Source organism: Phyllostomus discolor, chromosome X (genome assembly GCF_004126475.2).
Source record: "Phyllostomus discolor isolate MPI-MPIP mPhyDis1 chromosome X, mPhyDis1.pri.v3, whole genome shotgun sequence".
In the NCBI taxonomy this organism is placed as follows: Eukaryota; Metazoa; Chordata; class Mammalia; order Chiroptera; family Phyllostomidae; genus Phyllostomus; species Phyllostomus discolor.
The window spans coordinates 94479886-94768243 of NC_050198.1; the positions used below are offsets into that span (position 1 = coordinate 94479886).

General features: G+C 44.0%; 3 protein-coding genes, 1 long non-coding RNA gene and 1 other non-coding gene across 10 annotated transcripts; 2 read left to right on the forward strand and 3 right to left on the reverse strand.

The window, feature by feature from the left end:
• Positions 1-752: 752 nt before the first annotated feature.
• Positions 753-235070, reverse strand: NHSL2 (NHS like 2). The gene is made up of 9 exons (XM_036016384.1): positions 234542-235070; positions 144580-144648; positions 21693-21848; positions 18769-18896; positions 18266-18461; positions 16310-16441; positions 12681-14987; positions 10834-10966; positions 753-10031 (listed from the first exon to the last, which is right to left on the reverse strand). Exons 1-9 carry the CDS (start codon positions 234819-234821, stop codon positions 9707-9709), a joined length of 3726 nt encoding a protein of 1241 aa, XP_035872277.1. The 5' UTR covers positions 234822-235070; the 3' UTR covers positions 753-9706.
• On the forward strand, positions 21855-26674 carry RTL5 (retrotransposon Gag like 5). 3 transcript variants are annotated; one of them, XM_028522742.2, is made up of 2 exons: positions 21855-25654; positions 26097-26674. In XM_028522742.2, exon 1 carries the CDS (start codon positions 22364-22366, stop codon positions 24044-24046), a length of 1683 nt encoding a protein of 560 aa, XP_028378543.1. In that variant the 5' UTR covers positions 21855-22363; the 3' UTR covers positions 24047-25654; positions 26097-26674. The 3 variants fall into 3 exon arrangements, with proteins under 3 accessions (XP_028378543.1, XP_035872279.1, XP_035872278.1); XM_036016386.1 differs by having other exon boundaries at positions 22137-25215; XM_036016385.1 differs by lacking the exon at positions 26097-26674 and adding an exon at positions 25742-25824 and having other exon boundaries at positions 22137-25654.
• Positions 114068-138327, reverse strand: LOC118498405. The gene is made up of 3 exons (XR_004900891.1): positions 138117-138327; positions 119329-119337; positions 114068-114119 (listed from the first exon to the last, which is right to left on the reverse strand). It is a non-coding gene; the product is annotated as an uncharacterized LOC118498405 (long non-coding RNA).
• On the forward strand, positions 193894-194001 carry LOC114505836. Its single transcript, XR_003685301.1, has one exon. It is a non-coding gene; the product is annotated as a U6 spliceosomal RNA (small nuclear RNA).
• A 45548-nt stretch (positions 235071-280618) lies between the features above and the next one.
• LOC118498518 (uncharacterized protein CXorf49 homolog) lies at positions 280619-285011 on the reverse strand. Of its 4 annotated transcripts, XR_004900999.1 has the most exons (7): positions 284407-285011; positions 283191-283754; positions 282444-282600; positions 281791-281882; positions 281214-281540; positions 280893-280934; positions 280619-280785 (listed from the first exon to the last, which is right to left on the reverse strand). XR_004900999.1 is itself a non-coding variant. In XM_036016642.1 (6 exons), the coding sequence occupies exons 1-5, from the start codon at positions 284028-284030 to the stop codon at positions 280894-280896; spliced, it is 1176 nt and encodes a 391-aa protein (XP_035872535.1). In that variant the 5' UTR covers positions 284031-285011; the 3' UTR covers positions 280619-280785; position 280893. The 4 variants fall into 4 exon arrangements, 1 of the variants encoding a protein (XP_035872535.1); XR_004900998.1 differs by having other exon boundaries at positions 283191-285011; XM_036016642.1 differs by having other exon boundaries at positions 281495-281540; positions 283191-285011.
• Positions 285012-288358: the final 3347 nt, after the last annotated feature.

Consider the following 288358-nt stretch of genomic DNA (forward strand, 5'->3'; position numbering starts at 1 on the left):
ATTGTCTGAGAGTAGCCCTGGCCTCTCTCCCTTCCCTTGTGAGCTTTCTAGCTTGTTTCCAGTTCTGTTGTGTCTTTCTGGAAGAGCAGCCTGGTGCTGTCTGGGGACATGAGTTGCACGGGGCCCAAGGAGACAAGGATGCTGGCTACAATATTTCAGAGGTCTGGGCCAGTTGGGAACAGAAAACAAAGCTCCCTTTGCATGGGAATTGACCCTTGAATATAGGTGTCACCACCTGAATGGTAGGACCATACCTTTTCTGAGGGATGGAAGTGATCTGGGCCACATCAGGTCTGCGATTTTTGCTCCCAGCCCAGACTCAAACTGGACTGCCCTGTTGGATGACTTCATTGAACCAGAGAACAAAGAGGGAGAACAGCCCTGAGCACAGTTGCTAAGGCAACTTCCTTCCCTCAGGAGCCTGGCAACGGTGACAGCCCACTTCACCAGAGCTTTGCCTCACCCACAGCCCCTTGTTGTCTCCTTGAGCAGTTGAAATCAAATCCTCAAGGCAAATCCCTCGAACATGCTTTACCTGACTGTATGGCTGAGGTTCCCAACTCAGTGTGCCAGGTTTCTGCTAGACACTGTGCCCTGCATATCTATTCAGGGCTCTCAGAAGTTTATGAGAATTAGATTCCATGTGTGTGGGCCCCATACTTTTGTGGTCAGGAAAACATGCTCACAAACTGGGCTTAGTGACTGAATAAAGGCATCATTGCTAAAATGAAAACCAGAGGGAGAGACAGAAAACAATTTGAACAGAAGTTGTTTATTTTAAGAAGACACAAACAGCTCTAGCTATATAAAGAATACAATTCAATTGCTGGTAGCAAGCCAGTAAGGAATGGTTTTGTTAAAAAAGAAGAAGAAGAAGAAGAAGAAGAAGAAGAAGAAGAAGAAGAAGAAGAAGAAGAAGAAGAAGAAGAAAGAAAGAAAGACAGACTAGAAAAACCCTTTGTAATATCACCCCACAGAGGGCTCCCTTCCATTTTGTGTTGGAATTATAACAAGACTGGGATTCCAATCCTTCTTGGTTTCTGTTGCTTCTTGAAATTTTTTTTCCATGGACACATTCTCATTACTGAAGGGGTTACCTAATTTCTGCCTTCCAGTTTAGGATATTGGTTTGTAAATTCCAGTCTCCCTTATTTTCCTTAAGTGCATTGGTGGCACTCAGTGAGAATTGAACTATAGTGCTAACTTCACCAAAGTCCATCTCCTGACTGCATAATAGGACTAGCCAATCCTCCTTCCTCATTTTGCTTTTGGCAAGTGTGGCACTTTTGCTGCCTTAGAGTCAAAGGCACAAGCCTGGCTCCCTTCCTAAGCCTGGAAACCCTAAACAAAAGGCAGAAAGAAACTGTTTCATGGATGCTTTCAAATCAGGAAATCCTGAAAGTAACTCTGACTTTTTAAAACTTAGATTTCAGTGAGTGGGTAGATCCCTGGGCTCAAATGACAGATGGTAAGTTAAAGATCCTAAGAAGCAATTTGCTTAGATAGAAAAATCTGCAGCCTGAGAGGTATGTCTGAGTGACCAAGTCCTTAACGAATGAAAGTCATAGCTTTCTGTGCATTGGCCTGTTCAGAACTGCCACAGAAGAGTTTCTTCAACGGCTTCTTGGGAGAAGCCAGCACAAGCCAGTGGAAAAGATGAAAAAAGGGAAACACCTCAGGAGTCACCATAATCCCTTTCTCCTTGACCAGCCCCATCAGACCTGGACCTAGACCAGAGAACTGCTGTGAGCAGTGGGTGGGGCATGTGTGCACATGTGTGTGTGTGAGATACATATATTAGGGAATGGGGACTTCACAGTCCAGCTGGAGAAACCACGTTTGCACACACAGGCATACACCTTGTCATTCACTCATTTCTCCTCATGTTTATATGAGCAAATATGAACATGTGACTCTGAGCTTTAGACCTGCAAGTAATAACATTAGAGATAGAGATGGAGCAAGATGGAGAGAGATGTGAAGGAGCTTTAAGAAATCCTTTTAGAGGTGTAGGAAACAGGAGGTGGTAGTGTGTTGAATACCTGTTGATTTGGTGCTGCCCAGGGCATCCCAAGGAGCCCATCCCTGGGGGCAGGGACCCAGAAGGCAGGAGCTTTTGGCAGGGAAAGCTGGGGACACAGAATACCTTCTATAACTCTTGTTTTTCTTGCTAGGGCTGAGTCTAGAACAGGTCCAAATCACATTAGAAAATGGGCATGTGGGCATTCTGAGTTTTAAAACCAGTCATTGGAACCAAGAGAGTTGGGGATTTTCCTAGGGAATTGTATACTGGACTAGAGTCTCATGGCCTGAGCTACCAGACTCTCCAGAGACAGCCCTAAGCTTGTGATGGCAGTATGAGGCAGAGTGGGACAGATGAACCACAGTTTGGGGGTAATGATGGGACAAAAGAAATAAGAAAGCTCAGAAATCTATGCTTCCCTACCAACTTACCTTAAATTCGTGGAAGCAGAGGCACATTGGCTAACCTGGATAAGAGGGCCGGAGAAAACAATGAGGGTTCCTACACCAAGATAGTCAGTGAGAATGATAGATAGATAGATAGATAGATAGATAGATAGATAGATAGATAGATCATAAAGGGCACCCTACTGAAGAGTACTGGTTGGCATAAGCAGCCGTTCTCCACCCACCTCTGTGAAGACTTGTCTGACAATGTAGGACATGGAAGTTGGTGAGCCATATTATGCAGTACACAAACCAGTGATCACATGGGACAGGTCACAGAAATGCCAGTCTCAGAGGATAGTCTGGACCAAGACTCAGCAAACTATGACAAGTGGGCCAAATCCAGCCTGTGGCTTTTATGGCCCAAGAGCTAATGATTGTATTTACATGTTTAAGGTGTAAAAACACATTTTGAAAGGTCAAACAACAAAAAAGAATTTTCTACTGAGTCCATATGTGGCCCACAAAGCTTAAAATAGTTACTATCTGGCCCTTTACAAAAAAATAATTTATCAACCCCTGGTTGGGGTCTAATGATGGGGAAAATACCATCACCCTCTGAGCATTCCTGAAAAGGGAAACCAAAAAGGTCCAGGAGAATTAAAAGGAACAATGGAAATTACTGGAAATACCACTCCATACAACTAAGACAACCCTAAAGGGCCACTGCCTGCAACTCCACAGATTAATGAGGTATGCATGAACTATGGAGGGAAACCCAAAAATAGCTAGAGAGAGTTAGACTAATGAGCACTAGGCAAAGAATGTTCTGGAAAAGAGACTGCATGCAGAACTCGATATGGTTAGAGAATTCTGTTATTGTTTGATAAGATGAAGATAGAATTTGAGCCCAGGGATTGACAAAATATCAAGCTAGGTGCAGTTTCTAGGACACAACTAAGTATCTTATGAGCATGTAATAGTCTGAAAACCTCATAAAATTTAAGAAGGGAAAGATAAAGTAGATTCTAGGAAAGCCTATATTGGCTTGCTCTACTTTAAATAAACACCAATTACAAAAGTCCACACTAAAAGAAGTAGAGGCTTTTAGGGGACCGTGACAAGAGGATTCTTTGTTTTTCAAAAGAAATCACCTAAAGATTCCCTTACATAGAAAGCTTCTCTCCTAAAAATGGAATTTGATGCAAAAAATTCATTTTTCAAATAACTTTTAAGGAAAACATCCATTGTACAAAGTAGAACATGTATATTGAATTTGGAGGAAAATTAACGTTTCTAAACTGAAAATCATATTTGTCTTTGAATTCATGAACTTATAGAACTCTTGATTATTTTTCTCATATATATATATGTATATATTCACTGAAATATCTGAGAAACACGTGTCATAAAAGCAGAAGCCAGCTTTAAGTCTTCTATAAATGTAGTGCTTTAAAATGAAAAAACACTGAACCCAAAGGCAGGAGACCTGAGATTGAGGCCGGGTTCTGCCACTGTGTGACCTTGGGTGAGTTATTTAGCCTTTCTGGGCCTCAGTTCCTCATCTTTAAAATGAGAAGTTGGTCCCTTTGAGCTCTAGTATTCCATGACTACAGATAAATATAGAAATAAGATAAATACAACAATCTAGAAATAAGAAATATTCCCCAAAGTAAGATTTGGAGCCAGTAGAAAAAAGTAGCAATGAAATATAATAAAAAGAATAAAATTTTAACTACTAGCCAGAGTAAATATATCTCATTTAAAAATTAATGAAAGATTTGCAATTTACAATTGATCAGGAGAGATAAGAACATACACATTGATATTTCTTCACCATCATACATACAGAGGAGGAAATGAGTTTGGGGTGACTTGTACAATGAGCACAATGCTGTGTTTGCATGCATAACATTCTATAAAATTGGACATTAGAAAAGCTCAACACCACGTGAGGAATAAATTTCTATAAAGCTTGGCATTAAAGAGAGGCTAAGAGGAGTTAACTGGTTGTTCCAGTTCATATTTTGTTTGAGGATTTGTTGATATCAAATTCTTCTATTTAGGCAAAATCTTAAAATCGAATATACTTCTGCCAGAGCCCTTCTAGAGAACAGTAAGTAGTTGATTCAAACTGATGATTTCTTAACACCACACAACAACATGACAATATATATCACTTAGCCAGAGACTGATCACTTGTAATGATAGCAGAAATTATGGGAAGGTTGGAATCATTTGGAGAGTTGTGACTGTAGTGATCCAGGAGCTTGAAGAACTAACATCACTGGAAAAGACACACGTGCATGCGCACGTGCCCACACGCACCCTCCACCCCCCACATACCTTCCAGGGCTGCTGCTGCTGCTGCTGCTAGTCCTGGTACCATACTTTGAGAGGCACTAGTTTAGATTTGGGGTTTCACTGAACAAAATACATACCTATTTCACATAACCCATTATCTATGCAAACTCCTTTTTGCTACACATATTACAAATGTCTCAAATGTGTGTCTATAACCATTTACTAGCGTATTCCTCTATAAATCTGTTTCCAAGTCTTCTAAAACTTTTTCCATTTAATGTCGTTATTTAAGTAATTATAATTTTTGCTGCCCTTTGACAAAGGCAGCTGTTTGTACCTCTTTCCCTCTCTCTTGTCTGTTTAAATCCCTTATTATTTATAGCTGAAGTACACACAAAGGGTTTTGGGGTGATCTGGTCTCATTCTCACACCAAGCTGAAGTGATAGCACAAAACATAGATGGCGGGGAGCAGAGGCTCATGTTCAGTAAACTTGTATCTCCAATAAGTTTAATAGTCACCACCGATACTGGACGACTGACATTGATTGGACACTATTGGACACTCTCACCTTTCACAAACAGGACACATCTCCACAAACTCTTTAAATTCTGTTGTTTTTACTTGAATGATAAATATCATAAATTCTATTTGTGTAAAAATGTTAATGTACAATATGAATTATCTAGGCCTTTTTAGTGGCTTTTAGTAGCATTTCTGAGAGTCCCTTGGTTGTAGCTGTATTGAACAGCACTGGATATCAGGACAATTGAATCGACTATCAATAATTTACTATAATAATTCCAGGAGATTAATGTATTTGTCATATTCTGGAGTTAGCTGTCAGGGAATTTGGCCTTTCCATGGTGGAAAAAAAAAAAACAACACTTCTGCAACTAATTGATGCCTAAAAATTCTAAAAGTAGAATTTCATTCCTTTGGCATAAGGTTTTTTCCCCTGTTAAACTGCAAACAACCTTCAAAAGAGGTAGCATTGAACCTTATAACCTCAAAGTAAAGGAATTTATCCCTTTCCTGAGAGCACACTTTTCTTAGCTAGGAAGAGAACAAACTAGGAGGCACTCAGAAGAGTTGGTGCTGGGAAGAAGGTCTGGGAAGAATGGAGCAGAAGGAGGAGACCAAGGATCCCAATGACCAGACCTCCAACTCATTCACTATTTTGCTGATGGGCTATCCTGTCGGCATCCCTTACTAAAATGGGTACTAACTTGCCACTTGGAGCGGGTTACTTAGAAAGCAACCATGTTTTCTGATAATAATGAAGATTCTTTGACGGATATAGGCATACAAAAGTTTAGAGTAGTGGAAAAACAGATGGCAATAAAAACATCTGGTGCAACAACAGGCAGGGAGTTACCCCCAAAGTCAGAAAACCATACTTGCTCTTAGGAAGAAGATAAACTGATAGTACTTTATGGAGTGCAAATCACAGAGCCAGGACAAGGGTAAGGCACTTGCACAGCCCTGAGAGTGGGCGCCTTCTTAAATTTTGCACCCCACACGCCTCACTTACCTCACTCCAGGCCTGGCCCTGGCAAATCATATTAAACTGAAAGCTCACCGTTGTGTTACACACTTGGTGCTACTGAAAGGCTGCACTGGTAAGGAAAAGAGCCCTGACTATGAGCTCATCTTTTTAGGGAAGAGTGCATTGATGAGGAAGAAGGCAGGTGCATGGAGAAATCTGCTCAGATTGATAGGTACAGTGGGACTGAGATCCAAACCGTGTTGTCTAGAGTTAAAATGGATGTCTGGTAACATGCTTGTTGAAGCTCCTCTGTCTTTGCACATTCAAGGTGATGTCTCCAAATCAATTGGTCAGTCTGTGGTCATTAAGCTAACATGAATTAATTTGCTGCCTTGCTCTTGCCTCCTTCAAGGGTGAGTTGTTAACTACAGCTGCAGTTCACAGGGATTGTGGCTAAGGGGCAAGTTGGGGCCAGGAGGAAGTCTCAGGAGAGAGACTGAGGCAGGCAAAGGAGAGGAGACACCAGCAAAGCTTCTTGTTATGCTGAGAATGATTTGCCCTCTAGCCTCAACATCTGAACCACAAATATGTAATGAATACCCCCCAAGAGCAAAGCACTCTTAACTACCGATTAACCTCTCCTGGGGATGACTTCCTGCACTCCTGATTGGACTGCCTGCTGATATTGGTTGGAATCAGAGGAAACAAAGGGACAGAAACAACTTGAATGGAAGCTGACCTCCTGGGGCCAACTTCATGTCACTTGCACCTCTTCTGTATTCCACCTTCAGAAATTGTTATCGTTATTACTCATAATAGTAATGGTGGCAGTAGTAGGTTTTCTGAAAGCCTTTCTGGAGGGGCTCTCAGCCTCTCTTCTCCAGTCTCAGCAGAGTAGGTGCAGAAGGCAGCAAATACTGTGGTTTGTGCCTGGGTGGGAGAAAGAGTTGGTGTTATGGTAATCAAGGGGAGGAGAGAGGTTGAGTGTTACGAGTAGGAAAGATGTTCACTGTTATGTTCATTAATGATTGGTAGAAATCAAACAGTTTGGTTGCTGTTTATTGGGAAGTAGGTCCACCTCTTGCAAAACATTAAATGAATATTTCTAGTCCTCCATGTTACCTCTAACCACACAATCTCTGCCTGAAATCCTCATGTGCTAATGGGAACACCACTGGGCATTTGAGGGTTACAGTGATGTAGAAGATGTTCTCAAAATTCCAGGCATACAGAGTGTTGTAGAGGAAAGTAAGACTCAAGGTAATTGAAAAATATACAGGTGTCTGGGTATTCAGCTTAGAATCTTTTGGGGAAACCACCAGAGGTAGCAAGGTGAGGGGAGAGGCAAACCCCACTAGAAGTAGCAAACAAGAAGCTTTCAGAAAAATTGGCAGAAGTAATAAGTCCTATACTGCATGAGTCTCATACTTGGCTTTAGAGTTCAGCTATTATTAATGGTTTCCAAGGAGAAGGACCTGGCTGTCTTTTACTTCTGTTAGGCAAAAGCACAAACTCTCCTTCACTTTCCTACTGAGCAAGATGTTTACGTCTTTTGGAATTCTGAGTCTGGGACAGACAAGGGTGGCATTCATATATAAATTAAGGCCAGAAATGAATCTATTTGATTTCAGGGAAAACCCCTGAAATTAGGTCAGGTCTTTTAAACCAAATAATTTGAATACCTTCAAAAGCACCTGGAATTTTCCTGTTTATTATTTTAAGTGGCTTCTGTCTAAATCAGGGGAAAGTGCTGATTGCAAGGGAGTAGGTGGGTCTGGCCTATACTCAGAAGTCTAGAATTCAGAACTGTACCAACCAAGGGCCTAGGCCTAGGGCTTCTGTGTGAGAGGTTTAAATCTTCCCAGCACCCAGTGTGGTTTTTTAGGTGCTCTGTCCCCTGGAGTGTGGGCAGTTGTGCTAAGAGCTTGCTTCTCATTGGTGAGTAACATAGCCTATCAAAATCAAGATCTGCTTGTCTCTGGGGCAGTTTCTGCATCTTCCAGGAGGCTGACCAATGAATCTATTGGGTGGAGGGGGGTGAAGGAGGAAGGGTTCAGGGAACCCTCTTTGTGGAACAGTCTACAATTGCATGTGGCTTCTTTTTCCCTAAAAGATGGTGAACAATTACCCCTCCATTACTGGTCAGCCAGTTTTCTTTATTCAGTGCTTTGTCTGTTTCCCCCCCAGAAACCAGACATATGAAAATCCAATGAATCACTGCTCTTGCTTTGCTTAGGAAATTGAACTGACAAGAACAGTTAGTGCCTGTAAGCTTTGAGGTGGGGCTGGAGGGATCCCAATGATTGTTCCGAGGCTCCATCAGCAACCCATTTGCCCAGTTCTTACCCTCTGTCCCCACATGGTTAACAGAAAGTTGGTCAAACAGCATAAGCTAAATGGCAAAAAGTAGGCCTTTTGGGGGTATGTTATGGGCCATAGCAACTTGCAAGGCTGCCTTTTAGATTCTGGATATATCCTTTTAGTCTATACGTTCTCAGTTTCAGACCATCATAAGACTTCCTTTAAACAAAACAAAACCAACCACAAACCACACTTACTTTCTCTTTCTCTCCTCCTTGAGCCTTTCATGATGCTGTTCCTTTAGCTAATTACTTCCTGTAATGAATGTTATATGCAAATGATATGAGAGTTCTTCGAATGCAGCATAAGCTGGGCACAGATCCTAGCTATCACTGTTGACAGACACTTGAAGGATCTGAAGGCGAGAGTGCGAGTCCCCTTGGCGAGATCAGAGTGAACAAATGACTGCCTTGTTTGTTGGCTGAGCTTGGTTCATACAAAGCAACTTGACCCTGATCTTTTCAAGCTAAGGGGTTGGGGGAAGGATTTGTATGTTGTTGAAACTCATCACCCTGATCACCGTGTAGACAATCAAACTGCAAAAGGCATGAAGTTCAGGACAGAGTAACATTCATATTTTTCACAAAAGCCATACAATCAACCCCATGCCGAAATAAGTGCACACCTGCAAACCTCTAGAGGGAGAGAGCTACACCATGGTTGAAGAGGCATCAGAGTCTTCCTGTTTTTCCACAAAGCCATCAAGGCCTCACCAGGAAAATGTATCATCAGCAATGGCTCCCCAGGTCCCCAGGTTTGGCAGCCCTCAGTCTGCTCTCACACTGTGCCCCTCAGTGACAGGAGCCATGGGTGGAGCAGCCAGTCATTGTTTTAAAAGATGGCACGTGTCCTTGTATCTGAGAATTTCTTCTTAGTGCATACCACTGGCGGGAAATAAGGTAAGGAGAAGATCCATAGTCAGTAATGGCAAGATGTTAAGTATGAAACCGTAAAATGTCTGAGCATGATTAAAGTGCCTGATGACTTTAATTCTAGATAAAGTGGTCTCTCTGCTGCTGTCCAAAATGTGAGTTAAAGTAAAAGAAGTGTAGGCTCTTTTGATATGTTCATGGTTTCTTTTTAAAAACTTTTCTCTTCCCCCTTTTCTACTCAAGTTTAGTACCCTACTTGATCAACTCAGGGCTTAGGTACTGGGGCTATCGGTGGTGTCGTAGTCTTTTGAAAATTGTGCGATAATTCTCCGAGCCAGTGGGTTAGTGGTCTTCAGCAGTTCAGCTGCTGAGGGGCGGGACCTTGGAGTTGCCTTACTTCCCTTCTTCTGTAGCAAGGCCTTGAAATCATCATTTCTGCCAGCATCTAGGCTGGCACTGCCACTTGACCCTGCAGAGGCAGCTGACTCACTAATTGGAGAATCAGCTGTGTTCCTTATTGGTGAGTAGGAGCTCGGTCTGCTGCCTCCGGCAAAGGCCTCCCCGGGCTCCTTCCAGCCAAGAAGCTTTCTTTTGGACCTAAATAAGAGAAAGTTTGCTTTGAGTGAATTCATGGGGCAGACATTTCCTAAGGCTTCATATAAGTTCATGTATGCCAGTGACGTGATCTGGGAACTTCTATGCAGCAGCCTTGCAAGCAGTTGCACTCCCTACCTTTCTCTCGCTCCACTAAGTGCTTGGGATCCCTTGTCTGGTTCCTCTCCCTATACTCTTTTCAATGCCTGCAGCTGGAGTCATTGGCCTGTGCCTGTAGGCTCAGTCCTGCCCAGCTGTTGGGACTGAAGAAGAATTTAAGGAGTCAAGCTCAGTGACTGATCAAGACAGCCTGAGAACTGACCCTGCTCTAAACTGGTGCTCTAGCTCCAATAACTGGGTTATTTCCAGTTTCCTCCTCACTGAGCCCCTGCTTTGTGCCCCTTTCCAATAACTGGGTCCCCATCTGGTCCCCCCTTCACCTAAGTTCCTGCCCTGATACTTGGCCTGGTGCCCCACTTTACTTCTTGATTTTTTTTGTACAAAGAGTTCTGTAAAGGGTTAAATGTCTCCAACTGTAGACAAAGCTGTGAGAAAGCAGATGGAGCCACAATAGGCTGAGCAGTTGCTAGGAGACGAGGGGCCTCTCACTTGGCACCTGGTCCTCCCTTCCCCACCCCTCCTCCACTTCACCCAAAGATGTCAGTGAATTGGACTGCTTTCACATATGTGGGTATCTGAACTTGTCTCCAGTTTCAATTCTAATGGCTGCTTAGAGATAGCAGTCTGTCTTTTGGTATAGAAAAGGAAGACAATTACAACAGAAATTAAGGTAATTGGTCCAGACCTGTGTATCACAGTAAATAAATCTTCAGTTGTGCGTGAAGCCACAAACACGTCATCATCATCTTCTGCAATCCATTCAGCTGTTTTATCACTGATAACACTTTTCTCTTCGGTGCTGGATTCCATGGAACTCCCTAGGTATAGGAATCAGAAGGAATTACTTTGACCATGAGAGTAGGGACAAAGCACATTCTTGTCTGTATTTCATTTGATGTTCAAAGCAACTCTGGAAGAGCAGCAGGGTGGAGACTCTTAATGTCTCCATTCTGCAAAGGAACATGATGTTCAGAAGGTTAGTGATTTGGTCAAGGTGGACTGAGTGCTGAAGATCAGCCTGGGTCCCTTCTCTCTCATGCCTGGTCTGTTACAATGGGCTGCTTGAGCATTCTCTTGTTTTAAATGGGTCCTTTTTAAAAATCAAAGAGTTGAGAGAAATCTAAAGCAGTGACTCAACCACTGGGTAGGCGTGGTACCTACCTGAATTTCAGAGTGAGTCTGAGGGGTTTGAGGAAGAATATTCTAAAATTATCTCTGACTTTGATTTGTTTGAATGTTTTAGTCACAATGATCTCATTTATATTGAAAGTCCGAATCAGCTTAAGGAAGGCCATAACATTTTAATGTTTGACCCTGACTGGTGTGGCTCAGTGGATTGAGTGCCAGCCTGCAAACCAAAGAGTCACTGGTTTGATTCCCAGTCAGGGCACATGCCTGGGTTGCAGGCCAGGTCCCCAGTAGAGGGCATGTGAGAGGCAACCACACATTGATGTTTTTCTCCTCTTTCTCCCTCCCTTCCCTTCTCTCTACAAATAAATAAAAATAATAACAACAACAACAAAAAGATTTTGATGCTTGGTGTTGAGAGTTCAAAAAAGGAAGAGAAACATGGATGAACCTGGAGGACATTATGCTTAGTGAAGCAAGCCAGACACAGAAAGACAAATACTGTATGATTCCACTTACATGACGTCCTGAGAGGAGTCAGATTCAAAGACAGAAAGAAGAATGGTGGTTGCTAGGACTGAGGGGAGGGGGCAATGGAGAGTTAATGTTTAATGGGTGCAGACTTCAATTTTGCAAGATGAAAAGAGTTCTGGAGATGGATGGTGGTGATGGATGTACCAGAGTGAGTATACTTAACACAACTGAACTGTCCATGTAAAATTGGTTAATGTGGTACATTTTATGTTATGTGTATTTTGCCACAATGAAAACAAAAAGAGACAAGGAAGAAACCCCAAAAAGATGAGAAATATTATCTAACTTAGTCTTATTATTCCAGAAAGAGCTAACCATCTAAGAAAGTGAGCTCCTTTTCCTGTCGAAAGCCTGCTACTGGTAATATATTTCATTGTTTCAGAAGCCTGCAAGCCCACCATGTCACTTGAACTCAGCCTGGGAGGGTACCCAGTCTTATGCATGAAATTAAACTCAGTGTGGCTAGTGCAAAGTACTGTACAGTGAAGGAGAGAGAGAGAGAGAGAGAGAGAGGGAGAGAGAGGGAGAGAGAGAGAGAGAGATCATTCCTAGGGCAAGCATGCCTGACTAGGTAGATAGGCTCCTAAAGTCCTAGGATGCTAAGACCTAGTTTCATTTCATTACCTTGGTACTGGGGATTCCAGGGTAGACTGGCTCAAACCAAGCCTTAGAGATCTGTCCCTGGGTCAGTTCCAATCCCAAGGGCAGTGAGGCCTATTTAGAGTAACCCAAACCCTTAAGATATGCCCTTACTGACTTAGGTCATCCTGGGGTCAGGATCATGGGGCACTGGCTTCTGTCTCTGGCACTCCATTCTCAGCCTCATCTGTCCTGGTATTGAAAGGAAAAGCCAGCAGATAGTTTACTAACCCAGAGGGCTTGCCTCCCTTTCACCATCAGCATGTGGTGTTGAAGTGGTCCTTGTACCAGGTGATTGCAGGTGGTCACTGGTTGGGGGACACTTGGCATCTTCCTCCAGGGTGATGATGGGGCTGACAGGCAGCCTTGGTTCAGCCCCGTAGGCCTCCACATGAGCTGTAGGTGAGGTTAGAGGCAGGTAGAGAATGCTGGGCTTTTTTGGTACAGGAGGTGGAATCTTGCCTTTCTTCTTCTCAGTTTGTTCCTGGCTCTGGAGACTAATTCTTTCAGGCAGAGCTTTTACCTTGGAGCCCTCATCCTCTGTGCTTCCCTGGGGAGGTTGCTGTGTTCCTGAGCAGAAGGCACCAGAGGAACTGGCAAAAGGTGTGAAAACAACAGATGATGATGCTGTTGACTCCCCTGGGCTTCTGGTCTCAGGGAAGCTGAAAGACTTTGGTTTCTGTATCACGGTGTGGATGTCTGGAGGGAGTGGCCTCATGTGTTGAATTGAGCTCTTAGGGGTCATAGCCAATGTAGGTGAAGTGAGAGGGTGCTCCTCAGGGACAGATGGTGGCTTATGGACCAAGCTTGGAGGCCTTCGGGCCAGCGGGGGTTTCTCAGCTATGGGAGGTTTCATCTTTCTCTCTGGCAAGGCAAAGACTTCTCCTCCTGGTTCCTCAGCATAGTCAGGGCTCTCAACGTCATCTTCTGGCTCAGATTTGCTGACTGACCTCAGGCGAACAGAACGTAGGTCAGACTGAGTAACCATGGGCATGATTGGCTGATTGGGACTAGTTTTCTGGAGCAGCTTGGCCCCAAAATTTGTATCTGAGTGATGCCGGCTCACCTTGGTTTTGCTTCGGATAGAGATACTCATCCCAGACAGATCCAGATAGGTAGACGAGGTCAATGGGAGGTCAAATGATAGTCGTGACTTGGAAATTTTTTCCATTGGCGATGTTGGGGGTAGTGATGACTTCCTCTCAGGTACCACTGGACGCACCCGACCACTGCCACTCGGAGGGGGCAAGTGGCCCAAGGTCAAGGACATGGAGACAGTGGGTGTTGGTGTCTCCGACTGACTGGAGTATCCACTGGAGGGTGACATCAGCCCAGTGGGTCTTCCTGGGGAGGGTACCTCCCTGGCTTCTACCTCGATGGAGAGTTGTGAAGGTGTTGTAGCTCTGGAGGTAGAAGGGGAGGCAAGAGACTCTGAGCTGCCCTGAACTGGAGTACACTCAATGACCGTGGTGCCAGTGGCAGTGCTGGAGCTGGACAAGGACTGGTAGGTGTCACCAGATTTCCAGTCAGTAAGATACCAATGGTGGGAGAATTGTGTACCTTCTGGGTCTTTGAAGGTAGGCACGGCTGGGTGACCCTGGGATGAGTGATGTCCTTGGTGTTCCAAGGAGAGGCAAAGGCTCCTGGGCCTCTGATCCTTGGGTAGTGCTGACCCACCTTCTGGCTCGTCTTTGACCAGCGAGACACTGCGCATTGGCGGGGAAGGCTTCTTTTTGGCCTTCTTGAGTGAGATACTCTTGGATCTCTGCCTTCTATGCTGGGCCTCCTGTTGGGAACTAAGGGAGGCAATGTTGTCAGCACTGTTACTGCCCTCAGAACTTGTACTGGCATAAGGCAGGGCACAGGCTTCACTGGATTTCTGCTCTTCATTGTAGTCCACATCTGTGGTGCCTGAGTCTGTGGGCACAGACAATGACCGCTCCCGGAACCTGCTGGCCCCACCTGGGCCTGTCTCCATTCTTGAGGTACCACCACCAGTCAGAAGGCCAGTCTTGAAGGGTCGCTCCGATACTTGTCTTCGTTGCATAGGGTGTTCAGAATAGCCAGCTGATCCACTGCATCCTGCTGGGTTATCACGAATGACAAAGACGGTGGCAGCCTCCTTAGGAACCAGAGGTGGCAGTGTGTGCACAGAAACCCATGCATTCCCAGAGGAAGGAGGTTTTCCATTTTCATTGACTTGATTGCTGTGACTGGTGGCACTTGGAGTCATATAGGTAAAGGCATCTCCCTTCCAGGAAGCAGAGAATGTAGATTCTGTTGGTCCATTGCAAGAACTGGGGACACTATATACCATTCCCACACTTTCCATGCCAGGAGGCTTGGTGCCACCACGCACCTGGAGAGGTTCTTCCAGATTACTAGAAGGATTTCTCAGTACTGGTGAACTGAGATTTGGGAAATGAACTTCCTGACTGACTGCAACTCTTCCATGAACGCCTTCTGGAACAGAATGACTGTGCTTGATGTCTGAGCTGGTTGAGCGAGCCACCCTGCCTGTGGGGCTGTTGCTGTGACCTGGAGGAGGGAAACACAGAACATTAGTGGTGCAACCAGGGATCCCCCAGCAGCTCCCATGATGGCAGCATCAAGTTTTTGCCAAGAAACATTTGCTAACAACTTGGTCAGAATTCCTTGGTTCTTCCTTTCCACAGATGAGAATGCAGGGGAAGTTGGGTCTTTGCCCATCACGACACGGTGAGTTACAGGGTGCCCTTGAATTATCCAAATGGCTGCCAAGAACTTTCCAGCTTTGATTATTCCTTTTGGAGCTGAAGTGGCAGGTGGGGACTACCTTGTGTTTTTCCTGGGCTTTCACCCCAGGCTCATGAAACTGTCATAGACCTCAGTGTTCACCTCTCCTAAGATGAGAACAGGGGCTTTTGAACTATAAAAGACAGTGTGACTTTCAGCTCCAGCAGTGGATTTGGAGTATGCCATAGCTGGAAAGCACAAAGTGTAGTTGCATTTTTGGCACCTGTCACTTTTTAGCTTTGCCACATGAAGACTTAAGATAAGATACAGATGTGAGGGAACCATTCCTATATTCAAAATCCCCCAAGATTTCTCATACCCACAACAGTTATTACTGTTCTGTCATCATTACTATTACTACTACTGCTGTGAAAAAATTTATAGTAACAGGCACCATCTGCTGAATGCACACTATGTACCAGGCACATGGTAGGCAAATTATATACAATAACTCCAATCCTCATGACAACTCCATCAGGTTGGTATCATTATCCCCAATTTATAGTTGAAGAAGCTGAGGCTGAGAGAGGTTCCATAACTTGCCCAAGGCCTCATGCTTAAGAAATGGAGAGCCTGGGTTTGCATCCACATCTCTGGTCTGTGCTCTTTGGATGGCATTCATTTAACAGCAGAAATGGTTCTGTTAAGATGGTGCTTTTAATGATAATTTCTTCCTGTACCTACTTAAGTAAACTTGACATATATAGTTATGTTCCATTTATAATGAGAAACAATAACATAATACATTTATAGCCTGGGCCACCGGCTCTTCATGTTTGGTTGCTCCCCTTGACCAAAGGCCCTTGGTTATCTTTACTGGAGACCTGGCCCACAACCCAAGCATGTGCCCTGACTGGGAATTGAACCAGCAGCCCTTTGGTTCACAGGCCAGTGCTCAGTCCACTGAGCTATACCAGCCAGGGTCCCTTTGTTATCTTTAATTACCACATTGGCTTTTTCAGAATATCCAAAGCCCGCCCCCTCAAATTATTCCTGTTCCCCATCACCACAATACCACCCAGGTGGCAGGATTGGAGGAAGTGAGCAAGGGGAAGGGTCTGGGGGATCAGCTGTGGTGGGGTCACCTTGGTCTCGCTGAGAAAAGTTAGAGAATCCAATAATGGTCCGCCTCCGCCTCAGGGTGGACTTGGGGTTCACGGCTGTCTCTGTATTAAACAATGAGTGTCGCAAACTTGCATGTTTATCAAACTGCTGCCCTGTAGCCAAAATAAAGACACTTGGATGCATCTTGGTTTCTGTTTACGGTATAGTGGAAATGGGCCTGAGGCAGAGAGAAGGGATGATGGCAGTAGCGATGAGCATGAATAGCATCCAGGCAGGTGGCCCTTCTTCCACATCCCTCCCAACATGACCCCAGATACCCAGAGCCCCAAGACATACATGCTGGCTTTCATAGGCCACACCCAGGGTCACCTGTGAGTATTAGGTGGCTGAGACCCATGGTTTTCAATCCTGGCTACATGTGGAAATAAACCAGGCAGCTTCTGAAACTTCAATACCTGGATCCCAGCCCAGAACATTTAACTCTTTGGGAGGAAGGCCCAGGTAGAAGCTATTTCTCAAATTCCCCAGGTGGTGGATTATTAAGATGTACAGCTTGAGGCGGGAACCACTACTATAGATAGACAGGTTGAGACTAGAGGTCGCTTGATTGTAATCTTTTCGTAAAGAAAGCCTTTATGTGCGCCAGAGGACAGTGTCTCCAAGAGAAGCTGCTTCACTTCCCCCCACCATCCAGGAAGCTGCCTGACAGTCTGTCCTCCAGCCATGTTTGATGATATTTTGGTGGTGACTGAGATCTATTTCTCCTAAAGCACTGGGTCAGTCTTTGTTCCTGTGGCATTGCTGGGCCAGCGGCAGGGTGAGATGGGGGGGTGAGGTCTACTGCTCCCCTCACCATCTCTCATTCAACAGTTGTTTAACCAAACCCTCCTCTCTCAGCTTCACAGCAAGGGACTCTGTGGACAAAATTCAGGGCCAGCCTTATTGCAGGTAGGATAGAAGTTTAGAAACAAAGTGTCCACTGTCACTTTGTGAGTCTCTCCTCTCAGCTCTTACTCCTTTTTATACATCTTCTTAGGCTGTGAGCTCTATTTCTTGCCTCTGATTTCCTGAGAGGACGCCAGTGGTGCTGGATGACCCTTTATCCAGGGAACGTGACCACATGTGGCCAGAGCTGTCCTTCTCTTCATCAACTCTTCCCAGCATATCACAGGCCAATGTGGCTCACAGGGTGCCTCTGGTCCCTTTGGGTCATGAAGTCTTTATTTCACCAGATCGCTGGCCCTATCCCCTTCTGAAATAACCAACCTTCCTCCTCTTTCACTTACAGCCAATGGAATGTGGAGCACAAATTAATAATGTGTGTGGTATAAGTGTCCTATATCACCAAAGTCATATCCAACTGAGCTACACACATCATGTTTCCCACTCTCAAGTTAGTACTGGGCCCCTCTTTGGTGTTTTTGGCCTTGGCCTCTTTCTGTTACTTCCCTTATTAAATACTTGCCATACCAGTTGAGGAGGCCCACCTCACCCGAAGATCAAGTATCAACTTAAAGTGCCATAGGCCTATGGCCCATGCCCTGGGTATGAGCATTCCTTTTACCACAAGCATTCTGAACCGCACACTTTCCCTTACAGCCCTAACCAGACATGGCTTCTGGCATAAGAAGTTTTCTTTCCCCAACCCAAATGTAACTCAAACACTTCAAATTTCCATAGATGCTGCAAAGAGCATACAAGTTCATAGTTTCAGAGTTTTCTGTTAAGATCAATTTGTTTGCTATCAAATGGTCTCAGTTAATGTGGTAGTGCCAATAGAGGGTGAAGAAAGAGCAGCCAGAGCCCCCTCTTCTGCATGCCTCTGTTCCCTGGCGAGAGCTATAGCCTTGACAGTGCAGGGTGAGCCAGTAGCAAAGAAAGTCTCGCTCCCTCCCCCAGCACCCAGTGCATTTGGAGAGGATGGTCTGTAGTTGGCATGGAAGGAAGCAAACAGAAGTGGTGCTAAGCAACTCTACCAGAGATGTTGATGGGCACAATGTCAGAGTGCGTGGAGCAAGGCTGAAGCCACCGCTTCTCCTCTAGGATGGGCAGAGGGAAGGGGCTATTCCAGGCAACTTGCTTGTCGGCCGTAGTAGACAGGCTCAGGGAGGCCTCAGGGGCCCTCACACCCTGGGTGGTAGTCTCATCCTCGTTCAGCTGCTGTTTTGTAGGCTGTTGGGAAAGAAGGTGATGGAAAGGGTGTGCTCCTGACTGGAGATGAGCCATGCCCGCAGGATGGCTTGTCTAAACAGGGTGGTTGGAGGCTTTGTCTGGGAGGCAGGAAAACATGGATAGGCTGCCAGGCCAGACACCTGCTGTGCAAGGCCCATATCAGCCAGGCCTCAGGGCAGCTCTGCTCATGAGCAGAGGGGAGCAGCGGCTTCCGGTGGATAATGGTAGCAGCTCAAGTCCCCCTGTTGATGGGTGCAGGGTGAGCTCTGCATGCTGGCTGTCCCAGGCAGGGAACGAGGCAACTCACCATCAACACAAACTCCAGACGCCTGGCAGACTGGGGCCTTGGGCTAGGGGTGGGCTCTGGGGCCTCATCAGCAGAGCGGAAGGTCTGCCCCAGCAGTCTGGCCTCCGAGTACTGTTCCTCATATTCTTCTGAAAAACAGCACAGTGGATACACACTCTAGGGGGCCGTGGCCTAGTGCTGGGCCAGGAAGGGTCCATGAGCCAGGGCTCCTGCTCTAGCTGCCAGGCCTGATTTGCATGGTTTCTTTAAGATATTTCCTGGCATCTGAGCCTCTGGATTTGGAAATGGGAAAAATGCCTACTCCCTGGGGCTGTGAGAGCCAAGGAGAAAAGAGAATCGAAAAATTTGAGTTGTGCTGGTCCTGGAACTAAGCCTTTGCCTCAGTGGTCCCCACTGTGCTCAACTTGGAGAAGAGGCTCAGGACACAGACACCTTTTGCTACTTTATGTTGTAAGGTCCTCTCTTTGAAGCCCTGCAGCTTTTCAGGTTTTCTGCAGCCCTACGTGGGAAGTGACCTGTGTGAAGCATGGAGAGACTTGTATTGGGAAGTCCAATGTGCAGTGCTCCCTTGGATGTCAAGAACTCTTGCTTGAGACTCCAAGGGCCTGGCTTCCTGCACCTTAGTCCCACTACAGGTGGTGACAGGTCCAGGGGAGGGAAGTCGGAGGAAGTGGCAGAGGAGGAAGAAGTTCAGGGGCATTGTCAAGGAGTAAGAAAGATGCATGAGATTTGAACTGGTTTCATTTAAGTGATGAGTTCAAAGGAACTGAGGGAATCCGATGAAATGAAGGAAGTGGGAGTCAAGAATCAACAGGCAGGGGAGTCAGAAGTAGCCTCAAAGGTTGTCTGGTCCAACACTTCATTCTGGGCACAGACTTTCTCCTCAGCAGCCCTTCAGTGTGCCTCTTCAGACTCCGAACACACCGGCAGAGAAGGGGAGGCAGCTTTCCTCCCAAGGCCACTGATTCCATCCAAGGATAGTTGAGGCTGTCAGGTGTCAGGAAAGTTCTTCCTTATCTTGAGGCGAAATCTACCTCCCTCTAAGTTTCCTCCCATTAGTCCTAATCCTGCCTGTGCTGACAACACAGAACACACTGATTCTCTTACTGCACAGTAGTTCCTCTCTTATCTGAACACAAAGCTCATGGTGTCCCTTGGAATCTTGCTGCTCTAAGGTCACCACTGCCTTGGCAAGGAGATGGGGGTTATGGCTGTAGTCCAGCTGAGTGGCTATCTGCCATTTTCTATTCTCTATCAGTGTTAATCCTCATTGGCATGAATAAATGAGAGCTGATGTCTTTTCACATTTAATTTAATGTTCACTTAAGATGTGTCTGCTGAGCACCTCTTGGGGATCCAGCCCCGTGCCAGGTGCTTCTGGAAACCTAAGAGGCATGGTTCTTTACATTGACAAGCTCAGGCTGGTTAGGTGGACAAAGTATATATCCAAGGCTAATAGACAAATGAGTAAATGAATGAATAGATGAAAGAAAGAGCAGTTCAGAACTATGCAAGTCCTCTTGAACTGGATGGTACATAGTGCCTTATATGAGTGCTTATGCAGGGAATGGTGCAAAATACAGAACTTGTGTTAAAGGTTTTCTTGGATGAGGCAAGAATTGAACTTAAAAGAAAGTGTAAGGATCAGAATGGGGTAAAGGAAGGGCTTCTAGGCTTGGAAAAGAGGTCAGAATGGAACGAGGAGGCTTGGAGGGGGTATAGAGCTTGTGACTTAGCATTGAGGTTTTATGTATAAGATTTTATTGAGATATAACTTACCTATGGTAAAGTGCATGAATCTTAACTGTATAGTTCAGTGAATTCTGACATATGCATTCCCTCTTGTAACCTCCACCCAGGTATTGACAGCACGCCAGTAGTCTGTCTCATAGGTCTGAGCTTTAATACCATGTATGGTGGATAAATCCCTCTGGTCAATGTGTATGGTTTTCCTATTGGAAAGTCTTATCAGGGATCATCTTGTTTTTTTTCTCTTTTTTTTTCTTTTGTATTAGCTTTAGTATTGTGCTTTAGCTCAGCCCATGTTCCAAAAGACATGTACTGGGAGTTGATGTTACATCTCATCAGGGTGTCTCCAGCAGCAAGATACTCTTACTAAGCAATTTACTTCCACTCTATTTTTAATTCTAACAGAACTGTGCCATGTGGGGAATTCCCATTTTAAAGATGACTAATTAACTTGAAGCTCAGAGAGGGTGTTGTATCTGCATAATGTCACACAGCTAGGTAGGTGTATGAGTCGAATTAGATTCTAGTTCTGTGTGCTTTCCAAGTCTGGGTTTTCCTCCTCTGCCTGTGGGTGCAGTGTGACTGCTCAGGCACTGTGACTGGGCTGTTTCTCTGGGTGGGGAGGACCCAGCTTTGCTGCACTGTGACCTCAACAACACAGGGTTGGAAATCGGGGATGAACTGAGTGCAGTAGCTACCCAGGAGACACGTGGACAATGTTAATGCAAGAGTAGAGTGAGTGAAGCCCAGAGGAGAAAATCTGCAGGTGCCTTTTTTGGCTGAGTGACAGCATTCCAAAGGCATGCATGGGTGATGTGGCAAGAGAAAGTCTGGAAGGCTTGTGGGCCACACTGTAGGAGTCTCTCTCATCCAGCTGTCTTTGGAAAGGATTTGACCCATTGCCCTGTTTCAGTTTCTGTCTTCCCCCCCCCACCATGGAGTATGGAACTAAAAAAAAGGGGGGGAGGGGGGTGGTAAACACCATAAAAATAAGACCTTTTGGAATTGTGAGTCGAGAAGGCAAAAGATGGAAAATGTGTGCTTTGTTTTTCAACGGGTTTTACAGTGTTCTCTCTTTTTCTCTCGCTGGTCCCTGTTCTCTCTTCTGTGCCTCCCTCCAGCCGCTGCACATCTGGCCTGTGGGGTCAGGCCGCAGCCCCGCTCCCTCTCGGTACCTTGCAACAGGCTCTGGAGATTAAGCTGCGCCTCGCGAAGCAGCTCCTCTACACTCGGGGGCCTGCCTGAGGAGAGGAACACGTTCACTGGCTGTCGCCATGACGACCTCGAGTGGGCAGTCGCTGTCGCATTTTCCCGACCCGAGTTAGCTGCAGCTAGGGAAGGAGAGAGTCAGTGAGAGGCTCAGCCGAAGGGTGGGCGCGGCGGCCACTGGGCGCCGGCGGTTCCCGAAGTCCCGCCCCTGCTGGGGTGGGGAGGCGGGGCGAGGCTGTGCTTAAAAGGCGGGGATCCCGCAGCCGCAACATTTTTCCTCGAGAGATCCTGCAGCAGTCTGCTCCATCCCGGCCTGCCTGGGGGCTGCTGTCTTGCCACCCGCGACTTCCGCTCAGCGCCTCTCGGCTCCCGCCGCCGTCCGCCCTCTCCGATCCCCGGACGAGGTAACGCGCCCCGGGCCCAGCCTCGGGGCTCAGCCTCCGGGCCTTGTGCCCGGAGCTCCCGCCCTCCCTCCTCGCCCCGGTGGGTGTGGCTCGGCCTACCCTGCGCTCGCCGAGGCACTTCGCTCCCCTCTGGGGCCCCACCGCATTTCGGCCTCCTTTCTTGGCCCCTAGCTCGGCACCCCCACCCGGATCCCCTACCCTGCCTGCGAACCCAGGGCCCCAGGCGAGTCCAGATGTCCGAGGCATCAGGAAATCTCAATAGCCTTCGCATGGCGAACGTGGCCCTGCGCGAGGAATTAAATGCCCTTCGCGGGGAGAATGCCAATTTGGGCCTTCAGCTAGGAAGAGCCCTGGCGGAGGTGAATTCCTTGCGGGGCAATGTCTCTAGCTACATCCGCTGGCCAGTGCCCGTCCTTGCGGAGGAGAACTTTGAGTTCCCGCTCAACGACATAGACTCCTTGCCCGAGGGTGAAATGCCCTTCACGCGCTGGCCTCCCCCACGCACGGAGCCTGAGTGCGCCCCGGAGGAGCTGTTGATCAGTGGGACCCAGGACTGCGGCACCTCTGATAGCCAGGTCGACCCTGCCCCGCAGCCCAGCCCGCCCCCGCCGGCACTGCCCCAGCCCGCCTCCAAGGAGCTGCCCGCGCAGCCTCCTGTGCCACCTCTGGAGCGGCCTGAGCTAGAACCCTTTTCAGGCGACCCGGTCTACCTGCCTGAATTCCTGATGCGGTTAGAGACCTTCATAGCCGACCATGAGGATCATTTCCCCGGGGGTGCCGAGCGGGTGGCTTTTCTGATCTCCTTTTTCACTGGTGACGCCAAGGACTGGGCCGTCTCAGTCACCCAGGAAGGAAGCCCCCTGCATGCCAACTTCCCGCGCTTCCTGGATGAAATCCGTAAGAAATTCTGTGGCCCCATCCCCCCAAGTGTGGCAAAAAAGGCCATCCGCAAGCTCAAGCAGGGAGACTGTACCCTCGGCAGCTATGCAGATGCTTTTCAGTTCCTGGCCCAATTCTTGTCTTGGGATGACTGTCGCCTTCAAAACCAGTTCCTCAAAGGCCTGTCAGAATTCTTCCGCAAGGAGCTCTTATGGTCAACTGAAATGGCCGACCTGGATGAGCTGATTCTCGAATGTGTGGAGATAGAAAGGAAAGTGCGTGTCCCCAAGCCAATCCCGCTCCCTGGGGTTCGCAATATCTTCTTCCCTTTTGCTGCAGACCCTAATGTCGAGGGCAGTGGAGAAGAAGAGCGCTACAGTGAGGATGAAGATGCAGAGGTGCGCAGGCGCAGGCTTCACGAAAAGGACCAGCGGAGGCGTGCGAGAGCTATTCAGCAAGAGATGAGGGAGCAGGAGGAGGAGAAGAGGAAGAAGGAGGAAGAGATGAGGAAGAAGGAGGAAGAGATGAAACAGAAACGGGAGGAGGAGGATGACGACGACGAGGACGAGATCGTGGTGGTGGATGTTGTGGACGAGGAAGAGGAGGAGATGAGGAAGAAGAATGAGGATGAGAATAGGGATGAGGATAAGGGCCAGGAACCAGGGCAGGAGCCAGAGCAGGAGCCAGAACAGGAGGAAGAGACCGAGGATGAAGCCCAGGATGACGACCTAGATGAGCTGATGGAGGTAGAGCCGACTTATGCCAACGCTTCATCCCAGACTACTGGCTACTATCATGAAAATTTCCTAGATACATCGCCTCCCATAATACAGCCCAGCAGACGGAGGAACCAGAATCGAGTCCCGCTGCTGGAGGGCCTTCCAGGTACCAATTCGCCTTTCTACAGTTCACCACCCCTGATTCGCCGAGCAGGTCGTTTGGGGCAGCGCCATACTCGAAGACGGCCCCCAGTGCTATTCCGCCTCACTCCAAGACAGGCGGGGCACCGGGCTTCACGTGGCCGAATTCGCGTGTGAGTGCCGGGGTGAGATGGCCACCCGGAACACACCCTTCTACTGCGTTCCCTGCCCCTGCTATTGCTGCCACACCTGCCCCATTTGCTGACCAGTACTTAAGGGAGTTCCAGACCTGAAGAACCTAAAGAAGACCTGTAGAACTCCAGACCATCTTGCAGCCCTGACCAGGGAGTGACACGTGCCCAACCAAAGCCACCTGGGAAAGAAGGGGTCAGCGATAGCTGTCCTCTTGACTGGGCACTCTGCTCAGTCCTGCCACAAGCTAGCAAGCAGGTTTCTGGGCTTATTCCTATAAATGAACTGGTCACCCCCTCGTATTTCCCTTCTAGTTGTTCCTAACCCTGTGTCCTATGCTTTTATCCACTCTGACTGGCTCACCAGGACTTCACCCAATGCCTCACTGCTCTGCCCCAATGAGCAAAAGGACAGGCTACACTGAACTCCTAATGCCACTGGGGCTACTGATTATTAGACATAATGGACGGAGAGCAGGATGCTATCAAGAAATGTGCCTAGAAGCCTACACTTGCTTCAGCTTCCAGCAGAAGGGCCCTAAAGATGACCCTACATCTAGCCCAGTAAGGGTGGGCAAAGCCACATGTCAAAGGGACAGCTTGACTGAGGTTTGTCCTTGATTGACTGAGCGAGCTAGTTCCACCCTCACACAGACTACTACAACAGGGCCCTTGAATCAGCTTGCCAAATCTGGGGCCCTTTCTTACCGCACTGCCCTCCTGGGCATCCCCGCTGGACAGAACCTAGTGTTACCGTTTCCCTTGATGTTGCCTGGAAGATGGGGGAGGAGGAAGAGGAAGAGGACCAAAAAGAAGCAGCAGCAACTCAGTTTGACATTGTGAGCAGTGACTGTTTCCTTAGGGACAGTGGTCTCCCTGGGCTGGGTCTTGGACAGCAGCACCCAGCCAAAGGTCTTTGCAGGAGACTTGCCATGCTTGGGGGTTCACAGAGGCCTAACTGACCTTTCTTCCCTGGACCAACAAAGAGAGAAAGGGCCCAAGCCCTGCTCTTTAACTTCAATTTAAAGAGTTCCTTAGTTGTCAGAAGGGAGAGGAAGTTTCTCTCTGCAGAGACTGCAGCCTCGCAGCCGAAGCATCCTCACGTCTCTCCCACGGGTGGGAAGCCATGGCCTGATGCTGGGCTTCAATGAAACGGTAAGGCTTGACAGGGTGACAGCCTCCTAGTAACTGACTCCTGGGACCTCTGGGTACAAACCTCAGGACCCTTATAACGAGTCCTGCTGCTTGCCATGGGTCCAGAAAGCACTGCTTGTGCAGTAAAAAGGACATACTATGTCACTGGCCACAAAATGCCAGCCAAACCCACTGCTGGCCTGAACTGCCCTTGACACTGAGCCGCCTGCACAGTGCCTGGCAGCTGGGCAAGTGCAGCCAAGGTGTCTGTGGCCAGAGGGAAGGAGACATAGTAAATTAAGCCTGTGTTCTTCACCGGAGTCCGATAGATAACCTCAGCCCAGCCTTAGGGTTTTGAGCCTCCTGGAAGCAAGAGGAAGGAGCTGGAGGAAGAGGAGTGACAAAGAAACCCAGTTCGTCTGCTGGCTGGTTGCTGGTGAGATCTATTCATCAGCGGGAGGTAAGAAGCCCTTTTGTTTATCATACATTTCTCAGCTGGGGATCAGTGGAGGTGGGTTCCTATAACCTGTTGCTACCTTTTCAAAAGGCATCCCCCTCCTCCAAAGAGAAAAGTGATGCCTAATCATTACAGAAAACTTGGATAACAGAGAGAACTATAAGCACAAAAAACACCCAAACATTCAGAAACCCAGCACACAGAGGCAAGTATTATTAACACTTAGCTGCCTTTCTTTCTAGTGCATCTTGTCAAAGCTGAGATCATCTTGCAAGCTCTTGATCAGCAGGATTTAAAATGGCTGCCATCCATGCAATCAGGCGTACTGAATAATTGAAGTATTCTCTTAATTCTTTGGAGATTTCAGTTGCCTGGTTTCCCCGCCCTCATCCCCACCAGTGCAGGAGTGAACAACATTGTAAAGAAAATTTTGTCTGTTTTTCAGCTATTTTTCCAGGAGAGAGTGCCAGAAGGGGAGGTGCTGTTCTTCGAGGCTGTGAACCCTGTTTGCTGATGGTCAACATACTGGCCCTGCTGCCATGTTCCTGCTGGAGAAGTGCAAAGGACAGGTGCCTTGCACCCCCATTTCCAGGGACCCCTTAGCACAGGCCCTGCCTGTTTCCGTGGTGCTTCCACCCTGAGATCTTGTAGCCTCAGCCGGGGAAAGGGTGGGTGAGCAGTGAGCTGGCTCCTGGCCCTCTGGTGGCAGGGGGGCCTGGGCTTCCCTTTGACCCTTTTTCCCTGCTTTCCCAGATCTTCAATATTTGTTGTGATGTAACAGCTACAAGAGCTGTAAGAGGAACTATGGGTTTTGGGCACTTTCTTGGGCTGAAAGAGGGATGGCGGGTGGGGGGATGCATGCAGGGGTATGAAGGCAGCCCAAGGATTCCCAAAGACTCGGGAGGAAACCCGCTGGAAATAAATGTGTTACTGTTATTGTGTTATTGTTGCGTTACTGTGATGTGAAGATAAATTCTGTATGCTAAAGCTTTCTCCTCAATAAAAATATAAAGGGTGTGTAAAGACCGTGTCTGTCTGGGTTACTGAGCAAGCATAGATGGATATAACCAGTAGGCATCAGGCACTTTACCTGAAGCAATGCTAGCCTGAAGGTGTGCAATCCTCAGATGAGGAAACTAAGGCCCACTGAGGCCCAAAGGACCTACCTAGAGTCCTATTCATTTGTGTCAGAAGGAAGCGGAGGGACTAGGCATCTTAAAAATAGCATTAGTTCTCTGCTTGCTGGGATATAAAGGCATAAATGTCCCAGCCATACCATCTTATGACAGTGAGGCGCCCCTCCCAGCCCCCAAAACACACACTTACTTTGAAGGGAGGGAGGGAAGCCAGGCTGGGTGAGGCAGGAGGGCCCTTCCACTTTTTGACGCTAGGTGGTGCTATGTGACACCAGTAAGCTAGCTGGTGGAGATTTTTTTACCAGCCTCACAGCAGTTGCTGCAGAGACTCAACAAGATTTCACTGCCCTCATAGCACGTGGGGCAGCAGACACTGAATCCCATTCTGGGGTTTGCTGAAGTTTCCCAGCCATGAATTGGACATTTTTTTTTTCCTGGTACAGTGGGTGGGAACGTTTATTGAGCCCCCTACTGGTACAAGTGCTGAGCCATGCACTGGACATCCATTATCTCAGTTCATTTACCTTCATCTTACCTATGAGGTAGGAAACAGGCTTAAAGAGAAGTCACCGGCCCAAGGTTCACAGCTGCTAAGTGGCTCTTTCTCAGCCCCGCAGCTGTCTAGGAGTTGGCTCCTCTCTGCCTCCACTCATAGGCCCTACTATCTTCCAGGTCTGCCCTGTCATGCTCACTATCCTCTAAGCTTATAGAACTGCGGTGACAGACAAAGACGGGTTTCAGAGGCACATTGGCTTTGACCCTTTAAGGGGAAGGAAGGAAGGAAGGAAGGAAGGAAGGAAGGAAGGAAGGAAGGAAGGAAGAGGGAGGGAAGAGAAGGAGGGAGGAAGGAAGGAAATAAGGAGGGGAAGGAGGGAAGCAACCAGTGCATTTCTGACCATGTGCCAGGCACTTTTACCAATGTCATTTCATTCTCACAGCAACTCAGGCAGGTAATGTCTCCTTTTAGACCTAAGGGGTCTGCATCTCAGAGATATTAGGCTCCCTAGGGGACCCAGGTCTGTGTGACTCCCAAACTCAAAGTCCCTCAACTGTAATCTACCATGATGTTGCCCAGCAAAGCCCCTGCTGAGCTCAAGCCTCAACCTGACTGGAGTCTGGGTCTTTGCCTAAGAAAACAGGTGTGCATCAGATGCCCTATCCCTGGAGGCTCCAGAGAAAGGCAGGCAGTGGTAGTGCAGAGTTTGTGGCAATGAGTTTGCAGGAGAGTGTGGTGGACTTTCCCTTCTCGGGAGGGATAGAACTGTGGGGGCCATGAACTGCATCCATGAGCACTGGGACTCCCCATTCTGTTTCAGGGGGTCAGATAAGGCCTCCAGCATCCTTGGAGTTTCTCCTGCCCATTGCTGGTAGGGGTAGGTAAATCCAGGTTTTGTCTTGGCCCATCAGAGCAGGTGAGGGAAACTAAGACCAGTAGGGTGAGCCTTGCCCAACCCTGCAGCCGGAAGCCCCATGAGTATAGGGAACAGGGTCCTGGATTCCAGTCCGGCCCTGCCACTGACTCCATTTGGGACTTGCGTGAGTCTGCATTCCTACTCAGGCCATAGTCACCATAGGGTCCCTTGGGCCTAGCACACTGCTGGGTACACAGTCGGATCTCAAGCCTAGTTTGGTACATAAACGAAGAAGTGAATAAATAAGTGGGCTGCTGGATGGAGACCTAGATGCTGCATGCTAGGGGCATCTGCAGGTGGCATGAAGCCTGGAGGACTAGAAGCTCTTCTCCAAAATGGAATCGGAAGTCCCCAGATCTCCCTCACCTGGAAGGATGTGCGGAAATGACCTTTACTAGGTGCACGTGTGAGATCTTGCAGTCAGGTTCAGAAAACCAACTGGCAGGAGCCTAAGTGAGGGAGATGTGGCTTAGAAGAAACTTGTGAAAAAAACTCTAAGAACTTGAGTTGATGAGTCTCAGTATGAGTCAGCAGACTGGATGCCAGAAATGCTAATGCCTTCCTGGGCTGCTGCTTCAGAGTGAGGAGAGTCTAAGTGATGGGCATGCCCCTCCCGGGGTCCTGGCCAAACAATGGAAGGTGATCAGATTGCACCTCACAGAAACTCTTTTGCATGCCAGGACTAAGGAAATATTAAAAGAAAGGGAGAGGGTGGAAAGAGTGGGGGCAGTGGGAGAGTGACAAGGATGGTGAGGGTCATAAAAATCCTGTTCCCAAGTGATGGAGGAAGGCAGGGAAAATCTTGCTGAACCCACTGTTCCCCTCATTCATTCTGTGTTCTGCGAGGAAACTGGCAGCTCAAGGTCACTTGCTTCATTTGCAGAATTCTACTGTGAACTCCAGCAGTTTGACATTCAGAACTCTTGAACCGGCACCCTCCACTCAGACCCACACTACCAGAGTGAGAATCTCCAGAAATTTCTAGTTCTAAAAAGCACCCTAGGCCAGTTTAATGCCCTGCCCAGCCAAGTGCAGAAAAGAGTCTCAGGGACTAATTAACCCAGTGATGGCCAGTTTGGTTCTGAGCCTTTCCACAGAGCTCGCCAGAGCAGGTAACTGGCCTGGAGATCCTGCACTAAGCACATAGTAAGTGATCAAAAACTATTTGCACAGCCCTGGCTGGTGTGGCTCAGTGGATTGAGTGCCGGCCTGTGAACCAAAGGATCGCTGGTTCGATTCCCAGTCAGGGCAGATGCCTGGGTTGCAGTCCAGGTCCCCAGTGGGGGACATGTGAGAGGCAACCACACGTGGATGTTTCTCTCCCTCTCTTTCTCCCTCCCTTCCTCTCTCTCTAAAAGTAAAATAAATAAAATCTTTAAAAACTTTTTGTGCAAGGATTCCACCATGTCCCATGGTCTGGTGTGAGCTTGCCCCTGCTGGAGCAGACTCCTACTCAGACTGCACCCCCTGAGAGTGAGGTGACATAAGATGGGTACAGAAGTCTGACCCTGAGAAACCAAGTTCATAGGTGCCTAAACCTTGCTCCTGACCATCAGAACTAACTTATGTGGGGCCCTTGCCCCACCCAGCAAAAAAGACAGGCATAACCAAGGCAAGAGATTACCCCAAAATTGCAGGGGTCTCCACCTCCCACTAGCACTTCCTGTATCTTTCCCAGACTAGGAAAGCTCTGCAGGCCACTTCTCCGCAGGAATTCAACAGACTCAGAAACACAAAGCCCAGAGTTCTTAGTTGCCCTGGTAACAACGGGACCTACTTGGAAAAAAAAAACAGTTTCTGAAAGCCTTAAGGGCGTGGATATTTCCTTTGACAGAAGGCAGGCTCTGACCTGCTCCTCAAGTCCCCTCTCCCATTCCTGCCTGCCACACAAAGGGGTAGATCTGGGGCCCCTCATCTCTGTGACTCTCCTGGGGGTGGGTGAGGATGACAGAAAAGAGGACCCTGGCTTTTGATTCTGCTCTTGCTGTGGGCTGTTAATATGAGGAAGAGGCTAAAGTGGAAAGCGTTAGCCTCTGGATTCATGGTGATTGTCCTCTGATCTGAGGGAGCTTTGCCTCACAGGACCCATACACAACCAAACCCGATGAGGGCAAGTGCCCCCAGCAACTACAGTTCTAACAGTTCCTCACCACATAGGAGACATAAACCAGAGTTTCCAGAGGTTCCAAACTTCTCTCCCCAAGGCCAGCCCCTCCTCACCTCTCACCTAAACTACTGAAGTAGCCTACCTGTAGTCTAAACAGCCTTTAGTCTCTACCCCTTCTAATCAATCCACCTTCTGCATGCTTGTGGGGGGCATGGTCCTTTGAGCACACACATCTGGCTGATCCTTTTGCTCTTATGCAAAGACCCTTCTGGGGCTCTCCATCCTGTGCAGGAAGACTTGTGGACCTGACACTGGCGGTCTTCACTGTCTGCTCATACACTCTGTGTGCCCTCTCCTCTCCCCTCACCATCTTTCTTCCCTCTTCCATTCAGTCCAAACCTCAGACATTCTGAATTACTTCCTCCTCTCTTTACATACCAGGGCCCTTGCATACCCCATTCCCTCTGTCTTAAAAATTCACAAGCACTCCTGGACTCTGTCCAACTGGCAATCTCCTCAGCTCATAGACCACTTCCTCCAGGACGCAGCCTTTACTCACCAGACAAGCTCTTGCCATCTGAGTACCTACTCACTCCCCCAACCCCATTGCTCTGTGAGGCTCCAGTTGCACCTGGGACCAGGGGCTGGTTCATGACTCCAAATGAGTTTGTTGCTGCAAAGCTGCTGTTCAGTGTGAGAACATGCACTCATCCCATTCGGAGGAGGTCGCGGGGCTCTGCATTGGCAGTGGCCTTTTGGAGAAGCACTGACTTCCTAAGATCTGGCTGAGGGCTAATGGTACGCAAATAGATCTGGGAGCACCGCTCCCCATCCCCATCAAGTTGGAGATGTGGACAGTAGGAACAAGTCAGGAAAAGAAAGCAAGAGCTTGCAGAGCTGGTCGTTCATTCCCAGCTGAGCACCCTGTTGATGGCTTCTGCCTCTTTGTGGGGGTCATAACTCCCTCTCAGTGTGTGGTGGAGAGTGACCCCCACTGGGCTTCAGAGTCACACAGACCTGGCTTTGAACTCTGGCTCTGGCACTACCTTGTTGTGTACCCTTGGGGTGGTCAATTTCCCTCTCTAAGTTCCAGTTTTCTTTTGCTAAAAGTGGAGACAACAATAGGATATATTACTGAGATAGTTGATATGAACCAAAGAGAAGAAGAGAAATAGCTAATACTTATTAGCCCTTACCATTTGTTAGGCAGTAAATGCTCTGCATTTATTAGCTCACTGAATCCCCACAACAAACTTATAAAGTAGGTAGTGTTATTATTCCCTATTTTGCACATTAAGAACTGACACAGAAAGTTTAACTTGCCCAGTGTCACAGCACTAATATGCAGGTGCTTTCGAGCTTGCCGATCAGATAGGAAAAGTTCTGTGTATCAGAAATGAGGCCAGTGGAGCAGCAGAGCGCCAAGATCCAGGGCAGGGGTCTTAATCTCTTTTAGGTCACAGATCCTTCTAGCAGTTTGGTGAAACCTCTATGCCCTTTCTCAGAATGTTTTCAGATGCATAAAATAAAATATATAGAATTACAAAAGAAACCAATCATATTGAAACAGTTATAAAATGTTTTAAAGAAATTGTTATCTCATTATAAGTCTATGGATTAGAAGTTTTGAAGTGATGGTGAGCATCAGTAACTTTTTTGAGATACAGCTATAATGTGATATGAAAATATTTGTGCTTTCTGTTGGGAATAAAGTCACAGATACTGTTAATACTATTAATGGCCTGCTGCCTACATTCCTAATTTGAGGAAATACTAAATGTCTGTTAGAGGTCAGTGGGAAAAGATCAAATAATTTTCCCAGCCAAGATCGCAGACCCCCTAAATTCTCTGCACACAGCCCTTGGAGGTCCATAGAGCTCAAGTTAAGGAGGTTTGCCCTCAGATGTCAGAGAAAAGACAATGGCTGCACTGTCAGCTGTGAGGAGAAGCTGGGGGAAGGGAGGCTGGCAGAAAGACAAGTGTGTGGTTTCTCTTTCAAGAACTGTTTACAAAAATCGTGAAGTCTGGCAGATCCTCTTCCTCTTGGTCCTGAGTCAGCAGCCCAGGGTGGGGCCAAGGCTGTCACACTTGGTTTGAATATCAAGCTCGCCACACACCATTCCCTTAAAGTTGATTCGTTGCCACTGCCTTACTAGTAAAATCTTGGTGGGTTTTGCTTTATGTTAAAATTTAGGTCTGCTTGCACTTACAGGTTTCTCATTAGTCTGGAAATAATCTTTAAGCAGACATTTTATTGTCTGTAAGACATTTTCTGAGCTAATGGATGCTTCTACCCTAGCACCCCAGCTAGGCTTAGGGCTCCCAGAGAGAAGGGGAAAGATTATCAACTGTGCCATGCACCCCAGGACACCAGTCAGAATTGGTACTTTTCCAAAATACCAAATGCTTTTTCCTGACTTCCTGGCTTTGCCACCTGTCAGCTGAGTCCCTGCCAGCCAAGGATAGCACAGTCCTGGGTGCCATGGCCAAGGAGACAAATGGTTGCAACAGCAGTAGGCCTCTGCTTTTCTAACTTGCCTCTGTTCCCATTCAATACTCCAAGAGAGCCCTGCTCATAAAGAATCAGGCCCCAGGTCTATTCATAATACCTTGTTTGGGGGTCCCTGCTGGCCAGGGTCCGTTGCCTTCTGCTATTCCTTAGGCCCCCTCATATTTACTCAGAGATGAGCAATAGTTGCCTGACAGCCATGCACTAAAAAGGCTACAGATTAATTTCCAAAGAGGGTGGGACTTTGATAGCCTTATGAACTATTGTCGCTGGCTAGTAAAGAGCTGGTTCAGAATGAATATACTTCAGTTAGTTGAGAGAACACAACAGTATGCTTTGAGAGTTCAGGCTGAGAGCTCCACATGCTGGAATGTGAAGACTTATTTTCTTGACTATAAGAGAAATATATGTATCCTTTAGATTGGTCAGGACTCCCAAACATAGGCCAAAGGAGACTGAGGACCAAATAAGAATTCGAAAGAACTATAGTTAGCTACATTGACTGAGAATAAAAGAGAGAAGACCCCAATTATTAAAATCAAAAATGAAAGAGGGCACATTACAATCATCCTTACAGAAATGAAAGGGTTATAAAAGGAATACTATGAACAATTATACAACAATAAATTATATAACTTAGATGAACTGTATAAATTCTTAGAAAGACAAACATTATTGCACATGACTGACGAAAAACTAGAAACTCCAAATGAACTTATAATAAATAGATTGAATTAGTAATCAAAACTACCCATGAAAAAAAGCCAAGACACAGATGGCTTCTTTGGTGAATTATACCAAACATTTAAAGAAGAATTAATATCAATTTTTAAAATGTCAATCCTTTTTTAAAGATTTTATTTATTTATTTTTAGAGAGGGGGGAAGGGAGGGAGAAAGAGAGGGAGAGAAACGTCAGTGTGTGGCTGCCTCCCACATGCTCCCCACTGGGGACCTGGCCAGCAACCCAGGCATATGCCGTGACTGGGAATCAAACCAGCAACCCTTGGGTTTTCAGGTCCATGCTCAATCCACTGAGCTACATCAGCCAGGGCTTAATGTCAATTTTTTACAAACTTTTTCAAACTATAGAAGGGAAAAGGGAGGGAGGATGGGGATAGGTAAGAGAGGGTAAAGGAAGGATAAATGGTGATGGACAGAGACTAGACTTGGGGTGGTGAACACACAGTACAGTGTACAGATGATGTATTGAGGAATCGTGCATCTGAAACCTATATAATTTTGTTGACCAGTGGCACCCCAATAAGTTCAATAAAGAGGCAAAAAAGCACAGAAGAGGAAGTAACACTTTCAACTCATTCTATGAGGTCAGTTTTATCCTGATATCAAAACTAAACAGAAACATCACAGGAAAATTACAGAATAATATCTCTTATAGATATGGACACAAAAAAATCTTCAGCAAAATACTCTCAAACTAAATCCAGCAACAGACAAAAAGGACCAACCATACACCATAACCAAGTATGAGGATTTATCCCAGGAATGCAAAGTTATTGTAACATTTGAAAATCAGTCAATGAAATACCGCATATAAATAGAATAAAAAAACCAAAAACATGATCATCTTAGTAGAAATGCAAAAAGAATTTGACAAAAATCCAATACCTTTCATGATAAAAAACACTCAGTAAGCTACAAATAAAAAGGAATTTCCTTAACCCAATGAAGGGCTTCTCTGAAAACACACACACACACACACACACACACACACTAACATCACAATGGTGAAACATTAGAAGCTTTCCCTCTAAGATCAGAAACAAGACAGAGTCCACTCTTGCTCTTTCTACTCAACATTGTACTGGATGTTCTAGGCAGAGCCATTTGATAAGAAAAAATAAAGAAAAGGCATTGGAAAGATTGCAAAAGAAAGAGTAAACTATATTTGCAGATGACATGATCTTATTGTATATAGAAATTCTAAGGAATCAATTAAAATATATTTAGAATTAATAAATGAGTTTGACAAGGTAGCAGGATATGAAATCAATATCAAAATTGTATTGCTATACACTTGCAATTAACAATCTCAAATAAAATTAAGAAAGCAATTCCACTTACAATACCATCAAAAGAATTAAACAGAATCAAACAAAAGTGGTTCAAGACTTGCAGTTCAAGACACTGAAAGTTACAAAACATGTTGAAAGAAATGAAAGATTGCAACAAATGGAGACATCTCATGTTCATGAATAAATATATCTAATATTGTCAAGATGGTAATATCCTCCAAAATACAATCCTTATCAGAAGCCCAGCTAGCTTCTTTGTAGAAATTGACAAGCTAATCCTAAAATTCATATGGAAATTCAAGGGGTTCAGAATGGCCAAAATAATCTTGATGAAGAACAAAGTTGGAGGGCTTCCTGGTTTCAAAATTTTATACAAAGCTACAGTAATCAAAAGAGTGTGCTGTTAGCATAAGGATAGACATATAGATCAATGAAACAGAACTGAGAGACCAGAAATAAAGTCATGCATCTGTGGCCAATTGATTCTTGACAAGAGTGCCAATTCTATTCACTGGGGAAAGAACAGTCATTTCAACAAGTGGTGCTGGGATGACTGAATTTACCACATGCAAAATACCAAAGTTGAAATTCATTCTCACATTCATACAAAATTAAACCCCAAACAGATCACAGATCAAAGACTTACACATCACAGATAAAACTTAGAAGGAATTATAGGTGTAAATCTTTGAGACCTTGGGTTAGAAAATGGCTTTTTAGATATGACACATTACCACAAGCAACAAAAGAAAAAATAGATAAGTTGGAATTCATCAAAATGAAAAAATTTTTGTTACAAGTAATGCTATTAAGAAACTGAAAAGATAGTGTACAGAATGGCAGAAAATATTTGCAAATCATATCTCTGATGAGAAACTTATATCCAGAATATATAAACATCTCCCACAAATTGAAAATAAAGGACAGATAGCTCCATACAACAAAGTCCATATAACTCTCACCTCACATGACTGTGGACAACTGACCAAAAGAGATGTGAAAATGCCCAAGTTTATTGAAAAAGTAGCTGCTTCTATGTGATTTCTTCCAAAATGCACGTAAAATCTTATAAATATATATTCAGTGCAATGTATTCTGAAGGTGATTTACACGAACGAATTAAGCTGTAAATTTAGTTCACCTTTATACCATATTTTGTAAAATCAGTACTTAAATACAAAATGATTTTTATAAATAAAGAAGTAAATATCATTGTAAAAAAAAGACGGATAACCCAATTCAAAAATGGGCAAAGGATCTGAATAGATATTTCGTCAAAGAAGATATGCAAATGGCCAAGGAGCACATGAAGAGATATTCAGCATCGTTAGTCATTAGGGAAATTCAAATAAAAACTACACTGAGACCACACTTCACACCTACTAGGATAGCTATACTCCAGAAGTCAGATAAATGTTGATGAGGATGTGGAGAAACTGGGACCCTCTCACATTGCTGGTGGGAATGTAACATGGCTCATCTAGTTTGGAAAATGTTAAATGTGGAGTTATCAGGAGACCCAGAACTTCCACTCCTAGGCATATACCCAAGAGAAATGAAAACACATGTCCACACAAAGACTATATTAATACTGATTTACAATCATAGTTGTATTTACAATAGCCAAAAATTACAAGCAACCCAAATGTGCATCAAATGGTGAATGGATAAATAAGTAAACCAAATGAGGTAAAGCCATACAATGGAATATTATCTGGCCATGAAATAAAGTGAAGTACTGATGCCTGCTACAACGTGAATGAACCTTGAAAACTTTGTTACATGTGAAAGAAGCCAGTCACTAAATAGCACATAGTGAATGATTCTATTTATAGGGCATGTCCAGAATAGGCAAATCCATAGATACAGAGTAGATTAGTGGTTGCCAGAGGCTGGGGGGGAGTAAGGGGAAATGGGGTATAGGGTTTCTTTCTAGGGTGTTGAAAATGTTCTAAAATTGTGGCTATGGCCACACAATGCTTTAGATATACAAAACCCCACAGAATTGTACACTTTAAGTGGGTTAATTGTATGGTATATGCAGACATTATGTCTTCATAAAGCTGTTATCAGAAAAAAAAAAGAGCCTCAATAACTCAGAAACATACCACAACATCATACTCCAACATCAAAACAACGGCCACAAAATGAGATCAAGGTAGCTATGTGATAAACTGCAGAAATTCTAGTGCATCTTAGTAGACTCCAAAGTGAACAATGTATCAACTGGTATGCTACCATGTAAAAGTCAAGTGGTTACTGAGGTGCAAAGAAATACTCTGCAGAGACAAGCACCATACTCAGACCTTAGTAAATTTTTACTGGAGTGTCTTTGTTCTCTGTACCACAGTTTAAGAGGAAAGTGGAGTTGAGGGTGACACATGTCATTGGAGTTTCAAGTTTACCACACACCCACCCCAATAATCTAACCTGGATCCTAATCTTGAAGTTGGCTATCTTGTCCCTATGATTGATTCTATAGCCCAATCAGAAGTCCCTTGGTACCTACAGATACATAAGTGGTGAGATGGCGCTGTAGATCCTGCCAGCTAGCTGTATTTACTCCTTTACAGGTGGAGGTCTAGTTGAAGCCCTCATCAAATATTCACAGTTCTCCACAGTAATCTGCCAGGTTTTACAGCTTCCATGACCATGCTGATTCTCAGCTGGAAACTTTCACCCTTCCTGAGGATGACTCCATTGCCCAGCCCTCACACCCACCTCCCAGGTGTCCTCACCCGGGCCAGCTATCTTCAATACTGTGATTGAGGCTCCCCAGATGGACCAGACTCGGGCTCACATCTCTTCCTTTCTAACCCTCAGAACACTTGTGTTTTACTCCCAAGTGACCTGATGAGCCCACAACTGCCTTTCTGTCCTGGAGTGGAGATGGGACCCATACGTGGCAGTTCTATACCTTATGTCTTCTTGAATAGTCTTTATTTCAACTCTGCCATTGGCCATCTGTGATCCAATCCATTTTTTGTCTGATTGAATTTATTCAATATTTTTATTCCAAAGATACATTCTATTTAACCACATCTCAAAAGTTTGCAACTAGAGAAAAAAATCACCCATAATTTTACCTTGTCCACAGGCATACATATTTTTACGTAAGTATAATCACAATAAAGACACACTTTTGTACCATATTTTTTTACTTATCAAATCATAGGAGATTTAGGATCCAGTGTTTTACTTACAACCACTGTTATGCTGAGGGAGCAGACAGAAGTCCTAGGCTCCATTATTTCCAAAGTAAACAGCTATTAACATCTACATATATAGCCCATAAGCATTTCACAAATTCAATATTCACAACAACCCCATGAGGCAGGTAGTCCTCCTCATATTTCTCCCCATTTGCAGATGAAGAAATAGTGACACATAGAGGTTAGATGGCTTGACCAAAGTCATGCAGCTAGTAACCCAGGCTGCCCACCACCGGAAATTGTACACATAACTCCTCCAGTAGGTCTCCAACTGTAGGGAGCATCAGAATTCCCTGGAGGGCCTACTAAAATGCACATGGCTGGACCCTAATCCCAGAGTTTCTCATCAAGTAGGTCTGTAGTAGAGTCCAAGATTCCAAATTTCTCACAAGTTCCCAAGGGACACTGAGGCTACTGGTGCAAGGATCACATTCGAACAGCACCACCTCATAAGGCACAGCATCCCAACAATAGTACACATGTCAGAGATACCTGGATTCCCAAAGCAGTCATTACAGTGGGCAGGAACGGGCCATTGCTTTCCACTTCTCCTTCCCTCCGCCCTCTGCACTGGCAGGGCACCCACTGAGGAGTGCCACATCACAAGGGAGTTGCCTGAAGAGAGGACTTATTCATGCCAGTATTGGACTCAATTAGCTAAATGCAATCCCATCCATTAAATGGATGGATAAATCAGTCCCTAGCTGTCAGGCAGCCCCTACCACTGCTGTCACTTGTTTGTGCCATTGTTTGCTTGGTGCCTGCAGCCAATCGATCTCACAGGTTAATAAGATTAACTCAAGAAGAACTCAGCAGAATGCCTGTAGCCTCCTATATCCCCCCAAATTGGGGAGGCTCAAGCTTGTCTTTGGTGCAAGAAATCTCTGCTCTCCTCCAAAGAGAGCAGCTTTCCAGGAGAGTAAGGGCCATGATGTGTTGCATCAGCTAAGTCCTATTTCACTTTGTGATTTGCAGGACTGAGACTGGCTCATCTGAAAACTGATTGGTGGGCGTGGGGAAACAGATTGGTTCAGCATTAATGAAGAGGAACAGATTTGTCCATTTCATCACAAAACAAATCACTTGAAAGTCTGAGCAGCTGTGTCATCAGGGAAGGAGGGTGGGACCTGGAGCTCAACAGAGCTGGCCCTGAGAATGTGCCTCATCACAACATAGCTGCTCTCTTGTGCTCGCTTTGGCAGCATATACACAACCTAGTTGTATCTCCTCTAGGAACCCATGTTGCCTCATTGATAAAATGGGGCCAACAGTACTTCCATCCTCTCTGTATTGCAAAATAATTAAAGGACACTAGGGAGCAAAGCCTGGAGCAATGTTTTGAATCCTGGGAAGCACTTAAACTAGAGGCTGGCCCAAGAGAAAAATCAGGAAATAATGAGGTATTCCTCTTTGAAAATCTCCCTAATATCTGCCCATGACCTTGCCCTTCATGGAGGTCACCTTCACTGGGCAGTCCCCTTATAGTGGACACTGTGATGTACCATCCAGATCCCACCTCAAGGACAAACAACTCACTCTACTACGTGTTGGCAGAACTGCCACAAAGCAGCATTGTGCCTGGTTTGGGGGTTGCCTTGTCCAATGTCACATCTCCTCTGGGTGGTGGCTGGACAAGTGGGAGGGACAGTCTCAGCACCAGAGCTGGCTCTGACAATCTGCTTCATCATTTACCTAGCTTGTGTCTCCTCTCTGAACCAAGGTTAAATTGACTGAAGCCTTTGTCGAGACTGCAGTGCTATTTGGTTTATCCCCTCTGCACAATTCTACTTCGTCACCCCTTTCCACAGTGGTTGATCCCCGGAGCATCCGAATAAACTTCCTGTGCACTAATCTCCATCTCAGAGTGCACTTTCTGGGGGAGTCAACTTCCCCAGCAGAAAGGGTGCTTTGTACTTTAAAAGGCACACTGACACAGTTACCGTGGGCTCCAGCAGTGATGGGTTGCTACCTTTCTGGATCCCTTTCCTTGCTAACGGCCTCTAGGCAATGTCCCTATTTTAAAAACAATTGTCAACTCTAATTTCCTTGTGTCTTCCTTTTTTTCGTATTACAAAAGCAAGACATGTTTATCACAGTGAAAAATCAGAATATACAAACAAAATGAAAGAGAAAAGTTATACACCACAGACAGGCAATGCTAATACCTTGGGTGTATATTTCTGGAAATTTTCCTATGCCGGCCAATGATGGGATCGTATTGTAAATATCTGTGGTTTGCTTAAAGTCTCACTGCCACAGTAAATATTTTCTGCCAGCCATGTTCAGCCACCCTGTGAGGATGGGGAAGTGAAGACCCACAAGCCTGTGGGCAGCTCCTAGTCCAGCCCCCTCACAAAATAGAGATGTAGAAATGGAGGCCCAGAAACAGGAAGGGGTTCTTCTCTAGCCCCACATTGAGTTAACATGATAGCAGCTCCTCCCCAGTCACCTGAAGTCATCCAGATGACCTCCTAACCTGGCCCTGAGCCTATCTTTCCAGATGTCTGAGTTGCCCAACCAGGTTCAAGCCAGAAGAGGAGCAGAAAATGGGCTTTGCACAAAATAAATGCAAGAAAAATGAGGACAGCATGTCTGTGCTTGTGTCTGGGTCCCGGAGCCACTTTGCAGCCTACAGAATCCAGCCTTGAATCAGGAGGCCGAGATTTTGCATTTGGTACTCAGCAGCATCAGCGAGCTTTGCACAAAACACCCCTCACTGCCACTATCATACCTTCTCTGGTTTGGTCATCTGCAGCCCTGCCTGCCATCTTTTCCCAGCACAATGGCCAGAAGAATAATTCTCAAAAGTCGGGGATGAGACAATGGATTCTTAGATATGACACCAAAAGCACAACAACAAAAGAAAAAATAGATAAATTAGATTTCATTAAAATTACAAAGATGCCATCGAGAGAATGAACAGACAACCCACAAACTGGGGATAATATTTGCCAATTATATATCTGATAAGGAACTTGTGTCTAGAATACATAAGGAACTCTTACAAATCAGTAATGAAAAGACAACCCAATTCAAAAGCAGGCAAAGGATTTGGGTAGATATTTCCCCAAAGAAGATATACAAAGGGCCAATAAGCACATGAAAAAATGCTTGACACTTTTAGTCACCAGGGAAATGCAAACCAAAACTACAATGAAATCCTGCTTCACACCTCCTAAGATGGCTAGAATCAGGTATGAACAAGTACTGGGAAAAATGTGAAGGAACTGGAACCCTCACAACATAACTGGAGGGAATTTAAAATGGTGCACCCACTATGGAAAACAGTCTGCGGTCCCTTGAACCATTAAATATAGAGTTCAAACACAGAGTTACAATGTGACCCAGAAATTCCATTTGTACTTATTTACTTAAGGAAATTGAAAACCCATGTCCACACAAAATTTGTACATGAATGCTTATAGCAATATTATCATAATAGCCAAAAGGTGGAAACAACCCAAATGCCCATCAACAGATGAATTGATAAACAAAATATGGTACATACACACAATGGAACATTATTCAGCAATAAAATGGATGAAGCTCTGATATATGCACCTGACAGCAGCCTCCTACACTGTGCAACTACCAGGGTTCAGGGTGCATTACCCAGACTTGTTGGGTAGGAAGCAGAGCACTTGACTGAGGCTGGCCTCTCTGAGCAACCCCTGGAGTGTCAGGCACTCTACTCCTTTCCTCTGTTGTCTCCAGTCCCTCAACTTTTCTGCTTCCCACTTCAAAGGCCAGTGTTCCATGAGCCTGAGGAGCCCTTTGGAATATCTGAAAGGAAGGTAGAATCATGAAAGTAGGGCAGGGGACCTCCGAGGAGTGGCTGATCCACTGCTGGTTCTATCTGCAGCACTTGCCTGGGTCAGCCAGTATCAGTAGACATCTTACTGCAAGGTTTGTCTCCCTGCTCTTCCTTGTACTGCTTGACGGCATATGCAAGTGTAATATGTCCATGCTATTCTCAGAGCCTGGCACAGAGTATGTGCTTAATAAAGCATTTTAAATTTGATGAATGAATGAATGAATGAATGAGGGCATAAGTTCACAGCCTGATTTCATGTTTCACCTTAACAGTCCCTTTGTAACAGAGGCCACAGGTGGAGCCTAAGATTTCACTTACTGTATGACCTTGGACGAGTCACTCCAGTAACCAACACTCAGTCTCCCTATTTGCACAATTGAGATGGTCACCCTGTCTGGTGGGGTTGTTGTAAGGATTGAATATGAATGTGTCAAGGACTCAGCTCTGTGCCCGCACATAGTAAAGACACAATCAAGAGTAGCTATTGTTAGTTTTCCTCAATCCTTCCACTTTCCCCTAATTCTAAGAAGCTGGGGCACTTCATTTTAGCTGAGTGGGGGGTTCCCTTGTATACACAGACAGTGCTGGACTTCTGGTCAGGACATCCTCTTCCCCGTAAGCTTCCTTTCCCACACATCCTTTATGACCTCAGCCTACATCACAACAGAGTGGCCCCCAGCGACCCTGCACAGGCCCACCCAGGCAGGACAGGCCAATACTCAGTTTGCCCTCATTCTCCTTCTCCAGGCAGAGCCAGGAGATGGGGACATGAGCTCACAACCGGTTTTCCACTATTCTGAAAACTCTCAGTCCCAAAACATTGCACATAACCTCCTCGGCCAAGTTACTTTCCTAATCCCGGTTGCCATAACAACGTGACTTAATGAAAGAGCAATTTTTTTTCTTAAAATAATTCAACCCGTTTCCATATCAACAGGGGTTTATTTTGGTTCCACACTCAGCCAGGGCCTGGTAGCCAGCACCCGGCAGCAGCTTCTGCCCCTTGGAATGGACTTGGATTTCTGGGGGGCCATTTCAGAAGTGCCACAGAAAGTGTGGTGGCCATGTGTGCTGAGGAAGCCATGCCCTCAGTAAAGGGAGCAAAATACAGGGCGTAGGCATCAGAAGTTCCTCCTGGGGTTTTGGGGGTGGGAGATGGAGGGAAATGGAGACGACAACCCTGTTCAGTGTCTTATCCAAAGTCTAAATTCTATATAGACAAACTCCCTATTGTTGGAACTCTCTCATGGCACCACAAGCCTGGAAGGAGTATTGGGACTGGGCCTCTGCATGGGGCAGCTTACAGGAGTGGGTGATGGGAGCAGGCAGGGCTGCACCATGTGCCTAGTAAATGATTCTACCTGTGCCTAAGCTGTCTGCGTGTGACTTAAATTCCTTCAGAAATTTCCTCATTCGACTAACATGACTGACTGACTCTTCACTAAGTGCCTGGAACTGTGCGGGGGCCCTGGGGATACACCCACAAGCCACAGCTCTGCCCTCAGGGAGCTCCAGTGTTGTGATGAGCCAGGCCACTCTCAGAGGCCACCCTTCTAAAATTTTTTGTGCATATGGGGATCTTGTTAAAATGCAGGTTTGAGCCCCGACTGGTGTGGCTCAGTGGATTGAGTGCCCACCTGCAAAGCAAAGGGTCACTGGTTCAACTGCCAGTCAGGATACATGCCTGGGTTGTGGGCCAGGTCCCCAGTAGGGGGCGCATGAGAAGCAACCACACATTGATGTTTCCCTTTCTTTCTCTCTCCCTTCCCCTCCCTCTAAAAATACACAAATAAAATCTTTTGAAAATTGCAGGTTTAAAGAAGTAGGTGGGAAGGGGAGAACATAAGCCAAGAGTGTGTATTTCTAACTAGCTTCCAGTTGCCACTGTTATTGCTGGTCCCCATGTTGCAGTCTGAGGAACAAGAAGTTGGTGGAGAAAACACAGCAGGGCCAGAGGGAGGCATTTGGCTACTCTGTTCCTGGCACCCTCCAGGGGATGCTCAGTCCTAGGAGTTTCAGCTGCATCTGTCACTGAGGTGGGATAATTTTCTCATGGAGAAGGAACTCTGCTTTCTAAGCTACTTCTCTAACTCCATAGAGTTTTTATTTTAATAAACAAGAATGAAAAAGTGGGACAACCAGTTTAATAAACAAGAATGAAAAAGTTAACAACCCCAGCTGAGAGGCCACCAGGGTTGCTTCAATTCCTTCCTGAGGAAGCCCAAGTCAGCCGTTTGAAACAGTGTATGGGAGAGCAGAGCCTTGGACCTTCTCAATTAAGATCCTGTCTGGGGGAAAAATGTCCTGTCTGAATGCACATTTTGGAGCATAAATCAGGAGTAAAATGTCAGCTCTGTTTGTTCATAAGTACTGTGACCCTGGGCAAGTCACTTCACTTCTCTGTGCCTCATTTTCCTCATTAACAAAATGGGATTAACAATCATACCTAACCCATAAGGATGTCTTCAAAATTAAATGAATATTTGCAAAGCACATGACACGCAATAAGTGTCAAAAATTCAACATATTCTTACCCGGTCCTTTCTGTGCACTGGGCACACGGGCATTGGGGGATACTCTGGTGACCATGGTAGGCATGATCCCTGCCCTCATGGACTCTGCATTGAAGCAGAGGAGACCTGAATAATGAGAAGGAATCATCCATGCAAGATGGGGGTGGGGCGCAGGTCTGGCAGGGACAGAGGGCAGGAATGGCAAATGCAAAAAACTGGGGTGGGAAATGACTGAAAGGAGCCAGCAGTCTTGGAGTGTAGTGAGTGAGGTGGAGTGCCATTGGAAAAGATGCGGGAAAGGTGAGCAGAGAACCAGATCACTTCAGGCACCCAAGTGTGACGTCAGGAGTTTGGATTTGATTGCCAGCACAATAGAAAACTATTGGAAGGTTCATGGTTTGGGGAGAGGAGAGGATCCAGTGTGACCTGGAGCAGATGGCATAAGGTCAAATCCTTGCTCTGTCACTGATTAGCTGTGTGGCCCAGAACAGTCATGTTGCCTCAGTGAATTTCAGTGTTCTCATCTGTAAAGATGTGTAAAAGCAGTATGTTATTTCCTTGGACAGTTGCATGGTCCAGTGAGTGACTCCATGGGAAAAGTCCTCTGGCTGGTACATAGTGAGTACTGTCTGGAGCCTTGTTGTCTGTATGGCTAAGAGCAGGGTGGGTGTCAGGAGGGAAGCTAGGGAACTCCCCAAGAAGCCAGTTGCCTTGTGCACAGACAGTAGGTGATTGTTCTTGGCTTTGAGATTAATATGTGTTAATGGATGGGCAAGTGCAAACATCACAGAACCCCAAATAAAGAGCAACTACCACTGTGGCTGAGGTCACAGAGCACATCAATGTATCATGGTGTGTAGCTATTCCCTCCCACTTTGAGTAATCACCAGGACCTGTCAATTTGACCTCCTAAATCCCTCTTGAATCTCTTCCTGCCACCACTCACTGGCACCTCCCCAAATCAAAGCCCCATTACTTCTCACCTAACAATCGCAAGAACCTCCTGCCTGTCTCAGATCTTGCTTTCCATAGGGCCACCAGACTCAGCTCCTAGTCACACAAGTCACATTGGCATACACCTGTGCATCAAAACCTTCAAGATAAAATGCCAGCTCCTCAGGCCTGGCTGACAAGTCCTCCTTCATCTAGTCTCCACCCCTCTCCTCTTTGAGTATACACTCCTTTAGAAGAGCCATTCTCCAGCACTTACAATTTCTTTCCACTGACAAGCCGTTTCCTCCCACTCTTGCCCCCCCCCCTTTTTTTTTAACACAGTAGAAGTCTATCTGTACTCCTGGAATCAAGGTAACACATTCCCAACTTCTCTCGACTACATCTGTGGCTCCCTCCAAGGCCCCACAGGACTCTACCTTTTCTGTTGGTGCAATTGAGTCATCCATGTCTTGTTTATTGAGTCCATGTCCCACACTAGCTGGCGAGCAGAGGAGGGCAAATGAGACAGTCCTTTGAGCAGAGCCACGATACTAGCTTCACTGGGTTGAGCATTCATGAACACAAATTCTGATATGACAGGGCCCACCCAAGCTAAGGAGAGAAACAGGCTCTCTGGGGCCTGAGGTGAACTGGGGAGCCCCACACCCACCCACAAGGGGGCAGCACTCCTCATTTTTAGGGCTCAGATGTTGATGTTTTTAAAAAAGTAAACTGGCAACTAAGTAAAAATTACCTTTTTAAAAAACAGCAACAGCAACAAAAAGTGGCTCTCAGGACACACTTGGTCTTTTGGTCTATCATTTTGCTAACTTAGAACCTGCTATTTGTTTATGGAATGAATGAGTGGACAGATGAATAAATAGTTGTGTTTTTTTTCTTCTAGATTCATGTTTCTTACGGCTACTTATAAATTTCGAAGTTAGGGGAGACTTTATGCCGAATCAGTTCAATTGCTACTTGGTTTGCTTTTGGGGGGGGGGGCATGTAAGGACATGAAAGTCAAAATCAAAAGTCAAGTTTGCACATTTCTGTCTTCCAAAATGAAGCCCAATCTCCTTTACTTGGCAATTCCAGCAGTATCATTTCCTGGGCAGCCCGCAGGCCTTGTGACCAGGGCTCTAACCTCAATTGTGGTAATACCTCCTCTTTGAGATGTGGGTCACCCCAAGAGGAAGGGAGGGGCGCAGAGGCCACAGAGCCTGTTTCTGCAGTGGTTGGTTTGTTCAGTTTGGTGACCTCTTCAAAACAAATTGCAGAGGATGGCAACCGCTCAACTCTCTCCAACTTCCCCCATCCCCTCCCACCCAGCTTAACCTCAAATGGGAAAGCTTGGAGGAGGTACTGAGGACTCTAAATTTCAGGCATCAAGGACTCAAATGCCTTTTAAGCCCTGGCTCCCTGCCCCTGGGACTCCCATAACTGGCTGTGGGCTGCAGGGTAGGACTTGTTCAGAGGGCTGTAGGCGGGTAGCCAGTTGTACCTTCTGTAGAGCTGGGCAGCAAACCTCGAGCTGCTCAACTCCCTGTTCAGGACCAACACACTCTCCCTGCAGCTGCCAGGGATGTTGCTAATGGCTCACAGTTGAATCCTTCTCCAAGATAATGTCCCTTTCCTGAGGCAGGGGGCAGTCTTCATCCAACGACTAGTCAATAGATGGGGACCAGGGTGACTATGGGACAAAGGCCCAGGCGCCTGTCCTCAGTAGAGATCATCTGAAGGACCATCCCAGCTCAGAGCTTCCCATGGGATTGGCTGAGATCTCTGATGTGACTGTATTGCAGTTCAACCCCTGCCTTTGATCACTCTGCGTCCCTTATTCCCACACAGGTGCTGTTCTAGAAGGCGGTCTCCAACCAGCCTGCATTCACATCTCTGTCTTAGATCTGTTTCCTGCAGAAGCCAGCCTATGACAGCTTCTCGTCTTGGCCTCTTTTCTCTCATTGCCCTTTTCTTCCTTCACGATTGTAATCACTCTAAATCCTTCCATGGCCATCTTAAAGAATGACCCTCCAATCTTTTCTGTTGCCATTGCCACTCTCCCAGTCTGTCCACAGCTGGGTGGACAACTTCACCTGGATGTCCCTTTTTGAGTCCCAAATTTAATATATTTAAAATAGAACCTTCTCCCACTCCCCTCATCAGCCTTTCCTCCTGACTTCTCTATTTCTATTAATGCCACCTCCACCTTTGGAATCCCAGTCTGGAAACCCCAGCATCATCTTGAGAACCCTCCTGCTTAGAAAACTTTAGCAGCCCCTCGGCACCTACAGAACAAAGTCCATGCTGCCTGGCCTTGCATTTCAGGCCTTCTTTATTGACTCAACCCGGCTTCTGAAAACTCTCTGATCCAGGACTTCCTAACATATTTATGGCTTGGACACCTTTAAGAGTCCGATGACACTTATGGGCCCCTTCTTGGAATGTTCTATGAGCATAAAATAAGATACATGGGATTGCAAATGAAGTCAATTATATTTAAAGACAACTATTAATATATATATTTTTAAAAGTATGATAGAGTAACACATACTTGAATATTAGCACATTAAGTACCATGATCTAGTGGTGGGTCCAGTAACTCCCATACATTTGAAGAAATCATGAGTGTAAAAATGTTTGAAGACATCTGAAGCAACAGTAAAGAGATGTCAAAATCCCTGTGGTTCCTATCGGAAACAAGATCACAAGGATCACTAATACTACTGTGTTGTGCTGGCTGAGTCCATATTAGAAGGAAAGGAGAAATTTCAACTGAAGGTTAGTAAAGATAAAGTTGTGACTTTTTTCTACCCAAGTGTACCTGGACTCCCCGGTCAAGCACAGCTGTGCTGTGGAGATTCTCTGCTGCGGCTCCAATTAGAGGCTCACATTCCCCTAAACAGATTCCAAGCTCTTCCTGCCATCCTGGCTGAACTCTGGGAAACTGGCATTGGGCACGGACCAAGCTGGCCCCGTTCTCCATGTGGGCTCAGGGCCCTGAGCACAGTGGCTCACTGCTGCCAGGAGCATACACCCCATTTGGGCAGCTCCTAAGGGCTGACATTTTTGGCTTCTCTCCCCTAAGGTCCCAGGCCCTGTCTGAATGACTTAACATATTTCTGCTGGCTCAGCCAAGATTACCTAGAAATCGTGAAGACACCAGGCTCATGGGACAGCTCATGGCCATCAGGTCCAAACAGAGCTCTGAAGCATTTAGTCGAAGAAGTCACTTCCAAAATGCCACCTGCAGCTATGAAGTGCCACCACCCTGCTTAGGCCCTTCTCCTGAGTTTTGATAGCTGAGACTCCTCTGGCTCTCAGGCTTACAGGGTGCACCCTCCTCTTAGCTTGCTTCTAGGTGCTAAATGTCCTGCAATGCATGGGACAGTCTTATGCAATAAAGAATGATCCAATCCAAAAATAACAATCATGCCCTCAGTGGGAAACACTGAGTAGGCATTCTATAAATGTCTTCCTAGTGCCCCAGTGGTCCTTGTTGGCCTGATGTGTCAGCTTCTGAGGCATGGCCAGTCAATGGGCATTTTTCTTGACTCTGCCCATATCCCTCTGGCCTGAAATCCCAGTGACCTTGGCAACTAGAGTTGGGATTGAGTAGCAGATATATAGGGAAATGAAAGTCCCACCCCCAACTGTGACCGTCACAGCTATCTCTTCCAAATTGGAGATTTGTTAGGCCTGAGTCTTTATTGGGTCAAGGGGAGCTGGGCTTGACAACTGTCACTAAGGAGAGAAAAGCTGGCAGATAGCTAGCTGTTTTCAGTTCCCTCCAAGTGCCTGGTGACCTGGGATGCTTGTTCCTCTGCCCCTGGGAAGAAAGGCCCATCCTCGGCTGTCTCTGCCTTGGAAATTGAACCAGGTAGTGGGCACTCTGATCCAGGTCAGAACAAGGTGCCAACTCTTACTGTACTCATGTGGGTAAGTCATTTCCAGGTAGGAGCTGCCATGAGCCATCCTGCCTCTCAGCTGTATTTCTTTCCATGAAGTGGTCTAGTCTCCTAAAAACACCTGGTCCACATTTCCCAGGCCAAACTGCTCCAGGAAATACTGGTGGCCATGACTGGCAGAGGGGTGCTGCTTCTGTTAATATTGTGTACTCTGATGAAAGGGATTAGTGAGTCACTTATCGCAAAAATTATATTCTGATTTTCAAATTATATTCCTTAAGAATAGCAAATACTTATTATAGTGCTTCATGCTTTAGAAAGCACTTTACGGCCCTAGGCGGTGTAGGTTGGTGGATTGAGCATGGGCTGCAACCCAAAGAGTCGCTGGTTTGATTCCCAGTCAGGGTTCATACCTGATTTGCAGGTCAGGTCCCCAGTGGGGCTCATGTGAGAGGCAACCACACACTGATATTTCTCTCCCTCTCTTTTTCTTTCCCTTCCCCTCTCCCTAAAAATAAATAAATAAAATTTAAAAAATAAGAAGGTACTTTACACATTAGATTGAACCATACAGAAGTGTTGATATTTTTAAAAGATTTTATTTATTTGTTTGTTTGTTTGTTTGTTTGTTTGTTTTAGAGAGAAGGGAACGGAAAGAGAGGGAGAGAAACATCGATGTGCTAGAGAGGCATCGATCGGTTGCCTCTCGCATGTGCCCTGACTGGGAATCGAACTGTCAACCTATTGCCTTGTGGAATGACACTCAATCAACTGAGCCATACTATGAATAGCCAGAATTGCTGATATTCAATGGTTTGGGGTCAATTTCATAGGGTTCAATCTAATATATTTTCTCATTTTTTTTGGTTCCATTTTACAGCACAGAGTACTAAATCTCAGAGAGCTGAAAAGACCTGTACTTGTAACTAAGGTTGCAATCAATAGGAAACAGCAGGGTTGGGCCTTGACAACCCCCATGCTCTTGATTCTCAAGGTAGGATGATTCAGCCCAGAAGACCCTAAAAACAGTAATGTGAAAAGAGGCAATGTTGGGAGATCGTTCTCCCAGCCTGCTCTCAGGAATCCCTGTGTTAGCTGTACTCATCACCTTTTCTTAGTGGAGATTAGTGGGAGACTAGGTAACTGGCGTAGCAGGCACTGGAAGTGATGATGTGATAAATTTTAGTTTTATGGCTTTAGGAACAAATGGTACACCAAAGACAATATCAGAGCACATTAATCCATACATCCTGCCACCCAGCCACCCGCTCTCACGCATGTGTCAAGCTGTACACTGGGTGCTGAGCTACCAACATTTAAGGAAGTCTTAATCAGCAAGGCTTACACCCTTTGGCAAGCTGGGGGAGGGGGCTGGAGTGGTGGAAGCTGGGGTGAGACCACCATGTGCATATGGGATTTTGATTTGCTGTGAAGCTGCTCTGTATTCTTGGTCTTTTTCCTCTGGCCCAGGCCCAACTTGGTGGGAGGCTCCTGCTTATGTGACCACAGAAAGCAGATGGCTTTGCATGGTGCTTCAGGATTTGGATACCCCTGAGAGTTTCTCTGGGGCAAGGCCTAGAGGAGGCAGCAGTAAGAGTGAAAGAGGAATGCTGGTGCCCCACCACTCCTCCAGGCAACAGGAAACTGGGAGGTGGTGCTGGTGAGGAAGAGCTCACTCCCAGGCTGCCATCGGAAGATATTCCTTTCTACTTTACCTGAGTCCACTTTGAGCCCTTGGCCGAGCCCTTGGCCCAGCCCAAGGCAGAGGGCTTGGTACTTGTGTCTGGCCAGTGGGGGGAAGGGTAGGGTGGGGTAGGTTTGGTTTGGAAATTTGTCTACCAGTGGGCATGGGGCCACTGCCTTTACCCAGGGACAGCATGCTACCTGGGGGAGATAATCACAATTCTTAGCTTACTGTGTGGGGAAAGGGTGGGAGCCCTCAAGCCTGCTATAAAGTCCAAATGCTCCCCAAACCTAGCCTGGCTCAGGCCAGGACAAAGCTGGCTTCCCAGGCCCCAGTGCTCTCCAACCGGCCAGTCAACTGCCTCCCCCTGTACTGCCAGCACCCAATCAAGTACCAACCCCCAAACTCAAGCCTCAATGCGAATCCCTTTGCAGTATGCAATTGTGCCCCTGCTCACCATTCCAGGTTGTAGGCTGTGCCGCCATGGCTGTCACCACTGCTACCAGGGACCACAGCAGCTCTGAGGCTACTGGGTTAAGATCTAACAGTTGAGTAAGCCACAGTGTGGGTTCCTCCCACCACACCCTCCCAGGGCTTTCCCCAGAGCCTCATTACCACACTACTCTGGTTTTGAAAAAAGGAACCAGGGGCACTAGGTCTTGAGAACAATGCAAAGTACAATAAGAGGCTATGAACAGAGCCACCTCTGGAGGCAAAGAAAGAGAATCACCTCCTGAGCACTCAGGGCTCTTTTCTTATTTCTTTTACAGCCAGCAGAGCTACAGCCCATGGTGGGGGGTAGTGGGTTATGGGGTGGGAGTGAAGTTGGGGAGGGTAGAGGAGTAAGGCCTTTTATACCTGGGTCAGCTGTTCTGCCCTGCACAGGGCCAGCATGCAGTGAGTTTCTGGGGATCCAAACACCAAGGTCCCAAGAGGCCCTAGGAGTTGCCTGGATTGTTGAAGTTTTTGTCTTCAGCTTCTGTCCTTGTGATCCACCCCTACCCACCACAGACACACAGCTCAGGTGACATTTCAGACTTCTGCCTGCTAGATCTTTGCTGTCCAATACAGTAGCTCATGTGGCTCATGAGCAACTTGAAATTGGCTAGTCTGAATTGAAATGTGCTGTGGGTACAAAATGCACACCAAATTTTAAAGACTTAATATGAAACAAAAAATGTTAAATGTCTCATTAATAGTCTTTAGTATTTATTTTATGTTGAAATATTTTTGATATATTGGATTAAATAAAATATATTATCAACATTAATTTCATCATCTTTATTTACTTTTTAAATGTGGCTACTGGAAATGAGGAATACTGGCGTAGAAATTGGCAAATCAGTGAATAAAATAAAATAGTCTAAGACAAACTCTCTCTCTTGAGAGAGAGAGACAGAGAGACTATATATATATATATATATATATATAGTCATTCAGAATATAATAAAGATGGCATTTCAAAACAGCAGGGGGGGATGTGGTTAATACTAGAATATTCAAAATTCCATATGTGGCTCACAAGTAAGTGTTACCATAGATAGCTTCTTTTTAAAGATGTTGATATGAGAGAGAAACATCAATCAGTTGCCTCTCACATGCACCCTGACTGGGGACCAAACCTTGCCCTGACTGGGATTCAAACCAGCAACCTTTCACTCTACAGGATGATGGCCAACCAACTGAGCCACACGGGTCACGGCCCCTTCAGTAGTATTTGAAGTTTTAAGAACAACTGTGATATTTTTACAATAGTGAAACTATTACATGTATTTACATTTTACATATGAGAATATAATTTATTATAATAACTTATATAATAGTATAAAACATTAATATTTCAGTAATAATTCAGCTTCTATTATTTTCATAGCTTTATATCTACCTGCAAACACCCCTCTCACCTCCCTCTTTGTTATTCCTCCATTTCTGCCCTCTTATTCCCTCACCTTCTCTTTCCTCTCACCTTCAAAACCCCCAAGGATCTGTGAATGGGGAGCCATTGCACTTGTCTTCGCTCTGCAGTCAGCTTCAACCTGAGGCTTTGGCATCTCCTGCTATATGTCTTCCCATAGAAGAGGAAGGCACTATGCTACATTAATGTTCAACTACACATACAATTACTTAAGATGACCATGTCAGCCCTATCCACTATGGAGACAAAAACCTATCCAGGGAAACAGCCTACCATTTCCCCCCAGCAATTTCACCACATTCATGTTAAGATAAGATAGCTTAGAAAGAGAAAAATATTCACTTAGGAAAATGAGTGTGTTTGAATTTTTTCCTTTCCTAGTTAAGGAATGGGTAGAATCAGGGTAAACGCAGTGGACTTTGCAGAGAAGGCTTGGCTTCAGTTTGGGAAACCAATTTAATTTGCCATCTGCAGTTAAAAATCACTAAGAAGGTCAAGTGTTTTCAAAAGACAGCTATAGAAATTGGAAGAAGGGAAAAATTTCTCCAGCTTCTGGGAAATAGGTATAACAAAAGATTTGTTTGCTCCAGGGCAGATGGGAACCTCTGTCCTTAGAGTTTAATTGAGAAAGGAAAAAAAAAGACAAGAGTCTCAGCCAATTGTCAAGCAGATAATAGCTTCTGAAGGCTGGGCCAGCAAGGATTGAGAAATTGAAAGCCCTGCTGAATGTGTGCGGGACAAGTGGTGTGGGAAACTACCGATTTTCTTTTAACAGTCATTCTCAATGCAAATGGATAAATTGCTTCAATAAAGAAAGACCTGGAATGCCTATTGGAACTTTTTTTTTCATAGGGAGACCCACCCCCCACAAAAAAATTAAAGACCTGGCATCAAAATAAGTAAAAAAAAAAGCACAGGACTGGGAACCAGGAGACGGCTCTGGTCCCGAATTTACAAAACATGACAACAAATAATTGGTATGAGATTCTTTTGAAAACTACAAAGTGTGGTTAACTATTGTTATGGAAGTCAATCTTGTCTTTGGCCCTTTCTATTCCCCCCTCCCTTCTGAGGCTCTCTTGTCTTCCACAATTTAAGAACCAAAAATACTGAGCCAAAGGTTGGAAAGGGATCCAACTTAAAGAACATCTACACTCATCCCTGAGGATATACCACCTAGACCGAAGAATTTTTCCGACATCCTAAGTTAATGGAAAGTAAGCCAGAATGCCATATATTTGGTGTTACGATTTACACAAAATATTAAGTACTAGGCTCTTATTTAAGCAAGTCTAGTGAACTAATTTGCAAACTCGAGGACTTGAACTGCACTGCTCACAGGAGGGAGAAGAGGAGAAACGCAGCCTCCACACAGTATCCCTTGGTAGCCTTGGGACCCTCTTCGTGGCCCCAGTGGCTCATGCCCTAGGAACCCAGTTAGCTAAGATACTTCCTTGCCTCTTCCTCACTCCCAAACATCACTCCATCATCAAGTTCCTTTGCTTTTACCTCCAAAATAGATCCAGAATCTGACAATTTCTCCCTGGCACTGTCACCACCCCAGTCCAAGACGTCATCGGTGGTAGAAGCCTCCTAAGTGGCTTCTAGTCCCCTTTCCTGCCTCTCACTCTACAGCAGCCAGAGTCAGCTCTTTTAAAAGTGTATTTTATTGATTATGCTATTACAGTTGTCCCGTTTTTTCTCCCCTTTATCCTCCTCTAGCCGGTACCCCTCTCCCACCAGCATTCCCCCCACCTTAGATCATGTCCATGGGTGGTATGTATAAGTTCTTTGGCTTCTCCATTTCCCATATCATTCTCAACCTCTCCCTATATATTTTGTACCTACCATTTAGGCTTCTTAGTCCCTGTACCTTTTCCCCATTCTCCCCCCTCCCCCTCCCTGCTGATAACCCTCCATGTGATCTCCATTCCTGTGATCCTGTTCCTGTTCTAGTTGTTTGCTTAGTTTGTTTTTGTTTCTGTTTTTTTTAGATTCAGTTGTTGATAGTTGTCAGCTTTTTTAAAAAGCAATTTTAAAAATTGCTTTTTGTCCACTGCATGGACCTTAGATGGGTGAGGCTTTGGTTAATGTCTGCCTTGTTCTACTCTGCCCCCCTGCCCCCTGTCCCCGACCCTGGGGTTGAAAGCTCCATGCTAGCTGAGACTGTGTCTGTCTTGCTCACCTCTATATCCCCAGGACTGGCCTCAGGACTGGCATGTAGTGCACAGTTATTTGTTGAATGAAGGAATGAATTTTAACAACTAACATTTGTACAAGCTTTAAAGGTAAACACCTTTTTTGATGTTCCAAATAACCCTGTGTCATAGGTATCAATGTTGTCATTTTACAGGTGAAAAAGGGGAGGGTCTGAGCATTGTCAAAGTTGACAGAGTTGATGTAGAGCCTATTGAAACTCATGTCTGTGGGGATCAAAACCTATGCTTTTGTGGCCACACAGCCCTGGAGGGCTATACCCAGCTGTGGAGAAGTACCCCATGCAGAGAGGCTTGGGCATTTCTTGGCTGTATAAGGGGACACTTTGCTCAGAGTTTTGGAGCCTAGGGGCAAGCCATGTGGAAATTCCCTGCTAAGCAGTGAGAGCAGAGTGAATTCTAAATCAGCTTTTCCTGGATGATTTAGAGAACTACTATAACTACAGTGACCTTACTTTCTAAATCTGAAATCAGGATTCTTGGTGTGACAAACAGAACAAAACACTTGCAACTGGGACTTTTCTGGAAAATGCAGAGCACACAGTTGCTATGCACATAACACATGGAAGCTACAATAATGGGTACTTCTCAGCTAATTCTGATGCAGCCACTCAGTGCATCACATCTTAAGAGGATTCCTCAAAACAACAACAACAACAACAACAACAACAACAACAACAACCCTGTTTTCTGGGTCTCAGGTTTCTATACATAAAATTTTTCCCCATCCACTATTTGGATTTGTTTATAATTACTTCCCTACTTTCTTTTATCTTTTCTCTTAACCCATTTCTCCTTGGTCTGCCCCCGAAGAGATTCTAGGTCCTGCTTGCTGATGGATACTGTGAATGGTTGAAGGAAACAATAAGCAAAAGTGTTTGGGGACCATGGCAACAGAGGCCATGGCAACAGGCCAAGCACTGAAGACGCCCTTTCTACCACTCTTAGTTTCAGTTTTAGACCAAGTGCTGCTGATAAGGCCTGATAGCCCCATTGTGTCACCTAATCAGGGCAATGCTGCTTTCAGGAGACATTGGTGCAAAATTTCAGTTCCAGAAAGAGCTTTGTGATGCTGTTGCTTCGCTGCACAGGTGTTGCAATGGCAGCCTCATGGTAAAGGCTGTTGCCAAATCCAGGACTGGATCTAAGATTTGCCTCAAGCACTCATCACACTCCATTGGAGTGTACCCAGAACCACTAGATGGGCGGGCAGGGAGTGAAAATAGCAAAAATTTGGTGGTCATCTGCTTGGGCCTGGAAGCCAAGAATCTTAAAGTTACTACCCAAACAATCCACTCCAAGATTTTATACTGGAGTCTGAGACAAGAGAGTTCTCAGTGAATTGGAGTGTGAAGTCTTGTCTCATAGATGTTATTGGTCTCTCTGATGTACTGGGTTCCCCTAAACCAGAGGGTGGGCTCTGCAGCCTCAGTTTCTTTATCTGTAACAAAGGAGCAGCAGGAATCTCTGTCCTGCTTTTCTTTTCTTCTTTTTAGATGATGACCTATTTTGAGCATACAGAAAAGAACTGGGAAAAAAACAAATTTCCCCATATTTGTCCCGTAACTTTTTTTGAAAGAAATAAAATTTTACACGTTCAGTTGAAGCCCCTGGAGTACCTCCCTAGTTCCAGTCTTCTGCCCCACAGAGGTAGCCATTCTGCTGAATTGGGTGCCTGTGATTCACACGCATGTTTTTAAATGTACTGTGCCCATGCTCCTAAACAACATGCAATACACAGTACTGTTTTGTGTGTTCTTAAACTTCGCATAAAGTTTATCAAACTGTAGCTATCTTTCTGCAATATACTTTATTTTCTCAACATTAGGTTTGTGAGAAATATTCACATTGATGCAGGTAGCTCTGGTTCAGACTTTTCATGCTGTGTAGTATTCCATTATTTAAATCTACAATGATTTTATTTATCTATTCTCCTGTTGTTTCTTTTGTTATATCTATGTTTCTGTTGTTCCAGGATGGCTCAGAAGCCATGAGATTCCCAGGGAGACAGCAATAAGCAGAAGCCATAGGGAGTGGGCAAAACAAGGCTGTGGGGAACAACAGGAGAGGCCAGGACAGAGTGGTTGAGTGGTAGAATTAAGTGGCAGACACTTTGCTGGTCTTATCCAGCACTCAATTGTGAAAAGTGGGGGCTGCCAGAGATGGCTTCCTCTCCTTCACTTATGCATGAATGCTGACACTCATGACCTGTCACCTAAGGAAACTCAAGCACACCTTTGTTCTTACAACCTAAAAGAGGCCAACCAACTTGCAGTCTGTGGGAACTAGCCCAGACCCCACAGGAGCTGTGATTCACAAAGCCTGGGCCAGCACTTCTTAACCTGGGTCTTGATTCTGTCCTCTTGGGGTATGTGTGTGTGTGTGTACACAGTGAATGTATGCTATCCAGCCTTCCTTGTCCTGGCTGGTGATGCACAGAAGGAGGTCCAGAGGAGGTCCTGCATGAAGCTGGAAGAGGGTGAGAAGAACCAAAAAATCTCCTTTGGCAGTGAAGGAGCTATGCCACATGGATTTGTGGATCATGGGTAATTCCTATGTTCCACTGGATACCTAAGGTCTCATGGACACAGTGTCTGTGGGTTACATCCACCACTGGGTTGTTATGAGAGCCTCAACCATATCCATGGGCAACAACTGGGCAATTTCTGCATTCCCTGACTACACTTCCACCCCACCACCTCTAAAACACAGCAAGGAGTTACAAGAGACCAACATGGCTGGCAACGAGGGCAATGAGACTTAAAAGCTTTCCAAATCTCTAACCAGGCTAGATTCCAGAGACTTCTGCGAGCCAGTTAGGGAAGTGTGGGCTACGTCAGGAGTCATTTCAGTTCTGTGTGTGGGAGGAACACAATGGAAGGCATGTTTGGAAAGATCAGTGTGCAGTGATGTGCAGCATGGACTGAAGTAGGCCTGACAAATGTCCTGGAACTACCACTTGCTGGATGCCACACAGCAGATGCCACCAAGATGTTAATGCCACATGAAAGTTGGCCTTGAAACTAAGTTAAGATTCCTTCATGGAGTTCCACATAGGGATTGTGGTTTGTCATGTATTATTTGAGGTGTTATGAAAAATTATCTAAAACTTGACAAGGCAAAAAAGATTACTTCATGCCTTTTCAGGAACATATGAAAGCATCACCCATGTGGTTGCTTGACTATTCATTATTGATAAAGGCCCACTATAAAGTTAAAAGCAAACTTGTGGAAAATTGATAAGTTGCAAATTATTTTTGCCTGATAGAAATAAAAATTGTTTCTGTACAATAGGGAAAATAGCACCAAAATTTGCAGTTTTATTATCCTATAGAACTACCCAGTTTTGTATCCAACTTTTTAAAAAGATTATTTATTTATTTATTTATTTTTAGAGAGAAGGGAGGAAGGGAGAAGGAGCAGGGGAGAAACATCCATGTGTGGATTAGAAATTCACTGTCCTCTATAACTGAACAGTATTACATTGCATGGATACACCATATTTTGCCCCACACCGGGGACCCAGCCCACAACCAGGCATGTGCCCCAACTGGGAATTCAACTGGCGACCCTTTGCTTCGCAGGTCCATGCTCAATCCACTGAGCCACACCAGCCTGGGCATGTAGCCAACTTTTAAAAATTCTTATTCCATCATTATTCAGAAATTGTATTTTTCATTTCTTCCTCATTCTTGTTTATAGTTTCTATTTCCTTTCTCATACTGTTATAGTTCTCAGCCAGTTCCTTGTAGTTGTCTGTGAGTTCTTGAGCATCCTTATAACCATTCTTTTGAATTCTATATCTGATAGTTTACTTGCTTCCATTCCAAAATCTTTCATATCTTTTGGTATCTCTCTTTTTACTTTTTTACTATTTTTATTGTGGTAAAATATATATAACATAAAATTCATCATTTTAATCATTTTAGGTATACAATTCAATGGCATTAATTTTGTTCACAATGTTATACAACCATCTCCACTATCCATTTCCAAAATTTTTCATCACTCAAAACAAACATTAAACAGTAATTTCCCATTCCCCCTTCTTCCTAATCCCTGATAACTTCCAGTCTACTTCCTCTGCTTATGAATTTACTTACTCTAGATATTTCATGAAAGTGAAATCATGTACAGTTTGTTCTTTTGTGACTAGCTTCTTTCACTTAACATAATGTTTTCATCCTTGTTGTAGCATAGATTAGAAATTTACTGTCCTCTATAACTGAACAGTATTACATTGCATGGATACACCATATTTTGTTTATTCATTCATCTGTTGATGGACATTTGGGTTGTTTCAACCTTTTCTCTATTGTGAATAGTGCTGCTATGAACATTCATGTTCAAGTACCTATCCAAGTACCTGTTTCACTTCTTCTGGGTCTATGCCCAAAAGTGGAATTGCTGGATTATATGGTAACTCTATGTTTAACTTTTTGAGGAACTGCTAGACCTTCATATGTTTTTTAAAACCAGCTCTACCATAATGCTGGTTCACTCATCAATGAGTTAAATAAATCTTTGATATGTGATTACTATATATTTCACTGAGAGTCATGATTTTAACTCTTTGAAAATGACACTTTGATAAGGGTGATTCATTTACCTTGCTAATCTTTAAAGCATAAAGTTGACCCCTGCTGGCCCCCATTGCCTATTGCAGGCTCCCTACAAGGAAGTCAAGGAAATAAATAGAAATGAGGGGTCCCTTGCTTAAACTCATGAGGCTAGCATGGTATTTTGGTACTTATGAGGAGAGAGGAAATTTTAATTATGGTCCTATGATCATGATGACAAATGAACTCAAGCAGGACTACTCATGGACACAGAATGTGTACATCTTTATTTTCTCTGGGAGCATAAGACTTTTCTGCTTTGGAATGTCAAGCAACTGTTGATTTTCTACAGCATGACAGCTTCTATTGGGAAAACTCTAGATTTCTCTAGCTTGCTTAAGCAACCTCTGGGACCAGAAAAACTACAATCGAACCAATTAGGAGAGATACTAGAATTCTTTTTGTACAGACTTAAAATTTGTTTTCAGCCCTGGGTGATGTGGCTCAGTAGACTGAGCACCACCCTACAAACCAAAGGGTCACTGGTTTGATTGCCAGTCAGGGCACATGCCTGGGTTGCAGGCCAGGTTCCCAATAGTGGGCACTCGAGAGGCACCCACACATTCATGTTTCTCACCCTCTTTCTCCCTCTCTTCCACTCTGTCTAAAAATAAGTAAAAAATCTTTTTTTAAAAAAATTGTTTTCATTGGCATTTGATAAGGAAATCTTTTAGGCAGGAAATGAAAAGAAGAGACTTGGCCTGGCGTTTGAGGAGGGTGGGCACACAGGTGGGCAGAGGGCACAGCCTAGGGTTGGTGGGGTGGGAACAAAGAGCAGGTGCCCTACCCATGACCCAGTTCTTCAAGGAAGATTTTTAGTTGCCTCTAAGTGGCCTTTTATTCATACTATACAATACAACCCTCCAAAAAAATCTCTACTAGAGTATTAATCACACATAAAATTAGAAGTATTCTTGGTTTCATACATTTTTAGTGTTTCAAACCAAGAAAGTTTTGCCTATTTGAGTGTGGCTGAAATTTTAAAAAACAAAAAATATATTTTCCCCCTCACAGCTCAAAACGAACTAACAGGATTTTGATCACAATTTTCTCACATTTGAGACAAAGCTATGAAAGAACAGATGAGTGTAATGGAGGAATTTCACAGGTGGTTAAGAATGTGTAGAAAAAAAAAACAGAATAAAAAAGAATGTCACTGTTATAAATATAATCAGAATATATCTATTTCTGCAAGCATACTAGACAGGTTAAGAAAATAAAGATAAAACCTAATTTCTTCTGAAACTCTTATTTTTCTCCTTCACAGGGCTGTGACAAGATGAAATATATGTAACAAGCACTTCACAAACTTCAAAGAACTGCTCTGAGGGGGGCTAGGTGGAGGGAGAGGGCATGGGCTATGAAGCCCAATCTTCCTTGGGGATGGCCTGGCTTGGGGATCTCCCCAGCAGTGAAGGCAAAAGATAATCCAGCATGCTGACCAGTGTGGCTTAGTGGGTTGGACATTGTTTCTCAAAGAGAAAGGTTGACAGTTCGATTCCTATTCAGAGTACATGCCTGGGTTGCAGGTTCAGTCCTGGTCAGGGCTCAAACTAGAGGCAACTGGTGAGTGTTTCTCACATTGATGTTTTTTCCCCTTCCTTTCCTTCTCTCTAAAAATAAATAAATAGCTCTGGCTGATGTGGTTCAGTGGACTGAGTGCTGGCCTGTGAACCAAAGGGTTACTGGTACCATTCCCAGTCAGGCAGGGCATGTGCCTGGGTTGCGGGCCAGGTCCCCAGTAGGGGGTGTGCAAGAGGCAACCACACATCAGTGTTTCTCTCCCTCTCTTTCTCCCTCCCTTCACCTATGTAAAAATAAATAAAATCTCAAAAAAACACACACGAAAATCCTGAGGCCTTAGCTTTCACATGTGTAGAGTGAGCACAGTATTTTGTGCTTTACATGGTTGTTGATAAGGCCTTCATGAGGAGCAAGAACAAAGTACTGTGGAAGCATGGTCTTTGGTACACATTGTAGCCCTTACCACATTGTTCTGGGACAGTCTCTTTACTATTAGTAAATAGTCACCTCAATTATACCAGAAGTTCCTTGGGACTTGTTTGCCTCTGCATTGTCTTTGCCTCTAAGCACAGTGCTTTGAACACGGTGCTTGGCCATTCCTTCTTTTAACAAACATTTATTATGCCTTCTAGCCAAAAACTCTTTATTTTTTAAGGTTCTATTTATTTATTTATTTATTTATCTATTTATTTATTTTTACAGAGAAGGAAAGGGATGGAGAAAGAGAGGGAGAGAAACATCAATGAGAGAGAGAAACATTGCTTGGTGCCTCTCATATGTGTCCCAACCAGGAACTGAACCCGAAACCCAGGCATGTGCTTCAAATGGCAACCTTTTGCTTTGTAGGATGACTCCCAATCCACTGAGCCATACTGGCCAGGTCCCAGTCAACAACTCTTCACAGCCATATTCTGCCCTCCAAATCTCCTTGCCTTTCCAGCACTTAAGCCCCAGGGTGGTCATACAAGGACCCTGTGGTAGACACAGGGATATACCCTCCAGGCTTCTGAGGACCGAGTGCTGCTGCAGACAGTCCTCTTTGGGGATTGTCCAGCAACCTGCTCAGAAGAAACTGCCTCACCCAAGGCCATGCACACTCCCTGGGGGAAGCCTGCATCTAGTGACTTGTCCATATGGGGTACAAATGTCTGGTCTCATCGTAACTCAGAACAACTGTGAAGGGCCAACCTAGCTCCAGAGTTCTTCATGGGTCAGCTGAGGCGAGGCATTAAGATGGTGTCCCAGCCCAGCTTCTCCCTCAAACAGTCCTGCCTACTTGCCTTAGACTTCAGCTGTTGATCCCAAAGGCACCTCAATCAACTTGGCTCATGCAACCTACAACAGCTCCTCCAGTGGCAACCCCCAGACTGGTTTTGTGGCCTGTGTAGGCTCTGACTCAGCATCAGGGAAGCCTCCATTCCAAATAATCCCAGGAACTGGGACAGTCCCCAAGGCCCAGTCGCTGTGCCACTGTGCACAGGCATCACTCGCAATTCTCGCAGTTATATTTCTCCCTCTCTCTCTCCCTCTCTCTCTCTCTCTCTCTCTCTCTCTCTCTCTCTTCTTATCAAATGCACTTGGAACCACTACTGTGAAACATAAAGGCTTAAAAGCAAATAATTATAGCAATGGGAAAGACAATACAATAGAGAAAAAATGAACCTCATGTTTAGCTGAAGGAAAGCTTTGTAGAGGAGGGGGCCTTTACACTGAGTCTCAAAGGATCAGTTGGGGTTTGATGTATGGACAAGGGATGTGAAGTAACATTGCACAGAGAGAGTACAGCATACTCAAAAGCTGTCAGGCCTAAGAGGGCTCAGGGTATGGGAAAAGGGGGAGGAAGGAACAATGAAGCCTGGGACACTAGTAGGGGCAGATCATGCAGAGCCTTATAGGCCACTTTGAGGAACTTGATGCTGAACCAAAACCATGTTCCAGCATTGCCTAAGCTTCAGCCATTTAGGTACCACTTCCACGGGTTTTGCCCTATTTGGGTCCCACTGATTCTATTTACTATTCACTTTTTCCTGAAATAAAATTTTTTTTCTCACATAAATTTATAGTAAAATAAATTTTATATGGCAACAAAAACCAAAGCAAAAGGAGTGCCATTTGCCAGAAATAGAAAGTAATTGTAAAAATAAATACAATGGAAACAAAACAGAGTAATTAAATTCTATGTAGATATCTCTGTCTGTCAATGTCTTTGAGCCTGAGGCCTGCTCTAGCTCTGTTCCAAAGGATTAGCAAACATTACAGAGGTTGAAGAATAGCACCATGCTGAGACTTTCTCCTTGATGTAATCAGAAAGCTGGAAGGAGAAGGAGGCGAGAATCATTTTCTCACCATGTAATTCAATGTTCTTTAAAGCTGTACCATGTACCATTAGGATCACCTTGGAGTTCCCCTCCCTACCACCCCGCTGACTGTGAAAGCAGTTGGTAAACAATAAAGTGCCCTACAAATGTGCTTGTTATTACCACTGTATTGTTTGGTCCATTGACTCAAGGGCAGTCACTTCCACATAGCTGTCCCTTCTTTGGCTCAGCAAGAGTTTCCAAACCAGTGCCTGTGGCGATCATCATGCCCCACATTGTGTGAGAGAAAGCAATAAGGGTGGGCTGGGGGTGGCAGAACTGTGGGAATCCCAGGCTCTTAAAACTGCAAGGGCCCTCACAGAGTATCCTCTCTTCCCACTTTACAGCTGGGGAAACTGGGACCACAGGAGGGAAACGATTTATCCAAGGCCACAGAGGGTGTTAGCATTAGCAGTCTAGGTGACACACAGAGGGAAAAAATAATATAACTTATTGTTTGAGGCCTCTTGTTCCAGTAGTTGCCATCTGTGAGACAGAAGAGAATAGAATATGGGAGCAGGGGCGGGGAGAAGTGAGTCCATTAGGATTGAGAGCACAGGGGCACTCTCCAAAAATCAACCTCCTAGGCTGGGCTCCTCAACTAGGTGCACAGGTTGAGGTGGGCCTGGAGCCTGGGTGGTGGGAAGTGAGGAAAGAGCCTTCAAGGGGCTGAAGTGTTTGTGAAAGATATCCAAAGAACTGAGGTAGGCCAGATCAACAGAACTGATCCAAAGGGCAGTGCCAACTCAGCCACGACATCCTGGGATTGTGCAAAGCAACATGAGTGTGAGATTTGCCACATCTGGGTTCAATCCTGGTTCTCTCACTTTATAGCTGTGCATGCCTCTGGGTAAGTCACTGAACTTCTCTGCGCCCCAGTCTCCTCACTGGAGCATGACGTGGGTAATAATAGTACCCACCTCATGGGATTGTTGTGAAGATCACAAGAGGCAGTATATGCAAAGTTTCACATACAGGGCTTTTTACCGTACTTATTGTTACTTCTTCCCACTGACTAGACCTCTGCTAATACATTTTCTCCTCTTCTACCCACCCCCACCGCCAGCCCAGATTCACAGCCAGCACCTCCCAGCCCTGAGCTCTGTCCTATTCTTGGGCTCACCTGGCTGTCCCACTTATCCGGCTATGGGGTTCATAAGGAGGCTTTCAGGTATTTGCAGATAAGAAAGCTTGAGGGGGCATGTTGCAGGGGGTGGGATGGGAACCTCCTTTGCCTAGAGACAGAGGGCAGGCCAAGCAGCTGGCACCATCCTGCTAGAGAGAGAGGCCAGCTTTGGCCTGGGAGAGAACAAACAAAAGGCTCAGGTCTCCTGTGGTGTTAGAAGGCAGTGCCTGAAGCAAGTCCCTTCATTAAAAGCTAGCAGGCAGAAGGTTAAATATAGCCCTTTCCAGTTGTCTAGGACATATATTTGTAAAATGTCAGAGCTGTGTTAGAGTGAGAGAAGATCTTGTCTGTGCTCTGTCTTTATAGAGTAGGAAGGAAGTGATAAAGGAGAGAAAGAAACCTTGACTTTCACCAGTGAGTAGTAGGCAGCCATTGGAGGATTTTGAGCTGCCGGGTTTGTTTTTTAAAGTCTTGCTTTGGCTGAAGAATGCAGAATGGACTCGAGAGGGGCCAGAGTGGGAGCAGGGAGCCCAATCATAGGGAGAGTGATGGGTGTACCAGGCCAGGGTGCTAGCTGTGGACATAGAAGGGGGAAATCAACTGCAAGGTGGGCCAGGCCTGCATCCCAGGTGAAGGCAGCACCTCCTCCCTCTCTTGCCCCAGTCTTTTGAAGGACTTGCTCCATGAGTAAAAAAAAAAAAAAATGCAACCTGCCTAAAGACAGCCAGACTCCTCACTCCCTTTCAAGGCACCCCTTGGCAAGTCTTTTAGGAAGTTTCTTCTTGTCCATAGGCCCCAGCTCTGCTGCCTGAGCCCCCTTCAGACCCCATCTACTCCCTTCATCCTGTGACAGCTCCTCAAAGACTAGAACACCAAAGACCACATTTCTCTGATTCTTCTCCATGCCAAACAGCACGTGGTCCTCACAGTGTTTAATTCTCAGTCCCATCGCTCTGGTTTTCAACTACTAAGCTCATAAACTCTTTTTGAGCCTACTCCTGCCACAATGGATCAACCAGAACTCCAGAGACATGGCATGGACTCATGGTCTGTCTTACTAGCTACCTCTGCAGCCTTAATTGTAGTTTCCAATACACTTACTGGGGCATGCAACTGCAGTGTCCTCCCCCTACCCCTGCTATCATCTTCACATGAGCCAGAGAGGGGTCCTGGTGTGGCCAGGGACCCTAAATTTGATTGTACCCTACTGTCAGCAGGTCTGGATTGAACTTCAATTACAGGGTACTTGGTCCTTTGATAACAACCTGTGCGGACAGATGACCAGTGATAGGCACCTCTTCCCTGCTCCTCCCTGCCTCCATGCTTCAGTATTGCAAAAACAAAAACAAAAACTGAAACCCCCAGAATTTTAGCAGGAGTCTAGGAGGTGCGTAAACACTAAGAGTGGCAGACGGTATTTACCACCATCCATACAACAAGACCTTAGAAGGCATGGTAAGTCAATTTATCAAAAATAATAGATATAGTATTTCTTACATACACACACACACACACATGCGCGCGCGCTCCCTGGTTCACTTTTATCATCCCTAGAATCCCAGCTTATTAGGGTTGGGATATGATCACATCCACATATTCCTCCCCCAGAGCCACCCAATTTTGAATTCTTTTCATAGCTTCTGCCAAGTAGCCAGCCTGCCCTGCTTTGCAAACCTCTAGTACTCGGGTACCTGTTCCCCCGCAAAGTGGTCCAAACTGCCTCAGGAAAATTCTGAGTGCAGAAAACACATCCTCCTCCTCAACAGACCCCAATTCCTTTCCTTCTCTCTGCTGAGCAAACAACCCTGTTCCCCAAAGACTCACCTCCCAGGCTCCAGAAGAGGGTCATAGACTCAGCTCTTTCCATCCTAAGGGTGTGGATGGCCAAGACTCCACATCCAGTAAATTTTCATGCAAGAGAAAAACGTGTGGTGGGCCCACACTGGGGGCAGGGAGCCGATGGGCTCCACGTTGTTCTGAACACCTTCCCCAGGCCCCTCAGTGGACGCCCAGGCAGTCTTCCTGATGCCTGTTTCCCAGCGTCCTGTCTGGGTCAGTTTGGCCCCACTGATCACATGCTCCGTTGCCCCGCAAAGTTGTTCCTGGGCTGCCCAGGCAAAGTGAGGCAGAATTCAAAAAGTGAGTTTCCTCTCTTTCCTTTCACACTTGTTTCCGCCCCCACTGCCTGCCTGCAGCCACACAGGTCCAGTGGGTCCCGTCACAGCAGACCAGTGAGGGGAGCTGTTTGAGTTGGTCTGGTCTCTCTCTGGGTAATGTTCTCAGCCAGAGGCCCAAGTCAGACCCCACAGAGGGCTGACCTCCCGCCCTACTGCTGTCCTGTAGCAACGGGAAATGAGCAGGAACTGGCTGTCTGAGTCAGCGCCCCTGGTCTATTGTCACTGCACGGGCCCCTTCCTTCCCAGTGGAGAGACGTGCACAGAGATAGGCCTTGTTTTTCACAAGTCTCTCTTGCATATACACACTTTCTCTCTTGGTCTGGAATGAGTAGGTGCACCATGGCTGGATGCAATTCAGTCCAGTTTCCCCAACTCCTAGCAAGTACTTACTGTAGCAGAGGTCATGCCTACCCTACACAGAAGTCATTTCTCAGCATCCTTGCCACAGATCGAGGAGCTAACAATGACAGTAACAAGAGAGGAAACTGAGTCTCAGAAAGGGAAATGGTTTCCCTGGGTCCAACACCACAAGAATAGTGATATTTGGAACCCAGCCTGGCTTGCCTGCCCACCTTCCTCACTGCTTCTCCCACCTTCACCCACCAGCATATTACAGATTTTAGGAAAGCCAATTTCTTAGGGCACAAAGCATTAAAGAATTGTTCACTTTAAAACATTTATAACATACCTTGTTCAAATTTGTTTCTGTGTGTTTAGAAGGTTAAGGATCCAGGAAACAAGTCACATGTACCAGAAGCTCCTTACAAAGGGACTCCATGACCATACTGGCAAAATGAGTGCAGCCTGAAGGGCTGTGCCTTGTCCCAGTGACCATCTTCTAACTGGAAGAGAGGCATGGTGGGTTCTTGCTCACACAGTAAAAAAGAGCCCTACTGAAGGTTTATTCTCTTTCCCATTCACTCCCCGCGCAGAGATGCTGAGAGACAGGGAAACAGCTTGAGGGAAGGAGTTGGGAACCGCCCCTAGAGGAGCCACCCTATTGCCTCGAGGGTTCTGCACACCTCCAGTACTGACCAGACTCAACTCTGTGAGGCCAGGGCAGGGTTGTGGGTCTTTGGAAGCCCCACATTCACAACAGACTTGTATGGCTTCATAGAAAAAGCCTTCTAAAAAGACTGAGGTGAAATTTCCAGACAAGGAGATTGTGTGGTGGTGCGAGAGGGGTGGTTTCTAAGAGCAGTGCCCAGTTGACATCATCAACTGCATTCAAGACTTTAAAGTAGGCTGAGGCCCAAGAAGTGAATGTTCTCTGTGGCAATATCGAGAGGTTAACCTTAGCTAGGTCAGCTTCCCAGACACCAGACCTGCTTTCCAGAAGCCAGACCACAGCAGGTTAAGAAGGGAAATGGGAGGGGAGTGGAGACACCTCTCAGGAAATCTGGCTGTGGTTACAGAGGAAAGAGATAAGAGCCATGGCTGGAGGCACAGGCAGAGCTGTAACTAGGAGTTCGCTGTTGTCAGGATGGGGCTGATGCTATGTGTTTTTAAGTGGAGGAGCTGCTGCTCACCGTACCTTCCATATACCCTGCTGGCTGGATTTCATCTCAGACCAATTAAACCAGAATTTCTCAGAAGCGGGATCCAGACATTGACAGTGTTGTAAATCTCCCCAGCTTGAGAGCCACGACACTAATTCTTGTTAGAGACTGAAGCCCAGTCTTAGCCCAGCTGGTAGATGGAGGGCAAAGGTGGCCCAACTGTCTTAGCTTCTTCACATTTGCAGGTCAGCACAATGGCAAAGACAGACTTGGTGACCCTAGTGTCTGGTCTCACCTGTGTGCTCATGGGCAAGTGGCTTAAACTCTCTGAACCTCAGGTTCTAATCTATAGATTAATTGCATTATTTACAGTTTCTCTTCTATGTACGACCTTTAGTAGATAATAAAAGTACCTATACCATAAAGTTGTTGTGTAGATCAAGTGAGTAAATAATATCTGCAAAGTGCTCAGAGTGCTGCCTAGCTTGATATGAGCTATGCTGGGACTAGCCTGTGTCTTCTAGTGGCCCTTCTACTGGACCTCTGGCTAATGCTCAGGAGGACTTCCCTTCAAAACTGTTGGTGGTCCTAACAACTGCTGGTGAGGATGTGGAGAAAAGGGAACCCTTGTGCACTGTTAGTGGGAATGCAGATTGGTGCAGCCACTATGGAAAATGGTGTGGAATTTCCTTAAAAGATTAAAGATGGAACTGCCTTATGACCCAGCATATCCACTTACAGGTATTTATCCAAAAAATCTAAAACACTGGTTCAAAAGATATATACACCCTTATATTCACTGCAGCATTATTTACAATAGCTAAGATTTAGAAGCCACCTAAGCGTCCATCAGTAGATGAGTGGATAAAACAACTATGGGACATTTACACAATGGAATACTACTTGGTCATTAAAAGAAGGAAATCTGACCTTTTGTGACAGCATGGATGGACCTTGAGAACATTATGCTAAGTGAAATAAGTCAGTCAGGGAAAGACAAATACCAATGATTTCACTCATATGTGGAATCCAAAGAACAAAATAAACAAACAAAATGGAAACAGACTCATAGGTACAGAGAATACACTGGTCATTGCCACATTGGAGGGGGTAACAGGGGATGGGTGAAAAAGGTCAAGGAATTAAGAAGTACAAATTGGTAGTTTCAGAATAGTCACAAGGATGTAAAGTATAGCACAAGGGATACAGTCACTAATATTGTAATAATTGTATGGTACCAGGTGTGTACTAGACTTATTGTGGGGCTCACTTTTTAAGTTATATAAATGTCTAGCCACTATGGTGTACACCTGAAACTAATATAAAATAATACTGAATGTTAACTATAATTGAAAACTTAAAAATGATTATAATATATCAGTAAATTAACAACCAGGATAAGTTAGTGTAAGCACAATTTACTCTCAATAATATAAGTATGCAAAGACTCTACTGGAAGGAATCGTATCACACTTTTTTTCTAAAAGAACCCACCTGATTTTATTTATTTATTTATTTTTAGAGACAGGGGAAGGGAGGAGAAAGAGAAGGAGAGAAACATCAATGTGTGAGAGAAGGATCAGTTTGAGAGAGAAACATCAATTGGTTACCTCTTGTACATGCTCCAACTGGGGACTAAAACCACAACCCAGGGAATCAAACTGGCGACCTTTCAGTTTGGGAGACCATACCCAACCATCTGAGCCACACCAGTCAGGGCAATGTATCACATTTTGATCAGGGTCTAAGGATTTACCTTAGGAAAATAACCAGAGGATGGTAAAGTGGGCTATATTTTAAAAAACAAAAAACACTGTTGGTCCTGCCATTGACTTGGTCTACCATCAGCCATCAACCGTGGCCTGACAGGCCTGAGTCTATCATCACTTCAAAAGCCACTTCTCACCTGGGTCCCTGTGGGCTGAAGCTGGCTGCTGCTGCTGTGATAGGAACTGTCATTGTGTATATCCAGAGCTACAATGCTTGGGATGGAAAAACTTGAATTAGAGTCTCAGCCAAATCCTGACCTGTGCAGTTCAGTGGGTTGGACTTTGTCCTGTAAATGGAGGAGTCGCCGGTTCCATTCCTGGTTGAGGCACGTGCCTGGGTCCCATCACATTGCATGTCGATGTTTCTCTCCCTCTCTTCCTCCCTCCCTTCTCCTCTCTCTATAAATATAAATAAATAAATAAATAAATAAATAAATAAATAAATAAATAAATATCTTTAGAGTCTCAAACAATATTTATCTATTGTTCCTCCAACTAAAATTTTGAGTTCTTTTGGCTGGAGTCAGGACAAACTGTTGTCCCATGGTGGGGAAATGGTTGGTGTGTGTCAGCTTCCATAACACGGACTTCACGTTTGGGGGGTTGGAATCCTGATGATGGTGGGGTTCTGGGATGGCTTCATCTTCAGAACCAGCAGTGTGATTTGGGGCTCTAGATTAAGACTCTGGCTTGGGTGGCCACCCAAAGAGACCTCAACCTTTCCAATTTTGCTCTTTCCCGAGCAGACAGCTCCCATCCCCAAACCAGGCCTTGCAGCACCAAAAGAATAGGAGAGGGCTGGTGACAGAACCAAAAGTTGGAGCAGATGTCCAGGTAGCCAGTCATGGTGCAGGGGTCAGTAGTCAAGAGTCCGGGAAGAAAGAAGGTGCGACATCAATGTTCAGCAGTTAAAGCCAGGGCAGAAGTGTGAGGAGCTAAGCCCTAAAAGCCAGGTGCCCAAAGACAGGTCTCTGAAGCAGGAGTAAGGTCTCAGGCTGTGTCAGAATATTTAAAAGGAGCAGTGTGCTAGAGACGGCACATGCTTTTTATGTCCTGTGTGGCACGGGAGGATGCACATCTTCTCTGAGACAAACCTAAAGCCTAAACAGCAGCCCCCACCTGGACCTTCAGGTCTACAAGTTCCATAAAAGGAATTCATGGAGGTGGCTCTGGGCCACCCTTTCCAGTGCCAGAAACAACTCAGAGTACACACTCCACCCAGATGGCAGGGAGCAACTGGAAGCCTCATCCTGCTTCTCGGACCCCACACCCCTTCATATACACTCTTGGAGAATTTACCAGGAGATGGACTTTCCAAATAGAAGATGTGCTGTTGAGAGAGAGGGTTTCATCAAAAACCATTTACTCCACAGGGCTTCAGATGACAGTTAAGAGGCCACATTAGACTAGCATGTTTGCAAGTATTGCCTGGGGGTGATGCAGAGCTGATCTTGTCAGTGTGCAGGACTCCCACCAGGAACATCTTTCCTTGTCATCTCACACATCATTTTTGCCTCTTCTCAATGTCAGAGTCTTGTCTGGTTCCTCCCAGACAAGAGGTCATATTTGATAATGGTCATATGGACATGACCATGTGGTGCAGAATGTCTCCACCAAGGTGATGAAGAAATTCCAGGGGACATGAGTACAAGTCTTGAGCAGTGTGTGTGTGTGTGTGTGTGTGTGTGTGTGTGTGTGCGCGCGCGCGCGCGCAATGGCAGGATAGGACAGCTTGATTCTGGCCCACATTATTCTATGAGGATGGGTGACTTTGGGCACATCATCTCACCTCTATGGGTCTATAAAATGAAAGTTTGTAGGGGACGAGTGAGTGGACATTTCACCTTTATTAAAATACCTGGGTGCCATCATGATAGACAAGAAGTCTGCTGTTTAATGTTGGCATGCAAAAATAATAATATATGAGGTGAACCCCCAAAAACCTGGAATTCTGTTCTGGAGGGTGGGATCCTCATAGTACAGGCTTCCCACACTAGGTGTGTTCTAGGAACCCATCTGTATCAGTGTACCAGCTGGCATTGTAAGAGACTGCACTCAGCTTCGGTGAAATTTTTTGAAGATTCTTTGACCGAGTTTGCCCATTTCATGATGGGTGATTTACGAGCACACCTGCCCACACCGCACTGAGTGTTCAGCAGTTTTTGACCAAAAATGGCATGATCCCTATGCCCCACCCTCCCTATTCACCCGGTTTCACCTCCAGTGACTTTGTTTTTGTTTCCTTGAATAAAAAAAGTCCTTAAAGGGAAATGTTTGCTGATGTGGAAGAGGTGAAACAGAAAATGGTAGAAGCACTAAAAGGCATTGAAATTGATGAGTTCAAAAACTGTTTTAAGCCATAGGAAAAAAATGTCTTGATAGGTGTATTGCATCAAATGGAGAGTACTTCGAAGGTGACTGAAATTTAAATATGTCAGAATAAGTACAATTTTTTTATAAATAAATTCTGGGTTTTGGGAGTCTCCCCTCATACACACACTGTGCTCCCTGAAGACCCCCTCCACACCCTTCTCAGCACCTGTTGAGAAGCCCTGGATCATAACTCCCTAGATACCCTCCCTCTCTGCCACTTAGAAGCAGCAATAACAGCAGCACGCTGTGCTCCTTGCTTACTACCTGCCACATGCTTCACACGCAGCACCTCATGTCATCCTTACAACCACCCTCTGAGGTAGGCACCGTTCATCCCAGCACACCAAACTGGCAGCAGAGGCTCCAGAGTTTAGGTCCCTTGTCTAAGGGCATGCAGTTAGTAAGTGGCTAAGTCTGGCTGAGAAACCAAGCAGCTGTGGCAGTCTTCTCCATGTCTTTTATCAATAATTCTAATCTTCTCGCCATGAGCTTAAGCATTTTAGATGAGGAGAAAAAAACACAACATTTTCCCAATTATTCCTCAACCATGGCTAAAACCACAAAACTTCACTTGCTTAATCAAATTTTAATGGTACCCAGCATTCATAGGAGACAAGGTGGCTGCCACCTGAAGCCACTCAGAAGCACATACGCAGCCTGGCTTCACTGTTAACTGCTATGGGACAGTAGCAACATTACCTAATACTTTAGTTTAAAAGCATTTGTATATATCCCTTAATAAGGCATTCTAGTATGCAACATTTTATACCCCACAAAACCCTTGAAACCTCCCCCCACATCATTTGCTCCTCATCACAGCCTTGTAAGGTGGTGATGGTGATTACAGTTATTCTTACATTGCAGCTCAAGAAACTTAGGATACAATGGTGAAATAACTTTCCTCAAAGAACCAAAGTGAGGGTCAGAGCTCGGATTCAAACCTGAGGCTGCCCACATGAAATCCACACATCTCATTCCCTGCAGTTGCTTCTACTTTTGCATTTATGTCTTTCAAGTGTGTTTGCTGGCTCAGGGAAATGATATGATTTGGTCTCTCAGCTTGACAGAATGATTTGCCAGTGTAATTGTTCTATGTGTTAATGGCTTTTATTTTTCATTGCACAAACAATATTATAATGACATTAATGGAAGTCTAAGGGAAAGAAAAAATTCACCAACAAGCCTGCCGCCCACAATAAATCAAGTTTTGCTTTTTCCACAATTCCCTCTCAGTCCTTACTCATGTGCAGACACACTTTCGATAAGGTTTCTAAAGCTTAGCATAGGTACATTTTTGTTTTGTGCATTTTGTATGTTATACTTTATTATAGGCATTGTCCATGTTGCTCAACAGTCTTTGTAATTAGCTCTTTAGTGGTTCTACCACACTTCAGTGAGGTTGGATACATCAGATTTCCTCAGACATTTCCCTATTATTGGATATTAGGATGGCCATTGAACTATTTTATACTCACTTTTTTGCTTCCTTCTAGTTTTGGCCCAGGGAATGTGGGAGTATTATGATTGGCCTCAAGCCCCTGGGCCCATGCCTCTACCTCCAACGCATCTCTCAGTGTGGGAGGTGAGGAGTGCCAGGAAATATTTTGTTTGGTGGTCTAGAATTTCAGCTTCTGCCATACTTTTCACTGGGCTCATGAAGTTAGGTTAGGAAATATTTCTTTCAGGAGAAGGTGCCCAGGGAATAAGGGTTACTTGACTTCTGTATAAGTCTCTGCCACTTTAACATCTAGCATATGGAAATCAAGGATTGTGAGAATTTAATAAACTTGTCAATATAATAAGGCCAGGTCAACTACAAAATGCCTTGCAAAAACAATGAGCTGATTTTTTCATTTTGTTAAGGAACAGAGAAGAGAAAAGTGCATTCATTTTCATCTAAAAATATAGGTGACCTTGCTCACAGTGCTGGTGTGGTTACTTGGGGTGGTGGGGGACAATTGGAAAGCAGCATGATACCAGTTCTCCTTGAATCTGAAGCCCGTCTCAGCATCTGGTTTAGGCCTAAATTTAAGAATCCTTCTACTATCCTGCTAGCTTAGGAATCCTCAGCTGTAGCTTCTGGACCCAACACAGAGCCTCCAATGAGTTCAACACACACGTGCCATCAAGGAGACATGGTGGGACACCTCTAAGGCTGAGAATTATAGTCCTGGTTGCTACAAAGATTTGCGAACCCTTCCAGAACAGAGCCTCAGAATCCTCCTTTTACCACACCCAGTGCCCAGGGTTACTAACTCCTGCCACAGATGCAAAGATACTGAGAAGCACATGGAAAGAAACAATAGACACAAGACTAATAGTAAGACAGACTTGGGCTCAAATCTGGGCTCTGTAACTTTCTGGTTATCAGACCATGGTGCAGCTCTACCCTTGAGTCTCAGTTTTCTCATCTGTAAAATGCCATCAACAATTTCTGCCTGGACATTGTTTTCAGGGTTAAGTGAAGTTGTGGGTGGAAAGTACGGCAGACAATAGGTGTGTCATATTGGTTCCCTTTCCCTCCTCTGCGGGACGGTAATTCAAATCGATGGTTCTTGTATGCACAGCCATGCACATGCTGCATAGTCAGGATGGTTCAAGTACATATCTTCCCCAAACTACACAGATTCACAAAATAACAAGACTATAGTTATTCAAGAGGTGAAAGGTAGTGGGAAAGTTGGGGAGAAATCAATTCCAACTCGTGATCTTGACAGACAAGGCTTTCCAGTGTTAAAGCAACCTATGCTCTAAGGTCATGTTGGGTTTCCACATGCTGTGACTATCTTACCGCTACCCCATCCCATGCCCGCTCCCATCCACTGTGCAGCTGTACTAGTTGCTGGGAGCACCTCAGCCTGGTGCTACCTGTGGCCCCCCTATACGTGCTGGACTCATTTCTGGTTCTATTCTCAGGGCAAGACTCATGGTGTTCCCTCCATCTGCAATTGTAATCACTCTTTTTTTACTTGAAAATCTTTCCTAGCTATCTCATACCACATCTTTCCAACAACCCCGGGGTGTGTGTAGTAAGATCACCTCTAAGGATTTGCAGCTTTTTATAGGCGAAGGATGGAAGTAGTAGGGGAGAATGACTTGTCTAAGATCACCCTGCTCATTCATGGACAAGAGAGATCTGAACCCAAGCCTTCCAAGTCCTGTTCAATGGCTCTTTACCACATTTGGTTAAATAAGTTTTAGCCCTTGCCCTAAAAAAAGCTCACATTTTACTAGTGGAGATAAACATGTAATAACAACCATAAATAATGACAATGCCTGAAAAAGTCAATCTGACAAGGCTATATATCTATCATGTGATTCCAACCATATGACATTCTGGAAAAGGCAAAACTATGGAGACAAAAAGATCAGTGATTGCCAGGGCCTAGCGGGCAAGGGGGCGGGATGAATAGGTGGAGCACAGACAATTTTTAGGACAGTGGAAATACTCTGTATGATACTATAATGATGGACATATGTCATTATACATTTCTCCAAACCCATAGGATGTACAATGCCAAGAGTGAACCTAATATAAACTATGGACGCTGGGTGATAATGATGTGTTCATCACATGTAACAAATGTACCACTTTGTTGGGATGTTGATCATGGGGCAAGCTGTGCACGTGCAGGGACAAGGGTAGTATAGGAAATCTGTATACCTTCTCATCAATTTTGCTGTAAATTTAAAACTGATCTTAAAATTAAAGTCTTAATTTAAAAAAGACAATTCCAGCAATTTGAATTAGCTGATAAAATTATGTACAAAGCACTAAATTAGTACAGAGGAAGGAAGGATGAACTCTGTTAATTTTGTATGGTAGGTCAGTCAGGGAAGGCTTGAGAGAAGAGGTGATAGCCAGTCAGGGTTTTGAAGGATGAATATGAAACTGCCAAGAGAAAATGGAGGTTTCAGGGGAGGGGGATTCCAAGCAGAGAAAAGTGTATTTGTGAAAAAATGGTAATATTGAAAAGACATGGTGTATTTAGAAAACCACAAGTCATTCAAGATGGCTGGATCATGGAGTTCAACAGGAAATGACAAGGGGTAAGGTTGGAGAAGTAAGTAAAGCCTGATCCTGGATGGTCTGTAAGTTGTGGTAAAGAGGATAACTTTACACCAGGAACTGGTGCTTCCCAAACCTCAGGCAATCATGTCTCACATCCTCAACTTTTTCCATTTCCATGCACCACCTCTACTACTATTTACTTAGCCATTTTATTCAAAAAGACTCACTTTGAAAACATTTAATCTTGCCCTAATTAAAAAGATGAGAAACCATGGGTTAGATTTACTAGCTATATTTTTTCTGATACACATTAAAATATATACAAAGCTCTGAAAGGTAACAAAACTTTTTTTCTTTATCATCTACAAATGATCCCCTGGGCCACCTGGGACAAGCATGACATATTTTGGGAACAATCTCGATCTCCCTTCCCCAAATTAACAAGGTTTGGTTTTATAGCAAGGGAGTGCAGGGGCAAGCCATTCTGATGGCTGTGCTAGGCATGGTCAGGAGAAGGGCAAAGGTGGAGGCAGGGAGCCAGAGTTAACAAAAATCTAGACTCAGGCATTGACAGGATGACAAAAGGACAGTTTGCCAAGTCTCAGAAGAAGACTTAACAATAAATACTTGTTGGATGGATGGATGGATGGATGGATGGATGACTGAAAATTGTAAGCATGAGGTGAGGGAGAGAGAAAAGCAAAGGATGACCCTTAGGTTTCTACTTTGGGTTACTGGAGAGATGGTGTCACCAACAGAAAATGGAAGAGAGAAAGGGGAGCTTTTCTATAGGGGTGGAGGATGAAACAAGATGTGCTTAGCTAAGAATGAGGTCCTTGTGGGACATTCAGGTGGAGATAGAGCAGTTAACTCAGTAGTCTCAGCTGGAGACAGACATTTGGAGGCCAAATGTATAGAAGCAGACTTTGGGTATTGCCTTGACCACCAGGGGAGAGGGTGCTGAGTGAGTGGACATACATGCCCAAGATGGAGCTCTGAGGAAAGGACATTTGTGAGTAAGGCCACACAACAGAAGAGATACTTTCCCCCTCCATGACCTTTCCTGGAGACCTAACCTTCTCTCTTAGACCATTAGCTGACTTTCTTGTGCTTGTGTCCTCTCCTTGACCAGTCTGTGGGTAGCCTGGGACTGAAAAGTTACCCAGTCTTTCTATACATAGCCTGGAGGGGTGAGTGTTAATCTAAGGCTTCTGGGACTCCCTAGAGATGGTGAATGAGCAGTGCAGTGTTGGGGGAAGATGAGGGCCAGGAGACAGAAGGGAGAGAGGGGACAGTGGTCATGAGGCCACCTCATCATGCTGCCAGAGGTGGTCCAGGACCTATCACTTCCAGGGTGACCCTGGGTCAGATTTGGCATTGAAGATGCAGAGCATTGTTTAAGAAATGAAATGGCAGCCAGTAACTGTCCTGAGCTGCATCACCAGGAGTTATGCGGAAAGTTATCCTCAGGCTCCTGTACTGGGCTCTGCTTTGAACACCAGCAGGTCCTGAGCCTCCAGCTCTATGACAGAGAAGCAGGATACTATGAGGTAGTGGTTGGGCCATCCATTTAATGCTGGACTTAGAAAAGCATGTCCACAGAAGATTCCAAAGACACTTCAACACCCAGAGCCTTCACCACAGGGTCAGTCCACCACAGGGGCCAAATTCCACCCATTCAGGAAGCCACAGCAGGCCTTGCTGTGGCAGGTGGGCCCAGGAGCAGTTATCTGCCTGCTAGCACATCCCAGGTCACTTTCCTGTAGCCTCCCTTCCTCCCTCACACACCCTGTGAACCATGATTGGGGGCTGCCCCTAGGACTGACTGGCCCTGGACAACTCCCTTGGCTACATGGTCAGCCAAGTCCCCACGGAAAGGCAGAGGCAGCAAGCTCTTTGGGCCTGAGCATGGCAATGCTTATGGCAAGACACCAATCCGTTTGTTGCTTTCTTATGGTAAATTTGAATTAAACTTGACAAAACTTTCACTTCATTCACACTGACCTGAAAGGTGGATGAGATCCTCCCAAACAGGCACAGACAAAATCATAGGCTTCTCTATGAGGGGTTCTGAGAAGGGCAAAGAGGGGGCACCATCACACCATCAGTAGACAAGGGCAGGAAGAGTGCCTCTGTGCATGTGGCCTGATTTGAGGCAGCAATGGAAGGTGCTTCCCGATGGCCAAGGAACAGACAGGAGGAAGAAGAGTTGTTTGGGTGAGGGTGGTGGTGAATGGGACGAGAGAAGTTGTGTCCACATACTCTTGCACTGCCTGGGAACGCGAGCTAGGAAAAGTTGTCTCCAGATTCTATGTCCCTAATTTCCATACTGTCAGCATGTACGAAAGGCTTGTTGGGGAGAATTATGCCAGCCTCTTGAGTCCATGTCTAGAGAGGGCCAAGGGGCAAAACAGGGCACGCCCAGGATAGGAGGGCAACAAGCTCAAGGCTGCCACATGCTCCTGTCACCCATGCAGTATGGAAGGGCTCTCTGTCAGGGCTGGGGCAGGAGGTGGGGGCAGGGCATTACACAGCAAGAAACAGATTCGTCTGGATCATTCCGTGCATGCAGCATAGGAGGTAGAGCCAGGAGAGGTGTAGGTGTACAGTGCGGGTAGGAAGTGGGCTGGGGGAGATGAAGGCTTGAATAACAAAGGAGACTCGGAAAGGATAAGCCATGCATGCTTCCAGGTCTCTGCCTACTGGATCCAGACAGAAAGCACAGTCCTAGCAATAAACTTCAGTCCACAGCACGTTGCTCACTTCCCTGACGCTCCAGCCACCCTCCAGAGGCTGCACGGGGTTGCTGGCCAAGAGGCCAGCCCTACCAGCTCAGGAATATTGGACTTATGCAATTCAGGCTGGCGCGGGAGCAGGGGAGCTGGGAGTTCACCCGCATCTCCCCTGGGCTCTCTCCCCGCCCCCTGCCAGCTCCTGCAAGTCACACCAAGGGTCAGGGGCCCCGCGGCTGCAGCTGGGGAGGCCCTGGCTGTAGGAGTCGTGAAAAAAGGAGGGAAGGGAAGAGAGTACCTGTTGCTGAATGCATCCTGCTTTGGCTCTTACTCCTCGGTTGCTTGTGGTGAGAGTTGCCCATCATTCTGTTCTGGACTGGCAGCCGCCCCGTAGCCGCCGCTGCCGCCTCCGCCTCCTCCTCCTCCTTTTCCTCCTCCTCCTCTTCCTCCTCCCCCTCCTCCTCCTCCTCCCCCCTCCTCTTCTTCTGCCTGTGCTCCTCCCCAGGTGCTTACATCACCTCAGCTTTGCTTCTCACACACATGGCTCACCCAAATCCCACTTGTGCCCCTGGCACACAATTGTCCAGACCTGACCCTCTCACTTGGACTACAGCCTGCTAGGAGCTTCTCTCAGCCTCTCTCTCTCCTTCTCTCCCTCTCTCTCCCTCCCTCCCTTCCTCACTCCCTCCCTCCCTCTCTCCCTCCCTCCCTCCTTTCCTCTCTGTCTCTCCCTCTCCCTTCCCCTCCCCCTTGCTTAGTGCTCCTCAGGTTGAGCAGCTCAGGTTCTAGAAGAACCCTAGCAAGCCCTGAGCACGGCCCCCGCCTCATATGCCTCTGCAGATGGGGCCAGCACGGGATCCCTCGGGGATCCGACTCGCCTGCCCTCACTGTCCCTGGCTGCCTGTGCTCTCAACGCTGTCATTTCTGCTGCCGCGAGCTCACTCGTCTGCAGAAGCTTGCAGGAGCGAGGGGCCAATAACAGAGCCTAATCCAGGAGTGTGACAGGGACCAGTGAAGGAATGTGCTACCCAGGAATTCTAAGTCACACAGCTCCCTGCTCCATTGGGGGATGGATCCAGTTCTGTAAGTGACAGCTGCCAATGGACTCTGGGCTCCAGTCTTGACAGAGACTTGCAGAAATCTAGGTAAAGCATGAGGCTGCCAGGCTGCAGGCTTGGAGCTAACACGGCTGGATGCCTCTTTCCTGTCAGACACACCTGAAGCCTCACTCCACTCACCCTTCCCTTGCTTGCTTTGCCTTCCCCAGGGGAGGACAGAACTGGCAGCCCAGAGATTCACAGACTGGAATGGGGACCCTCGGCAGCCAATGAAAGGGCTCCTTCCATGAGCCCCACTGTAAATCCACACGCATACTCTCAATTTGTCTCCCTCTCTCTCACACACACGTGCATGTGCACATGCAGCTGCTCACTATAAGTGCTGCAGCCCTGTGGGACAAGTGACACGGGGCAGGCTGTGCTGGCTCAGCAGCTCATTCTAGCTCCAGTACCCTGGGAGCGAGGAAGGGCTGTGGTTCCTGGAATCAACTCTGCCAGAGCTAGACAACCTTGAGTGACTTCACTTACTTAGCAGAGTTTGGTACTGCCCAATGCTAATGTCATCAGACACCTGCACATGTAGACAGGAGACCTGTCTGTCATAGCCACAGCCACAGAGCACATTGGTGCAGGTCTAGCTAGGGGGTACCTTCTCAAAGAAAGTGACCCTTGGCTGGGTTATGAAGGATGAGGCAGAGTTGGCCAGATACAGAAAGGGAAAGGGCACATTGTTAAATATTTGAGATATTACTCCTGCTAGGAACCACTCTCGCCAGGCTCCCAGCTGTCAAGGGTCTCTTCAGTTCTCTTCAACAAGCCCCCAGGTCCCTTCATGCCAGCAGACTGAGGCTACTGAGGGAGGCAAACACTGGCTTCCAGGCTGCCCAGCTTAGTGGCAGAGACAGATGATCACACAAAAAAGTCACAGGATGGTGTCACCCTTGCTTGGCTTTGTAAGTCATTGTAGAATGTGGCAGAAGGCCTCCAAGGGGTCCTGCCAGAGGCCAGAAAAGAGTTGTGAAACAGAGGTCCCAGAGCAAGTGTGAAGGGTGAAAAGTGAAGCGTCTTGGGAAAATAGATTTATGAACATGGTAAAAATCTTGAAGGAGAGATTTGAGAAATATTTGGCCGTTGCCCTCTTATCCACTTGTGATAGATCCTAGATATGAGTCTTGATTGGTTTAAGGTTGTCCTCATGGACTGAAAAATGCTTAGAGAGGCTACAAGAGACAGAACTATGACATCTTGAGATGGTTCTAAACTGTGTATGGATACTCTAAAAGTCAAAATAGAATTGGACTCAACTGGGCTGTGGACTTGAGACCCCAGATTATATTCCCGAGGACCAGGTGTGGAAGCTAGACTAGGAATAGGTGTATTTGGCAAGTATAGAGAGTAAGAGGATGGAGGGAGAGGCTGAAGAATGAGTGAATGATCACAAACTGAACACCCCTGTGGACCCACTACTCAAGTTAAGAAGCTGAGCCTGACCAGGACTGTAGAAGCCTTCCTCAGGGCAGTTTTTAGGCATCATTATCATCATTGCAGATCTTCTAACAACAGCCCTGTAGGGAGGTGTAAATAGTTCATTTTGCTTTATAGACACCTGAACTGAGGTGAGAAAGGGCAGACCAAGGTCCCCATTGGCTCCTCTCACTGGGTCTACACATGTGTTCAAGTGGATCTCAGAGTAGAAAAACCACTGACAGAGAACAGTAGACACAGAACCCTCCCTTTTTCTCTTTGTACCTCCACCTTATCATTCTTCTCTCTTTTTCTTGTCTGAGCCTCTCATAAGGGAAGTCTATACCTCGTATCCCACGTCTTCACCTCCCTATCTCTGCTGGACCCCCTGCAGCCCCTGCCCCTCCTCATCCCCAAGTAGAGCTCCCCTCACCTAGTCACCAGTGTCCCCTTGGCCACAACAAGTAGCTGCTGTAGCATATTTTGTCATTGGGCCTCCCTGCTCTGTTTACCACTGGGGATTACACACTCTTTGCCAAAATGAACCCGATCAGTACACGGGGCAGCCAGGATTTGAAGCCCTGTCCATCTCTCTCCAAATTTTGTACCTTTTCCACCATATCTGTCTTTATAATCTGAAGTAGATGGAGAATGCCTTTAAACATCTTTAACATTTTCCTCTGCCTCCACTAGCCTTTTTCTGAGTCCTGTAAGTTGTTCCTTAAAACTCTCATATACAAGCTTCTCAAGTGTTATCTCTACTTCCCTCACTGTGGCCCCAACTACAATTATCCCTCCCCTGGGCTGCTAGGGTGAACATCCTCTTCACTGGGCTCCCTGCTTCTGCCTCTACATCTTATAATCTATTCTTTATATCGCAGCCAGAGTGAGCATTTACACATAAACCAGATCACATCGGTCCATTGCTCAGAACCTTACCATGATCTGTTGTTGAAAGTGTTAAGTCCATGTTCTCTAGCTGATACTCAGAACCCACCCCATCTGACCTCTTCACCTTCTTTCTTTATTCTCTGAAATAAACCGCTCTGAAGTTTTGAGGATTCAAATCCTCACTCTGTCATTTCTACCTGTTGTAATCCTACAAAGTTACTTATCTACTCCAGGCTCCATCTCCTCATCCGTACAATGAGCTATGGAAACATCTAACTTGCAGGCACCAGATACACAGTGGGTGCTTGACAAAAAGTCCTTCTCATGCCCTTCTCACTATCTCTCCCTACTGTTCCCAAATTCTACACCTCCTCAAACTTCAAACCCTACCATCCCATGAAAGCCCTCTCCCCACGCACAGCCAGTCTGCAGGGCTCACTCCCTCTCCCAGATGCCTTCAGCACTGGCTGTCTGAGCCACTCATTTGTCCCCAAACATAGATGTCCTGAACTTATTGGAAATCTTCCATGTGTTCATAGATCCTCCCTAGTCCAGCAGCTTCTTAGTTTCTTAAGGGTGTGTCAGAATCTGAGTCTTTCAGTAAGCCCTGCAGAGGGCCTGGAGCAGAGAGTGTGTCAGTTAAGTGTTTGCTGGCGAATCAGGACAGGACAAGCCACCCTGCCCATGCAGACCCCTTCTCTCCTCCTCTTCCTCCTACCTCTCTTTTGCTCTCTAACAATCCTTCCAAAAGCTTCACAGGTTTGGTCCTTGTGCATCCACCAACCCAGGGGTCCTCTCAAAATGTTCACACCCATTCCTACTTATCAGGTGGACATCCAGGCTGTGTGTGTTGTTGGTGGCAGCTGTTTCTGACCATGGAAAGGTGTTAAACCAACTATTTTTAGCACTGAGTATTGTGCTGGGGGTTGAGACCAGCCAAGGTGTAGTGGCATTAGGAGGGCCCTAACCCCCCTGCAGTATCTTCCTGGCACATGTGCAAGCCAAGGCAGACCAGAAGCATCTGTGTTTATGGAGGACAGAGGGCCAGGCTACACCATTCCACTGGTCCCTGATCCAACTTGGTACCTCAGATGCACCAGGACTGGGGGCAGAGAAGTCTGAGGTCTGAAATAAGTAACTCTGGGCCCATCTCCCCAAATTGATAGTGTTTAGATTCATTGTTGTCACCTCATCAGCCATGTCCAGCTGTACTCAGGGCTGGGGGTAGGGGGACAGGGCAGTACTATCACTAGACTATATTCCAGAGCCCAGGAGATGGAACAAGACCCAGCTTGTCACTTTCATCATGCTCTTGCTTACTCCTCATAACCATCCTATGACTGCATATTTTGAGTCCTCATTATCTAGATGAGGAAATGGAATCAGGAAAAGAGGTGAACCTGGTAAGTGGCATGGTTAGGACTAGAACCCAAGTTATGCTGACTCCCTGCCTGGTTCTTTATTACTCTGTTGGCCCCATCTGCCATGACCAGTATACACTCCACTCCTAGGTAAGGAATCTACAGGTACACATTCCTTGAGGAGAAGAGAATTCTAACACACAGAAATTATTCTGACTCCAGCAGGCCATAGACGGGAGGCTGGCCCTTGGCAGTTCACACAGCATGCTGTATCAGAGACACTTTTCAACTGCATGTCAGTCATAGCCTCTCAAGCCTAAAGTACCAACCAACTGCTCTTCCAGCTCCAAATACATGCTGTCTGCTTTCTGTTCCTTCTGTCTGGAATGCTTTTTCTTCTACCTCCATCTCTGCTTGTGAAAGGTCATATAGTCTCTCAAAACCCAGCCTCCTCCTCCATGAAGCTTTCTCTCACCCTTGCAGCCACAGCAAATTCAGTTCCACATGGCCACAGCCTCTTCATGAGTGTCAGGTCCATTGCATATGCTTCCTTGCCCTGCTTCAAGCTTTTTCCAATCTCTCCAAATGTAAACAGGTTTCTCCTCTGTTTATTCCTACAGCACAATACAATGTTCCCTAAAGAGCAGTATGCATTCGTTAGTGGTGCATGAGGTCATGGTATGAGAGGGAATTTTATATATGCATGGATGAGCTTTTTAAGTCTAAGAGTCATGCATTATTCTAATGCATATTAGACTCTAATAATAATTAGAGGAAAAATTAGTGCATAAAATGTGTAATTTCTTGAGTATTCAGGCTGAATTAAATGAGTTGGTTTAAAGAAAAATAATTAGATGTCTGTAAAGTGGATTGAACTATTTACACTTTCCCACAGAGCTGTTGTCAGAAGATCTCCAATGATGCCTAAAAAGTTCCCTGAGGAGGGCTTCTGTGGTTTTGACATAAGTAGTGGGTCCACGGGTGCATTCAGTTTGCAATCATTCATCAAAGCGTGCACTTTAAAAAAAAGATTTTATTTATTTATTTTTAGAGAGAGGTGAAGAGAGACAGAAAGGGAGGAAGAGAAACATTGATGTGCAACAGAAACATCAATTGGCTGCCTCTTGCACGCCCCCAACCAGAGACTTGGCCCCCAACCCAGGCATGTGCCTTGACTGGGAATCAAACCAGCGACCTTTCAGTTCACAGGTCAGCACTCAACCCATGGAACCACACCATCCAGGACAAAGTGTGCACTTTTTTGGTGTGTACTTTTGATGTGTGCACTTTTTGGTGTTTATGTAATCGTCCATAAAAAGTCTAATTTTTAAACTTTATTTTTTAATCCCCACCGGAGGATATGTTTATTGATTTCAGAGATAAGGGAAGGGAGGGAGAGAGAGAGAAAAAGAGAAACATTGATGTGTGAGAGAGAAACATCAATTGGTTGCCTCTCATACATGCCCCAACTGAGGATGGAATCCATAACCTAAGTATGTGCCCTGACTGGGGATCAAACCCACAGCCTTTTGGTGTATGGGATGATGCTCCAACCAACTAAACCACACTAGTCAGGGCAAAAAGTCTAATTTTTAAAAAGTGGATGATACATAGTAGGTCCTCACTCAAATGGAGTTAAACACTTTGTATTTGGGATCCAAGTGACTAGAAGGGTGACAATGCCATTAACATCCAAGGAAAGGGGGTGTGGGGGAATAGAAAGTGGGTTTAGGGAAGGCAGGAAGCTGTGGAATTGTGATTTGGGACATGTTTTCCTTTTTGGTCCTGTCCAAGTGAAAAAGCCCGAGTGCCTCTGAGAGCTGATGCTGATGAATAGCAGGCCAAGGCCAAGGCCATGGAGTCAGAACCAGCCAAGACCTGGATCATAAATGAGCATAAAACCTAGGAGCTAAGCAGAGAGGCTGGCACAGGGGGCAGAGTGCTGGCTGTCTGTTTCATGACCTTACATGTGTCCTGGGCCTCTCTGACCCCCCATTTAGTTTCCACTTGGGCAGTAAAATATATAAACCTAATTGCTTCCTCATGGTCCTTTCAGCTCAGATATTTGGAAAGCGGTTGTCCTATGTACTGATATTAATCAACAAGTAAGTTCTCAAATGATTTGATCACCAATATTGTTAGGCAGCGTTCCAGTCACGGGGGACACAAGAATGAGAGGCCCCAGCGGCTGCCCTTAGGGAGCTCCTAGGCCTTGGTTTTTCTCACATCCTTGCCCCTGGAGATAGACTAGCACCAAGTTCTAGAGTACAAGGGTCTTTAGAGACTTGCAAAGGAAACCCTAGCTGGGGTTGGAAGTGCACATGCTTCTGAAGGTCAGGAAGGGCAGGGAAGTTTGTGAAGTAGGCTGGAAGAAGCAATAGGGGGTGGTGTACACAGCCCACCCCCACTCTGGCCCCCAAAGCACTTAACCTCCAACCTGAGAAACCTCTAGCTGGCCCAATCCACTCTATATGTAGTCCACGTGCTGCCTATAGCTTGCCAGTTTGCATCCCGCTAGCTGTGGTCTCCAAGTCTTTTTGAGCTTATCTCCTGACATATGGATATTTATTTATAAATGGCATACATGTAATACTGTGCTAATCAATTTTGTAAATTGTGAAACATAAACAAATATGGAAATTAAGTATAAAAATGAATGTTGATAGGAATTTTAATATTTTCTTCCTATACCCCAATGGATTATGTACCCACTTTGGAGGCCACAGGTATATTGAATCACACTCTGCCTTTTAGCCAGATGATGGAAGGAGGGCAGAAGAAGGGGTTAAGCATGTGTTGGACAAGACAGACACAAGGAGCTTACAATCTAGTCAGAGGAGACAGGCAATGACCACATCTACTAATAACTAAGGTAGGGCTAGCTTGTGCTAAGCAGAAGTGCAATGAGGAAAATCAACATGGTGATATGATGGCAAGTGATGGGGTGGAGGTGGAGAGCTAGTTTAGATAAGTGATTGAGGCTGGTCTTTCTGAGCTAAGAACTGAGGATGACAAAGAGCTAGCAGAGGGAGGAACAGAAAGTACCAAGGCCACGAGGTGAGAAGGATGTTGATGTTTTTGAGAAATGGGAAAAAGGCTAGCATGTCTAGAGTGGAGGAGGTGAGGGTGGATTTTGTTTTAAGTGCAATAGGACATTATTTGAGAGTTTTAAGTAAGGGAGCAGAAGGATTTGATTTAAATGTTTAAAGACCGCCATGTCTATTATGTGGACAATAGATTGGAGGGGGTTCAAGTAGAAATGGGGAAGTCAGGTAGCTATTGTACTTTCCAGGCAAGAGATGATGGACCAAGATCAGGGAAATAAGTGGAAACAGCAAGAAGCAGGCAAGCATAAGATATATTTCAACTTCATAACAATCTTACAATAATGCCCTTGAAAGGCTGCTATTATCATCCACACGGCACATATGAGGAAACTGAGGCCAGAGAAAGTCAAATAACTTGTCCAAGATCATACAGCTTGTAAGTGGTAAAAGCAGGAACTCACCCAGGTCTGCCTGACTTCCTTCCCATCCTACTCAGAATTCTAATTATGTTTCCTGCTCCAAAGAATCATTCACTAGGACAATGCAGGGTCTTCCTGTTTCAATCCTGAAAATCACTGGGCATCCTGAACAGAGAAAAGGGCATTGAAGACTATTTGACCTAGCAACCATCCAAGGGTATAGAAGTGATTAGAACAGTCCATTTGTCCTGTTTTCTTAAACATGCTGAGTTCACTGGAGCTCTAAGTAAGGGAAAAACCATTCTTTCCTTTGGAGGGGGAGTGGACAGGAGGGGGCCAGTGAGGGTATATTTGGAAATAGAAAAACCAAAAGCTGCCAACTTGTGCCTTCAAGGAAAGCCCAGGAGCGCAGGCCAAGGGGAAGTCACTTGCCAAGTCCCTCACAGCCCCCAAAGTTATCCATGTAAAAAAGAAGGCAGAATTGTTCTTGCCAAAGACATGGAGTCCTTTACAGAGCACTTTGTTAGCAAAGCCTAGCATCCCTGTCACTATGCAAAGCACGTTGGACTGTTGCCATGGCAATAGGCAGCTGGGCGTCTGAATCAGCTCAAGGCCTGCCTCAGCAGAGAGGACCAAGACTGTGGGGGCATCTCCCAGAGGGTAGGGGGAGTTGTGTTTTGTGTATGTTGATGAGGAGCCCTGAGCTCCCTTCCAGGTCATCAGGGTCTACAGCCTGTGTCTTCAGGAAATATTTCCTGTTGCCAGACACGCCTAACTCCACAGCCCCCCAGGTTGGCATGACCTGACCCGTTTCCATGGCTCTCTCTGGGTGGGGTTTTTCCCCCTTTCTTCTTGGAGTGTCTGGATAATGAGCAATAAATGGAAACACCCAAGGGCTGTAAAATAAAACTCCCTTGTGTTACAAGTATAGGAAGAAACCAAAGTGCAGAAAATAAAAGTGTCTTGCTGAAGGTTGTGCAACGTTGGTGGTACCACAGTCAGAGCATAGCTTCCCTGACTCAACGTCACACAGCTAGACAGAGCTGGCATTAGACTTCAGGCCGGTCCTTGTACTTCAACCCATGGCCTCATACTTCCAATGCCAAATGCACTCCCCACCCCATCTCCCATGTGAATGAGACACACAATTGCAAGTGATTCTAGATGATGTCCCTACTCTGCCACTTAATATGTAAGGCAAGAAAATGTTCTGCAGTAAAGACCAGCAGCCACTGCTATGCCTCTGTAGGTCTCAGTTCCTTCATCTCTAAAGGAAGATAATGCTACTTTGGGTTTGTTAGAGGAATGAAATGAGAATTCATATAAAGTGCATGGATCAAGTTCTGATGCATAATAAGTGCTCAGTAAATGTTAGTTGCTATTAAGATTATTCCTTTAGGGACCAGCCCTAATTCTGCCACCTTAGTGGCTCCAGCCCTCATTTGATGCAACTCAGTTTTCCCCAATCATCCACTAATTGCCAGTTGCCAGCACCTGGAAGTTGAATTCCATCTGTCAGAGGAAGGGGAGGGCATCAAGAAAAGGTGATACTGAGCTAGTCCTTAAAGAAGGAAGCAGCATTTACAATAAAATGAAGGTTGGAGAGAAGACATTCCAGGCAAAGGGGACGTTTTGATCAGGAGCATAAGGTATGAAGATATCTGGTGTTTGTGGAGAAAAAGGAGTGATTTAGTATAGTCAGATAGAAGGTGAGGTAGTTGAGACCAGACCGCGGAAGCCTTGTCATAATAAGAGGTGTGAATTTTATCTTGAAGGTAACAGGGAACCATAGAAGCTTTTAGGAGAAGTAACCTGTAGATCAGTGTGGGGGATGCAATGTTGAAGGCTGATTGGAGAGAGCTGGGAAGAGCATCAGGGAGCTGTGGAAGGCTGTGGATGAGAAGTGATGAGGAGCTGCCTCGAGAGAGTGATGGTATAGAGAGGAAGAGCAGAGACACTAGTGGGACATAGGGATAGAACTGGTGCTGCCATTCTCCAAGTTAGGGAGCCCTGGGAGAGAAGCAGGTGCAGGGAGGGGGAGGAAAGACCTTAGCTTGGCCACAGTGCATGCAGTACCTCTGGGATTGTCTGTATAGTCGGGGCTCAGCAGAGGCGGCTGGAGATAAAAAAGGAGCAGTCACCAGTTCTCAGAAACATGTAGAGCCAGAGTGGATGAGACACTCCAGGTTGAGTAGAATGGAAAGACAAGAGAGCACTGATGTGTGAACTTTGCATCATGGCATTTTGGGTCTCTTCCTGGATCTGCAGTGCCTGCTTTCCTGATGCACCAACCCAACACTTTCATGAAACCCCCTGACATGCAGAATAAGGCACCCTAGCAACTCGGCCAACAGAGATGGTGCAGGTTCTCATGCATACAACCTTAGCAATCCAGGCAGGCAGTGGGCACTCTTGACATGAGGATTTTCTGGAAGAGGGGCTTGATAATCTCAATAGGTCATAAAGGATTAAGGGGCAGGCAGAGGAAGCCTTTAAGTATTGGGAAGCTGTCAAGCCCAGGGTGGCAGAAACAGACTTTCCAAAATTCCGATTTTCACTTGAAAGTTCAAATTTTATCTTTGGTGACAAACACTGTCAACTGTTTTCCTTGAAGCGACAGATTCACTCCATTCATTTTTGAGAAAATGTCTGCCAGGCACCCAAGTCTGAAACACCATAGTCCGTCTCATCTGTCAGTTGTGCTTTCAAGTACAAATGAAGTTGCATGAAAAGAAGCCTGCTGCGCTCACCCTCAAACAATCGCACAAGCGCCTTTCCTCCAGACAACCACACACTTCCTCACACAGCACAAGCACTGGGTGTGTTATTCCCGCTCCATCACACAGATATGGAAAAGTGCTGAACTCAAGGGTGCAAATGTAATAAAGTGAACAAGTTTTACTGCTTTATCAAAGCCATTCTTTGGTGAGACTGGTTTTTTTTAAACCTGTGAATGTGTGGTGGTAAAGTAGACACTGACCAGTGCTACAGGTGGGTACCACTACTTTGATTCAAGCCAAGTTGTCAGCAGTTTTGCCCTTGGTGCAAACATCAACCTTGTGAAATAGGCAAATACCGGCTTAGTATTATCTTGAAAACAGCTCTGACCTTGCACACCTCTGAAAGGGTCTCAGGGACTCCTGGGGGAGGGGGTGTCTATGGATCATACATTGAGAACTGCTAATTTAGACAAATTCTTGCCCAGGTCCACAGGAGCAAGTTTAAAAAGTTTATTGCACCATTATTTGTGGTTACAGGGAGTTGACCAAGATGTCTAGTCTCAGAGGAACAGAGAAGTAAAATGTGTCAGATACATGCCATGTCAGAAGTGATAAACTAGGTGTGCACACAGAAACATGGATAGACCTCAAAAACAAAGAGAGAGAGAAGGGAGAAGAGAGAGAGGAAGCGAGAGAGAAACATTGATGTGAGAGAGAAACATCAACCATTTGCCTCCTGTATGAGCCCTGACTGGTGATCGAACCCACAACCTAGGTATGAGCCCTATCCAGGAATCAAACCCACAACCTTTTGATGTGTGAGATGATACTCCAACCAACTGAGCCACCCAGCCAGGACAAGACACCATATATTTCTCAGAGACATCTATATATCCAGGAATGCATAACAACCCACTGAGAGGGGATGGAAGTGGGGACTGTAGATGAAAGGGAAAAATGAAATAAGACTAAAAATATTTTAAAGTACCTTGCATGGATAGATAATAGTGTGTAAGCAGTATATTCACTGTGCCCTTGAGTGCAAATAAAAACAGAGTGAATAGGAGACAAGATATTTTACTCTTTCAAGAGCTCTAATGGTGAAAGGAAGGGGGATTGCTGGAGGAAAGTACAGGGAAAGAAGTGGGTGGAATATCTGCTTTTTGCCTCCTGTCTATCCCCCTTACCTACACTAGCTTACATTACCATGGGCCTGGTTCTGAAGCTTACAGAATGAGGCCCAGAAAGGTAGGTGAGGGCATGGCAGGAACTCCCACTTGCTGACTCCTATTTTCTCTGAGAAGTAAATGAGATCATCGCTTAGAAGTAGGTGGTATGTAGTCAAGGCTTGAAGAGCTGGGTAAGATGTGAAGCAGCTGCCATAGAGACTAGAGACAAATACAAGTATGTACCGGCCCAGCTGGAGATGAGGGACATTTGAGATGGATGGGAGAAAAACTGCCTTCATTTTTCATTCATTTATTCAGCCAGTTAGTCAACAAATATTTATTGTCTATTGTGTGCCAAGCACCTTACAAGGTACTTAGGATACCATAAGGAGTATCTTCATGGACCTTCCAGTTGTGTGTGTGTGTGGGGGGGTAAAGTAAACATGCAGAAACAAATATAAAATTAAACCATGATAACTACAATGAAAGAAGACATAGGGTGCTGAGAAAGTGTGTTAGTGAGGACTGATGCAGTTTGGGAAGCATGCTCAACAGTTCCATAGTGCTCCACTGTTGAGATGCTCCGTAATTTAGTTAGCCAGTTGCTTATTGTAGGGCATTTAGAATTTCTTCCCCTTCTCTCCACATCATAACCAACATTTTGATGTACATCTTTCTACATTCATTTTTGGGCACTTGTTTGATTTCTTAAGCATGCATTTTTAAAAGTAGAATTGCCAGTTCAAAGGGTATGCACATTTTTAAGGCTTTTGAAACATACTGTCCTGCAGAAAGGTTGTGCTGGTTTACACTGGGAAAAGTATGCTTTAAACAAAAGGGTGAACAGTAGTCAGATCTAGGAGATAAAAATTCCTTAAAGATTTTTCTTTTCTAGATGGTTTATATTTAATTTCCCCCCATTTCTCGACCTTTTAACCATTCTTGTGTGTATGTGTTTACTCATTTAAAATATTTTGAATAGTTAATGCATACACATGGCAGAAATATTCAGAGAATACAAAAGGGAATTCAGAGAAAAGTGAGTCTCCTTGACCCCTAGTCCAGTTTCTTGGGCATTCTGCCAGAGATGTTCTGTGCATATACAAAAAATTAGATGGTAGGGTCAGATTATACACATTTTTTTGCACTTTACACTTTTCATTCAACACAAAGAGCCACCTCATTTTAAAGGCTTCATAGTATTCTATGGTTATTTAGCTATTTGTACTCTTTTACCATTACAAATAAAGTGTACCATTTATTTAACAACAATAACAAAAGTGGAAAAAGAAGGAAAAAGAACGTCTACTGAGGTTACAATATATCTCCATTTCTTCCAGTAATATGCTGGGTAATATGAATAAAACGCTAAGAGATTTTTGTTAGTCTCCAGAAAGAAAAAAAAAAGCAGATTTTTTTTTAGTCTCAAGGTTTGGAACTCTCATGCTTTTACTAAACAATTGATTTGCTTTTTTTTCTGTGAATCTTATAACTGACCATTTCTCCTCTTCTGTTTTCTGCCATGAAAGAATTTGAGACTCATATTTAGCAAGAAGGTACTTCCTCACATTCACTTTCTATGATGACTTCTTCACCAGTTCCCTTTGTTCTCCCCTTGCCTCATCTTTCTCTCCCACATCTAATTTAGGCTCTCTCCAAGTATTGGATGTATCTTCATAAGCCACCTTAAATCCTTTTTGAAATAAATCAGGTATAAATAATTTTTGACTAAAATTGAGTTAAATGCTTGAGTCTCTCTGGGACGCAGTCCTCAAGAGGGATAGGCAAGACATAAATGGAAGGTGCCTCAAGAAAACGACAAAAACCTAATTGGAGGTCAATCGATTTCTAGGCTACATGCGTCAAAGCTGAGGTCTTCAGCTTCCAAACACGGAAAGCAATTTAGCGCTGGAGTTCCCATGGCAACGGTGCCTGCTCGCCTGAGAAGAGGCAGGAGCGAGGCCTGGGGGTTGCTGGAGGAGCTCTGGCTGCTGGCCCCATGACTTCTGGCCTGAGTGTTGAGATGTTCTGGGACTTCCCATTAATGGGGGACGCTGGCTTTGGACCTAGTTGAAAATGTAGTTGCTGAGCAGAGGTGAAAAGCGTACAGTGGAGGTGGGGTGACAGCAAGGTAGCCCTCCAATACTTGAAGTTAGATCTCACTTCTTTTCCTCCCTCTCTCCGGCTGCTAAGAAGGAGAGTAGGAAGCAGGAGATAGAAGTCAGTGGAGGGATCACACCAAGCAATCCTCTCTCAAAGGGGCCAAAAGGGTGAGTGGGGCAGACACCGAGAAAGGGTTGACCTCATTAGCATATTTAAAGCCTCCGACTAATTGAGTGTTTTGGCCTACAGTGAAGGAAGGTTGTGTTAGCCAGCTGCAGGGGGAGGGACTGCTTGAACGCTGGAGGAAGGAAGCCCAGAACCACAAGGAGGCCAGGTTGGGGTGAATGGCTCCCTCACCAATAGGGGTGAATATAATATAGATGAGCATTCATCTGACCTGGGAGGACAGAAGACTTTCTAGGCATAAAAACCACAAAGGAAAACAGCAACATATTTGGCAGCATCATTTAAAAAATAAAATGTTGGCACATCCCAAAGCACAATAAACCCAAAATCAAAGACAAAACAGGGAAATAAAAACATATTTCCAACACAGGGTAGAAAAAGATTTATATCTTCATTATATAAAGAGTTTTCAGTAATAAGCTCTTCATCAATAAGTAAAAAGACACATGTTTTACTTTTATAGTCAGAAAGACCAACTTTGTTTGAGAGGAGACCAGAAGAATATGTCATTCTCTGAAAGGGAATCTATTAAGAATACCAGAATATAGCTCAGCTCACACAGCTGCAAAAGTAGCCCAAGGAAGACAGTTTGAAAATGTCCTGCTCACTGCACTGGGGAGATGGGAGGGGGGTCACCTAAAGCTTACTGCACCCATCTAAAAGCAACCAATTTAGAACAACTTATCAAAAGGTACTGGAGCCTGTCACCATCCTGTGCAAACAGGAGGGCTCTGCTTCCCATACAGAGTAGAGAGAGGTGTATGGCTGAGAATGTACTAAAGTATCTCCATGGAAAAAGGGCTATGGTATCTCCCCCATACCCAGAGCTGACTGTCCTGGAATAAGAGTGTGCTCAATGATGCCTTGCTGTGAGAGTCTGCGAGGTTCTCTTGACAATGACCAAGTCCTGAGGTGGAGTCCCTGCTCCCAAGCAGCCTGCAAGGGACTCACCTAGGGGAAGAGACCCACTGTGTCCAAATAGGTGTTTCCATAGGTGGCAAAGATTCATTTCTCCCACAAACACCACCTGAGACCTATTATGAGCCAAGCATGAGCTAGAAGTAGAGGAATATACCCCAAATGAAGAAGTTATTACAAAGAGTTGCTAGTCTATTGGTGGAGACTGGCAACTTCTGAAGGAAGCAGCTGTTGAGATTGGTTTTGAAGGTTGAGTAGGAGTTCAGTTAGCAGAGGTGTAGTCAGGGTGGAGATAAGAATTGGGAGTGAAAGCAAAGGCTGTGAGTGGGCGTGATAATCTCTCAGGACCTTTTCAGCTCTGCCAGTCTATGTTTATGAACTTCAACTTCATCCTAAGCAATCACACGTCTGTGAAATCTTAGATTCGATAGGTTGCTTATACTTTAATATATAAAAAGCAAATACGTAAGTATTCAAATAAAAAGAGAAGTTCTTGAACATCTTTAAGGCATTTCAATTAAAGTCAGCGAGAGAGGTTCCAGGTTTTGGGAAATTGTGCCACAGGTAATAAGGAGCCACTGAAGTCTCTATCTCCAGAACCAAGAAGATTGGAGGGGGAGAGAATGGAGGCAAGCAAACTGGTCAGGAAATTATCATGAGAATCCAGTGAGAAGAAATGGGGTCTTCAACTCAGGAAAAATGGCCCAGAGGCCTGGAGTGTGTGGGAGAAGTGACTGACTAAAGAACAGTTTCCCAATTCCTGGTTTGCTGCACTCAAATCCTAATGAGTCAGGGTTCACATTCAGTTCTGGCCATTACGTTCTTCTCAACATGGAGGGGTATTGTTTTCCATTTCCCTTCCCCAAATTGGGACACATTGTTATGGCTGCTTAAACAAGGTACCAATCCAACTGGGCAGTGGCAGGAAGTATTTTCCCACAGGAAAGGCTCGCATCAGATTCCTGCTGCCTTCTGCAAGTGGGAATCGAGCCTCCTCCTGCAAAGGACATGAGGCCAAACTACAGTTGCACTTTCAACAGGTGTTAATAAGAGAAAAAGTCTTGTTTCCAGGTAGCAGCCTGGAGATGGAATGTTGCAGAGGAGCTGTGAGGAGCACACCGGACACTTATTCCCAAGTCTGTTGCTTGAGCAGTGTGGGGTGAAAGCCCTGAGAGGTGGATGCTCAGGAGAGGCTACTACTTGCTCTTCCATTTGCAACCTGGAGGAGGGACCTTCCCTCCTGAGACACAGAAAATACGGTTGGAAACCACCAGGGCCATCAGTCCAAGTTGGAGAGGTCAGTGAGAGCAACTTGTACTCCTGGAGGAATGGGAGAGGGACATAGGGGAAGGTAGACCAGAAGGGGTAGGGATGAGGAAGACCAGAGAACCCCATTCTGTCCTGCACCCTCAAGCCCACCTCTTTCAGTTGAAACCACTAACCTCAGAAATCATGTTGCCTCTCAGGCTACTCCCAGAGCAGTTGGCTTGAGGCATCCTGGCACCTCTGAGAGCCAATTGAGACATGCTTCTCTCCCTTCTACTCTCCAAGCCAATGACTGACCTTTCTTTTTTGAAGATTTTATTTATTTATTTTTAGAGAGAAGGGAAGAGAGGGAGGCAGAGAGGGAGAGAAGCATCAGTGTATGGGTGCCTCTTGCGTGCCCCCCACTGGGGACCTTGCCTGCAACCTAGGCATGTGCCCTGGCTGGGAATCCAACCAGTGGCCCTTTAGTTCGCAGGCTGGCCCTTGATCCACTGAGCCACACCACAGCCAAGGCTCAGTACCTAATGTTTCACACCAGCAAGCTCACTGTCATCCCTACTCAGTGCCAGGCACTAGAGACACAAACTGAGAATTGGCATCCAGTCAGTCACACCTCAGAAGCCTGAAGGGCCAATTGTCTCAGAGGATGACAGGCATACGTGTTGCTTCTCATCCTACCACACTGGGAGCTCTCAGAAGGCCCAGCCACTGTTCAGTACTGGCCCAGAAAGGGTATGACATATATAGTATTTGTTTAATTTATTCAAGGAATTCTAAGCAACACAGGGAAATGAGGTCCATGTGGTCAAACTTACTTTCCAAGCATGATAGCTAAGAGGTTTTATGTCTGATTTTGTTCAAGCTACTGGGACAAATACTGTGTCAAGTGCGGTGGGAATCAAGAGGGGGTTTTGCCTGGAGATATCCAGGAAGGCTTCCAGAGGTGTTATTGAGACAAGTTTTGAAGAATAAATGAGGTTTTTAAAGGTTGGAAATGAACACTGTAGCTAGTTGTAGAGAATGGTAGCATGAGCAAAGGTGTATGTGGTTGGGTCTGCACATGGAAGAATTTGCCACAAGGAGGTGGTAAGACATAATGTGGGAAAGGTTGCCTAGCCCCATCCTGTGGAGGGCCTCAAACACCAGCTGGAGGAATAGTCAGGAACATGTTGTGGAGAAGGAAGTCATTACTAAGACTGGCCTGGAAGTGATGTGGGAGAAACAAGACAGAGGAGGGTGGAGTAGGGAATGATCGAATGGTATGACATGAGGTCTCTACAAGAACAAAGCAGGAAGACAGAGTATGAAATGCTGATGACAAATTAGATTGTTTCATAAATTACTAATGAAACTATAATTTGGCCCAGCCATCCAAAAGAGTAGTTTTGCAATATCTACACACCCTCAACCCAACAATCTGACTTCTAGGTACAAACAGTTGAAAATTTCTTCCTCTGTGTGGGGAATATGTGGAAGAATTGTAGTGTGGTTGGTAATGGTAATAAAATAGAAACAACTCAAGTTTCTATCAGGAGGGGATTGTAGAAGGAAGTTTTATTATTCATCAGATGGTATAGTGTGTAGTAGTTAAAATGAACAACCTATATCTCTATATATAAATGGAAGAGACCAAAAATATAATGCTGAGCAAAACCCCTCAAATTTTAGACAATTATTTCATGTAGAGCACCACTTATGGCAAATGTTCTATATACAAAAACTATTACATACCATTTATGGACACAAAAACATGGCCTGCATACATATCATGGTCATGACAATGAACCATGGGACTGGAGAGAACAGCACAGGGATGTTGATGGCATCTGTAAGGTGTTACTTTGCTAGAAATGTTACTTTGATCATTTTCGGTAGAGAACACATGAACATTTGCTATGTTATCCTCTGACTTTTTTTACAGGTTTTTTTAACTAAAAAATAAAGGAGGGGATAAATGAAAGATGGAACTGACCATTACCACACCTAGCAACTAGAAGGCCACAGACCCCTACTGAAGGATACCACAGCCACAATCAATAAAAATAACAGGAAAAATGACCCCACAGCTCCTAATAATGCTACATCACAGAGCCTGGGCTCCATGCCACTCTTGCCCATACCCAGCTTTGCTGGCTTTCAGTCAAGAAAACAATAAATGAGTTGTGCATGAAAGTGACCCAAGGTGGAGAACAATGATTTGGAGCTTTTGCCAGGCCCGGATGCAAAGGCACTTGGAGAGTGAAATTTACACATATGTTCCCCACATGAGAAACAGCTCATGTCTGCAGGGTGTCCAAGTGTCACAGCCAAAGTGTTAGGTCCAGACTTTGCCAGGGACCAGGAGGGGGCCTTCCAGAGGGGAGGGAGAGGAGGAGGGCTTCTAGGGCATCAGACCAGGAGAGAAGGACGGTGAAATCAAAGGAAATGTAATCTCACTAGGACTGGAACTTAAGCTCCAGTAGGATTTATTTGTGCCTGCTTTGTCCACTGCTGTTGTCCCCAGGGCCTGTGTGTGTAGCACATAGTAGATGCTCACTATGTGAGCCAAGCCAAGCCAGTGAAAGAGAGCAGTGAGTTACAGGGTGGAAGGGAGGAGTTTTGAGTTCCCCCAGCTCTTCATCATCTTGATTGCTCAAGTGATCAGATTTCCATGGGCCAAAACAGACACTCACAGTGTTTCTAGTGAATTTACACTGTTGCCTGAGGTAGGAGCTGAGGACTGTAATGGGGATGTCGGCAGAAGAAAGGACAATGCTGGCAGAGAGAAGTGAGGTTTCAGGAGGAGGAAAGAGCCAGGAGGCTCAGACAGGAAACATCCCCCCAAAATGAGAATCTGAACAAGTAGATGCAGGTGTGGGGAGAGTGTTTTTGGAAGCAAAGTGGACACCAGAGAGAATAAGGAAGGAAGAGGGGTCTCATTCCTATTGGGCCCTGTTAGCTCCCTAAGGTGCCTTCCCCAATTTCAGAAAAGTGCCTCCTTCTGCTGAATGCTCAGACTGGAGAGTTGCCACGCCTTTGGGAGAATTAGGAAAAATGGCTCCAGGACATAGGGTTTGACTACTGGAGCTCAGACTAGATTTCAACCCCCATTCACTTGGGTGCCCTTAAGCAGGGCACAATTTTCAGAACTGTAGGTAACAGTGCTGACCCCCACATCAACATTGTGGACAACCAGGTTCTTCCTACTCTCCCATCATTGTGCCACTGCCACCTGCTGAAGACACTGCCACCACCCTGTAGCTATTCTTGCTTTGCAGTCCCAGCCAGTCCACCTTGCCCTGGACCACAGAAGGACCTTCCCAGGCAGGAAGGACTGTTGAGTCAACAGCCAAAAATCAGTTCTCAGGTGAATTTTCAAAAGTATCCTGCATGCAAGGACTCTGTGTTCTATTATCAGGAACATCTCAACTGCTTCATCAGGGAGATACATGGGGAGGTACATGCTTCTTCACACTCCCAACAGAGGTCAAGGAAAGTTCAAGTAGCCACAGACTAGAAAGAAGCTGTTGCACCCCCTGGTGTTGCCTAAAGGAAATGCTGATGACATTTTTTCTGTCACTCTGGAAGAGATATAAAAGCCCACCCCCCCCCCACCATCCATGGCATGAGTTATTCAGTCTATAAGCAAACTGTAGGGGTAGAGCATCAGCACTCTCCTGGAGACCCTGGTGGGATCGTATTGCTCCTTCTCAGGCAAAAGAATACACCCTCCTAATTCTGAGAAAGTGGTGGCTATCAGATGGAAAGCATCACTCTGTCCCTCCCACCAACACTTATCTGCATTTACTTTCCATAAGCTCTTTTCTCCCCAAGATGACAGGTCCTTTGTCTTTTCTCAGAGCTACCCCTGACCACCCTTACTCTGGATTGTATCCCATCTTATTAACTACCTCTCTTTGAACCCAAGTGTGGGAAAATCAATCTCTTTGCATCTCCACTTCCTCATCTGTATTATGGGGAGAAAATATAGTCCATCTTGTGGAGTTCTGAAGGTTGAGTGAGTTAATCCACATAAAGTATTTAGCTTTGTGCCTGCCATATAGTAGGCACTCAGTAAACATTACCTGTTATTATTGTTGCTATTACCATGAGTGTGAAGGGCACAATTAAGGACAATTAAGTGTTAATGGCACTGAAACAGTCTTCACAACCAAATCTGGATTGGATAGCTCTGAAACCAGTGTTTGTTTAGGGATGGAGGTCCCATGAAGCAGGCTTTTGGCTGCTGCTAGGCTGGATCCCAGAACCCTCAGGGTGCATTTTCTGCATAGCAAAGTCAGCCATCCTTTCCTCCTGACACTTTCAGCTTCCTATCTTGCCTCCTTTTTGCCTTATTTAGACTACTCTCCTGATCTGAACTGACTGGGCAACCCCAAGGGCTGCTAGCATTAGAAGCTGGCCTCAGATGCTGTGTTGCATCAAGGTATGAGGCACGGCTTCTTCATGCCCAGTGAGACACACTGGGCCTCACCATGGTGGGGAGAAATCTCCTAATGATTCTCATCCTAAGACACTTGGAACTCCTTGGGACTCAATTTGGGGAGACAGTAAGCTAAAAAACTTGTAGTCAGGATCAGGCTCAGTATAGGCAGAGAAGGTTTAGGGAGCAAGCAAAAGACTCCAAAGTGGCTCCTTTGTCATTCAGTGGCTACTACCTACAATTTCATTATTAGAATGCTTCATGTTGCAGCCACAGCCATTGTTCCCAGTGAGAATGCAAGGGTCCTGAGAATGGGAACACAGTGAATCAGTCTCCAATGTTGATGGCTCCGGTGGAACAGTTTACTAAGCAAAGTCTGCAAAACAGAAATACAACAGGTGCCAGCTCTCTTCTTCCCCCGCTCAGTCTGCCAACAACTACTATGTAACAGAAACTGAAACACAGGTATTGGAAGCACACTGGTGGAGACCCCTTAGGGGAAGTATAAGAGCAACTAGGTTCCTGGGTATGGTTTCAGGATGCTGGACAAAAGGATGATAAAGTGAAGTGTGTGTAAATGGGAGGGAACTAAGGGTGCAGCCATGCTTCAACTACACCACCTTCAAGGGTGAACAATATCTGTAGTGTATGTACATTACTCTATATTTTGAAGTAAACCTTGGGTCTTAATCCCAACTCTGCCTCTTATGAGCTGTGTGACTTTGGAGAAGTCACTTAACCTGTATGAACCTCAATCTTTCCATTTGTTCAGTGATGATGATGATGATGTTACCAAATTGGTAAAGTTGTTTTGGGGCTTAAATGAGAAAAAATACCCAGTGTCTGACCCGGGGGAACTTATTTATTTCTGATATGTGAATGTTGCTCTGGGCCAACAATAGGGGTTTTGCCAGCAATGTAAAGACACTGAGAAACAGAAACACAGGGAAGATGTGACTCCTGAACCCTCTCTCTGCAGTGTCTGTCCTTGAAATGTCCCTAGAGGAGAAAATAACCCTCAGATCAGGATTTGGGAGCCAGAATCCAGATGGCATAGCCCATTTATCAATGCCACCAGATTCTCTTAATAAGCTTTCTGTATTCGTAACCACAGGAAGAGGAGGAAATGGGCCAGATTCCTTAGTGATAATGAGCACTGCCAGTTCACTTTTATACTGGCAAAGTGCATCGGATCACTCTGATTAGTTCTCACATCAGTCCTCAGGAGGCACAGGAATTGTTTTTGTTTTGTTTAAAGACATGAGAATTGGGAAGCATAAGCTCTCTGCCACTTCCAATTTCTGGTGGTCAAATCCTTCTTCTTAGGTAGATGGAGTTGCCTTATTGCTGTTAGAATTTTAGGGATGACTTTTTAGGGTCTAGTGCCATTTGATATTTTTCCAGGAAGATAGGCTACCTGGTGTGGTCTAAGAGACTCTTGTCTTTTACCTATCAGTTGGGGCTACAGGTCGCCTAGCAGCAAAGAAACTTCAAACCTTAAAAGGTTAGGAATGCAGGGCCCAGGGAGCGAGGGGAAACTGACCAATGAAAGCACTTAGCAACATCCAAGGACCAATGAGGAGTAAGGCACTCTGTTTCCAGGAGGCAGCCTTGAGTTTCATTGGCCATCAACATGAAACCTGCTCCCTATACTGGGAGGCAGGGGAGAAGGGGTCTGCAGCTCTATTTAGGTGCTTACACCTGTCCAAGAAAAGGGGCTTAAGAAAACTGAGGTAGCTCCCACTCAGTGACATTAGTGAGTTTTCAGTCATATCAGAAAAACCAAAGCAATTTCTAACAGACTTTTGCTTTTGCCAGGTCTGCACAAATGCAAATTATGTGGGCCATAAGCACATGGTCTCCCAATACAAAAAGGCCCACATGGTTACTCTGTCTGGTTTGGCTCAGTTGGCTGGAGTGTCATCCTGTATACCAAAAGATTGAAGGTTCAATCCCTGGTCAGGGCACAGACCTAGGTTGTGTGTTTGATCCCCAGTCAGGAGTACATATGGGAGGCAACAAACTGTTATCTCTCTCTCTCTCTCCCTTCCTCTCTAAAATCAATAAACATATATATTTTTTAATTTTTATTTATTTATTTTTAGAGAGAGGGTAAGAGAGAGAGAGAGAGAGAGAGAGAGAGAGAGAGGGAAACATCAATGTATTGTTGCCTCTCGCACACCTCCGACTGGGGACCCAGCCCTCAACCCAGGCATGTGCCCTGACTGGGAATCAAACCAGAGACCTTTTGGTTCACAGGCTAGCGCTCAATCCACTGAGCCACCAACCAGGGTTCAATAAACATATATATTTTTTAAAAGCACACATGGTCATCTTAAACCAGATTGAAGGAAAAGCTATTTATATGTCAGTCCCTGCCTGTCCCAGGCTTGTGTCAGTCGTCAAGGATGGTCACAGACTGCCTGCTCAACCTGGTCTAGCTCTGGGACAGATGTGACTCAAGCCTGACAGGGCACTAGGAGTTCTGCCCTTGGCAAGTGGGGTGAGGAGGTACTGCAAATAGCGTGTGCTGCTTTGGGTGCTACATCTTAGGCTGACAGTGAGCACAGCCTCTGAGGCTGAGGGGGCCTCACACCTCCCACTGCCCCTTTACCCCTGCCCTTAAGGGCTGGTTTTCCTGACCAGCCATTGTGCTTGGGGCTACTCTCCTTGGTCTCTCCACCACCCCCACCCGACAAGGGACTTGACACTCAATCCTGAACCTCAGCTGGCTGCTGGGGAACCAGTTAGCAGGTCTGGTTCTTGCCAGCACCTCCCTTCCCTCAGTGTTGGAATTCTGCTTAGACCCTGTGGATTGTGTGGGCCTGTAGGCCTGTAGGATATGTGTCTAGATTCCCACCAAACCCTACATACTGCTATTGCACCCCACTCTCCACATTCCCCAGAAGGTGCCATCTGCACCAAATTTGCTTTAAGGTTTTCCCACACCCCTTATACATTGAACTCAAACTGCTTCTTGTGCCCTGGCTGGGCTCTTCTTTAATTTTAGTACCTCCTCTGTGCTAGAAACTGGGAAGTTTCCCAAGTCTTATTTGTCCCTGGCCCCTCTATCCAGCACCAGCTTGGACCCTGATGGTCCCACCCCCCTTCATATGGAAGCTTCCAGAATGTTCTACAGCCAAGGCAGTTAGGAAATTTTATGGGCCACTCTCCTTATGGAATCTAGAGTCCTGTGGGGCTCCAAACCATGCCAAGGGGTGGGTGGGAAGGGCACTCTTACAAGGACACTGGTTGGTGCTCATGCTGGGAAGGGCTTGAGCTCTTATTTTGGAAGCAGTGCCTTTCCTTCCATTCAACTAGGGGAAGAGTTCCACAACTAAGAGGAAACTGAATTCAGTTCATTGTCTTAAATCCTGGTCTCTGGTTGTGTCAGGTTATCCACAAGCATGTGAGAATCCCAACAGTCACAACGTCCTCCACTGTTACCATGTTGGCTGTGGACATCTGCTTCCACTCTTCTTTGAACTCCTGATTCGTACTTATTTCCATCCCTATGCCAGTAGCCATGCCTTGAGCTCCAGTCTGTGAGGCCTGAGATTGACTTGTGTCCCTTCAGCTACACGTCTTCTCTTTCACTACCACTGCACTGGCCATGACCCTCTGGAACTGGCTCCTCACCACCCTCCCAATGAGCCTGGTAGCTCCTTAAGGACAGGGGCTGGGCCTCATTCATCACTGTGTCCCCTTCATCAAACATGGGGTATGTGAGATAGGGGAGGGCTTGGTAAGTGTTGCAAGAACAAATACATGCACTCAGCCCTGAGTGTAGGACTAAACCGGTTTCCTCACAGCTTCATCAGTTTATTTTGTACTTGAAGAACCTACACTCCTTTCTAAGAATGATCCTACCTGAAACTTGGATTTCCATTTCCCTGGAGTGGGGGAAGGACAAGGGCTTAGGAACACAGGCTCAAGGTGAGATGGAGAGTAAATATTTGCCAAAGTAACTAATAAATGGCATAGATGAACGTTATCACTAATAACATTGAGGACATGATTAATACTGACACACAAAGTTTAACCTGATTCATTTTGTAGAGACCTCAAGCAGCTTCTTCAGGGTGAAATTATGTGTGTAGGTGGCTTATATTTTCTAGGGATCTCATTTTGGGGTAGTAAATGAAGTGACAGTGAATTGGCTATACGAAGGGGCATTAGGTCTGATGAGGTTGAGAACTACTGGAGTAGGAAAACAGTGTGTCGTGTTTGCATGTGTACACACCCGTTTCCCCTAAGTCAACTGTGGGCACCTCAGAGGCAGCACTGAGCCCAACTCCCCTCTCTCTCTTCTCCACCACTCTGCATACTTAGTCTAGGCCTGGCACAGAACAGATGCATGAGGAGAGAGGGTGACCACAAAATTCTGAACAGGAGCTATCTGACTTGGATCTGTGAATGTCCTGAATGTCACACCTACACCTGGTTCATTCATTCATCTGCTCATTGTTCTTTTTCTTTCATTCTTTCTTTTTTCTGCTGCATTTAAGATATATTGACTTTTAAAATTTTTTTAAATGTTAAATTATTTTTTCCATTACTAGTTATCCACACTATACCTTTTTCAAACCATTCATTTAAAGCTCCCAGAATGCATCAAGCACACAGTAAGTCCACCTCTTCAACCCAGACCCAAGGCTCCCTAGTCACTCTACAAAGTTTCTGTAACCTCCTTTTTTGGCTCAGGGACTGTCTTCTTGGTAGACACTCTGCTCAGCTTTGATTTTCAGCCTCTTTCTAAGATTCTGCCTCTTAAATCCTCCCCTTTGGTTCCTCCCATTACTGCAAATGAATAGGTACGGTCCAGCTGGTAAATCCCTTCTGTCTCCAGAACACCCCACCCTAGCCCATCTTTTACACCCCAGACTGCTACTGGCCTGAAAAGGGTCAGGGGTGAGGATCAACTCACAAAGAAAACAGAGCCATTGAGTCCTGCTTTCAGGGAGGAAGTAGATGTGGGGCAGAGTAAGGCATGGAAAAACAGCGGGGCCAGAAAATCAGCTAGTGACAGTCCTCTCCTAGACTCCTATGTGGGGTGAACTGGAACTGCCAATGTCCTACAGAGGTAGCACAGCAGGCTCACCACCACATCACCACACAAGCTTGGAGCCCAAAGAGCAGAGCTTCAGGCTTTTATTTCTCACTCTGCTTGACCCTGTGGTTTGTACACATTGTAGATGTTTTCCTGCTGAAATCACAGGAACTAGGGATTAGAGAGATTGGAAGGGAAAGCTAGAACACCCAGGGGCAGAGCCTGAGGGGGTGGCCTCACCCACGATGCCTGCAAGGCCTTTGTTCCCAGCCAAGGCCTCCAAACTCCTTCAGTTTCCTCCCCAAGTCAGTCTACATCCTTATCTGAAAGAAAGAAAGTACTTGGGATCTGCATCAGCTGTTTCTCTCAGGGCTGACAGGCCTTGTAGCAGAGCCAGAACTGAGGGGTGAGTGGGAGAGAGAAGTCAAGCAGTGTCCTTCAGTACTGCGTGGGCAACTCCTGAGAGAAGTTCTCACCAACCACTTCTCGGACTCCCTTTGTTTTTCAACCCATCCCCACCCCTAGCCTGTTGCGAGTTGATAGCTGCAGGCCAGAATCAGATGAGTAAGTAAAGCCAGACACTAAATATTTCCACCCAGAAAGGAAAAGAGGGAGGTGACATAAAACCTCTCCCTGTGTTTTGCTTCTACAACCTCTTGGACTTTTTCTGTGCTGTGTTCTGTTTGAAAGTCCGTTGGACAGTCAGGTGGATGTACTTCTGCATGACCTAGGAGTTGGGTTACTTGCAGGGGGGGTGGGGGGCAGGGCACCTGGCCCTGCTGTTTCTTTCCTGTGCCCTCTGTGCTCCATGTTACCAGAGGCCACAAAGGAGTTGCCAGTAGACATGTTTTGATGGTGTAGCTTACAAGTTTGAAATAGTTGTCAATGTTGTAAAGTGACAATATTTTACATTTTATTTATTATTATCCCTAGGTGCTTTATTTTTCTTGTTGCTATACCAAATGGGATATTTTTCCTGAATTCTGTTTCTAATATTTTATTGCAGGTGTACAAAAATGCCTTTGATTTCTGAATATTGACTTTGTATCCCGCTGTTTTGCCAAATTCACTTTTTAGGTTGAGTAGTTTTTTGGTGGATTCTATAGGATTTTCTGTGTACACTATCATGTCATCTGCAAAGTTCTAAATTTCTGGCACCTTGAAAAACTGGAAGATGTGCCAGCACTGGGCCAGTCATTTCAAACACTAATGAGCAGCAGAACTTAGAAACAACTGTTCCCTGGATAAAGCACAGACTGTCTAGTTTCCCATAGTCTCCACACCTCCCTCTAGCACTCCAGGTTAGACAGGCCAGTAAGGCAGGACATGTGAAATGGGAAACTGAGACAGTTAAATGGCTAAGCAGTTTACAAACCATCTAGTAAATTGCAAAATCCTATCTTCTCTAACCAAGTAAATGGTTTATACTTCTCCTCTGCAACCACGACCAGAAGGTAAACAGTTTACCCAGGGAGATAGATAACAAAAATCCAATTACTGCCATTTTCACCAACCACACCCAAGGACACAAAAAGTCAAGGGAATAAATCTCATTTTGGTTAATCTGCATAAATTTCATGAATAGTCTACTAAGATCCTCGCCTAAAACTTCCTCTAAACTCCCAGCCTTAAAAACCCTCAAGATGAAGGATACAGCATGCGCTCCCTCGAAAGAGCAGGCCTGTGCCTTTTGCTTTCTTCTCTTCTTACCCCCACCCCACATGCATTACCTTTGCCTTTCTCTCTCCTAAGCTCCATGGGCCCTCCTCCTGCCGTTATAACTTGTTTCCTGAGCCTACACAGCCCAGCTGGCTCACTTCTACTTCCTCTGTAACTTTTGAAATAAACTTTCTCTTATACTTTGAGGCCTTGGCTCTGAATTCTTTCTTTGCCAAACTCAAGAATGGAGGTCCAACTTCTCTGTTAACAACTTGTGTGTTTTGCCGTTGCCCAGTGATACAGGCATGGAGAGCCACTTATCATCCTTGTGTTAGTATTTGTATGCACATGACCTGCTTCACTCATTATCACTTATATGAACCTCCTGAGCCCTCTCAGGATTTCATTTGAGATCCCTGATTTATATCCAGCTACCTGCTATTTCCAAAACACACCTCCATGTTTGCTTTTATTCTGCCCTCTATGTGCAATGTCACCTCACAGCCACCTAGAGAACATCAACCCATTCTTCAAGACCCAAGTGCACCCTAGCTGGTGTGGCTCAGTGGATTGAGCACTGGCAGGCAAACTGAAAGGTCACCAGTTCAATTCTTGGTCTGGGTACATGCTTGGGTTGCAGCTCAGGTCTGTGAGAGGCAATCAATTAATGTTTCTCTCCTCTTCCTCCCTCACTTTCCTTCTTTTTGAAAATAAGTAAATAAATTTTTTTTAAGAAAGACCCAAATGCAGCCTTATCTCCCCTGTGAAGCTTTCCCTAACTTATGCAAGCAGAACTGGGGAATTCCTACCTCGGATTCTCAAGTCATCTAGTTTATGCTCCATCATTATTATTTACTCATTGGATAATAATGTGCTTATATGCCTGTTTCTGCTGCTAAATTGTGAGTACATCAAGGGCAGGGAGTGGGTTTCCCTAATCCTTGAATTCCTAGCTTCTAGGGCAGGGCCTGGCACACAGAAGACACTCAGTGCATGAATAAATGATGAAATGACTGACTGAAGTGATGAAAAGGAGTTATAAAGTGCTTACTCAATATAGATAGTGACTGTCCCTTGATGGGGACCAGAGACAAATTAGGTGGTATCAGAGTAATTTTAGTATCACTAAACTCAATCTTATTCAGCACCAAGTGCTTGAAGCAGAGCTTCACAATCTAGGGGCTCAATCTAGGGGCTCATAGACTAAAAGAATGGAGCCCATCTAACCAAGGACAGTGCCCTTGCAGTTCAGTTTGTAGTTGGAGTGCTCCAGTGGCCACTCCACATCACTCTGGTTTAGAATTCTGCAGCCAAGCACATCAGAGCTCTGGAACCCTGAGCAAGTGCTTTAACCTCTCCAGGGTTCAATGTCCAAGCCAGAATGTAAAATGAAAATAATACTTCATTACAGAGTAGGTGTAAGGAGTAAACAAGGTCAAGTGACTTATTGCAGGCAGTTAAGTGTTTGGGCCCTTTGTTGGTCTGGGTTAGTAAGAGAGAATATGTGTGTGAGAGTGAGTGGGTATGTTAAATGACACGGGAACTGCATGGATATGACCTCTATTTCTATCCAGCTCTGACTCCTTGGGATACTTTCTCAAGAGAAGATTAAGGCACATGACTTAAAAGGAGGAATCCTATTACAGGATGATCAACAAAAACTCCAAAGAAAGAGCTAAGTCCAATTTTTCCATCAAAGGCTCCTCACAGGCACAGTGCAGCTCTGCCTCACCCCAATACCCATCCTACAGTGCCCACAATGCTCACAGGTATAAGTGCTGCATTTGCTTAACCCTATTGGCTGCAGTCCCCTCATCTCTATAATGGAAACGTAACTCCTTGGAAGGGTGAGTGGGACTATTAATGACACCGGGTATCTAAAAAACACTTAACTTGGTCTTAGTGTACAGAGCAGATGCTCAATAAATATTAAGCCCCTTCCCTTCCTGGGGTTACAGGATTGTAGGCTAATAAAGAATGGCAGTGTTGTGTACTGAAGAAGTGGATGTGAAAGTGGAAGGGACAGGATAACTTCTAATAGGGCTGCAATGAGATGAGACCAAGGAATTGAGAATGGGGGAAGGAAGACATACATGAGGGTCCTAAATGTATGCAGAGTCTCTGACTGGGTCCTAAATACACACAATTCCATACAGGGACCAGCCAACCTGATGTTACCAGTTCCCAACTAACCAATGAGGACCAGATTGTGGTTAAAGGATCTTTCTGAGAGTTCCCATGGACACTAAATGGGGATTTTTGATTGGAAGTATACCTGCCACTGAACTTGACTGAACTTGAAGTTAGAGACTTTTTTGAATGATTCAAAAGGCTTTTCAAGTGGCATTGTTTGTAAAAATTGATAAATGAGAAGACATCTAAATGTCTAACAACTGGAAAATAAATAAATATATTGTGGTTCAGCCATTATATAGAATAGTATATACAGCAATAAAAAATAAATAAATTATAACTCATGTAGCAGCATGGATAAATCTCAAAAGCATAATGTTAAAAAAGAAAGTTGCAGAAGAATATGTATGCGCTGTATAATACCATTTACATGTACTCTGTCTGGGAAAAAGTCCAATCATTGTTAATATAATAAGAATGGTTTGCACAACATCAATGTAGCCTGGCGGCCAAGGAGAGTGGACTAGAATGCACATGTGTGAGCAATGACTATTTCACTGTACTAGTCAGTGGGGGTGGTACACACTGTTGAGTGAGCATGTGTACTGTGTGGGTGTCTCATTCAAAATGACTGAGCAAGTAGACCAATGAATCTGCACCAAATTCTGCATGAGGCTTGACCTTCTTCTGTGGAAACTATTCAGATGATTCAGAAGGCCACAGCTATGGGCAACTGGTGACTGGCAGGTTCATCACGACAATGCACCTGCTCACACATCATGTCTTGTGCAGAGTTTTTTGTGAAACATAAAATCATCCAGGTGACTCAGCCCCCCTACAGCCCAGATTTAGCGCCCTGAGACATCTGGCTTTTCCCAAAACTAAAATCACCATTGGAAAAAAAAAAGAGAGATTTCAGAACTTGGATGAGATTCAGGAAACTATGACAGGGGCACTGATGGCGATTGGGAGAACTGTGTGAGGTCCCAAGGTGCCTACTTTGAAGGGTACTGAGGTGTCATTGTCCTATATACAATGTTTCCTGTACCTTGTATCTTCTTCAATAAATCTCTCTATTTTTTGTATTACATGGATGGGTACTTTCTGGACAGATTTCATATGAAGTTTAAAAGCATGCAAAATAATATGTATTGTTTGTGGATGAATGCATATGTGGTAAAGCATAAACACATGCATGGGAATTAGAAACAGCCAATTTTGGATACTGGTTTCTTCTAGGCCAGAATGGGGTGGGGCTCACAGCTAAATTTGTAATAAGCTGTTTCTTAGAAAAAATCTGAAGCAAATGTGGCAAAATGTTAAGATTTGACATTTTTCTCTATACTTTGCTGTATGTTTGAGTTTATAATTTTGAAAATCTGGAGCAAAAAGGTGTTTCAGGCTGCCCCAGCCTTGTCCTTTTACACACACACCTTTGTTGAGGGCCTGCTCCAGCAGGTATGGGGTTGGGGGTCTATCACAGGTCTGCCACAGATCATAGATCATTTAAACCTTTACATAACCCTGGAAAGGAAGTGCCACTTTTACCTCATTTTATAGAGGAGGCAGTTGAGGCTCAGACAGGTGAAGTGATGTGTACAAGGATAAGACATGTGATTAGGCTCCAGGCTCCCAGACCTCTTTGTCATATTATGCATCTGGAAATATGAGCCCTATGCTGCCAAAGCAAACTGGGGTTCTTTGAGCTTTCAGGTGCTTGGGATTGTGTGTTAAAAGGGACTGATCAACATTTCTTGATCCTCAACCTAGTGGCAACCTGGATCTAGCATCTCCCAGACCTCCACCCAATGGGAGAAGTTGCTGTAGGTAGGCCTTTTCTCCCCTGGTAGCACTAACAGAGGTTGAGTGAGAGCCCTGTTAGTACCATGCTTCCCAAAGAGTTGAATGGGTGAGGCACTTTCTGCTTTGTAGCTTGGTATCTCTTACTTCTTACCAAGAACTCAGTGAGAAGCTTGTAGAAGCACCTTTTGCCACTACTGGGGCCACCAGTAGGGATCAAATGGGAACCTCACAGGTATCTGGCCTCAGGAGGAGCTTTCCTTCTTCACAAGCATGGTGTCTTCTACCCCTACCTAACAATATTAATTTTGAGGAACTACATTCTACTCCTGTGGGAAGCACCAGTAGTGTGAACAAAGCAGATCAAAATAGCACTGCAAAGGCTCTGGAAACTAAATCGTAATTGGAACCACAGCTCACAGAAGTAGGCCATGACCTATCTCTTTAACTTAAACAGAATGACTGCTAAAATATAAGACTGAAATAAGATACAGAGTCTCCTAACATAATACCCAAAATGTCCAGGATACACTGAAAAAAATCATTCATCATACCAAGAACCAGGAAAATCACAACATGAATGAGAAAAGATAACACATGCCAATACCAAGATGAATCAGATGTTGGCATTACTGAGCAAGAGTTTTAAAGCAGTCATCATAAAATGCTTCAACAAATGCTCTTGAAAATTTTTTAAAAAATAGAAAATCTCAACCAAAACAATAGAGGATGTTTAAAACCCAATGGAAATTATAGAACTGAAAAATACAATAACAAAAACTCACTGGATAGGCTCAATAGAAGAAATAATATGACAAGAGGAAAGGATCAGTGAATTTAAAGATAGAACAATAGAAATTACATAATCTGAACAGCAGAGAGAAAACAAACTGAAAAAATATTAACAGAGTATCAGCAACCTTTAGGAAAATAACAAAAAAACTAAGATTTTTATCATCAGAACTTCCAGAGGAAAACAGAAGTAAAGTGAGAGTAGAAATAAAGAATAAATACATCCCAAATTTGGTGAAATACATAAACCTATAGATTCAAGAAGGTGAGTAAATCCAAATAGGATACCCTCCCCTCAATTAACACCAATACAAGTCATATATAAATTCTGAAAACTAAAGACAAAGAAAAAAATCTTGAAAGTGACCAGAGAAATGTAATCCATTACCCATAGTGGACAAATAATTCAAGTGAGAGAAGAAATCCATGGAGTTCATAAAAAAAGTAGCACATATTTCAAGTGTGGAAAGAAGAGAGCTGTAAACCTAGAATACTATATCCAATGAAAATATTCTCCAAGAATGAAAGGTAAACCAAGACATTATCACAGGAAGGAAAACTAACAGAATTTATCATCAGGAGACCTGATGACAAATTCTTTCAGGAGACCTACCCTGAAAGAATAGTTAAAGGAAGTGCTTTAAACATAAAGGAAATTATTTAAAAAGGAACTTTGAAACATTAGGAAGGAAGAAAGTAAATGATAAGCAAAAATATGGGTAAATACAATAGAATTTTCTTCTCTTGAAGTTTCTATATTATCCTTTATGGTTGAAGCAAAAATTACACTCCTGTCTAAAATGGTCCTAAATGTATGTAAAGGAAATAGTTAAGATGAAACTGAAGGGAGGCCAGAAGGACATGAAGAGAGGTAAGATACCTATATTTCACTTGAACTGGTAAAAAGACAACATGAGCCACTGTGATTATGTGTATGTGTGTACACATACATATATCTACAGCAAAGCTATACAAAGAGATACACTCAAAGACACTAGATACATCAGAATGTAATTCTAAAATATGTTTAAGTAACCCACATGAAAACAGGGAGAGAAAAACAGAAAACAAAAGATAAAGTAGCAAACTTAAGCCATAACATAGCAATAATTACATTAAATGTAAATGGTCTATACACCAAAACTGAAAGACAGACATTAGCAGAGTGGACTAAAAAGTCATGACCCAGCTATATGTTGTCCACAAGAAATTTGCTTCAATCATAACACTATAGGTAAGTCAAAAGCAAGAAGACAGAAAAAGGTATATCATGCAAACATTAACTTTAAAAAAGCAGGCAAGATTATATTGACATAACATAAAGTAGGCTTCAGAGCAAAGAAATTACAAGGGCAAAAAAAAAGACATTACATAATGATGAAAGGATCAAACCACCAGGAAGACATAGCAATCCCAAATGAGGATGCATCAAACAAAAGAGCTGGAAAGTACAAGAAAGAATAACTAACAGAGCTGAAAGGCGAAACAGATGAATCCACCATTATAGCTGCATACTTAAATACTACACTTCCAATAACTGATAGACTTACTAGCTAAAAAATCAGAAGAACTCAGCAAGACAATCAATTCATATGATCTAATTAACATAGACAGACACTCCTACCAACAAGAGCAGAATACACATTTTTCAAACATTCATAGATCATTCACTAAGGTAAATCTGATCCTAGACTATACACAAACCTCAGTAAGTTAAAAATATTTGAAACCATATTGAGTGTATTCTCTGACTATAATGTAATCAAACTACAAATAAATAGAAAAAACAACAGGAAAATCTCCAAACACATGGAAATTAAACAATGCACTTCTAAACAATCCACAACCAAAGAGGAAATCTCGAAGGAAATTTAAAAACACAATCCATAGATTCAACACAATGCCTATCAAAATACCAGTGGCTTTTTTTTTTTTTTCACAAAACCAGGCGAAATAATCCAAAAAATTATATGAAACTACAAAAGACCCTGAATATCTGCAGCAATCTTGAGAAATAACAAAGTTGGAGGCATCATGCAACCTGATATCAAGCAATAGAACAAGCTTATAGTAATCAAAACAGCATAGTATGAAACATAGATCACTGGAACAGACGCATAGACACATAGATCAATGGAACAGAATAAAAACTCCAGAAATAAACCCACACTTACATGGTCAATTAATCTATGACAATGGAGGCAAGAACAAACTATGAGGTAAAGATAATCTATTCAGCCCTGGCTGGCATAGCTCAGTGGATTGAGCGCGGGCTGCAAACCAAAGTGTCGCAGGTTCGATTCCCAGTCAGGGTACATGCCTGGGTTGCAGACCATGATCCCCAGCAACCGCACATTGATGTTTCTCTCTCTCTCTTTCTCCCTCCCTTTCTTCTCTAAAGATAAATAAATAAAATCTTTAAAAAAAGATAATCTATTCAATAAATGATGTTGTGAAAACTGAACAGATACACGCAAAAATAAAACTAAACCACCTTTTACACCATATATAGACATAAACTCAAAATGGATCAAAGACTTAAATGTATGACTTGAAACCATAAAACTCTTAGAAAAAAACATAGGCAGTAAACTCTCTGACATTTCTCTTAATAATATTTTTTCTGAAATATCTTTTCAAGCAAGGGAAACAAAATATAAAAGAAACAAATTATTATATTTTGCTTGCTTATTTGTTTTGTTGATAAGGTTCCATTTATAGGTGAGAGCATATGGTATTTGTCTTTTACCACCTGGTGTATTTCACTTAACATAATGCTCTCCAGTTCCATCCATGTTGTCACAAAGGGTAGGAGTTCCTTCTTTCTTTCTGCTGTGTAGTATTCCATCATGTAAATGTACCATAGTTTTTGATCCATTCATTTACCAATGGGCACTTAGGTTACATTGAAATTAAGAACAAATTGACAGCAACCAGAGGGGAGGTGGGAGGGTGTAATGGTGGGAAAGGGGAGAAAGGTTTTAGGAACACCTATAAAGGACTCATGGACAAAATCAAAGGAGGGTAGGATCAAGGGTGGGAAGTGGGGATGGCTGGGGTGGGAGTGAGTGGTGGGAGGAAAATGGAGACAACTGTAGTTGAACAACAATAAAAAAAGAGTTAAAAAATTAAAAAATAAACAAATGGGACTGTATCAAACTGAAAGAATTTTGCATAGCGAAAAAACCTTCAACAAACAAAAAAGACAGCCTACTGATTAGAAGAAGGTATTCACTAATAACACATCCAATAAGGTGTTAATATACAAAATTCATGAAGAACTCATATAATCCAAAACCAACCAAACAATCCAATATAAAAATGGGCAGAGGACCTGAATAGACATCTCCAAAGAGAACATACAAATGGCCAATAGACATATGAAAAGTTGCTCGACATCACTAATTGTCAGAGAAATACAAACTAAAACCACAATGAGATATCACCTCACACCTGTCAGAATGGGTATCATCAATAAATCAACAAACAGCAGATGCTGGTCAAGATGTAGAGAAAAGGGAATCCTTATGCAGTGTTGATGGGAATGTAAATTGGTGGAGCCTCTGTGGAAAAATAGTATGGAGGTTCCTCAAAAAATTAAAAATGGAACTGCACTATGACTCAGCAATTCCTCTTCTGGGTGTATACACTTGAAGAAATCTATAACACTAATTTGAAAAAACATATGCACCTTTATGTTCACTGCAGTGTTATTTACAATAGCCAAGATATGGAAGCAACCCAAGTGCCCATCAATAAATGAGTAGATAAAGAAGATGTGGTACATACATACAATGAAATATTGCTTGGCCATAAAAAATAAAACTATACCATTTGTGACACTATAGATGGACCTAGAAGGTATTTTGCTAAGTGAATAAATCAGTCAGAGAAAGACAAATACCATATGATTCCACTGATATGTGGAATCTAAAGAACAAAATAAATGAACAAACAAAACAAAAACAAACACATAGATTCAAAGAACAAATAGATAGTTGCCAGAAGGGAAGGGGTTGGGGGGGCGGGAAATGAGTGAAAAAGGTAAAGGGATTAAGAAGTACAAATTGATAGTTACAAAATAATCATGGGGCTGTGAAATTCAGCCTAAGAGATAGTCAATAATATTGTAATAATTATGTATGGTGTCAGGCGAGTAATTGAATTATTGGGGAATCAAACCGTAAATTTTGTATTATTGTCTAACCCCTATGCTGTACATCCAAAACTAATATAAAATGATATTGAATGTCAACTGTAATTGAAAAGAATTTTAAAAATTGCATCAATCTGATTAAAAATTAAAATACAATATATCAAAATTTGTGGGATGCAGCTAAAGCAGTGACTAGAGGGAAATTTGTGGTAGTAAATGCTTACATTAGAAAAGGGGAAAGGCCCCGGAGCCATAATATAAGTTCCTACCCCAAGAAAGTAGAAGAAAAAAAATAGATCCAAAGCAAGAAGAATGAAGGAAATAATAAATAACAGAAATCAATAAAAATGAAAATAAGAAAGCAATCAAACAAAACCATGAAATGAAAAGCTGGGTCTTTAAAAAGTTAAGAAAATCTATAAACCTCTAGCAAAACTAACAAAAGTCAAGAAGAGAGAAGACACAAGTCACCAATATCAGGAATGAAACAGGGATATCAGTCGGATCCTGAAACCATTACTAGGATAATAAGCAAATATTATAAACAATTTTGCACTCATAAATTCAACAACTTAGAAGAAATGGACCTCAAAACCATAAACTCCCAAACTTTAATCATGAGATAGATCATCTGACTAGTCCTATAATGATTTAGAAAATTGAGAATTTTAAAAGTCTCCAAAAAAAAAAAATGTCTCCATTGCCAGATGGTTTCACTGCAAAATTCTTCCAAACACTGAAAGAAAAATTAACACCAATTTTTATGCAATCCTTTATAGAAAACAGAAAAGTAGGGTACACTTCCTTAATTCATTTATGAAATCAGCATTATACTAATACCAAACTAGACAAAGACAGTGCAAAAATAAAGCCTATAGAAAATGCTTAACAAAATATTAGCAAACACAATCCAGAAATATATAAAAAGACTTAAACACAATGACCAAGTGGTTATTTTATACCAGTGAGGGTTTATTCCAGGAATTCGAGGCTTGTTCAATATTTGGAAAATCAATGTAATCCATCAAATCAACAGACTAAAGAAGAATAATATGATCAGATCAATTGATACAGCAAAATCATTTGGCAAAATGCAACACCCAGTCATGATAGAAACTCAGAAAACTAGGAAGAGATTGAGCAAATAAGAAAAAAGGAAAGAAAGAACTCATTGACATGGACAACAGCATGGTGATTGCAAGGGGGTAGAAGGGGTGGGTAGAGGTGGAAGAGGGTATAGGGTAGATAAATGGTAATGTAAAAAATAAAATAAAAATAATGTAAAATGAACTATGAAGAGAGAATAAACTCCCTCAATTTAGTAAAAATCACTCACAAGAAGAAATTTGCAGCTAATATTAAACTTATCAGTGAAAAACTGACTGCTTTTCCTTGGAGATCAGGGACAAGGCAAAGATGTCTATTCTTATAACTCTTATTCAACATAGGGTTGGAAGTTTTAGCCATTGCAATAAAGCAAGGAAAATAAATAAAAGGCATACAAATTGGAAAGGAAGAAATAAAACTGTTCTTATTTGGAGATGACATGATTGTCTGTATAGAAAATCCTAAGGAATCTATACAAAACCTTAGAACTAACAAATGTGTCCAGTGAGGCTGTACAATACAAAATCAATTGCTTTTTTGTATACTACATTTACTATGTAGGAACCAAATTAAAACCACATAATATCTTTACAGTTGTTTCAAAGAAGAGGAAATACTTATGTGTTAAACTTATACAGGATCTTTATGCTAAAAATTACTTAAGTGTTTGGGAAAGAAGTCAAAGGAGACTTAAATAAATGGAGAGGCATACTATGTTCATGGGTTGGAAGACTTACCATTGTAAAGATGTCAATTCTTCCCAAATTGATTTATAAGTTTAATGCAATTCCTATAAAAATTCCACAAGGGTTTTTTTTTTGTAAATGTAGACCACCTTACTCTAAAATTTATGTGGAAAAGCATTAGGTCCTAAAATAGCTAAAAATATCTTGAAAAAGAAGAGTATAAAGTGGAAGAAATTACTCAGTGGTAAGTCCTACTATATAGCTACATTAATCAAGACTGTGTGGTATGGGTAGAAGAATGGATAAACAGATTGATGGAACAGAATAGAGAACTCAGACACACAAAATACACCAAACTGATTTTTTGATAACGTGCAAAAGCAATTCAATGGTGGAAGGAGTCTTTTCAACAAATGTACTGAACAGATTGGCATCCACAGGCAAAGAAGGAGGAGGAGGAAAAGAAGAAGGAGAACCTTGACCTAAGACCTCACAACTTACAAAAACATTACAAACTCAAAATGGATGATGAATTAAACATACACATACAACTATAAAACTTTAAAAAACAGAGAAAGACATTGTTATCCAGGGCTAGGCAGAGTTCTTGGACTTGACACTGAAAGGATAAGCCATAAAAGGAAAAATTTATAAATCGAATCTCATCAAAATTAAATTTTCTTGCTCTGCAAAGGCCCATGTGAAGAGAATGTAAAAGACACTGCAGAGTGGGAGAAAGTGTTTGCAAACCACATATGCCATAAAGGACTAGTATTTAGAATGCATAAAGCACTCTTCAAAACTCCACAGTAAAAAAAAAAAAAAAGAAAAAAAGAATAATCCAATTAGAAAATAGGAAAAAACATGAAAAGACACTATGCTGAAGAGGATATGTGGATGGCAAATAAACTCATGAAAAGATGTTCAACATCATTAACCACTAGGGAAATGTAAGTTAAGATCACAGTGCTATACCATCCCTACCAGAATGGCTAAAATTAAAAAAAATAGTCATCACACCAAAGGCTGGTAAGATTGCCAAAAAACTGGAGCCCTCATACACTGCTGGTGGGGGTATGAGATGATACAGACACTTTGGAAAAATAATTTAATAATTCCTTTAAAAACTAGGCATGTGATTACTACACAGCTTGACAACTGCAATTTTGGGCATTTACCCCAGAGAAATGAAAACTTATGTTCATAGACAATCCTGTTACAGAAATGTTCATAGCAGCTTTATTCCTAATAGCCTCAAACTGGATACAACCCAGCTGTCCTTCAACAGGTGAATGGTTAAACAAACTGGTTACATCCATACCATGAAATGTTACTTGGCAATAAAAAGGAACAAACTATTGATAGACACAAAAACTTGCAAAGACATCAAGAAAATTATGTTAAATGGGGAAAAAAGCCAGTCCCAAAGTGTTGTATACAATATGAATTCCTTTATATAACATTCTTGAAATAACAAAACCATCTAGATGGAGAATAGAATCTTGGTTGCCAGGAGTTAGCGATGGGGAGAGTTGGTAATGGGTGGGTGTGAATACCAAGAGGTAGCACCAGGGAGATCTTGTGATGATTGAACATTTCTGTATCTCAATTGTGGGGATGGTTACAAAGATCTACATGTGATAAAATGACATATGCACACAACACATACACATACACAGTGTACATGTAAAACTAACAAAATCTGAATAAAGCTCTGTGCATTGTATCAATATCAACTTCCTGGCTTTGCTATCATATTACAGTTACCTGAGATGTCAACATCAGCAAAAATTGGCTGAAGGGTCACAGCACCTGCTGTACAATTTTTTTTTTTGCAATTCCCTGTGACTCTATAATATTTTATTTTACTTTAAAACAAAAGTTTAAAATGTAAGGTTGGTGTATTTACTTGATGTATTTATTTCTTGAGATGTCAGAGCTGGAATTTTTCAAGAGAGGGTATAAGTCAGTATATCAGAAAGCAGGGAGGGGAGGAAAACCAGCACTAGTTGGGTGCCTGCTCTGGGCCAGACAATTCATATACATAATCTTATTTAGTTCTCAACACAAACCTGACAAGATTGGCATTTTATTCTCATTGAACAGATGAAGAAAATGAGTCTCAGACAGGCTCAGAGCTTGTCCATGTTAGTAGTTAATAACCCCTAATCGAAGCTAAATAATTGGTAAATGTGTATGTGTGCTAAATGTTACACATAAATTTCAGTCTGATTTAATACTTAAAGTAATAATGTTGGGCAGGTACTACTATTACCTCCATTTTAAAGATGAGACACCTGAGGTTCAGAGAGGTTAAGTGACTTGCCTGGAAGAGGTGAATCAAAATCCAAAACAGGCATGTATGAGTCTGCTACTCTTTTCCTCAAAATGAAGACACTTCCTAAAGTATAGTGGGGTAAAAAAGGCATTTCAGATTCCAATGCAGAAATGGACCCACTTCAGGGACCTCAATAATTCCCATATAGTCTCCTACACCAACTCCTAAAATCCTTTATTGCATATACAAGGTCTGTCTGGAAAAAGTCCAGACATTGTTAATATAACAAGAATGGTTTGCACAACATCAGTGTAATCTGGCAGCCAATAAGAATGGACTAGAATGAGCATGCATGGACTTCTGGTCAAGATGGAGGTGTAAGTAGATACATTTTTCTTCCTCACACAACCAAAAGAAGGACAACAAAAAAATCAAAACCAAAAAACAACAAGAACTGCCAGAAAATTGAACTGTATTGAAGTCCGACAAGCAAGAAATTAAAAAAAGAAACATTCATCAAGACTGGTAGGAGGGACAGAGATGGGCAGCCAGGCTGGAGAGGATGCGTGGCAAGGCAGTGGCTGGAGGATTGGGTGGGCAAAGCGGTGGACCCGTATTTGCATGTGGATAAACTGGGAGGAACAAGTGGGGAGCAAGACAGACCACACAATGGAGGGTTCTAGTGTGGGAAGAGAAAGCCTCCAAACCTCTGGCGGTAAAAACCTGTGGGAGCTTTGGTGGTGGGGGAAATTCCCAGCCTCACAGGAGAGTTTGTTGAAGAGACCCATGGGGTCCTAGAATGTACACAGCCCACCCACCAGGGAATCAGCACCAGAAGGGCCCAATTTGCTTGTGGCTAGTGGGGGAAGTTACTGAAAGCCAGTCAAGAGCTGAGCAAGTGGCATTGTTCCCTCTCTGACCCTTTCCACCACATACAGTGCCACAATGCAGCAACCTGGGTTGCCCCACCCTGGTGAATACCTAAGGCTCTGCCCCTTACAAAATAACAATGATTGAGTTATATTGTTAACAGGTGAGCCAAGACAAAGACATATGGCCTAAATGAAAGAAGAGAACAAACCTTCAAAAATAGAACTAAGAGATAAAGAGATAGCCAAACTATCAGATGCAGAGTTCAAAACACTGGTAATCAGGATGCGCACAGAAATAATTGACTACTGCCACAAAATAGAGGAAGAAGTGAAGGCTATGTGATGTGAAATAAAGAAAAATATACAGGGAACCAACAGTGAAGGGAAGGAAACCAGGACTCAAGTCAATGATTTGGAGCAAAAGGGAGAAATAAACATTCAACCAGAACAGGATGAAGAAACAAGAATTCAGAAAAAAATGAGGACAGGCTTAGGAACCTCCAGGACAACTTTAAACATTTCAACATCCGAATTATAGAGGTGTCAGAAGGAGAACAGGAAGAGCAAGAAATTGAAAACTTGTTTGAAAACACAATGAAGGAGAACTTCCTCAATCTGCAAAGGAAATAGACTTCCAGGAAGTCCAGGAAACTCAGAGAGTCCCAAAGAAGTTGGACCCAAGGAAGCACACACCAAGGCACATCATAATTACATTAGCCAAGACTAAAGGTAAGGAGAGAATCTTCAAAGCAGCAAGAGAAAAGGAGAGAGTTACTTACAAAGGAGTGCCCATAAAACTATAAGCTAATTTATCAAAAGAAATCTTGCAGGCAAGAAGGGGCTGGAAAGAAGTATTCAAAATCATGAAAGGCAAGGACCTACATCCAAGATTACTCTATCCAGCAAAGTTATCATTTAGAATGGAAGGGCAGATAAAGTGCTTCCCAGATAAGGTCAAGTTAAAGGAGTTCATCATCAGCAAGCCCTTACTATAAGAAATGTTAAAGGGACTTATCTAAGAAAAAGAAGATAAAAATACAAGCAGTAAAATGACAACAAACTCACAACTATCAACAACTGAACCTAAAACAAAAACAAAAACAAAAACAAAGCAAACAACTAGAACAGGAACAGAATCACAGAAATGGAGATCATATAGAGGGTTATCAGTGGGGAGAAGGATGGGGGAGAATGAGGGAAAAGGTACAGGGAATAAGCATAAATGGTAGGTACAAAATACACAGGGGAAGGTAAAGAATAGTATAGGAAATGGAGAAGGCAAAGAACTTATGTGTACAACCCATGGACATGAACTAAGTGGGGGGAAAGCTGGTGGGAGGGTGTGCATCACAGAGGGGAATAAAGGGCAGAAAAGAAATGGGACAACTGTAATACCATAATCAATAAAATATACTTTAAAAAAGAATGAGCATGCATGAACAATGACATCTTCACCGTACTAGTCAGTGGGGGGTGATAGACACTGAGTGAATATGTGTCCTGTGTAGCCATGGCATGCAAAATGAGTGGGCAAGTACAGCAATGAATCTGCATCGATTTTTGTGTGGAGCTTGAACATTCCTCTGCAGAAACTATTAGGATGGTTCAGAAAGCTGCAGCTATGGGCAACTGGTGATTGGCAGCTTCATCATGACAACACACCAGCTCAATGTGCCCTCTTTGTCTCATGCAGAGTTTTTGGAGAAATATCAAATCACCCAGGTGACTCAGCTCCCCTTCAGCCCAGATTTAGTGCCCTGTGACTTCTGGCTTTTCCCCAAACTAAAATCACCTTTGAAAGGGAAGAGATTTCAGACCATTAATGAGATTCAGGAAAATATGACGGGGCAACTGATGGCAATTGGAAGAACTGTGTGAAGTCCAAGGTGCCTACTTGGATGGTGACTGAGGCATCATTGTCTCAGAGAATGAGAAACATTGAAACATGTACAATGTTTCTTACATCTTCTTCATTAAATATCTCTATTGAAGAATAGAGATATTTATTCTCTATTCTGGCTGGATACCTTCTGGATAGCCCTTGTATACTTCCACATGTCTACCTCTTCCTAGAAGTATTAAGTTATGTAAGCTCCTTACAAGATGGAACCATGGTTTAGGTATATTTGTGACCCTAGCCCTTGCCACATGGTACACAATTGATGTCTGGTGAGTAGATGATGGAAGTTAGAGATTGCTTTATATTGTGAACAATTCTCTCCTCTATAAGGGGTCTAGCTAGGCCTGGAAGTATTTGGCAGCCCACTCTTAGCTGCACCCAACCAGGCTGGGCTGGCTCTCTTTGATCCCACTGGAGTGCGGGAGCCAGTTTGCTCTGGCTTACATGAGGCAATTGTTAAATTTTCAGAATTTTGCAAGCCAGTTGTTAAACTGTTCATAGCTTCAAATCAGCCATAGTGGGAGGAATATTTACACCACAAAAATTGGCAAACACTGCAAACCAGGGTACCCCCCTACACACACCAGAAGTGGTTGTTAAACATTTACCAGCACATCACTAACCACAAACATTCAGTTGCAGCAATTTGGTTCATGGAAATAAAGAACTCCGAGTGAACCTTCTGGAGTACTGAAAATGTTTTGTATGTTGAGTTTAGATGGTGGTTACACACAGATGTATACATATGTAAAAATTCATTAAGCTGCACATTTATAATTAGTATACTTTATGCAATGTGATGTATTATGTTTTCCTCAATAAATAATAACTCCCAGACTATGTAAAGAGCTGTGACATGATCCTGAACACCCCCTGAAGGGATCCCACTTATCAAGACGCACCCTAGCTGTATTGATCTGTGTCACAGGTCATGGAGCCCAGTTCAGTGCATTACCTATTGTACAGGAGGGGCCAAAGGTGTTCCAAACAGCTGCTGGCATCAAGAATCTGAGTCTCTTTATGTCTTTTCTTCTTTGTGGCTGCTATCACCTCTCACCTACGTTATTCCTGGCTCTGTGGCTAAGGATGGCATTGTTTGCTGAAGGGCAGCATGACTCACTACTCAGTGGATTATTTTTCTAATTAAGTGGAAAGATGGATGGATATTTTCCCATATTTGGGCAGAAGTCTCATTCACTTGGATCTTTTTACTGGAATTACTCAACTTTACATTTAAGGGGCAATTTTCTCCACTTTAAAAAAATAGTACAAAAACCGTGCTTCCCCTCCCCGAGACAATCAGACTTATAGAAAAAAGAGAGAGGAAACTAAATACTTCTCAAAAAATATACCTCAGAAGTATATGAAATAACCTTTTACTAAACTTCTTCCATGAAGTTTCTCTAGATGGGAAGGCCCAGCTCCCTATTTTATCTCTAGGATGTCAGCTGGCATTTAGCCTTCCTGACACAACCCCCTCTTTGTCCCCTTCTTCCCAGCCACCCAGATGTACAAATTGCTTGGCACAATTGCTTTATGCCAAGGAATGACAGTTTTCAAGCAGAGCCCGTAATCCTGGGCTGAGTCCGTGAGAGGGCAGAGGGCCTCCACGCTGGAACAGGAGGTCCAGCTCAGTTATAGCCCTTCTTGGGATGGCAGGAGAAGCCACAGTGGGATTTGAAAGATGGACAAAGATAAGTTTGCAGAGTGTTACCATGACAGCAGCAGAAAATCACAGTCTATTCCCCATCTCCCTTCCAAACTCAGAAATAACCCTTTATATAAGCCCAGCACAAACCCAAATGTGCAGAGTGCAATGTAGACAGATGTTGCTATGAGGCTTTGTTTTTAAGTAGGTTGGCAGTAGCTTCTGGTGGTCCCACCCAGCCCCTCCTCACCTGAGGTCATAAGGCTCACCCATCCATTCACCCCTTCTCATTTATTCCCCTAGCAGGGAAAGCAGGCACTGGCACTGGCCTCACTGCTCTTTCACTATATTATTGGGGCCCTTGTGCTACCTGGCAGTCATGAGTCCAGCCCTGAATCCCAAGCCTACTTGGATAGGGTTATACTTTCCTGCCTGATTTTTGCCAGGATTTTTCTCCTGGAGACTACTTCTTATAACACACACACACACACACACACACACACACACCTGAACCAGTCTGTGCCATGCCTAAACCTTCTACACCCAAAAGACTACCCAAGAACCAATATTCCCAACCCCACCATTTCCTTAACAGCTTAGGTGGCTGAGATCCCAGCATGCCTCCTGCCCAGATTATGACAACTTGCTTAAGTCACAAACAGCAAAGTCGTCAGATGGTCTTGGCAAATCCAACCAACATTTGGCCCACATATGAAGCTAAAAGCCTAATCAGGAGCCCAGCTCTACCCCTAATATCCAAAGAAGGCTCAGACTTCCCCTTCTGTCTAGGTGTGGTTAGGTCCCTGTTGGTTCCTGACCTTCAAAGTCCTTCCCAGTGGTTGAGATCACATTTGGGACCCAGGCCCAAGTCTCTTTCAAGAGGGACTGTTGTCAGGTGAGATGTACCCAGTCTAGTGCCAACAACGTCAGCACTTATCTTGTCCTCATCAGGTCACCTGAGTGCATTAGAAGCTGGTGCCTCTTCCCCTGTTAAACGGGTCAGGATGTGGGTGAGGAAAGGGCGGAGTAGAGACCTGGAGAAGGAGGTCAGGTGGAGGGATCAGCTACCATATTGGGGTGCAGGGTTTCCCTATGCCAGCAGTGGGTGCCAATAGGCATTTAACAGGTGTTTGTTGAATGCATAAATAAATGCATAGGTGAATCCTAAAATGTATGGGGAAAAGATTCTTGGGCTCACAGCAGTCTCTATCACCAGCCCAATGTGCTTTCTCTGCCTCTTTCTTTGTGCTTCCCCCTTTCAGCCAAGGAACATTAAGTCCTTTTTCATGAAGTATAAACTGAAGTCTTTAAAAACTAACAGCTTTGCTTTTAGTCACCCACAAAGTTGAAAACAAGCACAAGAAGACCTTGCATGGCTCCTGGCCCACTGCACATGCAACCTGAGCAGCCTGAATCCCATTCACCTCATCTTAGAGGTTACATGCCACCAGAGTACCATGGACAGACAGACAGATGGGTGGGGCTGAACATGTTCCCATCTGACTTTCTTATGGGGCTGCTAGCACCGTTCCAGTGTCAATTTTTTTGCAGTAGTAGCAGAAAACTCAATACTTCCAAACTCCCACCCACAAGGGGCTCAGTAGGCAACTCACCAGGGTTGGGGTTGGGAGGGGTTGGCTGAATGGACCAGGCAGGCCTCTGTCTGAGCCTACGGATGCCTGAACACAAAGCCCTTGGTGGAGTCACCGAGAGGAATGTGGCCAAAGCCCACCCATCTTCTTCCTGACTCAGTTACTAATGTTCTTAGAGGTCCTGGAGATCCCCCTCCCACCTCCCACCAGGTCTGTGTTGGACACTACACAGACCTCACTGACAGGGCGAAGGTTAAAATGTCCAGATCACGTACCTACTCATTCCAGCAACTTGCCCAGCAGTCCTCCAGATCGTGTGCTCGGGAGCTGGAGGAGGGACAAGGTGAGAGGACAAGGCTGCTGGGGAAGCCCTGGACTCTGTAACCTCCTGGCCAAGTTAACTGACTTTCCAGACTAAGGCTGGAGGAGGGACGAGCAGAGGAGAAAAAGGAAAGGAGGCAGGACCAAAGCTAACCCCTTCTTTTTTCTTCCTAAACTCAATCCAGATTTGCCTTCTGAGGGCTGCTTGAAACTGATCCCTGTGGCTCTGACTCGTCCTTTCTTAAAGACATAGTCTCCACTTTTGTGAAGGGTGGGCAAGGAAAATCTCACCTGGCTAAAATATGTCCCAGGACAAAACACAGGAGGAAGGCAACACAAGCACAAAACCCCAAATCCACCACCCTTTCAGACCTAGAGCTGGAGGTTTATTTGAGATCAGAGCAGCCAACTCCAGACTTCTGCTGGGTGACTGGACAGATCCTGTTAGAGCCACAGGGCCATGGTGGGAAATGTGTCTGTTTCCCAGGACTGGCAGATTAGGGGCCAAAGCTGAAGTGTGCAGGTGGGTGTGAGAAAACAATCTCTGGACCAGGAGTCCTGGCTCTAACACCACTTCTTGTGTCACCATGAGCAAGTCTCTTTCCTCCTCTTGGCCATGGTTTCCTTTCTTATTACATGCAAGGATAATAACAGCCCTGCTGAGCTCCAAGATTGTTTCATTGTCCTGCTACAACTGAAGGCAGCAGCTTTGTGGGCCTGGTCTCTGACCTCCACTGTGTTACTCTGCTCTGTCACCAAATATTTACATGGAATAGAGCTGGGTAATTCTGCTGGGTTGGGTGAGGGAAGGGTCCAGGTGTGAGCTTGTGAGTAGGTAGATGGGAAACCATTTTGCTTATGTGCCAGGGGAGGGGGAGGAATAGATTGTCTTCTGTGTTCCTTACAAAGTGTTAATGGAACAGTTAAGATCTACCCTTGGAGGGAAGGGCGCAGAAAGAGGCTGTGAACACATCCTCATTTTCCCCTCATTGCCATATTTCCCATTTTCTTTTGCTGGAAAACCAGCTAGGCCACTGGCCTGGCAGGGCCTGGGGCCTGGCTCTGGCTCTGGTGGCTTCTCCATAGCACTTTCTGACTGTAGGCTCCAGCTCCTCTCCTCCTGAAAGCTGCCTGCCTCCTTTCCACACCTGGGCTTCTGTTCCTTTTCATCTTGTCTGCAGAGAAGGGCATAGTCCCCAAGTTTTCTCCTTCTTCCTTGTTGTCCCCAAAGAGCAGCACAAAGCCCTGTCACCTTTTGAGGTCATGGTTCTTAGTTATCTCCATGTTAGAATGCAGGCCCTGGAAACTGCCACTGTAAAAACTCCCCACAGGTCCCAGTGAGCAGTCAGAGGTGTGAAATACAGATTTTGGGGTTCCCACTGCTTCTCACATCAGGGAATCAGAGCAAGGATGACAAGATAATAGATATGGGGAGGGACAAAGGGTCAGCATCTCCTAATGTTCTTCCAGAAACATCAGGTTCCCTCCACACATTGCTTTCTTAGGAGAAATAATGTCAATGGCTCACACCGTAGTGCCGGGTGCAGCGTCAAGGGCCTTGTGTGTTACTCCACTGAATCCTCGTGACAACCCTAGGAGCTCTTGTCATTATCCTTATTTTACAGTCGAGGACACTGAGGAATCGAGAGGTTGAGCTACAGGTCCAAGAGTGCATAAGGACAGAGCTCAAATTTGAACTCAGGCCCTTCGTTGTCAGCCATTAGGCCACATCACCCTGGCTGCCAAGCATCAAACCTGGTACTGCTCTCTGGCACTCCTCTCCTCCCTGGAACAGCCCTTGTTCCATACCCCAGGTAAGGACATGCACTGAGACTAACAAAGTCATTTGTATTTCAGGGGAGTGCTTTGAGGGCTGGCATTCATCATCCAGGAAAGACAGACAGCTTCAGCAACAAACCTGGATGTATGTCCCAGGTTGGCCACTTACTTGATGGTAACTATAGACAAAGCTCTCCTCCCCACTAGCCCTGATCTCCCCAGGAGTCAAGTGGGATAACCACAGCACATTCCCAACACCTTGGGGATGCAGTGAGAGCACGTGGGTAAAGCACCTGGCCCGGAGCACTGCTCAGTGTGCACACTTGGCATGTTTTCTGCCCCCACAAGCATGCTTCCTAGGGCATGCAGTGGACCTGTGTGGCAGTCTGGTGCTGCCTATGAACCCTTTCTCAGGAAAAAAAATGCTTTTAAATGCATTAAATAAATTACTCAAGATTGCAAAGGAAACTGATTACTGTACACTGAAATGCAATTTACAATCTAGTCATATGTGCTCCTTGATGAACACATTCAGTATAATACGATCTCGCAGTGGGTTTAATGACTGCCATAATTTTGAGGTAGTGATGAGCATAAATGCCTTTTTTGAGATACTGGCAACAACAGTAATGTGATATGAAAAGAGCTGTAATTCTAGTGGTGGCAGTCACAGATGCTGCTAATAGCACTGTGGTTTATTGCTCACGAGACAGGTCTGACTGCTTCTCAGCTCATTAGCTGTGTGAACTGGGTCAGCCTATTTAGTCTCACTGCACCTGTCTCCTCATCTGTAAAATGGAGGTTGCTTTGAGGATGCAATGAGTTAATGGACTCCTGCAAAGTGCTTAGATCCAGGCCAACCAGGTGGCAGATGCTCTTTACCTGTTAGCTCTTATTATCTGCAAATGGACTTCTATAGATCAGGATGCAGAGTTCATTTATTCAAACTCCATGGCAAAGTCCTATGTCCAAGTTCCCTCCTATGCAAAGATGACTCAACAGCATGCATAATACCATGCCATTTGTATGCTAAATGCCTCCTTTAAAACACAAGCAAGGCCACATTTTGTGAGGCCAAGAAACAACCTTCTTTTCAGGAACTGCCCACCTTCAGACTTCACCTCAGAAGAGTCCCCAAGGCTTCTCCCTGTAGCCCCACTCATGACTTCAAATACTGCCCCCCACCCCCCTGCCCCCCACCAGCTGCCCTAAGCACTGCATGTCTAGAAGGTTCTGCCATGACCTCGGGCTTCCCATCTAAGAATCTGGAATTTGCCTACAAACTTCTAACAAGCCAAAGGGCAATTTGGAAACCTGAAGCACTCCTTAACTTATTGCAGTTGTCATGGGTCAGGAAGAGAGTTTGGGAGGATCAAAGCCACCCCTCCACTGTACAGATGTGGCAACTGAGGCCCAGAAAGAGGTAAGGACTTGTTATTGGAGAGGGTGTAGAGAAAAGGGAACCCTAGTGCACTGTTGGTGGGAATGTAGACTGGTGCAGCCACTGTGGAAAACAGTATGGAATTTCTTCAGAATACTAAAAATGGAACTGCCTTTTGACCCAGCAATTCCACTGGTGGGATTATACCCTAAGAACCCTGACACATCAATTCAAAAGGACCTATGCACTCCAATGTTCATAGCAGCACAATTTACAGTAGTCAAGAGTTGGAAGCAACCTAAGTGCCCATCAGTAAATGAATGGATCAAAAAACTGTGGTGCATTTACACAATAGAATACTATGCGGCTGAAAATAAGAAGGAATTCCTACCCTTTGCAACAGCATGGATGGAACTGGAGAGCATTATGCTAAGTGCAATAAGCCAGGCAATGAAAGACAAATACCATATGATCTCACCTATAAGTGGAATCTAATCAACAAAACAAACAAGCAAGCAAAATATAACCAGAGATATTGAAATTAAGAACAAACTGACAGTAAGCAGATGGGAGGGGAGAGGGGATAATGGAAGAAAAAAGGGGAAAGGTTTTCAGGAACATGTATAAAGGACACATGGACAAAACCAAAGGTGGGTAGGATCAAGGGTAGGAAGTAGGGATGGCTGGGGTGGGGGTGAATGGTGGGGGGGGAATGGAGACAACTGTACTTGAACAACAATAAAAAATGTGATAAAAAGGATCCCTGACTGGTGTAGCTCACTGGATTGAGTGATGGCTGTGAACCAAAGGGTCACCAGTTCAATTCCCAGTCACAGCACATGCCTGGGTTGTGGGCCAGCTTCCCAGCGGGGCCATGTGAGAGGCAACCACACATCGATGTTTCTCTCTGTCTCCCTCCCTTCTACTCTCTCTAAAAATAAATAAATAAAATCTTCTAAAAATGTGAAAAAAGAGGTAAGGACTTGTCTAAGGTCACATGGCAGTTTTCTTGCAGGAGCCTGGGACCCAGGTTGTCCTCACTCAGTCCTCCTGGGTTAGAGCTAAATCTCCATCTTCTTTCATTTCTTTATTAGCTACCTACCATCTGGTCAGTTGACAATTCTTGTCAGATACATTTCCTTCTAAATATGTCACCAATCCATCAGCCCCTCTCCAGGCCACATGGCTGTCCTGGGGACAGATCCTCTGCTTCTGCACTCCTAATGCACTTCTCTGACTCTAGTCTGCTCTGCTGATTAAGCCTTCCTACCCTCTGCTTGTCTTCCTGTCACATATCAAGAATGTCAAGAGCTCAGAGGAAGCTTAGAGTTCATAGCTCCAAGTTCCTCACGTACCACCTTGCTCCACATCCTTCCATGTCAGAGAAGAAGAAACAGGCTGCTCTAGGGGAAAGGAACAAGCCAATGTCTGATCAAGAGCAAGAGGCCCTGCAACCCAGGTCAAAGGGTCATAGAGCCTGAGTTCTAGGAAGAAGTTCAGTTCAGTGCTATTCACATTACATCACCCACTTCTGAGAATTACACCACCAAATCCTATTGTTTTGGGTAACAACTGGAAATACTGTTTTTGTCAAGACCATAATTGCTATTTCCCCTTCTATGTGCTCATTTTGAAAAAAGCAGACAATACTCCATCTCCTTCTCCCACTGTTCCCCAAGGCCCCTAAGGTTGGCCTCCAGTATTTACCAGCCAGAATTCCTTCCTTATCTGTTCTAGGCATGGGCAGGCCTTTGTCACCAACCATTTTCACAAATATTTCCACTGGCCTGAGCCCAAAATCAGTTTTCCAGTTTCATGTTATTGAACTTCTCTGTTCAATAAGAGATTCTCTGCCTTGAATCTCTTAGAATATACTAGATCATGTCTGCCTCCCCTCTGCTGCCCCATCACCTGGTATCAGACCTGGCAAAACATAGACATTCAGTCTTTGAGAAATGAATGACTGAATGAAGGAAGATGCTGGTGTGGCAAAGGATAAAAAGAGGGAAAAGACTCCGAGAGTCCTGCCCTCTAAGAATTTAGAGTATACTTATGAAGACAAGCTATATAAAGTAATAGAAATATGTGAATAGAGTACCAGGCTGCCATGTTTGACTTCCCCTGCAGGTCAAGCAGGGGCCTGGGGCACTGTAACCAGGCTGGAATGCAAAAGCAGGTGGGTGCAAGGGCCAGGCAGGTCAGGTCATGGAGGCAGCATTTCAGATCAAATGGGGCATCGTGCTAAGCAAGCTAAGTAACAGGCTCTAACAGGGCCATCAGGAAAACCAGATATTGTTTCCAAGACCTAGACACACAAAGGTAGTAAAAGAGGTTCAGAGCAGAAAATAAAGATTCTGGAAATATTTTTTCAAGGCCTGGTGTAGAGCTGCAGAGGCTCATTAGTAGACTGGAGAAGAAAGGGACCAGAGACTTGAAGGCAGGGGATAGATAAAAAGTATCTGAATGACAATAGAAGCACTGAGAAAGGAAAGACAAAGCCAAGGCAAAAATGAATAAGGAACCAAATCCATCTGGTAACTGAGAAGCTGATGATATCACCACTGAAATGGGCAAAGCCATTAGAGGGGTGGGAGTGTAGACTTAAGTCTTTTCACTACTTGATTTCATGCATTCACTCATCAAACATTTACTCAACACCCAAGACATAGCCTTCAACTGTGTCTGTGTGCATGTGCATGTATGTGTCTATACATTCTAACTTTTGGGAACACTCAGGACCTCTCCTGCGCTATCACTTTCAGTCAGGGAGGACAAGGGAGGGCAAAAGAAACTTGTACATCTTTGCTACTCAAAGTGTGGGCCATGACCAGCTATATCACTAATACTTGGGAACTTGCTAGAAAATGAAGAATTTCAGGTTCCATCCCAGATCTTCTGAAATAGAATTTACACTTTGCTCCTTATATTTTAATATACAACCATCATTTAGAGGTTCATGACACTGGTCTATGGATCATGTACTGAACAACAAAAAGGACACAAAAAGAGGCCACTGTGCTGGGGATGGAGCTCATAATGGGAGGGACTAGGGAAACTGAGTAAGTTAGGGTCATGGATTTATTTGTGTGGTCCTCTTCAGGCAGGTATGGAAGCAAGTTTCCAAGCAGCCCCTCCACATGCCCCACAGAAGGCTGTTCAACACTGTCTCTGATCTGGACCAAAGGAGGCCCAGTGGCCCCTATGTAATGTAGCCTAACTCTAGCTCAACAGGCAGGGCCAGGAGGCCACATAGTGGTTTAGGGCCAGAACCCCACCTCAAAATTAAAAGTCCTCTGAGTAGTATGGTCTTTAAGGATGTAGTATGATGGTCTATAGCTGGCTAAAGAATCAGAGTTTTGGGGTCCTAGTCTACATCTCTTTGCATCAGAAATACAACTATAAGAGGGTATGCGAGAACTGCCCCCAGCTCATGCTTTCGTTCGGAACATAAGACTCACACATATGACAGCCATCTGTGACCATGTAGTTGTATGAGTTTGTGTGTGTGTGTGTGTGTGTGTGTGTGTGTTTTAATAAAGACATAACCAGCCTTTAAGGAACTACATCAGGTAGTGAAAAGTATGAGTGGCTTTTTTCTTCTCTGTACTTTTCTGTTTTGCCCATAATTAACCTTAGTTTAAAAATTTGTAATTAACAAAGGCTGTCTTTCAAAACCCAAATTAATACAAAGAAAAATCATGGCAATATACAAATAAGTGCTGACTTTTGTGGTGTCTAATTTATTGCCTGGGGATTTGAGGGAGATTTCCAAGGAGAAAGGCAGAGCAAGGTGATGGAAAAGAGGTGACTAAGATCATCAAGCCTTAATTATTATGACACCAGACTGAGTCAAAAGTCAAAACCTGAATCTCTTGGACTGCAAGGCTGTCCAACATTGGTCAGGCCCTACACTGCATAACTGAATTCATTGCTAGAATCAGAGAATCTTACAAGTAGAAGAATTTAAGAGATTACAGGACCATCCTTGTCCTTTTCTTCTTATAGGAGGGAATTGAGGCACAGAGAGGTGATGATGACACTGGGCTCTGTACTTTGGCACAGGCTCTTCTCTCTCTCCTGTGGCCCTATATGCCTACCTAACACTCACTGTTTCTCAAGGCTTGGTTCAAACATCACTGTTCTTGGGGGTTAGGTGCTTCTGTGCTCATGAAACACTCAATGTATTCCTTTATCATTCATTTCACAAAATCATTGAGCAACTACTGTGTGTCAGGCACTTTTCTAGGCACCTAAGATGCATTGGTGGCCAAAAATCCCTTCTCTAGGGTGTAGGGATTAAATCACTGTATTTATTCACTCAGTACATATTTATGGATCACCTATGTGTGGGGCCCTGTGTGAGGCATAAGCTGTTTTAAGATTGAGGTAATTGTCTGTTCATGGGTTTGACCTCCTCCATTTCCCCTACAGTCAGTGCCTTGTGGACAAAGGGAAATGTCTTCTTAATGAGTGAATAATGAAATGGCCAAAGTTATAAAGCAACTTCGAGATGGAGCCTCCACTGAAACCCTGGTCCCCTAATAACTAGAGCGTTTACTCCTGCCCTTCACTGCAGTCAGCTTAAATCTTTGTTACCTCCATCACCTCGGGTGGGAAGTGTCAGAGGGTAGAAAATCAAGGTCCCTAGGCAGATCTATTTTGGAAAGAGGAGACCTACCCTATCAGGGGCTCTCTCTGGGGAGAGTGGGGAAGTCGCTAGCTTCCTATGTCCCTGCTCAAAGGCTTGGGATGAGCAAGAAGAGGGACTTTTCATTAGAGCCCTGTCAGACCATCGCCCTGTATATGAAGCGATCGTTTTGGGTTACACATATTTTCTGTGTTAAAAACAAGCGTTTTGTTAAAATCAAAGCCGCCACTGGGACTGCAGAGATATTCCCCACCCATCCCCACCCTGGGCCCCAGGATCTTTCCTAGAAAACTAGAGATAGCGCCTGCCTTTGGCAGCTGGAACCGCTGCACTGCAGCGTCCTCTGCCGGGAGCCGGGCTGGCTGCACTGTGATGCAGGGTGGGGTGAGGCGCGCAGGCGGGGCCTGTTCCGGCGGTGCTGAGGGACCGTGACTCATCGCAGGTTGCGCCAGCACCAGCCACCCGCACATCCTCACCGCCTCTGCACGCTCCGGGTGACGCACCAAGTCAGCGGAGCTGCTCTGCACACAGAAAGCAGTCCCCAAGCGGCCCCAGATGGCAGTAGTGCAACAGCACCTTGCTCCCCTGGCCCGGGCCTTTCTCGGCCCAAACCCCTGCATCGTGGAAGCTTCCATGGCTGGAAGTCCGGGTCACTTCCACTCTCATTGACTCTTCACCATTAACCTCGAATACGGGTCATTTTGTGACACAGGCTGAACACGAGTGGGGGACGAGAGAAAGATGAAGTGAAGGCCAGGGTCAAGCAAGAAGAAGTAGATGAGGGATGAGATTAACTGGTTATATGTAGCTCAAGAGTTCAAAGTTGGCCTTCCACAGCATCAAGTACATTGTGCTCCTAGCCACAACAGGGCGTGCGCACACATGCATACACAGGAAAGGAAGGTTGGACCACATCATAGAGGACTTTGAAAGTCAAGCACTATAATAAACATTCACCATTTTGGAAAGACAACTAAAACTATAAATGGCATTTAAGAAGAAAGTCATGTGGGTATTGGGCTTGATTCTGTAAAGATGCTTTATCATGGAGCAGAGACAAGATCAGAGCTTTGAGTTAGGAAGATGCACCAAAGGAAAATAAATCAGAGGCCTGGTGCCTGAGGTAGTTCAGTAGCACTCAATAAAGTCTACATCAGTCATGAAAATGGGAAAAAATGAAAGGTACAGAGATCCAAGAGGTATTTGGGAGAGCAAAGACTTAATGATAGATTGGATTTTGAAAAGGCTACTGCACTCAATTTTGCCTTTTTTTATTAGAGTGATCTTTTGTCCTACTTCTTAGAAGCTAAGATCCATAAGTGGTGCTGGTGGTTCAGGCCCCACTCTTGCCTTGGAAACGATGACCTCTCACTTCATGAGAGGAGCAATGTCTGTCCTGTCATCAGTAAGGACAGAGCTACTTGTCCAGACAGCATCTGCGCATGCCAAAGAACACCTAAACCAGCTTCCACTTCCTTCTTTAGAAAAGTTTAGAGGGCTCCAGCTAAATTCCAAGGCAGCCTAACTTTACTGAATATCTTTCTGGACTCCCAGTTTGCTGCAGCCCCTGAGTGGGTAGGTTGAGTTGCCCTGGCAGCCCCACCCCTAGGTCAAGCATCAGGAACTGTGCAACTGGCAGTGAGTACTTGCTGCCAGTTAGTAACACTGAATGAATACACAACTGGGAGGGCATCATGGCTCTATTGTGAGAGAATGGGCCATTCTTATACAAAGGTAAATTATCAGAACCCCCAACAAGACAGAAACTCCACAGAACTAGGGAGTATTACATTGGCAGTGGACCCAAAGGTAGGTAGATCCACCTCCAAACCCACACTGTGGTCTATCCAGAATATCAAGCCCAATAGTCCCAGCTACCAACTCAGCCCTTCTTCCCCTACATACCATGTATAGATGGACACAATTGATGAGAGCACCCTACTGGGTGCTCCCATAGTTCCTCAGGACCCCACCCCATAGACACAAGCATGAAGTAGGGGACCACCCTTAATTTCTAGCACTTTCCACCTTCCACCATTCATACTTGCTGTCATCCTGGGCTCACGTGACTAGAAAATCATCACCCTACTGTCTCCTAATGTTACCATATGTTGTTTGCCTGTTTCATCCACTCCTCACTGTCTTCCTTGAAGTCCAGAAAAATGTTATCAAGCCAGAGTTTTGTTCTGTTTGGTTTTTTTTCTGATCAGAAAAAAAGTTGCCCCCACTTTGGAAGTACCACTGAAACAATAGACCCAGTGTCAATAGCCCATGTTTCTAATAAATACAAGGGTGGGTTCAATATACAGATGATGTATTATAGAATTGTGCTTCTGAGACCTATATAATTTTAACCAATGTCACCCCAATGTATTCAATAAGAGTTAAAATTAAAACAATAAATACAGGGGTGGGGAAAAGTAGGTTTACAGTTTTGACTATGCAAAACAGAGTTTATTCTAGTATTACTATTTATGTATTAATTATTGTATTATTTATTTGTATTGTCATTATTATTGGTATTATTTCATATTCTTACTTATGATTTATCTTTTAGATAGTGATGACTGTTATTTAACCTACTTTTGCCTACCCCTAGATTTACCTTGGAGCCTAAAGCACTGCCTTTCACAAATACATAGAAACAAATGTGGCGGGAGGGACTTGTATGGGTTCTTTAGCCCCTAAATATCTTTTATGTGGGCTACAGTGTCCTTTGTGAAAGAGGAAAAATTGTGTGGAAAAATGAAGAAAAGGTGTCAATTCTCTCTAAATTAATATATAAGGACATTGCCATCTTGATCAAATCTCTGTGGGAATTTTTAGAACCTGACAAACTGATTTGAACATCCATATAAAAGGGAATATATACAAGAAAAGCTAAAACAATTTTGGGGGAAGGACAATGAAGGATTATTTGTATACAGGTATCAAATCAATAATGATTAATGAGGTGTGGTATTGGCACAGAAATAGGTAAGTGCACAAGTGAAAAGGAACAGAGAGCTCCCAAACCAGATCATGTAAAGATATTAAATAAATAACATAAGTGGCATTTACAAGCCAGTCCTATGTTCTATTCAATAATTAGTGTTGGAACAATCGGCTTTCCATTTGGAAAAAAAATTAATTATATCCCTACTTTATATTACATGCATGCACACACACTCCAGATATCTCAAACAACTAAATATGCTAAATAAAACATACCTGTAACCACAATAAGAAACATGTAGATGTATAATATTTGTGACTTTGGTCACAAAACACATAAACAACACAAAACTCATGAAAGAATGATTGATAAATTTGACTCTACATCAAAAAAACTTCTTATCCAAAAGATACCATCAATAAAGTGAAAAAACTAAATAATAATCTGATAGAAATATATTATTTTCAATATATATTATATATAAATTAATATATTATTTTGTAAATCCATAAAAAGGCAAAAACTCAGAAGAAATATGGCAAAAAATATGGTCACTCGTTTCAAAAGGAGAGTTCCAAATGGCCAATAAACATTTGAAAAAATGTTCAACAGCTAGTAATCAAAGAAAGGCAAATGAAAGCAATCATCAGATACCATCTTTCACACATCACATCAGTAATTCAAAGTTTGATTACATCAAGTGTTGGCATGGAGGCGAGCAAAACTGCTACTCTCATACACTGCTAGGTGGAGTATAGCCATTGCGGATAGGAATTTGGCAACATCTATTAGTGTGTAAAATACACATCCCCATTATCGAGCAACTCTGCTTCTTAGCATCTATCCTAAAATATCTATTGCAGATGTACACAAATGTTTATTGAATTGATATTTCTTGGAATATCAGCCATCAAAATTTAGAAACAATCTGTATTCATCAAATAGGAAAATAGTTAAAATCTTCAAAGTCATACTCTATAAAATTATGCAATATATTAAAGGCATAAGTTAGGACTTCTGTTTCTGGGAAGATGGAGTAGATATATGTTTTCCTATTTCTCCCACTAAGTTAAACTAAACACTAAGTACAGCTAAACCCCCTGATCATCATAAATTTTAAAAAACACACACACAGAGTGATTCTGAAAGGTGAAGAAAAAAAGGCATACCAGCAAGAGTACTCAGGACTCAAGAAATGACACGACAGTAAGTTCCTTGAATTTCCGTTTTGCCTCCTACATCCCAAAGTCAAAGCTTAAAAAGCTTGCAACCTGGAAATACCAATAGGTGCAAGACAAGAAACAAAAGCAAAGACAAAAACGCCTGTTTCTCTAACCAAAGGACCAGAAAAAGAGGTAGACTTGCAAGACAGACCATTTTAGATAAGAAAACAAATGTGGCCCCATTCCCAACACCATCTGCAAAGGAAGAGTTGAAAACATAGATTGCCACCCTTGCTAAACTGTAACCAGGTTCTGCAAACCACCCTGCTGGGGTGATGTCAGAGAAGGCTGAGTGAGAAATTAGGATAGACCTCCTGGAGAAAATCAGCAACCATATACAAGAACTCAACAAGACCCTCAACCAACAGGATCAAATTTGACATTTATAAAACACTCCATCCAACAACAGAAGAATACACATTCTTTTCAAGTGCCCATGGAACACAGACTATGTTAGACCATGTCTTGTGCCATAAAACAAACCACAACAAATTTTAAAAACTGACAGTCTACTCTCAATTTCAGTGTCTTTGGTTATATTTTGTTTGTTTATTTGTTTTGTTGATTAGATTCCTGTTAAAAGTGAGGTCATATGGACAGTGACCAGAGGGGAGAGGGGAGGGAATTTCAAGGGAAGTGGGGAAGGGTTTGAAGGAACTAGTATAAAGGACACATGAACAATAACAAGGTGGGGTGGAGATGGGAAGGAAGTGAGGAGGGCTGGGGGGTGGGCTGGGATGGGGGTAAAAGGCAGAAAACTGTACTTGAACAACAATTAAAATTTTTAAAAAGAATTACAAATAAAAAAATTTAAAAACCTGAAGTAAAATTGACTGTGTTCCATTATCACAATGAAATCAAACAAGAAATCAATAATAACAGAAAAATAAGAGGAAAATATATGAACACTTGAAAACTAAACAGTACACTTCTACATAATCCATGGGTTAAAAATGAAATCTCAGCCCTGGCTGGCGTAGCTCAGTGGATTGAGCACAGGCTGTGAACCAAAGCATGGCAGGATCGATTCCCAGTCAGGGCACATGCCTGGGTTGCAGGCCACAGCCCCCAGCAACTGCACATTGATGTTTCTCTCTCTCTTCCTCCCTCCCTTCCCTTTCAAAAAATAAATACATAAAATCTTTTTTAAAATGTTTAAAAAATGAACTCTCAAAAGAAATTAAAAAAATACATTGAATCGAATGAAAATGAAAATACAACATAGCAAAATTTGTATGAAGCAATTTTAAAGGGAAATTTATAGCACAATAAGGTGGGGTGAAAATGGAGACAACTGTACTTGAACAACAATAAAAAAGAGAAAGGTCTCAAATCAATCATTTAAGTTCCTACCTTAAGAAACTAGAAAAAGAAGGTGTGGATGGGACAGGGGAGAGCAATGGAGGAAAAATGGGATGACTGTAATAGAACAACAATAAAATAGAGAAGAAAATGAAAAGATATTGGCTAGCACAAAAAAGGAACTAGAGAAATAAAAATAAATCCATAATAAAATAAACAATAAATAACATAAAACCACAGCAAACACAAGGAAGGAAATTTAAAATAAGAGCAGAAATCAATAGCACTGAAAACAGCAAAAACAATTAGAGAAAAATCAATAAAACAAAGAGCTGGTTCTTTGAAAAGGTTAGTAAAATTGACAAACTCCACACAGACAAAGAACATAAGTTATTAATATCAGGAACAAAATGATTATCACTACAGACCCTTCAGACATCAAAAGGATAATAATGGAAGACTAAAAACAACTCTACACACTTTGTGAATTTTGATGGAACTAATCAATTACTTGACAAACACAAATTCCCAAAACACTTAGTAGGAAATAGATGATTTCTAATTGCCCTTTAACTATTAGGAAAATTGAATTGAATTCAATACTCCCAAAAAGAAATCTCCAGGTCCCATGGTTTCACTGGAGAATTCTACCTAAATGTTAAAGAATTAACACCCATTATAAACAATCTCTTCCAGAAAATAGAGGAGAAACTGCTTCCCAAGTTATTTTACGAAGTTGGTATTGTCTTGATGTCAAAACCATATGACAATAACACACAAAAAAGAAAACTACAGACCAATACCCCTCATGAGTATAGAAGCAAAAGTCCTCAAAACAACATTAGCAAATAGTATTTTCAGTAATATGTAAGAACTATACATCATTATCAAGTGGAGTCTATTCCAGGGATGCAAGACAGTTTTAATATCTGAAAATAAATCAATGTAACCCACTATATTGACAGACTAAAGGACAATCACATGATCATATCAATCAATGCAGAAAAAAGCACTAATGAAAAGCACTTGGGAAAAGAAAGGAATTTCCTCTACTTGAAAAATAGCATCTACCAAAAACTTATAGTTAACACTACACACAACGGTAAAAGACTGAATGCTTTCCTCATCAGACTGGGAACAAAGCAAGGATGTCTTCCCTCACCACTCTAATTCAACATAATGCTGGAAGGTCTAGCCAGTACTATCAGGCAAGAAAAGGAAACGAAAGGCATAAAATTGAAAAGAAATAAATAAAACTGTTCCCATTTGGTGATGACATGGTGGTGTGTGTAGAAAATTCCAAGGAACTACAAAACAATTTCTAGAACTAATAAGTCCAGCAAGGTTACAGGATACAAGATAAGCATACACAAGTAAATTGTATTTGTATATAATAGTAATGAATAAATGGATGCCAAAATTAAAAAAACAATACCATTTACAATTGCTCAAAATGAAATATTTAAGTGTAAATATAACAAGACATGTATAGGACTTGTATGCTCAAAACTATACAAGATGCTGATGAAAGAATGCAAAGAAGGCCTAGGTAAATTGAGAAATATATATATTTTTCATAGATTAAAAGATTCAACACAGTAGAGATGTCAATTCTCTCTAAATTTATAAGCAGGTTTATTGCAGTTCTTATCAAAATTCTAGGAGGGTATTTTAGACGGGGAGAAACTTACTCTAAAACTTATATGGAAAGGCAAAGGAACTAGAATAGCCAAAACAATTTTGCAAAAGAATAAAGCGAGATCACTCTATTGAATTTCAAATCTTATTATGTAGCTACAATAATCAAGACGGTATGGTCTGCCCTGGCTGTTGTGGTTCAGTGGGTTGAACACTGGCCTGCAAACCAAAAGGTCACTGATTTGATTCCTGGTCAGGGCACATGCCTGGGGTGCAGGCCAGGACCCCAGGTAGGGGCATAAAGAGGCAATCGATTGATGTTTCTCTCTCACATCAATGTTTCCCTCTCTCTCTCCCTCCTTTTTCCTCTCTCTAAAGATAAATAAGAATTTTTTTTAAATGTATGGTCCTGCTGGAGGTATAGACATACAGATTAGTGGAGCAGAGTAGAGAACCCAGAAATAGACTCACACAATTATGCCCAAGTGATTTTTAATAAAGGTACAAAAGCAATTTAATGGAAGAAAGATGGACTTTTCAAATGGTGCTGGAGCAATTACACATAAGCACAAAAATGAACCTTTACCTATGCAATGGGTTGAATAGTAGGTCCCCCAAAATATATGTCCACATCCTTATCTGCAGAACCTGTGAATATTACCTTAAGTGGAAAATGGATCTTTGCATATGTAATTAAGTCAAGGATTTTGAGATATGGAGATTATTCTGGATTATTTAATGGGCCCTAAATCCAATGGGAAATATCTTTGTGAGGCAGACACACAGAGAAGACACACACAGAAGAGAATGTGATGTGAAGATGGGGGCAGATAATAAGGTGATGTGGCCACAAGATAAGGAAGGTGAGGATTGGTGGCGGCCACTAGAAGCTGGAAGAGGCAAGGAAGGATACTTACTCTCCTAGAGCCTCCAGAAGAAGCTGGGCCTGCTGATATCAGAGTTTCAGATTTCTGACCTCCAGAACCATAAAAGAATAAATTTCTGTTTTTTTAAAGCTACCAAGTTCATGGCAATTTGTTATGGCCGTCTCAGGAAATTCATACAATCTGTCACATACCTGATATAAAAAATCAACTTCAAATATATCACAAACTAATCTTATTGTGTAATAATCATTTTTCAATATATGTGTGTATCAAATCATTACATTGTATACCTTAAACTTATATATTATATGTCCATTATATCTCAATAAAGCTGGAAAACTGCATAACAAACTTATGTGCACAATTTTTAGAATAAGAAAAATGTTTGGAATTCAGAGCAAGGCATGTAAGCTAGATCTCATACCTGACATCAACAATCAATTCACTGAGAAAGATACATGGATGGCAAATAAGCATATGAAAAGATGGTCAATCACTTGTCATTAGGGACACACGAATTAAAACCATAGGCTATCATTACATCCCTTCCAGAATGGCTAAAATGAAAAAAAAATAGTGACCACACAAAGGCAGGTGAAGATGCAAAGGAACTGGATCCCCCAAACATTGCTGGTGGGAATGTACAATGGTTATGGCCATGCTGGAAAACACTTCGCAACTTACTTTAAACAATAAACTCGTAACTGCCATATGACCCAGCAGTTGCACTCTTGGACATTTATCCCAGAAGAATGAAAATGTCTGTCCACATAAAAGTCTGTTATATGATTGTTCATTGCACCTTTATTTATAATAACCCCAAGCTGGAAACAACTCAGATGTTTTCCAACAGGTAACTGGACACACTATTTGTGGTATTGTACATTCAAGCCATGGAAAACCACTCAGCAATAAAAAGAAGACTGTTCATACACACAACAACCTGGATGAATCTCCAGATAATTCTGCTGATTGAAGAAAACAAACAATACAGTATCATTCTATTTACATAAAATTTTTGAAATGACATATTTTTATAAAGGAAGACAGATTAGTGAATGCTAGAGGTTAAGGAGAAGGTAGGGGTAGGGAGAAAGTGTGTGTAGCTATGAAAGGGCAACTTGAAGGATCTTTGTGGTGGTAGAAATCTTCGGTAATTTGACTGTATCAATATCACTTACCATGCTTGCAATATGGTACTAGAGTTTTGCAGGAGGTTGTCACTGAGGAAAACTGAGTGAAGGGTCTGTGGGATCTCTCTGTATTATTTCTTAAATTGCATGTGACTATATAATAATGTCAAAATAAAAAATAATTGAAAAGAATGAGTCAGATCCAAGTGTCCTAACATGGCAAAGATTCCAAGATATATTATTAAGTGAAAAAAAGAAAGTTACAGATCAGTATATACAGTGTAATACCATTTATTTTTAAATACCCACACATAAACAATCTATGTACACATAGAAGAATATTTGGAAGAGAGCACTTTATGCTGATAACAGTGGTCACCTCTGGGGAGTAAAGTTGGGGAAAGAGGAGAGTTTTAACTGTAGCTGCATTCAATTTTTTTCCACAATGAACATATATTCATATGCTACTTGTATAGTAAAAACATTCTCCTGGACACAGCTACAGTGTTGTAGGAATTCTAACCTGTTTTTGCTTGTCCTGACCTGATCTATACATGTTTCACCACCACTGCAGCCAAGGAACCCAGCTCATACCCACCTGCCTTTGGATCTCAAGGAAGTGGCTCCTCAGCCTACCTAAATTGGAGACAGGCCCACTGGCATTACCTTTGAGGCATGGAAGTACCACCTGGAAGGGCCAATGTCCCTATGACTGTGAATCTACTCATTGTTTCTTACAACTTAAAAAATGTGAAGCTCAGCCCATGTACATCAATGCAACAATTTCTATAAGATTCAAGGTGACAAAATGTCATGCAAATTTCAATGTTGGTGGCAGCAAAGGCCTCCCTACCCTCTGCCATGAAAACTTGGCAGCATTTGAGCTTCTTCAGAGGAAACAGAGAGCAGCAGGCATGACTAACAATTGGACACCTGCACCCAGCTGTGCCTGGATGACAGCAGATTACTCTAGGATGGCCCCTAAGAGTGCATTCATTTATTCACCATACATTTATTGAGCACCTACCATGTGCCAGGTCCAATTCTAGGCACTGATAGTACCAGTGAATAAAACAAAGTCCTTGCCCTCATTGAGGTCCCACTGTAGCGGGAGAGCAGATGATAGGCTAGATAAATAAATAAATGATGTGTTAGGTCATACTAAGTGCTATAAAAAAAACATAACATGGAAGGAGGATATAAGGTGTTGGTTGCTTGGGGTTGAAACTTTTGAAATGGTGCCAGAGAAAGCGACCCTGAGAAGGAGCAGATGTTTCTGTGGAGATCTGAAGAAAGTGAGGGAACTGGGTAGCTACAAAGCTATCCAGTGCTTTTGGACATTTTCCATGCGCCCCTCCAGACTTTCTTCACCCTTCTCCACCCAGCTTTGTGCCCTGGGAGGCTGACCTGTGCAGAATGCATCAACAGGTTCCCTCGCCCTCTGGCTTCGGGTTAGCTTTGACCAATGGGAGGCACCTGCAAGGAGATCAGAAGGAAAAAGCAAGTGAGATTTTTCATCAGCTCTCTCTGTGCAGGTTCACCACAGCTCCTGTCAGGCGGCCCTTTCCATATGGCAACCCTTCCTCAGTTCCCATAATCCCTGTCTCCCAGGATCCTAACTGACATATTGGATAAAAGCATTCAGGCAGCAGGAAAAGTGAACACAAAGCATAAATGTTCCTGGAAAGCTTAAGGAATAATCAGGAGATCAATGTGGCTGGACTAGAGGAAGTGACAGGGATTAACAAGAAGGTAAGAGGACCAAATTATAAGGGCCTTGCAGGCTACCCTAAGGACTTTGGCTTTTAATATGAGTGAGATGGGAACAATTGGAGGATGTTGAGCAAAAGACTGACATACTAAGACTATGTTTTAACAGCATCTCTTTAGGAGACTAATGATAGACAAGAGAGGATGATGGGTTGCTCTAGGATAGTAGCAATGGAGGTGGTGAGAAGTGACTGGATTCCAAATAGATTTTGAAGGTGAGGCAGAAGAATCTTGATCATTAAAATAGCAGAAGCCCAAACTAGAGATTTGTTACCTTGCTTGTCAGTATATATCACTGAAAATTTTGTTTAATAAGATTCCAGAAGGCGCTGCATGCAGCATGATGATTCTAATGCCTAATACCCTACAACTCGTGTGAGACACACAACCCTAGGCCAAGCCCAAAATGTTCCCAGACTCTACCTGGCTCCAGAAAATCTCCAGAAAAGCATTGTCATTAATGTTTTGTAGCCAATTTATGCAGTCCCAAAGCCACAACATTATGTGGTTCATGCTGGGGGTTATTTTGCCCCCTAATTACTGGGGATCACTGCACCTGCCCTGTCCATACCTTCTGTCCCCTGCCCACAACCACTCACAGGTTGGCAGCAGACAGATCACATCCATCAACCACTGAGCAGTTATGGAAGGGTTGCAAGGGCAGTTGGAATACAATATGGGCAACATCTCAAAGGTAGTATGATTTTTGATAAGGATTTATACACTTGCCTGGGAAAGCAGAAAACCATCAACCATAGGCAGATTATTGGGAGGAGAGAGAAAATAGAAAACATGGCCCCATAGGTTAAAAGTCCCTAGCCTGAAGTATCTTCTGGGAAACAAAGCATCCTAGCATTTTAGGGTGCACACTGTTGATTATCACAACAAGGCCTGTTGGTTCATATTCATGAACTACCAGCAAATGCACCCAGCTGGAAACTGGAGAATGGTACATGATTCTGAGGGTTCATTCCTGAGCCAGGAAAAACTGATGGTATTTTGTTTATGTTCAAAGAAACCAATCCAAAGAGATCAGCCCCACAGCCAAAGTCAGCAAGAATGGGGAGCAAATTGCTGCCAACCAGGGAGGGGATGGACTGCATTGTAATTCTGGATCCAAGATTTTCAAGCTATGTGCCCTTGGGTCAGATTCTTAACCCTCCCAAGACCTCAATTTTCTAATCTGTAAAATAGGGACAATACCTACCTCACAGAATTGCACTAATGATGAAATGATCTTGTGTGTATAAAAGGTGTCTGCATGGCCTCTGGGATACTAGCCACTCACTACATGTTGGTTTTCTACTCACACCTACTTTTCTTTGGCAAGAGGCAGGCCAGTGGTGTGGAGAACTATGGGGCTCCAACCATCCCTGGTGCCCTTAAGAGCTCTCTCAAGGATTATTCAGCATTCTCATGCCAGTGCTGTCTTCTGGTGTTTACTAAATCAGTGCCCTGAATGGTTGGCATTTGATCCCAACAGGACATAGTTCCATGCACAACCTGGCACTGAAGGGCACTAATGCTTATTAATTAACTGCACATTCAACTGACCTGCCTAAACAGCTGCTTTTGTTTTCAGAATACCAAATCTGTTCTGATTCCATTCCAGGTTATTTGAATCCCTTATGTATGTAAGATGTTGATGTAGACCTTTGCTTCCCCCTCCTCTTTCATCCTTTCAGCCTCTCCTCTCATCTCTGTATTGCTTCTTTTGCCTGCCTCTTGCCTTGCCTCTCCATCTTTTTCTTTCTCTTCCCTAGTTCTTTCACAGACCCTCATCTGAAGACTGTTTATCGGGAGAGAGCAGTTAGAATGTCTCAAGTGGAGCGATGGTTAGGCTTGGGAACAACCATTCTACTTTCTCTTTGCCCTGTCCTACCAGTCCATCTCCACGGCCACTTCCACATTTGTTCACACTGGTCTGGGTAACTGGATTACAAAGCAAAATGAGACATGGCTACTATCCTTAGAGAATTCCTAGTCTACTGTGAGAGACTGACAGCCCCCATGGTGTATATGAAGACCTGAAGAGGAGGGTACAGGCATGGAAAAACATCTGCTTGGCTCTGAGAGGTCAGGCAAAGCTTTACAAAAGAGAAGAGACTTGCCCTGACTGGTGTGGCTTAGTTGGTTGGGCACTGTTCCACAAAGCAAAAGGTCATTGGTTCAATTCCCAGTCAGGACACATGTCTGTGTTGTGAGTTCCATCCTTGATTGGGGTGCGTTCAACAGGGCCAATCAATGTCCCTCACATCAATGTTTCCCTTTCTTTCTCCCTCCCTCCCTCTCTCTCAAAAAAAATAAATAAATAAAATCTTGAGAGAGAGAGAGAGAAGAAGCTTGAACTGAGCTTCGAAACCTGAGTGTATCCTTCCAAGAGAAGGAGGTGGAGAAGAGCAGTGTGTATTTGGGGCTCTGTGTAGCCAGAGGGTAAGATCTGGGAGATGAGCAACAGTGAGCCTTGAAAGGAGAATCTGGTGCCAGCTCCACTAAGGGAGTGCCAGGTTGGTGGGAACCTGTACTACATTATGGGGTTACAATGCATGGCTTACAATGCACAGCTGAAGAGGTCGGACCTGGTGAATGTTGAAAAGGGACATGATCAAAGCTGTGTGTTAAGAAGGTAATTCTGGAAGGCAGAGACACTAGAAGAAAAGAAGCCAGTTAGGTGGCTGCTGCAATGGTCCTGGCACAAGTTGAGGTCCTGAACCAGGGTATTGATGGTTGGGGATGGGGGGTATAGGAATGCAGAGGTAAAAAGGAGATACCACTGGGGCCTACTCCTCTATCTCTGGCATTTACCCTGGATTCACTATCTACCTTATCCCAATACCTTCCTGCTTAAGAATCTTAATGGATCCTGGGCCTCAACTCAGATCTTAAGATATGAATTTATCACAAATCCATATCTTAAAATCTGACCTGTCATCTGCCTTTAGGACCGGATTCTGGCTGCTTTGTGGATATTCCCAAGTAACCACCTCATCAGCATGTCCAAGACTGCCATGGTACCACTTGTGCCTCAACCCTCACCCAACTCCTCAGGAGAATTGGGAGCCTCAGCCACATTATGGGTACCTGGTGCCTAACTCAGCAACCAAAGGGCCATTTTACATCTTTCTAGGGCAAACATGATTTCCCGGCTCTAAATCACTAATTCATATATGGACTTAGAGGACTCAACGCGTTCACACCTTGGGGTTGGCCTTCCTTCACTCAACTAACTGTCAAGTTTCTCAGTGGTGGCTCTTGGCCAGGGCTGGATTCTCCCAGCCCCAAGAAGAATTTGGAAATGTATAGAGGAATTTATGGTTGTCACAATGACTCCAGAGTACTAGTAGTGCTTAGGGCCAGGAGTCAGGATGTTAAATATCCTGCAATGCACAAGAGTGTCCCATAATGCAAAGAACTGTCTCACTCCAAGTGCCAATAATACTCTCATCGAGAAACACCGTGACCACAAGTTCAGTGGGCAGGGACTCCATCTGTTTTGTTCTCTACTGTGTTCCCAGCATGTAGCAGAGTGTGCAGTACATGACGGTATGCAATGAGCATTTGTTACATTAATAAATCAAATCATCCCTGCATATAACCAACACCTGCTGAGCACTACCCTTGGTGCTGCAGATAGAAAGATGAACAAAGCTTTGGCACTTCCTTTGTACCTCAGCCATCCTTAGTTGGAATGGGAAAAGATGATACTGATATGGGGACCAGAAGTCAAGAAGGCAGCACCTTCCATAACTACCACGGGGCCCCTTCCTAGCAAGGGGAATATACTGCCAGTTAAATGCTTAATTGAAAACTTATTCATTCGTTCAACCAGTGCTTGAATAGCACGTGAAACTTTTCAAAGCACTTTCTCAGACATGATACACTGGAATTGGACTGGGAAGAGAGGGCGGTTGGGGCAGGGCCTGGAAGCAGAGTTGGGGCCTGAGAGGTTCCTGCCCAGCTCGGGCCAGGGCTGGAGCAGACAGGCCCAATCAGACAGTCTCCTGGGATTGGGGGGGTCTAGTGTGAATGGAAATATGTGCCACATGGCCTGAATTGCAGGGGCCGGCCTCAGGCTCCCACAGTCCCAAACACTTCCAGATGGATTTATTTATAACTTCCAAACCAGAGGCAGTGCTCAGCTGCTTTTCTTCACTCCCCTCCCTGCTCCTGGAGCAAGCCTTGGCTGCCCCTTTCCACTCCGGAAACCAGCAAGAGACAGGAATGTGCTGTACTGCTCAGCCGCAGTCCAGTGCAATAGCAGCTTGGGCTCCCTTTCCCCTAGGTGGCAACAGCACTTCACAGTGTGGGTACACTCATGCTATCTGGCCCACCTAGGCTCTTTCTAAATGGGTAGTGTGAGCCGGGCACATCCACTCTGGCAAGTTTATGTTCCAGACCTGCCTCCACTTCATAGAGCCACAGCCACACCCATGTCTTCTCATCCCCTGTCTCTGGGAGATTCTAAGCTTTCTTGCCTCCACCTTCTCCCACAGGACACTGTTTTTCACTGTATAGGCTGCCAGAGACTTTGGACTCCAATATTTTCCAAATTAGGAAACTGAAGCTCAGAGAGACTGAGTAACATGCCCAAGGTCACACAGCATGTTAATAGCAGAACCAGCAGTGTAAAGCTCCAAGCTCTGTCCTTGATGCCAGTATTTCCAAAACCTTAAGTTTCCTCAAGTGTGAAGTGAGGCTAATGTTTGGCAGGTGGTCTGGTGAGAAGTGTCAGCTCTAGAACTGTCCTGCATGGAGCATGTACTGTTTATAATGGATTTAAATGGCTTAGCATAATGTGTGGTCCCATAATAAGTCCATCATAAATAATAACCAATATGACAGTTTATTGCTCGGTTGCATCATTTCTAGAGCTCACAGCTCCCATCTCTTGAAATATGGACGAGGCCTCATACAAACATCACCTTATGACTCCTTATACATAGAGAGAAGTAAACTTGGGCATGTAAAGTAAACTTGGAAAGATTAAGTGACTTGCCTAAGGCTGCACTTGTAGGAATAGAGGAGAGGCTTGAGCCCAGTTCTAGGTGATTCCAAGGCTATGGATTCCATGCTTCCTATGCAATCTGAAGAATGAAAAACCCCATAAGTGCCTTTAGCTCAGTTTTTGCCCTGCTGCCCTTTCCTACTCCCATTCTACTCTCCTTTAGGATTGGCCCAGGACCATCCTCCTTCCCAGAGGTGCTGCCCACCCAGCTGAACCTGAGCATTTTGGTGGCCCTAAGTAGGGCCTATGAGCACAGCAGGCCCAAAGGAACCTAAAGACCCTGGGGCAGAAGCCTTCCCACCTCCCCCCTCTCTTAGCTGCAGCTAGAATTGATGGTGGCTGGAGGGGACAGGGCGAAAAGAAGGCAAACAAAGGCTCCACAGTCAAGCTACTAGGTGCACCACATTTGTTTCTTCTACAACCTCTTCGCCCTCAAAGTTACTCAGAACCAAAGTCTGGCAAACCTACTTCTCTGCATCCAAAGATCCAGACACGTTTTTCTGCAGCTGTTCAGCAACACATGACACAAAATTTCTGCCCCAGTGGGAGTCTTCAGTATTCTCATTCCTTTCTGCTTGCTGCTGCACAACTAAACATGCATAATTTCTCCACGCTTTCCCATCCTGTGCCACACATCAATGCGGCCAGTAATGGCATGAGGGAGTAGCACAATCTCCATGCACATATAGGCAAGGGAATCAGTAGATGTTTCCCTCAGTTGAACATGATTCATCAAATGGGTTCCAAATCCCATCAACAACTAGGCTCAATCTATATATATTGTCCTCATATTTTCAGTGGGCTACTCAAGATGCTCAGAATCCCTGACAGTCCAAGAATAACTACAGAGTTATTTAATAAATGTACAGCACAGAAAGCACATTTAATAAATGCTCAGTTTTTATCCAAACAAACTAACTCTCAGAGTGGGCACATAAACATTACTGAAGAGCACTAGGGGAAGCTCCTCTCTGCTTCCAACACCGACCCTTAACAAAGCTTCTTCATCGAAGAAAGGCAATCACCCTTACTTACCCAAGAAGCTACCACATCTACAGCCCCAGCCCTACTGTATAGGCTCTGTGAGCCTGGGTTTCCTTCTCTGTTGTGAGGCATCTAACACTGAGTCAGGTACATGGTACTTTGCCAACAAATGCTTCATTTGTAAAGCTTTACCTTGTAGTAAAAGTAAATTTTTATACATTCTAGAATCACCTAACAGAAATTATTTAGTCTCTCAGTATATATTGAGCATGTACTGTATACAGAGCAGCATGGAAGAAACAAAAAAATGAAAATAATTTCTTTCCTCCAAGAGACTGTGATATAGCTGGACATTTAGATATACCAGAATTTTAGAATGCCGCCAGGAGCCAGGCAAATACTATAATGAGTGAAGGAGGCTGAAATAATGCAACAATAAGGAGTTGGTGGGTATTGTGGTGAGCTGGAGGCCACATGCTTAATCTAAAGGGAAAGCCTCCACCCTAATCCAGCTAACTACCATCCTATGGGAATATAGAGTCAGTATTATTAGACTTTTCTGTTTTTCAAAGAAGCCAGAAACCCAGATTGTATGGGAAGATAACTAATTGTTACATGTTAGCAAATAATTTTAAAAAGGAACAAACCACATGCATACCAAACAAAATAGGTCTGTGACCATTATTTGGCCCACCAGCCACTGGTTTGCAATTTCTCCATAATGGTAGATGAGGAAGTGTCAAAATCAGTGCTACTGGCAGTAAGTTCTGGAGGTGCTCAGAGGAGGGCATGAGTCCCTTGGGCTAATATGATCTGGAAAGTTTTCCTCAAAGTGGTTAGGATTCTGACTGGGCCCCAATGTGTAAGTGTGAACCTGATAGGCAGAAGGGAGAGGCAAAGAGCTTTTGGCAAGAATGGAAGCTTTAAGCAAGAGGGTTGTAGTTGGAGCTGGAGGCAGTGAAGAGGTGGGCCTGGCTGTTATGAAGGCTTCTGGTGGGGAAGGGCAACTTCTGGCCATTGGTTGGTCTCAGTGGAGGTCATTTTTCTTGACCATGCAGGGAATCAGGGATCTTAGTGTAGAGGAAATGAGGGAAGATAGAGGAAACAAGGAGACTCTTTATTACTTAGAGACTCTGATTCTGAAAAGCCAGTCAGAGAACAATATTAAACCCAGGCAGACAGATGCCTCATCATCTGGCATAGGGAAAGGACTTTTCTACAATATAACAATGTAAAAACCTGTGATAAGAGCAAACAAATAATGCACGATTCTGGCTAGTGACTAGAAACAGGTCCAGTTTCTAGGTGGAAATCACAGGTAGAAATGCATAAACCACAGTACAATGAGACCTACCCTAGAGGAAAGGGGAGTACTGGCCCCATGAAAGCCCTGAGAAAAGGGAAAAATGAATAGGAGCTTTGATAAAGCCAGCAATCCACAAAAATCTTGGAAACTATTTTAAAAACACCTTAGTGGGAACAAAGGTAAAATATATGTCCAGGATTAAAAGCCCCAAGGATTAGAAGCTGTTCTCCCCTGGGGCTCACTGGCATGCTGGGAGATTGACATCTTACCCCAAAGCGGAGTGCATGGGACGTGTGGCATGCAGGTGTAAGGGAGAATGATGTGGGCCTTGCATCAGCAATGTAACCACTAAAACAAGTAGCAATGTGGTTAAGGGTCATGTAAAAAGCACAAGTGTGGTAGGTAGAATTATGCCCCCCCAAAAGAGATCCATGTCCTAAATCCTCGGAACCTGTGAATATGTTAGTTTCAGTGGCAAAGTTCAGAAATAGGGTTTGCAGATGGAACTAAGGTTGCAAATCATCTGACCCTGAGATGACGAGAGTCTCTTGCACTTTGTGGCTCGGCTCAACATTATTACAAGGGTCCTGAGAAGTGAAAGAGGCAGAAGAGGCAGAGTTGGAGAAGGACATGTGACGACAGAAGCAGGGTCAAACAGATGGGATCAGAGAAACAGTCCACTGGCCACTGCTGGTGCTGAAGGTGGAGGAAGGGGATGGGAGCTGAGGGATGCAGGCGGTGTCTAGAAGCTGGAAAAGGAAAGGAAACATATCTCCCCTAGAACCTCTAGAAGGAACACAACCCTGACAACACCTTGATTTTAGTCCAGTGAAACCTATTTCAGACTTCTGCTCTGCAGAACTGTAAGATAATACATTTGTGTTGCTTTAAGTCAAAAATTTGTGGTAATTTTTTACAGCAGCCATAGGAAACTAATACAGCTAGCTTTGGACTCCAACAGATGTAGGCTTTAATCCTGGCTCCACTATATGCCAATCAGTTGACCTTAGTCCAGTCACTCATATCCCCATCTCATCCTCATAAATGGTGTCCATAATACACATACAGTTCACAGAGTTGAAGTGAAGAGCAACTGAAATGATACATATAAAGAGACAGCACAGCCTGGCACAAAGCAGGTGCCTGGCAAATTTATCCTTTTCTGTCAACACCTTTCATGAAATAGTACCTAATATGTAGGACCAGTGGTGTTCTGGTAAATGTTTACTAACCATCCCTCAAAAGAAAATGAATGCATATATGTGGATATATATCCATATCTATCTATATTTATATCTATATATAAATTTACTTATATAAGAATGTAAAGCACAGTTTATGAACAATAATGAAATATATCAAGAATATTTGCAATAGTATTTATTTCAAATTCCATATAGCCAATTGATTTTCATATAATGCTCTTGTTGATTTTGCCAAATATCCATAATCAACCTACAGTTGTAACAGAAGAGCGAGTGCAGTTCCTACATGAATGGTAGGTGGTATTTTCATTTATGTTGATGAGTAAGAAGAAAGTCAAACAATAAAGAAGTATTGGAACTTGACACTTTCATTAATTATTCAAATGTCTTTGCTCAATCAGATAATAGTTTCTATGTACTAGAAGCATCTTTCATCATTTTTGTGCTATTCATAAAGTAACAACTATAGACACACTTTTAAGCTTAAATGTATATTATTAACACTTTCTCCATAATTTTCTTAAGTCCAGAATAAAATGAACAAAACAAGAATCCAAGTCCTGATTTGTATCATTCTCAGATTTCCATGATATAAATATTCCCACTGTGGCCTATTTTAAGCTACCTATGATAGAGACATCACCAAGCACGGGTTGGGACAAGATGCACAGTAGTACATTGCTCAGTTGCAATAAATGTGAATCAGCTCACAAGCATGGTTCACAGTAAAATACTTTTGAAGAGGTGGATTTTAAGTATTTATTATTTTTGGTTTTAGTATCATTTACATAATTATAGGTTTATATAATTTAATAGTTTTGTTTAAGTTATTTTTTTCATTTTGAGATAATTTCACACTTACAGAATAGTTGCAAAAACAGTACAGAGAGTTTCTCTATACCCTTCACCCAGCCTCCTGTTATGTTGGCATCTTACACAATTATGAAATATTTATCAAAACTGAGAAATTAACCTTGGCACAACATTATTAACTAAAGTAAAAAATTTATTTTTATTTCACCAGTTTTCCCAGTAAAGTCCTTTTTTGTTGTAGGATGCTCTCCAGTATCCCATATAGCATTTAGGTGGTCCTTTATTTGGTAGAATGTCCCTTAATTTCAGCTTCTCTTGTGTTTTCTCATATACTGAAATATAATTTTTAATGATGGCTGTGTTTAACAACTGGCTCACAAATTTCCTCAACATTTAACAATTGGATCTCATGAGCCACAACAAACCAGCTTCAGTGTAGGTCTACCTAGGACACCCTAAGCAAAACTGACAAACAATTCATATTTTAAAAAGAAAACATTTATTGAGCTCCCTCTAGAGGCCAGTGCTGGGCATCGGTTCTTGCCATAGAGAAAATTACAGGTTAGGGGATGTGTCAGAGCAGTAACAGAAAATACCCCTAGTGTGATTAGGGTTGTAATGGGGGAATAGAATGTGCTGAAGCAGCCAGAGGTGGGAGAGACCAATTCTGCCTGGGAAGGTCAAGGAAGGCTTCACAGAAGCAAGTAAAGGATGAGCAAGAGCTCTCCAGATGGAACACAAAGTGATAAGATGATGTGTGAGCTGAGTCTTGATGTGTGGGTGAGGATAAGCCAGTCAGTTGGGGAAGCAGAAGGAAAAAAAGTCACCCATTTATTCTTTCTTGCAGTAAGCATTTATTAGGTGTCAATTCTGTACTGAGCTCTGGAGGTGCCCAAACCTGTAATGAATAAGAGCACTCAAGTGTGATGAAGGTTGTGGTGGCATGAGATGATGCCTGGGGCTGTCTTTAAGATGAGGCAGTGGTTGAACATGTGAAGAAGTCACTGGGCACAGGCTGAGGTCATGAGAGCACAAGCCAGGCACTTCCTCCCTGGGAGTGCAGAAGGACCTCGGGAGAAGCTCACAGGCCACTACCATTATTTCACCTAGTGAAACCAACAGCTTTTGCCAGAGGACAGCTGATGCCAGAACCTTCTTATGTACTGCACGTTCATAACCCCCTTCTCTTCAGCTTCTCATACTGCCCTGGGAGGTACACCCAGACCCCCTGCCTTGGGCAGACAGCATATAAATGATCACTGGATGAAGAAGGGTTGACAATATATCAAGGACCAATTCAAGGTAGGGGCCCTTAACCTGAGACCAACCCCCCCCAAGAAGAGCTTCTGTGTCACTTACTCAGCCCCCTCTACATATGCAACCCAACCACTGTCTGTCTCATTACACTGCTTTATATTCTTCATACATTTATTACTATCTAAGATTATTTGTCTTTACAGTTGACCATTAAGGAACACAGGTTTGGACTGCATGGGTCCAGTTATACATGGATTTTTTCAATACATACTGTTAATGTATTTTCTCTTCCTTATGATTTCTTAATAATATTTTATTTCATCTAGCTTACTTTATTGTAAGAATATAGTATATAATGCATATAATGTAGAAAATGTGTTAATGGACTGTTTATGTTATCAGTAAAGCTTCTGGTTAATAGCAGATTATTATTTTTTAAGTTTAGAGGGAGTCAAAAGTTATATGTGAATTTTCTACTGTTTGGGGGGGTCAGCGCCCCTATCCCCCACCCTCCAGATTGTTCAAGGTCAAATGTTCTTCCTTTGCCTATATTCTCCCACTAGACTCTTAGCTCCTCAAACACAGAATCTTTGTCTGTCTTGTCATCACTATATCCCTAGCTCTCAGGACCTGGCTCATAGGGGTATTCATGAAATATTTGTGGAACAAATGAGCAAATGAATGAATGAGTGGATGTTATTACTCAAATTTGAAGGCTGCATTCTTGACCCTCTGTGGTCCAAATGATTTATTTCAATTTACAATCTGCTGCCTACCTTCAGTGCCTTGACTAAGAACTTGAACCTTTCATGGAGAAATAAAACTAACATGCATAGAATTCAGAGTGTTCCTCTTTGAACTCTTGTGAGAATGCAAAAGATAACAACTAACATTTATTGTGCTTACTAAGTGTCAGGTTCCATTCTAAGCACTTTGCATATATTCAATAGATATTTGTTGAGTCTGTACTAGGTACCAGGCACTGTTTAGGCATTAAGCATATAGCACTGGATAAAAGCAAAAAAATCTCTGCTTTTATGGAGCTTAAATTTGAGCTCACTTAATCTGAAAATAGCCTTAAGATGTAGATCCTGTGATTATTCCCATTGTGTAGATGAGGAAATAGAGGCACAGAGGCTAACTAGGTTGCCCAAGATTATATAGCTACGGAATGGCACAGCCAGGCAGTCTGGGACCTGAACCTGTGTTCTTAACTAATAGGCAACCCTACCTTTCGAAGAGCTAATATATGGGGACGTATTTGGTAAACTTTGAATGACTTTGACAAATTTGAGTTCCTGTTATTCTTGGTGAGAGCATAGTGTGTTTTAGGGGCAGGAAAGAAACTGGGCCAGAAGGCTTAGAGGACACATGGAAAGCAGTAGTCCCAGAGGTGTCTTTGGCACTTCTTGGGGCAGGAGAGCACTAGCTGTAATGTGTCTCTGGAGTCCCCCTGGCTGCCTTCTGTAGACTGCCAGATTCAGTAGATCCACGTGGAGTCAGACTGCATGAAGGGGGCTGCAAGGCCTTTTCACCAACCTGTAGTTAGTTTAGTTCTTTGTCTTTGTGCACATGTGTGTGTGTGTGTGTGTGTGTGTGTGTGTGTGTGTGTGTGTCTAGAGTCTTGTCCTTGGTTCCCTTGTACTGATTCGTGGCCCTTGTGGAGGCTCTGCACCACCCCCATTGCTATAGTCCTCCCATTTAGCCTCCTAGTCCATGATGACAAAGGAAAGTTTGACCAACCCCCACCAGGATTTTCTGGTTTTCTATTTCCACTATAACAAAGAATAACTCACCAAGTGCTTTCTGGTCTTTGGAATGAGAAAGGAAAATAGTTTATCATATGGAGTACACGGCACACACTGTCCCGATCAGCACACACGGCCTCCATTGCTCACTGGTGTCAGCCTCCCAGGACACCCAGATTCCTGGCAGAGCTAGAGGGGGAAGGCGCCTCCCTTCTGCTCAGCCCTCAGGGAGCTGACAGGACAGTGATGACTTCCATCTGGACTAGCCTGTTTTCCACCCCTTGGGCTCCACCTGCGGCCTAGATGGAGCAGAAGCTTCCTCCTTTCTGCCTCTATCACAGCTCTAATCACAAGATATACCTCTTAGATCTCAATCAGCAGATTCCTAAGTGATTCCTGCAAATGGAGGAGAGGTTCTATGGGACCTTGGGGAAATTCCTTAACCCCTCCAAGATTCAGTGTTCTCTGAAAAATAGGTCTAAGAATGCCTGCTTCACAATGTTATTATGAGAATTAAAATTTTAAGTGGGAAATGCTTATGAAGGGGTAGGCACCAATTAGACTAGGTAGAAGGGTTTGGTGCAGGAGAGGAGATGGGCTTGCTCCCAAGATGGGTCCATTTGAATGGTAGGTGTGGTGAAAGTTTTTGCTCTGGAAAGTGGGTTGGAACAACATTCCACCACTGGTCTCTATCAGACTTCTGTCCTGCACCAAGCCTTCTGGGCAGAGGCAGACACACTCCAGGCAGCACAGCTGGCTTGGTTGAAAGCAGCTGACAGGCAACCACCTTCCTCTGCCATCATTATTTCAACATTTATAATGTGGTGTTTTTTATAGACATGGGCTGAAAATATGGCACATTGGAAGAGGTCAAGAAATAGGAATGGCAGAGGCAAGGATCTCTGCCCTCATGCCCATGGGGCCTGAGGGGCAAGCCCAGTTGGGCAGACATTCACCTTGTCCCTTAGAGATCATCGCATCGAATCCCTCACTTTATGATGAGCATCCTGAGGATCAGTGAGTGGAAGGAACTCACTCAAGGTCACCTTGGCTAGACCTGCTAACTCCTATGGTCCAGTGAGGTGTTTGCTTATCCTATATAATCTGCTCCTGAGATCCCAGGCCACACAGCCCACAGATGGCCCAGGACAAACTCACGGATCCCCACAGTCTTCCTGTTTATTCAATAAGTCTTATTGCTGCCCACTCTGTGTCAGGCACTGTTCCAGGCACTGTTCCAGGCACTAGGAGTGCAGTAGGGGCAAAAAAAGATAAAAAATTCTGCTGCCGTGAAGCTTACATTCTGGTGGAGGGAGACAAACAATAAATAAAACAAGTGAGTAAAACTGTGTAGTGAGTTAAAAGGCAATGCCTGGTTTGGAGTAAAATGAAACAACGGGGGTGGGGAGCTCAGGGGAGCAGCAGTGCTATGGGTCCTATCTTATAATAAGGTGATCAAAGAAGGCTTCATTGAGAAGGGGACATTTTGAGTAGAAATTTGTATGAAGTGAGGGAGTGAGCCACACAGATATTTGGAGGAAATGAATTCCAGGCAAAGAGAATAGCAAACACAAAGACCCTGAAGCTATTCAGGGAACATCAAGGAGGCCAGTGTGGCTACAGCAGAGTGAGTGAGGAGGACAGTGATAGGACGTGAAGCCAGATGCATAATGGGGGAGAGATCATGCACAGTCTTGTGGGCCATTGTAAGGACGTTGGCTTTCAGACTGAAGGAGAGATCCAATACAGGGTTTTGAGCACATGCAGGACATGATCTAAAGTAGGTTTCATCAGTATTACTCTGGCTACTGTGTTGGGAGTGGATTGTAGAAGACCTGAAATTTAATAATTTGATATGACCAGGGAGATGGTAGGAGGCTGTTGCAAATACCCAGGTGAGAGAGATGATGGTGGCATAAACTGTGAAGGTGGTAAAGAGTGGTCAAATTCTGGATATTATGAAAGTGTACACAACATGATATGATATTGCAGTGCACATGGAATGTGAGAGAAACAGAGGAGTCAAGAATGGCTTTGAGGTTTGGGTCCAGAGCTGTTGGAAAGGTGGGAATGCCATCCACTGAGATGGGAAAACTGCTGGAGCAGCAGGTTTTGGAAGAGTGATGAGGAGTTTTGCTTTGAACATGTTAAGTCTGAGCTACCCATGAGATGCCCAGGTGGATGCCTGTGCTAGCCATCCCGGTAGCAGAGGGAAGTCTTCTCCAGAACCAGTAGCAGCAGCTCTGCATACCCCATCCTACCAGGATCCCTGAACATCCTGAACATCCTGAATACCAGAACATCCTGGTTTTAACCTGTATGCAACAAATGCACACACAATAGCCACAGCCAGGTTCCCCAGTCATGTCACAAACATGTACACAACACACAGTACACCCACAGTCACACCACCCATCCCCTCATGTTGTCACATGTGCACAGTGTTTGGTCCTGGCCACAGCCTAGCCCTGAGCAGCCAGCTTCTCCCATCCTTCATGGCTGACAGGTCCATAGCAGCTGTACCCACCTCCCCTCACAGACCCAACCCAATGCCTTGCTAACAAGAGTTGGTTGCAGTCATGAAAAGGAAACTAATGGCACAAAAAATCTAACACTGTTCTTCTGGGGCTTTGAAATGTGTCCAGTAAAGTTTCTTTGGAAAGTTTACCTTCTCCGTTCCATTTGGCTTTAACAGACAGTTAGTAAGGATTTGTTTCCCTGAATTCATAAGCCACTGAGTAGGAGAGTACAGAAACAAAGATGTAAAACCACACAGAGTCAATCCCTGTCACTCCAGGAAGCTCTCTTGGGTTTCTCCAGACACATGAAATGACTTAGAAACACTGTCTTTTCCCCTCTACCTCTCTCATCCTCCCAGCCCCAATCCCAGATGCCTACAACTTGCTACTACATAAGGGTGGATTTATCACACATGTCCCCTAACTGAATAGCCCCTCTATGCTCTTCACGTTGACTTTGGGGGCAGCCAGGCTATACATGCCCCAAGTCACTGCATCCATTTGGCACCATGGGCCATCAGTGGTATTACTTTACCCAGTGTCTGTGCCAGTGATAAGCACATTCTCCTACACCGGCCCTCTGCCCCTTCTCGGTACCTTTCACCCAGATGTTGCCCACATGTGTGGGACTCAAGTGCTGTCCCAGCTGGGCAAGGACCTTCCAGCCACCACTGTGTTGGTTTAGCACAGCACAGTAAGCAGAGAGGGTCTAGCCAGCCTGGGGTCAGGAAGATTTGCAGCTTATATGGCCCTTGGGATCAGCTAACACAAAGGAGCCCAGAAGTGAGAATGCTGTTCCTGAACTTCCCTTCCCACCCCACACTTCTCTGTGGAGTTTCAATGTGGACAGGGCCACTAAGAGCTAGGCAGAGAGTGAGAGCAATGCCTGCCAGCATACACTCCACATTTAGCATTTTGTCCTGGAAAGGACCCTGCCAAGCAACTTGGGTTCAATTCATACTTTGTGCCTGCAACCAATGACCCCTGTGTATGCCCAGCTGGCTGCCAGTGGGCAGGCTGTGTTTGGTTCTTTGTAGACTATAAATGGACCCCACTTGTGCTGGGCTATGTGAACACAATCACTTTCAATGGAATAACATCTCCCTCTGCAGCTGACTGCCAAAGTCAGAAATACTAAGGATACATACCACTGTTTTTCAGTGGCCTGTTTTGGGAAGACAGAGCCAGTCAGGCCTGGCTACTATGTAGTAGATGACATTGAAACCACTTAAGCAAAGTACTTGCAGTTTTCTTTTCAAAGCATGTCAAGCAGAGAATCTCTGCCTTGCCAGAATTGAAAGGTGCTAAATACTACCTAATCCAAGGGTCGAAAATGTAAATGCTTTTAGGCACTAAGTAGCTAATGAAAATGAAAAAGGAGAGGAGGTGTGAGAATCTGGGAGAGTAGCAGGCACTAGAGGTCAATGCCCTACAAAAAGGCATTTAAAATCATTTTAACGTGCCAACCAACAAAGCATGTCTGCAGGCCCTTAAGGTATAACTGCTGTAAGTTTGGGATTGTTGTTGGAGACATGAAGTCCAGAGAAAGGAAAGGACTTATCCAAAGTCATCCAACCAGTCAGTGATGGAGGCTTCCGCACAACTATGGCAAAATGAGTTCTGTGATATCTTCATGTTGTTCATTCTTTCATTCCTTCAGCAAACAACTTATGATCCCCATGATGTCCTAGACATCCTACTCTGCTGTCAGGGCCCAGGAAGTGAACAAGACATGTTCTCTAATTTCAAGAAGGTGTCATTCTAGTAGGGAAGTGGCAAGAACTGGGCCTTGAAATTGAGGTTATGATCAGGGAGCATTGGGCCTTGAATGCCAAGCCAAGGCATTTGGATTTTATGCTATAGGCAGGAGAGAAGCTTTGGGCAAGCCTGAGTGGGTCTCAGAAAGCTGTTCTGTAGGAAGATTCATCCAGCAGTGGTAACAAGATGGACTAAGGCCAAGCTAGTCGGGTGGGAAGTATAACTGGAGGCCTAGAGAGGGGCTGAAGAAATCAATAGTCAGTCTAAGCCTAAGGTAATGAGGTTGGGACTCACTAAGAAGAGATGTGTAAAACACTGCAAATAAACAGGGTTTCTAGGGTGTGCATGCATGCGTGCATGTGTGTGTGTCTGTGAGGGTATGGTCCTGGGGGTGAAGGAGATGGGTTGACAAGAGGCAAGAAAAGGGAAAAATCAAAATGATTCCAAGATGGGGTGGGTGGCAGGAATGCCAACCAAGAGGAAGAAACCAGGGCACCTGGATTGAGGGGAAGTAGGTGGATGGGGTTGTCTAAATGTTTCTATGTTAGCCACCTCAAGACCAATAGGAAGAATCTGGGATTGCCTGTTTTGTGTTGTTGTAGCTTCTCCTTCCTCAGAATGGAAAATTGAGCCAGGCCTCTTGACCTCTTGACTCTTCCATATGCCCGGAAGTGACCCCTGGGGAAATCCCACTCAGTGCCTCTAGCTGAAATGGTCCAACAATTTAACAAATACTAATCAAATAAATAACTAAAATACATTCCCCACCCCTGGCCTCTTTCTGTCCCCCACTCCAAAACAGCTCTGTGGGAAAGTCAATTTGGGAATTTCCCACATGTGTCTATGACCGCAATGCCAGAGCAATGGTCTGAGTCAGCTACAACCTTCAAAATTTTGTATTTGCTTTTCATATCAAAGGCAGCATGCTGACTGGGAGAGCCCTAGTGATGCTGTAAAATAACTCTCAGTGTCACCTCAGGGGTTACCTGGGACTTCTGTGCTGGCTTCCAAAGGCTTGGGCTTCCAGGAAGAGAGAGGCCTGCCAGGCCTGCAGCCAAGCTGTCAAGCCTATCTGGATGATTCACTCACCCCCTACACCACACAGGAATGGTCCGTTTGCCTCCCGTTCCCTCTCAAGTCACCCTTTTCTTTTCCCTCTGGGAAGAAAGTACAGCATCAGTGAATAAGGCCAATCACTATGGGGTTCCAAAAATAGACAAAGACTTCCAGTCCAAGCCTTGACCACAGGAAGGGGATTTAAATGGTTGCAGATAAAACTGAAGCTGAAGGATGCATGGAGCTCTGGAAAAAGACTAGGGGCTTTGGAGTTCAATTTTGATTCCAACCTCAGCTTGGCCTCCTACCAGGTGCATGGTCTGGTCATAGTTTTCTCATGTGTAAAATTGAAATTAGGATATATCCTGGTCAGGGTTCTTATGAGTGTTACCAGAGACAGTCAGTCAGAGCACTGGGGGTCTCCCTCATGGACCAAGATGGTGTCAGGGGGAGGTTCTTACACTGAAGTCCCCAAAAGCTAGAGATATGAATGGATAAGGCTCTAAGCTGCTAAAAGCTAGCAAGATAATTGGATAGGAAAAAACCCTCCCTTCCCTCTCCCTATAAGAACCTGGGCTTCAGCAGGAAGATTGAGATGGTCTGTGTGACAGGAGTCCACTATTCTCCCAGATCACGCAGCGGCTGAATAAAACCTCTTTCCTTTTGCACCAGCATCTGCCTCATGAGTTTGGCTTTTATGGAAGCAGGCAACTGAACTTCCATTTTGTTCAGTTACATGAGGATGCATTCATAGTTCCTGGCACATAGAAAACGCTCAATAAAAGTTAGTTTTATTTTTCATATCTTCTGCTTTTGAAGACAAGGTCTTTTCCAATAAGGACCAGATGATGTACCAAGATACCACCTGGTGGGAGGGGTAGGTTGGGAGGAGAGCTAAGAGGAAGGGAAAGGGTGTTGATATCTCATGTTACCAAGAGAAGATTCAAAAAGATACACCTGAATATTGATAGAACAAAAACAAAACAGTCAGTATGTTGCATAAATTACTAGATTAGCCAATAAAGGAATAAAAATGGTGATAGAGCTATATAATGGCTATAATCCTCAACTATCTTAGCAGGGAGTCAACAGATAATTTTTAAAAATTGATAAAAGAAGGAATAAAAGAAGTGCTTATTTTTTTTTGAAAAAATGAAGGTAAGTGCAGGAAGAAAGGAATGAAAATTGGTTGTCTCCCACAAAGCGGTCTGGGGTTTGAGGTTCCTGCATGGCACTGTGGTTTCTTTCCATGGGCATGTTCCACTTTGATTGCCAAAATCCAACCAGGACTATGAAAAGTCAAGGGTAGTACCCATGTCCACCAGCTTAAGGAAGGGCCCACAGCATCACAGCTGCCATGTGCTCCACTTTAACCTCTGTCCCTGTGTGCTGTGGGTATCCTTCATGTGGGGCATACCAAAACATTGAAAAAGGGAAAAAAAAAACTTGACTAGTTCAGTTGCTCAAAGAAGCTCTCTTGCAAGGGAGCAGAGACAACACACTGAGCAACATGGGGCACAAGACTACTTCTGAAGTCCTTTATAGAGCACATGCTCCTCCACTGGGAGGAATCTACCTGTCCCACCTCTGGGTTCTCTGGATGATAGGCAGTTCACACCAGCTGACCACAGATAACATTCTGAAGTGCCAGTATATGGTATATATAGCCACTCAATTCTACCTTTCTGTACTCTTGCCTTCAAGGAGTATAAATGGTAAGATCTATGCCAACTTCTGGCCCAGGAGCCCACCATTCTCCATCCCACTGCTTGAAACTTCTGCCTAGAGGCTCTTCTCTTCAAAATTCATTCATACAAAAAGAATCACTGGTCTAATCTGTACACAGCTGTAGTGCCCAACAGCAATATAAAGACTGCTTCAAGGAAGAGTAAGTTTAAAAGTTTCACCATTAGGCAGAGGGAGAATTGGAAAAAATTTGCCTATGTGATAGTATTGTCCAGGGCCAGTTCAGAACTGGAATACTCTGAAACACTCAAACACTCATGTGAGCCCATGCATGTGCACACACATACACACAGACAGGGAATACACACTCAAACAGACACACCAACCAATGATCACTGATAACCCCTCTTCCCTTTGTCAAGTCTGCCATAGTGGCTCTGGAGAGTTCTTTTCCTTTTCCATTTTTTCCTCATAGTTTATCTGAGATATGATTCACATATAATACAATTCAAACAATTGAAGTATATAATTCAACAGTTTTTAGTACATTCACAGAGTTGTGTATCAATCACTACAGTCAATTTTAAAACACTTTCACTACTCTCATAAAGAAACCCCATACCCATTAGTTCCCCCCCACACACACAACTCCTGGCAAATGGTAATCTATATTCTGTCTCTATGGAACCATACAATATGTAGAATTTGCGAATCGTTTCTTTCACTTATCATAGTGTTTTCAAGGTTCATCCATGTTATAGTATATATAAGTACTTCATTCCTTTGTTAAAAAATAAAAGATTTTATTTATTTATTTTTAGAGAGAAGGGAAAGGAGGGAGAAAGAGAGGGAGAAAAATTCAACGTGCAAGATATACATTGATTGGTTGCCTTTCACACACCCCCAACTGGGGACCTGACCCACAACCCAGGCATGGGCCCTGACCAGGAATCAAACTGGCAAAACCAGAGACATTTAGGTTTGTGGGATGACACCCAACCCACTGAAGCCACACCAGTAAGAGTTCATTCCTTTTTATGATTGAATAATATTCCATAATGTGGACCTAGATATACCATATTTGTTTATCCACTCACACACTGAACAGATAATTAAAGAGTGAGATATTTTGATAAAAACCTGTCCATGATTGATAGAGAAAATAAATTAGAGAAGTTCAGAAAGATAGGTAACTGAGAGGCCACGACACTGCAGTGGTCATGGTCTCAAAATAGTCATTCCTTAGTGTGCCTGAACTTTCTTCACAAAGGCAAATGAGGGAGTGTCCCCAGCGAACAGATAGGTTGATATCTGCCCCTCCAGCCCAGTGGCCCTGCAGCCAGGGTATGAGGTTGCCATCTGTGCGCATAAAGGAGCAATGGCTACCCAGAATCAAGACACACACAGGCTAAACAAAAGGGTAGAGAAGTGAGATCTGCTATAGCTGCCTTTTCTCTTTCAGATCCTGCATGTCTTTAAAACTCATCATTCCCTTGTTAAAGTGCTCAGAATGAGTAGGTCAAGAAGAAACACAATTGGGGAGAGGGTGTCAATTTAAAAGAAGGCATCTCTCCTAGTGGCATAGCCTTATCACACTTTCCATTGAGTTAAGAGTTTCACAGCCTGGCTAGTGTTCAGAGATCTAAGTTACAGAGGGAGAAAGGGAAGCAGAGAGAGAAGAGAAATCTTTCCCTGACAGCATGGAAGAGACCACTGAAGTAGTTAAAAGTCACAACAGTGTCTTAATTAGCTTTTCCACAATTTTGGACCCAGGCTGTATGTCTCTGGAGACCAAATGGAAGCTATTTTGTGCTCTTGCCAATATTTAGTGAAGATAGTTTTTCCTTTTTTTCTTACAAAAAATTAAAATGAAATTTCAAAACCATAGCTGTGTCGGCAGCAGAGCAGGCCTTACATAACCACAAGCAGTTATGAGGAATGAGATGATTTCTGCTGCTCCAGGGCTCAGAGCGTTTTACACATAATTACTGCTGTTTCCTCTTCTGATTAATGCCTGAATCTGGAGAACAGCTTTCTTCCTCCAATCAGGAAAAAGTCAAGGATGTCCTCTCTTACCACTTCTATTCAACGTTGTACTAGAAGTTCTAACCAGACCATTAAGGCAAAAAATCAAACAAAACAAACAAACAAACAAACAAACAAACAAAAATACCACTGAAATAGGAAAGGAATAAATAAAACTATTTCTATTCACAGATGACATGATCTTATATATACAAAATTCTTTTAAAAATCAATTAAGGGTAACAAACGAATTTACCAAAGTTGCAGGGTACAAGATCAACATACCAAAATCAGTTGCATTTCTATATATCAACAATGAAAAATGCAAGAATAAAGTTAAGAAAACAATTTCATGTATCAAAATGAATAGCATCAAAAAGAATAAAATACTCAGGGATAGATTTAACCAAGTACGTGCAAGAATTATACACTGAAAATTATGAAACACTGAGGAAATAAATTAAAGAAGGCCAAATAAATGAAAATACATTCTCTGTTTATAGACTGAAAAACTTAATATTAAGACATCAATACTACCCAATGTAATCTACAAATTCAATGCAATTCATATCAATGGCCTTCTTATGACTAAGTGGAAGAGCTAATTCTAAAACCTATACAGACTTCCAAGGGACCCCAAATATCCAAATCACTCTTGACAAAGAACAGCAAAGTTGAAGGACTCACACTTCTGGATTTCTAATCATACTAAAGTAATCAAAACCATCTGGTACTGGCACAAAGATAGACACATAGACAAGTGGAACAGAATTGAGATTCTAGTAATAAACCCATACATCTATGGACAACTGATTTTTGACAAGGGTACTGATACCACTCAATGGAAAAAGAATAGTCTTTTTAACAAATGGTGCTGGAACCTACAAAAATTAATGAAAACTTATTAAAGACCAAAATATATGAGCTAAAATTATAAAGATTTACCCCTATGTTTTCTTAGAAGAAATGAAATGAAATTTCAAATTTCTTAGAAAAAAACATAGATGTAAATATTGATGATCATACATTTGGCAATAGATTCTTGAATATGACATCAAAAGCAAAAGCAACAAAAGCAATAATAGATAAATGGGACTTCATTAAAATTTAAAACTTGATGCATCAAACGACACTATGAGGAGAGTGCAAGGACAACTCACAGAATGAGGGAAAATATTTGCAAATCCTGTCTAGTAAGGGTCTAGTATCCAGAATACATAAAGAATGATTACAACTCAACAATAAAAACAAAAGAAATCACCCAATTATCAATATAACGGGCAAAGGATTTGAATAGATATTTCTCCAAATAAAATATACAGCCAACGAACATATGAAAAGATGCTAGACATCATGACTCAATAGGGACATAGAAATCAAAAGTACAATAAGATATCACTTCATGCCCACTGGGATGGCTATAATAAAAAGGACACTCAATTAACAAGTGTTGATATGGATGTGGAGAGAAGGTGCAACCACTTTGTAAAACAGTTTGGCAGTTCCTCAACAGGTTAGATACACAGTTACCATATGACTCAGAAGTTCCACTCCTAGGCTCCAAGAGAATTGACAACATATATCCACACAAAAACTTACCATTCAAGGTTTATCAACTGATGAATGGATAAACAAAATGTGGCATATCCATGCAAGTATCTTTTGGCAAAAATAAAGGAATGAGAAATACTAATACATCCTACAATATAGATGAATCTCAAAAACCTTATGCTAAATGCAAGAAGTCATTTACTAAAGAAGGCTCATTAAATAATATTTATTTGAAATGTCCGGAATAGGCAAATCCATAGAAGCAGATAGTAGATTAATTGTTGCCTAGCACTGGAGAGTGGAGGAGTAGGGGAGGGCAAGGGATTGGGATAATGGCTTAAAAGTTACAATATTTATTTGATGGGTTATAAAATATTCTAAAACTGATAGTGATGATGATTGTACAAATCTTTAAATATAGTAAAAACCTTTGAATTGTACACTTTAAATGGGAGAATTTTATGGTACATAAATTCAGGCCAATTAAAGCTGTCAAAAACACTTAAAACCAACCTACATTTTGGGTATTTTATTTTATTTTACTTTATTTTATTTTACTTTATTTTATTTTTACTTATTTTTTATTTTAATTGTTTTTGCAGTACAATTTTCTATCTCTTACTCCCATCCCAACCCACCCACTCAGCCCTCCCTTCCTCCCTCTCATTTCCACCCACCCCTATTTTTTATCCATGTGCCCTTTATACTTCTTCCTATAAATCCTTTCCCTTTTCCCCTGAAATTCCCCTGAAATTCCCTCTCCTCTCCCCTCTGGTCACTGTCAGCCTGTCCTCTATTTCAGTGTCTTTGGTTATATTTTGCTTGTTTCTTTGTTTTGTTCTTTAGGTTCCTGTTAAAGGTGAGATCATATGGTATTTGTCTTTCACCGCCTGGCTTATTTCGCTTAGCATAATGCTTTCCAGTTGCATCCATGCTCTTGCAAAGGGTAGGGGCTCCTTTCTTTCTGCTGCATAGAATTTCATTGTGTAAATGTACCATAGTTTTTTTATCCATTCATTCACTGATGGGCATCTAGGTTGTTTCCAACAGTTGGCTATTGTAAATTGTGCTGTTATGAACATTGGGGTGCAAAGGTTCTTTTGGATTGGTGTTTTAGGGTTCTTAGGATATAGTCCCAGCAGTGGAATTGCTGAGTCAAAAGGCAGATCCATTTTCAGATTTTTGAGAAAATTCCATACTGTTTTCCATAGTGGTGGTACCAGTCTGAAATCCCACCAACAGTGCACTAGGGTCCCCTTTTCTCCACAACCTCTCCAATACTTGTTTGTTGCTTTGTTTATGCTGGCCATTCTCACTGGTGTGAAGTGGTATCTCATTGCAGTTTTAATTTGCATCTCTCTGATAGCTAGCGATATTGAGCATCTTTTCATGTGTCTCTGGAACCTCTGTATGTCCTCCTTGGAGAAGTATCTGTTCAAGTCTTTTGCCCATTTTTTAATTGAGTTGCTTGTCTTCTTAAAATGGAGTCATGTAAGTTCTTTATATATTTTGGAGATTAACCCTTTGTCTGAGGTATCATTGGCAAATATGTTTTCCCATACAGTTGGTTCTCTTTTTATTTTAATACTGTTTTCTTTAGCTGTGCAGAAGCTTTTTATTTTGATGAGATCCCATTTGTTTATTCTTTCCTTTATGTCCTTTGCTCTGGGGGACATATCAGTAAAAAAGTTTCTGTGTGAAGTATCTGAGATTTTCCTGCCTATGTTCTCCTCTAGGACTTTAATAGTAACATGGCTTATATTTAAGTCTTTTATCCACCTTGAATTTATTTTTGTGTATGAAGTAAGTTGGTGCTTGAGTTTCATTTTTTTTTTGCATGTAGCTGTCCAGTTCTCCCAACACCATTTGTTGAAGAGACTGTTTTTACTCCATTTTATGTTGCTGCCCCCTTTGTCAAATATAAATCGGCTGTAGAGACTTGGGCTTATTTCTGGGCTCTCTATTCTGTTCCATTGGTCCATATGTATGTTCTTATGCCAGTACCAGGCTGTTTTGATTACAGTGGCCTTGCAATATAGTTTGATATCAGGTATTGTGATCCCTCCTACTTTGTTCTTCTTTCTCCAGATTGCTGAGGCTACTCAGGGACATTTTTTATTCCATGTAAATTTCTGAAATATTTGTTCTAAATCTGTGAAATATGTCATTGGTATTTTAATAGGGATTGCATTGAATCTATAGATTGCTTTGGGTAGTGTGGACATTTTAATGATGTTAATTCTTCCGATCTATGAACACAGTATTTGCTTCCATTTATTTGTACTTTCCTCAATTTCTTCCTTCAGTGTTCTGTAGTTTTCCGAGTACAGGTCTTTTACCTCCTTGGTTAAGTTTATTCCTTGGTACTTTACTTTTCTTGTTGTTACAATAAATGGATTTTTCCCTAGTTTCTAATTATGATATTTCATTGTTGGTGTACAAAAAAGCCTTCAATTTCTGAATATTCACTTTGTAACCTGCTATTTTGCCAAATTTACTTATTAGGTCAAGTAGTTTTTTGGTGGAGCTTATAGGGTTTTCTATGTACACTATCATGTCATCTGCAAATAATTACAGTTTTATTTCTTCCTTTCCAATTTGGATGCCTTTTATTTGTTTTCTTGTCTGATCACTGTGGCTAGAACTTCAAATACTATGTTGAATAAAAGTGGTAAAAGTGGACATCCTTGTCTTGTTCCTGATCTTACTGGGAAAGCTTTTAGCTTTTGCCCATTGAGTATGATGGTAGCTGTATGTTTCTTGTACACGGCCTTCAATTTGTTGAGGAATGCTCCCTCTATTCCACTTTGCTGAGTGTTTTTATCATGAATGTGTGCTGTGCGTTATCATATGCTTTTAAGCATCAATTGATATGATTGTGTGATTTTTGCCTTTCATTTCATTTGTGTGGTGTATTATATTTATTGATTTTTGAATATTATACCATCCTTGCATCCCTGGGATGAATCCCACATGATCTTGGTGAATCATCTTTTAATGTATTGTTGGATGCAGTTTGCCAATATTTTGTTGAGGATTTTAGCATCTATGTTCATCAGCAATATTGGCATATAGTTTTCTTCCTTTGTTGTGTCTTTATCTGGTTTTGGAATTAGGATAATACTGGCTTCATAAAAAGAGTTTGGGAGCCTTCCCTCTTCTTGAATTTTTGGAATAGTTTGAGAAGGATGAAAGTTAGCTCTTCCCTAAATGTTTGATAAAATTCACCTGCGAAGCTGTCCAGTCCAAGGCTTTTGTGTGCTGGGAGTTTTTTGATTGTTGCTTCAATTTCACTAGCTGTTATCAGTCTATTCAGGCTTTCTGCTTCTTCTGGATTCTGTTTAGGAAGATTATAGGTTTCTAGAAATATGTTCATTTTGCCTAGTTTGTCACATTTCTTGGCGTATCGTTGTTCATAGTAATTTCTTACAATCCTTTGTATTTTGATGACATCAGTTGTAATTTCTCCTCTTTCATTTCTTATTTTATTATTTGGGTCCTCACTCTTTTTTTCTTGATGAGTCTGGTTAAAGGCTTGTCAATTTTGTTTATCTTTTCAAAGAACAAGCTCCTGAATTTACTGATCCTTTGAATTGTTCTCTTAGTCTCTATGTCATTTAATTCTGCTCTGATCTTAATTATTTTCCCTCCATTTACTCCCTCTAGGCTTTGTTTGTTGTTGTTCCTCCAGTTCTTGTAGCTATAGGGTTAGGTTTTTTATTTGAAATGTTTCTATCTTTTTTAGGTAGGCCTGTATTGCTATGATCTTCCCTCTGAGGACTGCCTTCATGGTGTCCCATAGATTTTGGGCTGTTGTGTTCATTTTCATTTGTTTCCAGGAACTTTTTTATTTCTTCCTGGATCTCATTGTTAACCCATTCATTATTTTATTGCATATAATTCAGTCTCCATGAATTTAATGTTTTTGAGTTTTCTTCTTGAGGTTGGTTTCTAGTTTCATGCCATTGTGATCTGAGAAGATGCTTGATATGATTTCAATTTTCTTGAATTTGTTGAGGCTTGCCTTATGTCCTATCATGTGGTCTATCTTTGAAAATATTCCATGTGTATTGGAAAAGAATGTATATTTTGCTTATTTGGAGTGAAAGTTTCTGTATATATCAATTAAGTCCATTTGATTTAGAGTATTGTTCAATGTCACAATATTCTTGCTGATTCTTTGCTTGGAAGATCTATCCATTGTTAACAATGGGTTGTTAAAATTCCCTACTATGAGTGTGTTGTTGTAGACATCTTTCTTGAAGTCCTCCAAGATTTTCCTTATGTATTTGGGAGTTCCTATGTTGGGTGCATAATGTTTATAAAGGTTATATTTTCTTGATGAATTATTCCTTTAAATATTATGTAGTGCCCTTCTTTGTCTCTTTTTATGGCCTTTGTTTTGAAATTTGTTTTGTCTGACATAAGTATTGCTACCCCAGCTTTTTTTCATGTCTGTTTGCTTGAAATATTTGTTTCCAGCCCTTCAGTTTCAGTCTGTGTAGGTCTTTAGTTCTGAGGTGGATCTCTTGTAGGCAGCGTATGCAGGTTATGTTTTCTTATCCATTCAGCTACCCTATGTCTTTTGATTGGATCATTTAATCCATTAAGGTTATTATTGATAGGTACTTATTCATTGCCATTTTTTCCCTTTGTACCTGTGTTCCTCTCTCTCTCTTTCTTTCTTCATCTTTTTAAAGCAGTCCCTTTAGTATTTCTTGCAATGCTCGTTTGGTGGAGATGTACTCTTTTAGCCTTTTTTTTTTTTTGTCTGGGAAATTCCTTATTTAGCCTTCCATTTTAAATGAGAGCCTGCTGGGTAAAGTAGTCTTGGTTGCAAGCCTTTGCTTTTCATTACTTGGAATATTTCTTGCCATTCTCTTCTGGCTTATAGTGTTTTTATTGAGTAATCAGCTGATAGCCTTATCGGAGTTCCCTTGTATATTTTTAGTTGTTTGTCCCCTTTGCTACCTTTAAGAGTCTCTCTTTGTCTTTAAATTTTGCCATTTTAATTATGATGTGTCTTGGAATGGGCCTCTTTGGGTTTATCTTTTAAAAAAGATTATTTTATTTTTAAACAGAGGGGAAGGGAGGGAGACAAGAGAAGGAGAGAAACATGAATGTGTGGTTGTCTGTCATGCTCCTCCTACTGGGGACCTGGCCCTCAACCAAAGCATGTGCCCTGACTAGGAATTAAACCAGCAACCTTTTGGTTCACAGACCAGTGCTCAATCTACTGAGCCACATCAGCCAGGGCCTCTTTGGATTCATCTTGATTGGGACTCTCTGTGCTTCCTGGACTTGTGTGACTTTTTCTCTCATCAAGTAAAGAAAGTTTTCTGTCATTACTTTTTCAAACAGGTTTTCTACTCCTTGCTTCTCTTCTTCTCCTTCTGGTATCCCTATGATACAAATATTATTGTTTCATATTGTGCAGTTCCCTTAAACCCTCTTCATTCTTTTTGAGTCTTTTTTCATTTTGTTGCTCTGTCTGGGAATTTTTTTCTACCTTGTCCTCCAGCTCACTGATTTGACCCTTTGTTTCATCTAGCCTGCTCTTAATTCATTCTACTGTGTTCTCCACTTCAGATATTTCCTTCTGGCCCTTATTGATAGTTTCTATGTCCTTTTTCATGCTGGTGTAGTTTGCAGGAAGTTCCTTATACTTTCCTGGAGTTCTCTGTAATTCTCACTGAGCTCCTTGAGCATCCTTATAAACATTATTTTTAACTCAATGTCTGATAGTTTGCTTGCCTCTATTTCATGTGGTAGTCCTTCTGGGGATTCCTCCTTTCCTTCTGATTGGGGATTGGTTATTTGTCTCCTCATTTGAAGTGACTCTTTTTGTTTGTTTCTGTTTCTTAGATTGATCTGCTTTAGTCAAGGCAGATCAAACCCTGTCTTTGTGGGGTAAACTTCTGTGGTAGGAGACCCATGGGACTCAGTGGTGCAGAGGATAGAGAAAGAAGAAATACTGAGAGTGAAGAATGAAAACCAGGCTAAGACAGAGAAAAATTTAAATTTAAAATGAAGAAAGAAAGGGCAGGCGGAAGGAAAATGGAATAGGAGAGAGGAATGGCAAAATGTGAGATTTAAAATACAAAAATAGTGAAGATTTAGAAATAAAATTGAAGAAATGCAGCAAGAACCATCCTGTCTACAACCAATGAGTAAAGACTGATAAAGGTGGGGAAAGGATAAGGGTATTTTAAGAATGGAAAAAAAGAATATGAGATGAGGAAGAAATGAGAAGAAAAACTAATGAGAAGAAAAATGGTTTTGAGAGGCTGGAGGGGAAAGTAATAGTAAGAGTGTGGAACAGAAAAAAGTTGTAGCAAGAGAGAAAATAAGATTTAAAATGAAAATTAGAAGAAGAAAGAAAAGGTAAAATGGAGTAAGAGAAGGGAGGAGCAAAATATGAGATTTGAAATAAACTATAATATAAAAACTTGTGACTTAATAGGGACAACCTTAAAGGACAAGAAATGAATGTTAAAAAGCTATGCAGAGGTGAAAAATAATGCAAATCATGAAGAAGACTGTAGTGGAATTCATCTCAGTAGAATGTAGTGTTTAATACTGTCTTCTCTTTTTGGATCTGCCCTTGGTGATGTCAGATGGGGTCCCAGTCTGGCTCTAGGCAGCCTGTTTGAGACTATAAGCGATCCGCACTCTGCGGCGGCTGTCTCCTTCAGTTGTTAATCTATCAATCTGTAATCAGTAGTCAGGCTTAAGCACCACAGCGTGGGGCAGAGTAATTCCTCCAGGCAGAGCTACTACTTCCCCTCAGTCTGATACAATTCAGAGAGGAGTGCTCTGCCTGAGAAAAATGGTTCTTGCAGTGTGGGGGATAACTCAGCACAGGAACCCTGTTGGCTATTCTTTCAGGTTTTTCCCTGGAGCCACAGTCCAGAATCTCCTCAGCTGTCTCTAGTCCACTCTACCCTCCCTTTGTTGGAGCCAAGGATAAGGGGCCACAAACAAAATTTTGTGCCTTGGCCCTTTAAGAGGCCCTCTGTGTCTCCAGCCATCTCTCCCTAGCAGACAGAAACCCTGCAGCTTTTCACAGCTGGATGTTATCTGGGTTCCTTCTGGCTCTGGTGCTGTAGGCTGGGGAGACTGTCTTGGGGTTTATACCCTGTATTTCTCAGGGGAAACCCCCTGGCCACTGAAATATCCCTCTGACACTTCAGCTGCTGCCCATGGGAGCCCAGCCAGCCATCTTGCATCTCTGCACTCCCTACCAGTCACATTGTAGTGAAGTGGTTTCTTCCATCTGTCCATGGATATAAAGTTTCTCTCCAGCTAGTGTTCAGCTAGTTATTCCAGACGATTTCTCTATAATTTAGTTGTAATTCCAGATTGGTCCTGGAGGACGTAAGTGTAGTTTCCACTTACTCCTCCGCCATCTTGGGTCTCCTTGGGTATAAATGTATTTCAAAAATATACTAGTTTTGACTCTTTTTCTTGTACAGGCAACAAATACTTTTGGATTAAATCTGTAAGGAAAAGCGGCCTGTCTCTTGGGGGCCACAGTTGGCCAACTTCTCAATCTTGAGGAAGTAATAGAGCTGTGGCTGGCTGACCATGGCTTGGTGGGCAGGAGAGAGCCCAGATGAACAGGGTGTCTATCTCCACTCTCTTCCTAATCCTTTGACACCTTCTAGACTCCTCTATTCTGGGATTGAAACCCTCACTTTTCTTTTCCATCCTCAATCAATTTATTCCCCACGAGGCACCTCCAGTCTTGTGGTTGCTCCAGTCTTGCATTTTCCCCTTCTTCCCCTGGATTTTGACATTTTGTAATTAATTTGTACCTTCCAGCCTTCAGATTCTCTGCAGTTGAGAGAGTCTGAAGTTAGGAAACCTGGGCTCAAATTGCACCATCCTAGTTGTGTACCCTTGACAGGTCACTTAACTCAGTTTCTTTTTTTTTTTTTAATTTTTTATTTCAATCATTGTTCAAGTACAGTTTTCTCAGTTTCTTCATCTGCAAAGTAAAAGTAACAATACCTACTTATAAGATTGTTTTGAAGATTCAATGAGATACTGTATATCAAAGTGTCTGCTGAATTGAATCCAACATCCTGTCCAATGTCAAGTGAAGCCATTCAGTTTACCAGTTAATAGCAACTAACTTCCTTTAGACAAAAATTAGGAAACAGGGAACAAGGGAGAGAGCAGCGAAAAGGCTATATTATATTTCCAGGCTCATGCTTATGGATAGCAACACCAGGAATGTTGCTATCGAACTCCTCACTGTGTACTTTGGGGACAGCCCTATAAATACTCTCATACAAAATAATTAGTCCTCCTCCTGCTCCCCCTCAGCCCCACTGCTGCTCAGCAATGGCCCATCTCAGCCACCTGAATGAAAGATGAAGCGAGCCAACAAGTGCTGTTCCCTGCATGGTGTTCTTCCAGAGTCAAAGACTTTTTTTTGGGGGGGGGGGGGTTGGACTGAAGGTTAACTTTTATTGTAGATATTGCCATGATCTTTTTTTCTTTTTAATCATTTTTAATTAATGTTTGAATACAGTTGTCTCCATTCTCCCACCACCACTTTCCCCCACCCGACAGAGTCAAGGACCTTTATTGTTTCATTGCAACTGCAATGAGGTGGAAAGGATGACTTTAGTGAGGAAACTACTACCAGGTCACCATGATTGGCCATCACTTCTGGTTTGGGCTAGGCATCCCATGTGGCTGGCATCAAGGACCTTGGCTAAATGCATTTGGCTACCTGGTGGCTCAAATCAAGGCACCATGGGAAGGAGCTTCTCAGCTACACTAAGGCTCCAGAATAATCAGTGACTTGCAGTTCTTTGTGCTCCCTGGGGATATCCTCAGGGAGCTTTCTGGCCCTAAGCCTGCTGCTGGGGCCTGAAATGCAGCTTACTCTTACTCCCTACCCCCCACTACATAAACATTCATGATCTACTATAGAAACCCTAGACCCTATTCAAAATCAGCTCTAATGTCACCTCAAGCAGGAAGTTTTCTCTGGAGCCCCTTCCCCCACCACTGCCAGATGTGAGCTTTCCTCCTCTGGATATCTTCACACTTCCTCTCCTAAGGCATTTATCACATTCTGTCATGTGTAACAGCTATTTATGTGTTTGTCTTATCCTTCCCTCTCTACTATAGCCAGGGACTGGGGCCAGTTCATCTCTACCCCCACATTGCCTGACACAAGTAAGAGCTCATTCATTCTGTCAGCAAATACTTACTGACCACCTACTCTTGGATACTTCCTGAGTACTCAGGAAGCAGACACTTTGGGACTGCACAGAACCCTGCTACCACATCTAAGTCCCCTTAGCTGACACTTGTCTCCAACATACTCCTTTCTCACCTTACCCTAGGACACAGTAAACAGGTAGGGGAAGGGGTTCTTTAAAAACTGGGGAGTTACAAAAGATGTAGCTATTAGGAATGTGTGCTTACTCTTAAATGCCTGTGTGCGGCTCAGCCCAGTGCTGCCTCAACCCCATCCTATACCAGGTCACCTTGGAGGTTTGTACCCCTTGGGTAAACCATGAGGCAGAGCGCCAGGTAGAATTCCTTCCTAATCCCAAACTTTGCACCCTTTCCCACTGACCCTGTGATCCCACCATGGGGGATTACTGAACATTTGCACATGGTCCCAGGAGACAGCATACAAATAATTACATGCCCTGAGAGTTTCTGCTTTCTGGAAACTTCCAGTCTAAGAAAATGTAAGCGTCCTATTCTATGGCCTGACTTTGTGGTTTGGCGGGGGGGGGGGGGTCGGGGAGCAGAGGAGCACACTGTTGTCACCTTAGTCCTATTAGAGGCTTGCAGAGGTAAGCTGAGGTTCTCACATCAAGTCAGGAGGAAAGCAGGACTAATTGTTAGATGCAAGGACCCTTACTCGTCCCAGCAACTGGGAAAGAACTAAACCTGAATTCTTGGATATATTGTCTTTGAATTGAGTGTGGGCCAGTGTCCTGACCATAGGATTATAGAATTAAGAATCATGGTTGGATCTGCATCCCAGGTAAGCTATTTATTAACTGTGGGCAAATCATCTCTCCTTTCTTAGCCTCACTTTCCTCATCTATAAAATGGAATTAATAAACCACTCAGAACCCTTGACACTTCACTCATCAGCCAAGACCCTATCAGAATGAAATTCAGGGCATGAGAAAACAGAGAAGATAGATTATATATACTTTTTATAATTCTTTAAAAAATTGTTGTTTATTTAGGAAAGGTTGTCATAGAGAGGTCCTGTTATCCAGGCTGACAGGAACCATATAGATCTTCTTGTCCAACTGTCTCATTTGATTGATGGAAAACCCGCGGCCCAGAGAGGGTGAGGTCTGCCTCAGGTCACCTAAACAATATAGTGCCAGGGAATGTCCCTATAACAAAGGACCACTAAAGCTGGCTTTCACAAGAATTGACTGTTGGGGCTCTGCTGGCCCTAGTACACGAAATCCAAGGTCACTGATCCTGAGAATTTTCTAATCTAAAAAGAGCCCATCACCAATAAACCCATGTTCTTTCCTTTGGTTTAGGCTATGAAGAAATGTTAAAGGTGACTAATAAGGAAATTTCAGGGACAATGAGAATATTCATTATCTTAATTGTGGCAACGATTTTATAGCTGCAAGCATATATCAAAACTATCAATCAACCTGTACATTTTAAATATCCATAAGTTACTGGAAGACAAATGTTTACCTCAAAAACACTGTAAATAAAATAGTAGAGAGACCCAAATGTTGAGTTGAGTAAGAGCTTAAGAGGGTCTGAATATTGCTAATGTGGCCTCCAAGTAGTTTTGTTGTTCAAGATCAACATTTCTTCTGCTGGGCTTCATGGAGGCACCACAAGCAGCTTTCTTCAAAGTTGTTATATCTGTCCTCACCCACACCCACCCAGAGCCCAGAGGCTCCTTTTGGCCATTCAGCTGGTACAGGCCAGAGATAGATGCAGGACTAGCTTTTTTGACTTCTTCCTCCCTAAGGATTCGTGGGAAGCCTGTAGCCTGAATGAAAACTCAAAAAGTTTACGTGGCAGTGAAACTGTTTAATTTAACTCATTCAAAAGATTTCCATTTACCCCTACCCCCTTGTCATTTTCCCTTGCCTCACAGCAGGGACACATATGTACTACCTGACAGTTGTTTCCAAGTCACAGAACTGACTTTTCTTTTTTTGCCTCCCCAAGTCAACAAACAGTTTTTTCAGAATTTACTTTGTGCAAAGCTATGCCCTATAGGAAACAAGGATGCATAAGCCTACTCTGTACCTCCACATAAACGCTCGACCTTGTACACAAATAACTCTCATGCTGGACAAAAAGCGATGCATGTCATGAAGAATTCCCAAGTGCTGTAGTACTGCAAAAAGAGTGCTTGCTTTCACCCAGGGCATTAGGGGAGCCTTCATGGGGGGATGGCCCATAGAGCTGAGCCCCAATGGGTGGGTCATTGTCCCTTAACAATAAGAAATGGCATTTGAGTCCCGGCTGGTGTGACTCAGTAGACTGAGTGCCGGCCTGTGAACCCAAGGGCTGCTGGTTTGATTTCCGGTCAGGGCACATGCCTGGGTTGTGGGCCAGGTCCCCAGGGGGGCACAGGAGAGGCAACTGCACATTGATGTTTCTCTCCCTCTCTTTCTCCCTCCCTTCCTCTCTCTCTAAAAATAAGTAAATAAAATCTTTTTAAAACTATAAAAAAAGAAATGGCATTTGAGTGGTGTTTTGCATTTTATGAAAGTGTTTTCATATCATGCTGTCTTATCATTACAACAATTTTAAAATGTAACTGGGTTGTTATCATTAGCCTCGTTTTAGAGAGAAGTAAACTGAAGCTCACAGAAGATAAGTTTGGTAGGTATGCCATCCAACCTATGGTTTTAAAGTTTAACTCCTCTTATTACTTCATAAAGCTGCTTAATAGGCAGAGGTGCAAGGAGGCCAGAAATCCAGGAGGGCCATGGTGGGTATTTCAGCCAGCAGAAAAACAAGGATTGTGTAAGGAAGCAGTGAATTGCAGACTGGGAAGGCTGCTTGGGACCCATTATTGTGTGAACCCTGAGGAGGAAGACACCTAACTAAGGAGGACTGCTGGTGGCTAACTGGGCTCAAATGTTTAAAAAACAGCTTCGCATCCATTTCTGCAGAAGGACCTCTCACACAAACTGCACTTCAGGGACAAGCCTGCACTGACCCACCTGCCTCAGCGCTGAACTGCTTACGTGCTCTGTGTTCCTGTCATCTGAGCCAACTCTTGTAAAGAAGTTCCCTGGAGTCCTATTTCAACCAATAAGACTGAGGCTTTCCCCATCCAATCAGAGCTACCAAGCTCTGAACAACCAGAGTGGTTCTATTCTGACCAGTCAGAACAGTGCCTTTTGTACCAATTAAATGGTGAGAATTTGGAGTCCTCATTTGCATGAGGACAGACCAATCAAGGACTAGCAGTGGGGACTCCTGTCTATGTAAGCCAGTTTACCTCTGGCTCTGAAAGTGCACTTTCCCTTTCCACCAACTGAAGACTGTGTTCTCCTGGTTGAGCTGAAACACCAAAGATGTCCTTCCAGAGCAGAGTGGAGCAGACTAGTGCAGTGCAAAGCAGACCATTGAGGAACACAGTAAAGTTTTCTACCCAGAGAGGGGCCTGGCTCCAGGGCTGTCTGGTTTCAAGGCTGTCTGGCTCCAGGGATGTCTGGCCCCAGGGCTGCCTCATAACCATTCTGTTTTCACAGCCTTGCTGTATCACCATTGAGCTGTTTTGCACTGAATAAAGCTCCCTTCTTCACCACACCCCAAAATGGGGATTCATGTTGGTGTTGAATTGATGCCAATGACCATTGGTTGACAGTTGGTAGCTTTAAATGCCAAGCTAATGGTCTGTATATTTATCCCCTATGTCTTATAAGACTAAGTATAGATGTTAACTAGACTTATTGCATTGATCATTTTGCAATTTATACAAATACCAGGCCATTAGGTTGTATACCTGAAATTAATATGTTATATGCCAATTATATCTCAATAAAAAGAGAATAGGTTTAAAATTAGTGCTTGGAAGGAGGGTGGAAACTAAACTAGTGATGTATTTAAGGAGCTACCTTTGCTTTGCTTTTAGGGGTCCAACAACACAAACAAACAACATTAGGGTGACCCCAGTCCCCCCCTTCAGCCATGAGTAGAGAAGACACATGGAGATACTTATCCAGGTTAAATAACAAAAGCCATTTCCTTCTGAGCAGCTTGCCTCTTAGCTCCCATGGAGAAGGCAGTGGGGTCAGGGAGCAGAAGGAAATGAAAGAGGGTAGGAAGATAAAGGGATGGCCAGGAAGGGAAGTCAGGCTCCAGGCCACATCCTGACAGACAGCCAGGCCCGGACTGAGGCTCTCTTGAGATGCTCTGGCCAGTTTCCTACTAGGACAAATTCAACTTTAATTAATCTGTTTCCCCTCCAGCTCATTGTTGTTGCAGGCAAAAAAGAAGGGCCTGAAAGCACTTGTGTTCAGACCTTTAGCTAATCATTCAGACAGCAAGCACTGCACTGGGCAAGAAATGGCAGGCTCCCATTGAGGCAGTGGAAAGCGTATGTGAGTCAGGGAACCTAGGGCAAGTTACTGAGCTTCTCTGAGCCTCAGTTTCCTCAAGTGTCAAATGATACCTGCAGGGCTCATGGGAGAATTCGAAGAGCTCAATCGGATGGAGGCCTCGTGTAGCCTCTGGCTCCCAGTAGGGGCTCAATAAGTGCCAGCTTCTCCAATTCCTTTCCACTGCACCTAGAACAGCCACCAGGGAATTTCCACAACACAATGGAGCAAGGAGTCATCTCACAAACAGAAGTAGATGAACCCAGTGTCAATTTCTTTAGGCCAAAGTTTATGAATGCATTTCATGTAATGTTTTGGGAGGATAAGGACTGGGAGAGTGTGAAGTAAAAGGAGAAAAGATTTGAAAAAATCCTCTTTCTGGAGGGTCCAGGCAGGGGTTGGAAGGTAAACTACTGAGTGGAAGAGATTCTGCTAAAGCAGAGTAATTTGAGGTTTAGTCACTACTACTTCTGCCTTGAAATTCAGCAAGAAAAGTATTAGAGGAAGCTAATGAGGAAATAAAATATAGTCAGTGGCCTGGTTACCTGTGCTCACAGGGGAGACTATTAGTAAATGTAATAGATTAGTAAATGTATTCTAGCTTTCCTTGCTCCACCAGAAATCCAGAACACAGGAAGGTCCCTGAAACTAAATGATGACAATTCTTGCAACACAACTCTCCTGGCAACTTTCTGCTTATGGGACTCTTCTTACAGAGGCAGGTCACTCTAAGGTGATATGTCCCAATCTCCAGTCACCTATGGACCACCTTCCTGATTTTTAACATATCCACTATTGACTCCGAGATGAATATACCTGCCAAAAAGCACTCTTCATGGTTAATTGGGCTCAAATTCATAACCAGAATCTAGCATTCATTGTTTGCAGTGGTCTCTCATGCACACTGCATACTAGAGAAAAGCTACACGCTGAGCTGTCAGCCTGTACATTGTGCACCTACTGCCTGAGTCAAACCCTTATAAGAGAGCTCCTAGGATCATATTTCAACCAATAGGATTGAGTCTTTCCCTGTTTGATCAGAGCTGTATAGCTATAGCCTCATTTGCATCTTCATCAACCAGTCAGGACAGTGCTTTTGGGACCAATCAAATTGCTCTCATCATTAAATGCATGAGGACAGACCACTCAGGGATCAAGGGCAGGTACTCTTCTCTATAAAAGCCAAACTGCCCTTTGTCTCTGTAGATCACACTTTCAGTTTCCATTGAAGATCACACCTCCTTGGCTGGGGCCACAACATCAGGATGAGAATACACAGCCACCTCACCCAAGCTGTTTCACAGCCATACTGCATCACAATTGAACCGTTTGCACTGAATAAAGTTTCTCTCCCCCTTCACTGTACCCCAGATTGAGAACTCTTGTTAGAGTTGAATTGGCAATGATGAGCTTCAGTTGATACTGCATACCACCTAAACTATTTCTTCATTAATATTTTCCTTTAAATTTCTCACTCTTTCACTTAAAGAAACTGTATCACTCATGTAAATGGAAAATCGCTACTATGTGACTTCAAGAAACCATAAAACAAATGCATTGCTATTAAAATAAAAATATTCACTTATGTTCCATATAAAAGCAGGAGATATACTCCCAGCCCCAGAAGAACATGGGTCCACTTTGGGAAGCTGGCTCTAGATAAGATCATTGACTTAAGGATGAAGCCTGTGCTGAGACAGACACAGCGGCAAAGCTCCTGCTCAAACAGGAAACCAGGCTGGGGTGAAAGGGCTCTGATGAACAGCTGGCTTGGTACATGGTCTCTTTACATCTTGCCCTGGAATCTCCTCCCAGGTTAAGGAAATTCAGATGGCACCCACTCCAACAAGTAGGCAGGCAGCTCAGCTAAAAGGCAGACAAGTGAGCGAGCAGCCACAAAGTCCTGGCTCTTGGTCTTTCAGATTGCAATCACTATTGGATCCAAAACCTGCATTCAGGAAACTCATCTATTTAATATGTTAATTGTATTTTTTGCAATGATTTCTTCCTTCCTCTCCTGTATTATTTTATAAATTTCCCCTTGACAAAGACAGATATCTTAGGAGTATGAAGAAACGGATGTGTGCCTGGTTCCCAGGTAGGTAACAAACAACAGGCCTCAGGCCACCTGGGGTTGTGTGGACAATGGAGTCAGTGGGAGGACTCCAAGAAGAATATGAAACTGAATAAATGTGTCCCTTCTCCACCTGGAAACCCTCCTATCATTCTTGCCTGCTAAGAGCTGGGTGGAGGGCTTCCTTTCTGTTCTTACTTTTGTTTTTCATGAGAGTCACCAGCTCTTTACACTCAGAGATCAGTAGCAAAGGAAATTTCTGGATGACATGTTTAGTGTTCAATTCAGGCATTTTGTTAAGCTTTCATAGATCCATTTTCTATTCCTCATCTTACACTAATGGAAAATGGGCAGGTTCCTAAGAAAACAGAAAACTGCTTGATTAACAAACAAAAACAGACTTTTTGGCATGGAGAGAGGCATATATTTATCTACTTCTTTTTTTTTTTTTTACCAGAAAATGGGTTCAAAAATTCTGCCATCTCTTGCTGTTTCCCTTCCTCTCCATTCCCAGAGTCTTTTTTTCTCCAGGATAGCTGATTGACTGTCACAGTATGGTGTGACTATATGGCTCAGATGACAAAAAAAAAGAGAGAGAGAGAATCCAAAAAATCCTAGGGCTTAGGGAAGGCTCGGTCTACATGCATGGGCAGAGAGTGGAAAAGATGGCAGTACTGATGGGCTGTAGGATTGCAGCCTTTAAAGTGTGTGGAGAATCCAGAGGAAACTGACTATCCAACAAAGACTTAAGCGCAGGTAATTCTAATCTATAAAACAACGGGAATTTCCAACTTCCAAGAAGGCCTGGAAAACAAGGTGAAGTGTGTACCCTCATCGGCAGGACACAAACTTAACTGTCCAGCACATGAAAAGAGGCTCAATTAATCATTAGGGAAATGCAACTCAAAACCACAATGAAGGACTTCCAGCCAAGATGGAGGTGTAAGTAGACACACTGTGCCTCCTCAAACAACCAAAATAAGCACAACAAGAATTTAGAAAAAAAAAAAAAAAACAGTACTGACAGAAAATTGAACTGTATGGAAGTCCAACAACCAAGGAGTTAAAATAAACACATTCATCTAGACCGGTAGGAGGGGTGGAGTGGGGCGGCCAGATGGAGAGGGGTCGTGGCAAAAAAAGTGGTGGCTGGCGGACCCCGGGTGCACAGGTGGCAGCTGGCAGACCCAGCGAGGCAGCGGATGGTGGAAGGGCACTACGTGCAAGGCAGCTGGTGGACTGGGCAGTCCCACATTCACACGCAGATAAACCAGACAAAACTGGGGAGTGAGACAGACCAAGCAACCCAAGGCTCCAACTGGGGGAAATCAAGCCTCAAAACACCAATTGAAAACACCTGTGGGGGTTGAGGAACCAGCAGGAGAAACTTCCGGCCTCACAGGACAGTTTGTTGGAAAGACCCACAGGGTCCTAGAGCATACACAAGCCTACCCACATGGAACGCAGCACCAGAAGGCCCAGTTTGCTTGTGGAAAGTGGCGGAAGTGACTGAAATCTGGCAGAGAGTGGAGCAAACGCCATTGTTCCCTCTCTGACCCCTGCCCCACATATAGTGTCACAACCAGGCAACTGGGTGGACCAGCTCTGGTGAACACCTAAGGCTCTACCCCTCACTATGTAATGGGCACATCAAGACAAAAAAATGGCTCAAAGGAAAGAACAGATCAAAGCTTCAGAACAAATAAAACTAAGGACAAAGAGATAGCCAACCTATCAGATGCACAGTTCAAAGCACTGGTGATCAGGATGCTCACAGAATTGGTTGAATTTGGTCGCAAATTAGATGGAAAAATGAAGGCTGTGCTAAGTGAAATAAAGGAAAATGTACAGGGAACCAACAGTGATGGGAAGGAAACTGGGACTCAAATCAATGGAGTTGACCAGAAGGAAGAAAGGAACAATCAAACAGAAAAGAATGAAGAAACTAGAATTAAAAAGAGTGAGGAGAGGCCTAGGAACCTCCAGGACATCTTTAAACGTTCCAACATCTGAATTATAGGGGTACCAGAAGGAGAAGAGGAAGAGCAACAAGTGGAAAAGATATTTGAACAAATAATAATGGAAAACTTTCCCAGTCTGGCAAAGGAAATAGACTTCCAGGAAGTCCAGGGAGCTCAGAGAGTCCCAAAGAAGTTGGACCCAAGGAGGAACACACCAAGGCACATCATAATTACATTACCCAAGATTAAAATGAAGGACAGAATCCTAGAAGCAGCAAGAGTTAAGGAGACAGTAACCTACAAAGGAGTTTCCATCAGACTGTCAGCTGATTTCTCAAAAGAAACCTTATAGGAAAGAAGGGGCTGGAAAGAAGTATTCCAAGTCATGAAAGGCAAGGATCTACATCCAAGATTGCTCTATCCAGCAAAATTTCATTTAGAATGGAAGGGCAGATAAAGTGCTTCTCAGATAAGGTCAGGTTAAAGGAGTTCATCATCGCCAAGCCCTTATTTTATGAAATGTTAAAGGGACTTATCTAAGAAAAAGAAGATAAAAAAACATGTACAGTAAAATGACAGCAAACTCACAGTTATTAACAACCACACCTAAAACAAAAACAAAAACAGACTAAGCAAGCAACTAGAACAGGAACAGAACCACAGAAATGGAGATCACATGGAGAGTTAGCAACAGAGGAGTGGGAAAAGGAGGGAGGGAGGAAAGGTACGGAGAATAAGTGGCATAGATGGTAGGTAGAAAATAGACAGGGGGAGGGTAAGAATAGTATGGGAAATGTAGAAGCTAAAGAACTCATAAGTATGACACATGGACATGAACTAAAGGGGGGAATGTGGGTGGGAGAGGGTGGGCAGGGTGGAGTGGAGTGAAGGGGGGGAAATGGGACAACCGTAATACCATATTCAATTAACTATATTAAAAAAGAAAAACCACAATGAGGTGCCACTCCACACCCACTAGAATAAACATGACAGGCAATAACAAGTATTGATGAATATGTAGAGAAATTGAAACCCTGGTGGTACATTGCTGGTGGTAGTGTAAAATGGTGCTGTTACTGTAGAAAACAGTATAGCAGTTCCTCTAAAAATTATCCAAAAGAATTGAAAGCCAGAACTTGAACAGATATTTGCACACCCATGTTCATAGTAACATTATTCGTAACAGCCAAAAGGTGGAAGAAAACCAAATATCCACCAATGGATAAACAAAATGTGCTCTACACATACGAAGGAATATTATTCAGCCTTAAAATAGGAAATCCTGATACATGCTACAACATCGATGAACCTTGATGTCATTGCGCTAAGTGAAACAAACAGGTACAAATACAAATATTGTATAATTTCACTTATATAAGGTCCCTAGAATAGTCAGATTTATAGGGCCAGAAAGTATAATAGTGGTTTATAAGGGGTGGGGGATGGGGAAATGGAGCATTACTGTTTACTGAATGCAGTTGCAGTTCTAGAAGATGAAAGGTTCTAGAGATGGCTTCACAATACTGTGGCTATACTTAATGTCAGTGAACTGTACACTTATCAATGATTACAATGGTAAATTGTATGTTATCTATATTTTACCAATGTTAAAGGCAAATGAAGAGAAAGAACATGGAGTGATCTCGACCCACTAAGGCTCTCACCCCTGCTCATAACCCAGAGAGACATCTTGGGGTGGGGAGGATGAACCACTCTAGGGGCTCCTTGGAAAGAGGCTTGAAGCAAGGAAGAAAGCGAGGGCCCTCTGGGTGTCTTCTGGAATCAGGCAATATTGCACTAGACAGGGAAGTAGTAAGGAAAGGAAAAACAAGGAAACAGTAAGCCAAGAGGACTGCATGGGCAGGGCCAGTGAGGAGATACTGTGGGTGCTGCTTGTAGATGAGTACTTCTCCCCAGTGAGAAATTCCAAGGCTTCCAGAGGGCCTCCTCAGTTCAAGAAAACCCCAACAAGGAAGGAAACCATCCAACTCCATCAGTTTATTCCATGAATGGCTATTTAAGTGTAGGTTCTGTGCTGAAGACTGGTGGTGTCAAGAAGGTACCAGAGATGAAACGTGCTTTCAGAGAACTCACAGACTTGTAAGGGAGTCTGTCAGTCCAATGCACCACTGAATACAACCCAAGGGAGTAGGCACCAGAGGCCCTCAAACAAATCCAAGTAAACACTGTGGAACAGATAAGAAAGAGGCAGAAATTTTATCTGGCTGGAAGAGACTGAGAGGACCTCTGGAAGGAGGTAGCCTTTAAGTTGGCAATGAGAGGTGGGCAGAGAAGGACCTGTGCTTTTTTTCTGTTGCTTTGTTCTTCTTGAGAAATAAGCTCCTATTCTTATGCTCATAATTTACAATATCCCATACTGATTTCTTCAACCTATTTCTTGTGGCAGAGCTTTATGTTAGCTTTATGTCTAAAATCTTAGAACAAATTAATTTACATAGCCTGTCAATGCAAGTAATACTGGGACATGTGACTGAAGTGTGACCACAGAGAAATCAATTACTATATCAAACATTGATCGTGCAAATATATTTAGACACACAGAGTAGAAAATTGTCAACTTGAAAATGAAATTTTATACCACACCTGTGTCTGTGAGATGCTAAACACATCAATGCAAAATGAAAATTTTATCCACTATCTATGTAATTTTTCAACCCGATGCCAGGTACACAAGTATTTGGAAGTATATATATTCAGTTTAGGGGCAAAATACATGGCACTGAAATGTTGAGCATTATATAAAAGGTTAATTGTTGAAGTTTTTGAATACCAAGCTCAGGAGTTTGGATTCAACTCAAATGCCACCTTCAAAATGAGCACTGGATGATGTATTATAAAATTGTACACCTGAAACCTGCATAATTTTATTAACCAATGTCACCCCAATATAGTCTATAAAAAGAAAAGATAAATAAACAAATGAGCATTAACTCCTCTCCCCATCACAGCTGCCTAATATCAGGACATACCAGAAATCAGTAGGGTGTGGCTGATATCCATTCCACAGACATGGCTGCTTGACTCAGTGTACAGATGATAAACAGTTGTTCAAGCCAGGCCACAGGGATAGGGAGAGCTCAAAAACCACAGGAAATACACACCATGTCACAGGTGGGAGCAAAGCTGTAGCACACGTGCTCAGCAGGCCCTTAGGAAGCCTATGAGGCATGTGCCACTGCTGGACATTTGTAGTGACAGGAACCCCTAGGGGCATAAAGGGCACAAGGGTTTCTCCCCATGGCAGCCTCCCTGATGCTAACTCAAACTCCAGCTGAAACTGAAGGAGGGCAAGTCCAGCTCTCCTTCATTTTTTAAACCTCTCCATTTGCAGGCTCACTAACTCCTCTGTTTTTTTTTTTTTTTCCAGTCCCACTGCACCAGCAGGCAAATACCATGACAACCTGCCCTGCACAGGAAGCTGGGAATACTGAGTACTGTTGGCTGGGTTGGGTCAGACTGGGCATTGGGACTAGCAGATGCTGCAACTCCTTAGCCTCACCTTCATGCCTGCCCCCATGGGCTTCCTCTTCCTCTGGAATCTGTCCTTTGCTCCTGCCTGGGCCAACTGGGCAGCTGACAGGCACCTGGCATATACCCCTGGCTGAAAAAACTAGTGGTTGCAGATACTGGCCAAAGGATTCCAGGTGGAAAAAAATATGCTGATGGATTGAGCAGAGGTCTGGAGAAATCTAAGAAATGGATAATCCAGACTCACCACTTGGAATGCAAAAGCACGTGCTCAGGCAGCCAACTTTGCCCCTGTGGACCTGCCTGGCCCTCCCATTGCCTGGGGCCTCCTGCTGTTCGCCTGCAAGCAGTGGCGTGATGTGAAGAGGTCAGAGGTCACATAGCAGGCCATGAGGAAGTGCTCTGCCCCATCCCCACCCCCCAGGCCTACCATGTGGCATCCTAGGGAAAAGATCCATCCCTGCCCCCACCCCCGCTCCCCAAGTATGCAGAAGGGGGAGGGGGAATTTGAGTTTCTCATGAGCCTGTGTGTTCAAGCTGTGGGATCTTGGCCTTCCTGCCACGGAGCTGAATGACTCTTGGTTTCCTAAAACTTCTGGGGCAGCAGAAGGGGTAGAGAGTAAGCCATGTCAAAAGACAAGTTGGGGATTTGATGTAGAGTGTGACAGTGACTGAGCAGACTGCAAGGAGCAGCCACCATTGGGTTGGGGTGGCGAGCTCAGTTACTGCCTAAGGTAGTGGTCTGGAGTTTTTCAGCCTCATCTGTAAGCCAGGTGAGTCTGGGACAAAGCGACTCACCCTCCACCCCAACACCTCTGGCTAGGGCAGCTCAGAGGTATTAACCAGCTGGATGGTGCTCAAACTGTGCCAGTTCCCATCCTGGCCCAGATCTCCAGTCTGTCTGTGTTTCCCACCCTTCATCGCCTAACACAGTGCTATTCATATTTCCTAACTCTTCTCAGACCTCCTCTCCTCCAGGAAGCATATCTCCAAGCCCTTCTCAGGCAATCCTACCCTGAGGGCCTCTCCCTCAGCACCCGGTACTACCTCTGTCACAAGGGGCTCTGACAGAGCACTGCTAACATTTTATTTGGTAAAGTAAAGGCATTTTTTTAAAACTGTCATTTACTATGACCAAGATTTTATAAACAACAGGATGTCTTAACATCAAAAAGTTGAACGACAATTTCAGAATTTTAGAAACTGAATGCATTTGGCTTTATGAAAAAAAAAAAACCCCGATATCATCATTTTCTCATTTTTAACTCAGAAGACTGAAACACTGTGAAGGAGAAGCACTCATTTGCATTTGGGAACTATGGGCCTAAAGAACAGTTAGACAAATAAAAGCCTGTGTTGGAGTACCTGGGAGCTCTTCCCCCACACTTGGACTGCATGCTGAAGTTTTCCAAGCCACCTGTACATGCTCACAACACCTTGCCATGGGTTATTCCCATTTTACACATGAAGAAACTGAGGCTCAGAAGAAATTAAATTGCTTGCCCAAAGCCACACAGGTAGTGAAGACCCCCAAGTCCTTGTTCTCCTGGGCCATGCTGCCTCAACACGATGGTGTCTTCAATTCAATTCAAGAAGCATTTCTTGAGGAGGGGGCAAGATGGAGGTGTAGGCAGAAATGCTTTGCTTCCTCGCACAACCAAAAGAAGGAAAACAACCAATTTAAAAACAAAGGACAACCAGAACTGCCAGAAAAGCGTTTGCATAGAAGTCCAACAACCAAGGAGTTGAAGAAACATTTAAACAGAAGGTAGGAAGGGAGGAGAGGATGCAACAAGGTGGCAGCTGGATGACCACACGAGCAATCCCATATTCACACGCAGGTAAGCCTGGGGAAAGCGGGGGAGCAAGGACCACAAAACCCTGGGTTTCAGCCTGGGAAACTAAAGACTCAAAACCAGAGGCTGTGGAAAAGATCTGTGGGGATTGTGGCAGCAGGAAGCAACTAACAGCCTCCCAGGATAGTATGTTGGAGAGGCCTACATGGTCCTGAAATGCACACAAACCCACTTGCCTGGGTGATTTCCACCTTTTTTTAGGTGCAAATCAGCACCTAAAGGGCACAAACCGCTTGTGGGAAGAGGGGGAAGCAACAGAAAGTGGGATGAGAGCGGAGTAAGTGGCATTATTCCTTCTCTGACCCTTCCCTCAAAGACAGTGCCACTAGGCAGCAGAGAAGGTTGCCCTGCCATGGAGAATACATAAAGCTCCTCCCTTTATATGTAACAGGTGTGCTGAGACAAAGAAATATGGCCCAAATGAAAGAACGGATCAAAACTCCAGAAAAAGAACCAAGTGACAAGGAGATAGACAACCTATCTGATGCAGAGTTCAAAACACTGATAATCAGGATGCTCACAGAATTGACTGAGCTCAGTTGCAAAATGAAGGAAGAATTGACAGCTACACAAAGTGAATAAAGGAAAATATACAGGGAACCAACAGTGAAGGGAAGCAAATTCCCTCAGATCAACGATTTGGAACAAAAAGAAAAAAAATAAGCATCCAACTGGAATAGTATGAAGAAACAAGAATGCAAAAAAAAATGAGGAGAGGCTTAGGAACCTCTGGGACAACTTTAAACATTCCAACATTCAAATCATATGAGCGCCAGAAGGAGAAGAGGAACAGCAAGATATTGAAAACCTATTTGAACAAATAATGAAGGAAAACTTCCCCAATCTGGCAAAAGAAACAGACTTCCAGGAAGTCCAGGAAGCCCAGAGAGTCCCAAAGAAATTGGACCCAAGGAGGATCACGCCAAGGTACAACATAATTAAGTTATGCAAGATTAAAGATAAGGAGAGAATCTTAAAAGCAGCAAGAGGAAAGGAGAGAGTTACCTAAAAGGAATTCCTATCAGACTGTCAGCTGATTTCTCAAAAGAAATCTTATAGGAAAGAAGGGGCTGGAAAGAAGTATTTGAAGTCATGAAAGGCAAGGACCTGCACCCAAGATTACACAACCCAGCAAAGCTTTCATTTAGAATGGAAGGGCAGATAAAGTGCTTCTCAGATAAGGTAAAGTTAAAGGACTTCACCAACACCAAGCCCTTATTATATGAAATGTTAAAAGGGCTTATCAAAGAAATAGAAGATCAAAAACTATGAACAGTTTTTGATGACAAAAAAATGGCAAAAAAAGCCACAACTATCAAGAACTAAACCTCAAGTGTCACAGGTTCGATTCCCAGTCAGGGTACATGCCTGGGTTGCAGGTCATGACCCCCAGCAACCGCACATTGATGTTTTTCTTTCTCTCTCTTTCTCCCTCCTCTTCCTCTCTAAAAATAAATAAATAAAATCTTTTTTAAAAAAAGAACTGAACCTAAAAAACAAAAACTAAGCAAACAACTAGAACAGGAACAGAGATCACATGGAGGGTGAGCAGTAGGGAGGGAGGGGGGACAATGAGGGGAAATGTACAGGGAATAAAAAGCAGAAGGTAGGCACAAAATAGTTAGAGAGAGGTCAAGAGTAGTATAGGAAATGGAGAAGCCAAATAACTTATATGTACAATACATGGACATGGACTGTGGGGAGTGGGAATGCTGGAGGGCGGGGGGGTGTATGGACCAGGTAGATAGAGGGGGGGAAATTGGGACAACTGTAATAGCATAATCAATAAAATATACTTTTAAGAAAGAAGCATTTATTCCCCTGGCTGGTGTGGCTCTGTGGATTGAGTGCTGGCCTGCAAACCAAAGGGTCACCAGTTCAATTCCCAGTCAGGGCACATGCCTGGGTTGAGAGCCAGGTCCCCAGTAGGGGGTGTGCAAGAGACAACCACACGATGATGTTTCTCTTCCTCTCTTTCTCCCTCCCTTCTCCTCTCTCTAAAAATAAATAAACAAAATCTTAAAAAAAAGAAGCATTTATTGAATGCACACCCTGTGTTCTGCCAGATGCAAAGTTAAATATCCTCACAGAACAGCAAGAATACTACAGATAACTTAAATAACATCACGCTGCAAGGTTCTTGTGCCAAAGAATGATAGAATTTATGAGGGTTCCTAGTATAAGACCAGGCATCCAGTAGGCATTCAATAAATATTAGTTTCCTAACTTCCTTCCTTTCCTCCTTCAAAGCATCAGTGAATGATGTGGAAAACAGCCCTGCTCCCCACAAGTGCCCATGCCTCCCAGCCTCAATGCAGTCTGCTGCAGAGCACATGAAAACTGCTGGGGTCTTCTTGAATTGTGTCCGTTAACATTTGATGTGGTTCATCCCCATTCTTATGGTCCATTACTGGGAGCTATGGGTAAGTGCATCTGAGAGACCAGGTTAGGACCAGCTTGAGTGAGGAGAGGGAAAGGTCTGTTGGGCCAGCTGAGGGGCAGGAATTCTTTACTCCTGGTTGTATGACAAGGTGCAGCATGGGGCAGGAGAGGGCAAATGAAGGACCCATTATTTGATTTTGCCAGAATGGAAGGGAGAAATGGGAAGGAACAGGAAACAAGGGAAGTAGAGGAGACTGCGTGCCTAGGTGAAGGGTCTGAGGCAGAGGATGGAGGTGTGCCAAGTCCTCGAATCTCCTGTCAAGACCAGCTATCATATGGGAAGACCCTTGGCAACTTCTCCACTGACAATGCAAATGGAGAAAAAAAAAAGGTGATGATGTCAGAATCTGTGCTGGGGCCTTCACCACGTGTAGTTTTCATGTGTGCCATAATTCTGAAGCAGGAAGTTGTATTATCCCCCATTTTACAGATGAAGAAACTGAGGCTCTGAGAGACCAGGAAGCTTGCCCAAGTTCACACAGCTAATGAGTGATAGGAGTGAATGCTCTAAAATCCACACTTTTCTACATAAATTCTCTATTCCAAGCAGATTATTTTACTCACCCAGTTCCTCAGTTAGCAAGAAAAGCTGTAAGTGACTTTTGAGGAAGACTTGAGAAACAGATAGGGCTCGCTTTGACAGCACATATACTAAAATTGGAACACTGCTGAGAGGATTAGTGTAGACCCCTGCACAAGGATGGCACACAAATTCGTGAAATGTTCGATATTTCAAACACAAAAAGAAAGAGAAGGAACAAAGATGAGTTGTGAAGATTATTTGAGTAGGCCAGATGTAAAACAATATGCCTCTAAGCAAGGCAGTGGTAATAGAACTGGAAAGGATGAGACATACGTGATGTGGAACCAGATGACTGCTCCTTTTCACTCTCCTTTGCATGCTCCTCTTTTTCTACCTAACTCTTAGCATTCAGCGAGGCTTGGTCCTAGGCCTTGTACTCCATACATCTTCCTTAGAAGATCCAGTCACAACCATGGCCAAGCATCCCCAAATGTGATCAAGCCACTGGTATTCTGGTAAACCATCTGGGATGGGGTGGGGAGAAGACACCACTTTGTAGCATTTGCCAACTTCCTTCCTTTTTATAAACACTTTCATCATAAGCAATTTGAAGTAACCAATGGTTTGATAACCAGCTTGCAAACCCACATCACACATGCTCCTCTCACTCCTCCAGCCACACCGGCATTCTTTCCATCCCTTGAATACACTATGTGTTCCCTCCTGCCATAGGGTCTTTGCACATACTATTTCTTCTGAAATGCTGTTCCTCAATATTTAAACAATAGGTTTTCGGGGGCCAACTAGATCCAGAACGCCACTGAATCTGGCTAGCCTCCTCCTGTAAACCTTGGATCCATTTATCTGAATAGCCTGTTGCATATGTGACCCCTACTCTTGGATGTCTCAATGGTACCTCAAAATTGACATGCCCCAAACTGAATGCGTGATCTTTCCCCACAAAACTCAGTTCTCTTCTGGGTTCTTCAGAATATAACCACCATCCATCTACCTGGATGTACAAGGCAGAAAACCCTAGGAGCCTTTCTTGAAGGATCATTCTCTGTTCTCTCCTCACACTCAATTAGTTACCAAATTCTGTTGATTTTCCTTCCACAATAGCTCTTGAATCCTTCCATAGACCTAAAGATACCACCCAAGACCAAACCACCACCCCAGAGCTCTCCACTGACTGGCTCCTTGACTGGTCTCTTGGCTTTTACCTTGGCCTCCCCCAAACCAATCTCACACTAAAGCCAGAGTGACCAGAGGAACCAGTTCAAAATGCAAATGTAAACATGTCATTCTGTTCTTGAAAATGTTCAAGAGCAAAACTGAAAGTGGCCTACAGACCCACCTCACACATGCTCCTCTCACTCCTCCAGCCACACTGGCATTCTTTCCATCCCTTGATTACACCATGTTCCCTTCCTGCCACAGGGTCTTTGCACATACTATTTCTTCTGAAATGCTGTTCCTTCCATTCTTTGCCTAATTAATTCCTAATTATCCTTCATATTTCATCTCAATTATCACTTCCTAAGAGAAGCTTCCTCTGATCTCCCTAACTAAGTCAAGCTTCCCTCCAACTATGACAGGCTCCCCCCAGCATGTATACATTTGTCTGTGTGACTATTTGGCTAATATCTGCCTCTACCACTGGACTGTGAATATGACAATGGCAGAGACTGGGTTTGGTTTTGTGGATCATTCTAGCTCTAGTTCTTAGCATATATTATTATATTTTCAGTAATTACATATTGAATACATGAATAAATGGACAAATTAATGAGTGACTCCATAGATGAAGCAGCATAGAACTCTAGAGTGAGACTACCTGAGTTTAAATTCCAGCTCAGCCACTTACTAGCTATGTGGCCTTGGCCAGGTTACTAATCTCTGTGCTTTATAGTCATACCTTGGTACTCGTTGGCTTCAGAACGCGTCAAACCCTGTACTCGTTGCATTTTGATGAGAAAAAAATGTTTTAGCACTTCACACTTGCTTGGGACTCATCACACTTGCTAGACCTTGAACAAGTCACAAAGCTGCCACACAAAAGAAAATGCTTCATTGTTCTGTACTCGTCTGTTTTGGCACTCGTTGTGAGTTCCAAATGAATTAATGACAAGTACCAAGGTACCACTGTACTTTCACCTCCAGAAAACTGAGATAATAAAAGCAGTTGTTATGATGGTTAAATAAATAAATATTTTTAAAGCTCTTAAACAATGCTGGCCACATGTATAAAGTGTTCACTTAAACAAACAAAAACCAAACAAACAAATAAACAAATTTTCCTGTCCCATTGACTCAATAGCAAACATGAAATGCATTTGTTTTCCAGTGGTTCCAGAGCTCCAGATCTAAAGTCTAGGTGCAGGAAGCCATCAGCTTCAGCTTCCTTTGGAAGAGAAAGAAAGCTGAGGTCTTTGGAGCCTGACTTGAACTGACTCTTCCCTCCCTTTCTCCCCTACCTCGAGTCCATCAGAAGTGCTGTCAGTTCTACCTGAAACACAAACCCAAAATCTGTCTCCCTTGGTTCTACCACTCATTGTGCTATCTCCACTTCCACCCTTGTTTCCTTACAACCCATTCTCCACCCAGGGGCCAGATTATGCCAAGGAGACTGCCAATCAAATCTCATCTCTCCTTTGCTCAAAGCTCTCCTGTGACTGCTCATCACACCGAAAATGCATTCCAAACCCTTGCTCATGGCTCCCAGGGCATTTGACCACAAAGCCCCTGCCTACCTCCTCAGTCTCCTCTCTCAGCTTGCCCCAGCCATACTCAACCCTGCTCATGACTTTCTCAAAGCACTATGTGCTCTCTTCATTCTGGCCCTTTGTGATCCTGTGCCATCTATTTGGACCACTTGTTTTTTCTACTGTGGTCTTCACTCCGCTGACTGCTGCTCCTCCTCCAGATTCAGCCCAGACACCACTTCTCTGGGAAGCCTTTGCTGACTCCTCACCTCTTGCCCTTGGCTGTGATGGGTGCCCCTCCTCCATGCTCCCATGGCATCAGTTTCTTCCCCTTTTCAGCATGTGCCACCCCATATTATCCTTGCCTGTTCACTTGTTTGTAACACCCCACCCTCATGGCTGCTCTTTTTCACAGCTGTAGGTCCAGCATCCAGCACAAGTTTGCCACAGATTAGGTGATTAAATAAATGTTTGTTGAGTGAATCTTGATTTTACCATTCCCCCAGATAAATGTCCTTGCATAAGTTCTCTCTGTATCCCAAATGTGAAATAGGAGGGTGATAATTTGCCAAGCTGTTGTGAGGATTAAATGAAATAACATCTATAAAGCACACAACACAGAGTAGGCGCTCAATAAACAGCAGCTATTGTTGGGTAGCAACTGGTCAGGAAAAGACAGAAAAACAAGTCTCTCCTCCCTGCTATCCTATACACACACCCATCCTGCTTCCCTCCTATCTTTGGTCTCTTGAATAAAGCTGGAAAACCTGACCCAGCAAAAATAATCCCCTTCAGTAAACTCTGGGAGAGAACTATCTTCTGTATCAACAACACACCCTTGGCTCAGTCTCCAGTGGATCAGCCCTGAGTTGGAGATCTGGCTTTTCTTTTCACCCCAGATATTTACAGTGTAAACCTTGGCTGATAGGGAGGGGCATGCAGCCTATGCCAAGAAACCTCAGGAAGGAACTCACACTGGGTCCCCACACAGTAATGCACACTGTTCTGGAATGGGAGTGGACTCCTCCATCCAAATGTTTTGTTGGCAGTGAGAAAAGAAAGGGATCGTTTCTGCAGTGAGATGGACATGGGATCGTTTCTGCAGTGAGATGGACATACAGAGGCCAAGTATTTCTCTCCAAGCTCTGATTGTAGTCTGTCTGTTCTGTCTAGCAGAGAAAAGTCCCAAGTTCTAGTTCAAGCTCCATCTTAACTTTTCTGTCTTCATGGTGAAAGAAGGGAACAGTGTTGGATGTCCTACCTCCCACTTTTAAATTTCAGCTGAACTGGAACCTCTAACTGATGACCTCCAACTGCTTCAGAGTTGGCATTCAATTTAAACAAATATGTACTGGTTGCCTAATGCTTCTTTGACTTAAAATTGGAGTTATCTTCTGCTGTATGTCATATATACATTTACAAGTCAATATGTGCCTACTATTTTACTCTGTCTTTTTCACTTAACATTATTCCATGTAAATATTTTCTTGTACTGGTAGAGTTCATGAAGTTGTCAAATTTGATGACCATATTATAGCCAAGTGTATTAAAACTTGCAGTCTCCTTAGCCAAATCCCTACAATTAGTTGTTTGGGTTATTTCTATCTGTTTCTATAATAAATAACAGATAATAAATAGCACCTTGTACAGTTTGCTTTGGGAAATTTCCTCTTCTGGATATTTTTATCTGGATGCAAATTCAGTTTTAGAAAGGGGTTGGAGGGAGAGAGAGGCAGAGGAAAGAAATAATGAAAGCTCTCAACACAGACTAAGAAATCAAGAAAAAGAGATGAGTAGTGTACGTGTTATTTTTTTTAGTTAAAGATTTCTTTTAACAAAACTTCAGCATGGCTCTAAGCAGTAACACCATGAAGCCACCAACTTTTATGTACTAATTGTATTTCTTTAAAATACATTGAAAAAAATTTATGACTATTGAAGTTAAAAAATATTTAGCCATATGCCACCTGAAATTAAGTCATGTACCACCAGTGGCCTGCCTACCATCCTTGAGAAAACTATAGCTCAGACACAAGTTATCAGGGACCTGTTTCATGAGGGTGGGGCACTTCTAGGAGCCCAATCTCTGAGCAGTGTGCCTCTGGAATCCATTCCCTTCCCCTATGTTAGCAATTTACATTCTTTTCTGCAAATTATTTTTAGAGAAATGCAAATTAAAACCACAGTTGATATTACCTCATACCTGTCACACTGGCTATCAAGTGTTGTTGAGGATGTGGAGGAAAGGGAACCCTCATGCACTGTTGATGGGAATACAGATTGGTGCAGCTACTCTAGAAAACAGTATGGAGTTACCTCAAAAATTTAAAAAAATGGAACTGCCTTATGACCCAGTGATTCCACTTTTCAGTATATATCCAAAGAGACCTAAAACACTAATTCAAAAGAATATATGCACCTCTATGTTCATTGCAGCATTATTTACAATTGCCAAGACATGGAAGCAACCCAATGCCCATTGATAGATGAGTGAGTAAAAAAGCTGTGGTACATTTACACAGTGGAATACTACTCAGCCATAAGAAAGATGGGCTTGGCCTGGTGTGGGTCAGTTGGTTGGGCATTGTCCTGCAAAGAGAAAGGTTGGGGGTTCGATTCCTGGTCAAGGCAAATGACTGAGTTGCAGGTTTGGTCCCCAGTCGAGGCATGTACAAGAGGCAACTAATTGATATTTCTCTCACACTGTTGTTTCTCTCCCTCTCTTTCTCCCTTCCTTGCCCTGTCTCTGGAATTGGTTAAAAAAGAAAAAAAAAGAAAGGATGAAATACTGCCATTTGCAAAACATGGATGGATCTAGAAGGTATTATGGTAAGTAAAATAAGTGAGACGGAGAAAACCAAATATCATTTGATTTCACTTATATGTGGAACCTAAAGAGCAAAGTAAATAAAAAAAAAAAAAACAGAAACAAACTTATAGTTGCAGAGAACATACTGATGGTTGTCAGAGGGAAGGGGGATTGAGGGACTGGGTGGAATAGGTAAAGGGATTGAGAAGTACAAATTGGTAGTCACAGGGATATAAAGTTCAGCATAGGGAATAGAGTCAATAATACTGTAATAACTATGTATGGTGCCAAGTGGGTACTGTAAATATTGAGGGGACTACTGTGTAAAGTGAATGATTGTCTAACCACTATGCTATACACCTGAAACTAATACAGAATAATACTGAATGTAAACTGTAATTGAAATATAAAATTTAACAAAAAAAATTTACTCATTTGGATCAAGCTGTAGGGAATAGAGAGATGGAGAGGAAATGCCCTGACTGTCACTGTGCGCAGAGAGGTAGGTGTTGCTTATTCACATACCAGGCATCTTGGGCTTCATGATCTAGGTGAACGGTTCCCTCCATAGCAGTCTGGACACAGTGAGGCCTAAAATTCCTTCACTAGAGCCCTAAGGAAAGATTCCTAAAGCTTGAGCTTATCAACAAACTCAGAAAGAGGCTAAGTCGCTGCCTTCCTCCTCCCTTTCCTCCCCTCACCCCACTCTACTCTCATAGCCCCCTTCCAAATCTGAGCTGAGCTTTAGCATAAGAGAAGCATGACTCATAAAAACCAGAGGCTGAGCTGGGGGAGATCAGGCTGCCAGGATTCATCCCCAACTGACAAGGAGCAGACCTGGCAGCTTAGTTCTCAGCCTGTGGCAGATTTAGCTGTCCAAAGGCTTTGGGTCTTTAGAGCCCACAGGGTGACAAACATTCCCTGAGGAAAGGTCAGAGATCAGAAAATGTCAAAGAGCTGGATGTAGGGAAGAAGATTTTGTTCATTCCACTGAGGTAGGATTCAAATCTTGTCACCCTTTCACCCACCAATGTCTTGTCCAAAAGTCCATTAGACCTAAGTGCTTGTCTTCATAGTAAAATAATCACAACAGGAGTAGTAGTAAGTAATGTTTACAGGGACATAACTGTGTGCCAGATAGTATGCTAAGTCTTGTCATGTATTAACTTATTCCATTCTCAGAAAGTCCTGATGAGGCAAGTTCTCTTATTGAATCCACTTCAAAAATGAGAACACTGGAATCAGAGAGGTGAAATAAATTGCCCAAGGTCACCCACCAAGTGGGATAGCCTGGATTCAAGCCTAGGTGTCTGGTTCCAGAACCTAAAATCTTAACCATTCTGTGTGTTTTACCCAGGACACCTTCTGAAGAATGTTGACATTAACTGGCTGAACCAGAATAAATTCCTGACGCATAGCAGAAACTCCATCTATCCGTTGGCCAGCAGCCTAGGGGGTGGGCTGAGCTATCTGCCAAACATGGAAGATAATGAATACTGAAATCATTCAGATAGTCTCTCCCATGGAATCTGAACGTGAGACATGGAAAGGGTCCTCAGTCAGTACTGGGAGCAGAAGCAGACACACACACATACACAAGCACACATGCGCACACATGCTCACACACATGAACATGAGGCAGAAGCCATAAAGCAGTAGAAGAGCCTCGGGTGAAGCAGAAGGTGTGAAATGGAGTGAAGAATAGAGGGAAATTATCGGTGGCAACAGGAACCAAAGCTTCTGAATCAAAAAGCAGGAGAATTACAAGTCAGCCATTTAACTACTCACTTGCCAATATCCTCACCTTTCTAATACCATTGTCCATCCATTATATCCATCTTGCAAATCCTCAAGGCTTAAATCAATCCAAATTTCTACTCTGTCTGCTCCTGCTCCAGGACTGCTAAGCAGTGCTTGCAGAAAACATACAATCCTGCAGATGGGAAGTGTTATAAATTCATGGTCTCGACTTCCACTAGGCTTCGCTGTGGTGGGCAATCCTTCTTTCAGTCCTTACTGGTCTCTCTCTTCCATTGTCCACAGAGGCTCTCTGAGAAACCTTGACCTCCATTATCATCCACAAACTTCTAGTTTTGTCCGATTTCACAGAAAAAAGGAAGCCACCAGGCAGTAACATTCCATAAGGGAATCTACAAGCTCACTCATCACATCCATACATTCCTTCTTCCTTGCTGTGACTCCTCCTGCCTGATACTGATTTCCTTTGCATCCCATCTCTTCATGCCATCTCAGGGACCTCAAGCATCAATTATCTCCTCTCTCACCTGTATCTGCCATCTCTCCCTCTCTACTGTTAGCTTCCTCCCAATCAGCACTGAAGGACGTCCTCCCTTTCCCCATAACCCTCACTCATCTGCTCTCACTTCCCTTTCACAGGTAAACTTCCAGAAAGAGCTGTCTACACTTGCTATCTCCATTTCCTCACTCCCACTCTTCAGCCCACTGTACACTGACAACCAGTCCTACAACTTCACTGAAACTATTGTCACAAGAATCTCCTCATAGCTAAACCCCACTGTAGTTTCTCAGGTCTTCTCTTACATCAGCCTTTCTGAAACATCGCCACCATTGGCCACTGTTTCCATCTTGAAACATTCTCTCATCTTGGCTTCAGTGATGTTGTGCCCTCTCCTGATTTTTCTCCTGCCTCTCTGACTGCTGCTCAGCCTCCTTGTTAAGCCCTATTACCTCTGTCCATCCCACGAATGTTGAGGGTTCTCATGGCTTGCTCTTAGGCCTTCTTTTCTTCTTTACAAATTCTCCCTGCACAATCTCCAAGGTTTCAATTACAATCTAGAAGCTGCTAACTCTCAAATATATATTTCTAATTTTTATTTTATTGATTGTTATAGAGAGGAAGGGAGGGAGAGACAGAGAGAGATGAGAGAGATAGAGAGATAGATAGAAAGAGAGAGAGAGAGAGAGAGAGAGATTTATTGTTCCACTTATTTATGCATTCATTGCTTGCTTCTTGTATGTGTCCTAAGGATTGGACCTGCAGCCATGGTGTATCAGGATGATGTTCTAACCAAATGAGTTACCCACCCAGGGCTGCAAATATATATATTTCTAGCTCAGATATCTCCTGAGACACAGGCTTGTATAGCCAATTTGTACTTGAGTGTTCCACTGACAACCTAAAGTTGGCATGCCTGGATCAGAACTCATCATTATTCTTATGAAGCTTTTTCCTCTTTCTTCTTGCCTATAATAACAACCTACATTTATTGTGCACTTCTCATGCTCCAGACATGGTTCAAAGCACTTTATGAATTGTTTACTCAATCATTATAAGGAAGGTATTATTAACAATCTCATTTTATAGGTAAGGGAACTGAATGAAGCATAGAGAGAAGCTAAGGAACTTGTCCAAGGTCACACAGCTAATCAGCGGTAGACCTGGGATTCAAACCCAGGCAGTCTGGTTTCAAAACCACTGCTTTTGGCTGTCACACTATACTCCTTTCACTGCTATCCACCTAGGCATCATTGTTGACTCCTGACTTTCTTTTATTGTTCACATCTGTGTACTCAGATTATCAGTCTAAGTGTACTTCAGATCTACCCATTTCTCTCCAGCCCCATTACAACTATCTTAACAAGGTCACTAGTACTCATAGATTCCCAGCCTCCAATGTCATCCCTTCCCAACCCAACTTCCATGCTGCTTCTACAGTGATGTTGTTGAAAGGGAAGTCTGATCCCAATGGCAAACTATTCCACTGCTCCACACCAACTTCAGGTTAATGTCCAAGCCCCTCCACATGACATTCATACTCCTTCATGATCTAGTCTCTGCCTGCCTCTCTAGGCTCAGATTTCCCCACATCCCTCTACTTCTTTACTTTCTATAATTTTCTTCCTTCTCACATGCCTTCACCTGGCTAACACCTACTTATCCTTCAGTTCTCTGTTTAGATGAGGGACTGACTACTCCTTAAGGAAGCCTACCTTGACTCCCCATATCTAGCTCAGGTGCCATCCTTTTAGTACCCTGTACTTGCCTTTGTCAGAGCACTTCTTGGGCACTGACTTGCTCACCTCAGTGCCCCACTTAAGCCTGGTACAGTTTGGCAAATGCTATGCATGTATAAACCATGCCAAAGCTTTCTCCCTTTTTTTCCCCTTTTCCAGACTACACTCAGTGGTCTGCAGAAGCACCCTCAGGAGGCCAAGACCTGTCTGACACAGGTCCTGTGCTCAGAGGCCAAGGACATGTTTCCTGGGGTATCAGGCCAATCTTTCCTTTTCAGAAGTAGGGCCAAAAGCCAGAGCCCTCCCTTTCTTCCTTTTCCTGGACTTGTTTTGCACAATGAATTTCAGTTATCATTTGGCATTTGGAACTAGAGTCTAGCTATGTCTTAGACACTGACTCTTATGAGATCGATGGAAATAACAATGATGACCCACCCAGCCTATCTCTTCTCCCCTCACCACTCTGCACAAAATCCAGTCCCACCATTGTCAACTCAAGTGCCATTCCAGAGGTGGTAGCAGCAGCTCCATGATTATCTGAGAAATCATGAATGGGAAAAGAACCTAAAGTGAGACCTCATTGTGAGATGCCAGTCAGACTCTGTGATCAAATGCCTTGTTGGTTTTGAGCCCATGAGACACACACAGATGGAAACGAGTAGAGCAAAATGAGAACTTCCAAGGAGAAAGGGGTTCTGTTTGGGGAATGGGTGCAGAATGGGAGCAGGCTGCCCTAACAGAATAATCTAATGTGAAACAGGGATAGGTGAAACTCAAGTGGGCTTCCTCAACTCTGCTTATGCAATCTCCTCCTTCCACAACTTTCTCAGGTAGAGGCACATCATGTGCACATGTTATGTCACAATGGATAAGTGGGCTGTGATGGTCATTGGCACTGTTCTCCCAGCATCCCCAACTCTGTGCTTTTTTGGGTACATACATGGTTAGATAGCCCATGTGGCCCATATTGGTTGGGTGGGATCATATAATGAGTTCCTCAATGGCAGAGAAGTAAAATATGTCACTTCCAGGTTAAAACATTTCAATGCCGGTGTGAGGTCCTACAGAGTTTTTCTTCCCTTTGCCATGGTAACCAGCAAAGTTTGAAATGGTGACTTCTCTGACCACCTGGGTTTTGAGGTAAGGAGACAAGGAGCAGAGCCTCCAGCTAACTCAACATAGACATGTATAAGAGCAATGTGAAACTTTTGTTATGAAGAGAAACTAAGATTGTGGGTTGTCTGTTACCACAGCCCAACTTAGCTCATCCTGACTGATATATAAGTTAAATCTTCTCTTTTGGGTTTATCATTATCAGGGAAAGGAAACCACAACCATGGACCTGAAAAGAAAGACAATTATCTATCAAAATGACCACAAAAATACTTAGCCAGCAGGGGTATCCAACCTGCAGCCCGCGCACCACATGCAGTCCAGGAGGGCTGTGAATGCAGCCCAATGCAAAACTGTAAATTCACTTAAAACATTATGACATTTTTTTGTGATTATATGTCACAATGTATTTAATGTGTGGTCCAAGACAACTCTTCTTCCAGTGTGGCGCAGAGACACCAAAAGGTTGGACACCACTGAGTCTTAACACATTGGTAAATATAAGTTCTTTGTAATACTCTAGATCATGGTTTGAGTGGTGGGTTCATGCATGTTTGTTGTATTATTAAAATAAATAAATAAATAAATAAATAAATAAATGTGAAATACTTTACCACAGTTGTGATGATCCTGGCATGAAACCAGCAGTTCTGAAATAAAGAGTATAGTCCAACAGTCTAAGTTGATGCAGTGAAGGACATAAGTCCTAAGAGATTGTAAATCCTTTTGTCCAGCCCAGGTCTAGGCTCTTCCTGGCCTAGCTCTGACCCTGCAGTCCTGATTTGTCCATCATGACTACAGACCTCTCTCTCAAGTTCCCTAAGCACTAAGAACAGGAGTCCTGCTTTGTGGTTCTCCACAAGCACTCCCAGGTCCTCTGCCTGCTGCCAATGGAAGGTGCTATGTATCCCTGGTGCCCAACCATTTGTAACTCCTTAGCCCTGTTCTAGGGGAGGAACACTTAACAGGACAAGGTGTGGATTTAGGGGCCGAACAGATGTGGGTTTGAATCCCAGCAACACAATTTACTTGCTATATGATCTTTAATAAGTCATTTTGTCTCTCTGAGCCTCAGTGTCTTCATCTTTAAAATAGGAACAATAATACTTAAAACTCAATGAGTTGCTATAAACATTTCATGAATGAGACCACCAGCAGAAAAACACCAGGACACAGTGGGTACTGAATAGCCATTGCTTCTCTTTCACTTTCCTAGGTTTTCCTCTTTTCAAAATGGCAACTGACAAGTACTAGAACTCTAATCTCATTTTTTCTCTTGTTTTTATTTTCTTTTCAGTCCAACCTGCTCCCACCACACACACACAAACACCATCATCACCCCTATCACTACCAGTGGATACCTTTCTTCAAACTTGTATTTTGTTCACTGTCTAGTTCATGGGCTTTAAATTTTTATTTTGTTCATTTTGATTTGTTTCTTTTTAAAAGCAGCCCCTTTTTGCAAACAAAATTACCTGCAGATCTCCACTATATAATACAGGATCAGAACTGTTTGTGGCAGGCCCTAAAACATCTCTCTGGAATTCCCTAAGGCTCAATGCATCACACGTTAAAAACTCTCGGGCTCTTTGACACTCCCAAGTCTATAGAATGTCAAGGCTGGCAAGCTCCTTAGAGGCCATATGCCTAACTGTCTGAATGGGAAACAAGCCCACAGGCCTGTTGGTTCCCAGGACTGGGAAGAACCCTAAAGTTCACCTAGACCCCAGGTTGGCAGACAAGTCATCAGTGCAGAGCAGGGACCGAGCCAGGCCTCCAACTCCTATCTGTAACCCTTAGGAGCACAGCGTGCTTCCCACCATGCCCAAGAAGAGCATCATGTAATCAAGCTTGAAAAGCTTTCAAGCTTAAGAGCTTGAAAACCCAGGTTCAAAACCCAGCTCAAGCAACTAGTACAGTACCTGTGAGGCCTAAGGCAAATCATTTCCTGTCTCTGTACTTTTCTTCCTCTCTCTCCATTTTTCCCTCTGTAAAAGGGGTAATGAAACCGACCTCATAGCTGCGAACCTTTACCTCTGTAAAAAAACTTGCAGTGACACCTGGCTTCAGAATTTCTAGAAGAATTTTAGAATTTCAGAACTGGGAAGGAAAAGAAGCTCCTTAAGTACTTTTCCTTTACCTGGGAGGCTCATTTCTTCCATAGAACCCTGGTTCTTACTGATGAGAAGTCTCTAGCCTCTCACAAATCCCTAGGCTTTTCCTAGCAGGGAGGCTGCTTCCCAGATGGGGCTGTAAGGCTAAGACTCAACCCTTCCTGCTTTACATCCCCCTTTTGTTCCACTTTCCCTGAATCACACAGCCTGGAGGACTGCCTTGTTGGCCTTTGGGGGGAAAGTTTGGCAACAAGAAACTGAATTTAGCTCATTAGTACCTGTTTGCACCACTGATGCAAACTCCTGCCCTGAGGCCCTGGAAACACTGAGCTATGAAGTACACCTAAGTCAGAACTGACTCTGCCTGGAACCAACTGGTCAGTGGCCAGACATTCATTTTATTTCCAGTTTTGCACAACTCCCTTCCCCTCTAATGAAATACCCAGGCAACAGGTTTTGCATTTAGTTAGTAATTATACTTAGCCACAAACTGCTACTTTGGACTGTGTACATTTGGTTTAATAAATGTACCACAGCTATTGTTTGTATATTTTCAAAGTCTAGAAACCATTTTAACAGGACAAAAGTTCCTTCAGACCACCTGGGTCACTTGTTGCTGATGACCTCACATATACAAAATAGAAGAAGGCTGCTATCTAGAATGAGGACCCAAGAGAGAACAGCTATTGTTATTGTTCCAAACTAAAAATCGTTAGGAAAATGTTCATTCCTATCAGAAACAAAAATATTGACAAGGACATGTCAGAGAGCCTGAGGAACCCCCAACCCCCAGGACTGCTGCTATGTGTGGTCCAGAAGAGCTTGTACAGTGGTATGTGTAGTGTGTGATGTGTATGTGTTGGTGAATGTGTAGATGTGTGTGTAGGCATATGTGTCCACTATCAAAGAGTTCTGAAAAAACAAAAGAGATCCTGCCAACTAAGTCTTTACCAAACAGCTGGAGGGGCACCTTTAAAGAACTCCAAGTGGAGGCTTCCTTCTATTGTCACTGAGGTATGTGTTGACACATCCGAGGATTCTGTGTTTTCAATACCAGTTAAGAATAGATACCCTCCACCCATGTGTGCAAGCCCCAAACCTAGCAGTCATCCTCTTTTCTCCTTACTCTTCATATCCAATCCATCAGAAAATCTTGTCTGCTTTACTCCAAAATACATGTCACATCCCTCCACTTCTTCCCACCTCCACTGCCATCAGTGTGTTGCAGTCACTATCTCCTCTGACTCAGACCAAGCCTCCTCAATGGTCTCCCTGCTTGCGCCCTTGTTGCCCCAGTCTTTTCTCTACATAGCAGTCAAGGCCATTGTTAAAAAAAATGTGGATCATATGCCCCTTTTCCTCTCACAGCTGACCGCCCAGAAGCACACGTTTAAAATGGAATCTGCACCAACCTGGATCACAGAGTGAGTGCGATGAACAGGCCTCTGTCTACTGGATCCAACTTGGACAGTCCCCATAAGTAAGAATTCGATACTGTCTGTTTTTGCAGTGTAACTTAGCCTTTCTTGATTAATACACTGACTTCATGCACATTTGGGGGAGCAGGCATTGTGGCTTTAGCTGATTCCTAAAGAAATCTGGGACCCCACAGGATTCTCTTAACCACTGTTTTAGAAGAAGGGAGCTGGCTGAATGAGGCATGATGCTCAGAGGTCACCATGAACAGGCCTGATGGTGTACACCTCAGGCATCATATTGATGACGTAAATCAAACAGGCAGACTGCTCAGCAGTCAAGCAATTTGTACCAAGACCTGAACAGAGGACAGGACTTTGGTCCAGGGGTGGGGGGAACTAAAGTACAAAGCAGGGTGACTACATAGATTATAGGAGTAAGAATCAACATGGCAGGTGGCAGGGAAAGAGGATGGAGAGGAAGGGAAGAGGAAACTACTTAGAGACATCACAGATCTCCAAGGGTTGCTCTTAAAGTTTCTTGACCACATATCAAATTGGCAGCAAGAACACCCAGGGACCTATGTAAAACCCCAACTATCATCACAGGTTCTCCAGCCCCTGGGTCTGCTGAAGCTGATGGGATATTCCTTGTGTCTGCTAGGACTGGCTCTGTGGAGAGGATGGTGAACCAAGCTGGCCAGAGTGAACCTGCCTGGGAGCCGCTGGGCGAAGTAGAGGCAGGAGAAATGAAGAGGAACTTGTATGATCATAACAGCTGACAGCTATCCAGGCACAGTGGCAAATATATTACATGTACACTCTCTCCATAATCTTCATAAAGTTACTACTATTTCCTCTCCACTTAGAGACATTAAGTAATAAGTACAGTCATACAGCTAAGTAAATGTCAGAGCCCTGATTTGAAACAGAGGATGTCTACTATCCAACCCATACCTTTAACCACTTTATTATCTCTTCCTCCTACTCCTTGAATTTATGTATTTGTTTTCTTTTCTCCTGGTTTCTCATTCCACCCATTTCTTGCCACCTGATCAATTTATTCTCCCCACACTCTTCTACTTGAAATGAAAAAAAAAAGTAGAATACACCTTGACTTGACATCCATTGTGAATTTTTTGGCCATCCATCTTCCTACTCAATGTCTCATTGTTTTAGCTTTTCATACATTGACACTGACATGTGACCCTTGTCTTTAACCACAGAGTATACTAGATACTTCTGGGACCAGTATATGACAACAGAGAAGCAGAAAGGTTTTTGGAAAGGATGATCCTCACTGGAAAAATAGGTAGTGCAGCTGTCTGAGCACAGACAGCAAATCTAGGTACAGGGATCAAGTACTTGGGAGCTCTAAGTACTCCTGGAGGGGGCTTGGTTGTAAACTTGTGGCAATGCAAGTTTATAGAAAGAAGGTTAAGGTTTTCCTGAAAGCATAGGCTTTGGGGTTTAGGAAACAGTTGGTGTGTGGGGGAGAAGTCCTAGCATTGATTTTCTCTGATTAATTGAAACTATTTGGGATAGACCTTTCTAAAGAGTCAGCTCTGGTGTCACAGAAATGAAATAGCACGGGGTTGTTCTTAGAATGAGATTCTGATCTGGCGAGAGTTCTATACCTTCCTGACAAGGATGATTTGGAGTGAGGATCAAATAACTTTACGACATCTGCATGGCACCTCAAACTCAGTAACACTGATTCCCCCTCTCTGAAGGTCTCCATGCTCCACTGCTCTTTATGTTGATGAAGACCACCCCTCATAACACTGTTACTTAGGCCAAAGACCCTGTGTCCCCCATAACTGAAAGCTGTTTCTAAAACCTCCTCGATTTCTTTGCCATCTGTGAATCTGTCCACCTTCTCTCCAGAGTCACCAACCCCACCCTCCTCAAAACACCATTATTTCTCCCTCAGCCTACGGTAATACTCTCCTAACTGGCTCTTCTCTGGCCCATCCCCCTCCAGTCCATTCTCTCTGTACAGCAGCCAGCTGAGCATTTTGAAATCAAAATCAGATCATGTTACTTCTCTGCTTTAGTGGCTTCCTATTGTTCTTAGGATAAAATCTTAGGACTTCTTCCACAGTCCACAAGACCCTTGGGGTTTGGTCACCCTCACACAGCTGTCCCTCATCTGGTACTGCACTTTCTCTTGTTCCTTTGTGCTTCACACTTGCCTACTTGCGCTTCCTAGAATGCACTATACTCCTTCCTACCATAGAGCCTTTGTACCGAGTGTTCTTGCTGTCTGGAATACTCTTCCCAAACCCCCTCTAGCTCTAGGCACCTTCTTGATTGTTAATTTCTCCAGAAAGATTTCCAGTCTGCCAACACTAGGTCAAATCTATTATTTATTTTTTGTATATTAACATGATAAATTTTACTTTCTTATATGGTTAGATATTAAGTTATTCAGATTTACAGTATTGAATTGGTTAAATGGAATTTCCTTAGAACATGAATGAAGTCCTGTTCTGAGTTTTATTCCATGTGCTATGGTCCCTTTGGTCAGTACCATGGTTAAACCCCAAGGGGCCATGCTAGCAGCTTGGCCACTATCAATTTTCTGTGACCAATGCCATTCCTGAGATTTTCACCCATTTCTATTGCAGTATTGGGACTGTAAGAGCTTGATGCCACCTCTGTCACACATATCACCCTGATGAATGACAATTCACACTGGAATCAAAGGTGAACTCTTGGAAGTAGAAGTGAGACACCATTAGGCAAATCTTCTTATAAGGAGTCTCAACACTGCTTCAACAGCAATATCATCTGCTATTTTCTCTAACCGCCTGTGTGGGCTGCTTGGCTCCTGTGGTGCTTGTATTTGGAAAGAGAGGGGGCTGCTCTTGCTACAGTTCTCTATTTTTTATTTTAAATTAATTTTTGTGATTATTCAATTAATGTCTGCCTTTCCTACTAGATTGTTAGTTCCCTAAAGGTAAGAGCCATGGCTATTTTTGCTCACCATGGTGTCTCTAAGTACCTGACACAGTGCCTGGCACATAGTGTTCAATCAATATCTGTTGAATGAGTAAATGAATGCAGATATCCTTGATAAAGAGTCAAGAGCTGTGCAAATCTAAATCAGTGCTGCAGAAATGGACAAGCTAATCTTAAATTCATGTGGAAATCCAAAGAACCCAGCATAGCCAAAATAGCCTTGAAAATGAAAAACAAAGTTGGAAGAATAATACTTCACAATTCCAAAACTCACTACAAATGTATACTGATCAAAACATCACGGCACTAGCCTAAGGATACACATATAAATCAATGGAATAGAATCAAGAATCCAGAAATAAACTGATACACTAATGGTTAATTGATTTTTGACAAGTGTGCCATAGCATTCAATGGGGAAAGTAATCTCTTCAACAGAAGATACTAGGACAACTAACTGTATTTCCACATGCAAAAGAATGAAATTGGACCTTTATCTCACACCATGTAAAAAAGATAACTCGAAATAGATCAAAAACCTAAATGTAAAATCTCAACTATAAAACTCTTAGAAGGAAACACAGATGTAAATCTGAGTGTCTTTGGATTACAGAACAGTTACTCATATATGACACCGAAAGGATAAACAACCAAAGAAAGAATACATAAATTGGACATGATCAAAATTAAAAACTTTTGTGCATCAACAGACATGATCAAGGATATGAAAAAGCAACCCACAGAATGGGAGAAAATATTTACAAACAATATGTCTGAAAGGGGATTGATATGCAAAATACGTAAAGAACTCAACTTCACAAGAAAATAACAATCCAATTCAAAAATAAGAAAGATGTAGAGAAATCAGATGCAGAGAAATATCAAAGATGTAGAGAAATTGGAACTCTCATACACTACTGGTGGGAATGTAAAATGGTACATCCTCTAAGAAAAACAGCTTGGCATATCTTCCAAAGGCGAAACATAGAGTTCCCCATATGACCCAGCAATTCCACTTCTAGGTTTATTCCCAGACAAATGAAAGCATGTTTACACAACATTTTGAGAATAAATATTAATAACAGCAATATTTATAATAGCCCAAAGACAGAAGCAACCCACTGTATGGTGGATAAACTGTGGCATAGCCATACAATGAAATGAAGGACTGATACATGTTACAATATGGCTGAACAATGAAAACATCATGCTAAGTGAAATAAGCCAGACACAAAAGACCACATATTGTATGATTCCACTCATATGAAATATTCAGAATAAAAAAATTTATAGAAACAAGAAGTAGATTAGTAATTATCACGGGCTGGTGGGGGGATGGGGAATTAAGTTTTGGCTAAGGAGATCTTTGGGGGGTAATAAAATGTTCTAAAGTTGATAGTGGTGGTGGTTGCACAATTCCATGAATACACTAAAAGCCTGAATTGTATACTTTAAATAGCGGAATTGTATGGTATGTGAATTATATTTCAAGAAAGCTAAAGGTCTTTTTTAAGTATACTTTATTTATTATGCTATTACAGCTAAAGGTCTTAAAATCGAAGGTGAGGTCTAAAGGTCAAGAATGAGCCAGTCAGACTCAGTTTTGGGGGATGAGTGTTCCAGCTAGAAGAAATAGCTTGCGCAAGGACCCTGAGGCATGAATGAGCTTAGTGAGGAACAGAAATGAGACCCGTGCAACTAAAGTGGACCAGGGTGAAAGTAGAATCTATCCTGAGCAGGAGGAGAAGCCAACAAGAGGCTTTGGAGGAGGAGAGTGTCATATTTCACTGCCCTAGGCAAGTCACATGGCCACACCTAACTGCAAAGGGGTGAGGAGGTACAGTCTTGTCATGTAGCTGGAAGAAGGAAAGGCAGACTGTTTGGAGAGGAGCACTAATGACATCCGCCCATGTGTGTGTCTGCACATACCTAGGATCTTAAACGTAGTTTTAAGGCAATCAAATCTCTCCTCAGAGTTAGTTCTTACAGCGAGATTAAGATCCCATACTGGGTCGGTTCTCCAGCACCTGCTTTGCCTTAAGGCACAGATTCTTAACCTGAGGTCCACAGACCCCCAAGAGTTACATGAAAAGAGTTCAGGAGGCCTGTAGAAGAAAAATGCCTCTTTATTTTCACTAACCTCTAATTGAAATGAGTGTAGGCAACAAACCACAGAAGTGTTAACAGTGCCTGCAGCTTTATCAGTAAATAAAAATCCCAGATTTGCATATCATATGATAGTTGTCACAAATATCTGGAAATTTCACTTACGTTCATTCGAAATTACAGTAATCATTAGACCCACTGTTGGATCTTGTAATTTAAAATGTTATTAAAGAAGCACACATATTACCATATCACAATTTTTAAAAAATATTTTGATATCTGAATTTCAGTACAATTTTTCCCTTTGTAAGTTTTACTTTATCTAATGCATTTAAAAATAATATTCTGAAAAAATTAAGAATGTCAATGTCCTTGGGGGTGACTCTCACATGTTGTCCCTGCTCTGTCTTCCTCTCAACTCACAATGCATGACCTCCATGGTATGTGTGCCAAGCCTCATGTTCAAGTCTTAATCTAAGACAGGACAGGAAATTAAATAAAGCCAAAAACTTGGAAGCAAGTTCTGACGATGAGCTCTAGGTCTAGAGGAGCAGAATTGGGTGTTACTACATCATATCTCCAATAAATGGCCCAGGCTCTCTTATGCATCTCTGCATGGCAGAAATATTGGCCTGACAAAGCCTACCAGTTTGCTGCTGGCTTTCTGGGGCTGATCCTTGCACCTCTCTGGGCTTCAGTTTCCCTATCTGTGCTATAAAGTATTTGGACTGGAAGGTCTTCTTATGGTCTGTGAAGCTACAACAGCCTAAGACAGTGCTTCTTTTCCATCTGCTTCCATGAAATCCCCAGAAAAAAAAGCCCAGCAACATGAGGCACCCCCCTCACCTTAGCATTGAGTTTGGAAAGCCTCCAAAGGATTCCTTACCATTTCATAGAGAGGATGGGTGCTTTTCCCAGCCCCTCAAAATGCCACCCACAGCCTTATCTCCTTGTCTTTCAGCATACAGTTCCCTCTTTCCAAAACATCACACCTGTATCTGCCAAGGGCCCAATTCAAAGCCAGACATCACAGCAAAGTTGTCACTGGCTACTCTCTGAACTCCCTTAGCATCAAGCATCATGCACCTCTGATTGTAATCTTCTCATACACATGTCTGCTGTCCCTTACTACAGTGTAAACTCTCAAAGGCAGGACCCAGGTTTCATCCTTTTCAGCATCCTCTGGGACCAATTCAGTTCCTTTATCAGTGAGCCTCAAGATAAAGATAATGGCTTGTATCATTATACTGTATAGTCCTATGATTGAGTGATGTGAGAAAAAAAAGGTGCTCTGTAATTAATCTGAGCAAAAGTAAGCTCACAGGGTGATCTGATCACAAATTACTAACTTGGCAGGTCATGGTTGATAGTCATGGCCCAAGCATACAAAAAGTGGTGTCTTTGCTTTCAGCAAGCCCTGTCTATTGTTCTTGTACATCTAGGTAAACACACCTTTGAAATGCCAGAGTAATCCCCTTTTTCAGACCCTCCAGAAAGGTAACCACTCTCAAGAGAGCACATAATCTTGTTAACTATCCTGTACTTTGCTTTTCCCCATCTCCATGTAATCTTCCTTATTTTCCACCCTTAGTTCCAAATGTATAAAAGACACTGCAAAACTTGAGCTTTTGAGATCTTGTCCCTCAGCATGTTGTCAGTTGGACTCAAATAAAGTAGTATTAAAATTCTCTACAGCCCTGGCTGGTGTGGCTCAGTGGATTGACTGCTGGCCTGCAAACCAAAGGGTTGCTTGTTTGATTCCAGGTCAGGATACATGCCTGGGTTTCAGGTCAGGTCCCCAGTAGGGGGTACGTGAGAGGCAACCACACATTCATGTTTCTCTCCCTCTCTTTCTCCTTCCCTTCCCTCTCTCTAAAAATAAATGAATAAAATCTTTTTTAAATTGTTAAAAATTCTCTACAGGTTTGGATGTTTCTTACATCAACTGTGGGTGCTAAGGAATCGGTTCCCTGGGGTCAAGTCCTGGCTCTGCAACTTACTAACTAGGTCACTTTTTCCAGGTGACATTTCTGTGACTTGATTTCTTCATCTATAAAATTGGGAAAATAGTGCCTACTCCATGGAAACTACAGATTAGGGGGCAAATATGAGTGCTGGACATTTACTCAAAATCAGTATAATTTTTGTGTAAAAACACTTACTGGATGCCAAGCTTATGATCTTTATGACATACCTATGAAACAGGTAATATTACAATGAGCCCCAGTTTACAGATAGGAAAACTAATGCAAAGAGATGTCAGGCTACTTGTTCAGGGTCATAAAGAAAGCAACTGGCAAAATAAGAATTCAAAACCAGGATGAGTGGTGCAAGCACACATGAGCTTAACCATTATGCTAACTATGCTACCTCTCAACAGCTACGATTATCATCTCCCTTCTGCCAGTGCAGACCAATTACAGGTGCAAAGAGAACTAAACCAAGTGGTAAGGTGCCTTCCTCTAGTTCACTTTATGCTGCTTCCAGGGGCTTTGAGTCTGCAAGGCACACATTTTTGTTTCCTCTTCCCTCTGGCTGACTTTCACAGCCTGGCCCTGTTGAGTCTTCCACTCTGAGCCCGCCTTTGTTTGTCCATCTGTGTTGGCAACCCTGTGGCCAGCAAAATGGTGAATAAGATGAAGGAAGAAGAGTCCATATGCCCATCATGGGCAGACTGCTCAATGTGGAAAAAAAAACAGTCACCCACACATTATTAGATTTTCATGAATTTCTGTCTCTCAGATGCAATATACACTACTGTCAAGAGGACATATAATTTAAGGTCTCTAAGAGTGAGTCCTCTGAGCCATTAGCATTCCTAGCCCAAATCCCCCTTGTAGAATTATAGACTGTTTTAGCTGCAGTAAGCCTTAGAAATAATCAATTTGTCACACAAGGGGAATCAGAACCTGGGAAAAGGAGGGGACTAGCCAGCAATATAGTAGGTGTTCAATAAATATTTCTTGCAAGAATGAAAAACCAATGATCCATAGGCTTGAGAGGTGAGGAGAACTATCTGAAATCATAGTATCAAGCTGTCTTTGTCCCAAGTGTGTATGTGAACCCAGTAGGGTTCACACACAGTAGTCTGAACTCAGTAGCACTGTTTGAAGAGGCACATTTTAAGCTACAAATGCCTGGATACACTAGTAGAGATTCTAATGTAATTCATCTCAGAGATGAAGCCCAGACATTAGTGTATATACATTTTTAAGTTCTCAAGGTGATTCGAATGAGAAGCCAAGGTTGAGAACCACTGCTTTAAACCAATGCTTCTCAAGTCTCACTGCACACTAAAACCCCTAAGACCCTCTGGAGCAAGTTTAAAGTGCACATCACACACACACACACACACACACACACACCAGTGCCTGAACCCCTAGAGAGTCTCGTTTAACTGTTTTGGAGTGGGATCCAGACATCAGTGTTTTTTCAAAGTGTGACAGATGATTCTAAAATACAGCCAATGCTGACAACCAAAGCCAATATCCATTACTTGACAGAGAGTAATTGAAAAAAAATCACGGTTTATCTATGTTGTAAGTTTCATGAGAGCAAAGAATTTTGTCTGTCTTGTTCACTGCTGTATCCCTAGCACCTAAAACAGCACATAGTACATAGTAGATGCTAAATAACTATTTATTGAATGAATAAATGATTTCTTGATCTTCATAACCTTCCCACTTGCCACCATGGGCAAGTCAGTTATAATCTACCTGAGTCTATTTTTTTCATTTCTCAAATAGAAGTAATAACTCACAGGGCTGTCATGAGAACTATGTAAGATAACACAGGGAAAGTGCTTCTTAAATTTGAAAAAAATGCAAAAATGCTCATTAATTTCATACAGAAAAGTTCAATTTTCTGTTTTTCCCCTAGGTCCTCCAAGAAATTTAAATTCTCTTTTCAGTCCCATCAGGTGTAGTCCTTCTGAATCTCCCATGTCCCACTAGAAAGCCCTCCATCTGATTCTACCCCAACCTAGGCTCCTCCCTGATGGTGATAGAAACATTTTCCTTTCCTGCTCCTTGTTTTCAGTATCACTTACTCCCTATTCGTTGTGATTGAGAGAATGCATCAAGGGTTCAGATTCTGGATCCTCAACTTCACAACATTTAATCAAATTACTCTTCTCTGAGCCTGTGTCCTCATCAAGAAGATGGGGATAATAATGCTAACTATATCATGGAATTGCTATGAGGAATGAATGAGGTAATGATTCCCATAGTTCCAGGCTATTAGAAATAATAATAAAAGACATGGCATTTTGTCCAAAGGCTCTTTAATTTTAAGAAAGGAGAGTCACCTCAGTGCAAAAGTAGGTGGGGTAATGCAGTTGTGACATTTGTTGCTTTCCAATATCTGTACTTGATTTGGCTGGCCAAATATGCAAAAAGATGCTACTCCCTCTCCCTATTAGTCAGTCAGCAAATATGTATTGAGCACTTGCTGCACAGCAGGACACTAGGGAGCACAGATATGGATAGGATACAGCCCCCACCCTTGAGGAGTCTGGTAGGACAACTGAGCTCTTCAGAAAAAGGTTATGTTTATTTGGCAGTTGCATATACTGATTGTAGGCAAAAACACCTAGGAATCAATAAATCATCTCTTGGGAGTTGAGAGCTTGAGAGTATTGGCAATAGCAGAAATTACAAAACAGCTAAGGGTGAGCATTAACCAGTATGGCATATTTGTTAGATAATATGGAAAGGTTTAAAGAAATACAAACATCTACCTCCTACTAGAACACTTGGTCATTCAACAAACATTGTTGAATGTCAAACACACATTTTCAGTGTGCCTACTTCCAAACTAGAGATAAAGGGATGATTTAACCACTATCTTTGTTTTCAAGGATAATACCTACATTTTGGGGGTGATTTTTTTTTACAAAGTCTTTTTCCATTTTGGATTTCACTGATCCTTCTGGCAAATAGAAAACAGAAGCTGGCTGAAATTACCCTCATTAGCAAGTACTGGAATTGGGCTTATCTCTAGGGCAAAATAAGCAAAGTGAGCCCGGCTCATTACCAGTCCAGGCCTTTCTACCTCTGAAGTATGTCACTACTCCACAGCCACCTAATGTAACTCTGATTTCCCTTGAGGTTGAAGAAACCCTTCAAACTCATCTAAACAAATCAGGATCTGAAGGTTGCAGTAGTTCTATCCTGTTTGCAAATCCCCACAACCTTTAATACTAGCTCTCTCTTCTAAAGAGAGAATGCGAACTTCTGGCTTCCAGTTTATCTTAGGCCCAGGAATGGCCAGGCTATTCTTCTGAGTTTCAAAGAAGGTCATTTTATTTTCAAGAGGCAGTAAAGGAAAGGAAATAAAAACAAATTCAAGAAGTTGTCAATACACATTTGGTAGTCTCTGCCTCAACTATCTCCTCCCAAGCTGGGCCACCTGGGGGAACCATGAGTTGCAAAAGTGAACAAAGCAAAGCAGGAACATAGCAGAGGGAGTCAGAGGTGGCTGTATAGAGGAAGGAATGTCCAGGCAAAAGTCTTGACGGATGGGTAGGAGTTTTCAGGAAGACAAGAGAAGAAAAGCCCACAGAAGCCTTCCCTGCCTCTGTGCTCTGTGCTTTTCACAGAGGAACCAGCAGTACTCAGTGAACTTGTCTCTTCCCATGCTTTCTTCCCAACTATCAAGACTCAAGAGCAAAAGGCAAGTCATCAATTCAGTGTCAGTACTACCTGGCACAGTGCATGGCATTCTTAGTACTGTACAAGGAGCTAGGTAAGGATTAGCCCCTTAAGCTGGCTCTAAATCACCAGATTAGAGATAAACTGCTTTCCTTTATTAAAGAACATGAAAATTAAAGGAGAAAAATACTTCAGCTATGCTGAAACCCAGCATTGAAAAACACATTTAAACAGAACACAACAAAATTTTCGAATAGATACTGCAGTGTGAAATGATGTCCATATTTTCCCATCTAGAATCCATAAGCAATGAGTCCTCACAGTGAACAATTGGCCCTAGTTGCTCATTGTAGAAAGTAGATAATTAGCCTGGAGCCACAGACAGAAACAGCACAGCCCCTCCGACAGCAGACAGCAGCCAGCAGCCATGCATCTGGAGGGTAGACATTTTGCCACCATAACGAGCAGCTCTGCTGGGAAGGATGCAGCATGGGTGGAGCTGTCAGCACATGGAGTGAGTTAGAGGGTGGTGGTTAGAAGGAGTTCTATAAATTCCTCAGGAACAATGTCTAGCTCATATATATTTGTGTGCCTGTTGCCTGGCCCAGTGCCGGGTACTATAAGACCTCCTGTACTGATCTGTAAGTTGTATTCCTACGAGGGCACCCTGCCAAAGAGGCTCAGGTTGGTGACAAAATTCAGTCAAACCCAATGTCCTACCTGACTGCACATGAAGAAAGGGGCAACTTTATTGAATTATTATGCCCAGAGGGTGACTTTTTAAAAATTGGTCCACCCAGAGGATGCTCTAATTTTTAATAGTTATGACCAGAACAAGAGATCTTTTCCTAATTGCTATGCTCAGAGATGGTGCCTTTGTCTAAAGGGTCCACCAAAAGAGGTTCCTCATTGGTCCATCCAGAGGAGGCCTCCTTTTGCCATCCCTCTTCCTGAAGGGGGACACCTATTTGCCATATACACATATGCTACCAGCTCCCACTGGCATCTAACAGGGGTCCAATGTACATTTACTATAATGAAGAGGGTTGTCATGTTCACTGTTTCTTCCCCCTGCCTCACCATCTCCTCCCCATGTGCATTGACTTTGAAAGTACAGGCACAAGTCTGTGCAAGTCAATAACATTTGTTTCCTAAATATACTATTTTCATTAACTCGGAATTATGGTAAAAAAAATATTTCACAATGGGGAGTAAACTTATGTAAGTCATTATTCCCAGGGGTAATACAGGCTAGAAACTGGAATGCAGTGAAACTTAGCTATCCAGAATCTTTAAGACTCGAGTCTCTCTTAGCAAAGTGCTTCGGGAGCTGGACTCTACCCCAATTTTTAGTGCTAAATCTTTTCTTTAATTTTCACAATTTGGGGTGGAAAAATTCCTGAAAACACACTTCTCAGCTTTCTTAAATAGAGTCCTCTGAAGTGATGCTGCCTCTTCTTGATGCCTATTTGACATCCTTGACATCATTCATGGCTCTAGGGCAAACTACAGGGGTTACCTTTAGCATCTCTCCCCTCTGAACACAGCGGGAAGGGAAGAATACTAAAAATGCTCCTCATAGTTCTCCTCTCTCCCTTGTCTCCCTTGTCCCAGTATTTCTCAGGGGCTGCTGATAGGATATCTCAGGACCCCAAAATAGCACAAGAGAAGTTCAGTAGTGGAAGTCAGAGAGGCCACAACTCTGGAAATGCTTTTGAACCAATTCTCTACCTGCCTCTGGGCAGCTGTTGGCCTAGACTCACATTCTGAAACTCTATTTCTATTGGGATCATGAAGGAGGAAAAAACTGAAAGATATGTACTTTTTCTTCTAAATTGCATTTGCTGAAGAAGATATGGGTTTTTAAAATCCTAAACACATCTATATAGCTGTTCTCACTGTTATTAATGCAATAATCTACCTGCCAGAAATTGTGTGCCCATCTGAGAATTCAGGAGAGCATAGAGGCTGATCAAGATGTTGATTCAAAGACAACCATTTCAATGTCTCTTTGTGGTCTCTGGCATAGCCTAATTTGGAACAATAAATATACCCAACTGGAAGTTTCTTTCCTCTTCCCTCCACTCCAGCAACCCTATGTATGAAGGAATCTTATATTCTCTTGCAAAGAGAAGGAAGTTGAGGTTGACCTGATTTAGGGATCCAACCCAGTAACACCATATGTGAAAGTAAGTGGCTATGACATGACAAAACAAAAATATTTTTTAAATTTTATTTTATTTTTCAATTAAAGTTTACATTCAATATAATTTTGTATTGGATTCAGGTGGATAGATAATCATATACTTTGTAAAGTGTTCCCCTTGACATTTTCAGTACCCACCTGGCACCATACATAGTTATTACAATATTATTGACTATATTCCCTATGCTGTACTTTACATCCCCATGACTATTTGTAACTGCCAATTTCTACTTCTTAATCCCTTCACACCCTTCACTGAGTACACCAACCTACTTCCCATCTGGCAACCATCAGTCTGTTCTGTGTCTATGAGTCTGTTTTAACCTTATTTGTTCATTTATTTTGTTCTTTAGATTCCACATTTAAGTGAAATCATATGGTATTTGCCTTTGTCTGTCTCACTTATTTCACTTAGCATAATACCCTCTAGGTCCATCCATGCTGTCACAAATGGTAAGATTTCATTCTTTTTTATGGTCAAGTAGTATTTCATTGTATATATGTACTACATCTTCTTCATACACTTGTCTATTGATGGGAACTTGGGTTGCCTACGTGTCTTGACTATTGTAAATAACACTGCAATGCACATGGGGGGGCATATATCTTTTCGAATTAGTGTTTTAGGTTTCTTCAAATATACTCATATACCTAGAAGTGGAATTGCTGAGTCATAAGGCAGTTCCATTTTTACTTCTTTGAAGACCCCCCATACTGTTTTCCACAGTAGCTGCACCAGTCTGCATTCCCACCAACAGTGCATGAGGGTTCCCTTTTCTCCACATCCTTGCCAACACTTGTTTGTTCATTTACTGATGATGGTCATTATGACAGGTGTAAAGTAATATTTCATTGTGGTTTCAGTTTCCATTTCACTGATGATTAGTGATGTTGATCATCATTTCATATGTCTATTGCCCGTCTGTATGTCCTCTTTGGAGAAGTGTCTATTCAGGTCCTCTGCCCATTTTTAAATTGGTTCTTTGTTTTTTGTGTGTTGGGTTGTATGAGTTCTTTATGAATTTTGGATATTTACCCCTTATCACAGGGGTGTCAAACTCATTTTCACCAGGGCCACATCAACCTTACGGTTGCCTTCAAAAGGTGAAATGTAATTTTAAGACTGTATAAATGTAACTACTCCTTAACAGTTAAGCACGAGCTCAGTGCTGCTGCCAGGTAGAAACAAGGTGCTGGGTGGGATAAAACAAGATGGAGGGTCGCATTCAGCCTGTGGGCCTTATGTTTGCCACCTGTGCCTTATCAGATATATCAGTGGTGAATACTGCCTTCCATTCAATAGATTGTCTTTTAGTTTTGTTGATGGTTTGCTTTGCTGAACAAAAGCTTTTTAGTATGATGTAGTTCCATTTGTTTATTTTTTTTCTTTTGTTTCCCTTGCCAGAGGAGATGTATCAGGAAAAAAACACTGCAAAAAGAAATATCAGAGAGTTTACTGCTTATCTAAGAGTTTTATGACTTTGAGTCTTACATTTAAGTCTTTAATCTATTTTGAGTTTATTCTTCTATATGGTATAAGAAGGTGGTCTACTTTGATTTTTTGTATGTGTCTGTCCAGTTTTTCCAACACCATTTATTGAATAGACTGTCTTTATTTCATTGTATGTTTTTGCCTTCTTTGTCAAATATCAATTGACCATAAAGGTGTGGGGGTTTTTTCGGGCCCTCTATTTTGTTCCATTGATCTATATGTCTATTTTTTTTTACCCCAGTACCATGTTGTTTTGATTACTATAGCCTTGTAGTATAGTTTGATATCAGGTAGCATGATTCCTCCAACTTTGTTCTTCTTTATCAAGATTGCTGTGGCTGTTCAGGGTCTTTCATGGTTCCAAATACATTTTTGGAATATTTGTTTTAGTTCTGTGAAATACACCACTGGTATCTTGATAGGAATTGCATTGAATTGATAGACTGCTTTGGGTAGTATAGATATTTTAACTATGTTAACTGTTCTTATCCATGAATACAGTATATGTTTTCATTTATTTGCATCCTCTTTAATTTCTTTCCTCATATCTTATAATTTTCTGAGTACGGGTCCTCCTTGGTTAAATTTATTCCTAGGAATTTTATTATTTTTTGGTGCAATTGTAAATGGGTGTGTTTTCTTAGTTTCCCTTTCTGATAGTTCATTATTGTTGTGTGAAAATGCAACTGACCTGAATATTCATTTAAAATATTGTCCTTATTAAAAATATTAATGTTTTTGGTGACATGCTATAACCAAAAAATGTAAAATAAAAAATTCTTTACCTTAATATACATTTATTTTTTCTTCATAAAATGGCTTCATTTTTATAATTGCCTTTGTTCTCTTACAAAGTTATAACTTGGTACTATTGTGCCTTATAATAAATTCATTGGTGAAACCATTTCTTGTCACATACTTTATTTTTTTACAGTTTTAAAAATACTATTTTATTTATATTCATGTATTTAAAAAATGGCTGTGCTATCATGTTTACATACATACCAATACTGGAAACAGAGTGTGATAATAAATCACATCTAAATTTTATAAAGAACATACAAACATTAAAACACTGATTGGTTAATCAGAGTGGTGGGAGAAACTATGACATATCATTTTCATTAAAGAGCAGCACCCTCTGAGAAGACTTAAATAAATTAGTAATATTCATCTATACTGCAAAATAATACATACACAGGAAAGTAATTTCATTACTCTTACTGAGCCATTTTATCTTCTCTATACTCAATGCAAAGAAATAAAACAATATGAAAACAATATGTCTTCATTGTTATTCACAATAACAAGGGTCTGCTTCACTCTTTGAGCCTGGCTATATTGTACAAGAGGGAGCATTTCATGGCTCAAGTGGATCAAAGTACCATTTTGATTCTGATCCACAGAATAGAATCTCATGTAGATTTGATGACTGGGCTAACACCATAGGGAGCTATGATAGACTGAACTATTTCTGTGGTATGCCCAGATCTCAGTAAATAAGAAAAGACCTATACAAAAAAAGATTACAACCAATCTATTCATAGATTATGTCTATGCAGCCCCTTCTTTAGTATACGGAAGGGAAGGAGGGCCCTTTCTTGAGTACATTGATACAAGTATGGTTGTGGTCTAAAGATTGTTGGATTGATATTGTGTCTGTTATAATGAAGATAAGGTGGACATCAAAACCACTGTCAGATTAAGAAACTTCCACAACTTGTCTCAGTTCTTCAGAATGGAGTAAGTTCATTTTCTAGGCTGACAATTAGCTCTGCATTGGCATTGCTGCTGGCTATGAAACTCACCATCAAAGGTAAATGATTGAATTGACCACCTGGTAGGTATTTTGTAACAGATACTTTGAATTTTTGAAAGTCCAAGTTTGATCTCTTGGTCTGGTGCAAGGGCAAAAGTAGATAAGAAATCAAGTCTCGAAGCATGCTCTGAGCCCTGACCATTGTGGCTCAGTTGGTTGGGTGTCTTACCGCAAAGGGAAAGGTCATTGGTTTGATTCACTGTCAGGGCACATGCCTGGGCTGTGGGTTTGGTCCTAGTCAGGACCCAATGCACAGAAAGCAACTGATCAATGTTTCTCTCCCTCTCTTTCTCCTTCCCTTCACCTCTATCTAAAAATAAATAAATAAATTTTTAAAAAACAAGAAAGCACGCTCTGAGCATTATCGTGGCCACTTTAATAACAGGCAATCCATCTCTATCTGACAGAACAATAGCATGGAGCCCTTCAACACCTGGTAACTTTTTATATCAGAATCACTTTAGGTCATCAGCTATGATGAACCCCTTTCTCCCTCAGGTTCAATGTCCACACCCGGCCTTCTGGGATGCCTGGTTCTCTTGGCAGCAGGGTTCAAGGCTGCCTGCTGCCACTTCAGGGAAAGCTTCAAAGATAGATTCCTCTAAAAGCCACTGTCACTTGGAAAGCCACATCTGTGCTCCAGGAAGCACTTCCTATACCTTGGATGCCTGGTAACATGGGTCTTGTCACTTACTTTAATCTACATCTGAATTATAATTCATGCTTACTATCCACAAATAAATTATAAATTTTCAAGGATTATGTGGTCAAATAAATTTGGAAAACCCCAGACAACTCTCTTTGAGCTTTAACCTTTACCTTAACAATGGTTCTCAACCTTGGCTGCACATTAGAATTACCTGGGGATCTTTTAAAAATCCTGACTCCTGGGCCTCATCCCCCAGAAATTCTGGTTCTTGTAATGGAGTGGGGCCACAGCATTAGTAATTTTTAAGCATTCTGAGTAGTTCAGATTTGCAGCTAGTGTCTCTATTTTTGGCTGTGTGTAATTAAAAAATGAAAAATGCAATCAGACAAGCAGTGTGAAGGATTCTACCCTGGGAGATGACTGGTGGTTTAGGCATGTGTTAGACACTACCAAGGTACTCCCATGACCTTGAGGCTGCCTGGTTTTGAGATCAGGGCTTAATCACTCCATATCCCTGCTAGTGAGGGTTAGGCCCATTGGACCCTCAGGCAAACTGCCAAATGTGTCACTGAAACAACCTTAGGCCCCATAAGTTTCGTGAGATAAAGGTGTTTCTTCATCCTCAAACCAAGCGGGTTCTGTAAAACTGGTAAACCAAGCTAGGATCCATGCAGACAACCAGAGGGAAGAGGTAAACAGAGAGCCAGCAGGATGCTTGGATTAGAGCTCTCCCCATAGGCAGGGGATGATGCCTAGCTGTGAGGCCTGCATCTCTCCCGTGCTGCTTCATTAAAGCCCCTCTGTGGAGTCCCAGCATGGGGGGTGCTGTGGTCAGCCAGCACCACATATTCCCTGTGACAATAAACATTTCATAGCTTCCAGGACTCCCGGTGGTGCCTCGGCTTCAGTTCCAAAGAATGTTTCCCCCCTTGGTTGGCGAGGCAGTGAACAGATGTCGGTGGGGGAGAATGAAGGGAGGAGTCAAAGGAAAGGAAAATCCTCGGGTTGGGAGAGATGAGCTGACAGCCTTGAAAACCTAGATGCTGCTCCTCCAGGGGCAAGCAGGCACTCTTTACATGTTTTATAAAACGGAAGAATGGCTGCAATTCAGAGATGTCTAGGAAACACTCTCATTATAACTTCGCCCTGAAAGTACTCCCATCTAGAGATTTCAAAAGGCTTCGTGGTATTTCATCTTCTTAGTATTTACTGATTGTGTGCATGATCATATGTGCAGGCGTTTTACACACAGTATTTTGGATCTTCCCAACAGCCCTCTGAACTGGATAGCATTAACCTAACCCCCTGTAACAGATGAGGGACTGCAGCTCAGAGACATGAGGCAGCTAATAAGCACTTGACAAGTGAGACTTCACCCAGAGCTGCTGCTGCTTCTGACTTCCAAGATGTTCTTCATTAACATATCATTCATTGGTTTTTCTTTATTTATTAAAAGTAATACATGTTCACTTAGGAAATTGTGAAAACTACAGAAAGGTATAAGGAAAAAAAACTCACTCCCATAATCCCATAAACATATCCATTGTTATCCTAGTTATCATTGCTATCAACTGTTATCATTGTTATTGCCCTGAGAGAACCATTGTTAACATTTTGGCATACACCCCTCCAGTTTCTTTTTATGCGTGTGTGCTTTATTTTGGATAATACTGTATTACATGCAACTTTATACCCTGGCTTTTCACTTAGCATTATTTTGTACCTTTCCATATATCCTTATATATTTCTTTCAAGAATAATTTTTCTTAGCTGTACAGTATTCTATCACACAGACCTGTCAAAATTTATATAACCACACCCCTATTATTGAATGTTTAAGTTATTTTCATTTCTTGGTTAACATAAATACCAAAAAATGCAGTGAGCATCCTCAAACATTTCCCCTGCAATACCTGATTATTTCTTTAGCACAGGTCCTGGAAGTGGAATTACTACGTCATGGGGGACAACATATTAACAATGCCACTGTTGCTGACAACTGTGACACACAGCCTCCTGCAAGAGCAGAGAAAGCCAAGGCCTGTTGATGGAGACCTCACTATCCTCAAGGCTTGATAGTTGGAAAAGATAATATAAGTCTGGCTATTTTGCAGATCTTGGGAATCAGACTATAAATTGCCAGGCAGTTAATTACACTGTTCTCAGAAGCAAGTGATTTCAGTTAAAATAAAACAGCTGAATCATTTTTTAAAACCCATCTCTTCTTTGAGTCCATTTTCCAAAGGGAAAATATTTTTCTGATTTTCCCCTAGATGAATTACACAGAATTCTTAAGAATCTATGCTATGTAGAAAGAAAAATAAAATAAAATAAAAGAGACAGGCAAATATCCCCACTCATAAAAAATCAGGGGTATGAATAATAATATATTTAGCTTTGGAGTACAACTGGATACACACAGCCAGGGACATATAGACAGGTAGACTCTTGCTTTCTCTCCTTCTTTCTTTCTCATTGTGAGGCTTGGAGGCCCTCCTGCCCTGGACTTCTTGGAAGGGCCCATGACCTGGCGCTGCAAATCAGGGAGGGTCCAAGGTCACCCAAATTTCATCTGACCAGGGAAAATGAAAACTTGAATGTGGATCAAGAATATCTGCAGTTACTATTACGACTTCGTTTTAACCTTTCCAAGGCTCTCCAGTATCCACCTCCTTGGCCAGCAACACAGGATGTAAAGGCCTCCCCACCCCACATCTACCCGAGGGCTCATTCTGAGTCAGGAGGCGCCTTGCACCCTCTCCTCCTGAATCACTTCAGTCAGTTCCTCCCCCACACTAGCCAGGCCTTGTACAGGCTACTTCCTGAGCCAGGAATTCCCTCCCCCTCCTTCTTCAACTGGCCGGCTCAAGATCATCCTTCAAAACTCAGACAACACATCCTCCTAGAAGCTTTTCCAGCCCTCCAGGCTGTCAGGTGTATCTCATCTGCCTTCCCCTGACTCCCAGGCTTGCCTCCACACCAGTACAATGATTTGATGTTTTCCCAACTGGACTGCGGGGCTGCATTCTAGCTTGGCTCTTTACCCCCAGAAACCAGCTCAGAGCCAGACCCAGAGTCAGGTGCTCAAAAAATGTGTGATGGCTAGAAAACAAGGAGGAATTCCACTTAATAAGTGTTTCCTAAGTGCCCGTTAGTTGTCAAGCACTACTGGGGGGGCTGGAGATACAGTAGCAAAACATAAAGTTCTCTGCCCTCAAGAAGCTTATATTCCATTGAGGAGCTTATGTTTTAGAAAGAGACAGAGGTTGGAATGGAAGAAGGGGATGAGGAAGGGACAGAGTGCTGCCCAATGGCTCAAACGTCCTACATTGAAGGACAGATGTCTAGTGGTACTGCACACAATCAGACCCACTGCTTCACACACAAAGAACCTTGCAGCAAGCTTGCTTGTGTGAACACTTAGTCAATACAACTCTTATTTGTGTCATTATTAACATAGCCTTGTCCATTAAAATATTGCCATCCTGTGCACTCTAACTTGAAAACTTCAGTGAGGGTTCATCTAAGTGAAATCATCGAACTCTGCGGAGCAGGAAAGAGATGATAACTGAAACTAAGATAGTTAGGCCAGTGGTTATCACTGAAAGTAGAGGATTCCAGAGGACCATGGAGTTATCAATAAGAAGTCCGTGAGTCTGGAGATCCACCAAGCACTGTCCATCTACTGAGTGAGCCCTACCCTGCCTATGTGTGAAGATAAGGTCATCAATTCAAATCTACAAATTCATGTAATCACATCACTGAATTCACAGTAGCATTCTATCATTGTTTTTATTTCTGATTTTACCATACAGGATTCTAAAAGGCCAAATTCCATCCACAGAACCCAAACCAGACTGAATGGAAAATCCTCTGGGGTGTGGACCAGCATCCTGGTTCTGGTTATCAGCTCTCCCCAATCCCTGCATACTGGGAGCCCTTTGAGGGAAAAGACTGGGTCTGATTTACCTCTGGTCTCCAGCACCCAGCACAAGGGTGACAGGGTAGAAAGAGACAGGATCCAGACAAAATTTTACCCTCTCTTCAAGACTAGAAAGTAATGATCTGAAAATAAAGAGCAACAAAGCTTATAAGCCTGTTAAGTTACTTAAGCTTTGAATAATAAATCCATACTTTGAAATGTGTATGCTAAGTACATTTTTGGTAATAATTTTACTTTCTCATTCCCCTTGGTTTTTATTAAAAGTGCCTTTGGAAATGCCAACCAGGCTCTGCTATAATAACAGAAAATGGCCAGGATGTGGTTATGTGACAAAGAGTGTCCACAATTGAATTAAAAGCTATAAGGGAGACTAGCAGATGTGAAGTCAGCCCAGAAAGTATCCAGCCATGTACTATTAAAAAACAGACATTTGTTGAAGAAGATACAAGATACAAGAAACATCATACACAGGACAATGATGCCTCAGTCCCCTTCAAAGTAGGCACCTTGGGACCTCACACAGTTCTCCCAATTGCCATCAGTTGCCGCATCGTATTTTCCTGAATTTCATTGACAGTATGAAATCTCTTCCCTTTCAAAGGTGATTTTAGTTTTGGGAAAAGCCAGAAGTCACAGGGCACCAAATCTGGGCTGTAGTCACCTGGGTGATTTGGTGTTTCACAAAAAACTCTGCATGAGACAGAGAGGACATACTGAGTGGGCATGTGGTCATGATGAAGCTGCCAATCACCAGTTGCCCATAGCTGCAGCCTTATGAATCATCCAAACAGTTTCTGTAGAGAAAGTTTCAAGTTTCACACAAATTTGATGTAGATATATTGCTCTACTTGCTCAGTTATTTTGCATGCCATGGCCACACCGTACACATGCTCACTCAATGGCATCTACCACCCCCACTGACTAGAACAGTGAAGTCATCATTATTAACACATGCTCATTCTAGTCCTCTCTCCTTGGCTGCCAGGTTACATTGATGTCGTGCACACCATTCAAGTTATATTAATAATGGCTGGACTTTTCCAGGACACCCCTCATATATAGATGACAGAAGGATTATGAGTGAAAAACCCCAGTGGAAAAGTAACCTCCAGAGAACAGAATCACTGGCCCAGCCACTCTTTCCCACCTAAAGATTATTTTCCCAAAACTATGTCCCATTCAAAACTTAAAGGAGACTGTGTTTTAAGAAGGGAGCCTATTGCCTCACATCTATTCTCTACGGTTGACCTTCCTTCCTCCCCTCCACCTCCAGCTCACTCCCCAAGTCCCAACTGCCGAAATCACAGGATCCCTGTACTTTACAGCATCTCACAGTTCCCAAAAGTAGCAGGAGTCATTTCTCATCCTGGATAAGTTCCAACTAGTGAAAAAAATGCCAGGGCACTGACTTTCAATGAACAACTGACTTTGAACTTATCATCACTGCAGAGGGCAGAGCACCACCGTGGATGTCAGAAGGCCTGGTTTCTAGATCAAGGCCTCCTGCCACTGACCTGCTATGTGATCTAGCCAGTGCTACATTCCCCAATAGATATATTAAGTACTCACCTAGGCCACCAACAATAGGAGTACAAAAGAGAGAGAGAATTCAAGAATCTAATAAGAAGCCATTTTAATTTCAATGTACATGTGGAACTTTGCATAATTTCAAAAAAATAACATTTTATTTGTAGGTTTTGCATTGCTTTCATTTGCAATTACATATGGAGAGACACTATAACCTTTGTAGCACTTAGGGCTACTAAAGATCTTTATCCAACTGGGTGCCTTTGGACAAGTCCCTTCATTTTGGGGGGACTCAGCAGTCAAGAGTTTTGGCCAAGCCAGAGAAATACAGGGACAGATTATGTAAATTCATCATTTTCCTCCTGACACCTAATCAACTTCATAAAGGTCAAAAAAACATAACTTGAATCTTCTCCCATTACTCTACTATTCTGTCATCCTGACGCCTTTTATGTTAGCCATTCATGTGTCTAAAAAAGATTAACCTTCTTGTTTCTAAAGTGGAAGATATTCTAGTGGACATTTTGGTGTACAAATTTCCTAGAAAGACATTCCAACATGTGGAAATACCATGAAGCGAACCAGGAATTTCATGGTATTTGAAAGAAAATGGGTCTGCTCCCCCTCCTCACTCTGTCATGCCACTGTCCCAAGTGTAGGACAGAGACATAGTGAGCCCTGGCATAGTGCCTGTTCTATGTCCCCCAAATTCCTCCTGCTCTATCTTGACTCAAGTAGGCCATGTCCCCTCCTCAGGAGCAATGATAGTCTGATTTAGGATCTAAGACTCTTCATCTGAAATGGTAAACTGGTCGCAGTCTAGAGGTGCAGCTTTAATTTTCTCACCGGCATATAGATAGATTTACAATACTTTCCCCTGTCACTGGAATTATGATTTAAACATAAACAAACCAGTTGTCTTTTATGGTTTGGAGCCAGAGTTGCCACCAAGTTGGAAAATCAAGAGACAGGAATTTGACATAAAGATGAAGAGGGAGTTTCCACCATCGATCCTAAGTGGTTGTATTCAAGCCAAAATAACTGCAAGAAGAACAGTGCATCTTTCCCACAGCAATTTCATGGGTTAGAGTAGCATGATCACTCTCCAGTGTTATTAAACATACCTAGGGTTGTCTAGTGCTTCAGTGACTTCCTTGCTCGCACAGGAGATATTACACCTCTAGGCCAATGGTCTGATTGCATTTGTAATTATCATCTAAGCACCTACAAACATTAAATAGATCTCCAAGGGAGAAATTGGAAAGCTTGGATTCACTCAGCATATGGCAGCAGGCAGGGAACTATTTCCCATTGGTTTTGACAATGCCACTCTTGAGATGAAGAAGAGTACAGAGTACAGGACACAAATGCAATAAAACAAGTCACATGCAAAACCAAATATGAGAAAAATTCAAGTTATTAGAAGGGCCATGGCAAGGGTTTGGCAGCAGCCACAGATCCACAACCAGAGGAGTCCAATGCAGTCCTGTAGCACACCCTCTTCTCCCAACCCCCACCTCGTACCAGTTATAAGAGCTTCCAGGGCAGTCTCAAAGGGGTTCAAGTTACCAAAGAACAGCCCTCAGTGGAGGAGAGAGTGTTGCCAGGCAACCAGCCCAGCCCAAGACTTACCCTTGTAACCTTGAAGATGGTGGGGGCATGACCCCTGATTGTGTAAAGGAGCATTTTGGACTCCTTTAGCATCAACTTTCTCTCCCTTTGTCTCTCTCCTTCTCCTCTCCTTGTCCTCCCCTTCTGCCTCCCAGGGCCCCAGGCCAGCCTGTAGACTGGTCGCCAGAAGCCTGAAGGCTATGGGCCAGCCTGACTTGCCATTACTCAGTCTGTAGGTGGCAACCAAGCTGTCTCTGCAGGAATGCTACAAGCTGCTGGCCTGTCAGGTGTCATACACTCCGGCCATATTACTTCCAAACCTTCCTCTCTCCTTGCCAGGTCTTTCCTGCCTCCATGGTCAAAGAATTTGAGGGGGGATCCAACTAGATAGAGGATGATATATAGGGTAAAATACTGTCTGGGAGTGCTGACTATCAGCAAAATAGTCATTAAAGGAGTAGGGGTGCTAGGAGGAAAAGACAGGGAAGAAAAAAGGGCAAGACCTGACAATGGCTAAAAAATTGGGTATTTATTTGGGGTCAAATATACAGCCTGCTGAACAACTTGTTGAAGCTTATGCCAGAGTGACAAGGTGATAGTGAGATGGTACACTGATTATGCTCCCAACTCTCTTTGCATTTGACATTTATGCTCAGATCATTGCTACACATTCAAAGCTCCTGAAGAGAAAAGTGTGCAGTGGGAACCTCAAGGAGAGTCTAGGTTAGGGCATTAGACCAGAAAATGGAAAACCAGAACTTCTGGCCTAATTAAAGTAGCCGTGTTCCATGTATGCAGCAGACTGCTCAGTGCCTCTGAGCCCAGAGACATACATTCTCAAAGGCAAGTGTCCACACCAGAGATGAGAGGTGGCTGCTTTCCCAGCTCTTGCAAACTTCAAAGAAATCAAACCAATGCAATTTATCCTAAGAATTCCTCCTTTCCTTCAAAAGATATTCACTGCATAAAGCTATCTCTTTTCTAACTCAGCAGATCACTGGAAAGGGTTAGGTCCCAAGGTGACTGGGTGAAGCCAGGCTTTCCCTCATGTGCAAAAGGCTCTCCAATTAGCAGGCAGAAAGGTAAGAGTTGGAAGCACAAAGCTTCCTCCCTGTCCTTAACTTAACCTGCTAAACTCAGTAGGTGGCTCTCTGCAAGCTGTGTGGGGATTGAAAAGTACTCCCCAAGCTGACTTATCAGATTTCTCCTAGGCTAATCCTGATAGTCAGTGGGACCCCAGCAAAAAAAAAAAAAAAAAAAAAAAAAAAATCAACAATGACCTTCTTACCCTCTTTGTTAACTGAAAACTAATCAGACTAGGGCCCCAGCTTTCCTGGTCCCCTGCCATGCAGAGGTTTCTAGCCCTGTGTCTACATTCTATCTGGAAGTTATCTGTATCTTCCACCTTCCTTTTCCCACAGGACCTAGTTCATTTTTCTCCACCAGTGCCTTCCTCCATCTACCACAGAGGTCAGATACCTTTTTGAAGGAGTGCTACGGCCTCTGACTCCTGTCCTACTGGAAGGTGCTGGGGCAAGATGGGGTCTGAAATGTACAGGGGCTGACCCAAATGATTCTTTCCCAAGACAGCTGGAGGCTTGCATTCAAAAGTCAGCCAGTAGCCATCTTCTGCCCCCCCCCCCATATGAAACTTTCTGGCCACACGGCACTTCTCCCCTAACTTTCTGGTGGTGCCAATTGACCCTGGTACTTGGCATGCCCAGCTGTGGTCAGCATTTTCAGTACATTCAGTCCCCTTGCTTTCAGCAAAAGGCCACACTCTAAGGGATCACTGCATTTCCATGGATAGAGGATTCCCCATGCAAAGTGTTAGGGCCCAAAATAGTAAAGGACAAGGGCTCACATTGCCCTCCTTCCCTCTCAGGGTTCCTGCATACTCAGCCAGGACATCGCTTGGTTTTCTCAGGCATGGCTGATTCCTAAAACAATCATGAACTGATGACAGTAGCTTTAAACGGTTCTCTCAAGAAAATCTGTGGGTGTGGGATCAACGAAGCTGGGGTCAGTCTCTTCCCCCACCTTTCTCTGGCCATTCCTGGCGAAGCAGCCCAAACTCGCGGGGAGAAGCAGGCGGGTGGGCGCTCAAGACACTCCTCTGAGTTAGAGCCCCGATCACACTCAAGCGCAAAGTTGCACAGGTTTAAAGCCGGTAGGCACGGCCGCCAGTCCCCTGCAGTAATGTAGGTGGCCTGCGTCTGGGGCGCGATTTCAGAAGCGGCTGGGCTCCTGGACTGAGGCAAAGACGCCAGCAGCGCGGCCATTTGGTTCCCAATGCCGTGAAGATGAGGGCGCCTCGGGCCTGGGGGCGGCGCTGAAGCTATCCAGGACTCAGTGGCTCCCACCTCCGCCTTCCTCCCCTAGTTCCCCAGGAGGTCGGGAACCCCGAGGGCAGAAGTCCACTTAGGACGCTCCCAGGTCCAGGAGCAGAAAGTTCCAGCGGGAGAGCAGCGGGTGGGGAGTTGGAGAAACAAGATCCCTACACTCCCTGACGAGAAGAGAGAGGAGGGAAGGGGTGGAGCGGGGAGGGGGGAGGGGGGTGCTAAGCAGGCGCTCACTGGCGCCCCCAAAGGCGGGGTAGTCGAGGGGCCGCGAGCTGCCGCAGCGCTGTTACCTAGCTGGTCCTGGTCGTCCTCAGGGCCAAGCAGGCGGCAGGGAAGGCGGCGACGGAGGCGCACGGTGCGCCGGACCAGGCTGTCGGTGCGGCGCCCCAGGGCCAGCAGGTGCCCCTCGAGGTCTTCGAGCAGAGCCAGCGAGTGGCCACAGAGGTCGGCGAGCTGCCGGAGGAGGCTGAGCGCGGCCAGGTGGCTCACGTCTCGGAGCTCCGTCAGCGGCTGCGGCGGGTTGCGCGGGCACAGGCGCTGGGGCACCACTGTGCGCCTGTAGAACGGCATCCCGGGCGTGGGGGACCAGTCTGGTGGTGCGTCGGGCTCGCCACAAGTGGCGCCCCTGGCCCCTGTGTCCCTGAGAGGCGGCCCCAGCTCAGGGTGTAGCAGGCCCCTGGGCGCGGGCCGGCAATCAGGCGGGCTCGGGAGAAGCGGGGCGGGGGCTGGGGTGGGGGTGGGGGACAGGCTGACGGGTTCCCAGCCTAGAGCGCCGGCTCCCCCCAGGGCTGTACACTCGCTGGAGCCACCAGTCCCTCTGACTCTGCTTCACTGGGCTCCTCCTCCTCCTCCCCGCCTTTCTCCACCTCCTCCTCCTTCACTCTGCTACTTCGGGATCCCCCCACCCACCTTTTTTTTTTTTTTTTTTGGTCAGAGATTCGCAGATTAACGCTTGATCCAGGAGAGGAGGGAAAGGGAAGTAGGAGTAAAAAGAGCGAGCTGGAGCGTGAAAGAAGGAATGTCCGCGTGAGTGGTGTGTGTGTGTGTGTGTGTGTGTGCGCGCGCGCGTGTGTGCGTGCGTGTGTGTGTGTGTGTGTGTGTGATCCGCGTGAGTGGTGCAGTGTGAGTGCCCGCGTCCTCCTGCGGAGCTCGAGTCCCAGGACTGATAAAGTTGTTTTCTGCTTGTTTTTTTTTTTACTGAAACTTTTTCTTCGTAAATAACAAAAATTCAGGCGCACCAGGGCGCTCACACCAGCGAGTAACCAGCAAAGACTAATCCAAAAGCCCGACTTCATTCATCTAGCTTTCCTTCCCCAAACGTGTACGCGATGCCATGCACGAGCTTAGATTAGGCTGAGTGCAGCCTTCTAGCATCCACGGAGATGGAAATGAATGGGAAAGAAGCAAATATCTCACTGCGCTACTCAGGAGGGCAGTGTCTCTGGAGAGTCCCAAAGTGCCTGTACTGCTGTAAAGGTTCCGGAGTGAATGAATGAATGAAAGGAAACAAACACGTTCTCAGGAACAATACACTCGGTTCGGATGGAGAGCTGCCACCCCATATTTTAGGCAAAAAGAGAGCCCAGAGCCTGGCCAAACTGGGCTCCTGGGATGCCTGCAGAGGAGGCAGTACTGGCACCGGAGCCAGGGTGTGCTTTTGGTGCTGACAGCCCTATAGTGGCATTCTGATTTCTCTCCATGGTAGAAGGCAGAAGAGAGAGGGACACTAGTGTCATCAGAACACCAGAGTGCCTAATTGTGTGTACATCCCTGTCCACTTGGGGAGCTTCCACTCAGAACACTTATTTTTTTATTGTTCAGTTATAGTCGTCCCCTCTCCCTGCCTTGCTCTCCCTTGCCCCATCAAAATCCCCCCTCCCAAACACAATCAGAACACTTATTTTCAACACAATGAGCTTGCATTTGATTCTCCTGTAACCCACTTCATTGACTTCTGTGTGGTTCCATTTATTCTTTTTGGTAATTGTCTCCTCATCTTTCCTCCTAAAAATATCCCCATCCGTGTAATCCCTTATAATCTGTTAGTATAACGCCTTGAAGAGGATACATGTGTCGGCACTAATGAGCCTGAGTGTGCCTGATTTCATTCATTCCTTTATAAAACTGCCCCTTAAACAGTTCAAGAGGGCTCTACAAATAGTTAAGAGTAATCTGATTACCCTTTGCAGTAAATAGATGTTCCATGCTCAGTGAGTTGGAACATGGATACTGGAAAAGTTGTATTCTAACTAAAGGAAGGATAAGCAAATGGGCAAAAGTCAACCCCTTTTCCGAACTGTAAAGTTCAGTTGCAGAACGAGGACCCGAAATTCTCTATTTGGTGAACTCAAACCTGAGCCAAGAGAGAGAGAAACTGGCAGGAAATAGGGATTTAGCTGGACTCTCCAGGGATATTTTTCCTTGACCTATGGGCTATTTAGACTGATCTCTGTTCCGGAAAAAAAAGAAATGAGGTATGAGCAGATTGAAGGAGACTGTGTGGGCAGAGCTTCCCTGCCTGAGGGTGGCAGGCCTGGGTCAGGCCTGGTATCTGAGCTGCCCTCACTATTCTAATTCCTGAAGCTGATGAATCTTTCAGAGCTCTGTAATAACAAGCTCAACTCCAAGCAAATCAACTTTGGCCCCACGCCCTTCCCCCCAGCCGAGTCTGCTCACTCCAGCCTTCTCAGTGCCCTGGCCCTGGCTTTCATCAAGGAAACATCAAGGACTTGCAATGGGGCCATCTCAGAACAGAGCCCCTCCTCCCTTCCCTGGGCCAGATCAAGACTGCATAGCATGTACCATGGTAGAAGTCAAGGGGATATAAGTGTTTGCCTTTCTTCTTATCTCTAGTCTCTTCCCAACAAGAAAAATGAGACTTGGAGAGAGAAGCAGGCCTAGATGTGGAGAGCTTCTGTGGATGGAGTACAGGAGCCTGGTTCTGGTCTGCAGTGGGAGAGTTGGGGTTCTACCAGTGCCACACTGCCCGGGGCAGGCAAGCAGCCAAGGTGATGGGTCCTGTCCTGTGCTCCCACGTCACCCTCCAGCACAACCTCTGCACAATTATCTTTGTTTAATACGAATAATTTTTTGTTTCTAATATTGTCTCTCCCACGAGATTGTTAGTTCCATGAGGGCAGGAAACATGCCTGTCTTGCCCACTTCTGTATGCCCAGTGCCAAGCCCAGCAACCGTCACACAGTATGAACTGTAAAGGTACTCAGAAAAAGTATGTAGATGAATGACTAAATAAAGCTGGCTTATAGGCGGAGACTGATATGAAGAACCTTACTAAAGGATTTAACTTGGCCCAAGGGGAAATAGTCACAGGATTCTGGAGCAGAACACTGCCTGAGGCAGGAAAGGAGAGCCCTTCTCCTTTACTCATTTTCCTGTGGAGTCAGTGGAAAGAGGCAAATGTGAAAGGTGAGGTTACTGTGTACCTACATCCCAAGTGTCGAGTAGCTAGAAAGTGCTCTGTAAATAAAACATTTGTTTTGATTTGCTTATAAACCTTGACACTACACATTCAGAAGGAGGAAGAGGGAAGGTACAAAGAAGAGAAAAGAGAGTCCCTTAACAACCAAGCCAGACCTGAAAGTGCTGAATGCTTCCTACCCACCCACCAACTCCCAGACTGCAGGCCTATAGTAGTTCATCTGTCACTGTGCTAAGGGTTGTGATCTGAGCCTAAGCTGGGCCTGACTGTGGAATGGGATATGGGTCTAACCTAGAAGTGGAGACTAAGAGATGGGCCACAGAAGTGGGAAGAAAATGGGAGAGTTGACCACTCACAACAAACAAGACCCTTGCTCTCCTTCCCACCTCCAGTTTTGCCTAACTGCTGCTAAGAACCAAGAATTTCAATAAGAAAATGAATTTGAAAGAATAAATAAGTAACATAAGATATGCCATTTCTCTTTCTGCAAGCTGGCAGTTTCCATAGCTGCAAAATGAAAATTGTTGAGCAAATCTCATGCAACCTATAAAACTTCCCAGTACAGCCATCAGTCTTATTTTAAAAAGCTGCCCTCATGGAAGTAGGTGCCTCCTCCCCTCCCACCCTACCCTGTCATGGCTCCTCCTGCCCTTTCCTTGTCCAGGGGCTGTGTATTATTGTGAGCAAATAAACCAAGAAGCTAACAAAAAAAAGCTGCTCCTGTGTTGCTACCTCTCAAATATAGGAATCTTGGCTGCAAAGCAGTGATCCCAATTTTCTCCTTGACATTGTTCTATAATCAATCGTTTTTTTAAGGTTTAAAAAAATTTTAGCCCTGGCTGGTGTAGCTCAGTGGAATGAGCACGGGCTGTGAACCAAAGTGTCGCAGGTTCAATTCCCAGTCAGGGCACATGCCTGGGTTGCAGGCCATGGCCCATAGCAACCGCACATTGATGTTTCTCTCTCTCTCTCTTTCTCCCTCCCTTCCCTCTCTGAAAATAAATAAATAAAATCTTAAAAAAAATTTAAATGTGTTTGTTGATTTGAGAGAGAGAGAGAGAGAAACATCAATTGGTTGCCTCCCATATGTGCCTCTACCAGAGAGCAATCCTGCAACCCAGGTATGTGCCCTGACCAGGAATTGAACCCTCAACCTTTTGGTGTACAGGATGATACTCCAATCAACTGAGCCACACTGGCCATGGCAATTAATCAATTAGTTTTTCTATATTGTAAGAATATACATTTCACTCCACACCTTCTTGCCATGGGACTCAAAAAAGATGCTTTCCTTATAAATGAATATATATATATATACACACACACACACACACACACACATATACATCCAGTAGGGGGATAAAAAGGCTGCTTCTCAATCCCCACTCTACCATTCTGTTGCTGTTCCCTGGTTCTAAGCATCTGTACCAAAGAAAGATTAACAAGAATTGGCAAATACTAGATTGACTCTTTTTAAAAATGTCATTTACCCTTTTGGCATTAATGCTTGGCTTTGCAGTTAAGAACACTAGTAAACTCTCTCTTCTCAGGTCCAAACAAAGCAAACTAATCAGAACAGAGCCTATGGTCCAGTAGACAATGGAGACAAACCCAAGCTAATCAATGACTACTCTGAAAAGAGTGGGGCGAGGAGTGGAGAAGTGCTACAAGATTTGAGAGGAGAAAGCACATTTCTGCCACTGAGGCAACAGAAGCTTCCAGCAAGGGTGAGCAGGTACATCCCAGACCTGGATGTCCAGGGGTGGATTGGAAACTTACACAGCCATCAATCACATCCTAAGGATAAAGGTGTGTGAGCCAAAGTTGGCTGAAGATCCTAAAATAAATTCCTTTCAACCCAGATTCAATGCTTCACACATGAGGCAGGAAAAACCCTTGAAGAATTCCATGAGGAAATAAACTTTGATGTTGTTTGAACTTTGGCCCTGACTCTGAGCCCAGGCTGAAACTGGGGAAAAAAAAAAAAAGACCTGAGGTATTTTGAAAGAAACTATAGGAGATTTCAATGGAATGTGAACAGATTCTTTTTCAGTCCTTCATTCTCACATCATATGTGGATCCCCCCTCACCACTGGTCCCCCACCCCCACCTCACCATCATGTTTTCTCTCCCTGCCTTGTTAGGATGAGTCTATAATTAGGAACATTTGAATGTGGTTGCATTCAATGGGTAATTTTATTTCAACATGCATGCTTTACTCAGGAGAGCTCATATTGGGCTATCCTACTTGACCTAACAACCACAACCCCTCCCCTGCAAACTCCCATCTCGCCTCAAAATCCTAAAGCAGTAAATAAAAGTCCTAAATCTCCCCAGGATGTGCTATGCCCCACCACATGGTGACATGTCTTCCATGTGCTTGATATTAATGCTGGGTTTATATAATAACCATGCCCAGCTCTACAACATTAAAAAGGGGTGTTGTTATACATTTCAGGGCTTTGGATTAACTAAAAGAAATATCGAACCTGAATAACCAATGTTTCAGCTTTATCAAGCACCCAAATGTAGTTACACATGTGGTCAACCTTCCCTCCATAGTAGAAAGTTATGTAGCACAGCATAGTGGTGACAGCCAAATGCAGGCTTTAGTGATCCACTGATCTGAGTTCAAGTCACTAACTCCATTGCTGGTTGTGTGTCTTGGGCAGGTTAGTTAAACTCCCTGTGTCTTGGTTTCCTTGTCCATAAAAAGGACAAGGCGTTCGATTCCCAGCCAGGGTACATTCCTGGATTCCAGGCCATAACCCCCAGCAACGGCACATTGATCTCTCTCTCTCTCTCTCTCTCTCTCTCTCTCTCTCTCTCTCTCTCTCTCTCTCTCTCTCTCCCCCTTCCTTCCCTCCCTAAAAAAAATAAATAAATAAAATCTTTAAAGAAAAAAAAAAAAGGACAAGGCCAATGTTCAATTGACATGCATGAGTATAGCTGTAATGATTGTCTATAGGTGTCCCTTCTGATTGCTCAGGGTCTGTGCCATACTAGTGGTTAAGTATTTTGAATCCCATATAAAAATGGGGATAATATTGGTACTTACCATGTAGGATTGTTTTCTGAAGATCACATGACATCATGTAAAGTGCCTAGCCTTGTACTTAGCACATAGAAGACACTGAAGAAATGTTATTAGTAAAGACAGCAGCTTCCTGATTACAAAAAGGAAGGGACAACCTACAATCATAGGGTCATCCAGGGTTTTCATTTCTGACAATGATGCCTTTACTTTCTAAGTTAGTTCAATTTCCAATAGCATTTCCAAGATACAGAAAGAGAAACATGAAATTTCAAACCAAATATAAGCCACAGAAAAGCCATGAGTCAGTCAGACATTACTCTGGTTTACTACTGAAGGACTTTATGGGGTGATTACATGGGGTGATTACAAAAGACTTGCCTCTTTTACCACCTTTGTATACCATCTGTGCCTGAGCTCACCCATAACACAGTGGAAGCATTATTATGCTTGTAGCTCTGTGATGTTGTTTCTCTCAGACACAGCTTTGCAAGCCACTTAAAATCCTCCCTAGGCCCAGTCTTACCTTTTAAACATGTCTCCTCAATTGAGATCAATAATCCATTAACTGAAGGATTCTCCAGCTGTTTTAAATGTAGACAATGCATTGCCATATTTGTTTAAAAAAGGAAGGGACGTTTTTTCCTTCCCTCCATTCTGGACCAACATAGTTTGTAGTCCTTGCTTCAAAGTTTCTGTAGTTACCAAGAGTTTATTATAATCAAATAATCTAAATCTTGTCCCTTACCAAATTGCCTTTTAATTTATCAAAAGCTTCCTGATATTTAAGGGTCTTAACTTCTTTATCAAGCCTTTTCTTAGCCAATAAAGGAATAAGGTATTAGTGGAGTAAACTGGATTACAAATTTGTGGCAATAACCAGCACCAGCCCTCATCTGCTTCTTTTTGTATGGGTTGCTTCACTTCCCAATCATCTCTCCTCTATCTTAAATAAGTAGGAGTCTGCTATTGCAAATCTCTAGCCCAAAATCATCACCTTGAGCGATCAAAATTGACTTTTGTTCAATTTCTTATAAGCCTAGTTTCTGGACTTACATTAGAGAACAGTCTCCAAACATCTCAGAGGAATTTACATATTTACATTACAAATGGCCATCTCATCAAGATATTCGAATTGAGAGATCATTTATTCCAGAAAAAAAATATTGTCCACCACTGAAATACTGCTAAAGAATTTCTTATTCCAAGCCCTGGCTGGCGTAGCTCAGTGGATTAAGCGCGGGCTGGGAACCAAAGTGTCCCAGGTTTGATTCCCAGCTAGGGCACATTCCTGGGTTGCAGGCCATAATCCCCAGCAACCACACATGGATTTCTCTCTCTCTCTCTCTCTCTCTCTCTCTCTCTCTCTCTCTCTCTCTCTCTCTCTCTCTCTCTCTCTCTCTCTCTCTCCCCTCTTCCCTCCCTAAAAATAAATAAATAAAATCTTAAAAAAAAAAGAATTACTTATTCCAAAGTGAAAGAAATTCCACTTTTACTTACTATCAAAGCACACCAACTGAATATTGGTCTTGTCCCATTAGTGGATAAGGAACTGAGGCACAGAGAATTTAAGTAACATGCCCAAGAAACACTAGCAAAGTTGGTCTTGGCTTTTATATTCTAGGTTATATTGGCTGCAAGCAATAGAAGACCTAACTGAAAATCACAAAAACAATAAAGACAATTATTATCTTATAAAAAATTCCAGATAAATGACAGGCACCAAGTTTGGTTAATTTTGACACTTGATGACATCATCCAAGAGCCAGGTTTTCTCCAAGTGTCTGCCATCTTCAGAATGTTGATTTTATCCCCAGGCTAGCACTTCAATTGTGGAATTGTCTTTCTCTTCATTTCATTGGACAGGTGCCCAACCCATAACCATTACCAGAGGACTGTACAAATTAACATATTCTAATTGGCACATACCTGGAGCTAGGTATGGGATGGATACTGATAGAAAAGTGAGGTTCTGTTAGAAAGGAGGAAGGGCCAATGATTGAGTGCAGCAGTGATACTATTCCTGGTAGACATGGGGCTACTGTGATGGCCAACTTTGATCTGAGGATTCCCCAACAGCTAGAGAATTCCTGAGATTTGACTTGAGTCATGGACTGATGGCCCTCCCAGCTGCCTCCAGTTCTCTCCAGATTTTTTCTCACAAGCATTTTCCCCAATACATTTCTCATATATGGAACCCTGTCTCAGTACGTAACTGATCCTCAGAGGACTTGGGCTTGAACAGTCACCAACCAGTTTAATAACCTCTTCTCCATTTTTATCAACATCTACTCTTAACAGTATTTGACAATGATGATCACATCCACCTTCTTGAAACTCTGTTCTGACTTCAGTTTTACAATATTCTGATTCTTCTTTGGCTCTCTAATAGCTTCACCTCCCAATTCAAATTTCTGTTTTAGCCTTCTTATTTAAAAAAAAAAAAAATCCCTTCAGGGGACATTGGGAAGGGTTCATGGGAACAAACTTAAAGGACACATGGACAAAAACTAGGGGGAGGGTGGTAATGGGAGGGAAGTGGGGAGGGTTGGGAGGGGGGCTGGATTGGGAGTAAAAGGGAGAAAACTGTACTTGAACAATGATTAAAATAAAATTAAAAAAAAAGAAGAAAATTCCCCATGGTTCTTGTGTTTCTGCATATCTAACAAGCAGAGACACTGTCTTTTTTATTATTTATTTCATTGTATTTTTTTCCATGAGCCTTAACTGCCTTTTTAAGGATATTTGTATGGTGAACAGCCTTAGAGAATATAGAAAGTATCCAGATTAAATGTGCTTATAGTTCAGTATAATAAAGATAATGCCTCTCTCTGAAATAAAGAGCAACCATGCTTACTGTCTATTATAAAAGATTCAGATTCCCTAAGCTTAAGGTTCCTCTCCTGTAATGCTATGCACTGTGTGTGCAGGTAACACCTGGACTTCTTTGTGTTGCTGTATGGGAATTGGAGCTCATAGAACCAGCATAAGAAAATACTAATACTCTGGCTACTACTATTACTTTAGTAAAGTTCTTTGTCTCTGATCCAGGAATCTTGTATCTTCTGCCAGAGTCTATGAACTGATGGCAGGCTAACTTGTTAGCATGGAAGTAAGGTAAAATCTCAGACTCTTTACAGTTCTTGACATATATTCTTTTCTCATCTCACACTGCATTCTACTTAATCAAATTATTATTGGCAAAGATAAAAAGTAAAATGGTTCCTTCTCCAGCCATCATATCATCAGCAAGAGTGAAGAATAGATTCCAGAATTCTTCAAGTTCCTAGTAAGTAACCTATGACTGTACATTAAAGAAAGGGAAATAACCAGACTCCTCGGGAATTACTGGACACTAGCTCTGAACTGACACTAATTCCTGGTGACTCAAAGCATCACAATGGTTCACCTGTGATCATGGACTAAGGATCAGACTAGGGACTAGTGGAGGTCAGGTCTATCATACAGTAGGCCCCAAACCCACTCCATTATCAGAATGTATACTTAAGACAGACATATTCCACACCTGGCAGAATCTCTACATTAGTGCCCTAACCTTAGGGCTATTGTTGTAGAAAAGGCCAAGTGGAATCCAGTGTAGTTTCTCTGTCTACAAAAACAAGATGCAATACTACATTCCTGGAAGGATTGCAGAGATTAATGCCATCATTGACAATGTGAAAGATTCCAGGGTAGTGATCTCCACCACATCCACACTCAACTTGCTTATTTGGCCTGTGAAAAAGGTCAACTACATCTTAGAGAATGACAGTGAAATCAGGTGGCGGCTGCAATTGCAGTTGCTTTTCCAAATATGATTTTGTTGCTTCAGCAAATTAACACCTCCCGTGGCACCTAGTATGCAGCTATTGATCTGGTAACTTTTTTTTCTTCTATGCCTGTTGGTAAAGACCACTTGAAACAGTTTGCTTTCAGCTGACAAGGCCAGCAATATACCTTCACTGTCCTACCTCAGGGGTAAATCAACTCTCCAGCCCTATGTCCACAAGAGACTTTTTTACCTTTCCTTTCTGGAGGTTATTGTGTTGGTCTCTAACATTGATGAAATTATGTTGACTAGACCTGGTGAGGTCTAAACAAGTTGGTAAGACATATGTGTAGCAGAGGATGGAAAATAAATTCCATGACAGTCAGAAGCCTTCCACTTCAGTGAAATTTTGAGGGGTCTAGTGGGTAGGGGACACCAACACTTCCCTTCTAAGGTAAAAGATAAGTTATTGCATCTGCCTCCTACTACTGCCAAAACAGGCACAAAATCCTAGTGGATTTTGGAGGCAACAAACCTCATTTGAGTGAGCTACTCCAGTTAATTTATCAAGTGGCCCCCAAAAATGCCAGTTTGAATGACACCCAGAACAAGAGAAGGCTCTACAATAGGTTCCGGCTGCCATACAAGTTGTTCTGCCACTCAGGCCATATGTTCCTGCAGATTATAATGGTGTGTCAAGAGGCAGTGGCAGAAAGAGATGCTCCTTGAAACTTTTGGTAGGCCTCTGTAGGTGAATCACAGTGCAGATCTTTAAGATTTGGGAGCAAAGTCTCACCATCCTCTGAAGATAACTTCCCTCATATTGAGTTTTGGCTTGCTGCAGGGCCCTTATGTTTAACACAGACCACCATGTTATCATGTAGCTTGAGCTGTGCATCATGAACTGGATGTTGCCTGATCCACAAGTCCATAAAGTTTATACAGTTACTACTTCATTAACAAATGGGAGTGATGTGTATAAGATTGGTCTTGAGATCAGAAGTGATATATATGAGTACCTGAAGCTTCAAGTATGTCATATGAGGAACAGGCTCAAATGTCCATGACCCCTACTTCTTCTACATTCATTACATTATCTCTTAGCCCACATCTATGGTCTCATTGGGAGTTCCTACAGTCAGCTGACTGAGGAAGAAAAAACTTGTGTTCACTTTGCAGATGGTTCTGTACAATATGCAGGCACCACCAGATAGTGGTGCAACACAACAGCTTCTTTATGGGAGATATCTGAAGGACAGTGATGAGAAGAAATTCCACAGTATACAAAACTTGAACAGTGAACCTGGATTTCCATTTTACCTGGAAAGTAGAAAAGGCCAGAAGAGTCTATAGGGATTCACAGTTTGTGGCCACTGGTTTGTCTGGATGAAGGAACGTGATTAGAAAATTGTTGATAAGGATGTCTGGGGAAGGGATATGTAGACTCACTGAATGAACAAAGAATGTTAAAATATCTATGTCCCATGTGAATGCTCATTAAAGGGTGACCTCAGCAGAAGAGGATTTAATAATCAAGTGGCTATGATGAGCTATTTTATGGATACCAGTTAGACTCTTTCTCCATCTGTTCTTGTCATTACTCAATGGGATCATGAACAAAGAGGTCATGGTGGCAGGGATGAAGATTATGCATGGGTTCAACAACGTGAACTGCTGGGTGTCCAACTTCCAGCAACAGAGACCAACATCAAATCCCTCATATGGCACCATTCCTTAGGGTGATGAGCCAGCTACCAGGTGACAGGTTGATTATAATGTGTTGCTTCCATCATGGAAGGGGCAGTTTTTTGTTCTTAATGATATAGACACATAATCTGGATATGGATTTGCCTTCTTTGCATGTAGTGCTTCTGCCAAAATTGCCATAGATAGACTTACAGAATGCCTCACCCATCCACAATCATGGTATTCCACACAACATTGCTTCTAATCAAGGAACTCACTTCACAGAACTGAAGTATGGCAGTGGGCCCACGCCCATAGAATTCATTGGTCTTATCAGTTCCCCATAATTTTAAAACAGGTGTCTTGATAGAATGGTGGAATAGCAATTTTACAACTCAGTTACAGTGCCAGCTGGGCAACAATACTTTGCAGGGCTGGAGAAAAGTTCTCTAGGATGTTGTATATGCTCTGAATCATCTTCCAATATATGGTGCTATTTCTCCCATGACCAGGATTCATGGGTCCAGAATAAGGTGTGGAAATGGTAGTGGCTCTACTCACTATTACCTCTATTGAACCACAAGCAAGATTTTTACTTCCCATCCTGGCAACCTTAGACTCTGCTAATATAGAGGTCTTAGTTCCAAAAGGAGGAATGCTTCCACCAGTAGACACCACAATGATTTCATTGAACTAGAAGTTAATGAGAACACTTTGGGCTCCTTCTACCTCTGAATCAACAAAAAAAGAAGGGGTTTACTGTACTGGCTTGGGTTATTGATCATAATTACTAAATGGATAATGGGTTGTTGCTGCACAACAGGGATAAGAGAGGTTTTGTCTGGAACACAAGAGTTTTATTAGGTTCTCCACCCTACTTTATCACTAACCTACATGGCCATACTATTGCTAAAAACTGCTATTCCTTTTCTTTTCTCAATTTTAAGTACTTAATACTACCATGCCCTTTGTTTAAAGTCAATGAAAAAGTACAAAACCCAATTCTGCCAGGACTGGTAATGTCCCAGACCTTTCAGGAATGAAGATTTGAGTTACCCCACCAGGAAAAGAACCACAACCAGATGAGGTGCTTGCTGAGAGAAAAAGGAATATGAAACAGGTAGAATAAAAATGTACTTACACTCTGGCCAGGTGGCTCAGTTGGCTGGAGTGTTGTCCCATACACCAAAAGGTTGTAGGTTTGATCCCCACTCAGGGCACATACCTAAACTGCAGGTTCAATCCCTGGTCAGGGTGCATATGGGAGGCAACTGATCAATGTCTCTTCTCCTCTCCTCTCCTCTCCTCTCCTCTCTCCTCTCTCCTCTCTCATCAATAAACATATCCTTCATTGAGGATTTTTTCAAAAACGTACTTACAGGCTCACCCAGTAAAGATGGTGGAGTAGGTAAATGCTGTGCTCACCTCCTCCCAAAAACACATCAGAATTATGACTAAATTATTGAACTACCACTCTTGACAACCACCTCAAGACTAAACAGAAATCCTATAACCAAGGATATAAAGAAGCTACGTCAAGACTGATAGGAAGGGTGGAAATGCAAAACAAGCTGGTCCCATACCCACATGTGGCAATTAAGAATTAGGAGGGATATAGCTTGGCTGCAGAGTCCCCCTCGGGTAGCAAGGGGTCCAGACCTCACAAAGACTACCATGCTGTAAAGAGGAATTACCACAACATCTGTCTGTTAAAATTAGTGGGGATTCTGTCCAGGTGAGACAGAGAGTTACTAGAGTCCCAGGCATTCCTCTTAAAGGGTCTGCACACAGACTAACTTACTAATGGACTCACTCCCTCTGAGCTCCAGTGCTGGGGCAGCAACTTGAAAAGTGCCAGGGACATAATGAGAGGAACAGTTGTCTGGCTTCAGGGTGAAACCTGGAGGGGCAGCTCTGGCCAGGACAGAAGTACAGGCAGTGCCATTGTCCCTTTGTTGAGCTATTCTGCCTTAACCAGCCTATAGGTGAAGGTGGACATCAAATCTGAGTCTCCATCAAATGAGCTAACACCGCACACCCCACCCTGGTGATTTCCTGATAACCAACTTGTTATGCCTATGCCTGAGCCTCTTTCAATAGATGTTCCTCACAAGTGGACCTACAGCATTTGTGGACTTCATTAAAATCTCCGAAAGATCCACAGACTCCAAACAGGCAACAGTTGACATTGGCATGCCAGGTACAACTTGCTAAGCAGCCCCAAGTCTGGCACCAGTGACAGACAGTTTCAGTTTGCAGCATAGTCTCTCCTAGGTGCCTCCAAACCCAGCATAGGCAGCTCCAACCCAAGATCACTTTGTAGCTCTTACCAGGTAGCCCCAGGCCAGGCATAGGCAGCAGCTAACAAGACTTGCACCAGAGTCCCTCCTAAGACCAACACACTCAGTATCTGGCTTCAGAACACACCAGAGTACCACTCAATTAGATCCACAAATGACACAACCAAAGGGAAAGCCACCCATACCTCCAAGACTGGGAAATGTAGCAGATCTACCTAATCCATAGAAACAAAGACAGGGAGGCAGCCAATATGAGGGGACAAAGAAAAACTTCCCAAATGAAAGAACAGGATAAAACTCCAGAAAAAGAACTAAATGAAATGGATGGAGGCAAACATTCTACCAAATACAAAGTTCAAAACACTAGTTATAAGGATGACCAATGAACTTAGAGGAAAAATAAATAAATTTACAACTTCAACAAAGAGATACAAACCATAAAAAGAACCAGTCAGAAATAAAGAATATAATAACTGAAATGAAGAATAAATTAGATGGAATCACAAGCAGAATAAACGAAGCAGAGGATAAAGTCAGTGATTTGGAACACAAAGTAGTGGGAGACACCCAACTGGAACAGCAAAAAAAAAAAAAAAAAGAAGAAGAATTTAAATAAGGAGGATAGTTTAAGGGACATGTGGGACAACATCAAGCATAACAACATTTTCATCATAGTGGTAGTATAAGAAGAAGAGAGAGCAAGGGATTGAAATCCTATTTGAGGACATCAGGACTGAAAACTTCCCTAATTTGAGGAAGAAAATACACAATAAAGTACAGGAAGTACAGAGTGTCCCAAACAAGATGAATACAAAGACACACACACCAAGACACATCATAATTAAAATGCTGAAGTTTAAAGATAAAGATAACATCTTCAAAGCAGCAAGAGAAAAGTGGTTAGTTGCCTACAAGGGAGCTCCCATAAGATGTCAATCTATTTCTCAACAGAAACTGTGGGCCAGAGGAGGTTGGCATAAGATATTCAAAGTGATAAAAAGCAAGGATCTACAACCAAGATTACACAACAAGGCTATCATTTATCAATAGAATCAAAAAAGAGATAAAGAGCTTCCCAGAAAAGAAAAAGTTAAAGGAGTTCATGACCACAAAACCAGTATTACAAGAAATGTCAAAGGGACTTGAAAAAGAAAAAGAAGAATGAGGAAGAGGAAGAGGGGAAGAAGAACTAGAAAATATGAATAATAAAATGACAATGACTATATACCTGTCAATAATTAATTTAAATGGAAATGAATTAAATGCTCCAATAAAAAGGCATAGGTGGATGAACAGTTAAGAAAGCAAGACCTGCCCTCACCCCTCTGGCTCAGTTGGTTGGATGGTGTCCCACAAAGCAAAAGGTCATTGGTTCAACTCCCATTCAGGACACAGGCCTGAGTTGTGCATTCAGTCCCTAGTTGGAGTGTGTTCAAGAGGTGACCAATCGATGTATCTCTCCCACTTCTTCTCCCTCCCTTCCCCTCACTCTAAAAATAAATAAATAAAATATTTTTAAAAAGAAAATGGAACAAAACCCACATGTATGGCGCCTACAAAACACCCACTTCAGGTTGAAAGACATGCACAGACTGGAAGTGAAGGGATGGAAAAAGTTATTTCATGCAAATAGAAACAAAAAAAAACCTGGGGTAGCAATACTTATATCTTACAAAATAGACTTTAAAACAAAAGCTGTAACAAGAGAGAAAGAAGGACATTTCATAATGATAAAAGGATCAATCCAACAAGAGGATACAACCCTTGTAAAACATTTACACGCTCAACATTGGAGCACCTAAATATATAAAGCAAATATTGACAGACATAAAGAGAAAGATCAACAGTAATACAGTCATAACAAGGTATGCTTTCCTTGTTATGCTAATTTAATATGCTATTCACAACAATGAATAAATCAGAGAGGTCAAACTCATTTTCACCAGGGGCCACATAGCCTCGTAGTTGCCTTCAAAGGGCCAAATGTAATTTCAACTCCTTAACAGTTAAGGGGTTGTTACAGTTATACAGTCCTAAAATTATTTCAGCCCTTTGAAGGCAACCATGAAGCTGATGTGGCCCTTGGTGAAAATGAGTTTGACACTCCTGGAATAGATCATCCAGGCAGAAAATAAACAAGGAAACAGTGGCCTTAAATGACACATTAGGCCAGATGAATTTAATTGATATTTCTACAGCATTTCACCCTAAAGCTGCGGAATATACATTCTTTTCAAGCACACTTGAAATATTTTCCAGAAGAGACCATGTTAGGCCACAAAACAAGTCTCAATAAATCTAAGAAAATTGCAATCATATTAAGCATCTTCTAAGACCACAATAGTATAAAACTAAAAATCAATTACAAGAAGAAAACTGAAAAACACACAAATACATGGAGGCTAAATTACATGCAAATAAACCATAAATGGGTTAACAATGAGATCAAGAGAAAAAATAAAAATATACCTGGAGACAAATGATAATGAAAACACCAAAACCCAAAATTTATTAAACAAAGCCAAAGCATTTTTAAGAGGGAAATTCATAGCACTACAGGATAACTTCAAAAAACAAGAAAAATCTCAAATAAGCAATCTAACCTTATACCTAAAGGAACTAGAAAAAGAATAACAAAGAAAACCAAAAGTAAGTAGAATGAAGGAAATAATAAAGATCAGAGCAAAAACAAACAAAATAAAGTCTAAAAATCAATACAAAAAATCAATTAAACCAAGAGCTGACTCTTTGAAAAGATAAACAAGACTGATAAAACTGTAACCAAACTCATTAAGAAAAAAAGAGAGAGGACCCAAATAAATAAAATCAGAAATGAAAGAGATGTGACAAATGACACCACAGAAATACAAATGATTATAAGAAAGTACTACTAACAATTATATGCCAACAAATTGAACAACCTGAAATAAATAGATAAATTCCTAGAAACATAAAATTTTCCAAGACTGAATCAAGAAAAAGCAGAAAATCACCCTGGCTGCTGTGGCTCAGTGAATTGAATGCCGGCCTGCAAACCAAAGTGTTGTTGGTTCAATTCCCAGTCTAGGGCACATGCCTGGGTTGCGGACCAGGTCCCCAGTAGAGAGCGTGCAAGAGGCAACCACACATTGGTGTTTCTCTCTCTTTCTTCCTCCCTTCCCCTCTGTCTAAAAATAAATAAATAAAATCTTTAAAAAAAGAAAAAGTAGAAAATCTAAACAGATCAATAAGTACTAATGAAATCAAATTAGTAATAAAAAAACCCAACAAACAAAAGTTTGGGACCAGAAGGCTTCAGAGGTGAATTTTACCAAACATTCAAAGAATTAACACCTATCCTGCTCAAAATACTCCAAAAAAATGAATAGGAGGAAAGGATTGATCCCAAGCTCATTTTATGAGGCCAGAATCACCCTGATTCCAAATGAAAATTATAGGCCAATAACCCTAATGAACATATATGCAAAAATCCTCAACAAAATATTAGTTAACTGCATTCAGCAATCTATTAAAAAATCATACACCATGATCAAGTGGTATTTATTCTTGCAATGCAAGTTAGAGTCAATATCTGCAAATCAATTAATGCAATAAACCACATTAACAAAATGAAAAAATTGTATGATCATATCAATGGATGCAGAAAAAGCATTTGACAAAATTCCTCAAAGTGGGAATAGAGGGAACATACCTCAACATAATAAGTCCATATATGACAAATCCACAGCTAACATCATACACCATGGGGAAATGCTAATAGTGTTTCCCTTAAGATCAGAAACAAGAAAAGAATGTCTACTTTCACCACTTCTATTCAAAATAGTATTGGAAGACCTAGCCATAACAATAAGACAAGAAAAAGAAATAAAAGGCATCCAAATTAGAGAGTAAGAAGGAAAACTGTCATTATTTGAAGGTAAAATACTATATGGAGGTACTATGTGGAGGGAACTGTAAACAGTCCACTGAAAAACTATTAAAACTAATAAATGAATTCAGTAAAGTATGAGATTAATTAATGCTTAGAAATTGGTTGTATTTTATACACCAATAATGAGCTATCAGGAAGAGAAATTTTTTAAAAATCCATAAGTATGAATCATACAACTTTACTCCTTTAAAAAAAAAAAAAAAGACTGTTTTGGCTATTTGAGTCCCTTGTAATTGCATATGAATCTGAAAGTTGACTTTTCCATTTCTTCCCCAAAATAAAGGTCATTGGAATTTTGATAACATTGCATTCAATCTGTAGATTGCTTTGAATAGTATTGGCATCTTGGCAAAATTAAGTCTTCCAATCCAGAACACGGAATGTGTTTCTATTTCTTTGGGTCACAGTTAATTTATTTCAGTAAAGTTTTCCAGTTTTTTTATTATTAATGTTCAAATACAAGTGTCTCCAATTTCCCACCACCAGTTTCCCTCGCCCTACCCACCCCTAACTCCCACACTCAATCCTACACCCCTTTGGCTTTGTCCATGTGTCCTTTATACATGTTCATTTATGACCCTTTCCCTTCTTTCCCACATTATTTCCCTCCCCCCTCCCATCTGCTTACTGTCAGTTTGTTCTTTATTTCAATGTCTCTGGTTGTACTTTGCTTGCTTGTTTGTTTTGTTAATTACATTCCACTTATAGGTGAGATCATATGGTATTTGCCTTTCCCCACGTTACTTACTTCACTTAGAACAATGCTCTCCAGTTCCATCCATGCTGGCGACAGGGTAGGAGTTCCCTCTTTCTTTCTGCTGCATATTTTCCATGATAGAACATATTGAACACCATGAACTAATTTCAATAACTTTAAAAGAATTTCAATTATATAAAATATTAAGCCCTGTGGTGACAGAAGTGTGTAAAAGATAACAGTATCACATAACAAGTTTTCAAAGAAAGTAATGATGGAACAGCCAAGTTTCAGTGAAGCACGAAGATGAGGGGAACATCGAAAGATGTTGAGGATATTGGGGTACTTGCTGATCATGAACCATCTTCACTCTCACCTGATGACCCTGCTTCCCATTTCCCTGAGAACATAAAGGGCAACCAGAAGAAAATTTGGCTCCTGCTTCATATTTTGTTTTCCTCTATTTGGGATCATTTATATCAGTATACAGTCATGTCATTTCTCCTACCTTAAAAACCCCTCTTCTGATCTCACTTTCCTTTCAAGGTACCCAGATTTCTCTGCTTAGCTTCACAGAAAAACACCTTTAAAAGAGTTGCGTATACTCACTATATCAAATTCCTCTTCTCCCATTCACTCTTCCTCTTTTTCCTTTCATTTAACAAATCTTTATTGAATGCTTACCATGTCCCAGGTATTGTTCTAGTGATTACATCATTGAACAAGACAACTGAAGTTCCTACCCTAAAGTAATTTAATTTCTGTCATAGTCTCATCAGAAGTATTTTCCACATCTTCAAATGTGTTCACTCCTTTCCTCTTGAAGGTCACTTCCTCAGACCATGCTCCAAACTTATTAGTGGCTAAGGGTGCTGCATTGATTAGTTTGAGAAGAACTGATATCTTTACTATGTTTTGCATTCTAATTCAAAGAAAAGGAAATCCCAGTGGCTAGTGCACATCTATTATTTTGCTATAGGTTTTATACATTTCTCACATTATTTTGTTCCTGATTCTTTTTTGTATTAAATAAGTATGTTCAAATACCATTTGATTCCTTTGGCCTAGGGCCTCAATCCCTGAGGCCTCAGAGTTTGCAAGGTAACCCTTACTTCCCAAACAAGAGCTGGCACATGCCCTGTGCTGGAAGGTGCCATACAGTCTACTTCCCTACAAAGCCACAGGTTCCCTTCCCAGGTGAAACCCCCATCTCTTCTTCATAACCTCACTGGGGATATGGCATGTCTAAGGGAGAAAAAAAACTATAAACCAAAGAAACTGCAACAAATAGCCAGCCTGTTCTGGCAGGAGCTGGAAAATAACACTAGAACTGAATTTTGAAGGTGCTGGATCAAGGAGACTAGAATATAAGAGTGTATAAGCAAGCTTTACTGAGTGGAAGCAATTTCTCATGTCATGAGATTTAACACACTGGCAAGGATGCCAGGAGATGGAGGAAACTCACTCCCACAGTAGCCGTTAGAAACTTTAAGAAAGTGACAGCCCACATGGAGAGGTGAGAAAATGCTTACCTTGGACCAGCAGGTGGTAAAGGAAGGAACAATAGCATTCAGTAATGAGGCATGCTGGAATAGAGAGAAAATGTGAAGCCACCCACATCACCTGATGGAAATATTTCACAGGTGGGCCAAAAGGACACACCATTAATCAAAACTATCAGGAAGATTCCACTGATAGGGTTCCCAGCATCACTAAGAAGTTCTGTGTTGGTTCTCCTCTGAAGGCCAGTACAGATGATGGAAGAGAAGTGATCCCAACCTGAACTCATATTCTTCCAAGGGAATAATGGAATTCCAACTTAACAGAGGACAGAGAGCAACTTTTAACAAAGTGCCAGAAGACCACATTTCATTCACAAATGACAAGATCAGTGGGGCAATCCAGAGTGTTTAAAAAGCCCTGGTTGGTGTGGCTCAGAGGATTAAGCACTGGCCTGCAAACCGCAGGGACACCAGTTTGATTCCCAATCAGGCACTTACTCGGGTTGTGGGCCAGGTCCCCAGGACGGGGCATGTGAGAGGCAACCACACAGTGATGTTTTTCTACCTCTCTTACTCCCTTCCACTCTCTAAAAAAATAAATAAATAAAATGTTTTTAAAAAGAAACAAGCTAGACAACTTATATACTGTTAGGATGCCATTATACTTTCCCAAAAAGAATGACTGCAAATTCTCAAGTTACTGTACACTGGAGAAACAAAAATATCCAGACATTTATAGGACTCCTAAACAATAAGTCTAAGCTAACATCGATCCTACAGGCCAGAGTGTCATGATGGAGGACCTCTTAGAAAGGGATTTATGAGGCACTGGTAATAAAAGGAGCTGGGGACAGAGTCTCATTCACAGTAAGCTGACTGGTGCTCTGGATCAAAAGAGTGGTCATTTCTCCAGCCCCAACCTTAATCATTGTAAGTTACACATCTGGAAGTCAGAGCAATAACACCCACAGAGCCAGTGGTCTGTGGGGTAAGAGCCATCGAGGTGTGGAAGGCCAGCTGAATCCTCTGATACTAGTCCCACCCCAGGCCAAGACAGAAGGTCAAAACCAATACCACCATCCTGCAGAGTCCCAGGTGGGGGGTGTGGTTAGGAGAGATTAGCAACCCTATTGAAGACAAATAAAATGCAGGGGAAGAGGAGGCAGTAGAGCCCCAGGGATAAAGAAAGTGGAGGAGGTGTGAAGAAGCTTTAGGATTCTCTCTATGGGGGAGAGAGGGAGGGAAGCCTGGAGAAAAGGGAAATGGTGAGAGGGATGTCAGAGGCTTCCCCTGCATGGATGGGGAATGTTTCCTAGGACGGTGGTGGGTACAGAGTTTTCTCTGACCTCTACTGTCTTAGCACATCTGAAACAGCACACCATGTCTTTAAAACTCCCTGGGACAAGTGGGGAGGGCGTTATCTGCACACAGGCAGGGATTGTGGGGGGCAAAGGGGCCACACTTCAGGAGTATGAGCAAAACTTCCGAGTGCACCCAGTCTCCCTGCTCCATAGCCTTCTCCATCAGACCCAGAAAAGTGAGGCCTTTTCCAGGGCCCTAGCAGCAGATGTTCACACACCCCAGGCCTCTCTCGGAAATCACGTGCAGTAGGATGCAGGAGGGAGAGGTGACTGGAAGGACAGAGGAGTCTGAATGGGAAAGAGAGGGAGAAGCATGGAAGGAATGGGGGAGTGCTGTGGCAGTAGGTGTTGGGTGGCAGAAGCCAGTGGAAATTCTGACCCTTGAGGCCTTCTAGAAAGCAAGAGAGTGCCAGGACTGATCAGCTCAAAGAAGCTGGGAGCAGGGCGGTTCAGGAAAATTTGAGAGACAGCGAGTGGCCTGTTCAGCCTGCCCACTGCAAAGCCTTGGCTCGGCATCCTTTCACGCCTTTAAAACGAATCTGTATGTACACCTGGTATCTATTCTCACACATTATATCGGATTGAGTAGGGTTTCTTCAAAATTACAAAAGTGTAACCAACTCCATAGTTGTGCAACTTGCCGTATGCCCTTGAAATCTGGGACTACGGCCTCCCGCATTGTTTTGACTGCAGCGTTTTAATCTAGTGCATGCATACGCCACCTCGCATTCACCCATTTCCTTGCTGATGGGACTTTAGAGTGTTTCCAGTGTCTCCCATCACCAGCACCCTTGTGCACGTGTCCTGCTACACTACCTGCACCAGCGTGTCCCACAAGATGTACCCGTCAGAGGACTTGCTGGGTCATAGAGGACATGGGCGCTTTTTCAGTGTTAAGCTTTTCCACTCAAAGCAAGGGCTCTGGAGCAGGACTGTCTGGTTTCAATCCTACTGCTGATCTCAACAAGCCAATGACCCTGGCCCAGTGGCTTAACCTCTCGCTGCATCTTTCCTCACCCTTCAGAGGGCACCAACAGTGGGCACTTCACTCCTAGGACTGCCCTGAGGATGTGTTAGTGCTAATGGAGAACAGCGCCAGGCACGCAGGACGTGTTGCTTAAGTTGCTCTTCCTCAATGCTGCCAAATTACCCTCCCAAATGGGTCTTCTGTGCCGCAGCACAGGCCCCCAAATCTCACCCCCTATGTGGGCCGCCCTGCCACACTGCCTCAGCACAGGGCAAAGCACCGATTTGCTCCTCATCTCCCCCACGTTTGGAATGGTTGCAAACCTGGTGTGTGAAAATTGAAATATAGTTTCAGTTCACATCACCAGAATCAATGATGGAGAGCATCTTTTGCGGTGTGTACCGGCCTTCGGGATTCCTTCTTCTTTGAATGGACTCAGAATGGGGACATGCTGAGAGAGCTGGGCAAACCCCACCCCATTCACTAAACCGGCCCGGCCCGCCCCGCCAGGAAAGTTTCCTGAGCACCTAGCCACTGGCTGATTAGGTCACACGTTATAACGGTACCTGAGTGGGGACAGGCACCCTACAGCCAGTCAATAGGACCACTTTTCGCTCTCTGGCCCTTTAAGACACAGTCGGCCACCACCACCATTGACCATGGTCAAAAGGATTTCTGGGGCCCCTTTCCCCATTTGGTGACAAGTGTCATTGTGGAATAATGGTGGACAGACCCTTTGTGTGCTACGTGCTTCTCCTCCACCCTGACGTTCCACCCTCGAAAGCCCTCCGCCCACCACCAGACAGTTCCCCTCCTCATGCTTCGTGCACAGGAAACTGAGGCTCAGTGTTGCGGCTCCACCTGGAAAGCAGGTGCCTGGCCAAGGAAGGAGGGACCGGAAGTGATGCGACGACACCCTACCACCCTGGAATTCATCCGCCAGAACGGCCGCCACGGCATTGGCGGGATTTGAGACCCCTCAGGGACCCTGCAGGTTATTGGCCAGGGCTTCGACAGGCATGCATACAAGGGATGTGCTGATTGGGCTTGGGCGGCGGGCCAATGAGCGGGCCGCATCCTGGCGCCAAAGGCGTAGGGACGTCACGCATTCCTGCAGTTTGACTGGGGCGTTCCCTGAGCTCCCGGACTTCCGGCTTCCGCAGACGGTTCGGTGCGGTTGCCACCCGCCAGCAGACTCTCCCGTCAAGGCCATCTTGCCCAGGGTAATTGTCTCGGCAGAAGCTGGACTTTCGGGTCTTACCAACATGAGCTCCCTGCACGAGGACGAGGGATCTGTTTCGAGGGAGGGGTTGGATCCAGAGAGCGGACAGAGGGCCGGCGCACTAGGCTTTGCTTTGGGGTTGCCGCAGAACAGAGAAGGCGAGGTTGAGCACCCGGGCCAGGGCCAGGGCCGGTTCCCAGACCCCGAGGGCTTCATGGGCGACCAGCATGTGATGGAAGTGGCAGAGCAGGTGGCCCAGAGCTGGGAAGGCGGAAGTGGTTCCCTGGCCGACTATGAGGGGGCCACTTGGGCCTCCTTTGGCAATACGGTTGCAATGCCCCTCCCGCAGCGGGTGCGCACCCGAGATGCCTGGGGTTCCCGCAGAAGCCTCTTCCCAGAGAGCAGGGACAGAGAAGTGTCCACTGTGTGGTTGGAGCCAGAGCCAGGTCCCAGGGGTAGAGGCACGAGGGCCCGTGGCTGGCTGGGATCGCAGATATCCCCGGGCGTCTCGTTCCACTTCAGGGGGCCTGAAGGGGACTGTGCCTGGGGAAGCCCTAAGCAAGGGGTGAGGTATAGGCCCAAGGCCAGTGTGGGTCGCCAGCGTGCCTTCGAGGAAGGCCTGGAGAACCTGCCGTGGTCTGACTCTGAGTCGTCTGATGAGTTCAGTGAGATGCAGCTGATGAGGAGGAGCATTCGTCAGAAAGGAGGGGGCTGGGCCAAACCCCAAAGCCTCAGTGACACACGCAGTCCCTGGAGCAGCCCTGCCAGGGAGAAGTTCCTTCCCATGCCAGGTCCTTGCCTGTCCTTTGCGCCCCAAACACTGTCTTCGGGGGAGGCAGGGCAGGCTGTTAGGGACCCGGAAGTGTCCTCTGAGGAACCACACAGTGTCCCCTGGGGAGAGGCTGGGAGCGGGCCCAGCTACCTGCCCTTAGTGGCTGCTGCAGGCGGGCTGCCCAAGGCCACTCCTAGAGGGAATGTGGCCCAAGAGGAGAGATCCCTGGAAGGGGCCTCCAAAGTTGTCCTCGAGGGTTTCTTTCATTTGCCGGACCAGAGAGGTTCAGGAGCTCTCCAGGATCCAGCCACCTCCTCTTGGATTGGTGGTGTTCCACTGTTTGGGATGGGCATGAGTCATGCCTTGGCCCCTATTGGAACCAAAGAGTCCAAGCCCACTGGCTCTGGGCAGCAGTCTGTGGCCCAGAGGAACAGTGGGTCCGAGCCAGTGGTGGGAGAAGGAGATGCTGAGGAGCCGGGCAGAGAACCGTTCCCAGAGAGCGAAGTGAGTATGAGGCCATGCTTGGCCATGCTTCTCCCTGCTTCCCACCCTTCTGCCCACCCCTGCCTCTGTGCCTCTGCTCCCTCTGTCTGTCCCTCAGGGTTGTCATTACTTTCAGCAGGGCAGTCTGTAGGACACCACTCTGAGTGTGCCGGGCAACATACTGCACAACCGGCAAGTTTCCCAGCCTCCTCCACCAGAGAGGGGCTGGATGGAAGGGAAGGCTGGGACAGGTGATTTGGAGGGGACCCCTGCAAAATTTGGGAAAAAAAGCTTTAATGGTTAGACCCATCAGCTGCCTGACTCCTACCTCACAGGTACTCCCCAGCCTCCCTTGCAGGGGGCCTGGGCTTTCTCTGCACCCCACTGTTCTCTCCAGCTCAGCCCTGCCTCCTGGCCCAGGGCTGCCTGAGGGAGGACGTGCTGAGGAGCTCAGTCTCAGAACTGCCTTCCCTCTCCCCTGCCCCACCCCAGACCCTACACACACATAAGCACACACAAGCCCACACTCACCCACGCACACACATCCTGAGTTCAAATCAACAGGGACTTTTTGTTTCAGTCTCCGACACAAGGGCAGAGACATTTGTTTCCTTGTATGTATGGTGGAGAATCCTACACTGGCACTGTGAGCAACAGATATGCCCAGGATCCGGCACAGTTGGAGCCCTTGGTGCTGAGCGAGGAAGAAGTCTTGCCCAGTGGGCCTGCACCTTCCAGTGAGTCCCTTGGGTTTGCTGGGAGTAGAGGGGACAGAGGACCAGGAAGGAGACGTCTGGCTCTCAGTCTGGCTCTGGCTCTGGCTCTGCCAGGGTCTCAGCTTTCTCCCTCTCTCCCTGCCATGCCTGAGAGCTTCTCCCACAGGAAACAGGGTGTCAACAGGGCCGGACCCAAGTCACTTCATCTCCTGCATGAGATTTACATGCAGGGGTCATTTGTGGCAGTGTCACAAACTGCAATTCCAGACCTGGAATTTCAGCAGAACAGGGCCTTTTCTGATAAGTCCTGTTGGGCCACAGGGCTCGTCTCCCAGGGGCTCATTGTGACTGCAACTCTGCAAGTGTCCAGCCCAGAGCTACACACATTTTGGGGACCACAGTCCTGGGTGGGCTTCCCCTGGGACACAGGGCAGGGGGGCCCAGAGAGAGGCAGGGAGGTGCGGGACACAGCAGGGGCACCTTGTTGCCTGCAGAGGGTGGTGCTGCCTCTCGTTACCCCTCCCGAAGTCCTTTGTTCCTCCCTGGGAGCTTTGGAAGCTGGATTTTGTGTTCTTTCCCTCTCAGGTGACCTGGAACTTCCTGAGGAACTCCCAAGACCTGAAAGGCTGCAGCAGCCACAGCAACCACTTGGAGCAGTGGCTTGTCCTCAGGTAATGCTTCCTCTAGTTCCTGGAAATACAGGCCCAAACTAGACAATGGGATCTGTGTCTGGGCTAAAGTGACCTGTCACTGATGCCCAACACCTCACCACCGTACCCCGCACCTCCTAGAGGGTATGTGTTTCCTTTTCCACTAAGGAGCCCTAGCAGGTCTTGCCCCTAGATGGAGAGAGGGGGCGTCCAGGGGACAGAAGGCCTGAATATGCTAATCATTTCTCTTTCCCTTATGTCTACTGGCCAGTGTGAAGAGCTCCGGAGAGGACTACATGCCCTGAGACAGCAACTTGGTATGTGGACCCTGTGGCCTTTGCCTGGGACAGGACCATGGGCAGTCTTAGCATGGGGAGGATGAGGGATGCAGGCCCGAGGCATTGACATTCCTGTGGGGAGACAAACCCACCAGGCCTGGCCCTGGAGCCTGCTGTGCATGCACAGCCAGTTTTCTGGACAAGGAGGAAAATGTGCTTCAGAATGCAAGCACACTGGGCCAGCCCCAACCAGTCCTAGAGCTCTCCTTCCCTAGGACGTGTAGAGATGCTGCCTCTCTGATTTTCCCTTCAATACTGCTGGGTGTGGCCTCTGTGGGTCTTGTTTGTCTGACAAGTTCTGAGTGGTTCTGATATGCCCCCAAGCTTGAGCACTCCTGGGCACATGTTTTTCTGCTTGGGAAACATGTCCACCTTGAATTCAGGTGGTGGGGGAGGGAGTCAGGCCCAGGGCTCCTTGGGTAGGGCTCTGCAGGGTTTTTGTGTTGCAGGGTGAGACGCCTTGTCCCAGGGACAAGGGGGGGCGGGCTTCAGTACCCCTCTCTCTGGAATGACTGCTTATGCCTCTCTGTGTTTCAGTGGCCATGCAGTCCCTGATCGAGAAGCTCCTGAGACATTGATGTGAGTGTGACACATACCATGCCCCTTCCCCACAGTCGTGGCTGTTGAAGAGTGCTGTGGGCTGGCCCTGGGTGGACATTCCTCCCTGACTCTGCTCTGTTTGACAGGTGGAACCTAGCACCTTGCGGCAAGAACAGCAGTTGGTACCGTTGTACCCCTTGAGCTGTGGCCAAGCTGGTTCCCTCCTGTTCCCCTTCAGCCAGTGCTTCTGCACTCCCTTGTTTTGCATCCTCCCCATCCTGTTTGTTAGCATTTTACATTAAAGTTTTTCTGAAATTCTGTGGTCTCTGCTAGAAGTGGAGCGTGTGGACGTGGGATTCTGGGCTGGGAGGACCTGGAGCTTCTCCGTCTCAGAGCTCTGCACAGCAGTACAGCTGGAATTCTGTGGTGGGCTTTTTTGCCTGCTGGGATTTTGAGCCACCGTTTGATAAGAACCCATCAGTCAGGCCACCTGATGCCCTGCGTGTGGGCTCTGGGTGGCTCTGCCTGGCCACATTAGCATTTCCTCCCTTTCTCATGCAGTCCCTCATTCTGTTCTATGCTGCTGTCATCTGCGTTTGGGGTCTTATGGCATTCCTTACTGCTTTTTCCCTCACCTTGAGCAGGCACTCATGACCTCCTTCGAGAGCCCAGTCCCTTTTCCCATCTGTCTGTCTGTCACTGGGTGTCCCATCTGCCGTGCTTTGCTGCCTGAACATCCTTGATCTCCTCCATAGATTTCTGCTGGTGGCCTTCCCTGCACCTGCATTTCAACACGTGCAAAAGTGCCCAGTTGAGCTCCTGTCCCCCCTTTCCAGGACCAAACACTGTGGAGTCCTTCCCTCCCTCTGGGGCTCCTGTGCACATGGACACTCACCCAGGCATCTGTGGGATGTTTTCCTCTCCTTTGGGTCTCATCTTTGAACCTCAGCTGTGAGTCCTGGCAGTTCCTTTCTTGGATTCACTGGAGGGGTGCAGACAGTGGCCCCAGCCCAGGGTCTTCCACATCAAAGGGAAGGTTTCAGGGAACACAGGAAAAAAAGGTGCACATTAATCTCTAGCTACAGGATGGGGAGTGAATCTGTTCTGGCTCAGGGCCAACCTGGGGGGAACTGCCTTCCAGAGCCAGCGATCACACCCTTCCTGGCCTCCCCAGCCAATGCTCCTTCTGTAGCCTAGTCATCTCCACACCCTCCAGTGGAGAGTGGCCAGCCAGTGTCTATGGCGAAGGTGTCTAGTAGGTTTCACTGTTGTTGAATGGTGCCTTTCAAATACACCTGGACCCACCTGGGACTCGGGTTTTCCTAGCAATGGTAGTTCTCAGCCCCAGCTCAGTCTCCCGCACTCCCTCCTTAGGTCACACAAGGTTGAGTGTGACTCTGTGTTCAATTTCCCCTCATTGATGGCTGGGAACTGGTTCCTTCCTTCAGCCAGCACCCAGAGCTGTGAGGGCCTGGGACTCAGGACACACTTGTATTTGAGATGGTTGGGGGCTGGTTCTGCCAGACTCCATTCCCAAAAGACTGCTGTTTAATACGCAAACAGGGAGCTATGGTGCACATAACACTCAACATAGAATATGAGTGTGTGTGTGTGTGTGTGTGTGTGTCCGTGAGTGAATAAAACTAACTAGGGATAATGTTCCTTGAGGAGAAGCGTGTGGTTAGGGAGTGAGTCAAGATCCTTAACACGTGGAGGGAGCAAAAGCAAGTGTGGTATCTACTCTTATCAAGGGGCAGTGTTACATCGCCAACACATTGGGGGTGGGGAGTATGCAGAAGTCACACCTTCTATAGGCAGGGTGTCCTGAATATGGAAATGTTGGAGTTGCTGGAGGTGGCTGTGGATTGTAGTGTTCGGACCTATGATGTCTGACCACTCCTGGAGTGAGCATGGGGAGGATGGCCATCTTAGACTAGAGGACACACCTCATCCTAGAGGCAAGGAGCTCACGCAGGACACCGCCCTCACATGGTCTAGCAGAGCACAGGCAGCATGCATGCAGTGAAGAAGCAAAATAAAGTGACTGCACCTGGGTAAGTGGGCGCACTCTATTCCACCGTTCCTCCACATTCTCACCCTGTCTCTCACCTGTGCCCTGTGCATAAGCTGAGGCAGACAACCCATCACCTGTGGGATGGGACCATCACAGACCACAGGGCCACAAAAGAGTGTGTGTGGGACTTCATCCTTCTATTTCAAACCTCTCATTTGTGAAAGTAGGCTCAGTTGCTCAGGCTGTGCCTGTGTCTCTGACCCAGGGGTTATTTCCTAGCGGGGTGATACGCTGTTTGAGTGACTAAGTTTGGGAGAGACTTTCCAGATGATTTTTCTGCTGACATAGACTGCAGGCAGATTGCAATGTGGGCAATCCAGCACAGGCATTGCACTGGGATCCCTGGGGCCAGGATGGCGAGACTGAGGAAGGTGAGAAGTGCGCTGAAGGAGTCATGGGACGCAGGAATGTAACATGCAGAGGCTAGTTTTACCTGCCTCCCTTGCCTCCTTGAGCACACGCTCTCCCACCTCCATATGGAGACCAACTAAGGCACAATAATCTGCTATAAGCTTGCACATCACAGGTCACAGGCCATCTCAGTGCCTTCCAGTTCCAGGGGGAAATGAGGGCATGTACTGAGGCATAGAGTAAAAAAACACATCGGGGCCCCAGAGAGATTGATGAGGTTGAACCTCAGCCCTGATTCAGCATGCCCACTGTGCCTTTTCCCTCCAACCTTCTCTCCAAACTGGGAGGTAGTAGTGGCTGGCCTGGAGAGCCCTCCTTCCCAGCTGGCCTACTTCTGCTACCTGCCGAGTTCCTGGGCAGACCCCCATCCCACCCCCTAGTCAACCACCACCACAAACATGTCCCTCAGCTTGACCTCGACCAGGCAACTGCTCTTAGCAGACTCTGGGGAAGTTGGCACACCCAGACAGTGTAAGAGGAGTTGAATACAAATAGGGAGCTGAGAGGAGCAGGCAGAGAAATTGTGCCCAAAGATGACCCGTTCTAATGTTTGCAATCAGCTAGTATGTTATCATGCATAGAAATGGGGTGTTAACCTGTGCACATGCAACACTCATACTACTCAACTCATTTCTAAAATATATTTTATTGATTATGCTATTACAGTTGTCCCATTTTCCCCTCCCCTCCACCTTGCACACCCTCTCCCACCCACATCCCCCCCCTCTTTAGTTCATGTCCAAGTGTCATAGTTATAAGGTCTTTAGATCCCATATTTCCCATGCTATTCTTGCCCTCCCCCTATTTTCTACCTACCATCTATGCTACTTATTCTATGTACCTTTTCCCCCTCTCTCCTCCACCCACTGCTCTGTTGCTAAACCTCCATGTGATCTCCATCTCTGTGGTTCTGTTCCTTTTCTAGTTGTTTGCTTAGTTTGGTTTTGGTTTTGTTTTAGGTGTGGTTGTTAATAACTGTGAGTTTGCTGTCATTTTCCTGTACATGTTTTCTATCTTCTTTTCCTTAGATAAGTCCTTTTAACACTTCATATAATAAGGACTTTGTGGTGATGAACTCCTTTAACCTGACCTTCCCTGAGAAACAGTTTATCTGCCCTTCCATTCTAAATGAAAGCTTTGCTGGACAGAGCAATCTGGGATGTAGGTCCTTGTCTTTCATGACTTGGAACACTTCTTTCCAGTCCCTTCTTGTCTGCAAAGTGTCTTTTGAGAAATCAGCTGACAGTCTGATGGGAACTCCTTTGTAGGTAACTGTCTCCTTATGTCTTGCTGCTTCTAGGATTCTCTCCTTCATTTTAATCATGGGGACTTTAATTATGATGTGCCTTGGTGTGTTCCTCCTTGGGTCCAACTTCTTTGGGACTCTCTGAGCTTCCTGGACTTCCTGGAAGTCTATTTCCTTTGCCAGAATGGGGAAGTTCCCCTTTATTATTTGTTCAAATAACTTTTTCACTTGTTGCACTTCCTCTTCTCCTTCTGGTACCCGTATAGTTTGGATGTTGGAACATTTAAAGATGTCCTGGAGGTTCCTAAGCCTCTCCTCATTTTTTGAATTCTTGTTTCTTCATTCTTTTCTTTTTGATTGTTCCTTTCTTCCTTGTGGTTCACTCCATTGATTTGAGTCCCAGTTTCCTTCCCACCTCTATTGGTTCCCTATGCATTTTCCTTTATTTCACTTAGTGTAGCCTTCATTTCTTCATCTAATTTGTGACCAAATTCAACCAGCTCTGTGAGCATCCTTATCACCATTGTTTTGAACTGTGCATCTGATAGGTTGGCTATCTCTTCATTGCTTAGTTGTATTTTTTAAGGAGCTTTGATATGTTCTTTTGTTTTGGCCATTTTTTCTTTTTGTCTTGATGTACCTGTTACGCCTGTTATGTGTGAGGGGCAGAACCTTAGGTATTCACCAGGGCGGGGCAAACCATGTCGCTTCATTGTGATGCTGTTTGTGGGGGTGGGGTCTGAGAAGGAACAGTGGCACTTGCTGTGCTCTCATGGATATCAGTCCCTTCTGCTCCTTCCTACAAGCAAACTGGGCCCTTCTAGTGTTGAGTTCTCTGTGGACGGGCTTGTATACATTCTAGGACCCTATGGATCTCTCTAAGGAACTGTCCTGTGAGGCTGGGAGTCTCTCCCGACACCTCAACCCCCACAGGTGTTTTCAATCGATGTTTTGAGGCTTTATTTCCCCTTGCTGGATTCCTGGCTTGTGCAGTCTGTCTCACTCCCCAGTTTTAGCTGGTTAATTATGCACGAATGTGGGACCACCCGGTCAGCCAGCCACCTCACATGCTGAGCCTGTCCACAATCCGCTGCCTCACTGGGTTTGCCCCACCTGGCACCTGTGGTCTGCCAGTTGCCACCTGCCCACCCAGGTTCACCAGCCACCACTTTTTTTGCCAGGCACCCTCTCTCCCCTCAGCCGCCCTATTCCACCCCTCCCACTGGTCTAGATGAATGTGTCTCTTTTAACTCCTTGGTTGTCAGACTTCCATACAGTTCGATTTTCTGTCAGTTCTGGTTGTTTTTCTTTGTTTCTAAATTGTTGTTGTGTTTATTTTGGTTGTGCGAGAAGGCACAGTGTGTCTACCTATGCCTCCATCTTAGCTGGAAATCCCTACTCAACTCATTTTAAGGTTGGATGTTTTTTCTGGATTATCCATTCAGCCTGAATATCATCTCAAGGCTGTGAAGTGGCAGAGGGAGGTAGGAGTATACACCATGCTTATCAGCTATGAGCAGGATTTGATCCTGCAACACTGGCTTGGAAGTTGGAAGAAGGCAGCCGTGAGCCAAGGAATGCAGGCATCTCCTACAGCTGGAAGGATGGTGAAATTGTTTTCTTCTAGAGCCTCCAGAAGAACACACTACCCTCCTGACACCTGGACATTAGCCCAGTGGTTTCTGTGTCTTAGCCTGCCCTCCAGGAGTATACTGCAAGAAACCAGTGTACTTTTCCAGCCACTCAATTTGTAGTAATTTGTTATGGCAAGAATAAGAAAGTAATTCTCTAAGGGATAACAACATTTCAATGGCCACTCAGCTCAGAGGGAGCTCTGGAGATTTGTTGGCATGTGTGTCCAGCCTTGATGCAGTGTGTACAGCATGCCTGGGATCTCAGGTTTTCATTTCCAAGTAGGACCTTGAACTCTGCGAGCAACATAGATGGTATCTCGTATAATAACCTCTTCAAGTGTGATAACTTTCCCAAAAGGAGACAGCTGGTAGGTGGTGGAATCAGGATCTAAACTCCAGTCTATGCATTTATGTAGATCTAAACCTCAGTTGTGCTACTAGTAGAAAATGAAGCATGTTGCAAGAATAAATATACTCCACAGTTCTGAGCAAAAAAAGAAAAACAAATTTGCATATACACTATAATCACAACTATGTTAAATATGTATATAAAAGGTTAAAAACTCAAGAAACGTGCAAATTTTATAGAATCAAGTTGCACTAAAGCATGAATGTCCAGAATGGGTTTCCAGCAGCTCTGAATCTTTTTTGGGCTATGGAACCTGTATTAGTCTGTTCCAGCTGCCAACACAAAGTACCACAGGCTGGGTGGCTTAAGCAACAGAAATTTATTTTCTCATAATTCTTGGTGCTAGAGGTCTAAGCTCAAGGTGCCAGCAAATTGCATTGCTGCTGAGGGTGCTCTTCTTGGCTTGGTGATGGCCAGCTTCTCTTGTGTCCTCACATAGCATTTCCTGTGTGCCCATGGGGAGAGAGAGACATGGACGTGTGGTGTCTCTTTCTCTTGTTATAAGGACACCAGTCCTATCAGATTAGGGACCCACTCTTATGACCTCATTTATTCTTAATTCCCTCCCTAAAGGCCTTATCTCCAAATACAGTCATCTTGAGGGTTAGGGCTTCAATGTAGCAATTTTAGTGCAACGCCGTTAAGTCCATAACAAGATTCCTTTGAGAAGCTGATGAAAACTTGTACACCCTTTTAAGGAGACTGTCTGCATCGCCTCCCGTACTTTTGCACACAATTTCAGGAAGTTCCTAGACCTCAGGTTGAAAACCAGTGTTCTAGGCCACCTTCCTCTTTGCACAGATGGAGAACACAGAGGTTCAAAATGGGGAAGTGGTTTTCAGCAGGTTAGGAGAGAGCCAGGTCCCCAGATTCCTCATCTAGTGCTTGCCCTACCTTACTTTGATGTCTATTAGGCCTGGTAGGTCAACTATCCAGGGTGATGCCAGCACATCACAGGTCCTGTGGACAGGGTAAAAAGGGCAGTGCTTCTTCACCTGGGGTGTTCACGTGGGTTAACAAGGCTCTAGCTGTGACAGACAGCAAATGGGATAGATGTTGGTGCTTCGAACTAGTCAGGAGGTCGGGAAGAAGCCGTACCATTCAATATCCACTCACAAGATGCCTGGATGTGAAGAGGTGGAAGTGCTTCAGTCCCGCTGGAAGACAAAGGGAGGCTGAGGAGGCACAGCCATGGACTGTCTGGTGGCCTTGACATGGCACTGTCCCTGGAGCTCTCGGATTGCTCACTATACACTCTCCAAGAGTTGGCCTGTTACATTTCTCCGAGAGTTCTTCTAGCTCTAATATTCTGTGCTTCTCTGAATCGGGAGCAGGAACCATGGAGAAAATACCAGTTGAGGCATTTGGGTCCTAGAAGTAGGGGCAAAGTGTCTTTCTCTCCTAAAACATCTGATGGTTTTCATAGAAGTAGCAATAAAGAAAATGTAGTTGAAAGAGATGAAAAATCCTCAGTGAGAATCCGAGAAGCCTCTTAGACTCTTTAAATATTTAAATAGTCATTTAAAGGAATGTTTCAACAGAAATGTTTCCTTTATTTCTGCTCCAGGCCCAGCCTCAAGTAAGGAGGTAGCTGGTAGCTGGACTCCTAAACAATGGGGTCGGAGAATGAAACAGCATTTATAACGGGGAGTGCTATTTCTCTTCAGGCAGAGACAGTGGCCTCAGAGAATCATTTTTGTTCCATTTCATCAATCAATGAAATAAATGACCATGACATTCTTCCTCCTGACTCCATCAGGGCCACCAGCCAGTGTGGAGCCTTCACTTGGGCCACCTTTGGGGAACAGAAGACTAGAGACAAAAGAAGGGGTGCTCACTGTGGAGTGGAAGCTACCTTTTCAGGAAAATTGTAGCTTTGCTCCCCACCAGCAGTAAGGCCTTGAAGGGCTACACACCTGCTATTTCTCTGCATGTTGGGCTCCACACCTAGCACATCAGTGCTCTCAGTTTCTGTCTGGGCAGGAGAAGAGGAAGAAAGGAATTGCTGAGGGAGCAGGTGTGAAAGTTGGTGTTGAGATGCAAGTGTCAAAGAGGCAAAAGGGGAAGAGTCTGTCTGAACCACCACCACCTGTATGGGCAAAAAGAACCCCTTCATTCCCAGTGGATAATCCAAAGAACAGGAGGAAGCCAAAGGCTTGGCACCTGCCCCCTGCTTCCCAGCAACAGCCTTAAACGGCACCGCCCTCAGGTGGTCAAACAGGTGTATTACAATGCAGGCACATTGGGAATTTTCCATTGAAAATTCTTGGGGCGACACAGGTTCACAAGACGATCTAGGTTTCAAGCGTACCTTTCTAGGACATGTGATCTGTGTATCTGCTTTGTGTGCCCACCAACAAAAGTCAAATCATCTTTTGTCACCCCTACATTTTTTGCCTTCATTTCTTTCTTCTTTCATTTTTATTTTCTATTGATTTCAGATGCACGGCTTAGTGGTTATAAAATCATGGACTTTACATAGTGTTCCCCTCAATGGTTTTCTGCTGAACTGGCACCAAGCATAGTTACTACAATATTATTGACTATTCCCTATGCATTACTTACATCCCCGTGATTATTTTGTGACTCCCAATTTGTGCTTCTTAACCCCTTCACCTCTTTCACCCAGTCCAAGGTTTCTTCTTCTCAGGCTTTTGGTGCTCTGTTTCTGAAAGGAAGTGGGTCAGGTGAGGAGAAATTTTTTTCGAGAAACTGTAACCACAGTGCAATACTTCTGTGGGTTTTCAGCACAAATGAACACTTAAAATCTAAATTGAAAATGTACCACACAAGATGGAGTATTTGTGGAAAGATGAGATTGCTATTACAATTACAGAAGCATCTGTTCTTTTAGGTCACTGTTGGTCTAAGGGGAATAAGTGGTCATGGAAAAAATATAATAAGGATTAAATAAAAAATAAAACACAACCAAGAGTGATGTAAAAAGGAATAATAGGTAAGTATCATTTTTACCATAATTTGCTGTGTATGATGCACACTCACGTTTCAGTGCACATTGCACATGAGATTATTATACCCCGTGGTGTGTAATCATTATACCCATGTGTAATGAGCATCCTTATTTTCCCCTCAAAAAATTTGGGCAACAAAGTGTGCATTATCCATGGCAAATTATGGTATTATTTTCAGTAAAATGTGTGAGACTTTGACAATAAAGCTATTGATATAAATAAAATGAGACTATTAATCACAATGGCATTTGTTATAAATGAAGAAAATAAGTTCCATTCCACTTCTGGCTATAACAGAATTACAATACATTTATCCTGGGATGTTGTTTCCCTTATTGTCACTTTTTGTCCATTTATGGTGAAAGGTAACACAGATAAAGTGTCACAATACACGAGGGTGGTTTAGTAAATGATTACCAAGTGAACCGAGATGTCGGCATCCGCAGGTCACAGAGACACCATCAGCACCCCCGAAGGCTCCTGAACTTTCCATGGCTCCGTGGATTGAGTCCCATTCCTCCTCCAAAGAGGAAACCCACATCCTTCCTTTGTGCCCACCCTTTCCTCCTTTTTCCCTGAGTAAGTTAATGTTACCTGCTCTTTACAGGTACAAGTGGGATTAGTAATATGCCTGTATTGTTTCTTGCTTCTGTGACTCAGTGTTATGTTTGTAAGGTTCACTCTTACTCTGTGTAGTTGTACTTTACACATTGTTTTGCTGATGAAATCATTTTGTCTAATCTAAATATGCCAAAATTTATCAATCCAGTTCACAAAATTGGAAATTTGTGTTGTTTCCATAGTTGGAAGAAAAGGATAACAAAAGTACTACTCACAAACCCTTTTGCGATGCAACAAAAGGAGTACTTTTAAATGCTTATACATAAGAGAGAATAGCTGATAATTAATGCGAAGAAGGTAGGAAAACAACAACAGCAAAGACTCAAGGAACATAGAAGGAAGTAACAAAGGTAAAAGAAATGAGTGAAGGAGAAAAAAGTGTATAACAGAAAGGGTCACAAAACCAGAAGTTGGTTCTTTGGAAAAGAATACAATTGGTGAAGCTAGAATGAGATTGGCCAAAGAAACAAGGGAGCAGGTCACCAGTTTCAGGAAAGAAAGCGGGAAGTAACCCACACAACCAGATGGTGAAGGCTGACATCAAATGGTGCGACCAACTGACAAAAGAATATCTGGATGTTATACACTGAGAATGACAGGGCACCACCTATGTAGTATATCCCTGCCCAAGGCGTTCAACCTGAATGTAATCAGAGAGAAGCAATCAGAAAAATCCTACTTGAGAAGCTTTCTGAAAACACATTTGGACTGGATCTTCAAAATGTCAATGTTATGAAGGCCAAAAGTGTGTGTTGGGGGGGGGGGGGGGGGGACATGGGGAAATGTTCTAGTTTGATGCAGTGTGCAGATGATGTTTTGTTGAGTTGTACACTGGAAACTTGTATGGTTTTGTGAACCAATGTCACCCAATAAATTCAATAAAAAATGGGGGAAAAAACCCTACCTGGTGTGGCTCAGTGGATTGAGTGCCAGCCTGCGAACAAAAGGATCGCAGGTTCCATTCCCAGTAAGGGCACTTGCCTGGGTTGGGGGCCAGGTCCCCACTAGGGGGTGCTTGAGAGGCAACCACACAAGGATGTTTCTCTCTCTTTCTTTCTCTTTCTCTTTTTCTTTCTAAAAATAAATAATTAAAAGAAAACGAAAATAAGTCTGACTGCAGTAAAAAAGAAAATAGAATAGAATAGAATAAAATAAAATAAAATAAAATAAAAGTCTTTACAGCTGAATGCAATGAAGGGTCCTTATTTGGAAACACGATTCTAAAGAAAAATGGTACAAAGAACAATATTGGGACAATTAAAAAACTTGATTGCGGATTGTATAGTGGGTATCGTTACAAAGTGAATTTTTCTGAAGTGTGATAATTACAATAATTTTGTAGCAAACCATTCTTTTTCTTAAGAAATCCATGCCGAAGCCCTGGCTGGTGTAGCTCAGTGGATTGAATGCAGGCTGTGAACCAAAGTTCGCAAGTTCCATTCCCAGTCAGGACACATGCCTGGGTTGCAGGCCATGGCCCCCAGCAACCACACATTGATGTCTCTCTCTCTTTCTCTCTCTCTCTCTCTCTCTCTCTCTCTCTCTCTCTCTCTTTCTCCCTCCCTTCCCTCTCTAAAAAAATAAATAAATAAAATCTTAAAAAATAAAAGAAATTCATGCCGAGCCCCAGTGGTTGTTGCTCAGTTGGTAGAGTGTCATCCTGCAAATTGAAATGGCACTGGTTGGATTTCGGGTCAGGGCACATGCCTGGCAGACCAGGTCCCCCATTGGGAGTGTGCCAGAGGAAACTAATCAATGTTTCTTTAGCACACATTGATATTTCTCTCTCTTTCTCCCTCCCTTCCCCTCACTGTAAAAATACATAAATCTCTTTTTTAAAAGAAAGATACATGCCAAATATTTAGGGATGAGATACTAACTGTAATGTCTTCAAGTAAGTTAAATTACTTAACAAAACAATTAGAGAGGGAGGGAGGAAGGGAGGGAGAGAGACACACACACACAAATGAGTTAACAAACCACATAGAGAGAGGCAGAGAGAGGTGAAAAATTATTAATAATCAGCGAATCCACATGAAGTGTATATGGGTGTTCTGGCAATTCTCTTGCACCTATCTGTAAAGCCAAATTAAAATGTGGGGAGGAAGAGCATGTTACAGACCATTTTATTTCAATCTGAAACCTAGAAAAAGGTGACCAATGTTTGGAAAACATAACCTGCGCAAAATGACTGAGGAAGGAATAGGGAAGCTACATCATTCCATAACCATAAAAATATATGTCGAAAGTCAAAACACTTTTCACAAAACTCCAGTCTTCCCCACTGAGTTCTGACATACAGCCCAGGCATAAATATTTTCAATTTGACACAAACTCTTGGAAAAAGTAGGAAAGGAGGGACCATCCTTAATTCCTTTTGCCAGGAAGATAACCTTCATACTGAGTCCTGTCACAGACAGTTTGAAAAGGAAAATCACGGGTCAGCCACACACTCATGACATGGACGCAAGAATCAGAAACACAATATGAGCAGACAGGATCCTACATGGCATAGGAAGGAAAGGACATAATATACAATGACTGAAGTGGATTCTTCCAAGGAATACAAACTTGATCGAACTTCAGTAAATGAAGTAACAAAACATTCCACGTGAACAGATTGCAGGAGAGAATTATGATATCATCATCAGAAAAAATAGTAAGTATAAATATGCAGTTGTGATGTAGTTTTACAATTTCACTTAAAGGTGGGGATTATTGAGGCATAATTTACACACAATGTCTTCTGAGTCCTCATAAATGCATATTGTCATGGAGCCACCACCACCACCAAAACATAGAACATTTTCTTCACCCCCAAATGCCTCCCTTCTCTCAACCCCCAGACCCCAACAACCACCAGTGTGCATCTGTCCCGACAGGCTGGCTTTCTCAGAATGCCATGTGATGGACTCGTGCAGGACGTGGACTTTTCCATTTGGCTTCCTTCCCAGAAAGGGACTTCTGGAGGTGCAATGCACCTTTTCTTCCCCTGGGTCGTGTTGCACGGCTTGATCACTTCACAGGTATTTGTCCAATTGTAGGCTTATGCCTTCTACAGTGGTGTATATGTAGAGTGTGTTTTACCAAGGTGGTCAATTTCTCATGTCAGGTCATCTATCCTTGGTATCTTTAGAGGGGTTATTTAGTAAAGAACAATTATTATCCTTTCAAAAGACATGAATGCTTATTGGAAAGGTCAGGACAGCAGTAACCCTCAGGAGGACTAGTGTTGGGCCCGTGATTGGCCTGGAGCAAAAGGAGGGCTTGAGAGCTACTGCCATGTTCTCCCTCTTCATGGGAGTGGTAGTTACCAGGATTCCAGCATTGTATGAGCACAGCTACATGCAGCACCCTGCAGTCACGCTAATGGTGGCCCTGGAAGCAGGCAGGTACAGTGCACATGGCCACCCCCAGCAACCCCAGTGGGCCCGGCTGGACCTGGAAAATGCAGGGGAGAGTCAGTCCACTGCAGTCAGCTGGACAGCAACCTTTATTGCTTCTGTAATCTGGTGTGGGGAGTGGTGCTGCTGGGGGTGGGGAGGGGCGTGTGTGTGCCCTCCTGCTGTAGTTGAACCTTGATTGCTCTCGGCACATCCCTGGTTGGGATGGACCCTTGGGCTGACTGGCTGTGATGAATGGCCAATACTACAAGCCGATGAGGTGTTGTGTGGGGGAGGACCCCACAGAGTGGGATTTGTTATAGTGGGGCTCTGGTGCCTACCCAGTGCACACTTTGGTTGTGTCGTCTGTGGAGCTCATGGGGCAGTGCTCTGAAGCCTGATACTGGGCATGTTGGCTGTTGGGCATCTTGGGAGGGGTCCAGTGCAGGCCAAGGTCAGCCATGGCCTGTGCTGGCCTAGGGCCAGAAGGTAGGACCTACAACGTGCTCTGTGGTTGGTAGTTGCTGGTGCTGGGTTTGGAGGTGCCTGGCAGAGGCTTGCTGTGAACCGAGGATGACCGCCACTAGTGCCAGGCTTGCAGCCACTTGGTGAGGTGTACGGGGCAAGCTGAAGCTGGAGGTTTGTGGACCTTTGAGAGATTTTGGGAAATTCTGCAGCATGGGCTGAGGCCGTCCACTTGTGTGGAACAGCCATGGAGAGAGGTCTAGGCATGTGAGTTGGGTGGGGCACGGTCCTAAGGAATTGCCAGGGTTGGGTGAGCGGTGTTTGTCAAGTTAATGGAGACTCGGATTTGGTACCCATCTTCACCTGCCAGCCATGTGGGGGAAGGGCTCGACAAAGGAACATCCCTGCCTGCCAGCCCTTCCGCCTAGCCCGCTGGCTGTGAGCCATCAGCAAAGGTCGGAAGTCCCTGCCTGCACCTCGGTCCCAGAGAAAGCTGCCCTTTCAGCCCTTGTGCTGCAGCCAGATGACCCAGTTCCTCCCCGTAAGTCCCACAGGTGCTTTGCAAGCTCTGTGGAGCTTAGGACCAGTGTTTCTGAGCCATTGGATCTGTGTTCAGGCCCTGGAAGGGGACTCCGATAGGTACTTCATCTCACGAGGATGGAGTCCTTGCTGATTTTCACAGCCAGATGTTGTGGAGATTCCTCTTCCCGGCACGGGCACTCTCGGGTGGTGAGCCCAGTGTGGGTCTGGGAGGGACCCCTTGCACCTAAGGGGAGACCTCTGCCGCCGAGATATGCCTCCCAATTCTCAACCACCATGCATGGCTGTGGGACCACCCCATTCCCTACCTCTGCCCCTCCTGCCAGTCTTCAGGTGGCTTTATAACCTTCATTACAGGAGTTAGGTTCACATAGTCTTCAGGAGGTTCTCAATGGTGGCTGTTCTATCAATCAGTTGTGATTTTGCTGTGGTTGTAGAGGAAGGCGAGCACAACATTACCTACTCTGCCATCCTGACTATGGCCCTTATTTATTTGAATAAACTTCCTCCCCCTTTCTTCCTCTCTTCTTGTGGATTCCGACAATACTTTCATAATTTCTCTTGATGGTGTCCCATAAGCCCTGTAATCTTTCTTCATTCGTTTTCTTTTTTAAAAGATTTTATTTATTTATTTTTAGAGAGGGAAGGGAGGGAGAAAGAGAGAGAGAGAGAGAAACATCAATGTGCGGTTGCTAGGGGCCATGGCCTGCAACCCAGGCATGTGCCCTGATTGGGAATCGAATCCGTGATGCTTTGATTCGCAGCCCGCGCTCAACCCACTGAGATACGCCACTCAGGGCTTCTTCATTCATTTCCATTCTTTGTTCTTTGTGTGCCTCTGATTGGACAATTTCAGTGGGTATTCCCCAGTATGTCACTGATTCCTTCTTCTGCTAGCTCTTAAAGCTTTCTGTTGAGTTCTTTGGTTCAGTCATTGTGTTGTTCAGCCCCCAAATTTCTGCTTGGTTCTTATTCTCAATTTCTTGGTTGAACTTTCATTTTGTTCTTTTGTTGTTTTCCTGATACCATTGTATTGCTTATCTGTGTTCTCTCGTAGCTGTCTGTGAAACCCTAGAACCGTTATTTTGCATTCCCTGTCAGATCCAATCCTTGGATCGCCATTCCTTTGGGGCTACTTACTGGAGGTTTACCCTTTGCTTCAGTGGAGTCATCTTTCCCTGATCATTCAAGACTCTGGTAGCCTTGCATAGGTTTCTGTGTAGTTGAAGGAGCAGTCACGTCTTCCAGACTCTAGGGACTGCCTTCAGTAAGGGAAGCCTTTTACCTGTGGGTTGGGGCACACTGGAGCATGGCATGGCCTGTGTGTTGTGCTGCAGGGCACCAAGTGTGGGGGCACATAACAGCACCGGGTGCAGGGGTGTGTGATACCACGTCAGCTGAAGCCAGTGGGGTCCACAGCATCACCAAATGTGTGCTCTTGGCTGAGCACTGCAGGGGATCTGCAGTGGCTGCAAGGTCTGTTGGGGTCTTCAGTGGCATCTCCAGTTGTGGTGGCTAGGGACCAGAACAAGCAGCGTTGATGGCAAGAGCCAGTGTTGTGCACACAGTCCACTGTGGGGGTCAGCTGCAGGTACATTTGTAGTGGCAGGGGCCAGGTGCAGACACAGATAGTGATGGGGACTTGGGTGGGCGGCAATGGCTGGAGCCAACTCTGGGCTCACTGGTGGCTCCAGAGGCCCTGGCTGTCAGCATGCTCTTCCATGCCTGCATGCTCTGTCTGTAGGCATGCACACTGCAGTGGAGGCTGGGGATGGGGTTCGGGCTGAGGGTGTGCAGGTGCACCAATGGAGGGTCTATGACAGGTGGGTATGCTGGTGCCAGCCAGTGACTGAAGGCAGGGCCTTATCTGGGCCCACACAAGCAGGTGCAGAGATCCCGGCTGTTGGTGTTGTCCCCTGTGGCTGCACACTCTCCCCCTGGTCATGCACACTGCAGTGGAGGCCAGACATGGGCATCAGCCTGATGGTGGGCAGGTGCACAGCTCACAGGGCTACCCCTGACCAAAGGCATGGCAGTGAGGGTCTTCCAGGGGTCCTCTAGGCTGGCGTCCTGCACTCATGTAGCTCCCTAGGCCCCAGCTGGCTGCCAGCATGGCTCCCAAGCTCTGGCGGGTGTGGAGGGGAGGGTATGCGAAGGGACTCGGGAAGCTGGCATCAGAAAATCCAAATCCTGTCTTTACTGGTGTGGCTCAGTGGATTGAGCACTGGCCTGTAAACCAAAGGGTCACTGGTTCGATTTCCTGTCAGGACACATGCCTGGATTGCTGGCCAGATCCCCCAGGGGTGCTTGAGTGGCAACCACACGTGGATGTCTCTCCCCTTCTCTTTCTCGCTCCATTCCCCTCCCCAAAAGTAAATTAATAAAATCTTTTAGAAAAAGAGAATACAAATACCTTTGGGGGGGAAAGCTGTGTAAATATGCAGGGGGTTCATGGTTCCGGGGCTGGCCATTGCCTTCAACTGTAGTGAAATCTGCTGAGTATGTCTGCAAAGCAGGTCACTCCCTGACTGTGCCCATTGCATGTCTGCTAATAATGACCCCTGCGTTTCTTCTTGTTCCCAGCTGGGTCTATATGACTCAACTTTGCTGGTCTATGTGGGAAGAGATGGAACTGAGACCTTTGTGTGACATCCTGGAAGGCTGTTGGGGTGCTCCCCTGCGGAGGTGGGCAGAGTTCCTGGTGAGAGGAACTCTTTTTAGCTGGGAAATTTCTCTGTGGTGCTGAATGATGCCTGCTGGGGAGATGGGATGATACAGGCCCAATGAAGCTGTTCTTCTCTTCTTGTGTCATCATCCCCAGGGCCTTTGTTCCACTGTGTTGCTAAGACCTCTGAAGTGGAGTCTAGAGCCCTCCCAGAGCTCGCTTTTTTCTTCTTCTTTTTTTTTCTTTTTCAGGGACAGCTCTTCACTTGTTGATCTCTGTAGGGTCACAGGAAATCTGGGACCTAATACATCATCGTTTTGGTCTGCTCTGGTCCAGATTTTTTGTATTTCTTTATGATTGAGTCTTGGTGGACTATATGCTTCTAGGAATGTAACCATGTCTTCTGTGGTATCCAGTGTATGGGCATATCATTGCTCATTGTGGTCTGTCACGATCTTTTATATTTCTCAGGCATCCATTGTGATGTCTCCCCTTTTATTTCTGATTTGTGTTATTTCAGTCATCTCTACTTTACTCTTAGTTAGCCTTGCTTAGGGTTTGTGAATTCTGCTTAGCTTTGGAAAAACCTAACTTTTACTTTTGTTCATGTTTCTTCACTCTTTCTTTACGTTATTTATTTCACTTCTAACTTTAATTGCCTTCTTTCTTCTACCTTTGGGTTAGTTTGTTCTTCTTTTCCAATTCCCCAAGGCATAATGTTAAGGTCTTTTTTTAGATCATTCTTGTTTTCTAATGTAGGTATTTATTAAATCCGAACTCCCCCCATTGGTACCGCTTTTGCTGCTTCTGATACATTTCAGCATGTTGTGCTTCACTTTTCACTTGTTTCAACATACTAATTTCTCTTGTGACTTCTCTTTGATTTGTTCTTCAAGAGTCTAATTTTGACATTTTTGTCAATTTTTCAATTTTCGTTGAGACATAAGTTTCCTGTTTCTAACCCCCTGCCTCTAGGAGTGCTTAGACATCATAGGTCCAAAAAGTATGATCCACCTCCAGCCACCTCCAGCAACTCCCACATTTTCATATTCTGGACGCCCTGCCTGTAGAAGGCGGGACTTCTGCATACTCACCACCCCCAATGTGTTGGCGATGTAACACTGCCCCTTGATAAAGGTAGATCCCACACTTGCTTTTGCTCCCTCCATGTGTTAAGGGCCTTGACCACAGTCACTACTGACTTACCCCCAACCACATGTTTCTCCTCAAGGGATGTTGTCCTGGTCAGTTTCATTCACACACACACACAAACACACACACCCTACCTTGAGTGTTCTATCCAGACCATCCCTCATTTGTGTATTAAACACCAGTCTCTTGGGAATGGAGTCTGGCAGAACCAGCCCCCAACCCTCTCAAATACAAGTGTGCCCTGAGTCCCAGGCCCGCACAGCTCTGGGTGCTGGCTAAAGGAAGGAACCAATTCCCAGCCATCAGTGAGGGGAAATTGAACAGAGTCACACTCAACCTTGTGTGACCTAAGAGGGGAGGACAGGAGACTGAGCTGGGGCTCAGAACTACCATCGCTAGGAAAACCTGAGTCCCAGGCGGGTCCAGGTGTATTTGAAAGGCACCATTCAACAACAGAGAGACCTACTAACTGTCTTCACCATAGACACTGGCCACCTGCTTTCCACAGGAAGGTGTGGAGATGACTAGGCTACAGGAGGAGCATGGGCTGGGGAGGCCAGGAAGGTTGTGACCGCTCCTTCTGGAACATGGCCACCACCTAGCACAAGACTGATTCCCTGACCTTTAACTGGAGACGAATTTGTGCCCTTTTTTCTCCATGATCCCTGAACCTTCCCCTTTGATCTAGAAGACCCTGCTCTGTGGCTTCTGCCTCCAGCCTCCATTCAATCCAAGAAAGGACCCGACTGGGCTCATACCTGAGGGTCAAAGGTGAGAGCTAAAGGGAAAATATCCCACAGGTTCCTGGGTGAGTATACATGTGCACATGGGCCCCAGAGGGAGGGAAGGACTCCACAGTGACTGCTCCTGGGAAGTAGGGAGAAGAGCTCAACTGGGCACTATTACACCTGTTGAATCACAGGTTCAGACAAGGCCACTGTGGAAAGCCATGGGGGAGATCAAGGATGTTCAGACAGCAATGTAGGGCAGATGGAACACCCACCCAGGAACAGATGACTGATGGGTAGAGGGACTGAACTCTGGAAGGGGGTCATGAGTTCCTGAAGGCAAGGGAAAATTCAGTGACAAATGTGATGAGACTCCAAATGCTGATGACAGCAGGACAGAGTAACAAGAGGGGCTACAGGGAAAAGCAGGAAATGCCAATGTGGCCAGGCAGAGCCACCCAGAGCCCAGGCCCAGGGCATCAGGTGGCCTGACTGCAGGGCTCCTATCACATGCTGGCCCCGAAGCCCTGCATGCAAAAAGCCCACCACAGAATTCCAGCTGTACTGCTGTGCAAAGAGCTCTGAGATGGAGAAGCTCCAGGTCCTCCCAGCCCAGAATCCCACGTCCACACACTCCACTTCTATCAGAGACCACAGAATTTCAGGGAGACTTTAATGTGAAAATATTGACAAACGAGGTGGTGAGGAATCAATAGAAGGGTACGAGGAAGCCCTGGCTGAAGTGGAACAGAAAGAATCCAGCTTGGCCAGGGCTCCCCAGCTCCAGGGTACCAACTGCTGTTCTTGGGTGAAGGTTCTGGTTCCACCTGTCAAACAGGGCAGAGTCAGGAAGGAATGTCCCACCAGCACCAGCCCACAGCACTCCTCAACACCCACCACTTTGGGGAAAGAGCATGGTGTGCATAATACTCACATTAATGTCTCAGGAACCTCTCGATCAGGGACTGCAAGGCCGCTGAAACACAGAGAGGCATAAGCAGTCATTCCAGAGGGAGGGATACTGAAGCCCGCCCCCCCCCCCCTGTCCCTGGGACAAGGCGCCTCGCCCTGCAACAAAAACCCCCTGCAGAGCCCTACCCAAGGAGCCCTGGGCCTGACTCATTCCCCCACCACCTGAATTCAAGGTGGACATGTTTTCCAGGCAGGACAACATGTGCCCAGGAGTGCTCAAGCTTAGGGGCATATCAGAACCACTCAGAACTTGTCAGACAAACAAGACCCACAGAGGCCATACCCAGCAGTATTGAAGGGAAAATCAGAGAGGCAGCATCTCTACACGTCCTAGGGAAGGAGAGCTCTAGGACTGGTTGGGGCTGGCATACTGTGCTTGCATTCTGAGCCACACTTTCCTCCTTGTCCAGAAAACTGGCTGTGCATGCACAGCAGGCTCCAGGTCCAAGCTGCTTGGTTCACCTCCCCACAGGAATGTTGGTCCCTGGGACGTGCAGCCCGCACCCTCCCCATGGTAAGTCTGCTGGTGGCCCTGACCCAGGCCATGCCACATGTTCCTCATACCACAGTATTGTTTCAAGTAGCTTATTTCCTTCTGTAGATGGCAGCACTAGGCCAGCAGACAAAAGAGAAAGAGAAATGATTAGCATACTCAGGCCTCCTCTCCTCTGGACACCCTTCTTCCCATCTAGGGGGCAAGATCTGCTAGGGCTCCTCAGTGGAAAAGGAGGCATGTACCCTCCGTGAGGTATGGGGTGGTGGTGGTGAGGAGTTTGGGGTGGGAGATGAGTCACTAACCCAGACACAGATCCCATAGTCTAGGTTGGGCCTGCATTTCTAGGAGCCAGAGGAAGCATTACCCAAGGACAACCCTCTGCTCCAAGTGGTTGCTCTAGCTGTGGTTTTTGCAGCCTTTTTGGTCTTCGTGGTTCTTCAGGAAGGTCAAGATCACCTGAGAGGGAAAGAACACAAAATACAGCTTCCAAAGCTCCCAGGGAGGAAAGGGCTTAGCAGAGTCTAAGGTGAGGCAGCATCTCCCTCTGCTGGCAGAGAGTTGTCCCTGCCCTACCCAGCACCTCCACGTTTCTCTCTGGGCCCCCTTCCCTGTGTCCCAGGGGCAGCCCACCCAGGACTGTGGTCCCCAAAACTGTGTGTGGCTCTGGGTTGGACACTTGCAGAGCTGCAGTCACAACCAGCCCCTGGGAGACGAGCCCTGTGGCCCAACAGGACTTATCAGAAAAGGCCCTGTTCTGCTGCAACTCCAGGTCTGGAGTTGCAGTTTGGGACACTGCCACAAATGACCCCTGCATGTAAATCTCACGCAGGAGATGAGGTGACTTGGGTCCTGCCCTGTTGACACCCTGTTTCCTGTGGGAGAAGTTCTCAGGCAAGGCAGGGAGAGAGGGAGAAAGCTGAGGTCATGGCAGAGCCACAGCCATAGGTAGAGGCAGAGGCAGACATTTCCCTCCTTGTCTTCTGTCCTCTCCACTCCCAGCAAACCCATGGGACTCACTGGAAGGTGCAGGCCCACTGGGCAAGACTTCTTCCCCAATCAGTGCCAAGGGCTCTGAGTGTGCCAGATCCTGGGTGTGTCTGTTGTTCACGGTGACAGTGCCTCTTGGTCCACGATGCCCACAAGGAAAGGATAGTCTCTGCCCTTGTGTCAGAGACTGAAACAAAAAGTCCCCATTGATTTGAACTCAGGATGTGTGCACATGGGTGAGTGTGGGCTTGTGTGTGCTTATGTGTGTGTAGGGTCTGGGGTGGGGCAGGGGAGAGGGAAGGCAGTTCCAAGACTGAGCTCCTCAGTACGTCCTCCCTCAGGCAGCCCTGGGCCAGGAGGCAGAGCTGAGCTGGAGAGAACAGTGGGGTGCAGAGAAAGCAGGCCCCCTGCAAGGGAGCTGGGGAGTACCTATGAGGTAGGAGTCAGGCAGCTGATGCATCCATATGCCTAACTTTTGCAGCCCAAACTTTGAAAGTGTCCTTGATCCTAATCCACTGTCCCAGCCATGCCTGCCATCTCAGCCACTCTCTGGTGGATGAGGCTAGGAAACTGACCATTTGTGCAGTATGTTGCCCATGACACAAGCAGTGCTGTCTTAAGGTTTGCCATTCTAAAACCACCCTGATTGGGCATTGTAATGATGGAGGGCACCCAATAACAACCTCCAAGTGACAGACAGAGGACGCGTAGGTAAAGATGTGCAGGGCTGGGCAGGAGAAGGGTGGGAATCAGGGAGGAGCATGGCCTGATACTCACTTGGCTCTCTGGGAATCCATCTCTTTTCTGTTCCTTATCTTCTTCTCCCACCACAGGCTTGGACACCCTCCTCCTCCGTGTCATTGACTTTGGCCCTGTGCCAGTGGGCTTGGACTCTTTGGTTCCAAAAGGAACCAAAGAATGCCCCCTGCCCCTCCCAGGCACATCGGAGATCGGAGGAAAGGTGGCTGGCTCCTCCAGACCTCCTGAGTCTCTCTGCCACCAGGGAGGAAAGAAACTCCCAGGAGCAACTTCTACGGTCCGCCACTGAGATGTCTTCTGCTTGGACACTTTCCTTCTAGGATTGGCCTTGGGCAGGCCACCTGCAACAGCAACTAAGGGCAGGTAGTTGGGCCTTCCCCCAGCCTTCCCCCTGATCATACTCTCTGGTTTCTTAGAGGGCACTTCTGGATCATCAATACCCTGCCTTTCCACACCTGAAGTGAGTCGTTGTGGAGTGGACAGGCAAGGCCCTGGCACAGGAAGGAACTTCTCCCTGATGTCGGTTCTTGAGTGACCGGGTGTGTCATTGGGGCTGGTGGGTTTGGCCTGGCCTCCTTCATCCTGAGAAATAATCAACCTCATCAGGGGCATCTCACTGACCTCATCCGGTGACTTGGAGACGGGCCAAGGGGAGAAATCCGCCTCTTCCTCAAATGGATGCTGGTAACTACCACTGGCTTTCGATGTACACCTAGCACATTTTGGGGGGCTTTCCCAGGCCAAGCCTCCCTTAGGCTCTCTGAGGTGGAACAGGGCGCCAGAGGCCAACTGCAGTCCCTCCAAGCCATAGGTCACCATGCCTGTACCACTGGGAGCAGGCTCTGGGTCCAACCACATGATGGACACTTCTCTGTCACAGGGTCTTGGGAGGGGCTCCTGTGAACACCCTGGGTATCTCCCTCAGTCAGCCCCCCTGGAATGCCCACTAGAGACCTAGTGCCAAAGTAGGCTGGAGTGTCCCCCTCAAAGTCAGCCAGAGATCCTATTTGGCCTTCGCAGTCCTGCTGCTCTAGCCCTCCTGCTCCATCACATGCTGTTGGGCCAGGAAGCCCTTGGGGTGTGGGAACCCGCCCTCACCTGCAACCTCAACCTCACCCTCCCCCTCGCCCTCACCCTCGCCCTCACCCTCACCCTTGTCCCCGCCCTCGCTGCTCAGTGGTGACCCCAAAGGAAGGTCTACTGTGCCGGCCCTCTCCCTGCACTCTGAGTCTACCTCTGCTCTCGAAACAGATCCCTCGTCTTCGTCGGGCGAGCTCATGTTGCCAAGTCTGAAAAGTTCAGCTTCTGCTGAGACAATTACTCGGGCAAGGTGGCCTTGATGGGAGAGTCAGCTGGCGGGCAGCAGGAGCACTGAACCTTCTGAGGAAGCTGCGTGTCGGTTGCCACAGGCAACGCATGACTTGTCCTGCAACAATGGGCGTGTTCCACGCACCTTTGACACCAGGCTGAAGCCCATTTATTGGTCTAAAACCCGCTGCCAATCAGCATGCCCCTTGTATGCACATGCCTCAAGGCACTAGCCAATAGGGCAAGGGTCTCTGGTTGGTCCAGAAGCCTCCCGCTACATCAGATGTGGGAAGCAGGTCTGAATCTGGCAGTGGAGTCCCGTGTCCTGGGGTTCTTTTCCCATCATATCCTGTCCGGCCTCCTCTGACCAGGCACCTTCTTCCCAACTAGAATCGCAACACTGAGCATCAGATACCCATGCACAAAGCGGGGAGATGGGTCCACCTTGTGGTGGTGGGCGGAACACTTGTGAGGGTGGGACCTCCGGATGAAGAAGCACTTCAAGCCCTGGCTGGCGTGGCTCAGTGGTTTGAGCGCAGGCTGTGACCCAGTGTTGCAGGTTCGATTCCCAGTCAGAGTACATGCCTGGGTTGCAGGCCATGACCCCCAGCAACCGCACATTGATGTTTCTCTCTCTTTCTTTCGCCCTCCCTTCCCTCTCTAAAAATAAATAAATAAAATCTTAAAAAAAAAAAAAGAAGCACTTCACACACAAAGAGTCTGCCAGCCTTTATTCTACAACAAGACTTACCACCCAATGGGAGAAGGGGCATCAGAAGCCCTTGGTCAATGGTGGGAGTCAGCCTACATTTTCCTTAAAGGGCCAGAGAGCACATGTTGTCATATTGATGGGCTGTAGGGTCTTTGTCACAACTCAACTACCGTTACGATGGGTGATCAAATTGCCCCGTGGCTTGGTGCTCTGGGAAATTTATTGGCAGGCCGCTTTGGCAGATGTGCTGGAGTTTGCCCTGCTCTTTCAGCCCCGCACCCACTCTGAGTCAATTCGGAGAAGAGGGAATCCCTATGTCCCATGCACACCACAAAAGATGTTCACTGTCAGTGATCCTGAAGATACGAACTGAAACTGTAAATCAATTATCACACACCAGGTTTGAAACAATTAAAGACCTAACCATTTCAAGGGTGCAAGATGTTACCAGCAAACCTACAATTTGACAAATACCTGTGAAGTGATCAAGCCGTGCAACACGACCCAGGGGAAGAAAAGGTGCATTGCACCTTCAGAAGTCCCTTTCTGGGAAGGAAGCCAAATGGAAAAGTCCACGTCCTGCACGAGTCCATCACATGGCATTCCGAGAAAGCCAGCCTGTCGGGACAGATGCACACTGGTGGTTGTTGGGGTCTGGGGGTTGAGAGAAGGGAGGAATGTGGGGGTGAAGGAAATGTTCTATGTTTTGGTGGTGGTGGTGGCTCTGTGACAATATGTATTTATGAGGACTCAGAAGACATTGTGTGTAAATTATGCCTCAGTAATCCCCACTTTTAGGTGAAATTGTAAAAAAAAGCATCATAAATGGATATTTATACTTACTATTTTTTCTGATGATATCATAATTCTCTCCTGCAATCTGTTCATGTGGAATATTTTGTTACTTCATTTACTGAAGTTCGATCGAGTTTGTATTCCTCAGATGAATCTAATCCGGTCATTGTATATTATGTCCTTTCCTTCCTATGCCATGTAGGATCCTGTCTGCTAATATTGTGTTTCTGATTCTTGCATCCATGTCTTGAGTCTGTGGTTGACCCACGATTTTCCTTTCTCATCCTTTTTGGATACACAGAACCATGCTCCCACCAACAAAGCCACAGTGGCCGGGGCACTTTGTTCTGTGTTTTCATCATGAAATGTTGTTTGATTTTGTCAAATATTCCTTCTGCACCTGTTGAGGTGATCATGTGGTTTAAGCACTTTCTTCTTTTATTAAGTTGTGTTGTATAAATTGATGTTTACATGTTAAATCAACCTTGTGAGGAAAGGAAAGGGGACTTCAGCTCCTATTACTAAATCAGTAATCAGGGAAGAACAATGAGCCTATCTAAATTCCTCCTGTGGCAAATCATGGGGACAGTCACATGTGGAGGACCTACAAAGTTTTGAAACTAAAGGTCCTGGGGTTGCAGAAAATAGTGCTTGCTCTTTCTACATCCAAACAAAATGCACGTCGAAGTGTTTCAGGACTACTTAATTGCTGTCCAAGTACCTACCATAGTTTTAGACAACAGTAGGGAAAACCAAGACACACAAGAGAAATGACAAGGCTCAAGGTGACACCTTGTGCTAAGTGTGCAAAGCTCACAAGCAGCACACTTTGACCCGCTACATGCAAATCCTCAGAAATTGATCTGACAGCACAGACTTTAGCAAAGAAATGAAAAGGAAAAAGAAAAGATGGGAAATCAAGCTTCAAAAGCTAGCAAACCTAAGGAAGGGCAGCCTCCTACTGGAACTCTGGCAGGGTTCAGGTACAATGCGTACGTACACAGGCCCCACCTACAAGAGCAAATATGAGAAGTATATTTTGATTGGTCTCTCAAAGATTCAAGGGCATAAATAAAAAATTATCTCAATATAGGAAGTAAATAAGAAAACATTAGAGACTGTCTTGAAACTTTAAAGGCTTTTGAAGCCAATGCCCTTCAAACCCTTTCTCAGCCCTCCCCTGTGCCCCTTTGTCCACTGCTTTTCTGACCATCCTTATCCAGATCTTCCCTCTTTACCTCCTCCTCCTCTCCCTGCAAATGCATTCAAATTAGAATAACTATCTAAAAATGTCACAGAACCTAAAGAGCTTATTGAGGAGAAAATTAAAATAGCACCTTTCAAAGAAAAGCCACGTATAGGAAAAGGAGAGCCTGCAATTTACTTGTGTCCCTCCCTTGAACAAGAATAGAACCAAAAATCCTAACTAGCCTTGGCCAGGAAGTTCAGTTGGTTGGAGCCTTGTTCCCAGTGTGCCAAGGTTGTATTGTGGGTTTGATCCCCAATCAGGCACATATGGAGTCAACCAATGAATGCATGGATAAGTGGAATGACAGGTTGGTGTTTCTCTCTCCCTCTCTCTCTCCCTCTCTCTCTGAAATCAATACATAAATTTTTTTAAAAGTACGCATGTAATGATTTTAGAGAGGGGAAGAGAGAGACAGAGTGAAATAGAGCAAGAGAGCGAGAGAGAGAGAGAGAGAGAGACATAGCTGTGCAAGAGAAACATGGATCAGTTGCCTCCCATATGCGCCCTGACTGGGGATTGAGTCTGCAACCTAGTTATGTGCCCTGAGCAGGAATCAAACCCATGACCTTCTGGCATACAGGACAATGCTCCAACCATCTGAGGCATACCAGGGCAATAAATACATTTTTTAAATAAAAATAGAGAAATAAATAATGTAACCAAAGGACTTCTGGTCAACATGGCAGTGTAGGTAAATGCAGTACTTGTCTCCTCCCACAACCACGTGAAATTACAACTAAACTATACAACAGTCATCATTCAGAACCACCTGAAATCTGGCTCAATGGAAGTCTTAAGACAAGGAAATTAAGGAAGCCGTAGGGAGACTGGGAGGAGGGGTACACATGCAGACATGCTGGTCCCAAACCCATGTGTGGGGGACCAAAACTGGGAGGGATATTTCAGCAGCACAGGAACCCTCTGAGGAGCGAGGGCTCCCAGTCCTACACCAGGCTCCCAGCCCAGGCTTCCAGTGCCAGGAACATAAGTCCCTATAACTTCTGGGGACCGGGGTTAAAGGAGACGGAGGGCGTCTGGAGTCCCAGGTGGTTCCTGTTACAGGGTGCACACACAGTCACTATGAGCTCCAGCACTGGGGCAGCAGCTTGAAAGACACCAGAC

Bases quoted from the DNA above. Each gene is read 5' to 3' on its own strand.
- NHSL2 (XM_036016384.1), bottom strand. From the start codon at position 234,821: ATGCCGTTCTACAGGCGCACAGTGGTGCCCCAGCGCCTGTGCCCGCGC. The intron at 21,849-144,579 runs GTCAGCCTCCCA...CTCCTTCCCTAG, and splicing joins TGTTGATGCATTCTGCACAG to CTGCAGCTAACTCGGGTCGG. The intron at 14,988-16,309 runs GTGACCCCACCA...TCCCTCCTCCAG, and splicing joins CTTTTCTCAGCGAGACCAAG to GTCACAGCAACAGCCCCACA.
- LOC118498518 (XM_036016642.1), bottom strand. From the start codon at position 284,030: ATGTGGTTGGACCCAGAGCCTGCTCCCAGTGGTACAGGCATGGTGACC. The intron at 282,601-283,190 runs GTGAGTATCAGG...TTTTTGTTTCAG, and splicing joins ATGGATTCCCAGAGAGCCAA to TCTCTGACACAAGGGCAGAG. The intron at 281,883-282,443 runs GTGAGTCCCATG...TTTCCCTCTCAG, and splicing joins CAGTGGGCCTGCACCTTCCA to GTGATCTTGACCTTCCTGAA.
- RTL5 (XM_028522742.2), top strand. From the start codon at position 22,364: ATGTCCGAGGCATCAGGAAATCTCAATAGCCTTCGCATGGCGAACGTG.